Below are 281587 nucleotides of genomic sequence, written 5' to 3' on the forward strand. Positions count from 1 at the left end.
AGCCATAGCAACAACATCATCTCATTTTCTTTTTGAGTAGCCAACATCAAGCTGCGCTGTTAGAAGCTTCCTCAGCTGACATTGGCATTTTATAATCTAAAATGTCACAGGAAAATAAAGAAGTATATAGAATTATTGCAAAACTGACGGTTGTTGTTGGGTTGATATCTTTGGAACATGAAAATTTCATCTACTCCATAGACTCTACTTTCCATGTCTCACATGTTCTGGCCTGTACAGCTTTACCTCCAGCAGCGTTATTTTATCTAATTCCACTTGATTGGATCTTCTGTGTTGATCGTTTTTATGAGATTTTTTATTTTCTTTACCAAACCCATAAACGTGAAGCCTGGTTAAGGGAGATTTATGCTTACTAATTCCAGGGTATTTTTTAGTGATTTTGAAATTCATTTATTTAGCTTGGATAGGTCTATCAAAACCCAAAAGGCCATAGACCTTATTCTGTGTGTATCCCTGTTCACCTCTCTTGGGGTTTCCAATCATGCTGTAGCGTGGAAAGCCTGGCAGGCTTCTCTGAAGTCCCAGGAGGAGGCCATCTTTCACCCACTGCACAGTCCCTGAGGCCCGGAGCACCTCACACCTCAACACAGCTGTGCCTCCCATCCGCACAGTGAGGTTACTGGGCTCAATCCTGAAGGCCTGCTGGGCCAGCGTGCCTGGAGACATAAAAAGAGAAGAAGGAGAGCAGCTGGAGTGGATGTAGAGCAGGAAAAGAATGTGATGGGGATTTGATGTAAAGACGTGGACAAGACCAAGGGGTGGGTATGTGTGAGGAGTGTCAGGGAGGAAATAAAAAGGAGAAGAGGGAGCATGACATAAACATACACCGCAGGGGTTCAGTCTTGTGGTCTTTTGTCTGAGAAGGCACCCCACTGTGTCTGGCCACATTATTCATCCTGGCATATGTTTTATTGATGGGAAACTGCAGTGATACGGCCCTGAAAATGAGTCAATAAAGTAATTACTGCAAATTAAATCCCCCCTTGGCCATGCAGATAGGGTATCGGGAGGAGGAAAAAAGCACGGGGTATCAGAGACCTCGTTCACCTGCGGTTTTTCTTCAGCGTCGATGTCCCACCAGCTAATTCCTCCTGGGAAGAGTAATGATTATCATTTTAATCCCCCTTGTTTGTCATAGGTGGGGTTCAGCCATCCTTCAACCAGGCTCTTCCCTGACATTCTGTGGTGCAGTGAGCTGGAGTCAGGAAGGTAACCTTAAAGCAGACCACCAATGCGCCTCTAGCGATGGGGCTAGGCTTATATGACGATTTCACACGTGGGTTTATGAATAGTCAAGTTCAAGGAGCAAAACACAACCGCATACTCCAATTAGGGCTAAATATCTAAATGTGAATCTCGTTTAAACAATGCCCCACAGAGAAGCCAGGCGGATTGTGCTTGGCTGTTTGAATCTTGACCTTCATTGAAGCAATGACCAAGTTGTTTGTGAAGTGCATGCTCTGTTGCGTCTGACAACATGAGTGAGAGGCAGAGCTCTCAGATCAAGGCTGAACCAGTCACCTCACGTCAAATATGAAGGGCAAGATTGGCCATTACAGAGGATGCATACAAACAACCAAACACAGAGGCGAATTTGCATACGGTTTACATAAATGAATACTCAACAGTGATCTACAGTGGCTGCTGAAATAGGATTGTACTGTATTATTTTGAGACGCAGAAATGCTTACGACCATATTAAAATGTAGTGATGAGACTTTTCATGTCCAAAAGTGAGTGAGAGTGTGCAGCGTTCGCATGATAAACAACACAATCTTTCTCTTTTAACAAGCGGGATTCATAATTAAATTGAACCTCTGCTCAGTTCATTACATTCAGAGGTTGTGCCACTATCGCTTTTGCTTAACTAGCAGAGTCTGGCGGCTTATATTAGCTCATGTTAGCTAATGTTGCGTTAGCGTGTCACAAGCTAACATTTGAATGGTTTGATCAAAAAAGTAAAACAAGGTACCTCGACAAGAAGCGTATTTGTTATTTCCTGCTGGTGGTCCCATTCCACCGCTCTCCTAACTCTCCTAATGTTGATGTCTAGGTCTCGAAACCAAAAGAGTCAGTTCAAACTGAGGAGAATTCAATATCCCATTACCATCAGTGGCAATTTCGCCACATTTCACCAAAAGTGTTCGACTGAAGTTTCAGTATTAACGGTCTACGTTTAGGGGTTAGGCAGGGTTTTTTTTTGTGCTGAAAACAGCTGACTGGTCAAAGTGACAAGCTGGAAATAAAAGTTGATGACAGCGGTGATACTAAATGAAAACATTAAAGCAGGCTATAAAACCAAAATAATGAATGATAGTAAAAGATGCTCAAAATGCTGTGTAAAGCAGGGACAGGCAGTAATTCTCTGGTAATTTGTCACAGCAAGCAGCTCAGAAGTATTTCACTTTAGCATTTTTCAGACATTAACTCCAGAAAATCATTCTCCGGATTTTGCCTTTCATGAAGAACGTAGCAGGAGATTGTGCTGTTTGCTACAACAGGAAAATATCTGGAACATTCAAACAAGGGGTGGCATGGGTGAAGCATGCAGGAGACGGGACTCATGTAGATCACGTGTTTTTAGTCAACAGCACTTCGATATTCCCCTTAGCCCATATCACCAAAAGCTCTCTATTCTCGTTGTTTTTCCAATTTTCAGTTTTGTGTTTGTCTCGTGTCAGGAAAATCATTGACGCTCCCTCTCACGGTGAATTCCTCCATGCTGTATTCTCACAAAATACTGCGCTTGTCATTCCTGGTAAGTGCACAAAGGCCAAAAGAAGCCGCATTATTGTTTGGAGCTTGTGAAATGATATTGAGTCAGTGACCAACGTCAGTGCTCTGTGTGACTTGTTTTACCAAGGAACTGGATCTTATTATCCGTTGTAATAACATGCCTTAGTAAAGGCTGTTGTCAGCTGCAAAGCCAAGAACAACATGTGAAAATGATGCAGCTATTGGTTTCTCATTTGAATGAGTGTGTGTGTAAATGGTAAATTGTCTGTGTCTGTATGTAGCGCTTTTCGTCTTGACCACTCAAAGCACTTTACAATACAGTTTTACATTCACCCAATCACACACACATTCATACAGTGCATCTATGTGCAGCAGCTTTCTCTAGGAGAAGGGGCCATTTGGGGTTCAGTATCTTGCCTAAGGACACTTAGGCATTCGGCATGGGGAAGACTTGGATCGAACCACCGACCTTCTGGTTAGAGGACGACCGCTCCTTCCCCTGAGCCACAGCCGGGCGCCCGTGTGTGTGTGCATACCACAGTAAGCCACTAAATTACTTTAAACAAGATTTTCACAGAGATTAAGAGATAAGTATGAGATTACCAGATAACCAGGTTAATCTAACTGTCTTACATTTACACGGTCAACCTGTGTTACCTGAGCAGACAGATAAAGAAGGTAGCTCGTGCATGCATAGCAGCTATTATTATATACTGAACATTAAATGAAGCTTGTGATGTTCAAACTGTTTGGCCGAATGCTTTGAACATGAATGGGACCTGAAAAGGCCACAGTCACTGTAACAACATGGTGACGTCTGGTTCTCTTACCCCAGACGAGACAGAGAAAGGGTAGAGCTGAAGGAGACACAATCCACCCAGACAAGAAGTCCATTTCACCATGGACACCTGACCTCCGACAATCCTGGAACAATCAAGATAGAAAAAAATACACACAAGCATGAACACCACATCCGCTACAAGATGAATATTGTAGGCACTTGCTTTTCAAGGACATTTATTTAGTCTAGCAGTGTGGTACTCTACATGCTGCTGCCAATTCAAAATAAGCCTTTTTATTTTTCCATTTCTGATTTCTGACATACAAAGCTTGTGTTTGCGATAGTGAAAAAGCCTGACGAGATTCCAAGCACGTTTACAGCATTGGTACAACAACTTTAAATCAATCAATCACTCAATCAATCAGTCCATTGATCCTGCATTAGCCTGCAATTAAAACACAACTCAAAAAAGCCACAAAGCAATTTAAAAGTTCTTAAGAACAGTCTGATCACAACCTCAAAGGAGCAAAAATCTCTTTCACAAGCATAGGGTTGGTGATTAGTTTTTTGGATGCAAAGTTAATGCAGAAGAAATGTTTATGGCTTTGTAAGGTAAACTAGTGTTTGCTATTGAATCCAGCTCAAACCCCTTAGAACTGGAAAAAGTGTGATTAGTTGTTATAAAGACCTCTGTGGCTTCTTTTAGTATTTCTTCAGGCTTCAAAGCAGATGTACAATATGTTTCTCTTGTAGGTTCCAACACAGGGCGAATAAACACATTTGACAATGATTTTTAAACAGGAGCTACTGCAAAGCAATGGAAGCCAATGGCTGCATGGCTAGCAGGAATGTGTTTATAGGTGCAGAAATTGCTAAATGGTGAAATCATTTTTTTTTTCAAATATCTTGAGACCCTGGCCACACCAATATGAATATTTTGCTAAATTAACTTTTTCCTCTGCATTTTGGGCCATGACGGATGGTTCATTAGAAACTTGAATGGCACAAAGAGCACATACTCCCACCGATGCCCAACAGTCCCCGTAAATTCAATCAAGTCACACCAGATTGCACGCATTCATAGATATCAGTTACCGCGATTTTATCATCAAGATCTCTGCATTATTCCAGTGAAATGTCCATAAATTTGATAAAATTCATGGATTTGTCCCATTGCGCTGATCCGCTCCTAAATGTATTGTGTTCTTTCTTGGCCAATATGCCACCCTTACACAAAAGTTCAAAAAAAATTGTCTCAGTAGTTTTTGCATAATCCTGCTAACAAACAAATGGCATTGAAATAAGTGGAGGTAAGTATATTGCTTGTTTAGGTTATTCAAGAGTGTGTTTTGTTGTTTAGGGATAAGGAAAAGGTTCAAACATGCAATTGTACTAAGAAAGTCCTGTGAAAAGTTGTGTCTCATACAACTGTGTATTTTTATTTTGAATGGACATATACTGTATATGGAGAGTATAAAAATGTCCGACTGTCATTATCATGGCACACTTTTGTTGTGATTGCTGGAAAAAGAAGAATGTCCTTAGTGCTGGTTAAGAGTCTGTGGCATCTAATACTTTTCCTTATTTGACCAGGAAGAGCCCTATGTGGATTTTAAGTCAGTTTGTAATCACTTCAATTTATCTGCTGCAGGAGTGGAACAAATAAGAGTGATTTGCTTAATTGAAAACTAAATATTTTCTCATCTGAATAGACAAAATGAATTGAAGGCAACGGCTCTTTGACGCATCTCCCCGCAGTCGATTAGTTGCACTCCAACAGGTTTTGATAAGAATTAACTCACACTCAATTATTTTTTCGCTCTCAAGACATTTGTGTATTTCAGAGCCCCCAGCATACTCTTTGAACACACAAGGACAATTACTTCCCTCTTCAGTGAATAGAAATTCTTTTCTGAGGTTAAAGGAGCCAATCTTCTCTTTATCTCTGTCTGTTCTAATGCGTCGTGTCGGTAAACACTCAAACACAAAGACTGCATCGTGCCGAACGTAACGTTTCTTCTTATATGCATTGCAATTTATAGTTATCCATCTCTCAATAGGAAGAACTGGATTTCTTTCAATTTTCTGCACAACAATGGCAAAGAGGAACAGAAAAGGTTGCTGCTGACCTCATGAGTCATCAGTTTCATTTGGCCTCTTAATGAAAGCAGACGCAGCCTGCCTGACCTCCCAACATTCCCATTACCAAGTCAAACAACTGCCTTAATTGCTTTAAAAATACAGCCAGTCATGAGAATGTTGATTCACTGATGCGTGTTTGTTTTCTTTGCATGAACAACCTGGGATAGTGAAGCACTAGTGGAACAAACTGTGAGATTTCATTTAACAGTTGCTTAAAATGTAACATTTGAAAAATAACGGGCTGAATTTTAAATTCAATCCTCAGATTTTAGAAAGATATTTCCCATATTTTACTACAGCAGCGCTCATTGCCAAAGGTTTTTTTCCAACTTGTTCTCTACCAGCTTCTTACAAATGCAAATTGGAAAGCTTGATTTAAAATTTGATTTGCTTGCAGAGACAAGGCTGCCACTCTCCCAGACACAAGGGCATTGGAGGCAGCTGAACCATCCAGCGTGGCCCCAACAGGTAGTTTTTTAATGGCGTCTTTCATAACATCATCAAACGACTCAATACACTCAATCATAGACCAATTTAACGTGAAACCCCATGAAATCAGTCAATGTGCAGAAAATTAGGTTTCAGCCTCCAATCCAGCCGCCCAATTCAGATGTGGTCCTACATCTTAATACCAACCTAACCTCTTACCAATCTCTCCAGTTGCCTGGGGGCCCAATTACTGTAGATTAAAGAAGCAGTGTTGTGAGCCATTACTGCTTTAACACTGAACTGCAGATGAAAAGGGTTTCTTAAAGATGCAGATTAGATTATCTGCAGGATCTAATCACATCCGAATCATTGATTGTGCATTAAAACATGACATTATTTAAGCAGTCTGATTAAGAACCCGCTAGATGTGCTAAGCACAGACCTAATAGTAGCGTACTCAGCCTCCAGGGAAGACAGAGCGAATCATATCAGCTTGGTCCAGCAGTTCAGCAGCAGCTTTGACCTGCGCAACGTCAAGGCAGTCGCAGAAACCCAAGTTCGGTGTTAGTGTGTGCACTTTGTCCTCGCTCCCTTCAGCTCAAAGTGTCGAGAGTTTACTGGATTACTCTGACTTCGCTACACACACTCACAAGCCTGCTCTCCCCAGGAAAAAGTTGAGAGACAGAGAGGCAAAACCTTCTTTCAACCTCCACCAACTCAAGCACATCTGCCTGCCTATAGGGTGCACAGAGAGAAAGAAAGTGAGAAAGGCAGACAGACTCACACTCACACACACACGGAGGGCGTACCTCCTTCTTAAAAAAAAATAAAAAAAGGAGCCAAGAATCTTTGAATAAGTGTACAGATTTGCATGTGAGAGAGGGAGCTGTGCTTACCTGTTGAGTGACGCCGAGGCTCAGGAGCGTCTTTTTGTCTTCCTGATCTACAGATGGCTCTCTGAACACAAGTGAGCCACGGAGATGTTAAAGAATGCCAATGGGACTCCCCCTTCTCTCACTCCTTCGTCTGAGACAGAGGCAAACAGATAAAGAGCAAGGCAGAGAGGCAGTCGCAGGGAAGAACAACGAAGGAAGGTGTGTGCATGAGAAGTGCTGGTGGAGATGGATGCAAAGGGGCGAGAACCTGAACAGCAAAAAAAAATATCAGTGTCACGGGGGCCCCAAGGAGTCAAAGGATTTTTTGTTTTGAGGCCACACGGAAACAGACAGGATTAAAACGTTGCAGGTCCTTTTGTTTCAGCAGAATTTAATGAATAACTGTAAAATCTTGATAAAGCTGCAGTGAGTCATTAAAACGATCGAAGGAACATCCCTGTGCCTGTAGTTTCCTTCAGTTCTGCCTTTCTAGGGAGTATTCACAAATCCCAGGATTTAGGATTTCACTGCACTGGGTTGGAAGGAGCAGAGCAGTCTGATACACAGATACAGAAGCAGCATGGATGTCCTCACAGCCGCTAGTTTGTAACATTTATGCTCATACATAATGAATGAAATAGAGTATCCACATATCTGTATTTCCTATACTGAATACTCCTGGGTGGATCTAGGGATGGAGACAGAGACAGGCCAAAGAACCCCCCCCCCCCTCCCTTTTTCAATTACATACGTACTCACAACTTAACGGTGGTTGGACAATACCGACATTTTCTCAGCGGAACATATTGAAAGCTTTTCTAGCAAGACAACTTAAAGGTCATGTTTATTTTTTGTGTGCATGTATTTTTCATTTGATGCGCTGATAGTCCACACTAGTGGCTCTGTGGCGGCGAGACGTACGCGCTATTTTCACAGTATAAACACAAAAGCAGTTGCAGGCTATACTGCTGCATCTGTGTTTTCACTCTGGGTCAGCCGTGCAGTAATGGCAGACCAAGCACTGTCTGCGAGAGCAGTGAGAGAGGGAGAGAGACTCCCACTTTTGTGCAGCAAGCAATAAAGAAAGAATGATAATGACACACACCCTCATAGTGGCACAAATTCAAATACTGTAACTTTATGTTATGCACACTGCTGAGTGCCAGTGTACAGTATCTGCTCTGTGTGTAGTGTGTGCCTGTGTACAGGCTGTGTGAGCCGGGTGTGTGTGGCCCAGATGTTAGCAGCTGGGTTGTGTAGTTAGAGCTGGCCCCACAGACAGTCATTAAGCCCAGCAGCCCAGGGCTGGAAGGTTAATTCCCCTGCCTGGAGGGGTATGTAGGTGGGAGGCAGGAGGGAAGAAGGGAGGGAGGAGGAGGATGAGGTGGAGAGGCGGCGGAGGGAGCAATAGGAGGCGAGGGGGCTGTGAAGCTCAGCACTCAGTTCACACAAACAGCACTGTCAGCAAGAGTGGAAGCGCTCCACTGCCAGACGAAGGAAGAGGAGGAAGGGAGCTCGGGCCTGACAGAGAGGTAGTGAGGGAGGGAGGGGGAGGGAGACGGACAGAGGACCTGAAGATGAATGGCAAGGGGGAAATGCAGGGAAGAGGAGGGAGATCCAGAAAGAGGGTAAAAAGAATGCATGTCAGGAGGTTGGACAGGCAGAGGATAAGATGAAGGGGACACGAACGGGCAAGGTAATGGAGCGAGAGAAACGAATGGAGGAAGGAGACAGAAAGATACTGTAAAATGGGCTGTGGAGTGATGAATATAAGACAAGGGTGGAGCAGGAGATTGGGGGGAGAAGGGAGGAAGGAAGGTTGACATGAGGAGTTGTTTTGAAAACCAACAGGAAGTCTACTGACTCAGACCAGTGCGGCAGGGAAAGCAAAGAGGAAGATTAATCAAAGAAAGCAATAAGCACTACGGTGGAAAGCAACACAATATGTGGAAGAGGGAAAGATGGGGTCATGTCCAGGAGATTGATTCAAAAAGTGGAGTGGGAGTGAGACTGCATGCAATATTTTGTGTGTGTTTCAGCTCCTATGTATGCCTGTGGGTGTGTACAGTATTTGTTAGGAAGGTGCATGGCGCAGGGAGGCGGGGGCAGGGGGGAGTGCTTAAATCATCTGTATTGCCATAAGCAATGTTGTAGCTTAGGTTCTGTCAGTTATCCCCCAAAAAATAGAAAATGCTTAATTCCAAAATGAATATGACATGTTGGAGTCAGTATCTAACAGTTTAAACAGCCAGAGATATTCAGCGTACAATATGGGATCCACGCCAAAAAAGAGGATTTAACTAGTTCAGTGCCCACAGTTCTTAGGAAACAGTTAATTTAACTAACGGGTCTTATTAACCACTCAATACTGCTGAGGTCTCCAACAAACGCCTGCAAAATTGTCTTTGCGCATTGAGCTGGAGAGTATTGCATCCAAAATCCGAGCCTCGGCATTAACTACCCAGCCATCTGACCCGGCGATCTGATTGGAGACCCATCTTCTGTTGCCTGCCACAGTGCAGCTGCCATATCAGCGATGCTTCGGTGTTCTAAATCTGTGGACAAGGTCAGCATGTTTTTAAACCCCCCCCACCCCCCTCCAGGCCAATCTGGCTACCAGTCGACCACAGGAGAAGGAGATTCAACAGGCAGCGACAGACTGGGAGTCGGATGCATCAAAAGAAACCAGAAATGACAATTACATGGCATCACTAAAATAACAAGTAGCCAACAGAGATAAGAGGGCTTTCACAAGTCTGACAGCAGTAATCCGCTTCAGCAGCACTTTCTTCAAAAGTCTGTCATAGTGATGAAGTCTGAATAAGGACAGGAACCTTGCCCCGCTGCTGGCATGTTTTGCAAGGCGAGATTCTCGAGTTGCTGTCTCTGGGTGACCTGTGGGCCAAGCGATGCCGGAGCATGTGGACAGTACATGTGTCAGGGTTAAGACGGATTTGGAAAAACCCAATTAAACACACCGATACACTCTTGGCTGTTCCCCTTCAATCCCCCGTCCCCGTGTCCCCATGCATGTTTGCAGCAACATGGGAGTGCGGGGCTGGGCATGTGTTTGTGAGTGGCAAATGTGTGCGCATGTGTCGGGATGGATGGAGAGGCTTGAGACAACCAGCTGTGGTGTCCAGATTGAGGAGGGATTATTTCCCAAATCTCCCCCCATTTACCTCGGATGCCTAACAAGCTCCCATGTAGCCATGTTGATTCACCAATATTGCAACTCTAACTCAGCTTTTAATAACAAACACAGTGGACCAATCAAATCAGAGCGTATTGATGAGGTTTTACACAGATCTTTGTGTAGGTAAAGCACAACAGGAGGAGGCTTACTGTGTGGGGTCTATAGATCAGTGTGATCTAGGGTCTAAGTGTGATAGGGTCTATAGATCAAATCAGGATTAGATACGGTGATTTACTTGATGGCTGAGTGAGTAATTAATAATTAAAAAGAGAGTAAAAATAAGTAAATATCATTAAGTTGCTAGTGTCCAAGAAAGAAGCAAAAAGCTCAAAAGTACCTGACTACTTTGGGAAGGTAGAATCTTTTATCTAATAAATTCCTGTGAGAAGTCATGAGGTCAGAGGCTGGACAGGATCGCTGAAAACAATATTATTAGGTCACTGAGGGAAGAGGAGCCGGGTCAGATAATGAGACTCAATCTGGCTGAGTGAAAATGCATGGGAGGGAAAGTGCTGACACCTCCCTCGCTCTCGCTCATCCAATTCCACAGCGCTTACTCTGTGCCACTGATATTCATGCCGAGCTGTCCATCCACGGCCCACAAACTTTAACGTTCGCCGTCTCCACCGCCCCATCTATTACCCCCGCGGTGGCGATGGACGAGTGGAGAGCGGAGCAGGGAACGTGGCGGTGGGCAGGAGGGGAGGGAGGGCGGCCGGGGCAGGCGGAAGAGACATGAGGGGACAATATTGAAATTTGAGGTCAGAAAAGACAATTGTTGTATCCACTCTTGTGTGTCCCATTCACTTATTCAGAGCAACCTCACCCATGTACAATAAACACACACACACATTCACAGAGAGAGAAAGAGAGAGAGAGAGAGAGAAACACACAACGCCAGGACCTCCTATCACAAGCAATTCAATATAAAGATACGCACAGCTCAGGCAATAACCTGATCCTGGTGAGAGATGTTATAGGCTTTGACAGGCGGGGCTGAGCCACACAGCCCAGGCTGTTCTCCCAGTGTCACTAACAAAACAGAAGGATTAGAGGATGAAACCGAGCTAAATCTGGGCAAGCTAAAAACGGGGGCAAAAACAAGGCATGGAAAGAAACGATACTGAATGGATCCAAAGCTAGCCTGTGACAAAAGCTATTAGGCAATAAAAGGCCACTTTAATAACAAAGCCCTTGTGTTCTATTATTTATGTTCCGCTGTCCACAAATACAGCCACACACATAAACACTGCATGTATACAACATGAACAACTGTGCATGCCCCGCCTGTGCACACACACACACGCGCACACACACACACACGCGCACACACACACACACACACACACACACACACACACACACGTATCTCTTCTATCAGGAATCCTCCACAGACTAGACTCAACCTTTCATAACTCTCACGACCATAGCTTTAACTACAGTGTGTCAAGGTTAGCGGTAATGCTCCTCCTCACCTCTCCATCACAGCATTAGCATTACCATAGAAGTGAAGATTTAGCAATTTTGACCCCAGGAGAATGGGATTTTTCTTATATCACTGACGCAGGTCCGGTAATGTAGTAATACGAAGGAGTGACTCAATGATTCAAATCTAATTTACACTTTGCCTATTACTGAGTGAGGATGCGTGAAACCATCTTTGAAGAAAATGCATTAGACACGTTCTTTGACTTTTTCGTTTGGCCCATGTACTGTCCACTAGCGCGGAGGAGGCTGATATAATGAACGATTCAATTGTTTTCATGTAGAGTAAAATCAATGACCATCAAAGCTGAATTCACCATTCTCCCTAATTTTGTTGCTGCCATTTTGAGGTTAAATGTGTTGCTTTAATGGTCTGCAAAATAATATGTAGAAAGTGGTTTTGTGAGCCCCAAACGGCAAAATGTGTAAGATCTGGTGCCTCCAAGAGAACCTGGCCAGCTGCTACTGGGTCTCATATATTATCGACTTAAACCATAAAACAGAACTGACCAACTTTAATTTTAGCTGTGCTGGCTGAAAGCTACAAGGCAAAAAAAAAGTCAATACGCTACTGCAGAGTGACCTGCGCACATTACCTGCTGCAGACGAAGCCGTTTCATAACATGAGAGGATCAAGGAATTGCAGTCGTTACATTATATGATGCAGGAACCCCAGGCTACATACCAAGATTTCATTCAAGTCACCAATATTTGAATGAAACACCTCATCTTCCTTATTTTGGGATCTTAAATAATGATGCAGAATTGTGTGGATCCTTTTAACCAGCCACTTACTTCACTAATCACAGGCCAAAACTGCCCGTTCTCAGGAAAATGTTTTAATTCTGAAGGGCTCAGCCTGGTTCTCACATGGATAGAAGTAAAAGAGCAAAGAGACTTTAAAAAACACACAATCAGGCCCAAATACACCTCTGCCAACAGATGGGCTTATGGCTTTGTTGAGGTGGAGTTTGCCATCCTGCCCGTCCCATTTTCCGAAAAATCCACTTTAATTAACATATCAGAGCTCCAAACGAGGCTAAACCTCTTCTCTGCAAACTGTAATCTGCCCAGTTTGAACTGACCAACCATAGAGCCTACATGATAAGGCTTGCCAACCGAAACACAAGGATAATCCAGTTATACCTGCTTATACAGCGGAGAGCTAAAAGCACTGATCTGACAGAGTCTCTCAGAAGTGCGATAGCTTGCATTTTGGTCTACCCAAAGCATTTTGATTTACTTATATCGCGTGGCTCGATCTGATGGGATTCTTTAAGTGACTTTAGCCGCATTCTCTGGCATGTGCTCCACTTGAACAACAAGATTAAATATATGGACTGCGAGGCTCACACGGCATGTGCCTTTCCTTTATTCTTCCCCTGTGCCTTCTATCATTTCATTCCCACCCCTGCAACTTCCTGCCACCCCATCACTCCATCCTAATCATCTTACTCTTAACCACCACTCCCACTATAACACTTAATTCCTCATAAAAAGTACTTATTTTCCTTCTTTTGTGTTTCCTCCCAAAACATTCTGCCGCTCCCTCCACTGCCCTCCTTCTGAGCATTTATACTGATCTGAGGGTGTCACAGCATTAACGCCAGGGTGGCTGTGGTTTCCTCCGCCTGCAGACTTAGAGCCCCCAGAGGAATCGCTGGGGGAAAGTTGAAGGGGCCAACAGATGGAGGCTATTGTGTGAGGGAGGGTGCATGGCGGCAGGAGACGTAGGAGTGTGTGTGGGATTCCAAGTGTTTCTGCGTGTGTATATGAACTCTACACTTGTTTTTGATGTGGGTTCAAGTATGTTTTGTGTGTATGTGCCATTGTGTCCATTGTGTTTGTGTGTGTGTCTGTGTGGGGGGTGGGGGCTGGAGGAGGTGTAGGGGGGGCATGGCAGTTTAACACAAGATGTTTGAAATCTGTTGGCCTGACACCGTGTCACAAGACTGCTTGGTTAATGGAGTCTCCTGGAATGTCCTCTCCTGCAGTTTTAATGAACCCCAAGCCAAAAGGCCTAATGAAGCGTGCTCCGTTTGCCAAAACAGTCCCTCGGCTTGACCTCCGCTGACCTGCACCACTCCCACGCCACTTAAAGGTGGGTCTCCATGGTGACCGGCCCAAAGAGTCCATTGGGCCAAAGTTGTCAAAAGGACAATGGGGGGAGCTAAGTAAGAGAAAAACCAAACAGTTAAGACAAAAGATGTCAGCACATGTGCCTGCATACGTTTTAAAGATGGAGGTGGTTTCAGTAGTTGAAAATCTCCAATACTTCCTCCCTTCTTTATTATCTTGGCAAGGGAAGGCCAGTTAGCAAAAAGCTGCTGTTTTCTAGCCAAGAAAACATTTTTCTTAACAAGCTCTTCCTCCTTGTCAGCATCCAAAAGATACACATACAGTACACACACACACACACACAACACACACGCACACGCACAAATGCACAAATACACAAACGCACGCACACACACACACACACAAACTGGTCCTCATTGCAGTTAAACTATTCTATGCTCTAGCACAGCAAGAACCTCATTATTCAATAAGTTAGGACTGTAACACAGGCAGTGTTGTGTGTATTTAGGTGGGATGCTGGTGTGTGCGTGTGTGTGTGTGTGTGTGTACGCATGTGTGTTAAGTATGAGTAAAGGACTAATAAAGTGCGAGGCACCTAATTAAACAGTTTTTGTTTATGGTCTATAGCAGTGGTATAAACTCAGCAGGCATAATGCTGGGTGGTATGCCAGGTCGCTCGGCTCTCATTTGAATAACTACAGACAAAAGCGATGGGAGAGAATGGGGCAATCAACTTCAAAAGGAATTCTTGCTTAATTGCAAAAGCGGGAGAAAACCAGCAAAGACAAAGGAGAAGGAGCTGATTAAAGTTGCTATGCACATTGTTTGCAATTCCTACAAAACATTAAGAGTCTGATCTTTTTGCGTTGGCACGCTGAAGATCTGCAGGGACGCAAGTGTGATAGATAACATAATTTTATGAGAAGCCTTTATTTCCCCTTTTTGTGATTACATAGAAATGGACGATTTTTACACGGAATAACTTTTTGATCACTTTTTTCTATGTTTTTTTTTTTTACATCGCTACCGTGAACTGTTGAAGCACAAAACTATTAAGTTTCTTAAAAAGGAACAACAGAACAGTGTTTCCCTCCCAGCGCCCAAAATATTACGAGAAAAAACTGTGCATGGATGGATGGACTTTATTAATTACAATGTGATTCAGTCCTCAGACTCCTTCGCCAACCCCCCTTTAAAAAAACAGGGTGGAAAACCTGAACGGGCAATCATCACTGTTCCGGCTGTGCACATTCCTGAATTCAACTCTCTAATGGTGCCATTCATTATAAGCCTTATTAAAATAAACACAGACTTTATGATATAATAACAAATAAGCCAGGCAGCACACTGTCATAATCAACAGAAATTAAAAGTGCCGAGGAACACTACATTACCTCTGTAACCTGTCTGTTTCTCTCCTCTCTCCCACACGCAAACACATGCGCCCACTTACACACACACACACACACACACACACACACACACACACACACACACACACACACACACACACACACACACACACACACACACACACACTGAAATAAAGTAATCAAGGTTATTTAAATGAGTGTGCCGGCTGCATAAACAGTGCAAACGGTAAAGAACATTACGAGCTGAACGTGTCTATGCATTCCTGATGTGGCAAGGTGGTGAGATGGGGTGGGTGGTTAGGGTCAATTTACTGACAATTATAACTGCAGGTGAAGGTGCACGCATTTTAAGGCAAGAAATGAGCATATATTTACACACTTTCTCAGTAAATAACATCTACTAGAGGAATTACATGCATTTGGCTTACTTTGCTTAATCTGTGTTTGTTGTTTTTTATTCTCATTTTTTGTCAGCAAAGTTAAGAGCAATCTACATATTGCACATAGACAGTATCCAGAAATAAGGGCATCTGGGGAGGTTGGGGGAGGACAAGAGATTTATTATGATCTGCATGTGCGTATGTGTGTGTGTGTGCGTGTGCGTGTGCGTGTGCATGTGTGTGTGTGTGTGTGAGAGAGAGGATCTGGAGGGGTGCCTGACTGCTACCAGCTGACATTCCCATGCAATCCAAAGACTAATTGATTAAAAGGGTTATGAACATGTGTGTATGGTGATGCTATTGAGTGTGTGAACATGGTAAATATATGCCATATGGGCAACGGATTGCACCTCAATTACTGTGAATGGGGTAACTGTGCTATGTTTTATCAGCACCACCTCTTTGGCACACGTACCCTGAGCTTTAATCTTCACAGTCAGGCTTAGGATATTGTGCACTCGCGAACAGACATGTTTAATATGTCTGAATAAACAATCATGGAGGCCACCGGCCAGAATTGATGTGAAAACTGTAGGAAACATTAACTAAAATGTATAGTACCGTTCCACGATAAAGAAAAAGTATAAAAATATTATGCAGTACAAAATATGACTTTGGCAGCTTAAAACTACAGATTAAACAAACATAATATTTGGTGGTTGGATTTTTGGACTCAGCAAGAGGCTCATTATTCAATAAGTTAGGACTGTTACACAGGCAGTGTATATTTTGTAGGGATGCTGGTATGTGTGTGTGTGTGTGTGTGTATTTCCCCCTGTTTGCAGTCTTTATGCTAATAGTCTCCTGGCTGTGGCTTCAAACTCAACAGACAGATATGAAAGTGGTATTGATCTTCTAACTCAGCAAGAACGACAAGAAGTGTATTTCCCAAAATGTTACCACAAGCGTCCCCGACCACCTCCTAATCGTCTGAGTGATTGGGTCTCAAGCACATCCTCAATGCATCTCGGGTGTGGCACACATGAACTTAGTTGTCCACTTGTGATCGGATCACTCTGGACTAAAGTTACCATCAGGTCTGAACAGGACCACAGACTTATTACTATTATACTCTAAATTTCCTTGAAACTTAAAACACGTCCCTGGAACATTCCTGAGGGGGCTGTATATGAGGACGCACGTCAAAGTCAATTACAACGGACATTTTCCACAACTTTTCTTGCCAGCCCTCAGGTAAAATGTCCAGAAAAAGTCCAAGAGTGAGACCATGTGAGAATACAGCAGCAAAACTTCCGCAATACTCACAGTGAGCAAGTTAATGACCATTCTAACACACAACAGACACAAAACTGGAAGAATACAAATATATATAGAAGCCACAGACGAAGATGTCAGCTTGGGAAAGACAACAAGATTCGAGAGCTTTTGGTGAATGTGCCGATGTGCTTTAAAAAAAAACAACAACAAAAACACAAGCTTTCAGCAGTAGAATTTATACATAATTTTCTACCTCCTGCAAACTCTACTCTGGCATCATCTCTCACCTGAATGTTCCCGAAATGTTGTCTGACGTGGACAATCTCCTGCAGCGTTCTTCAAACTTAAAATGTTTCAGAGTTTTTCCGAGCCTTATCAAGAGATAACCTAACCTCACCTAACCTCACACACAAAACAAAAGAATGAGCTGCACACCCAGAGTGCATTTGAATGACACTGTGAATTGTAGATTAATTCGGTGCTCGGCAGAACTTCTGCACGAAAGTGAGGATTAGGCCTATTTCATAGTGCTGTGTTTTATTGTAGCGAGAAAGTGCACTGGGGGCTGCTGCTGGATGAATCGACGCTACCAAATTGAACTAATTGCACTGTTGCCTGCCCAGTGGACCCCGTCTGGGACTCCGGAGAGCAAAGAGCTGAGAGCAGGAGAGTGCATTACTGAATCCGACTAATTGCTCACACCTGTGCCTGCCCAGCTCACTCTGCTGGGGATTCTGGGGAATGATAGAGCAGAGCTGGAAACATACGGGCGTGGCGACGGGGGTTTTACAGATCTCTGTCCGTCTATATTAATGCTCATTGTGTGAATAGGTCTTCGGCACCAGGCGTTTTAGTCAGTCTAACAGTGAGGCAGACGCAGCATCAGGCTCCACTCAGTTACAGGTGGCGAATGACGTTGTGTGTTCACAAGCGTACCGTGCTGTGAACGGATCGGGTCCAGTCTACATCCAGGGCATGGTCAAACGTTACACCCCGGCCCGTTCACTCCGCTCTGCATCTGCCAATCGGCTTGTTGCTCCCTCACCGCGAGCTAAACACCCAACAAAATCACGACTGTTTGCTGTCCTGGCTCCTAAATGGTGGAATGAGCTCCCCATTGACATCAGGACAGCAGAAAGTCTACACATCTTCTGCCGCAAACTAAAAACACACCTCTTCCGACTATACCTTGAATAAAAGTTTAAACTAACAATTTAATAGGACTTAAATGGCACTTACTTATAGCACTTTGTAGTTTGGCTTTCTTGAAGAAATTGTACTTTCTTGATTCTTGTTGTTCTGGGTTTGTACCCTCATGGTTGAATGCACTTATTGTAAGTCGCTTTGGATAAAAGCGTCAGCTAAATGAAATGTAAAGAGTGTATTTATTGCTCACTTTTGGTTTGGTTATGAGAAACTGCTCTGTTTTGTCACCAGCTCAAAAACCTTCTCCTCAACCACCTCTCGCTGGTCAAAAAGAAAAAAAAGACACGAGGAGACACGAGACGAATTCGTAGGTGCAACCAGAGAAGAAAGCAATGAATTTGGACGAATCAGACTGTTTCCAATTTCAGCCCCATCTGCTCCGACTTACCTGAAGAGTGGATAACCACATGATGGACATTATATGGAAGTTACAGGACATAAATAAAAAAGAAAACAGCTGCGATGACAATCCTATTGAAATGGGGGGGGGGTTTGTAACTCAAGTCAGACGTATCTATTTCACAAAGGGACTTTTATTGTTCTAGAATTTCCCTGAGAATTTTTATTGTCACGTTATATTGCGAATCATAAATCTTTCCAAATTTTGTTTCCACAAGTTCACAGTTCATTTAATGCTTTTTTAACATTTCAAACGTGTGACAATTGACAGCAAGTACGCAGAAGGGGGGTTAGAAGAGAAGGAAGGGAGAGGAAAAATAAAAAACTGAGAATAGAGGGAGTGTGCTGAGAAAGCTGTTGTCTGACCAGAGGCTTCCTGGGCAGAGCAGAGACGATCTCTGAGACTCCCGGCATGAATTCCACACACTCCTCACCACACAAACAGCATGAATCCTGTGCACCGCGAGCGTGCAGCTTGTGGCTCCCACACAACACACACACACACACACACACACACAGTGAAACACATGGACAAAGCATTACTCCAAGTAAGACCTCAAACTGCTATTCTCAGTTTCCTCATTATAATCACCAAAGAACTCACCCTGAGGCAAAATCTCCATAACATCAGCTCAGAGCCATAAAACAGCTGCCCAACTGTCATTTAAAGGCACCACATCCCAGTAAATCCACCCCCGTGTATTCATCGGCCACTTGACAGTGACTTTTACCAGGTAGGAAATGACTCTTACTGCATTCAGCGTCACTTACCCCTGGCCATAGTATAAAAAAGTGCAGTAAACACAACTTTCACTCTGTGTAACCATCTGTTCAACTTTACTTTTTAAACTAACTTTTTGTCCTCACCTCAGAATTCTTACATCTGCAGGCGCAACACAAATCGGCCGGGTTTTTCCTTTGTACGACTGTGTAATTGTGGGCCCTGTCTATTGTTGTTTGTGACCCCACCTTCATTATTGTTACCCCTTCTGCTTGTACCTTGGTAAAGGTTTAACACATCTCTCAAGGGGTATGAAGCACTGGGTCTTACGTGCAAGATCTAACAAAGAGAACACCATCTGTATGAGTTTGGAAGAAAGGGAGGTTTGTGTGTTTAAGTGTGTGCACGTAACAAAGCCATCCCCCTTATGGCCCATTGTTTTGGAAGGGTATGACTCTTGCACCCCTCCTCTGGATGTTAGGGGAATAGAGCACAGTCTGGCTAATATTTAACTAATGATTGTACCTTCCAGACTCGACCGCCCTCCTCTCACCAACTGCCAGACCTGAGCCATCTCTGCAGTGAACGCCACTGAAGTGTGGCTGTGTGAAATAGAATGTGGAGGGATGGGGCTCTGCACAGTATCAGGGGAGAAGGGTACGGGAGAAAATAACTGTTGGAGAGCCCATAAAAGAGCTGTGAGAGAGGGAGAGATGGATGCACACTGTTGTGTGGGAGGCCAACGAGTCCAGCAGTCTGAGAGAATGCCATATGCTACCTTGAGGCAGGCAAAGTCTGGCAAAAGCGAAGGAGAAGTAGAGTTAGACAGGAGTGGCTGGTTTCCATCAGCCTTCCCATTTCTCATCAAGGAGCACATTTATCCCCCCGGTCTCCCTTATAGATAGAGGCTATACGCTACTGTCGGCGGGGAAACAAGAGAAGGGGCTGAAGGAGGCAGAGGAAGGATGAGTGAAAAGGCATAATTAGATAATGAGGTCTGTATTTGTCAAGTGGGAGAGACAGAGGAGGAAAACAGAAATCTGTCAGGGCAAAATAACAAAAAAGAGTTGAAATGAAGGGGAAGTTGGGCAGATGGGGAGAACTGAAGAGGGGTGGATAGATAAAGTATAAAAGATGCATAGGAGCTGATTATTGTTATGGTGCCACCAATGTGGACCAAAGCCCCTGGTGCTGCCAGGCAAATGTAGTATTAGTCACTTTAATAATTAATCACCCTGGGAGCATGTCGTTGCAGTCATGCACTGACCCATTTCTCTAACATTCTTCTCAACAGTAACATACCCACAGAGCCCCTCTTCCTCTATACCGTCATTTAGCGAGGTGGGGGTGCAGGCCCAAGTCCTCTGGGTCAGGCCTGGTCATTTATTAGCCACATTTCTCAGGAGAAATAAAAGTAATCTCGCTGCTCTTCTCAAAGGCTGTGGAACCATGCAGGGAGACAGAATAGCGGCCTCGGCTGTGGCCCAATGGGCCTGGCTGGCTGACTGTCCCGGTGAAATATGAGGCCCATATGTAGGACGGCCATCTGAAAGAGAGACCCAACAGGGCTCCTTCAGGCTTTGATGCTCATCACCACAAAAGCAGATGGCGGTGTCCTGGTCTTAAAACTTTTTTACAACAACCCCCCCCATCTTCTTTTATCCAATCCTATCCGGCCTATTAGCCCCCTGCCTGTCATGGTCTAGCAGCCTATGCTTAGACCCTGGGGGGGCCTTCCAGAGCTATGGAATGAAGTCAAGCTTCCCCATTAACACAGGTCTCACTGGATGGCTTTGAATAGAAGTCAACCGAGTGAAAAGGCATGTTTTAGAGGACAAAATGGAATAAGGTGTGGGATGGATCAATACTGCAGGGTTGTTTGGACTTGAAATGCTTTGCTCTCTGTGTGCTCAGACAAAGCAGCGCTGACTGCAGGTGGCAAAGAATTTTTCCGGACATTGGGTAAAAAGTAACAAAGGGCGTTAAATGGAAGAAAAAACCTGCATGCATCTGTCTGAAAGATTGAGATCAAAGCGGAGAGAAAACCTGCTGTGTGTGCTCTATATCCGTCCCTGCACCTCTTCACTAAAACGGCCAGGATTTGTCACTGAGGTCCAATCGCAACCTGTGTGCAGCTCGCACCCAGGCAATTTCTGAAGCAGAAAGGCAATCAAGAACTTAAAGTCAGGCACAATGCAAATAGGTCTGAGAGCCCATCTGTAGTAATCCAACAGTCCCTCCTGCAGCAGTCTGCTCTCCATCTCAGCCTCTCTGTGGCACAAGCCAATTAACTGTTTGAATCAGAGCTGGGGAAGAACACCCTAATTGATTACATGGCGATAGTCAATTCAATTATCAATTTAGGCACAAAAAGCCTAGTGGAGACGCGGGGCCCGGGAAGTTTGCTGAACAAGTTCTTCACTAACTTGGCAGCACAATCACCGTGTGTGTTTGTTTAAGCGTAGGACTGGAGGAAGGCAGGGAGGCAGAGGAAGAGAGGCAGGAAGACTGACACTTACTGTAGCTACTGCAGGTTGTTTACTTGCAGGCTCTGACTTACACCTCTCCTCTGCTTCTCCTTTCTCCTCAACACAAACACTCTTCGCTGCCTAAAGCGCACAAGGAAACACACACAGACAGAGAGGAGCGCACACACCCATATCAACACACACACAAACACATAAATATTTGCATTAATACAAACAGTCAAATATATTATATAGTATATTTCAAATTGGACATGTTAATACATTCAAATTAACATACAAAATACCCTCATAGAGACACATATATCACACACAAACACAGACACACACACACACACAAAATAAACATAATTAAAACAAAGAGAAACCCACTTTGAAATTTCAACTTGCAAAACACTAGTGGTGCAATAGGTGCAAATGCATGAACAAACAAATCCACATGGGTGTTCAGGGATTTGCAGCGACTGAATCACATGAAAAAGAAAACCTTCTTTTCCTCATCATCCCTGTGATTCTGCTTTGTTTACTCTGTCATGGAGAGCTGCTCTGTTCGATCAGGCTAGAGAGGCACTAGGTTGGGTGGTTGTGCTAACGAAGTCTCAATGTGCCGTCTGTCGACAGGGTAATTTCCCAGGATAGCTCTGTATCTCGCTCCTCGAGGTTCCACTGGTATAGATATGAGATCAGCACCGGAGTCATTGGAGAGGAGAAACCGAATGGGTGGAGATTTCTACCTCAAGCCACTGTCGTACCTAAAAGTCTTAGCATACCTGTGTGACTAGCCTATCATCTTGACTGTGGACCTGTGCGCACAGTCCATGCTATTAATATGCTCGTGCCACTTGGCTATTATCATTGTGGTAGCTCGCATTGCACTCCGATACTATAGTTGACACACATTCAACAATGAATACAAATAATCAAACTAAACATTTGTTATGCAGAACAGGTGGACGGTAACATTAAGTTGGGGTTGACCTGAAAGCTTTTAGCCTTCAGATGTTGCCTTTGCCATCATCATCCAAACAATTACTTGAACGATCGGTATCATTATTTATTGCCTCCGCCAAGAACGTTATGTTATAGTCTGCATTTGATTGTTTCTCTGTTAGTTAGCAGGATTATGCAAAACCTACTGGGCGGATCACCATGAAACTCGGTGGAAGGATGTGGTATGGGTCAGGTGAGAACCAATTTTATTTTGGTGTGGATACGGATCAGGGAGCAGATCCAATAACTTTACCATTGCAAAATAGGGCACTTTTCCAACATTTTTGTTATTTGGGAATAATTCTTGTTCTAGTGATCGAGTGAATTTGCGTTAGTTTTTTTTTTAATACATTGCTTTGGGCATTCACTCTGCTAAGACTGTTGATAGTTTGGTGCTGTTTAATTAATCAAGCTTGAGTGCACTACAGAGAGTCTATAATCTTGAAACTTACACATCTGCACAGTTTCGGTCATTACAGAACAAAAAAGCATGTGGGTGCACAAAGAAGAGAAGAGACATTGCTTTTCACTTGAACTGATGGATGCACAGACCACAAGCCAAGGAGCTGCACACAGCTGAAACAACTGCAGAGCATAATATTTAAAACATTGAGAGGTACATGGAAGCTGCTGGTGTAATCTGGGTGATCACACTGATTGGTGCTGGAACAGTGCAAGAGGCACAGAGTGGCCTTTACTTCTTTCTGTCATCTGTAACATGCTGACTGGCAGAGAAATCCACCTTTCTTGCATTGTAGACCCCTGTCAGGCATTGATGACTTCTTAGACAATGACACATAAGTTACACCCCTTTTCAATAGACAGAGAATAGTCCAGGAACAATGTACTCTGGCTGGGCAGGATGGAGTCAATGAGGTGGTGGGTGGGAGTGATAGAGGCACCCTCGCTGTGTTGGCAGATTTTTTAAAAAAGTTGCTGGGGACAACAAGTGTGCCAAGTGGACTTCTCCATCAATCTGACAGGGTCCTGCCTGGCCCCGCATGGATTTCTAAGGATGCTGTGTATGTATGAATGAGACGGTGCACAGCAGGGCATTACATTGAAATAAGGCCCTGCAAGTGGTCCTCCCAGATGGTTGTGTCCCGCTGCTAGTAGGAGGTCTGCAGCCTTTATCTATGACAGGCAGTAGGTCTTAACATCCTCCACACACACTGCCCTGCTGCAAGCCTGAGGCCCACAGGGCTGAGGTTATGAGAGAGGCAGGGTGTCCCAGTGCAATTCCCTGCTTCCCCTCAGTCTTTTTTTTTTTTTTACAAGAAATAGAAAAGACCTCAATGACAGCCACTGCCCAGAAACGCAAGGGACTGAGGATGCTCTGTTCTTTGTCAAGCTCTATCTTCCCTAACTGTCACACACGCATGCTCATGAATGCCAGCACACACACACACACACTGACACGCACAAATACCCCAGCATGACTCTTTCCTCCTCTGAGGGTTGAAGCTGATGCAGAGCATCAGCATTGTTGAAGAGGCTTAGTGAGGGAAAGAACGGAAGTCTACTAGAGGAGGAGCAAGAGAGAAGGAGAAGGAAAGAAATGAAGAGACAGACACAGAGATGCCAGGAGACACTGAGCCACAACACATCCCTAATCGACTTGCTGCCGACTTGCAAATCCAGCATTCTCATCTGGTTAACGCAAGGTCAACCGTGAGATGTAGAGAAATAAACTGAGGCAGACAGAGGAAGAAAGAAGGGAAAGGACTGGATGAGTAACTGGTGCAGTGAATAACTGTTGTTAATAGAGAGAGGTGACAACATCTAGATTTAGGACAGTGTGTCTGCTGCTACATAAGGTGAATTTTAAAAGTTGTCTGCTTCAGTGTCCTCCACAATGCCACCTTGTTACCACTCAAGTCTCTGATAAGTCATTTTCCAGAAAGGCCGGCGTGTGTGTCAGCATGTGTGTGTAATAGCGAATAGGGGTTATTCTTTTATCCTTTGACCCAGATTTGAGGGAGAACTGAACAGGAGACATGAAAGACACAGACCTCCCAGCGGAGCTGGGGTCATGTGCAACCTGAACACAGGCGAACACCGGCACAGCCAGCCGAGCAGAAAACACCATTATGCATACGCACAAGTCCATACAGACACACAGAGGACACGTGCTCGCAAAAATGCATGCATGCACACACACCTTCAAAAAAATATATTATTAAGATCAACCAAAACTGGGCATCTCACATAGAAATTCTTTCAGATACACCTGCCACAGCACCCACGGCAAGCGTGTCCCCTTCTGCCCTCCATGCACATGCACACAGCATATTAGTTCTAATGAGGGAACAGGAAATCACATATGTGTAATCACTGATTATTACTGGCAAAACAGTCCTTCCACAGATGAATACTCACATTCACATGCAAATACTGCATTCATCCACACCTGAGCATTTGTGCACATAGACAAGCACACACACTGACAAACTGTGTACAAGCTTTAGCTGTAAGCGTGGCAAAGGTGAAGGAGAATGATTGCCGTCTGTACTCTCCATAGATGCAGCCTTAGTGTGAACAACAGCCTGCAATGAAGGTGGCGTGGGTGAAATGAAATGGGTTGCATAAAAGGACAGGGGTGAGTAACAGTGTGTCAGAGGCGGACTTTCCTGTTGCTTCTAATGCAAGAGTAAGAGAGAGAGGAACTGATAAGACAGCAACACAAAAAAAAAACTATTAGAGCAGAATAATGCAGCTGACAGACATGCTGAAGTTTATGGACTATCTGTGAGTGCGTTTCTTTGTCGATACCAAAGGAAATGAAAAAGAAATGGGGAATATTAAACGGATATAGAGAAAAACTGCAGGGAGCAAAATGAACAGATAGGAAGTTGGAACATTTGCAGAAAGAAACCTGGATGCAGCGGAGACACAATATTGGGCTTCCGCCAGTGTTAAATATGGTCCCTCACCTACAACCAGATGGTTCCTCAATTCTGACCACCACTGCCACTCTTCTTCCCTCCCTCTCTCTCGATTTTTGTCCCCTACCTCTCCCTCTGGGAGGGTAATAGCTAAATGCTGTAATTTCAGCGGCTCAACTCAGTGCCATAACCGATTGTGCTGGCACAAATCGGTTATAAAAAAAAAAGTCTTTACTTTGGATATGAGTGACAGTCTTTGGCCAGGCTAATACGACTACTCCTCATGACCACAGAAATCCCTTAAGGTACAGTCCTTGTTAGAGGTGACAAGTCAGCTTGGAGAAGAAAGCCATTACCAGAGAAGAAAGGTATCAGGCTGCCTCCTGCTGCTATAAATTGAAACCAAATACAATGGCTCCGAGCCAGGGAAGTATTCTGGGAAATCTAATAGCTCTTCTGTAATTCTAGTGTTTTCTTTACACTTTCTTTACCTCGTATGAGAAATGTCTTTTGCAAAATGTTTCTCTTTAAGAATTAAACAGAATGCCTTTTTCTTTCATCAATTAATTTATGCTCCCTGACAATATTTCTGCAGTGTTTTTTTCTACTTTTTATATTTACTTATAGATTTGATAATATCCCTCATCACCTACTTAGCTATTGCAGCCCTCCTCTCTTCCTCTTCTCCAGTCACAGTGGAGCCTGGGAGCTTGGCCACATGGTTCAGGCCTGGGCTACAATGCACAAGGACGAGGGGGGATGAGGAAACTAGTGGGGGTTCAGAGGCATAGAAGTTCCTTTCTTCTCCACCCTTGCCTCTTTCTTTGAGCCAGAACAGAGGGTTGCCACGGCGATGAGGTTGGTCTGTCTCCCACGGCGTGGTCTGGGAAGAGCAGCAGCTTGCTCTGACATTTACCCAGGCTGGAGGAAACAGACGATAGAGGAGAAACACACACAGGCACACACAAAGAATGAGAAGAGAGAGGGTGACGCGTTAGCAACTGGCAGTTGCAGAAAGTGGACGGATTAAACGATAACACCTGTAACATCAGAGGGTTGTCACATCGATGGAGAATTCACTGTCACTGTCTTTATCAAACCCTTTTATCTTCTTCTCAGTATCCATTCATCCAACAACTTCTATTCCTGGCCTCCTTTTTCATTTGCTCTCATTTAGATCTCGCCAGCACGTCAGTAAGCCAACACATTTTTCCATCCTGATCATTTTCTCTGCCAAACTCATGCACACAAGTTACACAACCAGTGCAAAAAACACGAACACAAGCAAAATCGACAGTTCAGACACACAAACACATGCATACAAAAGTATGGCCATCCCACTGAGGGAACAACCACCAACAACGCCAACAAGCTCTGAAGTCAAAACTGACAAACTTGGACAGATTGTAGTGTACACAACTCGACAGCTTTTGTGTCACATTTCAGCACAGGAAGAGTTGGCCCCAGCAAAACAGCTATTGAGCAGATTCCTTTACATTGCTTTGCATGCGTGCTTGAGCGTGCAGCCCTGCCATTCATTGTACATGCAAGAGATGTGTTGGCTTTGGACCTTGAATCCCTCAAGCAGTCATTATGGAAGATCTCAATGCTGAAAAGCTTGAGATGCTTGAAAACCCACAGCGGGTCAAAAACACCTTTTCTGTTTCAGAGGAGAGAAAAAAGCTGTTCAAACACCGTTTTCTGATTAAAGGAGACAACAGGCAGCAATGTCAGCAAGTACAAACAAGGAGAGAGAGAGATAAGAATGAGATGACTGACAAGCGGAAGCACAAAATACAATCACATTTACTGTAAATGCAGAATATAGTGCATTTTTCCCTAATGGATCAGTTAGCATACATCCCACATGATGCAGAGACAAAGGAGGAAAGGCATCAGAAATATGCCACAATGTGAGTCATGCAAGATTTGACACACTGATGAGAGAAGCGGCAGCATTTTATGAGATATGCGCCTCTTGCGGGAACTTCAGTAAGACTATGTTAATGTGCACTTTTCTGTATCACAATGACATACACACGGCTCTCTGTCAGTTGTGAATGAGCTTTGTATTCCCTAAGACTGGAGCTCTATTGGAAAGGTTCACTTTTAGCCTCCTTCTGTTTCACTGGGATCTAAATAAAGGCAACTTCAGTGGGAATATTCTTTGTGACCATGACCCACACGAACACCCAGGGATAAAGACACAGTTCTCCCGACATGACAATAAATTTTCGTTCTCCTCTCAAAGTGCTGTACGTCAGTGTTTCCTGCAGATCGGACTCAGTGGCACTTGGTCTGTGTTGCTCAAAGCATGGTGGAAAACATTTGAAAAGCTCAACAGCAACATTTCTTCAAAAAGAAAAAACGACAGCGATAGGAGACTTTGTTTTGAAAAGTTTGAGTATGACTCTCTCACCACCCGTTTATACATCTACAGCAGGACAAAACTGTCAATAACAAGGTCTGTGCGTCATCGTGAGCAACTGTGTCCCTACTTCACACACATGCTTTGGCTTGTAGCAGAGTAACAACACGGACAAAAACACAAAACAACACAGATTTTGAGATGAAGTCACCTTATCTATATGGATGTGCAGCATTTTGTGATTTTTAGTGTCCCCAGTAAACACTGTTGTCGTGAGTATTTGGTCGTGTTTCGAGTATTTGGTTATGAGGATTTGGTTGTAGTGCGCCATTTGCAAGCGTTTCCGTGAGTTGCAGTGCGTTGAGCTCTCAGGGCCACCGCACCGTATATATGTATTCTCTACCCATTGCATGCATATGGGTAATGCATATTCGTCTTCAGCTGTGCTTTGGTCTGCAAGCCCATGCAAACTTTATCTTAGCCTTCCATCTGCCTGAGTAGAGTTTGCTTTAAATTTGACGGGTGTAGTGACCATAAAAACAAAAGCACGAGCTGAAAGCTGCCGATTGGATACTGATTCCCAGTGGGTCAGGTAGTACTGGCAACAAGGTGTAATTTAAATCAACAGAAATATCTACAATACTTATTAATGTGGCTTAAGGTAATCCTTACATTGTCACCCTTTGTGGCTGCAAGAAGAAAAAAATATTTTATAATAAAGCGTCAAAGATGTGTTGATCTTGCATATGTATAATTAAATGCAATATGTATGATGCTTATGCGAAAAATATAGATTTTAAAAGGCCTATATTCAGAGTACATATAGATGCATATATTGTTATCTTCAATTGGGTTATTTATTGATGGGTGTTGGTTCAGCATAGCACACCTCTCATCATCAGATAATGATAATCAATAATATTAATAATAATTTTTGACATTACCTTTGAAAAATGGCAGCATCATCCTTGATTTCCTGAAGCTTCTTCATCTCTTCCCACCTTGAACTCCCGGCTCTCCTTCAGCAGCAAGCCTGGATCCCTGAGGAGTCATTTTTCTTCTGTGAGGGAAAAAAGCAAGCTATAGAATATATAACCAAACTATCCACAACACACAGTGTATTTAAAAAACAAAAACAAAAACTGCCATAACTGCCTCTCACAGCAGAAACTATCTCTACCTGTGAGGTGGCTATGTTTTCTGTAATGAGTGAAACAGCGCCCCCCTAATTTGCAACCCAAAGCTTAGTGGTCAAAGTTGGTATTGCACCCTTGAATCCACGCTGTCACCTCACAACAGCATCGTGGAACTACTTTCTTGCTAACTCGTTTTTCCGATGCTAATGCTAGCAGCTAAAGGCAGTTCAGCCGGCACCACGGGGGGAAGAGACACGAGGCCTGCCAGCAACAACCCCAACAACAGTGACCGTCCCCTCGGACAAACACGCAGAGTTCACCCCCATCACAGGAAGGATAATGGATTCAGACGTAAAACAACGTGAGTCACATTCACTCTCAGTCAACGTCCGTCTGGGAGTGTGTCCCCCCGATGGTTGAACGTGTCTCTGCTTCTGTCTGAGTGTGTGTGGGTGTGATGTCACGTGTATGTTATGGAGGTTTATTGCAGACTGGGCATCACGTAATCAGCAGAGAGAGACACACCATGATCTATTGGTCATGTATTCACTCACCTGTTGACAAGTCTCAAAACCACGAGCCCCATAGTTTCTGTCTGATTACTCCTTCAATTACTGTGATTTTTCTTTGCGTATATCTTATATTCATATTGTATTTTAGCCATATTCCTGACTTTACCTTTGCAAACAACTCCTGCAGTTTTGCACGCTTGTCTCTTATTCATATTCATTGTCATCTCTTGTTCTTCACTCCATGTGCAATGCCCTTGACATGTTGCTGTAACACATTAATTTCTCAATTTATCTATCTATCTATCTATCTATTGGTCTTGTAGTCTTTTGTGGTGGGATGTAACTGTAAAAAGTACATTTTATTTAGTTTATTTAGTTTCCCTTTTTTTTTTTCTCTACCACATATATCAGCAAATATCTATACTTCCTGCTCTTTCTTTTACAATGCATTGCATTAAATGTTCATATTGGTTTTTTTTAAATCATTTATAAGAAGGGGTTGGGGGGGATTGGTCCACTGATGCTATCAGAGCGGGCAGGTCACATTAGAGCCCTTCCTCCTCCTTCATCACCTGAGGCAGCATCACTGGTGAAGAAGAAACACCTCAAACCATAACGATGTAGTTACACATGCATTAGGAAGTAGGATATACACTCGGCAAGTACTTATAATTTTAATAATGAAAAGTATACTCAAAAGCAAGTACTTACTATCTTTTGCTCAAGTAGAAAAGTTAACTTTTTTTTAACTTTTAATGTGTATTTTAACTCATGTGAAATGTTTGTGTACTTCCTCCATCACTGGTACTCCTGACATAGATAAGAGTTTAAGTCGTGTGTTTCTATATTTCTGGTTGAATTACACATTATCTTCTTTACAACTTTGCTGACTTGTCTTACTTGGCCTCTGAAACATCTAATGTTAGATCGCTTAGAAGTTGAATACGTGTCATCATGTTTCAGTTTTGACCTCTGAGTGAATTCTGTTCCGATCAATTCCCGTTGCAGACAGAAACCAGATGTTAGTGAGTGTTAGTGGGGCTTTTTTGAACACTCTGAATAAGTTGGGTATATCATCTTTAAACGAATGCACTGGGAGCTTTACAGTTTAGCTTACTGATTCCTTTATGCATTTTCCAGTATTTAAAAATCATTTTGAATTGTTCCTCAATATTTTACTGCATATCAGAAAAAATATAAACTTACCATCAGCAGCTGGAATTTTTCCTAAATTTCAAAATGAAGGAGACAAAACAAATAAACTTCAAAGCCGCTCACATTAAAATGCAGTCATGCCACAACAAGGATCTGTCACAATAGCAAGAAATCATAAATTTTACTGCGCCATTCATTTAGATATGAAGTATTTCTTTGTTTTTTATCTGGAGGCTGTTCTCTTCACTTGTAGTCTCCCTGTGATGAACACATGCGGACTTGGTCAAAGCTTCATTTGAACACTGGGGTTTCTTCAGTACATGTGGTCACTCCCATGGTGATATGGGCACAAAGGCCGACCAAACGATGCTTTGTAGCGGATTTATCCTTCTATGCATATGATCTTATCACTTGCCGAAGGCACTTTGCTACAAACCAATAGGGGTCTTCAACTTGTTCCTCTCTCTGCCACGTGTCCCGTCTACTCCTCATTCTCAGGGGGTCAGTTATTCTGCCGAGGCTGAACTCAGGGGGGAAGAAGCAGCAGGAGCGAGATGAGCCTGGAGGGGATCTTCTCACCCTGAGACGAGTGATTACTTCACTGGGACTAAGTTATGCTAATGTATTCATCTCCAAAAGCACCGTGATTATTTAGAGTTCCTCACCAACTGTTTTAGATTTTGCTCGCTTGCTATTTTATGCAAAGATGCTTTTTTTTCTCTCCCCAGCGCTCTGTTGGCACATTGCTTGCCGAGCGGAGGGAGATAAGAGCGTAGAAAATTCAGAAGATTGTTGAATTCTTTGCCCTCATTTTAATGTGCCCTTGATTTGTGAATGAATGCAAATCAAAATATGTCTACCTTTTTTTTCCTCCTGAAAGTATTGCGCGTTGCAATTTTACAAAATGACAGTGGGGTGGAATAGAGCAGATAATATTGCATACGCTATATCATTTCCGCTATTTCTCTTGCCCTCTAAATTGCCCTATGTTTTATGTAAAAGGCTCCAACACTTTCACTTTAATACATACAAACTTGGTGTATTTATTTCCCTCTGTTGAAGAGCTGAACCCCCTGTGGTCCCATTTTGCCTCTTTTTGATTCCGTATTCCACCTGGTGCTCCGCATGCTGTCTGTGGTGAGGTGGCGTCCTGGCCCAGCTCTGCCGCCCCTGTGAAGCAGTGTCGGGGGATATCAGGATAATACCAGACTGAATATGTTAAAGCATATTCACTCTAATCCTGAGCACACCGTAATTATAGGAGACTGGTCTTCCCAGCACTGTGACTGCAACAAACACACGCCGCTGGTCTGCTGAACTGTGCAAAGGTGTGCAGGAGTGGGAGAGGAGTTGGGAGGAGTATTAAGCAGAGGTTACGGGGGCTGGAAAAACTGAAGGCTGTGCAAAAAAGCAAATTATTGGAGAGGAGATGAAATATTTCAGATGCAGAAGAGAAAGGGGTTGGGGTAAGTTCCCCATTACGGGAATGAGGAGGAGGTGATGGTCAAGAAACAATGGGAAATAGAAGAAGTTGCTGTGAGATTTAAAGGGATTCTGAAGGCCTGCAGGGATTTGCAGAGAATTTGGAGGAGATTTCTGGAAATGAGAGCACTGCCCAGATGCGCTGCAGAAAGCAGCATCTGCAGCATTAATTACAATAGCTCCCCCCTCCCTCGCCCCCTCCGTACTCCGCCACCTGTTTCCTTTCAATGGCCCCGCTATACGTGAGTGAAATCCAGGAATCCGCATTCACTACTGTGGCTGATGCAATCACATACAACCTGCATCCCCTCTGCCACCCCTCCATCTCATCCACCCACACACTAACACACACACACACACACACACACACACACACACACACACCCACATACATGGATACACACCACCACAAACAATTCCCTGTGGGTATCTTGATGTCTTATCTATTAGGAAGTGAAAGTGAGAAAGAGAGCAAATGAAAGCTCTCTGTCACCGAGGATGTCTTGTCCGTGTGGTTTGTTTCTACCTTGCTGCTGAATTGATTTGGTGAGTGAACCGCTTCACTGATGGGGAGATTGCCGGCCCCCAAGAGGACAGAGGCGCACTCTGTTTTGTCGCGTGACGTGCACGCTGCCATGTCAGAGCCGTGTTGTGCCAGTGCTACGGTCGCTACATATTGCTGCTCTCTGAATCCCAAGATTACATCTGCTCAGCTGGGATTGTTTTCATGCCCCTCTCATCTAAGGATGGCGGAACCGTATCACAGATTAAGCTCAACCTATTTCACAACATTCTGGGGGCGGTGATGAGCTGAGATGTGGGTCGATCTTGACCTTCCAACTTCCTGGGGTGAGAGGAGGACAGCGTCCATAAAGTAACATGGTTTGTAATACTGTATGTCAAATGTCTCTAAAAGAAAGATCTGCAAAGAGGATTTGTGTTGGAAAAAGCACGAGATCAACTCTTGGTGTCTGCAGATTTCCCTCATAAGACAGAGTGGTAAAGGCCTGGGCTTATATGAATAGAGGTGAAGGATTGATGGGGGGATGCAAAAGCAGTACAAGCCTCTTATAATTGAAGATCTCTGGCAGAGAGAGAGAGAACATGCTCATGTGACAGGCCACACCTCCCTGCTTAACCCGCAGGCTGTCAGCTCCATTTCCCCTTCTGGCCCAAATATCGCTGGGCTTTTCCAGCTGATCAATTAAATAATTTAGTGGCAATTTAGAAATTCGCCATTTAGATGTTGGATCAATGGTATAGATTCAAGAAGAAGAGAGTTGCATCTGAAATGTGGCTTGTCAAACGAGCACTGTTGAGAGCAAAGCAGCATACAGTACTGATGGATTCTGTCTCTCCCGCCCTCTCTCTCTCTTATAAACACACACATACACTCATGCTCACACACTCACTGTACTAACCCTAACCCGTGCGCGCTGGGGGATGCTGGGTTGAAGAGCTCAAGCAGGAGAGAGATATGCAGAGTGAGATCAACAACAGAGGAGTAAGCTGCAATGAAAATAATATCAGATGTTACAACACTAATGAACACCAACACAGAGGCAGAATAGAGATGGAAAACTACATTTCCTTTTTTTCCCGCTTGACCTCCTGCTGAGATTCAGAGCCTTTAATTCTCCTGGTGATGCTGGGATCCAAACAGCTACAGTGAATAAACAAGATTACCCATTTGGACATGCCAGTAAATCTTATCATATTGGAGCAGGGAGAGGAGCTGGGAAACAGGACCAAAGCAATAAGGTTGACAGAGGCCAAGACACAGGCAGCCATGGTTGCTGAACACAATTCCTCCCTCAAAATAATCTTCCTGCTTCTTTCTGTGTCTTACTATAGATTTTGTTCATGGGGAGAGACAGTGATTTTTCGCGTGTTACGGCAGCAAAAATTATCACTTTTCATAGACGTGAAGCATGCACTGTATCAAATATTATTCTCTGTGAGATATTAAACATCAGTGGATTTGCGGGGAGGCTTCATTATACAACCAGTCATTTTTCTTTCTTTCCCCTCTCTCATGTTTCATACTCGAAACATAAAATCTTGGCAAAATGGAGCTCTCTGAAGATTTCTGCCGGGAAGAAAACGTCTTTTCAGAGAGCTGTACAACCATTGTACTTGAAGACGCTCTCATCGGTTCGAATCGGATTTGGTGGAGATAAAAGGGGGAAAGTCTTTCTGGGTCTCTATATGCTTTGATTGTAGCCTAATTGTCTTGCTCACCATAAAGCGACGCAGCGCACAAGCCTGTTGTTGTTAAGCGGCCTTGTGCCAGATCTGGTTCTTAGCATGAGACAAAAACCGAAGCTGCGCGGCGTGCTGTAGGGCCGGGGCACGATGAAGTCGTGGAGCTGTGCCACAGACAGGTTAGTCAGGGAGTGATTCTTGATTCCATCATGAGCGTCATGCCTCATCATTATGAATTCTTGTGACTGAGATCATCAGAGGCAGTTTTTATGGGACCATAACCAGTAAATAAGATGATTAGAACAACAAACATAATGTACGCTTGGAGGGCAGGAAACATCACTGTTCTAAGCATCATACACAGCAACAACAGAGATAAAGGATTTGGGGCTTATGAGAGCAGAACGATGTGGGACTTGTTACTATTTGACATGAACATGCAAAAAAAGATTATGAGGAAAGCAGCACTTGATATTGGGATGAGAAAAAGAGGGTAAAAGAGATTTTTTTTTTCTTTTTCTGTCTCTGAACAGTTCCTGATCTTCTCAAATCCCCATGTATCTCATGTTTAATCTGTGTAATGTAGATTAGGACCCGTTGAAACATATATAAATACATAGTTATGTCACAGGAACAGATTGGGGCAGAAAATCCTTACTTTTTTTGCTCTGGAAAAAAAGGACAGTAATGTAGATAGGCGATATAACAACATATAATGTCAGATTTATTCAAAATGTATTATGTACAAGTTACATGTACAGCAACATAAGAATTACAGCAATTAAAGATAAGGAAACAGACGGATTTTCGAACTTGTGACAAAAAAATGGAAATAAGGATAAATGAAAATCTGTCCACACATACACACAGACACGCAGACATTTATGATGCCACTTAATCGCTGTTCTGTGCAACCTGTGTCACCCTCTGTCCATTAAGTCAAGCTTTTTTTCCACCAACCTGTCACCAAATCCTCTTCTTTTTTAGCCCTGCACTAAAAACTCCATGACTTTCTACTATCACTGTCAACAGTCAAGCTAAATTTTTTATTTAAAAACAGTATTTTTGACCAAAAACAAGACCAATATTCACATATCAACCTGATTAAGAAAATAATCTGAATAAAACACTGCCATGTAAACAGCATTTTCTGATGACCTTAACCCGAATAAAGGTCATACTCGGAATAAGCTATAATCCAATGAAGACATGTGGAGTATTTCAAAATAGTCGCATTAAGTAGACATGTTAACATCTTAATCACATTATCATCCTGCACGCAAAATGTTTTTTTTCAATATGTTTAAATATGCGTCTCATAAACTTGAGAGCGACTCAAAAAAGCACGGAGTAAACTATTGTAAACGTAAAAAATTGGTGTCTTTGTAAATGTAGTCACCCATTCATCCCTTTAAGTTAGTTCCAGGATACTACTTGCTTTCTTAAAAACTAGCTGCTTATCATGGATCATTTCTGAAATCTGTGTTCTGGCTGTTATCATCTTCTGGTTTTCCTGCTGTGAAAATAGTTAAACCACCACTGAATGACAATGTACGAGACAAAAACAACAACACACTCCTGCAGCAAACAAAGCAGAAAAAACATGTAAATATTTTCCCACCTAGAGAAATTAATAAATAACCTGCTAGCCCTTCCTTACCACGTGTGCTGAACACCTGCTAGATGCTGCAGATTTTCAGTGTCCCAACCTGTGATGTTTTCATCCCACAAATAAATAGAAGCCGAGTGAAATTGGTGTTTTCTCCTGACTCCACCTGGAGACCGGGCTCAACCCACCAAAAGAGCTAGCAGCTGTTGTCTGCAAGTGAGCATACGGCTGGAGAGCTGGCGAAGTAATGAATATACCAGATCGGAGTGACTTCGACTTTCTAAGACCTGCTTGGAATATTTGTACAGATATCACAATTGTGGGGCGGTAATACAGGTTCCCCTCGCACCCCTCACCCACCTCGCTCTGTGTCTGTACCTTTTGATCCCAGCAGAAGAACAACGATGAATGAAAAAGTGGCAGGGAGACAGACGAGCAGACGGGAAAGGAAAGACTGTGTTTGTTTGTGAGAGAAATATTGAGTATGTTGGGGGCATTATGCATTCATCGAACATATTTGATTTATGCATGAAACGAAGTACTAATATCCCCACTATTTTGTTTCATGCATGTCCATCTTCAATGTCACACATGGCGCTCCTGAAATATGAATGCAATGCACGAACAGTAGGATATTATGAGTGTGGGGATGGATTTTTGGGGTGTGGGGGGTGAAGTGAGCTGTTTAGATACAACCACTGATCCCGTCTTGGCAGGAAGAATGACCACGCTTATTGAATGGCTGCCTGAGTACTCTAATGAGGTAATATTACCACACCAAATGATGAAAAATTCATGTTACAGGTTGGTGTTGGTGCAGACGGCTCTCGGGAATTTCATTTGCTGTTTGATATTCTTACTTGCCAGCTCAGCAGGCGCTATTGTATGATTGGAACAGAAAAAAAACACACTTAGGGCTGAAAGCCCAAGCTATTACCGTGAATAGCCTGTAGACGCAGCAACACAAGTGGAAAAGTGTGTTTTTGTGTGTGTGTGTGTGTGCCTCTGTGCTTTGTGTATGAGTTCATGTACTGTAGGAGTATGTGTGCGCTTGTTTGTGTGTTTTTCTATCTGTGGGTAAGAGTGTGTGAAACACAGGGCAGCCCAGGTGAAGGTATGCATACTGAATGCTAATTGATCATCCTGCCCATCTCATTGGCAATGGAGAGCTTGTACAACTCTGATAAGGGCATTTATGGAAAAGTCAGCACAGCTTTATCTCGTCATTGCAGGTTAGATCACAGATAAAAGGATTGGACTCCGAAAAGTAAATAAAAAAAATTGGGCCTGAGATAAGACACCAGCTTCTAAGCTACACTAGTTTGCTTCAGACCCACACTGCATCGTGACTGCTCATCACTATGGCCCCATCACTAACCAAGGACTCTCTATGGGGTCTCACTAAGACCACTAAGGGTGGTAAGATAACATTTTCTTGGAGGAACTACTGATGTTAGATTGTGCTGCTTATAGTCGTCTTGGGCTCAGTTTTGAAATCTCATGTTTAAGAGTTTTCCCCCTCAGGCTGCAGAGGAGCAATCATCTTGGGTAGAATTTTGCTCATATGTAAATTCAGACAGCTACACCCTCAGAGCATTTAATCCCACTCTACCTTTTTCAAATTCAGACTGTTTCCATACACATAGGTCTCTATTTCTCTTCCCTTCCCTTCACCACTCACCACATCTGTTTTCTTCTGTATCTCTTTGATAATTCCTTCCTCCCATCCATCTCAATAAGTTGTTCTGAAAACCCTCTTTCTGCTTTTCTGACACCCTCATCCTTTTCTATGCCCCCAAACCTCTCTGTCCCCCGCTCTCCTCTATGTGTCGAAATAAGGCTTGAGCAGTGGACCCTTAGGGTGATGGTGATGGAATGCATTGGGGGGGCCAGCAGCTTTCTCTCTCCAACCTGCATGCAAAATTATCCCAATGGGGAATGACTGGCTCCTGTTTACAACCCCGAGAGGGGTGCGAGCGCCATGGTAACACCACTGCTCTCCCTAAAACCCTTGGCAGATAGGTCTGCACAATCACCCCCAGTTAAAACCTTTTAGTATTGGATAAAGAAAAAAGCTAAGGAGAAAAAAATTGGCTGAAAGTGTGCTGGCGCACATTCAGTCACACTGGAAGTCTGTTTTTTAATTCCTGTTTCATGTTTCTTGACTTAGAAATTAAATTTATGAGCATGGCAGAATGAAAGATGCCTTTATAGTTGCATAAACACATACTGTAAACATAAATCCTGCTGGAATGAAGTAATGCACTGTACACACAGACACCCAAAAAAGTACAGTCGACTGCAAAAGGCACAACAGAGGGCTCGCAACCGAAAATAAAGAACACACATAGGCAGGCGTGCACACAGGCATACAAACTCTCTCTCACACACACTCAACGCTGTCAGGAATGACTGCTTTTTCCTCCTGGCAGAGTGCTCAAGAGATTAAACTCTGGGTAATTTATAGTATTTTTGGTGAGACTAAATGCTTTTCCCAGGTTTCCATTTAAAAAAACAATTTATTGATTTCCACTGTGCAATTTTTTTGCAGAGTGACCCTGGCAGTTAAATATTCATAAGCCATTAAAAATAAAAGATGCACATTTTGTATGTTTGACCCTTTGTTATGTACAGCAGAGTCTATAATCTGTTCAATCCAGAACACTGTCCCACTCAGAGGTGAAGCGGGTGCTGTTTTCCAAACAGAAAAACACCATTAGTTTCCACACATGTTCAGCGTTGATTAGAACTGGATGAAAGAGACTGCAATCTCCTCATTTGGCAGATAGAGAGGCCCACAAATATCTTCATAACATTATGCCGTTGCTGTTGTTCCAAAAATGCAGTTTTTCTCTCCAGATTTAGAAAATTGCCTTCCATTATAGCATTTAGATAAGATAACCAAAGAGGAATACAAAATGAAAATTAGGGAAGCCATAAAACCTTTAATTAAGATGTGGATAAGTTTGAGGAGAGAGAATTACAGAGTGTGTTCTTGAGCATCCCTTTATGGAGAATGAGGGAGATGAAGGAGAAGATGTAGAGAGCAGGTGAAACGGGAGACATGAGTAGGAAAGTGAGATTTATTCCCTTCGAATAAGGGGAAAGGAAGTATCCTGCTCGTCTTTATCAATAATGTGAACGTATTGATATCGTACTAAACTGGTCAGTCTGCCTGAAAGAGTCGAGAAGAAAAGGCCCAATCTTGTTTTTCTCTCATCTGCTCAATACTGTCTTATTTAGTTCTCCAATAAGCTTTTCACTTGTCTTCCATTGCAGGAAAGGGACTCACTGGCTCAGTGTGAGTCCCTCCATCTTGAGAAATTATGCATTGGCTGCGATGCTCCCCGCTGAATCCCTGCTGGGGCTGAGCGGTGTTCTGGGATGCAACCCAAGTCTAATCATCCGATACAAGTTTAAAAGTAGCCATGGGTAGTTTTTCAGTGGCGGGGAGGAGGCGACCACCATGAGGGGCCCTGCAGTAATGCTCTGCAGAGGCAGTGGGCAGCTTTACCCGATTGCCCTCGCATGAAGCAGAGCAGGTAATGACAGGCAGAGACGTAGATGAGTGATCTGCCTGCAGGACTCACCAGTCGTGATTAGTGCGTGTGTGCTCGCGTGTGTTCTGACTGTGAGTGTGGGATTTATTTCTGCATTCATTAGATCACTCCACATTACATAGCATTTGCTCCCAGTGACTATTTAGTTCGGGAACATTTTGTCCACCCTGAGCGCCTCATACACAGGATGTGACCATCCTGTGTCACCATGCAAATGTGTGCACATAATCAGGAAACTCATTTGGAAACTCATGAACTTTTTGAATTCATCATCACACTACAGTGGACCATATGAGTAGAAATGGGGTTGGTTTATTTATTCCCTTAGACATCCACATTTACTATTTTTTTCATCCTGCGTCTAGTTGTTGTTGTCGCTGTTTGGCATGATTGTAGTAGCATGAGAATAAATGAGTGCATGTTGTGTATACCATATTGCTCCCCTTCTAATCAGAGTTTTCCATAAGCACCGGCTGTTGGCCTGATATCTGGACATAAAAACATTTTTTAGCCAACTATCTGACTGTTTCATGTCACATAACTATCACTTTTATAACCTTACAACCATTTTATTTTTACAAGGGGGGATGGTCCCAATTCCTCCCTGTGATGCTGCTGATGGGCAGTCCGACTGTGACAGACATTCACTGTGTTTGTGTGGGAGAGAGAGGACGAGCGAGGCAGACAAAGAGTGCTGTCCTCCTGCTCTATTAAGACTTAACTCCAGATCTGTGATTTAGTTAGCAGCATTAACTATAGGGCACTCACCTGCACAAATAAAATCTCACGGTATTTAGGTTCAAACCAACTACTGCTTATAACTATCCTTAACCTGAATAAGGTCATACTTTGAATAAGCAATAATCCAATTAAGACATGTGCAGTATTATGTCATTGTTCATATAGACATGCATAGGTCTTAATCGCATTATAACATGTTTGTGACATCAACATACAGCAGTTACCAACTTCTTGACGACGCATGCCCTCCGTTCGAGTGTAAACAAGATGGCTGGCTCCACAAGGAAGTCACATTTTGGAGTGAGGTACAAACCGAACTTATACTACGTGTTTTAAGGGAAATAAACGATGTTTTTGGATGGGTGCAAACATCTCAATAGCGATATTTTCAGAAAGGTTGCATGAACGTTGGACGTTTGACGTAGTGGACGAAATGTTGATGTGAGTCATAATCAGACTGTATGCTCTGTGACATAACAGGAATGTATATGGAATATGGAATATGTCATGTCATGTCTGATTCAGAACAAGGTCAATATTCTGAATATTGCTGTCTATGTAAACCTAATTTGTGGTTTTTACCATGAAGCGTTTTTTTCTAGTTTTAGGATTCACAGATATTTACTGTCATCCTACTCAGGTACAATGAAATTGTTAGAGGCTTCTGTCTTTAAGATATATCTATATATATGTAAAAATACATACAAGTATAGTTTGAAAAACAACAATAGAGCAACAGTAGAAGCATCAGCAAATATTGAATTACAGATGATAGAAATAACTGTAAAAAGAAGGTAGAATCTAACTGGTCTACAGGAGTGAAGATGTGCGCTGCTTTATCAGAGTAGTTATCTCACTGGTGTTGATCTGCCTCTGTGTCCAGTGTGTGTGCAAGTAACCGGGCCTTCCATGTGTGAGGCTCAGAAGGATTTGCCTCTTAACTTGGGATGAGCCCAGATCAGGACGCTACAGTTTTACTGGGTCATTGGTGTGAGCATGTGATTGAGTAAGTGAGAAGCAGCATTTCCTGACTAATACAGAATCCACACAGCACTTCTCGAAGACCGAACAAATTCAAACCAACACTTTCAAGATGGTTCATAGCCCTTTAAATAACCACCTAGCCCCCACCCTCTGAAGGACAAGAAGCCGAACACTCTCTCCACCCCCTTACTGTCTCCTATCTCCTATCCCTTTATCCTCTTGTCATTTACTCCTGATCCCAGATTTCTTTTGTAAGCCGTCTTCAGGCGGATAACCCTGTAAATGCTTTGAGATTCAATGAGGTTATCACTCCTGAATATGCTTAATTACATGCAAGCTGTGGATAACATGGATGTGTTTACGCAAAATCACAGAAAAACACAAGGAAAGGTAAACAATGAAGATATAGGGCAGATGACAGATGACTCAAGGTGGGTCTAACATGTTTTAAGCCCATCGCTCGAAAACAGCAATAAGCTGCAAACCACTAATGCATTTTATTCTTCCCAATCAGAAAGTAATCAGTCGCACGTCTTCTTCACTTCGTTGCGATGTTGTGTTTTTTGGCACAGTTTGTGTTTGACAGCGACTGTGGTTGGAAATTGGAGTTGACTGTTGACTCCTGAATGACTTCCAGCTGGAAATACAATTTTAATAAAGCGATACAATCCGTTTCTGTTTCCTTCTCCTAGCCACTCACTTCTTAACGAAGCTCCACACAAAACCTTGTGCTGTGGTGTGCACCTCCTCAGAAATGCAATTACAGTACACACCAGGGCTACAGGGATGTGTGGAGACTGAGAGAATTGTGATTGACCTTCTTGAGCTGCTTTGTGTTTTCCCCTGCACGTTTCCAGTGCTAGCAGTGTTAGCTGATAATGGAGACAACACACAGTGGGTCGAAAACAGACCGGCTATAAATTCTCTCTTATAATTTTCTCCTTTGAAGTAATGGTAGAGTAATTGCTATTTTGTTATAGCAAGGCCATTTCGCCACGTCATCTCCATGTGTTATTCTTTATCACAAAGCAAGTGAGAAACTGAAAACATGATTGTATTTAGAGACGCGCAATGCTGCCTGATGATGCACAACACATTTATCATTGTGGTGCCGCAGTCAAATATTCTGTAATAACTATCAGTGTAGGCTAAGAAACTAAACTGTGGCATTATTGTGGCAAAGCATAATTCAGCATTCCATATGCTCATGCTTGGGATGGAGCTGCTAAATTGAAGCAGGCATTTCACCCCTGCAAATTATTTTTACTCTTTTAGTGACTTGTGGTTTTTTTTACAGCGGCAGCTCTTGACATATGGAGCCGTGCTAGGGAGAACTAACAGAAAGTTAATCTGCCCCTGATTCCCATGGCTTGGCCAAACTCCCCCCTTTTAATAAACTAGGTCACAACTAAGCAGAGGCAATCTTGGAGAAGAAAAAGCCCCACCGACTAAAAATAAAACAAAATGTGTGAGAAAAAAGGGAAGGAAAACAAAAACATTAAGGAATCAAAATTGGATTTCTTTGTTGTGATTTGGATCATTCACAACTTCATTCTTACACTGTGGTGCGGAGGGGAGGGAACCGCTTGCAGGCCAAGAATACCATTGTATTTGGACTATAATAAAAGAAGAAAGCTCTGCATAGCCTACAAACACAAGTCAACCCACAGCCTTACACAGGAACACCGAGCTGGAGTAATCCACTATAGACATAAGCTGCAGGATGTAATTGAAACAGTGCTGACAGCAGTGTAAAAGACGGAACACAGACACAATTGAAGGAGGGTGAAAATGGCAGCAGATGGCAGTTTCCTCTGGGTTTGTGGTGCAGTGACAAGCGTGTGTCTAGTTTTTCTGGGTCATCTGTTGTGCTGAAAATATGGTGGACACATTTCCTCTGTCACCTCTGACAACACAATAGTTAGGCTTGTTTCTCCCAGACCTCTGGCCACCTCTTCACTTCTATCCTCTACTGGGTCCTTCCTGCACTTTGTCGTGGCAACCCTGCAGGCATGCTGTCTCTCCTCCTGAGCTCAAAGATTCTGCAGCACCTTGGCTGTGCCTCTCGTGGGAAAGAAGACGAAAAGAGAGCCTAAGAGCAAGAGAAAAAAGTAGTGCGGGAGAGGCGAAAGATGGGATAGATGGGGGAAAATGAGTTATGTTTTCATGTTCACAGCCTGTCCTTTTGATGTACATACCAAAACAACCTGAGGCCCACAGCAGCCAGTCCCAGTGGCTAACATGACAGTCGGCTTGGCAGCCACTCTGCACGCTTGAGACTCCACTCCGCCTCTATTCCCGCCCTGTCCTGCCACCATGCTCACCAGCTTCCCCTCCCTGTCCTCTGACTTTCTCTCTCTACCTCCCTACTTTCACACTACCCATCCCTCCATCTCACACGCCAAAGCACATTTGGCACCCCAGGACCAAGCCTTCAATTTCTGCCAACCAGTCTCCGTATGATGCCAATGGTTTTGGAAACAACTCCGCACCATGAAACTGGCAAACCATACGCAACAGAAAATACTGCCCACTAACACTCAACTTTCTAAGTAAAAACAATAGGCAGGGAGAATCCTCTTTGTGCAAGAAATCTCCATTGGACTGATCCAATAAAAGAGAAACAAGAGAGGGAGGAACAATGAAGGGTGTAGACCCACATTTGCCGGCATTGTATCAGCAGTAGCACACAAACACACATATAAACACTCTACAGTTTTATTACAGAATTCATAACAATGATAAGGCCAGTGATGAATAAAAATGATTACAACAAAGGGAAGAATACTAATTAAGATATGGATAATCATTATACGCACAAATGGCCAACAGTGTTGTGATCATCTCTGTTATTGTTTTTTATTGTCTTTCATCTCTGTTAAGAGGCGATGGAAATCAATGGCAGGCTCTCCCTGAGGCTTGGCAACCGATGGCAACCCGTTGAAGAGGATGGAGGTGGCTCTCTGTTATGGCTCTCTCCTTCAACACAGACAGTCAGGCACATCCACATGTGTACTCTCATACTGTACACACACAGACACACACACAAACTTCTCTCACCATTGGCTGCTGCAGAGGGAGATTGCCATCAGGGTGAGGCTGGGTTTTAATTGATCTTGGTCACAGTTTAATACGAGGCAAGGATTAGCTGTTATCGGTTGAAGGGAAAAGGGAGAGGGAAGGGTTTGGGGAGGAGATATCACAGTCGCTGACGTTAAAACCCGCCGCCCTTGATGACAGGAATTCTGTGATGTGACCCACAAAGATGTGAAAGTGCTGCTGGGAAAGTGCTAGTGGAACGCAGGGCAGTGGAGAGACGGGCAACATCAAGCTGAGCTTAATCCCCATTTCCCTGTGACATTTTAGGCCAGATCTTGGCTATTTCTAACCACGTGAGGAGCAAGGGATAGAGCTGGTGCCAAGGTTTGGCCTGTGCTATTTAAATCCTCAACTTAATATTAATCTTTATTGGAGCATACAAGGCGTGAAAGTGAGGCACGTTGGATTATTGGCAGGTGAATCATCAGAGAGCTAAAGGGCGTTAAGACGGACAGGGAAGAGGTATGGGACTCCCTTTGCATCAACACACAACAAGCATCCAGAGCCTGAGTTTTTGCAGTCTTTGCGATTGTCAAAGGTTCAATGAAACAGGAGATAAATAAGGTATAGGGCAGACAGGGTCAACATGGATCACCAAATTACACAGGTTCAAAACATAGCGGCGTGTCCCGTGGACACCACACATCAGTGGGGACGGATATAACTTTTTTTTGGAGCCATGAATTTCAAAGTGCTTTTGCTGTAGCTTAAATGCCAGGACAACATGAAAAAGCAAGAGAGTGTGCCAGTTGGTGTAGCTTCAAACTGAATGAGGCAGAAAAACATCACAGCTGAAACGGATGGCTGCTTGGTTGTTGTTTTTTTTGTTTTTTTTACCAAAGAGAACATGGTGAAATTCCTAATCAGACAAAAGAAACTGGGAACTGACAAACAGAGACTGTAAACAACACAGAGAGCAGAAAAGCTACATCGTGGCAAGTGGTAAAGCCGCTTTAACTCTCCCATCCCATGATGATGTGCATGGTATGGAGCTAGGCTCAGTTTTGCTCAAGTGTATTACCTTGATAGTGGAGCCTGGCAGCTTCAGGGGGTGTAGACAAGCAAAACAAATCATCCCAGCCACGGAGCTGTTGCTTCTTCTGCTTCTCTTTTCTCCTCTTGGACAGTTTTCTCATTCAGCACTCTCCACTGACAGTAGACTATAGTTCAAGAGCCTCTTAACAGTCTCCCTCACCCCACTCCACTCCTAGCCGCCTGCTTTTCTCTGAGTTCCCAAGACAACACTTAACCCAAAGGATGGATGAAAAATCAGAGACAGCAGAATGTTCAATTTTTCCACAGAGGATCTCGTAAATGAGGCAGGATTTGATTTGAGAGTGTTGTGTTGCATTAGATGTATTTGTAACTTTGTTGTGCAAATGGTCAATACAGTATATAGTAATCGCATCCTCTGCGAGACAGACTGAGAAACAATCAGATATAAACAATCAAGTCCTTTTCTCACACTGAACTCCTGATTTATGATGTATAACACGCTAAACTATGGTTGACATTCTATTTATTTTCGTATCGTATAAGCTAATTAAATTAGGAATGTTTTATACCCCCTAGTATGAAGCAGTATGCTGCACAGTCTCACACACTCACACACACCTTTATGAGCACCAAACATCCCCATGCCCCAACTCATTCAGGGCCATAAAAACATATTTATGAGAGCATCAGGCCATTGAGCCACAGCAATGTTTGCCATTTTCTGTGCGCTCTATGATTCCATCCAAGCGTCAAGATTGATTCTGAGAGCGCCTACTGTGTCACCCTCCATAAGGAATATGTATAATTCAACAGCCTGTTTTTTGCCCCTTTCTTTCTTTTTTTTTAATAAACATACACTCATACTATTACCAGCCCTCAGCAACGAAGCCATCCAAGGAAAAAAGAGGATTGTCTGCTTGGGGGACAGAGCGGCGTGGTGGTGGGGGAGTTGCTGGTGTTGCTGGATTGGTGCAGCTTTTTATTTCCCTCAATGCCCAAAGTGCTGCGAACATAAGTCCCACGTTGTTCTTCATGCGGAGACACTAACAGACTGTCACATGGTAGGACAGTGCCAGCTGAACAATCATCAACACCAATCCTGCCTGCCAATTGTCAACCTGTCATTTCTAATGGCCAAGGCGGGCCAGATGCTCACAGAAGAGGCAGGGCAGTCGAACACATGCAGTAGCCGGGGCTTTGTGCCTGGGCCTAGTAGGGCAGCCACTGCTGGACTGTTGTGACTCTGTGTGTAGGCACTGGTTTGCATTGTACCCTTAAGGGGGAACGACTGACTGTGTACAATAAGATTGGTGTTTATTTGTGAAATTGTGTGTGTGCATGCATGAATGATGTACATGCATGGTGTGTGTGTGTGTGTGTGTGTATGAATTTGTGGGCCCAGTATGTGTGTGTTTCTGTCAAGCGCCTTCCCAACAACGCAGGGCTCACTGGGCTAGGCTGGACTACAGTCATTACATCCACACTCTCGCACAAGCAGATGGCAAAACAGATGATCCTCGCTCATCTCACTCATGACCATCCATATTTATTTCATGGTTGCTGGCCCACAGACTCCCCATGCCTATCACTTCTCCATGAGTGCCTTGGCAGCGAGAGGGCTGCCGATGCACACAAGTGTTTGGAAAACAAAATAGGCATGAAAAAGGAAGCAAGTGAGAAGGAAATCAAGTGAGAACGAACACAAGAAAAACCTGTGAAAACCTGTGAAAAGGAAAACAATAGTCCTCGCCAATGGTTGCCCATCAAAGCTGTTAAATAACTTCACATTGATCAAAAACAGCAGCAAATCCATGTGTTGTTGTGAGCTACTGTTCATGACTAAGGCCCTGGTCGATGCTGGCTGACGTGATTTATACCACTTCCTGGAGTGGCAATAAATGGAAGGTCTGATTGACCCAGTGTAGAACTGGACAGAATGGCTCTTCATTCACAGCGTTTGATCTCCTGTTACTTACCGGGGAAATGAGCTAGCTAGTCAAAGACAAACTCACAGAAAGACCCATATATTACCTTTCTATCCACTGGGGCTTGGCCAGAGCCAAAAAGCCCAAATTGGTCTGCACCAGTGCTGTTTAATGGAACTTGCTATGAGAAGAGGCCATTTTTAAATCCACTTGACCAACTCAATATAGACTGTGTCATATCAATGCAGTATAGCTTTTGCTGAGGCAGGAAATTTTGACTTTCTACCTGGTATCCTAATTATCTTCATCCTCACTTTTCTGTTTTATGTATAGATGTGCACATTAATTGGTGGATTTATTCTGCCACCATCATCAAATCTTACCTTGGCCCTCAGCTCACCCCTCTTCCTTTCCTCTCCTTGCTCTTTTATTGTGGGTGTCTCAACACATACTTCGTGGCCTTACCAGATCTGGCAGCGGTCCTGGACGATGGATGAAATTTAGGTTAATCATAGGAAGTGACACAGAGGTGTCCCCCAGGGCCAGTGGCTGAGTGAGCAACTCAATTAAGAGCAAACAGTCTCAGACAGGGCCACCCATGCAGGCTTGATCTCCTCAAGCTTCAGGGGAGAGGGAGGGGAGATATCAGCAAAGTCTTGCCTGCCCTCGCTATACTCTCCCTGGGCAGGCGATGGATTCAGCACTGGCAAGGCAGAACCAGGGGGCAGAGTGACCGTGTGCTCCAGTTACTCTGTCGCAGATGATTCACCATAACTGGGGGGGGCTTCGAGCACAACATGTGACACTCACACACAGCTGAGTGGACGGCAGCTTTGTTTCATTATCAGTCAGCCATGGGACTCAGTAAAAGAGGGTGGGAAGCTGAAAAGGACAGCGAGAGCGGGAATTATAGAAACATTATCCAAACCACAATTTCTCTCCCTCCCTTTACCTTCGGTCAGACCCGCAGAGGGGGCTAGGGTGAGGTTAGTGATAAGGGCAGATTCTGGCCATACTGTTAGCAGGGATATAGAAAGAGCCAAGAGGCTCAGACTAGATAGCTACCTCTACCAAGGCTAAGAAAGGGCCCTTGAGTCTAAGTGCCATCATTTCCAATAGCAACAAGCAGATAAAAACAGCTGGTGCCTATGGCATAACTCTGCTGCTGATTTGTTTAACCCAAGGACAGAAGACAGGTGAAATACAAAAAAGCTGTGTTGCCAGAGTAACAGAAAAATATCATGTTAATTTCCATCACTGAAAATATTCATTTAATTTATTAAAGTTGTGGAAACATTGTGCTAAGATTCCCAGATGAACAACTCTTGACAATTAAACTATTCAAGACTGCAAAATGCATTGACAGTGCTAACTATATGTCAGAAACCTATATCATGCCAGTTTAAGTATGAGGACCCAAGACTCTTACAAGAGCTTTGTGTCTCTGGCTGTACACGAGTAACTGGCAAAGTCTATAACATCTAGGTTTACTAAGGAGATGGGGGACATGGCAAGAGGAGCATTGCAAGATTGGCTTCTTCATTGTGATACATGGCATGCAGAATGTCCACCAAAGAACTCAAGGGGCACATGGACAAAGAGTGGTGCAGGACACCTGAGATACAGCGGGGTGTTACTAGAGCACAGTGGGTGCACTTGGAGGTTCGGAGGAGCAGATTCAGAATGGGATTTGGCAGGTGGATTATAAAAACTGTGCAGCATCTCCATTACATCCTATCTTTTCATCATCTGTAAGACCATAATATTAAGTTCTTAGTGCGTGGGCGAGACTCTCGCGAGCATTATCAGGGCTCTCACACCCATTACAGTCATAAACATGCTCACAAAGTAGAGTTCCATAGGCGCACGAATCCTGAAGAAGGATGGAGTCTGGGTCATTTATGTGCATCTTGTAAATCAGTCTGCTTGGGCGCTTTGCTTGGGTCCACATCAACACTGACCATCTGAGCAGACAGATCATGCAAATTGGGAGATTTTCTAACAGTATTTCTAATGGTGTTTTTAAAAGAATCTCTACATTTATACAAGTATGAGGCTCGATTTGATTACAATATACTGTTATTCATCAATCTTGATTTTTCCTACGGACTAAATTTCCATTGAATGCAAGTCCATGTAGCTTTGGGAAATTGCACCAAGTCACGACCTGTAATGGCAACTTTTAAGAGCTTGTGGACTAGTGTTTTCTAAGCAGATTACCACAATCAATCACCCACGCTCTAAGTGACTGGTGACTGCCGCCCCCTCATCTTATCCAACTTATCTCCTGTTGGCTTGGCTGTCTAGCAAATATGATAACAGCAAAAGACAGTAATATGCCATGTAATGTCACCTCTGAGTTATGTGGGTCTTGTTGCTGTGGCGATTGCAGAGGGCAAGTTGTGGTGCTCTGACCTGTGGACTCTCATAAAGGATAATGAGCCTCATGGCTCCCCAAATGAATGGCGTGGGCGGCCAAGGTTCAGTCTGTTTCCCAATAATGAGCTTCCATCCTTTCAACAAATAGCCACAAGGCTTTCTTAGCCTTTTTAATTTCTTTCCCAACCCAAAAAATTCCATAAGAAATAGCTATGGATAGAAAGCAGAGTTCAAATATGAAAAGAGCCTTAAGCATGATCATGCACACCAGTGTGTGAAATTGTGAGAATAAACAATAAGAAATGCAACACCAGCTGACATTTTGAGGTTAGCGTCATTCTGTTCTTCATCTCCGGCTCTTCAGCATTCCTGATTAGCTGTACTGGCTTTGAGGGGGGACATTCTGTTTGTCCATGGAGCTAATTAAGAGCGACACACAAAGCAACAAACAAAACAACATATCAGCTATATTAAATCTCTTCTGAAGGCGCTGAGCAGTACAAACATGTCACTCACTCAACCCCCCTCCACCCCACCCCACCCCACCCTTGGGCTGTGGTGTGCTAGCTGCTGAGGAGACAGGGAAGGTAGACATTGCAGTGATTTTGGCCATCAAACATGTCATCTTCCCTGAGTGGGCAGGGAACAGAGGTGGCCGAGGGAGACAGTTGTTGTAGTACACGATCGTGTGATGGGTGATGAAAAGCAGTGTGTGTGTGTGTGGCAGGGGCTGAGGGAAGTAGATAAGGGGACAGGAGAGAGAGGACAGTCGCTCACAGCATAGGGACTGTTAAAGTGTGAGCCTGTCAAGCATGGACCTGTGACAGCCACACTGGACTCCCTGTGAGCTTCTGTTTCGTCTGCCATGGTCAATATTACAACAACCGCTTCCACACTGGACAAAGAAAAACACCCGCTAACATCTGCCCTTTGTCTTTAAGTGTGAAAAGGGTACAATCAATTTCGATCCTACATCCAAATGACCTGCAGTATTGCTAAGCGGTACATCAGTTCATCTTGTATACCGCTATAAATTTCCCATGTGATATGAATTTTTCATATAGGCCATAGCATAGCTGAAACAACCATGTTGCAAAGGCAGCAAAATATATGATTTTATTCTTTGACTATATCTATTGCAGTGAGAGGGGACAACTATTAATCATGCTTATCCTTGTAGGCTTTCTAATGACTAATGTTATAGCACAATAATTAATGACCCACAGGTGAGTCTCTTTAACTGGCAAAAAACACCATGGCACACATAACAGTATTTAACACGAAAAAATGTTAACACTAATAATTGTACTTTAGAAAATCACACCACCAAAGTGCATGCTGGGTACAGCTCAATAGGCTGTCCAGGTAGCACAACAGTGTCTTAACAGCAGGCAGAGGCTTTGTCACTACATTAAATTGAAGCCAGGCATGGCTATGCTAACAGTGCTATCCATGCTAGCTATCTGCTAGCCGCCATGCTTGTGGCTTTAAGAGTGAATGCAGCCCCCAGATAAGTTTTAAAAACACGCGTTTACAGTGTCTCACATGGAGCTTCAGACATTGAAGGAATCAACAGGAGGAGGGAAGATGACAGATCTATTTTTCTGCTCACTCAGGCGGCTCAGGAGGTAGAGCAGTTTATCTGCTGAACAGTGGTCTGGGGTTTCATCCGGACCACTTTTTGTGGGATGGGTGAATGGTAGAAGAAATCCTAGATATATAAGCGCTGTATGATTTACTCTCAGTTGGAACAGAAAGGCAAACTTGTTTACGGGCAATGTGAGGTTACATTTTTTTAGCAGGTTCACCTATGAAAAGCTGCATTGCCACTTTATTTTTGGTGTAAAAAGAGAAAATGATTGTCCATAAGGACACCCATATGGTATTGCTAAATGTTTTCTTAAATCAGCATGTGTGACAACTGAAATCTCCTGGTGAATTTTGCAAGCATGTATTTATAAATTAGAATTTCAGGTCTGTTCATGATTGCACAAAGGCAGAGAGAGAGATAGTATACCAGAAGCGTTCTACTTGAGTATAAAAAAGCAACGGTTTAACAAGCATCTTTATAGGAAAGGCATATTATTTAATTTTATTTGTGTAAGAAATTATGAGGGTGCCTTGCTAAGAACAGGATATAAAAGCACTAAAGACACCTGTGGAGCGGTGGTTTAAATAACCCCTTTGATACTATCATGAATTCAAAACACCTCCTCTCCTCACCTTATTGTCTGGTAATTAGTCGCAGAAACAGGTGTGAATTTGGCCGAACAGAATGAATAGTATAAGCAGCGGTTGATGTATTGGTCCCCATAGAGCACTGTGGAATCGAGAGAGATCTGGAACCTGGCCCTGCAGCCTCTCAAACAGCCCTATAATGACAGCTCTCAGCAAGACTCTGATTTCATTGTGGCTTTGATGTGACCGCTAATGGCTGCTGACAGATAGTCTCACACCCCGGTCATCACGATGCTTCTTATTGTATTTCCCCAGCCTGACTTGGACCGAGCTCTGGCCTTACCGAGAATTGATTAAATCTGACCTTTGCCAGAGTTGTGTTAAATCCACATTAACCCATCTAGGATTAATGAAGAGAGAAGAGAAGAGCCTATTTGTTAAAGTGATCCAACAAAGATGACTCAAACTGGTGACATTAACTGTGGATGTGATATCTCCCCATGTACTATTACATTCCCATGGTTCACATTACTTGTGTCTGTCTCTGGTCAGATTTGCACAGTGCCATATTTGTTTAAAACGTGCAAATAGATGTTAGGGAACACTCGGCTTCTGACATGTTATATTATGTTTCGTGTCAGCCAAGAAAAAATACAGCCCATTATTTCACGCATGCGTTCATATGTATACAAACACATGCACACATATGCATACTCTGCCAAACATGGACATGCAGTGTCACATACACACACCCTTAATCCCATAGTTGACTGTTTGTTTATATCTCTCCTACCCTACTTGAGCTGAGGCCTGGCCAGCCAACCATAATATTTGCCATGTGGAAGTCTCAACAGGTTTGGCTCTTCATTCAGCCCAGTCTGTGCACATTGAGTTAACAGGTTTCAGCTGCAGTGAGGGCATGTCAGCCTAAGAATGCACTAATCAATCATATTTCACTTCAAGCACGCTTCGGCTAAACCGCAGCCCACCATCATCCTCCCTCTCTCCTACAGTTCCTTCATTCTTTGCCTTCTCTGCGTCTCTTGAGCACATAGTGCGGGAAACGCTTAATGAATCAGACAAGTTGTTCACATGTACAATAATGAGCAGGTTTTGGTTGAGGGGAACCACAATTTCTAGTTTCCACCAAGGTACTTGAGCCAGTGTAACAACAATAATGAAGCACCACAGGGATCTCTGTTAATATACTCTTATTAAAAGGTCAGAGCTGCACCAGACCTGCATAGGGAGAAGTGTATAGCAAAACAATATATGATATGCAATATTTGATGTTACTAACTTGACTTAACTTCATGCCAACTGTCTTAAGAATGTAATTTTCAAAGCTCTGTTTCAAAATTCCTGTCTGCAGACTAAATTGGGTTCTACAATGTAAACAATGAAAAAGCATATCTGTAGCATTAAGCCACTTTAGGAGGCTTTGATGTATTCATGGTTAAATTGCCATATCCCTCACCCCGTGCAGTGGCCCCCAGGACAGCATCCTAACTGATATAAATCAGCTTTACTGCAACTGGTCAAAATGTACTTATTCACATCAGCTTTCAAGTGATCATCTATCAGCAGAACTAATCTATTTTCCTCTCAAAAGGGGGCCTTTTTCATTTCAATTCATGGGTCCACTTAATTTGAGCACGACCTGCTTTAATACAACACGTATTATGTGGAACAGTTGTACCCTTGAGCAGTGTACTTTACCTGCATTTCTCTGGTGCAAAGAAAAGCTTTGCAAATGGGTTCCAGAATTTGTGAGTCACTTGGGATGAAAGTCTTTGCCAAGCCATGAAATAATAACACTAATATTTACATAAGGTCTCAATTCCTCCTACCTCTTTTATTTTGTACCAGGTATAATGGTTGGAACACTGATTGACGACTCATGTAATCTTTATTTAGTTGGCCATTCATTTGTCAGAGCCAACTTACAACCTCCTGTGTAAAATAAAATAAAGTCACAGAGGTAATTGGGGTGTGTCACTGTGCAATTTGAGCCACGCTGCTTTGGTGGGGCAGGGGCACGATGAACTTTCTCTCAGATCCTTTTTTCTCAAAGCCCGTAATGAAGACCCAATAGAGGAACTGCCAGGGAAAGTACACAACACAAGAACTTGGGATGCAGTTGTGACAGAAATATGCAATCAGGAAATACTGGAAGGAAGGCAACTGCCGAGAGCGAGTGGCCAGCTATTAATAGAGCTGAAAACAGAGCAGAGTAACCCAAACAATACGCAGACTAACTGCGCATTTAGTGGAAAATTAGCTCATAATTTTCGCATCTCTACCAGAGTCCAAGACCTGGGTTTGCAGATGAGGATGAGGTAGTCTTGTTTCCTAATTAAAATAGCCTAGAACAAGATGAGAAGATTCACATAACTAATTCAGTTTAACACCATAAAATGATCAGAGATCCATGAAATGCCAGTTGGGTGATTTCAGTGCTGCAAAATCATGTGCCACTTTTGGCAGACAAAAGCAATTTGGTGTTTTACAGTTTTACAATCCTGACTACAACCCTCCAACGCATCTCCAGTGAAAATCATAATTTGTTATCTCTTCCAGTAGGCGAGGTCAGGAGATTAACAGGAAGCCTATGTGGTAAATCACACTTCTTTTTGAGTCAAAACAACCTTTTCCTCACCCTTAAACACAATCTGTTTGGCTGCCCTATCTCCAGAGATGTCCTCGGTAACAGATGCTTATCCTGAGCCTATTGAGAAGAGATGAGGGAATGAGGCGAAAGCAACCCATTCTCCAGATGTGTAAAAACAAAATAAGGGCCATGTTTTCAATAGCGCAGGATCTGACTTTCCCCTCCCGGTCTGTTTCCTATCCAAACTGGAAACAACAAAACCTTTGCTTGTATCTGATGTTACATTGTTGACTTAACGGTAGTTCAGCAAAGAGATGAAGCTGGAATCCAATTTTTGTTTTACTTAGTATTGTCTGGCATAACATTGATTTACCAGTGCTGACCTGTCAATGGCAGAACAGTGAGGGTTGTCGGCTCATTTAGTGGGATGGAAAGGATCTATTGACCCTTGCGACAGCTGAGGTACACTTGTAGATCTTTCGCTCCCTTTCTCGGCCAGTCTTTAGCCCTGAACACAAGGGACCTTTGTGTCTCCCTCTCTCCTTTAGCTGGCAGCTGTGGGCTAAGCACTCATCCATAGATCTGCACATTTGCAATTTTGAAGAGGTAACACCAGTCTATCATTTTCCCTTCTCCTTCATTCTAATCTTGGAAATGAGGCACGCTAAGCACCGCCAGGGGAAGTTGATTATAGTAGCTGTGTATTTGCATGTTTTCCTGGAAAAATACTTCTTTTCCTTTCCAAAGAGAACCAAAACAGCAGGAAGACGGAGAGTAAATGAATGGTGGACAGTAACAAGACAGTCAAATAATCTGCAGAAATCTAATGGATTCACTTTATATTAGTATCTCTAAATATTCATGCTTATGGGGAAGCACCATGAGACGATTACTGCAAATGTGAGTGGTTATGATAATCACAGGAAAAGTAAGATCCATATTTATGCTTACACTGAAAGGAATGTGGTATTGATTTAGAGCATGTGGGTATTAACTTACCGGCTTTTTTGACTTAAGTAGGGGATATAAGTATGCTGTGGTATATTTTGTTTATATCTTCACTATATTCATGTAGGACCGTGAAGGTATGTTGTATAAGTATGCTAAAGCCATTCCAGATGTTGCATTTTAAATCATGTCATCTCCACTCAGTGTTACAGTCTAGGAACTCCATTTGGAGTAAATGCCCCTTAAACAAGATAGTTTTGCAGGGTATTTGGTGGGATCAGCAGTCTTTGATCCACACTTTTCCTCCCTGCCTCTTGGCTCCCCTGACCTTTTGCAAACCCAATGTGACATCCACCTTTAAGCTTAGACAATTTGACAAATAAGTGATGACCGTTCACATTTTTAATTTAAGAGTATGATGAAAAATTAACCATGGCCAACTCAAGACCTTGATTTTTAAGCAAGTCACTAACGTCCTGCCTACCTTTCCCACCCTCCTTTTCGTTTCCCTATACCATCTATCACTCGTGCTCAGTCCCTCCTCTGTACCCACCTCTGCTGATCTTTTCCTCCATTCCCCCTCTCCCCTCTCCCCCCTTCCTGCCCCATAACTAATCCTTATTATGCCTCTCACATAAACTGTGGGTCTGGCACCAGACTGCCCGGCCACACAGGCTAAGGAACAGGGTGAGAGAGGAAGCTGGAGGAGGATTCTGAAGTTGCAATAGACCAAGTGGCACAAAAGATGCCCCACAGACCCTGTTTCTTTTCCTCATTTGGGACTTTTTCCATTATATTCCTCTGTCATCCCCTACTCAGCATAATAACTCCTGAAAGGTAGATAACTATTAATAGAGTTCGCACAGCACTGCAGTCATATGGATTGCCCCGCAGCGCTGTGACTAAGTAGAACTGATGTCTCCTGTGACAAGCGCTCGTGTTGCTGTCATCCAGGACGTGCAGACACTCTGCATACATTACTGACTGCTGGCTTCCCCCTCTCCATCCCTCCTTTTGGATGGCACCACAGCTGTCCCAAAGTGAATCCCAAATGAGAGGATCTGTCAGGGTTTGTTTGCTGCAGGCCTTGATTTGATGCTATTACTCTGCAGATGGAGAGAGTGGCTCAGTCTGCGAGAGCCGAGAGCTGCTGGTGGACAACACTTGCCTCAGGCCTGGCCTGGTGGCGCCAAAGCACATTTTGAACAAACAAGGAATTGAAACCAATAACGGGCCGGAAATAGATTTTACTTTCTCAGTGTCGCCCCCTAAAACAACATCCTCCTCTGATTCCTCGACACGCCCTTGTGTTTGTGTTGCACTGGCCAAATGTCTACATCTTTCTCATATCCCCTCCAGCCAGATGTTCCTCATTCATTTTTCTCAGACCCAGCTGCATATGTAAATAATCCATGATTTCTTCGGCTGGATGGGTGGATTGGGGAATATTGTGTGTCTGTTCAAATAAGCAATCTCCTCTTTTGTGCCAGGGGTGTAGACCTGTTTTCAACTTTCAAGCCATGGATCCATGGGCGACAGAATGTCTGTCTCAAGATGATGAGTTCACTCCCTAACCACAGCCCTGGCAGCACCTTAGGATATGATATTCAGGAGACTGATGACATCTTTGGTGAATGTCTAGAGCTACCTGTTCCAGGTCAAGCCAGATTTCATGCTTTTGCTATTCCAGCAGATACTTGCTGTATCACCCATCTTGTTTCAGGCCCCCAAAGCATCTCTTTCTTCTCTGTGGCAACCATCAACTGCTCCAACCCATAGAAAGACTGACAGCCGACCCGCCGAGTAGGTGTGCAGGCAAGTCGACCAGAACAATAACAAAACTGGAGTCAGAGGCAGAAAGGGGAAGAGGATAGACCCTAATAATGGCCAGGCCATGGCTTGACAAGCTATGAAAAGTGACAGAGGACGAGTCATCCATTATTTATAGCAGTGTAGAGCTGGGTTATTTATTTTTTTCAGCAGCATGAGCAGCAAGAGATCATGGCACAAAACAAGCAGCCAGTCGTGGCCTATTCATGTGATTGTCAGCAGACAGCGAGGCAAGCCCAGTGATGAAGGAAGCTGTGACTGTAGTTATGTCCCAGTATGGACACTGCACCCGGGATAGGATTCACCTTGACTACTGCCAGTTCTCTGGGCTCCATTTCAACAACCAAAGCTCATGGGCTAAAGCTCACGGTTCAAGTGAATCCAGGGTGTGTCCAAATTCTTCTTCAGCTAATTTAAATGTGGAAAAAGCTGATACCACTCCAGACACATTGTTCAGAAGGATTTTACTCCATCTCTTAACTAATCATGGGTGTGTTTGGGGGCGTAACAATAATCAAACCAGAGTGTCCTCTCATGTCCCTTATAAAAGTAAAAGTAGCAATAGAGAACGCTTCTCTGCAAAGGAAACCGTTTGCGTCCCGCGCACTCTGTCTCTGGCCCTCTCATTCACTCTCTTTATTATTTATTTTCTTAATTGTATTCTTTTATTTGGAGTCACTTAGTGTTAACACTCTGAGCAGCATTGTCTCTCTTTCATTTCATCCACATCCACAGTTGCCAGTGACCTCTAGGAACTGTGGATGTGTCAAAACAATGTGTCTACATCCCTTTAACTTGCATTAACAGTATGATGAGCCTCTAACTGCTGCCTGGTTAAAATTACAATGTTGAAACATAATTATATTCATCAAATTGTTATTGAGCAGAATGCATTAACACGTGGGCAGTTTAATGTGTTGGCTGCTCACTAAATATTTTGTATTACAGTACTACTCCACTATTCCCTTATGTAGTGACTCATAGTAGAATATTCACCGAATAATGATGAACTGTTGATAGAGCCAACTGACACATTCATCAACGAGTGGCAGAATTGCTGATCTCAGTATGAGAGCGCAGTGGCTAAATCTATGAGTATGGATTGGCAGAACTGTTCAATAGTTCTGTCCAGGCAACTGGATCGCTATCGTTGTCTCGATATTTATCGTAGCTGAGTGGAGCAGTGTGTAGTCTGGACATAGCTTAGTACAGCAGAGATGCCACGGACACCATCAGGGCATTTCTGGCACACAGAAACGTGCATGACATCAGGAACAGATGTTGCACATGGAGAGGTCCATCAAGGGACAACAACTCTGCATCAGTGCATGAATATTTTAGACAGCTTACTGCTGTACTTATCAGCAAAGACACAGCTAGGCTCGCCAAGCACCCAGTCAATCTGATCTTAAATTTTGGGGATGCTGTAATCACATTATTGAAGAAGAGGGGGAATATGCACACTGGATGGATGAGATGCTGGCTTGCAAAAAGAACCAGGGGGAGCTGCACTTTCTATTTTTATTAAATGATAACAAAACTGTCTTTATCAGAGCTAAAATTACATCTTCGGCCTGTATCTTCATAAAAAATGCATCAGAGCCACACAGTGTGTGGCTTTACCTTCTTTTTGTAATGATTTCATTGCCACTACAGCCAATACAAGGGATCCACTATAGTCATGACTACTGTAATGTCAGACTGCAGGTCTTTCCTATATATCTGTAGAAACTGCGTTAAACAGAAACATTCCAGTAATCCACACCCATCTCTAAGCACAGCTTGATCCAGAAGCCTCAACCTCTCCTTGACCCCTGAGGAAAAGAATCCCTCAACCAGATCCCCAGAGGGACTTTCATTACAGACAAAAACAGAATCCATGGGTGGCCAGAGTCATATTCTGATATTAGGGCAGAGGACATGGATTTGATATGAGCCTGGAAATAGTCCTATAGACTGCAGAGCGAGCCCCTGGTCCGCGTTGAGCTTTTAATGGCCCTCCTCCTGCTCGTCAATCACACATAAAGAAAATGCTTAATTGCAAATTTTAAACCAGTGCAGTGGACTGACGTCATATTATTGGAATGGGAGAGAGGAGACAGGTTTTGAATTGCTTGCAGGCTGGGCAGATGGATACAGCCCAGCAAAGGTATATGTCCTATGAGTTACGAGCTTGTAGCAGCATTCAGAGTTATAGTTGACACAGATCAGCTCAACATTCAATATCACAATTACAGTAAAAGCTGGTGTAATGTTTCTCGTATGGATAGCAGCATAAACCTTAGACCCCTTGAGGAACCCAAACACAACATGGACATACACTACAGTATACAGAGCAGGGATGTTAATATTCATCACCCTGGCAGGCTATATTTCTAATCTCAAGACCAAGCTTATTAATTATGATACAGATCCAATTAGGGGGGAATTATTAGTGTGTTTTAACATAAAAGCACGATTTCATTCCATATACTTATATAACATGTTTTATAATGTATGTACGATAGGTGTTTTTATTGGAAACTTGAGTTTTCCAACAGCAACAGAAGGCTTTGAAACACAACAAAACTCACATTCTTCACATTCTAGCTCCTGCGATACCGTGTTTACTTTAGAGCGAGAAATGTCTTCTTTACTGGTGGTAGATAATGATGTTGATTCTGTTCAGTTTAATTTTCACTCAAGCTAAAACACATGGTGTGTATCAGTGTGAAGACATTTTCCTTCTCTTGAGCGTCAGATCTGCTTTTAAACTAGACAAAAGAGAAACCGAGTGATTGTAGTTTTATGGCTCAGCATGCCGCTCACCAGGAATGACATCTCTTTTTTTAATTGACCCCAGGTCAAATAGGGACTGGGATAATATTTTGTTAAATTATTCTCATTTCCCTGCGATTCGCATTTCCATATATCTCCACTTCATGCCTTATTTATTACCTCTTTACAATTACCATGCAAACGACGTCTTAACTGTCACCCCTTTCTCCCTCTGAACAGTTTAGTAAATATCAAACCATATTTATTATTAATAAACCCACTGCTGAAAACCCCCTTTTTATCTATAAATTATTCACATGCTCAAAAGCTTGGGGAGTATGGGCGCCCTCCATTTGATGCCATGGAGGCCAGCATAATTAAGACTATTGGCTCAAACTGATGCTGGTGGTGACGCATGCATCATCTGTTTTGCCCTCTTCTCTCCGTCCATCTGTGTAAGCCATAGGAGATCATACATTTCAATCACTGCGTCGTGCCTGGTGACAGACTCTGCACAATGAATGTTGATTTTATTATCACAGCACCAAGTAGTGGAGGCCCCCTGCTGTTTTACTGCTAACCCATGCCCCCCCCGCCTTCAGTCACTCATTGATGGTTTCACACGTGCACACCATAGCCGACACACACACAACAAAACAAAAAGCACTGTTTCTTTTGATTATCCTCGGTCTCTCACATTGAAGTGCCTACACACACACACAACCTAAATCACACCCTGACAACAACTTTTTTTCACACACAAACATAGACACACACTCACACACTCTGATATGCTCATTTACCCATGTGCTCACTCACACTAACCTGGGTTGGCTTCCCAGCTGTGCAAGCTGTTTCTTCCATCAACATGTGTTTACTGGCAGGGGACCCTTATGTTTGCATTACAGGGAGGCAATAAACAGAAAGGCCAGCCCTGGGGTTTGAGAACTACTGTTAGGAGTGTGGGGGGAAGGGGAGGGGAGGGGGGCGCCGCATGAAGAGTGAGCCCTAATCATTATGTGGTTCAGCTTTTAATTAATTGCAGCTCAAAATGTCAAAAAGAAAGACTCTTATTATCTCAGATGATGTTTGCTTGAATCCACACTCACTGAAGACCTCAGTGTCCAGACCTACACACTTTGATGAATTTTTCAGACTTATGGAGCGCTAACCATCTGGTTGAGTTAACAGGGTGTGTGTGAGTGTGTGTGTGCATGTGTGTGTGCGTGTGTGTGTGTGTGTGTGTGTGGAGAGAGGGGTTTTTAACATTAAATGAAGTCATTGCTTGGTACAATATACAATTGAAAGACTGATTAACCAGATGACTGCAAGGCCTGGCATTTTGGTTAATCAATAGATCCTTGAATAACTAATGAATGACATCAAAGAACGAGCCTATAAACAGCCACGGGCAAGTGATAGACCGCACTGTTTTTATCTCTTTATGACGGCTTTAGCTTTTGTTGAAATATGATAATGACTTTGTTCTTTTCTGTTCATTTTAGCGCTCACTGTATGACAATGAACAATATGCTCATTTTAGATCAAACTGCACCTGGAAAAAAAGGGTGTTTTGAGTGAACTTCAAAGAAGATAATATTTCCAAAGAGCACTCAGTAAGTCCATATGAATTTAAACTACATAAACTCTGAAGCTACTTCAGTTCAAGAGCTGACGGAAATAATGATACTTAGGCTTAATAACGTTAGTTGTTTTGGTAAATCGGTAACGAAACGACGGGTTCATCAACAAATCCAGTAGAGTTGACAGTTTACTTGTTGGATACCATCACTGTTAATTTGTTCTTTCACGTGTTGATGTTTTAGAGTGAAGTGATCATTTCACCATTTGGCAAAACATCAGCAGCTGATCGTGCACGAATGCAACTACTTATACGTAATTCGCCTTAATTAATTTCCAAATCTGTTGGGTAATGGAGGGCAGGGATTGAATCAGATACCAATTTTCAATTGTTACATTTCTTCTAATGAGAAATTGATCCACGATTGGCAAATGAGACGGTTCTGTGACTTCACTCAGAAGAAGGAAAAGTTATAACTTAAGCAGTTCTGGGAAGTCCTCATAATGTTTTTCAAACCTCCATATATAAGGTTTAGCGAATGATGTAGTTTTGAGTCAGGGTCTCTTTAAATCAGGAAGCTATCATAAGGCGATTAAAGATATAAAATGTGACAATTTTTCATGAAGATATCTAAAAATGAGGGGGCACATATATTTTAGTTTGTTATTTCGGTGTGTATATTTTGCTGATTTGTGTACTTACATAATCCAAAATGTTTTGAACCATGTTCAACAAAATGCCCAATTGTATTCAAGGTAACAGGATATTTAATTTTGGTTACCATGGTGTCATATCTGCTTTACCTGTGGCTTTGTCCATCTCTGCTACAACTCCCAGGCCAAACAACTTATAAAAAAACACATCGCGAGCCAGTTAGCCAGTCGGCTGTTTTTTACTTCCACTGTTTATATCTATAATGCATCACGTTTATTCATTGCTGTTGGTTGTGTGAATAAAAGCTTAATGCATGACCTCAACTGTAAACATGATTTGCACCTGAGTCGTATCAGGAGGTTTTCATCATCAATAGCGCTGATGACAACAACTCCTATGATTCCCACGCTGCTGCACAAAGTTGTCAAACCAGGTATTTTGTTATTGTTTTGATTGAGAGACTCCTAGTGGCCGAAGTAACATATTGACATACATTAAGATGTAATTGTTAACAATTCTTCAAATTAATCTGTATATTGCGCTAGTGAGTGTTTGACCTCTTTTACACCAAACTAAGCAGGTAGCCTATATACGCAGGCTTTTCATACGCACTCAACTCACAGTTTGCCTTTTTTTATTTTTTCTTGTGCATCACGCTTGACATCACAAACAGCATCAACAACTGAGGCACTCTCTTCCCCGGCCGTCATGTTTCCATCACTGCCGATCAGAGCCAAAGCCAATTAAAACATGTGTCTACTGCAGAGTCACTTGACCTGGGAGAGACTGCTGATTGAATCAATTCCCATTGCAAACAAAAGCCAGATGTTAGCAGGTGTTGCTGTGTTTTTTGACCAGTGGAAAGGGGGGCTCTATATTCTGTAGCATGCCTATTATAGGTGATTAGGTTATTACTACAATATTCTACATTTCCCAACAATCCCTGGACCGTCTTTGTCTCTCCATCATTAAATATTTTCAATTTGATTTTATTCAAGTCTCCACGTGGGTTTCTCTATCTTAAAATGCAATGACTGTCATTTCACTGGAATAAGTGTTTTAAATACCCTCCTCACGACGCCCGCCCAGCCAATAGCGGGTCCCTGGGGGCGGGGGCCGCTGGGCCCCCCCTGGCAAGCGTCTGAGGCAGAGGGGCTCCTCCGACTCAGCTCCTGCCAGATTCGGGGTATAGGCTACTCCCCCCACCAGATGACTGTCAGTGCGCATTTCCTACTGGAAAGAGGCAGCGAGAAGTAAACGGAGGAGACCGACAGGGGAAGAGAGAGTGTGTGTGAGGGAGAGAAGGAGAGAGAGATAGAGAGAGAGGGAGTCCAGCGGAGAGGCAACTTCACCCGGGGGTTTATCACCGCGCGCTGCCGGAGACGAGAGGTCGCTTCCGAGCGCAGCATGAGCGAGCTGGTTAGAAAGTGACCGCGGACCGAGCATCTGACTGAGGCGCCTGTCGGCTGATGGACTGCTGGAGAGCCCAGTGACAGGTGAAGGGAGCCGGAGGGAGAAGACACAGCGGAGGAAAGTTACCAACTATGGAGATGCTCTGTTGACTGACACTTTACGCACTGCTCGGACCATCCAGAATCATTTCCTTGGACTGGATTTTTATTACAGACGAATCCCAGTGCGCTTGTCCGTCCGGTGATACTCCAGTGCCGCGGTGGATCACCACCAGCCCAGTCGCGTATATAGACGGAGCGAGCGGATCCTTCCACGCAACAACAACAAAAAAAAAAACAATCAGCGGCCAGAGCAACTAAAATGCCTGCGTTATACCTCATCTTTTGCCTTATGGCCACAGGTAAGAAGCACTTTTTTTGTTTGCATCTCTCATGCGGGGCTGTATTGATGGAGAGGATGGACCAGTGCTCCGTGCTGGCGCGCTGCGTCAAGCCAGCCTGGTGTTGGTGTACGGGGTACGGGGGGCATCTAATCTGCTGCAGTGCCACACTCCGCTGCTGTTAATTGCCGCTAAATGTTTGATTAGTTTTTAAAAGAGTGATTACATCAGGAGGCTTCAGCGTCTGCGAGTCGACCCGCAGCGCCGCCGAATAATGCGGGGCAGCTGGGATGGTTCCTGGTGCGGGTTCGGACGTGTGACAGAGACGGTCTCTGTTGTAGTGGCTGGGCACGAGGCTACGGATGCACACGGCGCACGAACGGAAAAACTTATTCAATTTTTTAAAACACACGGGAGTCATTGCTCCGGAGTGCGGCGCGTGTGCGTGTATCCAACCATGTGTCCATCCACAGTAACATTGTATTGTGTTTTACACGAGGATGAAACGCTCGACTATTTAAGCAGCTGTGGGGAGATACAACCACAGCGCTGAGAAATGTGCCAGCGCCGCGCGGAGACCTCGACATCTCAACCCCTCCGAAGTTCAGCGGTCCCCACGTTGATTTCTATCAAACAAGAAAACTAACGCGAGCGGGTTAAGACCGATGAAACGCTGTGGAAATGGGCTGACGTGGTCCGGATCTGAAGCTGCTCTCTTTGAATTGTACTCCGGCACAATCGTGGGCACTGTGAACGGTGCGTAAAATGGATTAAAAAAAGAAGGTGCATGGGGGTGCACGGCTTCGCGGGTACAGGCTGCGTTTGTGATGGAGCAAGGCAGATAGATTGAGCGAGAGTGGGGGAGGACAGAGGGAGAAAGCATTTGTTGTTCCTGGAGACACAACGCACCTGTCTGCCCCCGTTTGCCCCCCTCACCCCTTCTGCGTTTTATGTGAAACTCTGAGTTACTCCGTTTGTTAATGAATCTTGTTGCCAAAAAAAACCAAAACATTTCACATATTTGTACTCAAATTACTGAGTATCTATAGAAATCAAATGTATGAGGAAAAGGACACAAATAATATATATAAGCAGTTTTGAGAAGTTTTTTCAACTGTCATTCTGTCATAGAGACACAGAAAATAAGATCTATGTTTTTCCCCGTATAAATAAATTCACTATGAACACACAGACGCTCTGAGCAGCTGGTACAATTAACTCTTATAATTTAGTGCTGCAAATGTCTTGAATCCCCCCAAAAAAAAGAAATCCTCAGCAATTAACACTGAGCAACTGTTAACTTTTCAGCATTTTTTTCTCCCAGAGTTGTTGATAAACCAGTGCGTGGTGTTAACACTCAGCACCCAACAGCCTCGCGCTGACACATCTTCTCAGCCTGCGACAAAGGAGAGAACAATGAAATCTTTTCAGGCTTCTTTAAAAACATTTCTTTTCCTTCTCCAGTCACACTGTGTGAAGCTTCCAGATGGAATCACATGCAGTTTCACATAACTTTAAAGATCACAAATGGCAGGGCGTGCTCAATAGCCATTTGTTGTGAGGACATCTTTACCTTCAGGCTCGGTTCCGCATGGTTTTGTCATTACTCAATGCTCGGGGGGGAGGGATTTGACACCAGTAGAACTCTGCTCCCTGACAGACTAGCAACAGCTGGATGAGAAAAGGCGGTAGCCAGACAGTGGCATATTTCCCCCCCAAACACACACACACTCACACACACACACACACACACACACACACACACACACACACACACACACTTACAAATAATAAAAATGGTAACAGCTGCCCTAATTAGAACCTAAGAGACCCTAGACCTCATTTATTGTGCCAGTCCTACAGTCACCAAAGCTCATAATTGGTTGCCCTCATAAATGTCTTTTATAGGATCAAAATTTGGCCACAGCACACGGCTTCCCTTTGAAATCTATAGCATAGTGCATAAGTTTATATGTATGCAGTCTTGTACAACACTGATAATTTACTTTCTCGGAAAGTCCCCTGGCTCCCAGAGGAATTGGATTCCACACTGCATCAGTATTCTGAGTAATCTTCAGTGAGCTCTTCTTTGGAACCTTTTGCTTTGGGTCGCCAGCGTCTCATCGGGCCAAGTTCAAAGGCTGCGAGCTGAGATTACAAGTTTTTCTCTCCCTTCCTCTTAAGTCACGTCGCCACTCATGTCTCACTATAGTGAACCGCCGTGGACATTTTCCACCTTGCCTCCTCTCACAACTCTTTTGCCTGGTTACAGAATATGTGACTATGGAACACGAGCACATAAGAGTGAATCTGTTAAATGGGCCGGAGGCGCCCTGCAGACTTTCACCAAAGGTTGAAAGCTCGACTCACACAAGAGAACTGAAATCCAGCTGAGGAGGTTATAAGCCCTGACTGTGTCCCCGTCTCCCCACCCCATCATCCTTCCCTTCACCATTACCACAGATTTGTCTGTTCCTCATGTAACCCAGATCTGTTTGTGGATGCGGTGGCAACATGGCCCAAGTTGTTTGTTCAGGGGAACTGTGCATATTCTATGAACTGCAGTTCTGTCGCTCTTTGAATTCTTGGGAAAGCAGTGAGGGTAGGCAGAGGGAGACCGAGTTTAAAACCGGGGAGGGGGGTGGGGGGTGGAGGGAGGGGGGTCGTGTTGCAGGGATAAGACTCGGATGTGTCACCAGTGTCTTGATGATTAAGCTGACAAGCAGCGGGGAAACACTGAGGAAGACCGCTGAGCATCGTTAACCTTTTCTCCATCTTGTTACTCTTGTCTCTCTCTGTCACACCAGCGCACAAACTCGCACAAACATGCTCTCTATCACTCCCTTTACTTTTTACTCAGCCTCATTCCCCGCATATACCTCTGTGATACCAAGAGACTGAGAATAGGAGAGGGTAAGGGCTAGAAAGTTTGGAAGCATGAGCCCCAGCCAGCCGATGAGTTAGATACGAGGTGCAAAGTAGTGCAGACGCAGCAGAATTCGAACACAGCAGAGTCTTGAACACAAGTGTCTTGCATTATTTAGGAGACATAGTCATGGCAAAGTTATAGATGAATTTTGGCCTACTTTGATTTCTTGTCTCTGTGTAATGGTTTTTGCTGCCGGCGTGTTGTACTGAACATGAATTTAGATTTACTTGTGGCCACAAATAAGGATCCATATATTTTTTTTTGTAGCTACAGCTCTATGTTAATCTATATCCAAGATGTGTGCGGTAGTTCTCCAAAGCATTTTGAACAAACAGCTATGAAGTTATTTTTTGAATGTGGTCGTGTTACTTGTGGAAAGCGTCTCGATTTTCACCTTCACAAATCATTTGGTCGTGCAGACGCACACTCAAACACACAGACGCAAACAGGCGGTAATGAATGTTGGAGATCTGAAACAATGGCCTGCTGCTTCCTCTCATCCTGAAGACGTGTCATGCACTCTTGCCATTGTCGTTCTGCCCTTCTTCATAAACAGATATCCTCCCTCTCCCCCTTCCCACACACTCACTTGCTATGTGCAGAAAAGGAGAAACTGGAAGGAGAAAGGAAACAATGGAGCTTCATAATGTTGCCTGTCTCTAATCAGCTTCGCCACACGGGTAAACACAGATAAAGAACTTGGCAGTGTGTCCTGAGGCTTTGCTATCAGCTGTTAGCAACCTAACTGGATGTCTACGCCGCTATGGCTCAACACAGGAAGCCCAAGTATAGCCATGCAGGTAGCAAACCATGGATGACACTTGGCCCCTTCCAGTATTATTTTTACCTCTCCCCGCCTATCCTCTTTTTGTCTTCGCTTTCTCCTTGTGTCTGTCTCTGCACATCCTCACCTTGTCTTCCTCGGGGCCAGTCGAAGGATACGGCGAGGAAATGACAGGGAACAGGACAATGGAGGGGCCATGTCAGCTTCCTGCCATTGCCTGGAGTCTTCTTCCCCAGCTTGAGCACTTCAGGCGGTATTAGAAGTGTGCAGACTGGTGGGGAGAGCACAAACTTGTTTACTCTTGTATTCTCCTGTACAAACGCTGTAATGGAAAGAAAAGAGAGAGGGGGAGAAACCGGGATTAATTCTGTGCATGTCATTAAAACAGCCCCTGAGGGAAACAGTCACGTTTATACAGTGGAAGCTATTTTGAGGAAGACTTGGATTGCATTTATCTCCCCCAAATATTCAAGTGTCACTTCCTTCTAGAGAGATATATCACCATTTCAAAAGACCCCAAGCCCAGAATCCAACATACAACAGAAAAATTGCAGACATACTAGACTGCACATTCATTTTTATTTTCTAATCAATTCCTTCCCTGCAAGACAGGAATTTCATATCTCCTGCGGAGACACAGAAACCAACAGCAAATTGAAATTTATCTTCTGCGTTGCAGCAATATCTGTTCCTGTGTTATCTTCACCAGCCGTGTTCCTTAACCTTGTATTGGAGATAGCTCTGTTGGAGAAGGATTCTGGCAGCTGGGGCTTAGGAAAAAGAAAAGTTCAGTTAGGAATACCATCAGTCAAAAATGTATTTAACAATATATGCTGATTTACTTTACATATCTTTCTTTTCTCCTTGTATGAAATTTGACTGTCACTCACTAAACAGAAGATCCGAAGTATTCAGCATAGTGTGCAAGGGCTTGTGGCATGTGCACATCATCCAGAAAATGACTCACAACAAGCTCACGGAAGCAACACCCTTAACACATATGCACACACTCGCAGAGGTCAAGGGCACACACTGGGGCAGAGGATGATAAGCTGAGATGAGTGTTTGGCATCTTCAGGGCTGTGTGCCCTTTCTGGAGCGATTCGTCAAAGTCCAACTGTCTAATTAATGATGCTTCAGTTCTCAGGACATGTCATCTCCTTATCCAACTAGGGGTAAAAACACATTGAGGGAAACAAGAGATTGCCTGCCTGCTGCTCACTGTGTTAGTTATGGAAACAGTGCATATGCTTTTGGGACTACATACCCCAAGTATTCATTCCTTGAAGTCCAGCCCCCTCCTCCTTATTGTTCTTTTCATCTCTCCTTCCCCTCAGTTCAAACTGCCAGAAACGCCAGTGCTAATATTGTGTTAGTGACTCAACCATTAACCAAAATAGAGCACTGCCTGTAGCTTGGTTGCTTCTTCTTCCTCTGCACAGTGAAATACTGCTCTGTGTTGTTGTAGGAGGCTGGGTGAAGGGTTGGAGAAAGCGTACTCATGTCTTTTATTTCCATTTTATTTTTTCTGGGGGGGGAGCGATGGGGGCCAGATTTCAGACAGAACTGAGAAACTCACCCTGGGAGGTCTGTGAGAGAAGTCAGCCAATTGTTTTTCACCTGAGGGACGTCAGTCAAACTTTATCGATCAAGCTTTTAAATGTGGTTCCCTCAATGGCAAAACATGTTAATGTCATTTAGCCGTGTGGCGACATAAATCACGTTGAGGTGCGTAGGTGGTAGTTGAACCGACCGGAGGGCAAGGTGTGTCTCTCCGCTGTCGCCAGAAACTGCAATGTGCCCAGCAGGAGAAGTGGGGGGAGGGAGGGGTAGAGAAAGAAAGAAAAAGAAGGCAGAGGGGTCAAAGGGATTTGCTGCCAGGAGCCTAGAATTTCAAGTAATGGATACGCTTGTATTGGTGTAAACCAAACCTGCTGTTTTTCTTACAGCATGGCAGAGGTGAAAAAAACAACAAAGGTGCAACTGACTGCAAGTCTGAGGGGGATTAATAGAAAGCTGATATTTCAACACCTCGGGCTAAACATTAGATCTCAGGTGTACACTTGGACATGCAGAAAGAGGTTGTGTGTGTGTGCATGTGTCAGTGTGTGAGTGTAGTTGTGGATAGGGGGTGTTATGAGGGTGAGATATAAGTAAGGTATATAGTGGGAGCCTTCTCTACTTCTGCCACATTCCTGTGAAGCTGCAGCAAGGAGGGCAAGAACACTTGGCTAAGTGCTTCCCTAGCTGGCTGAGGGGAACCCAACACCCCTGCTGGAGGAGGCACCCAACCATTGTTCCAGCACATTGCACCCATCTGACTGAGGCTTCCTAGTGCTGTGCAGATCCCAGGGGGCTGGAAAGTGAACGAAGCACAGGAGGAGAGGGACTGATTGTTCCCTGCTCAGACTGTCCACAGATGGGACTACGGCACAGGATGCTGGCTGTTTGCTTTAGAAAGTCCCAGGCGTGGGCTTTGCAGTCGTGGTGTGCAGAATGCTCTGGGGGATAAAGGAGAGGAGAGGAGAGTGCCAGTGGAGACAACAGCAGGGGAAGGGAAAGAGAGAGTGGGGCAGAGAAAGAGAAAGAGAAGGAAAGGGATGGAAAAAGGACCCTGCCTAATATGATGTCAGTGTGAATATAGTGTCAGTGCCAAGAAGGGAAGACAGATGATACAGCCATACAATGATAGGGTAGTTGGGCGAGAGAGTGTGCAAGTCCTCCCCTGTTCCCAAACAGAGACATATAGAGCTGGAGATAATGGAGAAGGGAGGGAGAATAAAGAGAGTAAGTGAGGAAGGGAAAAGGAAGGGATGAGATGCAGGGAACCCAGGCTGCATCCATCATGTGGTTTGGTGCAGAAGCCATTTGTACCTATTGTTCTCCATAATTTGTTTTCTCAGAGCCTGCAACGGGAGGGGTGACGGGCAGAGACAAAGCTACAGAAGCCATTTATTTTTGCACTAATTACATAAGTGAGACAGCATAATTAGATGTATAGCTAAATAGACAATAGGCTGAGAGGGAGATGCACAGAGGGAGATAGACAGGGGAGGTGTAGATGAATTCAAAATGATGAGAGGCATGGACCTCTGCATTTTAACATTCAAGAGTGCAAGAGAACACGTTAAAAGGAGTAAAGGGGATGGAGAAGGATAAAGGGAAAGGAAAAGGGAGAGTAGAGGAGATGGGGCGATGGAAGGGATAAAAGATAAGAGGGAGGGAGAGAAAAGCCCTCTTCACAGACTGCACTTTGAGGTGCGGCCCAATGCTGCTGGAATAGTCACCTCATTTAATACACCTGCTCAGCAGGAGGAGAAAGAGAGATATAAGGAGATGCAGTAAAGAAAAGGAGAAAAGGGCAAAAGAGAAGAGAGGAGACAGGCGACAGATTGCATCTCTGCTTCTTCAGATCAAAAGCAGAGAGTGGGTACAGAAAGCTGTTTGTTGTGGCTTGTTTGGGAGGGTCTCTGTCTGGGCGAGGTCATGGGCTGACCCGTCCTGCTTTTCTGTGCGGGCGGTATTACACTTCAACATGCCAACCCCTCGACGGAATCACAGGCTACTTGGTCTACAGCCTAGACAATTTTTCTAGTGAGAACTTTCATGTTCAAAAGCTACAGGAAAGCCATTCAAATGATAGAGGTAGTCCGGTAAAAGAGAAGTTTATTGACACCAGCACAGTTTTGAAAAAATATAAAAATTATTTTGAATTATCTGGAACCTGAAGCTGTGTGCGCTAATGCAGTTTTGCATCTGCTCAGGTTCACATGTAGCCAGTGCGTGGGTGTGTTTAGCATGTCACCGCTCTTTCAGGACTGGGATACAGGGAAAGATAAATAGGCTCTTAATGAAGCCACTCAATCACAGGCCAGTTAAAACAGCTGACCACAGATTGAGGGTCTGTCAGGCCTGATTGGAGGCCCTATTGAAGAGGGAAGCTCTTGAGCCGTCACACTTTAGATTATCCATTCAGTGCACTAAAGACCCTGGCCTAACTCCCCTTCTTTCTATAAACAGTCCACTGACACACCCTAGTAGCTCAAGTCAACTCTTTGATTGTGCTTGAGAGTTCTTTAAAAGCCAATTTAAGCTCAGTCCTTTGTTTAACTCCCCAGGAACTCAAGCTGGGTCATATTGTATTAGTTGTGTATGTAAGTCTGTGTGGTTCTATTGGCCTAAACTTTGGGTTTTATGTGAGCTGTCATTGAGCATGTGATTTTTTTGTTAAAAAAGAACTGGTTGTATCTAAGAACTGGCACAAACCAGTTTTTTGGGGGGTGGAAAAGAGGGTGCATGAGAGAAATCAATGGCCCAATTCAACCTATTACAGCCATGACTGTTGTTGTAATGGTGTGGAAATGCACAGTGGTCATGTGGATCCCTTTCTTACCTCCAGGCTCGGCTCAGAACTGAAGCTCCGATTCATTTCCAGTTTCCACCCAGCTTTAATTTAGAAAAAAAGTGGTCTCTGGGGATTTCAAAGACTCTCACATGATGGTGACGAGGCAACAGATCTTTCCTTTTTTTGTGAAACGAATGAAACCTCTATTCTGGCTGGTTTTCCAGAGGACAAACATAACACTGGGCTGCAATTTTCCTCAACAAATAATGGCTCCTCTAGTCCTCTCACCTTCCGGCCTTTGCCGCTTTGATCCCAGGTAATGTGTTAACAAGCAACAGGTTCATGGAATACCCATAACATTAGTATGTGTATTCACACTGAGGTGTGAGAGTGTGTGTGTGTGTTTTCTCACCAATTAATGAATTGCTTCACATGCCTACAGAGGCGACGATGACCTGTCTCCAGTGGGGCATTGCTTTTTTTCCCCTCTCTGTGTCAGCCTCAGCCCATGATGGCCATGGCGCTCTCCCACACTAACACGTTAATGAAAACACTCTAATTAGAGCCCGTGGTTCCATACAGGGGACCCTGGAAACCACAGCACCATTGTGAGCCGGGCTAATGAGGGGACAACTCCAAGTATGGAGGACTCACTCCACTCCACCACTAAGAAATACATATACAGAGAAACCTGCCCGGTCTCACAATCAAACTGGCACGGTGGTTAATTGGACAGGAGTTCAAAAACATAAAGAAAAGAACAGGTCGTGTTTTCCGATTTGTGACCACTGCAGGTTCAGCTCTTTGCTCCTTCCCATTTAGCTCCCTCACTCCCTCAGGTAGGGCTCCTCCTGAGGGCGATGCAGAAAAATGATTTTGCTTTCCTTCATCCCTCACACCAGATAATTCAATCTGTTCAATATCAAATAATCTCTCCCTATTTTTCAGCTTATTTTAACCTTATCGCTCAAACAGCTACCTCTAGGGCATGAGCCTCGTTCCATCTTGTTTAAAAAGAGGAGGAGAGAGAAGGGGAGAGGTAGCCCAGGAAAGAAGGATGGCAAATAGCTCTCCAAGGAGCGCTTTTAGAAAGCCTCTGTTTGCCATTCTCTTGGGCCATATGTGAAACAGCCGGCAAATAGATTGAAAGAAAGGAGAATGGTAAAGGATAGAGAGCTACAGGAAGGGATAAAGGAGGAGGACAGAGACTATCTACAAGGAAAGGGGGGGAGTGTTGGTGATGTGAGTTGTGGTACTTGAGATCTGGTGCTCTAACTTGTGTCCCACAGCACTTAACATGCCCCTAGCCATCTCTCCTGGCAGTTAATTAGAATCCAATAAGGTTGCCGCCTGTTGGTCATTGTTCCTCTAGTGTGTTTACCCTTTGCAGAGGCTCCATTCGCTGCTTAATCTGCCGAGAAGCTGAATGTCAATAGGTCAGGCCAAGACTCCTGAGCCCCGAGAGAGAGCGGGAGACAGAGCGAAGGGGGAAGGAGAAAGGATCAGGGGGATGAAGGAAAGGGGTCAGTCCTCTCGCTCCTCTCAATATTTTTCTTTGCCGTTCCTCACTCGTTGTTGTTGTCCAGCCCCCTCCCCTTCTCTCTCTCTCTCTCTCTCTCTCTCTCTCTCTCTCTCTTGCATCTCCTCTTTTCTTCTTTTCTTCTCACTACTAATCCGTCCTCTTGATTGTTCTAAGCTGCTTTCAGCCAGCCCCTGGGAGGGTGGGGGGTTTTGGAGTCTGTTTTAATTAAGATTTAAAAGAAGACTCCCTCAAGAAGGGAGATTTAAGAGCAGGATGGACTGAGCAGAGTAAACGAGTACAGGTAGGAGAGATTGTGGAGAGGGATCAACAACATCAGAAATCGGTAAAAGGAGAAAGTTAAAAGGCTATTATTTAACACACGTAGATGCGCACGTTGCACACACCCACACATTCACACAAACGCAGCCAGACTCTGAGGCATTCGAGTGGCTAAGCCAAATGGGATTTTTTTTTTTTCATTTGTAATCAAGCGGCACAATCTATATAGATTGATCTCAACTTCCTGTGATTCATACCATATCCTGCGAGGGTGATATGGGATCAGTGGTAGCCAGCAGGCAAGCTGAGGGAGTTATCTTCACACTCTGTCTAATGATCGATCATCTCACCAGATGGGCTTAAGAGCCTGTAACGCTCCACTTGTTTATCAGAGCCCCGAACCTGAGGCCTCTCAGTAGATGTGACCTGCAAAGAAAGTCTTGCTTTGCAGATGGAGTGATAAAATGCTTGAAAGAGAGAAAGGGCCTCAAGAGACGTGTTTCAAAAGTTTCAAGTTTGCTAAAAAAGGTTCTTTGTATTTCGACCAGAAGGGTGGATAGCAGCTGAACTCAGCTCCCTGTGTAATGTGGTTCTGTTTTGGAGCCAATGTCACCGTAGCGGATGCTCTAGACGTTCCTGTTAGACACTTAATTAACTGGCTTATCACACCAGGACAAAAGGAGATTTCTCTGTAGAAGCCTGGCCGTCAAAGATACATGCACTGTTACCGTCTAGCATTGCTTTACGTCTACCGTGCAAGCAATGTGTCGCAGACAAAGTGGGTGTCCATTTGTGTGTGTCAGTGGCGCCGCAGAGAAGGCGCGTGTTATGTGTTTGGTAAAACAGTCACATAGTACACATCTGCCCCGGCTGCAGACCACACATTCTAAAGACCCTGAAGAAAGCACACACCCCAAAGACAGAGTGCATAATGAAGTGTTTAAGTTCATCAAGCCACAGACATTGGTGCAGCCGGTAAATTGTTAAAGGCCACGCACGGGTCAAGAGCCCAACCCATGGTATTCTATGCCGCGATACATCCCAACACACAGCCACCATATGTCCAGGGTTTCATAGTCAATGAGCGGACCCACCCAGCGTGACAAAGACTATTCACACCCAGTCGACTCTGAGGAAATCTGCAATGCCATGGTATGTTGAGGACAGAATGCAGCACCAGTCCTGCCAGTGGTCGTTAGAGAAAAAACAATAGACGACAACGCACAGAGAAGTAAAAGGAGTTTCAGGGAAAGACGGTACACAGACAAAGAACTTTACAAAGCACTTTGAGCCGATAAACATTAAAAATGATCTTGCCCTCAGCTTGCTGCAGCTCCATCGTTTGCCTCCATCAAAGCCCCCCGAGACTCTGCCTGCACACTCGGCCCCCGTCACTCACAACTCTGTTAATAAGGCCAGCAGTAAATGCCAGGAAAGATATGCAGGGATGAAAGATCCTTCTCTCATGTTCTCGCTTTGAGGATGTGTTTCCGGGTGTCAGGGGGAGGTGGGGGAAATGCAGCTTTATAGAGTAATGCTGCATTTTAATAGAAACAATAAACCCATCGGCTTATGAAATAATATTTTGTGTCCCATATCCGGATGTGTAGTAGCTCTTGGGACGTTTGGAAGGCACGGAAAACCCCCCACCTCTACTAAGCTGAAGGTATAGAAGAAGCACATGTTAAAGAATAAGATGTGCTGAGCTGCCAGTCCATGGGGTGGTGTACCACACATATATTTTTAACAGCGACGATTAATATGTGGGGAAAAAAGGTCAAACCTGACTTGAAATGGTCCGGTATATCACAGTTACTCTCAGAGCCTTATTTCATACATCAATCCCTGCTGTGATGTCTCATCAGCCTGGTCACACAGGAGAGACCCACGCTGCACATTATCAAAGATTGATGGGGTGTCCTAGTTAAAGACAGGGGGAGGAGAGACGACTGGTTAGGGAAGGGAACTTCACGTCACCCTCAGCCTTTTTCAGAGGTGTTGATCTCGCGTGGCTCGTCGCCGTTCGATGCAAACACCATCACTGCTGTTGGCAAATCTTATGCCGGGCTTCACTACTTCATAACCTAAGTACCTGACTCCAACATGATGGAACTCGCAAATGCAGCATTTTAAGGGCAGTGCTCTCACACAAGACCGCGCTGGCTGACTCAGGAAGCTCAAGTCAAGGGCTGAGTCTTCCATCTCCTCCCATCCGCCCTCTTCCTCATCCTCCCCTGCAACGGAAGACAAAACAAACTGACAGAACAAACAAGGCAGATTATCCTAAATCCTTTTTTCTCTAACACACACCCTAACCATCTCTTATATCCACTGTTCACCATCACCCTACCCGTTTCTTGTTCAGAGTGCTTGCTTAATAATTAATTGATTAATTAGTTCGCTCATTAATCATTTATTCATTAATCATGGCCTGATTTTTCTAGAGGAAGCAGCGCAATCTGAACAAAAACCCTGACTTCACATTTCACTCTAATTATGCTCCTTTACTAATCAACGCTTAAGAATTGAAGTTTCAGGAAATTAGTTTTCCCCTTCCCTTCTCTTTCTCAGCACAAAGCAGGATGTATTGAGGGTTGGCAGGTAACATTTTTTTCCAGCTCTTTCTTGTGCTCCGGTAGCTCTTAGTCATCAGTAATTTTAAGGGAATCTTTTAGCCTATAGACACTGTGACATTTGATGTTAAATTAATAGTTGTCTTTTCTCCACCTCCCGATGAAAGGGAGCAGAGATTCTGGTCACAGACTAACCACAGACATTGATTAATAAATGGCAATTTGAAGGCCGTTTGTACGAGCAGAGAGGTGGCAGCATTGTGAATCACACACTTATTGTTTTCACAGGATCTATGGCTCTCCTGGGAGTGGAGGTAATTTGTTTAATCGCCAGGAGTTATGTTCCCTGGACAGAGAGATGGGACGATAGGACAGTTCAGAGACGTCTCCGGTAATGTGGAGGAGCAAAGTGAGGAGAAACATTTTAAACAGGTTTAATTAGAAGTGTTTTCGTGCCTTTGTGTTCCTGTTGGATGCAGAGTTCACAACACAGCTCAGCCGCTTTCTCTGAAGAGGCTCTTGTCAGCTGCTGACAAAAAAGAATTATGCATCAAATTAAAGGGAGCTCCAGTGAAATGGAGGCAAGTCGGGCATTAACCTCTAAGCTTTAAAAAGCACACATATTAAGCAACACTAATGAGACACTCATTGAGCTGGCTGTGTTTTATATTCAAACACACACAAAAGCCCAGCTTTGACTTCAGTGTGCCATTGCTGCCTCTGAATGCGTCTCGCTCTTATTCATCTCACCAGCAGGAAACACTGCACAAGTGAACAATAGCGTATGTGGCCCTTTTACTCTAATGAGATGCATACATTTACAACATTACCACCCTCATTAAAAAAATAATAATAAAGGAAAAAAGTATTAATTATGAAACGCACTACTTCCTATCATGAAGAGCCAAGGGGGTCTCCACTGGGCTCAATTAGGAAGAGTAGGCCGCAAATCCCTAGACTAAATTAATTGACACCCCAGGGCATTAGGCCCAGAGTCCCAGTACAGAATCTATGTAGAGAATTCCTTTGTTTTCATTTCCACTGCCTTTTAGAAAAAGCAAGAGATGGAGGCAATTTTACCATTATCTTGTCATTGTTTTATGGATTTTTAATCTGTTATTTATATATATATTTATATGTTAAGCTTACTTGTCGTGTCTACATCAGGGAAAAAGATTTCCCCTTATTTTTATTTTTTTTAATCCTGTCCCATCTTTGAGTTCCCCATGTTGCACACTGTTGCTGTTTTATCCACCATGTCAACTGTTACGCACACACTAAACCAGGGCTTTTGCAAACGGCACAAGAAGTTAATGATTTAAAAGCACAGTAAATTATACTGAAAGCCCTTCCATCCAAACACTGCTGAAAGAGGAGGAGGGAGCCGGAGAGGGAAATTGCGACATAGAGAGGCAAAGGGAAAAAAAATAGTGTGGGGGGGGGGTGATGAAGACAGAAAAGGGCTGGAACAGTGACACAGATCCAACCAGCAGCTGTCTTGCAGTTAAAACACCAGGGGGTAAGCAGGAACGGAATGACAAGACTAGCTCAATCACCATCTTGTCAACACTGCTGGCTGATGTGTACAGACAATTTCATACCGCCACCACTGACTCCCTCCTCTTTTCTCCCCTTTTTTTATTGGCGTTTTTATTTCCTGTCCTCCTGCCAGCCAGCCAGCCAGTCACTTGCTATCTGTCTACCCGGAGTCAGCTCTCAGCTCTTTGGCTCCTGGCTTCAGAGTGGGGGGGAGCTGTTTTAAAAGCTGCGCTAGAATTATACTCGGAGAGATGCCTCTGCCCACTGGAAACCCTAAAGATATGGGACCGCGTGTGTGACAGTGAGCGTGCGTCTGTGTGCGGCGAGTGCGAGAAGACAGTGCAAGAACGGGTGTATTTATGGCACATTGTCGGGCACTGCAGCACAGTGAGTGCGCAAACCATTCACATACACTCACACACAGACTATGTCACATCAGCACTCTTGCCCCCCCTTCACCCCCTCCCTCCTTTTCTCCTTCCCTTCTTCCTCTCCCTGTATGCATACCACTCTATTACTCTATCCACTGCATCTGTTGTAGCAGGTACCCAGGGAGAAACTCTGCCGCTGCTTGCCCATGCGATCAGCCTCGCTGCTGCCCTGATGTGTGTAGTGCCCTATTCCAGCAGAGAAAAACCTCGTGGTGACAGCCTCGGAGACAGACTGATTACAGCGTTCCATCAGTCCCCTCTCAGGCCGGCTCCTTTTGCAATTGGAAGTTGACAGGAGCCCACTTTTTCCATTTTTACTTTACCTCAGTTTTCCTGTCTTTTCTAACGTGCAGCAGCTCTTTTTTTTTTATCCTGTTGTTCCCCCTGCCCCGCTTTCTTGAGTGTTGTGTTGACAAGCTGACACAAACCCCTTTGATTTTCGCACCGGGGATGCAGAGAGCGAGAGAAGGGGACATGGGATACAGGAAAGAGGAGAGGAAGAGGTGCGCAGAGAAAGTGCAAGGGAGAGGCTGGCAAGAGATGACAGCTGACATGGAGTCTGGGAAAGCAGAGTGATGGCAGAAAGGGCCATGGAGAAAGCAAATCAACAATTAGTAACACCTTATATAACTCTCAAAGGGTCCCTGCTAGGCATTGATTTCAAGGATCATGGCTCACTGACTGTAGACATATGAGTGCTTAACAGAGGAATGAGAGGATGGGGCTGGATTGCAGAGGCATGCAGGAATTTAAGAGAATGCCCTGGGTGGGGGTATCATCAGTGCAGCAAGGGGGGCAGGGTGGATGAGCGGGTTCACTCTCTAAAAAGGGTCTAGGTCTGAGCCAAGATTTTCCACAATGGAATAAAGGCTGAAAGGGGAGGCTAGGAGGATTAAACTCCAGCAAAACAGCTCTTAAAAAGCTGTTAGACTGCAATTTGGGCTCAAAAACGCAGAATGGGAGAAAAGATAGTGAGAGTTGGAGGGAGGGAGGGCAGCTGGAATGCAACGTGGTAGGGAAAGGATTGAAAAGAGTCCCGGCCGCATGAAGGTAAGAAAGCGGAGGCCATCTGCACGGGCACAAACTGAAGCTTGCAACGATCCAAGTCGAAGAACAACACAGGCGTGCCGCTCCCACATGTTGTGCATGTGTTGGGTGCCACAAGTTAGTGGGTGGTATCTGCTGTTAGCCCCCCCTTCAAGCCCTCAGAAGTTCTGTAGGACTCATGTTAATGAGCTTAGTAGCCAAATCAAACATGAGATGGGTGCAGGGTGCCCTTTGGGACATAATCTTTGGTTCAGCTACCTCAGCAATACTGTCTATGTGTATGCACATGCATACACAAGCACACACGCAGGAAGAGGAAGACAAAAGAGCCTGACTCAAAACAAAGGGATAATAATTCCATACAGAGAGAAATGGAGCTTGCATTTTCCAGCCCGATTTAGAAGCCTTATCTAGACAAGGCACAATGGATGGCATTTGGGGAAAAGGGTTGTTTATTCCAAGCTTGACACTTTTTTGCCAATTGCCCTGTTATTTTTCTTCGTCTGTTTCTCCTCCTCGTTTTCTCCTCTCTGGCTCTTATTGTGGAATACTCACACCAGCCAGGCTCCGAATTTTGCCTCCACCTCTGGGGCAAGAATGCAAGTAGATATTGGGCGCTATTTTTTAACATTTTGAATTATTACTGCAGGGAGCAAATTGTCCAGTCAAGTTGAGAGCACTTATATTTATAGAGCCCACAGGACTGGATGTTGCACTCTTTGCACTGGATGGGAATGAGGACATGGAATAAAATCAGGACTAAAATAGAGACTCTGCGAACGCAGCTTGGAGCCTCTTAAGAGTAAATGAACATATGCAGTTGAGTGTCATTGTAAAAGCACGGTGAAATGGACAGAGTGCATCGCCTGAGCTGTTACAAACAAGAGAGTCTGATGTTATTTTATGTTTTATTTGAAGGACCAGACTTTTTGAATGCTGCGTTAAATTGACTTATGGCCTGGAATCAAGTGGAATGGGTTTTGTGTGCGTGCGTGTGTGTGTGTGTGTGTGTGTGTCTGTGTGTGTGTGTGTGTGTGTGTGTGTGTATGTGTGTGTGTGTGTGTGTGTGTGTGAGATTACTAAAATGCCGTAACAGATTATGACTGCGGTGACTTGGTGGTAAATGCACTGTGCTGTGTATGTTAGTGCCACATTTTATCTAAAGGTCATCTGTTGTGCCATTATCTTTCCCAGTCTTTAGCATCATGGCCAGCACTTACCCATGCACATTTTCAGTGCACACAAACACACACACACACACACACAGTGACTGACTGGTTCAATCTAATTCTATCAAGGCAGATGCCCAGCGGTGGACGGATCATTGCTGACATCTGTCCATCTCTTCCTGATCCTTCCTGATGTGAATGTATCTCTTATCAGTTCAGATGAAACAGAGCGAGTGCAGGCAGTGCCAGGGTCAACGTAAAGCTCTTTAACAGGTTGTGTCCAAGTCTGAGAGGCTGTTTTGCACTTAACTCCGACCATGTGACAGAAAACAGCAAAGTCACTGTGTCAAAGTAACTGCTAAATGTGCCCTCCAGTGCCTGACAAGTTGCTTTCCCTATTAACACTGCCCCACCCTCATTCACACATTCAGACACACACACACACACACACTGACATAAACATACATAGCACATTTTCAGATAGGCAAACACACACACACACACACACACACTGGGCTCACACACAGTCAGGCAGAAATGCACACACACATAAACTTAGCCCCATGTGCATCCAGCGGCGTGAAATGATATTCCATTTTGAGAAATCCGGATTAAAATGTATCAGGCCAAATGTGTTTTGACCTTGTTACTGGGGGATGGCAAAGCGCGCACGCATGCACACACACACACACACACACACACACACACACAAGGTAAAAAACTGAGTAAATGTTGTATTTCTGTGACAGAGACTGAAATTTTAACTGCTTTTAAAGCAGCATTAAGCTCAACACATGTGGCAGAACTAATTCACATTGTACACATTTACCTGCATAACATTTACGACAACGTGCCAAATAAAAAGCACATCCACTGTAGAAACGTTGGGATTTCAAAGGGGATTCAAATCTTGCTTTTTTGGAACATGATTCAGATGCAGCCAACAATCCAGCTCCTCAATTTGAGTCTGGCGGGAACACGAGTAGCTGTGGTGCGTGTTTGTGTATGTGCACGAGTCTCGATGACACTAAAGCACATCAGGAACAAGCCTCTTCACACCCACAGCTCAATACTTCTTCTGACGGCCTCTCCTCCACTGTTTCTTTGTCTGGTTCTGTTCCTCCCTCTCTCCCGTTCAGAAATGTATTCATGTAATTAAGCTGCTAATACACCGTCAAAGAATTGTCTAATTCAGCAAGGAGGAATTAAAGGAATCTGGCATGAGTCATTAGCCAGTCGAGATGTTCTGCTGAGCATTTTCAATAAGGGATCTGGAGAGCAATGAATCACTCATACGGTGTGAAGACATTCGCTATAGTGCATACTCTGTACTCTATATTTATACGGCTGCATATGTGTGTGCATAGTGTTAATTGCCATATGTGAGCATGAGAAATTGTATGTGGGAGGGGTAAAGAAAAACAATTCACTGCATGTAATCCTTCTAAACAATCCACCAATGCAGTGAATTATTACCCATTGTAAACATTTAGGTACTCTGGGCAAGATACTTAATTGCAATCAATGTTTGTACTGTTGCAAGTACAAAGAGGAAAATCCCTACCTCGCTCTGCAAAGGGGAGGCGGATGAAAATGCTCAATGGCTCATAAATGGCAGAATGCTGGGGACATGCAGGCAGACTTAATAAAAAAATCATTTTTGAAGGTATGACGAGAAAATGCCAGCCTTCGCTAAACGCCTAATAGCCTGAGCAAGAAGACGTTTCATTTCTCATTGACGCTCTCAAATTGGCCCCTTTTGATCCACAGTGTTTGACACACATACAGTCTACCTGCACCCACGGCTCAATAATCTTTTCAAACTCATTGAAAAAATGGTGTGCGGGGAGACATTATTGATGGGCTAAAACGCATTGTTCCCTGATCCCTTTTTCGGTCCAGCTGTCTATTAACAGCTATTATGGCTACATGTGAAAATGGATTTTGGAGGCAGTTGTCAGCAACCACAACGGCCTGCGTCGCGGAGAGCTCACGTTCCTGATGAGCTCACTGTTTGGTGGCTGTAATTGTGCTGTTGGGTGACAGAGGCAGGGGGCTGCGAGGGGAGATGGGGTGGGGGGGCAATGGGCAAGGTTCAGTCCATGGTGCAGCCCGAGATGAAGTGGATAATTGAGTGCGGAATAAACACTGCCAACAAGCCTCGGAAGCCCCCCTTTGAAAAAAAAATTTAGAGAATGGAGCGAGAAAGAGGGGGAAGAGCCGTGGAAAGAGAAAAGGGGGTGAGAGAGAGAGAAAATCCCAGCTACCCTCTGGGGGGGAAAAGCTGCTATTGAAAAGCTATTAAACTTGCATTTAGCAGGATTGATTGGAAATGAAGAGGCCTATTAAAAGAGAGGGACAAGAGGACAATAGCGCGTCTCTGGCCGCCGTATGTTGCCCTCCTTTCAGCAGCTTTCTTTGCCGGGAGAGGGGGGGGGGCAACCCTGTCTGTTTAAGCGCTCCCACCAAGAGAAGCAGTTTGGGGGGGGGGGCTTAGCACTGCCTGAATAGAACCCTCTTTATCTTTCTCTGTCCCCCTTCCCATCCTTTCTCCACTGAGCAACAAAGAGGGAGAGAAGGAGAATGAGGGAAGGTTTTTTCTAAGTCCTTTTCCAGACTCACACAGACACCCCACTTAGATAACTAACCAACTGCCTCTCTCCCCCTCTCCTCCCACCTTCTCCCGAGGATTAGTTACCTCTGGAGTGTTGCCATCATCTCCTACCAGTAGGGTATGTAATACTCAATCTTTAGCATAGTGCCACGAACAGTTGGAGCCGTGGATTCGTATACACGCTGTTTCTGTATGCCTGTGAAGGCAGGCCAGCCAATCCGGTGAGACTATGTGCTGTACTTAAACACTGCAGCGAAACAGTGGCAGGTGTCTTCGCTGACTTTCAGCAGTCTCTAAACGGATGGGTCCCCTGGGAGCTTTAATGGAGTTTTGATTGTTTAACACCTATTATTACAAAAAGCACGCTGAAATAATGGCAGATTTTCCCTCCCCAGAAGTGTGTTTGCTTCATGTCAGCGAGCATATAACCATATGGTCTTGGGAAAGAGTTAAATAAGTTATGAGGTGCAGCTGACTCTTCCTCTTAGAAGCTACATTTCTAGGGGGGGAAAAAATATTTTCGCACGTCAGCTTTGTCAACTCTCTCAGCGAGCACCATGAGAACAGTAGAGTGAGCAGACCAGTTCACAGGAGTCTGCTCTCCTGCAGTCGTCGGTTTTTTTTTTCACACCACTTACAGTGCAAGTTTTCCTCTTGCTTCATCTCTGCTGGCACTGCAGAAACCTACTGCCATTACACTCTCTGAAATGCCATTAGCAGGGTGCTGCCTTCAGTATAAATTGTCCATCTACCATAATGAAAAATATTAATCGAAGAGATGCGATATTCACACCATTTTTTCCCCCCTCTTCTCTCTCTCCCAGCAGCCACCCAAGCAGCCTACTTCTCCCAGCAGCCCCAGGACCAGGTGGTTGTGTCCGGTCAGTCAGTGACTCTGCCTTGTGTGATCGTGGGTTACCGGGGAATGGTACAGTGGACCAAAGATGGCCTTGCACTGGGAGGAGAAAGAGACCTTCCAGGTATTATCACCGACCTCTTATTTCTGCCTCCCTCTTTTCTCCACCGCTTTCTGTGTGTTTATTGCTCTCTCTGTCTCTGTCTGTCTTACCGCGATCAATGCCAGGTCTCATTAGAGACCGAGTCTCTCTCTGTCAACCGCTGAGGTTTTACACAAATGAATGGTGAGAGAACAATGTACTGCAGACAGGCCGGCTACTGCTGCACACACCAAACTTTAATTTGTTGTTTAGCATTTTAAGGGTCTTGTAGGAAGGTGGATAATCAATTGGCTTTTGTCACACGCTGACATTTAAATGTGTGGTAGAGTCGAGAGAAGGTAGAGAAGCTTCCTCTCGACCTCAGCCACCCCATCTTTATTGTGTCTGTGCTTAAAGGACAGACTCCTCATACAGCAGCCCTCTCACGTGTTGCATTCCCAGCCCCACGCTGCTCCGCTAACCCCACGGCTCAATGCCTGGCGCAGTGAGGTGCTGCTTGCTTTCGTTTGTGTCTTAAAGAGCCGCGCCACGTTGTCCTGTCTTTGTTCGAGACACAAGTCTGTTCATTTTATAGTCCTTTTCATGATGTGTTTGTTGCTGGTTGTTTGTTTATCTCTGACTCTGTTCTCTGTTCTGGCTTCACGCAGGTTGGATGCGCTATTCCTTAATGGGCGACCCGCTATCAGGCGAGCACAGCTTGCTGATCGATTCGGCAGAGTTGGCGGATGACGCGGTGTATGAGTGTCAGGCTACACAGGCAGGACTGCGCTCCCACCGTGCCAAGCTCACTGTACTAGGTAAGATACACAGCTCATACATGATCCTCACCGCCAGCCCTCGCGCCAAGGCCTGCAGGCTGGCAGCGCTTGGGAACAACCAGGGGAGTGTCTTCATCACAAGATAGAGACGTGTGGAGACAAACGTTCCAATGTTCAACTCACAAAAAAGATAATCTTTCAAAACAACAACTTAACATTTGACAAATAAAAAATTCATTGAAACGTACTTCCAAGTGATTTGCAATTCACAGAGTCATTTCTTATCATCCCTCAAAGATAACCCCGTTGTAAATCTAGTTTCCTGGTTAAAAAATCATGTCCTGCAAGCATAATTCAAACCAAGCAAAGCTCAGCCATGAGATCCAACCGGGGGAAAAAAAAGGAAACCCCTCTGCTCTCAGAAGCGATAATCAAGGCTGTGGACGTCTTGGATAATGTGATTGCTGCAGTCACAAATGACTTGCGTAGTCGCTTGAAAGTCAGGGTCTGCACAGTTAGCACATTTTACAGTGAGCCACAACATTTGTCAACCGCAAGGCGCTTTTTACATTAACGTGATGTGAGTGATCTACTTCTTTACACAGACGTTCAGAGGTGGGGGTGGGGGGTTGGTGAGGAGAAGGAGCAGGGGTGGGGGGCAGGTCTTGGGGGAATTGGAATCGCCAAAGCACTGCTGGCATCTGGTGGCATGTAAAGGAATATCACTCCATTAATTAGTCCTGTCATTTGTCCATACTGTGTATTCAACCACAAGTACACAGACTGAGAGGGGGGGGACTCATAGGGAACAAGTGCAGGCATGATGCTCAACCCAGTGCAGCGCTTTCACCACAGAGGCTGCTGTAGAATCTTCAGTATCTGTTGCTGCCAAGGTGTGTATTCTGCGTGTATCACAGCGGCAGGGTGAAGAGCGCTACACACAGGACGCCGTGAAAAGGAAAAAGCACATCGAGCTCACAAGCAGAATGTGGCAGCGTTTCAACCAAACGATTTGATTCCGACAGCTCGGCCCTGTCCGTCAGCTCGCCTCTCTGCGTCGTAACTGTCAAAACCGCACAGAGCAGCACAAAGCAGCGCGGCCATCACATGCCCACACACAGCCACACGCATGTTTGTGCGGAGGCTGCAGAGAAAGTTGATAAAACTGTCACTTCTACATGAAATGCACTCAGAAGGACTGGTGGTTTGGAAACATTATCTGCATTTGATGGAGCATTTTTGGCATAAAGATAAATGAACTTGAAAAAAATTAAATCAGGTGCATAACCTGCAATTTATGTTTATGTTTGGACATAAGGAATGTTAAAGAGAGACATGTTTTTTTTTCTTTCTGTGAATTCTTTATGTGTGCACATGCCTGTGTGTGTGTGTGTGTGTAAATCATTGTGGCCAGATGAGACCAAAGCAATCCTGCACAGTCAAAGGAGTCAACGGCGGGAGTGCAGTCAGGGGAATCGGCATGGAAATTAAAATCACCTAGCACTCGGATTCCATTAGTGTCCGTGCCGCGGCAGCGGAAGGACCTCTGACAATTCAGATACACACAGTGAAATTGGTTCGGTGGAGGGAGCGAGAAAGGCCAGCACAAACCCCATGTTTATGCCTTCTCTTATTGGTTGGGGAGATAGACGCCTTCATCAGGGGTGGCACGCTTGGCTTGCCAGTGGTGCGTGCAAAACCATGCAAATAAATGAACAAATAAGCAATTCAGTTGAAACATCACTCTGCAACAGTAAGAGCAAATAGAGTAATAATGCTAGTCCCAGGAAAGGCAATAAATAAGGTTGAGTGTGTTTTTGTTTCTTGTTTTTTTTTTTCTGCCTCTAACTCCACCTTGTTAAAACAGGCACTCGGTCATGAGAAGATATTGTGTGTCTCTTTTGTTGTTATGTCTTATTGATGCTGAACTAAGAGCAACACATGCTGACTATCAGTGTGACCTCTCTGTGGCTCTGTGCTGGCCTGGAGTTTTGTTTTTGTCTTTGTTTTAAGGGTTATGTTTGTTCTGGTTTACAGTTCCTCCTTCAGACCCCTTGGTGGAGGGCGGCCCCATTGTGCGTCTTAAAGCCTACACGCCATACAACCTCACCTGCAGAGCCTCGGGAGCCAAACCTGCTGCGGAGATCACCTGGTACAGAGATGGGGAGGTTATGGACACTGCGATTTATTCCAAGGTACAGTGAGAACAGATCTTTGCCTGGCGTTATCATTCAATCTGTAACACCCACGCGATATTGCAAAGTGTAACAGCGGGCAGAAAGAAGTGCAGAGCTGTTCAAAACAGAAATGTTTTCTCTGAGGGTATAATACCCCCTCTCCTTTTCTTTCACTCGTCTTTTATTTTCTCATCCTTCTTCTGTGGTCGCTCAGGTTTTTTTTTCACCCATCACCACCCTTCTCTCACAAGATTTGTTCCCTCATTCCCTGCAGTCCCCCTCCCATTTTCACTCACGCCTGACACCCCCCAACTCCCTCCCCCCAGCTTGCCACCCCTCCTCCTCTGCCTCAGCCCCCTCACACGCTAACCCCCGCCCCCCACACCCCTCCTTGCTCGCTAATGCCGCGACACTAGAGCATAACTGGAGCATGCTAAAGCTCAGACAGGCATGAGTGTTTCATACAGTAGAGTTTCTGCAGAGAAGAAATCACGCACAACAATGCAGAAACACAATCGGGATGAGCCGGAGCGTAAGCCAGCCACGGCTGGGAAAGTGTCACATTTTTCATGCTCTCTGACCACGCTAAATGACGCTAAACGCCACATTTAAGGGGGCGACAGGCTGCAGTGAGAAGGGGGGAGGAGAGGAGAGGAGAGGAGAGAGGAGAGGAGAGGGAGAGGAGAGGAGAGGAGAGGAGAGGAGAGGAGAGGAGAGGAGAGGAGAGGAGAGGACTAACAGAGATGAATGAGTGTGGAGTTAATTGGTGAGATCGTTTTGTGAAAAAAAAAGAATTACTAACCTTAAGGAGTGAGGCTGTGGGCAGAGGAAGCTTTGGCCGAGTGAGGGGTGGTGACAGGGAGTGATGTGATTTGAGCATGAAAACACTTTTTGTGTGTCTGGCTGAGGAAGTGGAAGGCCTGGTCCATTGATTCGACTGTCCAGGGAAAAGGCTCAGCTTGTCCTTGCTCCTTCTCAAAGACGTGTGACACTTCTTCTTCACTGTCACCACCAACCCCCCACCCCCCAAAAAAAACAAAAGACACACAGGCTCCTTCACCATCACAGTGTTTTTTCCTTGTGTGTGTGTGTGTGTGAGGAAGAGAGGAAGAACGTGAGAGAGCAGTGAGCCATATCCTCAGAATCTACACCTTTCCTCACTTAGGCGTATTGATTTCTGTGAGCAGTAAATAGATTTAAAAGATGATGACAAATAAGGAGCGCTGACAGGGAACACTCTCAGAAATGTGGGAACAGCACAATATCCCCTGCTGCATCATAAAATATATGATTTAACTGCCATGCCAAAGAACAGGATGGCAATTTAAATGGCTCACACATGAAAAAATAAGACCCGCCGTGTCACAGCGATATTCCTAAGTTGTGCGATCACAAATGGAAAGTGACTTACTTTTTGTGACACTGAGCTGATTTTAAGCACTCCCCCTACTGTAATGGAGTCTCTTTTGAAAATATAGTGTGTACGCTGTTGCTAGGACGTGAAGCAAACATCATCTAACATTGTTGCCCCGACTCTGCAGACGCCGATGGAGGATGGGAAGAGGGAGACGGCTGTCAGTATGCTTCCAATCATCCCAGAGGATAGCGACTCCGGCCGCACCTACACCTGCAGGGTTCTGAACGCAGCTGCTCCCGCTGGACGACAAACATCGATCACCATCAATGTCCAGCGTGAGTGTCCAGCTTGCTTATGAAAATGCCCGTCACAGAATTGTAGCAGAGTGCATGCTATTTGCACAAAGTCGCACATACATGTCATTAAAATGAGTGTTGTCCTGCGCACAGACCCCCCCTCCGTGACGCTGTCGGTCCAGCCTCAGACCGTGACCGAGGGAGCCAAGGTTCTCTTCATCTGCTCCGCTTCGGCCAATCCTGAAATCACTGGCTACAGGTACACATCCTTTGCTTTAATCAAAATATTTCACTCTGATTGCAAACCTGCGAGCAGAGCCAGCAGATATTCACATCTAAAAGGTCACCGCACAATTGGTTAACTATTCCAAGACGTGATCAGCTGCAAACACGCCGTCTAAGTGGAGAAGACACCAAGCAACGTGTTAAGTAGATACGTGACTACACTGAGCTAAATGGGCCGCTTGATTGGCAGCGTTTGATTGTGATTGGCACCGGCCATTAATCAACTAATAGCTACGCTGACACGCCAGGCTAAGTACCTCCCCTGAACTAATGTGACTGTAAAATGTGATTATTCATCCGTCCCAGATGGTCGAAAGGAGGAGTTCCCATCTCCGAGGCAAATGGGGACAGCCTGGAGGTGACGGTGGACTACTCTTACTTCACAGACCCCGTCTCCTGTGAGGTGTCCAACTCTGTGGGCAGCACCAACGTCAGCACCCTGGTCGATGTCCAATGTGAGTTTAACTTGAGGCAAACATAGTGGACACTGTGGCCAGACGGAGTATTTTGAGATTTTCTAGAAGTGTATGTTTTTGTTAAAGCAGCCTCTCATTGATTGTAACTGGCTGTCGGTGTTGCTTTATCCTAGTTGGCCCCAGACTGCTGTCGGAGCCAAAGCCAATGACAGTGGATATCGGGATGGATGCATCTTTTACTTGTGCGTGGACTGGAAACCCTCCTCTGACCCTGGCGTGGACCAAGCAGGGCTCCAGCGTGGTAAGGGAACAAACACTCGCCAACACCTCATCTTGGTGGTAAAGCTTCAACACCATCCCTCCAGAGAGAAACACTCACGCATGGCCTTGAGGCATGAATCCCTCACACGTTTCCCCCACACATTCTTTTTCAGGCTGAATCTTCAACAACTCCTCTCACCACGCTCCCTACGGGCTAAAGCCTCTGGCAGAAAACTGTCTGTCCACTGACAGATTCATTCAGCATTGTGACATGCTGTCATAACTCTAAGTCAATCAATCGATCAATCAACCAGTCAACAAGTGTCTCAAGGTGTGGCCTGAACTAACCGAAATTGCAACATACGCGGCAACTTTTCGAGTGGCGCTTCTGCTTTTCTGACACTAAAACGGCCCCGACTTTTTTTGAGTACCCATTTCCTCAAAGTCAATTTCGTAGGTGGAACAAATGGGACATTTCCACCTTCAATTTATTTCATCTTGGTAAAAGTCCTTTAGCGTACACACCATCAGTGATGACATCCCATAGGAGCGTCTCTCCTGGCAACTAATATAATTTCTGAGGTGAAGCTGGAGAAAACTCCCCCAGTAAAGAATTCTGCGGGATGGTGTAAGCGATGCTGTCATCTCAAAGAGTGAACGCTCTCAGCCCCTCGGAGGGAAAACGCGCAGACATTTTTCTAATCCACCCACTGCCACTGTTCCTCACACAGCCACGAGTAATGGATTAATTGGGTTACTCTGTAAGTGTGTTGAAATAAAAAATTGGTGAGAGGAGGAGGTGGAGGGGGCGCGCGCGGGGACGGAGAGTGGGGGTAAATGGATTAATCACAGCTTGATGGAATGACAGGATCAATGAGCTAAGCAGTGAGTGAGCGTAGCGGCTCCAAAGGCTAGGGCCCACTCACACCGTAGTACGCCGCGCTCTGTCCCCACTGTTTAATTACAACAATCTCCCCAGCAGCACGGCCACTCAGCGGTGGCTGGAGTGCTTAATGTTGTGATTAAAGCTCTTCACAATGGAATTAAACTCAAACCGCCAGCATTTGTTACAATGGTCAGCCCACCTCTGCGCCGCTTCTGCAATGAGCGGGGCCACTGATAAAGGTTCCGGTCGCCTTTGTCCGCCTCTTCTCCCCCAGCGCCTCGCTCCTTTCTCTCGCTCTCTCTCTCTCTCTGTAACACATTTCTCCCTTTTCTCTCTGGATGTCTCACTAGGTGCTCAGTAATGGTAACACCTTGCAGCTGAAGGATGTTACCCAGGAAGATGCTGGAACATACACCTGCAAGGCCATCGTACCCCGGATTGGAGTTGCTGAAAGAGACGTCACTTTAACTGTGAATGGTGAGTGGCTGGTGTCCCGCTACTTGCTTTGATGTTTGGAGGGATCTGCTGAATAAGCAGCATTAAAATTGATATCTGACAATTTATTATTCGAATTTTAAAATCTCTCTTTTTAAATTTATTTCTCTGCCCTCTTTGACTCGTCTTCCAGGTCCACCTATCATCACAGCGGACGCCACGCAGCACGCTGTGAAGCACTCCAAGGGCAAGCTGGAGTGCCGGGTGGAGAGCAGCCCCCCTCCTGAAAAGATTGTAAGCGAGCTGCTTATTTGTGTTGTGCGTCATTCACTTCTCTTCGAGAGCTTCCATGTTCATTTTAGCCACACCCACATGAGAGCAAACACTCGGTGGAGCTTTACCCCTGACCCCACCTTCACACCTCTGCACCAGCCTCATCTCCACCTCACACGCTCACAAATTGCATTCACACACATATTCACAACTGTAATTGCAGAGACATTGACTGGAGAGATTGTCGAGTTTGGGGGGAGCTGTAGGAGGCTGGCTTCCTGCAGGTTTCAGCAAAACCACATTCAATTAGCGGCCCAAGAGGCATCACTCGGCTGACCCCGTTGAACTGCTGAACGTACGCTGGGCTGAGAGAGGATAATTAGGGTGTGAGGAGGAGTGAGAGACAGGTGCCCCGCTGGCCCCGCGCTGGAGACGGCAGAGAGCAGCCTTATTTCACAGTGCAGCTACCTAACCCTCCTTAGGCCTCACCTGCAGGGCAGACGTGGGAGGCAGCTTAAACATGAGCCTGTGAGCTATGTCAGCCATGGAGCACGGTAGAGGTCGGCAGAGAGAAAGCAGAACAGAGGGAGAGACCGGTGTTCAGTCGGCCACAGGCAGGGATCTGAGGATAAACAGCTGAGCCGGACTCTGCTTTGCTCACAGATGAGGAATTCTTCACAGAAAAGTGACTTACTCCCTGTTGTCCGTCCTCTTGCTCCTCTCCGCAGGTGTGGACCTTTGGAGACATGGACCTGTCCTCTGGTTCCTCCGGTCGTTACTCAGTGCAGACGGTTACCAGCGACCACGGCGTCCTGTCTTCTCTGGTGCTGTCTGAGATTCTGGCGCAGGACTTCCAGCTGCGCTACAACTGCACTGCTTGGAACCGCTTCGGCACCGGCACCGCCCTGGTCACACTGAAGGAACAAGGTACGCACCGACTGAAGTATCAATGCCCATCATAGCCCCTGTGCAGAAGTTAGAGGGATTCGCTCAATCTGAGGAAGGGGGCCAGATTAGGTGAAAGCAGTGCTCCTGCCTTGTGCTTATCTTAATTATACTCCCTCAATCGATGTGATTTAATCAGCAGATGGTTCCTTTAATGAATATGTTTGCCCCATAACATAGATATTGATCGGGGGACAAAAGTCAATTAGAGGAAGCCACATGTGTTTGTGGTTGGACTCATATCCTCTGTCACTGTCGAAGCGCCGAGCTCAGCGTTTCAGGCTGCAGCCCCTTAAAGTGAACTTAGAATTAGGCAGTAGTACTACTACACTGATGCCAGTGGAAGCCTTTGTTGCAGCAGACACCAAATATAAGGTCCTCGCCAGTAATTTACATCAACGAAGCAGAGTGGGGTCTCCAGAGATATGGGCAGCGGTATCTCCTGGAATCTCTAATTAGATTACTGTCTATTGCTTCATTGCATGTCAGGCCTTGTTACCCTTCCTTCTGAGAGATTAGAGACAATGGCCCGGCTGCGGGATGTCGGATTGCCCGCGTGAGCATACGTTCGCTGTGAGCAGGTCAGGGCTCACTGTGGATGAATTTATACGGGCGCTGACGTTCCTGGGATTAGCAGAACAAATGAAGGGATCTCTTTCTTTCTTTTGCTCTGATCTGTTTGTTCTTGATGCTGACACTATCTCTCATTTCATCCCTTCCCCCACATCTCCCGCCTCTATTACTGTCCTCGTTACAGAAGCCTTGCCTATGTTGATAATTGTTGGTGGAGCAGTGGGTGGAGGCTGTGTCCTGCTCATCTGTGTCATCACCCTGGTCTCCCTCTGCTGCAGGCACACAGGCAAAGGTGAGCTCAACGGTCAGTATGGGCAAGAGAATCCTTCGCCAATTCTTCTACTCAAACACATTCTCAATTTTTTGGCTATTTTGATCATGTTTAACATAGATTTTGATACATTTTTTAAACACTTTTCAATCCCCGCAGGTAAAAGATGCACTCGTCTTTCCAAGAGTGACATCAGAGTTCAAATCGTTCACAGTGATCACAACGCTACACGTGGCAACGATGACGAGGAGGATGTCAAAGAGCCAATGGTAAATTTCATTTGTCCACTTCCTCTGTATATCAGATGTCTCTATTCATGATTACGGAAAATTCACATTAATACTGTGATATAATGCTCATTTTTCGATTTGAACTTTTTCAAGTGAGGTCTTGTTCGTCCTAGTAAATCTTCAGAAATGCTTGGTCTTCCCTCAGGCTCCAAACAGCAGCGAGTCTCCTGGGACGTCGCGAACAGAACACAGTGACCTTCTGGAGGAGGAGGAGGATGAACGATCGGACATCAAGGTAAAACTTAAAACACTTACCTGAGGAAATGCTCTCAAAATAGCAACCATGCATTATTTTCATCATACATGTTACAGTAATGATTTATTCTCACCATCACTCTTACAGGACCCCACCAACGGCTACTACAATGTCCGCGGCCATGAAGACCGCAACATCCGTGGCAGTGGCTTCTCTGAGTTTGTGCCCAACACTCGCCCAGTCTACACTCCATCGCAGCTGCCCTCCCCCAGCCCCATGTATGGTCAGCATGGCACACAGCCTCGAGTCTACGACTTCTCCCACCGATACGCAACCACCACTGCAGGCAGAACCTCATATGAACAGCAGCAAGCTGCCCAGCAGCAGCCTGCGCAGGCGACCAGCATTTATCCCACTGACCCGCTCTACAGTGGCTCTGCCTACTTACCCGCTACCTATGGTCGCGCCTTCACCAGCTACGTCAAACCTGCTTCCTATGAGAAGGTGGATGCGTATGACCAATCAGATCAGGCCAGCAAGGTGTCCAGCTCGTCTCGCTTCTCTTATGCCTCGTCACAAGTGTCCTCCCAGCAGTCCGACTATGGCCGGCCCTCACAACGTATGCAGACTCATGTCTGACGGACAAAAAAGAAAAACGAAGAAAAGAAGATTACGGGAGCAGCGAGTAGATAACTATTGTCACCTCCACATAATGTATGTGTGTGGCAGGACTAACATGAACAGACACTTTCTTTACTTGGACGGTCCTTGAAGGACGTGTTTGGACAGTATTTTTGGAGGCAGTTGTGTGATTTCGGTTATGGGATAACCAACCTGTTGTGACTGATGGCAGGATCTACAATAATGCAAACTGTAGAGCTGCTGAGCTGGAGAATTCAGCAGATTGTGGTGTTCCAGTCAAACTTCTGATTCCAGTGTGATACCTCGACAGGTTATCTGTGTGACAACTCAAACCTGTGGAGATATTCAGTCAGTGCGAGGGCCAACTAGAAAATAAATCAAATGAATATGGGTGGCCAAAACGACTGGGGTAGCCGGTTACCTGCATTCCAGAGTTTACTTTGTGTCAACACAAAAACAGGACCTCGAAAATACTTTGAACGAAGATATGACCATCTAAGACATATTTGAAGAAAAAACAGATACGAACAAGCTATTTTTGTCTCTCATTCAGTGTTTTGTTGGCATGCGATAGGAGTTCTAAGCACATTTGTGTCTCGATCATCAACAAAAGACTGAGCTGTACACAGAGACAGACATAAACTATTCTGCACAACAGGCTAGCTCTACTGACCAACAAGTGCTACAGGCACTGTACGAAAGAAGAGTCGAATCATCGGTGGAATACTTCTGACCTGAGCTGTATTCCTGGAGCTTCCTCCGATGATAACCCCTAACAAGTCGTGTTGCTTACCGGTGGATAGAAGGAGATGTGATGAGAATGTGTATTTTAGCCTTCGTTCTCATGAAGGACTGTATGTTAACTGTGTGTTGTACCAAGATGGACAAGGTTAGGCCATGAAAACCCAAAGATGGTGATAACTGTACAGAGGGGGAAACGGGGGTGGGGGGCAGAAAACCGCTGTCCGACTCCGAATACTGTTTTCTGCTGTATTTTTCGATTGTAAAATGATGAGTCGGCTTTTACCAGAACAATCAAAAGCGGCGGTTTTGAAAATGGCGGCAATCTTGAACTTGAAATAAGCTTGAAAATAAATGCAGCGTCTTCGGCAGGCTCAGGTGGAGGGGGTAAGACGTGCAAGGCAGTCCTGGTGTGGACCACACACTCTCAAAAGTTTTACAACTCAATCAAATTGTCTCAAGATGTTTACAAGAAACAGTACTACCCTGAAACATGAAGTATCTGTACAAATGGCTGAGCCCATACTTTCTCTCTGTTGCATGCAAATGATGTGTCTAGTGAAAATCTTCAGCGTTAATATTCATGTCCATTTCATGTTTGACACATTGGTTTGTGCACCTGGCCCAGTTGCATTCCTCTTCCTGGATGTTTCAGTATGAATGCCTGTACTGCCATTTGTCGACAAAGCTGTTACCAGGCAGCCTGATGAGAGAGCAAATGTCTACTTCAGAGTGAAGAGGCAAACATCATCGCTTGTCTTTATTTTTATATTTTATATAAGCCTTAATGTACAGCGTGTAAGCTGCTCTATTGTAAAGTATCTTTATATACATGTCTTTATCTTGGTTGATTTATTTGGCACCATGGATTTTCCTCTCCGAGTTGTTCATCAATCATTGAATGCAGTTACTATGCTTTTTCTTGGAACACGACTAATTGCCATTTGTTTGTTTATTCTTTTAATAATGTATTCAGAATTTTATTTGCTAAAAAGGAGCTATCGTTGCTTGTACCTTTGTACACATATTTATATTTAAATAAAACCATTTCCGATAAAGAGTTGGCTGGTGTGAATCCTGAGAGTTAATCAGCCTCGTGAGCGGCGTCGTTGGGCACGGGGAACAGCGACAAACAAAGCTTCCCATGTAGCAACAATGATGAATACATAAATTAGCGGCACTGTCTATGTTGATTTTCCTATTCCCCCAGTGGTGCGCTGCTTTTAATGAAGACAGATGAGAAAGCGGAACCCCCACTGTATGTGTATCCACCTCCTGAAGCCGACGTGCCCATCTTGTAGGGTAATAGGATAGAGCTGTAACAAAGGTAGGTATTATCTGACAATATGAGTTTGTCTTGTCACCTGTTCCCCAGGTAGGCCCGCTGCTCACGACGGGGAGGAGAGGTACATGCTCATTACAATTCTACTGCGGGAAGGGACAAGGTCTCACAAGACAAACATTTAATATGCACAACACAAGACAAAACGAGACTCCGTCAAAGACAAATTGTTCAGGTAACGCTATGAGATAAATGATCTTTATTATCCTCAATCTTTTGTATAAAACCATATAAAAACACAAACAAAAGGCAGGGTATGAAGTACAGTGAGTCCATGTCGGTGCACAGTGCTCATGGAAATATCAAGTTGTGTTTACTCTCTACTTTCTGGAGAATACACATTCACACGAACCGTGAGGCTCTGGAGTTAGTGGAGATCCACTGAGCCATGTTCCCCACTAAACTTTCTTCTGAACTGCACAACAATACTTCTGCATATCTTTGGTTTGCTTATCCAGGATCTGACTAAAATACCCCCCCCCCCCAGTTAAATCTTACATTTAAGAACCCTCGCAGGGATAAAATCTCATTTCATTGCTCTGGCATCTAGTGACGACCCCGTGGGTTTGCTGTGGCCCTCGTGTGAGTGAAGACGTCAATCACCCTGAGCAAATGTATCTGTAAAGGTGTAAAATTTTAAATACTGATCCCTGGCCCCAGACAGATTCAGATTCAGATCCTAAGGCAACTTAAAACAACTCGAGCCTCATCTCTCCAGTCTCAGATCAGAATCCCCCCCCCCAGGGACCCTGCTGGAGTTGTTGCCTGTTTTAGCCCACCAGCTACAAACCTGATGTACTTAACATCGCTGCCGACCACTTTCCACGGCAAACTGTGGGCTTTAAGATTGATTAATGCATCTTCTCCCCTCCGGGCAGCTTCTGACTTTCATTTACTTCAGTATAATATGAAAATGCCCCTTAATGGATTTAAGCATGTTTTTTTTCCTCTCCTTTTTTGTATTTGGTTAAACTTCTGTTATCACCACATGGTACATACAACTGTCTCTGCAGCTTGATATTTATACTTTAAAAAAGATACAAACAGACTAATGGCTACCTGGCAGAAAAAAAATAACCTATGCTGTTCTCTTAAAAATGTTCGGGGATGATGCTAAGAGTGTTGCAGCAGAAAGATTGAAGGACACATTACGATCCTTTAAGATATAGGATTAAGAAAAACCCGAATGATTAAAGCCATCAACAGCATGAGCCCAGTGGCAAAAGGTGCAAAATTCGCCGCAGCCAAAGAGAATGAAAGCATTGCACTTTTTTAGAAATTATATAATTCTAAGTTTTAAAATGATATTTTCAGGGAGTATTCAGAAGCTTAAGTAAAATGTAAAAATGCTGCCATAATCTTAAAATGTTGCATTTTATAAATACTAGGAAAATGATTCCCAGAATATATATATATTAGATTTTTTTGTACGTGACGTGATTGATGTGGGCAAAAGGCACTTCACAGATTTACACCTTTATAATCTATATACAAAGTGTGGGTTGCTGTGGTTTATGTTTGTTTATGTGTGTGTGTGTGGGAAAAAGGGGGTTGGCAACCAAATAAAGTGCTCTGAGTCACTGATGTGAGTCGCTGGGTCCATGCAACAGTCTCCGGATTCTGCTGCTGAATGAAAACATCTTGGAGAGACTCGGAGTCCTGAATCAGACTCAAATGTTCCCTCTCCATTATTTTTAGCACTCTGACGTTGTTCCCCTCTCTGCATCTCTCCCTCTTCATCACAGCATCGTCAAACTCCCGTCTCCTTCTTGATCCACTGCCTCAGCTTGGTGACGCGCGAGTACACGCCGGGCTTGTTCCGACGAGCGCAGCCCTCGCCCCAGCTCACGACGCCGGCCTGGAACCACTTCCCACTCTCCTCGAAGCACACCAGGGGGCCGCCGGAGTCTCCCTGGGGAGCACATTCAGGGGAGACTGGTTATTAGATTGGGGTTTGGAAGTGAGAGCACAATAATTATATGGGTGTGAGAACCCATCTATATCAGCCCTTTGGTCCCGTCTTTCTACTCTGGGAACATGTTGCACTGGTCTCACCTGGCATGCGTCAACTCCTCCTGCCAAGAATCCGCTGCAGAGCATCCTGGAGGTGACTTGGCCCTCCGTGACCACGTTGCACACCGTGTCGTTGATGATTTTCACCGACGCCTTCTGCAGCAGCTGTGCTTTTTGACCTGCAAGAGCACCGCAATGGGGTCAGCGCTCTGCCACGTGACCCCCCCCCCCCCGTGTTTGTCTCTAACATCAAAAGGTGTTAACGGGCTGGATTACTGCAAGCTAATGAAGGTTTAAGAGGCTTCGCAGGAGAGCCGACATGGTCTTGATATATGGATATGGATATCGGCTTAATGGAAAAGAGCAGATTACAATGAGATGAGATATGAGAGAACTGGGAGGGAGGGTTGAGCGGAAGAGAAGTATGTCATGACAAGAGAGATAAAGAAATGGTGGGGACATTAAAGGAGAGGAAGAAGACAGGAAGGGATGAGAAAGAGAATAAGAGTAGAAGAGTAGCAGACAGGAAAAGAAGATGAAGAACGGAGATGAAGAGCTCATTGTTAAAAAGAACTTGGGGAGTGGGACGTCTTAATTTTGATGCCAATTGGATGCGCCAAAAAGAGAAACCCAATTTTAGAGTGGGTGAACTTTGATTCAGCAAAAACAGAAAAATATATGAATATATATAAAAATATTCACATTATAATGATAATACGTTACAGAGAAAAACAACAAAATAAACTAGAGCAGCTCTAAGCAGAAGCACCAATTCATGCATAATACCTCCTTCTCGGAGCGCGCCCCAGCCTGTGACCCAGCAGGCCATGCCCGCTGGGAAGATGTGGGAGGAAGACGGGAGGCAGATGGGTTGGAGGGTGTTAGTGAACTGCAGCGGCTCGCTGAGCTCCAGCAGTGCAACGTCGTAGTCAAAGGTCATCTGGTTGTAATCTGGGTGGGAGATGATCCTCTTCAGCGGGCGGCGCTGTACGCCATCCTGCTTGTACTGGTCCCGCATGCCACTGTAGGTCAGCCAGTTGGAGGCCATATGGTTCCTGGGGTAGGGTGCAGAGTGTCACGGGGCAGAGGTTAGGTTTTTTCTTTACATGCATGAGGCGGCACGGGTGGATGCAGCACGTGTAGCGTCGGACACAATCCAGCATAACGTGGTACTTTTAAGGTTACGTGGTTTACAAAGTGACACAGTGCATATGAAGATATATATAATTATAAAGAAAACCTTTGCAGTGGCTCCAATATGTAATCTGGAAAATGCTCAGAGATTAAATTAAAAGCCATGATATAAATTAAAGGTCCCTCGGTTTGTATAACAAACAACAGCAGCCGTGTGAAAACGAACACGTTTCCCTGCTCAGTCACTACAGAAGTGGCTCAGGTCGAACAGCATGGTTAGTGCTCCACCTACAGGACACTATCTTGAATGCAGCTGCATGCTTTCATGGTTGAGTTGTATTTTCAGCCCACTCATCTAAAAAATATTCATTAACTTGATGAATAATAAAGTAGTGGAAATAATTAAAGTTTAGAGAATGTAATATATGAAAGGGAATCTGTTTCATGGTAAATACAACACATTCCTGATGTTTATGTGTGTGGATGTTTCCGCTGTGACTCACGCTGGATCGCTGGTGACAAAGCAGTGGGACGCTGTAAGGAGCCACCTGTCTGAGATGATAGAGGCGCCACACGTGTGTCCGTAGGTCAGGAAGTGAAGGCTGACCTGCCAGGGCCACTCCCCCATCTCGGCGTTCTGCCCTCCCACGATCCGGTTCAGCTTATAAGGCCTGGTGCCACAATCTGCCATGTAACAGAGAATATACAGAGGGAGGATGCAGCGCTGAATGTGTGAGTGCAAAAGTTCTAGGTGAGACTGGCTTGACTGATCAGGGAGGAAAATCAGAAAATGAGATTAAGTTGACTTGAAGCCATCATATAGCATATTAGCTGATCAAAAAAAGGGGAAAATACAGAAATACCCTGAGGCTCAAATGGGAGGAAAAAAAACAAAAACTTCAGCGATGACAAGAGCAGCTTTCAAAGAAAAATAAAATAAATAAAGCAGTCAGGGCCTGGGGCTTTTTTCTAATAGACAGCCCAGCGCGCAGCAGCACTCGGCTCCACTATAATCTGGTTTGAATGACACTTAAGAGATAAGATCCACTTTCAGCCGTTTTTAAAAAATTCAGAAAGCTGAGAACTACGAGGGGGAAATAACTTTTACTTACCACAGTGGTCCTCGTCGGAGTTGTCGGAGCAGTCTTTGACGCGGTCGCATTCGGCGTTCACCTTATTGACACATTCACTGTTCTTGCACTTGAAGCTGAAGTCAGAGCAGATACCCGGGGCTACAAGTGGAGTGGAGACAGGTCGCCAAAATCAAAACACTGTGTATTTCAGTCCAAGTTTAACCAGTAAAATACAGAGCAATCAGCAAAGCTTCACAGTGAGGCTTGAACGCTCCATGCCTACCGACTGAGGAGCAGATGGCATTGATTGGTCGTATTGATCGGAGTTCAGGGTTTAATATTCGTCTTTACTCACAGAAGTGAAAATCAAAAAGGGAATGCAAGATTGCCCTCTCTGCATGTTTGCATGAGAATGTGTGTGCAATTGTGGGAGTGAGGGAGGTTGAGAGTTGGGGAAAGAGAGAGCTGTGGTTCTATGCCTCCAATAACCACAGCAGTTTCAGTCTACTTTTTTTCCGGACTCATGAGGTCACAGTGACGTCTGACCACTGAAATTTTATCGTTAATTTTTGAGTCCACGTGACAACTGGTCAAAATCTAAAGAAATTCAATGAGATATCATGTTCAACAGGCCAGAAACATGTTCTGTGAGGCAACCATAGATCAAATCAGTTAACCTGTGAGTCTTAGTGAACATTTGCACCATATTTAAAAGTATTCACTCAGGGGGTTCTTAAGATAACATGCGTACAAGGCAAAGAAAGGGAATTGCATGATCATGTGACCTTTGACCTTCAACCACCAAAATTGAATCAGTTCTTCTTTGAGTCCAAGCGAATGTTTGATCCAGATTTGAAGAAATTGCTTTAGTGTGTTTCTGAGATATTATGTTCACAAGAGCACAATATCTCCACCCCTGGCTGTTGCTGAAGCATAAAAATGCCTGATCTAAACGCATCTATAACTCTGATTATCCACGAAGGTTATTTGTTTAATGGTTAGTGTAACATAAATGACCGTGGAGGAATTTTCAAATGCACGACTGGTGAGGACGACGATAACCCGGCTACTTACAGGATTTACAAGAGGCCTCGTCGCTTCCATCCGTACAGTCCTTCTTACTGTCGCACATGACATCCTTGGGCATACACTCCCCGTTCCCACAGCGGAACTCGCTCTCCTCACAACCTGGAGGCGAAGAGACACAGTAACGAGGATATTATGATAAGATAAAGATGAAAACTTGAACAAGGCGACATGGCAATAAGCTTCAGAGCGACATTAGTGGTGCAGCCATGGTGGACATTTGCATCCGTCTCCATTCTTCTTGCGTGTATTACACATGATTAAGAGCCTGGACAGATGCTGGGCAAATTGGGCAAGGCTTCAAACAAACTCCATTACTGATAGAATAATGAGTGCACACGGCCCAGCAGTCAGTGACCAGAGCATTAGCACTGATGTTTCTTTAATGTTAGCACAATTAGCATAGCATTAGATGGGCTTTGTATCCCCTGAAGAGCACTTTAAAGAGAGACGGGAATACTCACTGCAGCTTTTCTCATCGCTCCAGTCTCCGCAGTCGTTGACACTGTCGCACACCCAGAGGTTGGGTTTGCACAAAGTGTTGTCACAAGAAAACTGGTCCTTGCCACAACCTGACGGGACAGAAAAGTCACGTGTTTAATCGTGCAAAAGAAGAAGGTGTTAATACGAGAGGAACACAAATCAGTGATAAAAATATAATTACAGAAAGATAATGGCTGGAAAGAAATTGTTTTACAGTTATGGGGGGGGGGGGGGGGGAGTTTATATGTATTCTGAGAGTTGGATGATAAGTTTGGGAACAATCTCATGTCTGCACATTAAATATGAAGCTACAGACAAAAAAAATAAATAAAATCAATTAATTTTTCAGGGGCTGTGTCTGTGGGGCTGTTCACAGAGAAGCTGCTTTCACACATGCACTGAACTACGGACATTTTCCTGAAATTATGTGGAGGGGCTGTATGTGAGGACACTAACATTTCCAACTTTTCCTGACAGCCCCCCTTGTATAATGTAATATCCTGAAAATGTCAGTGATGACGACGTTTGTAAACACGTGACGGACACAAAACCGAAGAAAGCAGAAAGAACACAAAAAGAGGATAAAAACAGATGGATAGACAAGCTTGTGGCGATAAGGTTGGTGTTGATGTGCCGTAAACAAAACGTGTGATTTTCATAGTGGAGTTTATACGTCATGTCCGGCCTCCTGCACGCTCTACACAGACGCCATCCCTCGCCCGAATGTTCTGGACAGTTTCCCGTTGTTGTGAACGTGTCTGATCGGAACCTAGTGTTAAACCAGCAGATGTGAGAGTGATATCGATCTTGTCATCCAACTCTAAGCAAGAAAACTAACTTTCAAAGTATTTCCCAAATTGTCTTCCCCTTCACGGAGCTGAGAAGAGGGAATAGTAAAGAGAAAAAAAATAAAACATTGAGGAAAGACAGGAAAGGTGTGGTTGGGTCAACTTACGGCAGTTCACCTCGTCGCTCATATCGCCACAGTCATTCCAGCCATCGCACTTCAGCTCTTTACCGATGCAGATGCCAGAGTTACAAGTCAACTGGTCAGGACAAGCTGCAAAACAGTGAAAAGATGGAGAGAAAGCAGAGGGAAAAAAAGAGAGAAAGAGGACGGTGACAAATTGAGCGAGGGGGAGCGACAGTGTAGTTTCACAACATCCGTCATGTGGCCAATGCTTGTCCCTGTTGATCGGAGCAATTATAAATCTATTTCAGTCAAACTGGGAGACAACATAAAGAGCGGAGGGTATTGAAAGTGGAGTGCTCGTGACTGACAGTGGCAAATAAAATGGACCCAATAAACAAGCTCTCTGGTGATTAGTCTGGCTCTTGAGTTTCACCGCAGCAGTTTCTAAAGCCACTGAAACAGCTCCATTCCACTGTCAGTCAGCTGCCGTCTCGTGGCCTCTCAGACGGCACAGTTACTCCCTCTGTGCTGCTCCGTAATGGCAGGCTATGAGTGTCACTGTCACGCCACAACATTTCACCCTCCAAGTGTTGTGTCAACGTGGGCGCCAGACGAGACTTTTAACTCACGGTTTTTCGGATCGTATGCGCTGTACTCGGCGCTGAAGCCTTTATCGGTGTAGGACTCGTCGGAGTGGAAGTGGACTTCCAGGACGTTGCTGGAGCTGGTCACAGCCAAGGAGGACGTTTCTCCACAGTACCTGCGACACAAAACCAATGTTTACAGGTATATTATGACAGGTGTGATTTGATGATGTTATCACTGAAGGAATTCTATTGGGAACAGGCACTACAAACTCAAATGTCACTCACAATAGAGTGCACACCTCCACCAAGGCCCAACAGTCCCCTTATGAAATCACATTTAAATTCATTAGATCCAGATTTTTATGTGGATCTGCACCAAAGTGCACACTCGTAAATATCAGTCCTAAATGGGCCTGATTGTTTTTTTAATCAATGCAAGAGCTATTATCATGAAAATGCAAAAAAAAACAAAAACACCCTGTATCACAATTTTTCATCCTGGATCCACCAACAAACAGACGAAAACACAACCTCCTTGGCAAAGGTAAAAATTCTAATGGGGCAAGAAATATGAACAGTCAGCGGAGTTGGAAACAAACCAACAGTTTAGTTTAAAATATTTTATTTGGAGGTAAAACTGAAAGTAAATGTCAGGAACTGGAGAGGAAAATACAGCAGGTCAAAGTTGAACTAAGACGTTTGTCTGTAAAACATTCTCTGATCCTTCACCTTTGTTTTCTCTTCCTGATAAGTCTGACCAACCAGTGGGTTTGTTAAAAACCGGCCCGACTGCTCATGTTTCAGTTGAACTACTTTTAAGCCATTTAACCTGAGAACAATGGTTTTATTTACTGGTGAGTGGAACGATGCCAAAACTTCCTAAAAAAGGAGCCAGTGGACATAAAACTGGAATTTTCCAACGTATCACACTCTTATAGACGTGTAAAACATTTATTAATTTACAGACTTCAGTCTTACTTGGTTCCCATAATCTCCACATAGTCTTTGTTACACACACGGATGTCCACGTCAGGCTCCTTCATGCGGAAAATGGTGAACTTCACCCGCACCTTGATCCCAGCAGGGACCTGCAGCACACAGGAAGAGGTGATTGGTTCATAACAACCTTGTTTACCATGCATGCATGTCACTCCCCCCGCCTACACCCAAAGACATGTATCTGCAGTCCATCTGAAGGCACTGCATACAAGCAACACACACACACACACACACACACACACACACACACACACACACACACACACACACACACAGACGCACTTACGCACTTGTGCACGTGCTCACACACACAGTGCTACATGCACACCAGCAAACAAAACCAACGCAAAATGCCGCAGCTCAGCCAGAGCTGCAGCAGCAACAGCACCCTGACAGATGAAGATAGAAGAGGTACTGAACAGCTTGGCTTCTATAGTGCTGCCTCAGCATTCCTCTCGTGGCAAGCTAAGGATGATGGAGGAGGAGGTGGGCGGAGGGGGTTGTGTGTAGGGGAGGGGGCCAGGAGGAGGAGGAGCAGTGTTGCAAACCTTGATGGTCCACTTGCAGTCGACGGCAGGAGGATAGAAGCTGGGGTGAAGTGGGGAGGTGAAGACTCCTTTGTCTTCAGAGAGGAGACCACCGCAGGTTTTCACTGGAGAGAACATGACAGATATTCTCTCATGGCACATTATCATTTGCATTGTAGAATTATAATAATAAAAAAAAACATCAAATTTGTATTATAAACGAGGTGAACTTATGGCAGATATCATAGACAATACAGATGACACAGGGATGACTCATTACCTTCAGACTTGGGGATGGCTCTGTACTCTGCCTCAAAGCCCGGCCTCTGTACGACGGTGTCAGTGATCAAGTTAATCAGCATAATGTTGCCGGATGACACCACCTGCAGCGGGTTGGAGGGAGGCCTCTGACCACACTGCCTGTGAGAAGCAGTGCACACATCAGGTCCCATTACAGAATTAGAAATGAAAAAAAAAAAAGGTGTTTGCAATAACCGTGTAGCACAGGCTGAACGTCTGATGCTTTTAGTAAATGGAGTTTTACAGTTTCTGAGGATGTGCCACGCTTTGGAAAGTCAGATACAGATGTGATTCTTTTTGGTCAGAAGCACTAAAACATCAACGCGGCAAACAAGTTTAAAATGCTAGGGAAATAATTTTGAAAAAAACAACAAAATCCATATATGAGCAGAGAGAGGTAGAGAAAGAGATAAATAAAGCGAGATGTGCCAACGCTAAATAGAAATTGCTTAGGCGCAGTTTCAAAGTCAGACATTATAGGAACATTAGAAAAAAGTTTCAGCACTGCTGGCGGCAGAGCCATGGAGCTGTGAATGACACTGCAAGAACAGCAATACATCTAGCTCCAGTACAATAATGTCATTATAGAGTATTATATTATGGCTCTCATAAACCCCATGTCACCTTGGATAAAGCTGATCGCTCAATAGCATTATAAAAATGTTATGCATCACTTGGTAACGCACATTTGTTTGGCAATGGTTCCCGAGTTTGAAAATGCCTGCAGCTACAACTGATGTTGCATTCAAGAGCCCGCAGTCTCAGAATTTCACCACTCCCCCGAACACAAAGTAAGATTACACACAGTGGTGTAGCGGCACTCAGGTTTGCCCCCTTCGCAGATTTGAAAGGAGAGGTCTCTTTGAGCCAACTCAATCTCACTGAGGTCTCAAAAAGTTAACAATAAAACGGGACATGTAGCACGAAAGGCTTCAGAGCCAAGAAGGGGGGGAAAAAACGGTTGTAATCACAAACGCTGTGAAAGGAATGAAGTGGAACATGTTTTCCACCCACATCAAAACAGCTTTTGCTCCTAAATCCCTCTGCAACATTTCAGTCAAATACAAAGTGATTCCTGGTGCTTGTCCTCTGGGAATCATGTCGAGCTATATCCCCCCCCCCTCTCTCTCTCTGATCTTCAAGGCGTAATAAATGAGACAAATGTTGGTTGAGCCCTATCAAACAAACCCTGTTACCGAGGTTCAAGGCGAAGACAGAATGTGATTTGTGTCACAATTTGAAGACGACTGAATTTACTGGTTTTCTTTCAAATGAAATGCCTCTCAGGTGGAGGCATTAGTGCAAAGAATATTGCACACTGTGAGCAAATTATATGATAACTGATCCATCCATGACGGAGTTAACCTTTAAAGAGCACCAGTATGACTTCTAACTGACATGTTTCCCAAACCCTGCGGACATCCGCAGCCCTATGACTTACTTCGTGATGGCTTGAGATTCGTCGGGACTCAGAGAGTCATAGATGAAGACAAAGTCGTCCGAGCAGTCGTCCTCGACATGGAAAAAAGGGAAAGTGACGGATATGGCTTTGTTCTCCGACGCTCGGATTTGCCACTGACACCTTGACTTGGGGGGGTAGGCCTTGGGGTATCCCGGAGACGAGAACTTTTTCACTTTGTCTTCAGCCTCCAGGCGGAAGAAACACTCCGCTGGAAACGACAACACGGGTTAGACATTTTGTCAACAGATAAATGGAAGAAGGCAACAGTGGTGTGAAGCTGATTAATTAAAATCTGATCATCTTCCACTTCACTGTTGACATTGCATCATAAATAATACTCTTGAAGAAATTATCCATTATGTTTCCTACAGCCAAGCCGAGTGCAGTTATTACTTCCACATTGGTCTTGTTTGTAGTTTTATTACAGACATTACAAACTATTCATGCTGCCAAAACATTTATCTTAATTTTTAAAGCGCAACAGAAGTAGCATTAAAATTAACATTATAATTAGGCCCTACTCGCCATTACACAGTCCCGACTCCTTATCCTGTTTTACATCTCTCTTAAAGATTCATTCTTATAGATGTGCTTTCACCCAGTTCTGATACGGTCTATTAGAATCGTTTTATAATGTTTTATTTCATCTTGTTTTTACTCTTCTCATCTGTAAATGTTTTTATCTCTATATCCGAGCTGCTGTGTGATGCTTTTAATTGTTTCTCATCGTTTGCTTTTGAACTGTTTCCTATTGTTTGCCTTCAACTTTTCGTTTTTAACTTGTAAAGCACCTTTGTTTTGAAAGATGTAATGTCAATATAGTTGATATATTGAATAATAATAATAATAATAAATAAGACCTACCTAAAAGTATTTAAGATGTTTTAAAGGCCTAAAGTTAAAATAATTGAATTTTTAGGCTTTTCTAAGATGCTGAGGAAACCTTGGTTATGCAACAAATGTATGTAAAGACAGATTCATGTTGAGACAGTACACCTGCTATTGTGACATAATGTAATACCGTCAAATTCTGCCATGGCTATAAATCAGCAGGCGGTGACAAAGAAAAGTGCCGGACATAGTGACTGGCTCGGCCCGGCCTGATACAGGCTTCTCGAGCTACGACTCGCACGGCACATGTACAGTACAGGCCAGCCATTCGTTACACGCTGGCAGGAGGGTGAACATGTAGCCAGCTGGAAAATTACAGCTGCGAGTGATTGAAATGGGAAGCACCGTACTCACTGGCTGTGGGTGTCCTAGCCATGCGATGATCTGTGACTGGAGACGGAGAGAGAGGGAGGGAGGGAGAGAGAGAGAAACAGGAGGTAAAGGTAAGAATGGGTCACTAAAGTCGGGAGGCTGATAGACTTTGATGCATGAGCCTAAAATATTTGGGTTGCACATTTTCTGTTCCATTTCCCGTCGGTTAAGAGAACCGGCGATGGCGTGTAGCTCTTTCTGCTCCATCTCACCTTGCCCTACAGCAGCAAGCCATACATCTCTGTCTAACTATCTGGGACAGCACCATCAAATCATACCCACAGAAATCATTTTAAAAGGGGACCAAAAACCACTGAGTCATAGGGGCCGGTGCTTGGATGGTGGCCAGGAAATGGACAAATGCAACGTGAATGCTGAGAAGACAGAAGGAAGAGAAATGGCTGTCTCGAGCCGGGCCAGGGCCCAGCTAATATCATTAGAGGATCCAAACAGCATAAAATGTGCAATCTCAGATGCAGCACAAGCCGAGAGGTCTGGCTTATCTATTATCATCTTATCAGCACAAATCAGAGCAAGCTCCTATAATACAAATGGAAAGCATACAGAATACCAATGCTGATAGGAGATGACAATGACCTTATTCAAATCTGTATTCACTGCGCTTTATCTTCTATCTCTGTTAAATGTCACATTCTGGAGCCAGCTGTAGTAAACACCAAGTTGTCCCCCATCTCTTTGCCCCTCGATGTGACCCCCGCCTCCCCCGGCCTGTGTGGTACAAACCCGAGGTGGTGATTTCTGTGATCTTAATGTTCCCCATGGTGCGCTGCCCGTTCAGGCTGCTCTCCAGTGCGTCCAACACCCGCTCCTCTGAGAACTCGGGTGCCATCTCCTGCTCTTCGGGCGGGATATCAAACTGGGACCAGTAATAGGCTATCACACCCTCACTGGTGCAAGACAGAGAAAGAGCACAGAGAGCACAACATTTAAATTGGAGTAAGATTCGTGCAACATGGGGGATTTGGGGATTTTCTGCAAAAATCACAAAAAAAAAAAAGACAATTCCAGCAGTACCTGCATCCTCTGTCCACATCCTGCGTATGGCAGGGTTTGAACTGTTATAATTCACTGCCACTGTTAGCGCAGAACTTCATAATTCACTACACACAAGTCAAGAGTGAACAGACTTTTTTACGTGCTGAAAAATGCAGTGGACTTCAAACTAAGAACCCTCACAGGTCAGCGCAACAAAGCTTTTCCTTCATACAAGATTTAGTGTGACGTCCTCTGAAGCATAACAACGGACTGTTGAGCAGCATAAAAAAATTAGACGGAGCTCGAGATCTCAACGGTACCTGAACGCAGTGACCACCGTTTTAGTGTGGTGTTCCCCCAGCAATGGATCTTTCTTGTAGTTTTCCCCCAGCTGTGGAGAGGAAAAAAATGTGTTTTACTCAACTGTACAAGGTTTCTGCTTGTCTGCCTAAAGACAAAGTACAAATGAGCATGTTAACATAAAAAAAACTGCCTCCACGCAAAGCACACAACAGTGGGATTCTCAATTAACTGTCTTGCCTTCAGCTGCACTGAGCTACGAACTGAATCAGACAAGGATACAGACGGTTGGTGGGTGTGAATGCAGGTCACTACCACACACAGTATTCCTTACCATATATACTATGCATCTACAGTAATAAAAAATAAAAAAAGCATTGTTTTCATTTGTAAGGTTTGTGATAAAAGTGAAACGGAGGGAGAGGAGGAGTTCACAGGATAAAAAAAAATTAATAACAGCGAGTAATTAACATGAAATAAAAAATATCATGTCCAGTTTAAAAATGTACATTCGGGTCATTCCGTGTCAAATCATCACAATTTTGTTTCACAGTGTCACAGATGAATTGGGAATTTCATATGGGAAAACATATAGAACCGAAAATGTCCTAAGTCTCAGATCCTAATTAAGGGGGATATGGTCGAATGAATGTGGTTCAGGAGTTAGAGCCGGTCATCCACAGACAGGCGGTGCTAGAGTGTCAGAGTGAAGTTGTGGGATAACTGGTTAAACATGCTCAGCGTTGTTTACTTGAGGCCAAACCCCCACAAGTCGTACCTGCCGTGTAAACAGCATCCGAGATCAGCAGCGATCTGAAAATCCTCTTTGTTTTAATGCGAGAACAAATGTAGAACAGCATAAAGCTCTTCCCCAGTCGTCTCATCATCTAAAATTCACCCCCCCCCCACCCTTCCACTCTAACTCTCAGCCGACACCCTCACTTCAGTGGCTCTTCACTGAGGAAGCGAGCGCCTGATGGGTTTTCAGCAAGGTTTTTTTTTCTCCTTTTTGTTATCAACATGCTTCCTAAGTGGTGCTACAAACATCTCCACTGTCTCCAATAATAGGAGATGCTGTTGAGGGAATTACTGAGGGAATGTACAGCCTTTTATTTCCACCCACACAACTGTGCTTTCAGCAGTCTCAGTGCACTGCGAGGGGCATATTTAAAAAGCATTTCCACATTGCCAAACAAAACCCACAGCTAATCCTTAACTGGGTGTAATACTCTACTCAAAATAGTTAACAATAAACAATACAGAGGATAGAGGGGGGGGGGGGAGGATGGAAAATAGGAAGTCGTCTTTTTTCGAGTGTCAAACTCACAATTGCCTCCAGCTTTTGCGCCAAGTTCTTGAATTCCTTGCTGTCGGCGTCCTCCAGTTTCTGAGCATATGGTACACCAGTCAGCTTCATGTGCCCACTGAAGAGCTGCGGTGGCACGCCGCTGTGTCTGCTGAGGGTGCTTTCTGAATTCGCATCTTTAACTTATAGGAGGAGAGAGGCAGATGAGAGTTCAGTGTTTGATCAACAAAATGTTATAAGATGGCTGCCTCTGATGAAAGAGGAGACTTTGGGGCCTTGATGCCCTTTTTTAAAAGTTGCATAGCGTGGTCTGATATCGAGAAGACAGTTTGGCTCTCGGAGCAATTAAAACCGCCAGTTGAATCAAGACGCTGTTTATCAAGACTTCAGAGGCCTTTTCATCAGACCCCGTGTGTGTAAACGACAGGGAAGCTGCGCCCGTGGACTCTGTGACATTCGTCTCCTTTCCATTATTAAAGGAGAAAGGCAGAGCTGTCAAAAAGGCGAACACTAATGGGAAATTACAAAGTCCAAACAAGCCACTCTTAAACTCATATCAAAGAGCTGTGCCTTCACAGCCAGTGGAAATGATCCACTCTACAGAGGCTGCTGTTAGTGATGTAAACACTTTGAGCTCCTCATTTAATTCTATTTACAATAACGTTGTTTAATACTGAAAAATGTCCAGAGGACGCCAAACATCTCATGGTTTTTATGATTTTTTAAAAATGTATCCAAATATATAAAAGCACAGTTCCTCAAAGTCTCTAATGCGGATGATATAACAGAGGGAAGCTTCTTTTTTTATACTCACAGACAAACCGCCAAATGAGGAACGCTGCAACAGCTGCAAGGACGAGAACAGCCAGAAGAACCCCGACGATGACGCCGGTTTTCCGCTTTGCCGACGCCTTCTCTTTGTTGGTCAAGAAGTCGATCCGCTCATGGCGACCATTGTGGCCCTGATCGAGAAAACAGAGTCAACAAACGTACTGTAAGTATGTTCAGTGTGGAAATTACATTACACTGTAAAGTACAATGAGAGCTGTATCCAAACAGAGTGTAGTGTACATTAATGTGAATAACTAATTTCTTTTTTTAAACAAAAAACGTCAAATAGATTTCCAAATGATGCATCATAGCTTGGACCATTGGTAACAGTTTTTGACAGAACAAATTACAATTCATCCCAATTCAATGAAGATAAATAACACAGGCTCTTTACCTTAAAACCTCCATTAGCCCAAGCGATTTATTGGTTGGCTGATAATAATGTAACTGTTAAATAAATAAACAGATTTAAAGGGATCTGCGTTTATATTTGTAGATATGCAACGATGTGAAAACTTAAATTTGACAGAATAAAAAATGCAAGAAGATATGGATTTATGTTTATTTTCTTTATTCACGTTCTATATATATGGTTGTATTCTGGGTTTCTCTTTGTATTACAGTGTAAACACTGTAAACACCCTAATTCTACAACTGAAACAACAAATTCAAATCTAGACTTTTATATAGTTTCTTTTAATAGTAAAAAATGTTTGACAAGTTTGTACAAGAAGCAGATTTGTTAAACGATGTAAAACAATTAACATTAACGGTCGAACTATGACATGTATTTAAAAAAAACTGATGTGAAACGCCTCACACTGTTTTCCAAGAGCGACATGTTCAAACAGGCAGGTTGTATACGTTTGCAAAACCGGTCAAACCCGTTCAGTACATGTGACAGAGCTCCCACACTCATACCCTACACACACACACACACACTTTTCTAGTCTTACATGCATCCAGAATATTGCTTCATAACTGAGGGGTAACCTTGTGGAGAACATGGGCACGGTGCTTTAGGCTGCGTGCGTCCTCTGGCTGTCGATACTGTAAGTGTGTCTGTTGCTGAGCTCACTCAAGTGGGCGGACGGAGAGAAAAGGTTTGGGACCGCTTCAGCAATCAACACACAATGAATTCAGCGAGTGTAGCCCATGAGTGAAGAAGCCCGAGTGCCATTAGGGATGAAGAATCACTTTGGTATTAAATCAATTTGTCAGATGTGCTGCCCCTTAAGATGGGGGCTCAATTACACGAGTCTAGATGATAACTCATGGCAATTAAGGCCTATTCTTACCCAAGCCGGGCTTCCACACATGCTTTCTAATTGGAATCTTGAACAGCAATCATGGGCCAGAATGAGGCGAATCATTAGAGACGGGGTCAGCCAGTGCTCCAGGGTCTCTCTCTATCAGTCAGCCTGATCACAGCTTAATAAAACCATTACATGCTCTTCATCATATCCCATTCTTCACCCCTACAAAGAAATACCACCCATTTTTAAACTCTGTGGAGCTTTTTTTAAAACACCAGCGCCGCGTGCTAATCCATATTAAAGAGGAAGCAGTGTCTGTCTGTTTCTCAACACAGAATCGTGAGGAAACGCCACAAAACGCTGATGCAAACTGTTGAAAAACGTGATGTTTTACTAGAAAACCATCCGAGTTGTGTAACAGGCCTTGAGTTTGGTGAAGTAAAACTAGTCGACAGAGAGATTTCCCGAGCAGAATAACTGGTCTGGAAAAGACGCTGCTAACGCTGGGAGGTGTGGTTCAGGAAAAAAAAGTCTCACAGCTCAGTCTCCAGCAGGATTTGCTTCTTCTACACGAGTCCTTATTAAAAACGATTTATCGCATTCATCCAAAACTTTAGTTAGAATAATGTAGAGATTGAATGTATTGTAAGTACAACTTTGAAAAACTCACATATATTTTGAAACAAAATCAAACAAAATACTAACACTGTAGGAGAAGTCATTTTCAAGTCAGCATTTAAGTACGTTACTTCTGCCAGGTTTTACATGCAACATTCAACTTAGTGCCCACTTAGACTTGATTGTCTCTCAATCAAATGAATAATAAAAGACCTAGTGTGATGACGTCCTGAAGCAGCGTGGGATCATGGGAGTTGTCCTCACCACTGTTCGCAAATCGTGTTCATGGATGAAGAAATGTTTTCTTCATGTTACGCAGCAAAGAGCAATGAATAAATCCATTACAAGGGAACAATACAAGGAGTGGAACTGACTAACTGACTAACATGTTTTCTTACTTTGTCATTTGCCCCAGAAGTTAAAGCAAAGACAGACAAAACAACAGGTAAAGTTGACATGACTAAATAAAAGGCAACGGAAATGAAATGTCCCAATAACTTGAATAAAATTTCTCTGGGTTTGAACATTGTTGGAAACATTTTGTATAATGTTAGTCCTCAAGTCAACAGCATGGTCTCGTGGTTTTTTGACATTAAAATTAAGAGTTGTTGCATATTATAAATTAAATGCATCAATAACAGGACTATTTTTCAGTTTTTCTTTTTTGAAACTTGAATGAATGAATGAATATATATATATATATATATATATATATATATACACACACACATACACATACATTAGTGATAATCATGCTGAATTTAAAAATATATATAAATATTAAATACAAAACCATTACAGTCTTGGTTTTCCATTAATTCAGTGAACACACTGAAGTAGAATATTTTTCTGCCGCCGATCCATTCAGGTCCGCCACGCTAACCTCAAGTTTCCACGTTCAATAAATCAATCATCAATATATAATGCTACAGAGCACAGTGTTGGGAAGAGGAAAAAAAAGCCCTAAACAACATTAGTCATGTGGATTAGTCGGCAGTTGATCCACATGAAAAGGAAGGAAGGCATAAAAAAATGGGAAATAATAAAGAAACAGTGAGCGCAGGCAGAGAAGACATTAAATTGACTGATTAAATAATTATATTTTGGCCAACATTTAAATAGTTTGTGTAAATAAATGGTAATATGGCCGATACTTTAGAGAAAGATACACTGAAACTGGCTGGTAACTAATTTCTCTCTATCTGCATGAGTTCAGTGTGAGTCTGGTGACGTGTGGAGGCTGGAGGCTGGAGGCTGGAGGCTGGAGGCTGGAGGCTGCCAACTGCCTCCTACTACAGAAGATTCACAAGACTTCTTTTTTCTTCTAATTTAAGCTTCTTCTCTCTAATTTCTTTGTGGCAACCTCACCTCTCTAATGTGAATCTGAAGCAGCTGCCCACAATCACAGTTTACATGGTATCTGTAGTAACTAACACTAAAACTAATAATATTATAATAATAAAAACAATGTTTATTTACATAGCACCTTGTAAAACGCACATGTTACATGTACTTTACAAATTAGAAATGAAACATTTACAACAAATAATAGGAAAGACTTCTTACAGCAATGGAGCGCAGATGCAGAAATAAAAAAGGTTATAGATTAGAAAAGAGAAAACATTCAATTAAAATAAATTATCAAATTATCAAAAGAAAAGCACATGGCAAAAGTAAAATGAATGATTAATGGTCTATTTTCATTAATCTGCTCCAGTTTCAGCGTCACGTGACTCGTTGTCACAGTGCTATGTCTTCTCACGTAAACTGGGTTAGTCATTAATGTCCTGCCTCCATTAAAAGCAGCAGCACCACTGTAGCTCATGGTCATACTGGGGGTGAACTTCATGTATGCACCTCCCTATCCGTTTCATATAGGTGCAGCTTAACAGTCTTTCTCCGATATGATGATTATTCTGCACCATGTTTGTCATCAATATTATAAAATAATACAAGATACAGGAAAAAAATGCAGCCGTGACATTTATAAAACTGGATCCCACCGTCTATTTCTTTCTGTGGATTGCCAACACACCTTGTGCATTTTCTAAGAGTTGGCTCTGGGCTACAGCTTGAAAGACTGCTCCACCCTTTCACAATTCCTCCTTGTCAAAACCTGGCACCTACATTACCCACAATGCAACTCGACCACTGGCAGTTCAGTCAAAGTTTGCCAGAGGTCGGGGTGTGTTTTGCTAGCTGTGGAGAATTTAGCTCCAAGCTGTTCCCCCTGAAGCAGAGATGAGGAGCCGGCTGCAGACGTCTGGTAACCTCACGTCTTTCTAACTCCACCCCCCCGTCCCCAGAGATGTTATAAACTACAAACTTCTCTTCGAGTCCTCAGTCCCACGAGGTAGATTCGGGTTGGGGAAATTAGGATTGGGTTGGGAGATATGGCGAAAGATATTATATACAAAAAAAATGTTGTAGTTTTAAACTTTTCTTTATTAGCAGAGAATGACATTTTACTAATCTGAGGTAGATCAATTGTGTTACACGTCCTCACTGTGCTTGCACAATTTATAAGCTTTACATCGAGATATATATAGAAACTTTTAAATATTGCTATTGATGAAAATTATATTGGAATAATTATTTATAGTGTTTTATTGTTGCCTCAAACTCATATCAGCTTCATCTAGAGCCACAAAAGACTTCATACAACTTTTTTCACACGTGTCGGCAGTACTTGAACTATGAACAAGCCTTGATGTGTAAAATTGGTGAACTTCTTTCAAAAGTTCTCATGCCTTCTCCACACTCACCAGCACTGATGTATCCAAACCAGCCCGCAGACCAAAAGGTCCGATCAAATACGACAGCCAATCAATGCTGGCTTTATTTATTTATCCTTTATTTAACCAGGACGGCCCCATTGAAGGTGCAATATCTCTTCTGCCGGCGAGTCCTGGTCAAACCGGGCAGCAAATGAAATAATAATTTAGGCTTCAGCGGCCTTACATTTCCTTTCAGTAAACAAAGGCTGACACACACATCTCCTCCCTGGCAGTAGCCCCGAGCAGACGTTAGCAGTTAGCCTTTTATAGGCCATACTGCAGCATCAGCCAGGAAGTGTCAGGAAGCCTCAGCCTCAAGACATAAGCTATGATACGACCACCTGGCAGAAGGTTGTCAACTAATAATCCTCACTGCATTTTCCATACTGAAGAACTGAAGAAGACTAAAGGAAGAGAAATTGTGTTGCTTCCCATACATGGAGGCAAACTCCATCACCGATAATAATTTTACACAAGATGGCCACAGGTGCAGCTAAAAGGCAAACAACGGCCGTGTTAAATATTAAACTCGCCCTCTTGCAGTTTTGTTAGCGTTTCTGAATGCATCATTCAGTGGAGTCGATAAGAGGTGCGACATCAGGGCCGCGTTCAAATTGACTTCTGTTGCTCACTTTCAACACGACTGCCCTTGAAATGTGGGCTGAGAAGAAAGAGAGTGCGGCCTTGCCTGAAGAAGCGTTGAGTGATTTCACCACCAAACAGCATTAATCACAGTGTTCCCATTTGATCCTCCATCTATCATTGTCTGTGTGTAATCAAATATCAACAGAGAAAGAAACGTTCATTTATCAACACTTTCACTAATGTCATTTAAAACAAGTGTCTCAGCTTTCAGAAAAGGGATGATCAGAGTTCTGTTATGCCAACTTTGTGTTTGTTTTAGATTTATCTTTAAATGTACATCATTTTGAAACTGGCTCAATAGCAGCGTGTGGTTTATCCATGTAAATTGAAAATCTGTGAATAGATATAAAATCCATCCTTTTCCACATAGATACATTTATTCAGTCATTCACATACATCTTAGCCACAATGAATTTCTTACACAAAAGACAGAACTTAATAATTATTTAAATTTTAATTCAATATTCAGCTCATCCTTTTTTGTTATCTTACACACTTCTTTCTAAAGATTAAACTACATAATTTTGAAGTAAGAAAAATGCAGCACGTGAGTTTTGCTGTCTCCCCCACCCCACTACATCTTAACAAAACAAGGTCAAGCAAGGACATGCTTGGCTGTTCACGTGTAAATACCTCGCATTGTGAGCATCGCGTTCTCTCTGAGATGGCACTTGGAGATATTTCAACAATATGCCACTGATTCTTGTAAGTTCTTGTTAAAGTCGCTCCATAGTCAGGGAGAAAGGGCGTTTTCTTTGCTAAACCTTGTTATTGTTTGCTCACATTCACAGCAGTACACATACAGATGAACTGCAGTTTGTGTTTCGACAGTTTTCAGGAAGCTGTCAGACAAAGGTTGTGGTGAGCAAGTGAGTGTGAGCAGAACTGATCAAAGCCTTGTAACCATTAATGAATCCCTTTAAAAAGAGAAGTTAACCTTCGGTCGTCGTTCACAATTTTTTGTCCATCTCCCTGGAATTTAACAAGATGGAATTATGTTGAAATAAGAACTATAACGGGTTTTATACAAGGTTTTCATGTTCCAGGAGAATTTTACATTAAGGACAGGGGGGGGAAGCTTTTAGAAGATTTTCACAGCCCTTCATTACTAAGAAAATACAAGCCTGCTTAAATATTACACTCCAAGGGCCAAACCTGTTCTAAACTCAAACAAATCTGTTTTATAATCAGACAAATGTTTTATAAATCAGACAAACCTGTTCTAAACTCAAACAAATCTTTTATAATCAGACAAATCTTTTCTAAAATCATACAAATATGTTCTAAAATCATAAAAATATGTTCTAAAATTATACAAAACTACTCAAATCAAACAAAAACAGTTCTAAAAAGCTGTTCAAAAATCTGACCAAACTGTCCTAAAGTCAGTCTAAATCACTGTGGTAGTCATAGCCTTGTTTTCCTAAAAATAATTATATACCTTTTAACAAAAAAAATGGTTTTTACTCAATAGTCATTCAACAAGTTTCATCAAGAAGTACACATTTATCTGTTGTTGATACAACATTAAGGCGCCAACTAGCTGAATGTTGCTACCTGCTGGCAACTTAGCTACTGATGCCTCACCGCACCTTTGCCTGGTGGTGCAGTGGAAAGAAATACTTACACAAACTGATTCTTAAAAAATTCAGGAATGGTTTGAAAGTCACTCAGAAAAACGAATACTATGCACGTCTTCGTGTGTTGAGTAATTCTATTTTTGTCATGCTCTGGCTTCTACCACAGTAAGTGACATTCAACAAGTATTAATCAGAAACAAATTATTTTCATAAACTCAGCAGAAACATAAAAGAGAACTAGCTGTTTAAATATATTAATACTGACACAGTACAATTGACTGATGCTTTGTAAGCCTCTAGCTCTCTTTGGGGATGGGGAACAGCACAGATCGACCCTTCTTAATATCTAAACAGAACCACATCAAACACTTCATAATGTTGAGGGATGGATTGTAGAAATGGTTCATCCAACTTTAATACGTTTCTCTATATCTGAAGCTTCAAACAATTATCTTTTAAAAAGGTAAATGTCAAGTCAGAAAATGATGTGGCACCTAGGACTTCACTTAACTGCTTGGTAAAGGACATAGATGAAACATTACTTGAGTGTGATAAAGGATTCTGCGAAATCTATAATTTAATCACCCACATTTCAAACAATTACTTAATATTTAATTGAGTTATATTGTATAATTTATCACAGCATCTTCCTTTTTCTTTCTATCTGAAGGCAAAGACGATGTAAATAAACAATCATTCCCTTTTCAAACACTCATGTTGACATCAGATTCAAACCTTCTTTTGCCTCAGTGTGACAGAAACTCCAAAAGAAAAACACCACGAGAGGACTGGTTTTTTGAAGTGGCCCTGGTTTAATCATTCACTCCTATGTCTATGATGGAGGGAAAACGTGCTTAGTGTGGAACCTGGAGGCCACAAACAAACTGCTGGTTAAATGAAGTTAACTTTAAGTGAGCGCTGTCAAGGATTGAAGGTATGAGGAGCATGTGTTGGACATACCAGTCACTTCATATAGGCCACACACACACACACACACACACACACACACACACACACACACACACACACACACACACACACACACACACACACACACACACACACACACACACACACACTTGTACTTCTATCCTAATGAGGACACTTATTGACATAATACATTCCCTAGCTCCTTAGCCTAACGTTAACCATCCAAACGAAATGCCTAACCCTTACCCTAACCCTAATCTAAACATAATTCTAACCCTAAAACCAAGTCTTAAACCTCAAACAGCCTATTGAAAAAGTGAGGACCAGTCAAAATGTCCTCACTTTCCAAAAATGTGCTGACTCTGTAGGGCCTATGCTTCAAATGGTCCTCACAGACATAAGTACAGGAACACGAACACAAACACACACACACACAGAATTTGTGCAGCTATTCTTGTAAGGACACACCATTGAATTCCATTCATTGTGGACCGCCAAACCAAAACCATGTCCCCAGCCAAGTCAGGTCTGACCCTCACCAGGACCTAAGTAATTAACCTCTGGTCCCCATGAGGTCTGCTGGTCCTGACAAGGTCAGTGTTTATACTGGAGAAGGTCCCACAACACGACACACACACACACACACACGCACGCACGCACACACCAAGCCAAACAAACTGTGTGTTCGTGCTAAATCTATCGTGTGAACCCCAGGAATGAGGTGAAAATACGTGAGTGACACTCACCTCGTATTCGTATCTTGCAGACATGTCAGGATGTGAGCGGCTGGAGTCCAACAGGATCCAACACTGTTTCCTCTGTGAAACCGTATCAATGTGTCGTGTTCAGAGCGGAAAGTGGCTCTGTTGTGTTCGGTGGCTCCAGGTGACAGAGTCACTTCCTGGGTCGTCGAGCACGGAGACACACCTGGGCAGCCTCTTCCTCACACACCTAGGAGACTAACCACACCCACTGCTGCCTCCGCTGACCTGAAAGCAACTCAACACCACCAGCAACTGGTCTGACTTCATCATCAGCCAGTGACAACAAGTAAACACAAAATATACATTATAACCTTTAAATATGTTTATTATTGTATAGAAAATACACACTGCAGTACATTAGGACAACATACATAATAATCACAATATGAGTTTCATCAATAGCAATAAAACAGAAGACCAATATATCGATATCTACATAATGCTTATTTACCTCAGATTTTAAAAAGATTTTGCTGTTTATTAAGTGTTTTTAATTTTCTGCTCATAAAGAGTTTAAGTCTACAACCTTCACTAAGGAGCAATCATCAGTCTTTGAATAACAATATGACATTTATTGTGATAGCTATAGATCTTGGCTGTTATAATTGTTCTTTTAATCTCGGTATGATGGTCGGTAATATCGTCCGGCTTATAGTAACATTATGGATTTTACATTGTGATAGAAAACTAGTGTTTCTAAATGCTTATTGATGCTTTCTCAATATATGAGGCCTGCAGTGTTTGATCCAGGCACTGGTTGATTGATTTGTGTCTATTTAACGATTCATTGTGATGTTGTATAGATTGCAGTGTCTGGAGGATTCTATGTGTGCAGTTAATACAGACTGCAGTTCTTGGACTTTTGCATTAGACGTCAGGAGAAACACGTGTCTATGAGCTGCATGAGTCATGAAAGTGTGATTCTTGATGACACAACCATGCAGGAGAAACCCCCCTCACACACCGACACTGACTCATCATCAGTAACAACAACAACGTGGACTCGTTGTTTGGGATTCTCCTCCTTTGACGCACAGAATCAGCTGGTGAGCCGCCACCACTCCACCTACACCAGCAGATGTCGCTCCATACCAAGACAGCACCAGGAAGGCCATGAAAAAAAAAAAAAGAGTGTGTGATGAATACCCGCAGAAACAGGGCTTGGTTCTGTCAAGCTTCATCCACACACAATCCCAGCTGGCGAGAGGGAGCAGGACGCAGGAGATAAAGGCAGGGAAGAGGCCGCGGAGCGCACCGTCCACCACTGCAGCCGATGTAACCCGGCCGCGTATGTTGGAGTCAGTTGTTCCATAAGAGCAAGTTCGTCATAAAAAGAGACAAAAGAAGGAGAGAAAATGGGACATACCGCATTACCCATGCTGATGGCTGTATTGTCCTATTGCGTGTGGGAGAGCGTCGAGGTAAGAGCGAAACCAGCTGAATCATATGTAACGATGGCGCATTTCTTTTTTTTCCCCTTTCTGCATCTTTCTCTGCATGTCAGTGTGACTTTTGGGTAAAAAAAATCCTGCACCCACGCACACTGATACATATTTGTAATCATGTCGACATGCCACGCATACAGCTGCTCTCCCATCTCCATATTGCTGACACGCACCCCCATCCAGGGCAGGTTTAATTTTGCAAATGCATCCTCCAGCACCGTCCTGTGTCAACAAGAGCGTGGACTCACAGCCTCCACTAACACGCAGTGGGGGGTAGAAGGGGTTTTGAAAATGCTAAATCGTGCATTATCACATGTGAATGGCAACTCATAGTCATGGGATTTAAAAGATAAAAGGGGCTGCGTAAATGTGTGGTTTGACGTTGGGCTCCAGCCCTGGGCCTGTGCATCTGACGTGACGCACGGCGTTAAAAGACCCTTTTTTTTGCTCCGTGGAGGGATGGAGATCCAATCCTGTCTCGCTTCATCCCATCTGGCCCTGCGAGAAGGAGGAAGCCTGCAGCTCTGCAAATCCGTCCTTTTAGTGGAGTGATGCAGATCTCGAGCAGGATGGAGTCATGCATATTCAATGTTCTGTGTCACATTTGGTTTTCGTGGAAGAACACTGAAGGGTTTGAAACGTGCAAAGAGAAAGAGGAGCCCAATTCAGTCTTGCATTGAGACTCTGGTGCACGGCTGCTGTGTGATCTTTCATATTATTCTATATGTGTCGCCTGGAGAATGTATGTGCACCCGCCAGCAGGGGATGACTTTGATGTATCATTGGACATAGATTGTGCAGAGTGTGACACAGGGCGCACTAATGAGAGATATGGGGTCATCCTGTTGGCATCTGTCTCCATCAATAGCTTGAGAGGAGATTGTGAAAGCCCCTGGTACAGGGACAGATCAGTGGGCCACCAGCTGCTCCTGCTTCCCCCGCTGTAGGTCCCTCATCACGACCTGTACAGCGTCCAGGCCCAAAGCTCGATACACTCAACCTCTATTTCTCAGTTTCTCCTCAGTCACCCTGCCACCTCCCGCTGCAACCCAACTGTGCCACAAATTCAGGTTGGAGCATGTGTGCACTTGTGCGTAGCAGCGGGGAAGGTGTTGGAGGTGTGTGTGAATGTGGAGAAGGGGAGGAGGAGGAGGGAGGATGAGTCATGATGTCCCTGCTGGAGCTGTGGTTCAGGTCAAACGCACTTTTCCACCTGGAAGAACGAAGAGGGAACAAAGCTGCTCCTGATGTCTGAGATGAAGCGTGCCAGCATCTCCGCTGCTGGTTTCTCAGACGCCCCCCCAAAAAGTTCCCATAAGAGGATTTGTGAGATGTTTATTTATTAGCCATCTTCCACAGTGAGTGTGTACCCGTCATAAAGCCTCTCCTTTCATTCTGAAATTATTTCACTTCTCTAAGAGCCTTAGTGGGATTACTGCTATGCTGAGAAACAGGCTTTAGCTTCCTACAAGGAGACCTGCCCATGAAGGTTTACACTGAAGATTACACCGTGAGAGGGTTGGCTGCATGGCTGGATTACACTGTGGTATTAGTCCTAATGAAACTGTCATCTTCCCTTTAATTTGCTCAACTTCCATTCAATTGAAATGTGGGAATTGGGCAAATTTATTTTTGATCTCTTTTTTATTGCGTAATACTTAATATTGTCGGCACAGTGAGTTCATTTTCTCAGAGCGTAATCACACTTGTAAATTAAATTTTCAGACAGTGCTCCGGATTAGAGAAGCCACGGTGATTTTTTTTTTAGCTGAAATACAAATTCAGTATCATCTTGTGTCGTTTTTTGCTGTGACAGACAGATTGTTGCCAGGCTGCCACATACGTCAAGTCCACCGCTGGCATCCCAGGTATCCCAGCTTTAATAGCACTTACCTTTAGCTGCACTCAAAGCATTTGGCTACAGTAATTGACTCACTGTACGGTTCTCATCCTGACACAAAAGGTCATCTGCTGACAGATAACCACAGTGTAGCCTGGCATTAAATGGGAGCAGAAGGAATTAACTTTAATTAAATTTATTCTTTAGTGTTTCCGTGGCATTTATGTGGGTTGCATTAGTTTTCCCCCTTTTTACTCATCTAATAATATAGAGGTGGGTATAGGTGATTTAACAATATACTGAGAGATTTCATATATATAAGTATAAAAGTATATATAGGTTGAGAGATTTTGCCATAACATTTATCTAGTGTTAGCTATCCCCCAAACATATTTGGCTGTAGTAGATTTATATAAGGTTTTCGGATGTATTACATTTCCGATAAGGTTTTCCATTGTATTGTATCACAATATATACTGTGATGAGCTACAACCATGATGTGCAAATGACACAAACCATTGTAAAGGATTTTATCCACAGCCCTGAAATTACTTTTCGGAGGAAATCAATGGAGAAAATGACCAGACAACAAAGGCCTAGTTTTGACTAATTCAGGAAATGAAATAATCTAATGAATTCAGATGTCCTCACCACATTGATGCAAAACGTATTAATAACAAAAATAGATAAATGTAATATTGTAACTTTGCAGTCCTTTTTAGCACCACTGTTTGCAATGGGTTTAACAGTCAGAGATACTGAAGAAGCAGCTGCTACTGTAGAAATGATTCTGTCTGTTGAATTTTAATTCATATTATTCTGCAGTATCTGTCGTCAAAGAACACATTGATGTTTTGATTCCTCGCACGTCAGCAAAACGTAAAGCCAGAGTGCAGTGAGTCAGTTTTTGCTACAGCGAAAAACCTCCTGCAGGAAAATGTGATTGAAGAAAGCAATCATACAGTGATTGCACTTGTGTGTGGCTTTATTTGATTAAAAAAGGGGGACTACAGGTAATGTGCTCAGCTTTAGTCAACCAGCTCTGTATTCATCATGATAAATGGTCAGTGGACAGTGCAAACCAGAGCACTACGGTCTATAGAGAGGCTGCAGAACAACAGCAGAAAACAAACCTACTGCGTCTCTGCACTGTATCTACCGGCTCCAGGAAACACCCGAGGTCTGAGAAAACATGAAGCACAAAGGGAGGAAATAAGGAGAGAACAGAGGAGGGAGGAGTGTGAGGATAGGAAGCAGATTTAACTGTGGCTGACAATTACATTAAAAGTCATGAAGTCGCTGTATAGTCAAACTCTCCCCACCACCACCACCAGCACCAAGTGCAGTTTCAAGCTTGCTAGAAATACAGCCGTACAGATTCATGCACCTCCCACCCCCATCTGCCTTTCAGTGTAGTCACAAACAAGGATTTGTTTGTTTTTTTAAAAGAAGAAGAGAAAAGATACGGACAACCAGATCCCCCCCCCCTCTCTCTCTCTCTCACACACACACACACACACACACACACACACACACACACACACACACACACACACACACACACACACACACACACTGCCCTACACTCACTTAATTAATTTTAGAGCCAAGAGATAATCAGGTTCCACTAATGGATTCCCGTGTGCTTGCTGTTCTCCACTATATCTGTGTGCCAGTGGGCATAAAACATACCATTTTATTGTATCACATGTTTTTCATCCCTGTTCTCTGCATCTGGCTTCCTTTCCAAGTTTTTGAACCACAGCACACACACACACACACACACACACATACAGAGGGACTGGATTAAATCCTGCAGAGTCACTGTGAAATGAGAGCTACACTCTACTAAAGGAAAGGAGTGCTGTAAATGCGCTTTAGCAATTGAGCCGTGGAGGTGACTAACTAATAAATGACAGTAATATACCCTTTGGGCCGCTGTTGCAATCGTCAACATCCAAACAGAGCCTCGTGGAGGGGGTTTATTTTTCACCGTGGCTGCTCGTCGTTTAGAGATCCTGGGTGGAAATGAGGAGTGTTGGTGTTATCTCCAGACGCAGAGTTCATCCAGCTTTTCTGCAGAAAATAAAATGACATTAATTGCACATTAGCATCATGTCCTCCCGGTAGATTTGGGGAAAGCTCTGCCAAACACTTGATTGAGATGATTCAATCACATCCTCTGGCCTTGTTGCAATGTTTTGAACGTTGGGTCTCTGTTGGTAACAGAGTTATTCCCAATACAGAGTTTAATGATATTTGCTTGCGAGGCTCATCACTTTCTGTCATCTCTATAGTCTGTCATGCATAAAACTGATGCACTACATTTGATTAGTTAATTTTCTTCAGCCTCCCAGACTGCACGGCTGCGTCTAGGTCTTTAAAACGAATTTAGAATAAAGCTGCTCCCAGTTGTGCAAAGATTGCTTTACCTTTCATCATCCACTAAGTGAATGTCAGATATAACATACATGTAGATTCATGTGGTAATTCCAGGTCTCGAGTGTGTGCAGATCAAACATATATGCTGGCACCTGCTCCTTTCGAAGCTAAAGCCCAGATGGGACTGTGGGATTTAGTGATGTGCAAGTGTCGTCTGTGTTTGTTTGCACTTGTCAAACCTTTGTCTAGTGTCACTTGGAACAGTGCATGGTTCCCAACCTTTTTCTCGCCATGAAAAAAAAAGGTTTGACATTTGTTTATTCTCACCACATAAATCATATTTATTCAGCTTAGTTTCACTCCATGTTTTCCCCTGGTCATTCATGCACCCCCGCTGCACTGGCTCTATGCCTCCCTCCCAGTTTGAGAACAAACTGACCTCCAGGGATTGAGTGGCTAGCACGGCCATCTTGATCACGTCCAGCCCTGGCTCCTCTCTGGAGTCGTGCAGGACAGAGATATCACCGGAGCACGAGGTCTTCAGTCGACACACAAACTGCCGCACTAAGCCTAATGGGTTGGATTTCTACAGGGGAAAGTTTTTAATGCCAGATGTTTAGTCCTGCCGATGAGATGTGCTTCTGAGGAAAAACATCTGCAGTGTGGCGATAACACTGGTGCTGCGTGTCCAGGAGGAAAGAGAGAGAGAGAGAGAGTGCAGTGAAAGTGATTGAGGGCTGGTGGAGAGAAAGAGAGGTTTCCCAGGCACAGTGGAGGATTTGAAAAACGGATGAGGGCGAAGGAGGAGAGAGAGTGTAAGTGATGTAGTGCATGCAGAATGTTGTGTGGGTTTGCAGGGTGGAGTGCATGATAATGGAGGGGTCCGGCCCTTTTTCTGCTGCTCTGGTCTGGCTGGTGGAGCAGAGAGATCCATGTATTCACAGGTGGTCTGGAAATGAGATGGGGTGGTGCTGGTGGTGGTGGTGGTGGTGGTGGGGGCAGGACAGAGGAAAGAAAAACCCTGTGGCCAGAGTGGAACGCTGAGTTGTACGAAAAGCAGGAGGTCTGCGAAATCTAATTTCCTTAACGGCCTTGGCTGCTTGGATTGAGAGACTGCGGGGTCGTTGGGTGCACAGAGACTCATCAGGCCAGTTATTAATATTCTACTGTAGAACATTAGAAGCTGTTATAGAGGGAAATGGATGCACTATTTGGCAGGAAGTTCCTCTTTTCCACTGGCTGCAAAACACATTTCCTACAGAAGGATAAAAAATGAACTTGTATAACATTAATCTAAATTTAACAAAGGCACAGTGGCATTGATGGATAGAAATCTGTCACAATTATGCCGCATACCATTAAACCTCGGAATTACTCACCCGCGAGTGGGAAGTTGCAACTGGAACTCCCCCTCAAGTCAGAATTTCGACACAGAAGGTTGAAGGAACGTATCAACAGTAGTGAAAGTAGTTTTGACTGTTTATTAGCACTTCTGTCATTAAAGTTGTTGGACACATAGAGCTGCCCAATTACAATCTGTGGACATGCTACTTTTTGCGAACAATGGCTAGCTGCCTAACGTAAACATCGTTCCCGTGCAACTGGACCGCTGTCAACTCGGGTTATTCGGGTGTGACGTCATTCCGAGGGCCGAGCTCGGAGGTGTAGTGGAACACGGCATTAGGTCTCACAGTCCCACTCGAAGGAGAACTCTGAGGCACGTTCACCGCACACTTGCTGCTTCACAAAGATGGCGCCGCAGAGACCGCATCAATTATTGAAGCGATGGAAAGGTCTGGACTCTCGCTTGTTGACGGGGCTTTGGCACTTGTCACGCACCCTGTCAACGCGCCAGCCCCTCTGTCTTCATACCTGTTTTTTTTTTTTAGCCCCACCCCTCCTCTGGCCTCCAGGTCCACGCCCAAGCATCACTCTGGAGAGCACAAAAGAAAATCCCCACGCCTGTCCTTTCAGATCCCCCATTCATCTCTGTCTCTGCCCCAGCCTCCTCTGTTCTCCTGCCACAGCCCAAAGGCACTCCCTCCCTCCCTCACTCCCTCCCTCCTCTCCCTCCCTCCTCCTCCTCCTCCTCCACCCTGTCTTCCAGACGCTGCTCCTCGGTCTGCATCTCCCAGTGGCCAGTGACATCCTTTCACTTTCCCTGTGTACACTTTGATTGTGCTTGAATAATTCATCATATAAACTCACCCTTCATTTGATTTTTTTCCTGTACTTTGCCTTTTTCTTCATTCCTGTCATTTTAGGAGATCTGACTCCGCCTCTGTGTAGCTCTCTGTTATCACTACACCGAACTAATGCACTCACAATGTTTGACCATCATGTTTTCTACCATCACTCTTCCAATTATACAATGCAGCCAGATTCAATACTTGTCGTCAAGTTTCCTTCTATTTCTAACCTTCCAGCCATTTTCTGGAATTTCCCCTTTCACATATGAAGAACACAGCAGGAGATTGTTCGTGTCAGTGTCGTTCACAACAACAGGAATATTTCCCAATCATCCAGACGAGGGGTGGAGGCGCCTTGGTAGGGTATACAGGAGGCAGGACATGATGTACATTTTGCTGCGTACATTTGTTTAGAGCACGTCGGCCTCTGCCCCAGGTTGACATCTTAGTCGGCATCGTCTACATGTACGGCTCCTCTTTTTCATCCTGAGATAATTGTACTCTTTCACTTTTGCATCTGTCTAGTGTTAGAAAAGCCATCAACATGCTTACTGGCTCCCTATGACTTTTCCATGGATGGATCGACAGACTAACAGACTTTAGATATATAGATAAACTCTATTGTTTGTCCCAAGTGACAAAAAGTCTCCTTTAACAAGGCTCAACAAAACACACAATTTACATTTAAAACACATGGCACACGTCTCAACCAAATTCCAAAATAGCCACATAAGCATAGACTGTTAAAAACAGCAACTGAGAAAAACAGGTTAAAGTGCAGTGTCTATTTAAAAATTTTTGAGGTTGGTAATTCTAGAGGGAATGAAGGATTTCTCATGTTTTTCTGGCCTAGTGGGACCTGGTAACGTCTGGCTGATGGCAGTAACTGGAAGGACTGGTGGAGGGGGGGGGATGGGCCCCCTTTGATGAGGGTGGCTTTCCTGATCCCTGACCGGGTGCACAGTTCAGATAGGGGATAGGGGGTCGAACCAATTATTTTTGCTGGCCTGATTAGTGATACGGGGGAGTTTTGTTTCGTGTTTGGTGCTGAGGTGATATTCAGTGCATGCCTCTTTTTGACATCAGCAGCTTTAGGCATCAATGAGTTTCGTAACCAAATCTTTCCCTGCAGATGTTTATTTGCCAGCGTTAATGCGTTTCAGGATGGAATTTATTGCAAAAGAGGGAAGGTTTCCAGCGGGGGAGTCTCAAACACTCTGTCCCATGAGACAAAATGTTCCCACAGCATTTGACTCGATGTTCAGTATTCAGCAACCCCAGCACAGATTCTCCAGAAAGATGCCTGCAGCTGACTCTGCCTGCATTTTATACAGAGGACACAGATGGCATGCTTACTATAAAGTAGTGGTCCAACGATATGGGTTTGCAATGGTCGATGCTGATATTTAGAGAGCAGGGCGTCCGATGGTCTGTATCTGTCCACAGGTAATAAAACATGTCTGTAAAGAGATTTTTAACCTAAAGGTAGGGTTGGTAATTTGTTTCTGAAACACCTTTTATCTTGTCTGTCGAAATCATCGCTGAAGCAGAGACGAGAGCCAGACGTTAGCAACCGAGTCACGAAACGACGGCTTCTAGCTGTCAGGCAGTGTGCGTTCATATAGTTTAGGGGGCATAGCTTAGGCGAGAGGGCTGATGGGAGGGGGGGATGTTTCAGTTGCAGTTTTTCAAAGTGTAGCCTGCTCTCATTAGCTTTTCCAGGATTACCAACTCTTAAGCTTTAAATGTCTGCAAACGTGTCATTTTTTGTAAATCAGCCAATGCTCATCATCTCAAATTGTCCGCTATTGGCCGGGATTGGTCGGCCTAGCACTACTGTATAAAGAGCCTGTGTGGTGGTGCACTGAGCCACAGACGACAAAGAGACTCAGGTGCTGCTGTGGCTTCTGTTAATCATCAACAATAACATTCAGCCGGCGATGGGGACAGACAAACAACGTTTCATTCTCCTCTCAGCTCAGGGTCATTGTGCTCGCCAAGGCCAAGCTGTGCCAGTTAACAGCTCAGCTCACCAGATTGGATACTTCACATGAGTCTGGAGCTGCGGCTTTGAAGAGAACAAAGCACAAATGGAGGTTTCCGGATGGTGGTTAGAGTTTTTGGTTTTTTTGTCTCAACGATTAAACCATTTTCCTTAATTTGGACAGTCTGTGGAGACTCTGTGGCCTAAGGAAATGAGATAACACTAATATTTAATCTACTGAGTGATTCTGCACATCAAGCATTATCTCACGAGAGTGGCCCGATATAAAATAACACTGAGAGAGCGAGAGCAAGACAGGACATGTCGGCCTGACATGATCCCACTTAGCATTATTCTGTTTTTATCAGACGCTTTATCACACTGTGCTCTCCAGTCTCTAGGTCTTGTGTTGAATGAAGTGAATACAGACACTTGGGCTTTTAGAAAAATGATAAGAAGAAGTTCAAATATTCAAAAACGATTTATTACTGTGCCTTTAGGTTTAGCATGAGTGAAAAACTCAAGATGGAAGCAGTTACAGCTTCCAACTGCTCAAGTGATTTTTCACGTCCAGCTCGGTCAATGGATTATAATTTGTACATATCCCGACTTTTGTAATATTTGATGTTGGCATAGTTGAAGCAAAGAGGAAAAAATAGTTGTTGAAACCGAGTCAAGTAAAATGGCAAGATAATCATTTGTGTATAAACCATGAAGCGTGACCCTGGAGCAGAGGAATCATGTGAGGATTTATTAAGTGAGCTAATGATTCATCACACTGAGAGTCAGCAAGAGTCATTCTATCCTTTTATATTCTATTTAAGTGTGAATAAGAAACATTTTCTTTCTAATTCAATACGGAATAATTCTTCTGACAAAGAGTCTTATCAAAAATATTCAATTCACCGTTTCATGAAATATATAGGAAAATGGCAAATCTTAATATTTTTGTCAAATTATAATGATATTGTATTTATTTTTAGATTTTGATAATGTGACTAATTACATCCCTGTCTTTGGAGTTAGACATGTACTCCTGAAGCTCAGATAACACCAGGGCATTCTTGTTGTCACTGTTTATCTATATATACGCAATTAGAAATTATTAGCATAGTAGAAATATTTGTATGATACTACAGCCGAAACATTTATGTTTTTGATCTCTCTGAAGAGAGAGTAGTTTCCTGTCTTCAGAGCGAACACCAGACACGATTGGCCCGACTCAGCAGGGCCCAGTGCTGCATACGAAATTTAAGTGGCGTGCAAACAACCAACAGGCAGTGATAAGGAAAGCTAACCAACCATTAAGCCAGCGATCAGCGACCTGCCGAGGGTAGAAAGTCGAACGAAACACATGGGGACTCTTTCATGTGAGAAAGAAAGAGAGAGACTTGCTTAAAATTCTGTAGGGAACCAGTTGCTACGGTAACAGGGAAGGTAGCCGGTTCCTGTGGGTGGTGTTACCATGGCAACCACCCTTAGTGGCCAAGTGATGCTGAGAGGGAGAACGAAGAGGAGAGGGCTAAAAAAAAAAAGTGTGTGTGTTTACGGGTTTGATGGGAACAACAGAGGCAGATGAGGAGGACGAGTGAGAGGACGCTGATGTACGTCAAATGTGGGAGAGCAACACCTGCTGTGCCGCACACTGTCTCATCTACTCCGCCTTCAGCAGAGCCTCCTTTTTTTTTTTCTTTGCTTTTGAGTCAGTGGTGAGCTGGTCCCAGTGGAGCCAGCATTAGCGCTTTATCCCGCCGTTCATTAACAGAGCACCTCATTACCGCAAGTAGTCGGCCAAATACGCTGTGCGGGGCAACACTCTCACTGAGAGACCTACGAAGAGGTTATCCCCTCGATAAACTGATGGGTTAGAGCACTGGACTCTTTTATGAGTGATGGTGTCCTCTGTGAACTCTCACCAGGAGTTAAAGACCAGTTTGTTCCCACTGTGGTGACACCACATGCCTCTGAATAAAAGCCTTGCACCAACCTGCTGTGGCATAGAGTTGAAATGTTATATATTTACTTTTATATATAATGCGGTATATAGTGTATAGTGTCTGGTATGGATCTGGAGTCTCTGTCACAAACAAAAGGATGTTATTGCTTTTAGCTTTCTGCCTACACGTCCACCTCCACAATTACATATAATAATAATATTAACACACTGCGCCTCAACGATAACCTCAAAGCTTCATTTCCATAAGATGCATCTGCTAGACAGGCTCCCAGGGGCATGGCGGTGTGATCAGAATTGTATATGTGCATAAATAAGAGACAGAAGGAAAGAGATATATGAATTTTTTCAGCTCTGCATCTCCCCCCTGCTTTGTCACCAGCCTCTGCTGAGAGTCTCTACTTGTTTTATTGCTCTGCTACTATAATGTATACAAACAGTAAATTCAGCTCTGCACCAATTTATTTATTTAGATTATCAGACTTGCTGCAATTTGAAAGAAGCAATTAATTACAATAGTATAAATTAAATTAAATACTGATGCAGCAGAGACAGAACCGGAGATCGCCAGATTGTTGTGTCAAAAGTGTTGGATATATGTATGATATGCATCCATTTCCCTAAAGACTAAAATAAATAAATTACTCCATAAATTACTAAAAAGAATATGAATTAAACATATTTTTAATTGTTAAAACCATTTTATGTGTTTCTAATAATATTCTTGAATCCAAGCGTCTGTTCGCTTTAGAAAAACCCTCCAAATGAATGTAGCGGGGACAGATCAGAAGAAGTATCATGTACCAGCTATGTGCTCAACTCAAAAGTGCATGAAGTGACAGGAAAAGAATAATCAGAAGTGTGAGAGAGAGACGACAAACGGATCCAAAGAAGAAACCCCAGAAAGAAACAAACACAACAGCATCAAAGACAGAGTGAGGGACTCGAGAGGCAGCGGAGGCCCAGAGTGTGAGATGAGAAGAAGGCAAGAAGATGCCGGTAATCTGCTGTTTGTCAGAGCGACCATAGAAAGACAGTCTGTCTTTAAGTGGATCAGTTATTAGAGTCTTTTAACCTAAACATGACCTCATTAAAGCTTTGAGATTCGCTTAATCTACTTAAAACATGCTCAATGGCATTATGTCGCTGCATTAAGGCCTTCAGCCGTCTCTCCCTGTGCACAGAATACACACTTGTCTGATACCCACTCACTCAAAGGGTAAATAGAGTTATCATCTATATTAATGTCCGAGGCCTGAAATTGAAAATCATGTTGTTTCTTGATCTCTATTGACCTGCAAAATTCAGGATTTGGTTTCAGGGTTTAAACGAATGAATGAATCTCATAAATCCAGCTCAGATTCTTTCCGGTTCTTGTTGTGATCTCAGATAATTTGATGTATTTACCATCCAAGTATTCTGTTATGCATATCAGAGCAAAAGCGTTTTTGAATTATGTGGGAGAAAAGGCAACAGTAACCTTTTAGAAAATAATTGATTCATGCATTTCATTGGTGCCAATGCACATAAAGCACTCGGTAATAGAAATGTGAACCTCTGAGTCGCGGCTGTGACTCAAGCCTTTTGAGTGTGTTTACCATATAAATACAGATTTGGAGAGCTTGTTTGCATTGTGTCAATCTCAATCTGCCTGCGTAAAATCCCTGATTCAGTGGCAATTGTGTTGACATTAGGATGTTTCAGATGGACCTGCAGTGCTCAAATCTCCGCTAAGCCGTTGATTCCTTCAATCCCCTGAGGTAGCACGGCTCTTCAGCTTGAAATCACATCTACAGGCTCACAGTGTCTGGCATTAAAATGCTGGCATTCCCAGGCCGTGTTGCTTAACTGTGAAGGAGGTTCAGCGGTGTTACATAACAGCAGAAATTCATCAACGATTGTACCAGAAGGTGAAATCGTTTCATTTGGCTGTGTTGAGGAGAGACCGACTCTTGCCTGGCCTTTAACGTTTTTTTGGACTCTTTGTTTTTCTCATTGGATTCAAGAAACGCTGTTACGCAGTCGTCTGTCTCCCACATATCTGCAGGAGGCGGTTGCACACAGAGGCTTGTGAAATTGCCCAACTACGCTTTTGTGTTTTTTCTCTTTTCTGGAGAGAGATGAAAAACGCACTGTGTGGCGCCATTATGGTGCATGACTCAGAAGAGGCAGTTGTTGAAGTGTGGGTGGAACAAAACAGGCAGACATGCGTATAAGTTCAGCCTACTCAATGCAACACAAGTATCACAATCACTTGTCTCATTCTGAAAAATACTCAGTACCACCTTTCCATGGAACTGGGAAAACCACACATGAAATCAGTTTGGGGGAGTTTCCTGTTTTGCTCGTCTGATTGTATTGGACAGGTTTTACCACGGATGCTGCTGAAAGGCAGGATGTTTAAAAAAAAAAAAAAACCCACAGGAAACGTTACTGTATTGCCTGCACAGTGGAAGTGGAGTTCAGGTGTGTGAGGTATTGAGTGTATTAAATAAAGAGCAATAGAGAAGCAGGATATGTGTGTGAACATGATACTTATGAGTCATATGAGCTCCAGATGGGAAAGTCTCTGCTCCCGTGCTTCACAGTCTAATCCCATAGTGCTATAATACATCAGGGAAGACTGTATCATGTGAATCCATGAGGAGACGGTGACCTTTATAGATGAAGTCCTGTTCCCATGCAGCAGCCTGTCGAGTGCTGGTTAGGATGATATAAACAAAAGCCCTGATTTTTATATTTTATATATAAACAGACCCCAGTGCAACCCTGAGTAAACACACTCCAAAATAACAATAATGGTGAAATGGTTAGCACTGCCAATCCCCAGATCTATGGAGTCTCTTGCAGTGACGCCATCTGACATGTCCTCTATTTTAAGCTATACTTGAAATGAAATCAAATATTTGGAGCTGGTTTTGGCTGCTGTTTGAGGACGAGATGAACCCTGGTGATTATGGGGCCATCTGTTTCCAGTGTGCCCAGCTGGGGGCTGGAGCGCTGTAATCTGGACTGATGAAGGCTGACTTAGAGGAGGCCATGATCTTTGTACATCCCAGCAACCGAAAGTCAAAATGTTTGGTCACAAAGAATTGAGATGAGATAGATTCAGCCGAGTATTCAGTAGGTAACTTTACTTTGTGATCAACTGTAAGAAGCAAAAGAACGATACATAAAACACGGTGCAATATTTTTGCACTCTGCCCATCAGCCTCCTCCTGAATAGAAAATTAATGGCTTCAATTAGCCATTAGTTAGAGATGTATAATAATGAGTGTCAGTGTACATAGCTAACCTGCTTTATCCTCCTTTGTCCCCTCTGCACCGTGAGAGTCTGGCAGACTAATGTTGCTACTCTCTAATAAGTACACGCCACACCAGGAAGAGGCCTGATGGAGCCTATGAATAATTAAGCAACGTGATTACAGTGATGAATGCTCCTAAATCTATTTGGCCATTTAGCACTGGCCTGGGGGGAGGCAGGCCGAGCAGCAGAGTGTCAGGCGTTGTGTGAAAGCTGTTGGGGAGGGAGAGGAGAGAGGGATTTCAAGGATGGGGCGGCCGAGGTGCATCGGCCTTGAGAGGAGGTGGAGGGAGAGAAGGAGGGTGTAGGAGGGGCCCAGAGAGCAGGAAGACACCCACTATTCAGCCATCTGTGCTGCGGAGAAGCACAAAGACGTGCGCAGGACGGCCTGTGTGTGTGTGTGTGTGTGTGTGTATTTCATGCATGTTTGGGTTATGGATCTATGAGGCCTATTCGTACGTGGGTGTGTTATCTACATGAGTAATGGTAACTGGCCGGGTTGCACTGTTATTCTAACGAGGAACAATTCCAGTAAATTTCCACAGCTCACTGCAGATACGCGATGTTGTTTTAATTGTACTGCCAACATAACCTATTGGGACATTTTTGTTTGACGTTGTAAACTCTGTGAGTAATTCTTGATCCCGCCTGGTTCCTGCCTCCCTACTCTTCCCTGCTATCATGACTCTCCACCTGTAGTAGCTAGGTCCTATTTTATGACATTTATATTATGTCAAATCGTCATAAAATAGAGAGCGAAGAAAACTCGGAGAAACAAACAGGAATAATAAGTTGTTTTTGAATTGGTAATGTGTGGCTTTTTAGTCATATTGTCACTACATTTTGTACTATGGGATACCCCAGATCCCTGTTGCTAAGCAGAGATAAGCTCCTCGGGGATATGACGTACCAAGCTAGTCTATTTTCTAATATTTTACTTTGGTTTATCTGGCATGCACATACCATCGAAATATGTAGCATCCTTTATGAATGTGGCTGTATATGGCACATGACATGGCGCTCCTGGCACGGCATTATTAAAGGACTCTGCATCCACTCAAGGCCTCTGATGCATTTATGTCATTCTGCTCCAATGTGCAGTCTGGCAGCGACTTGTAAAAAGGTGACAAATGATGGGTGGGCTCCTCCCTTCCGCCCCTGCCTCTCTGGCTTGCCTGCCAGGGCCTGGAGATTGCATCATTACAGAGGATGAAGTCATCCTGCAACATAAGGGCGGAACAGGTGCTGAAAATTTAATTAGAGGAGGGTGGAAGATGCTGGAGGAACATGTAAATGCACTGGCCTGGCCCAAACCCAGCCCTGAATGACAGTGGTATTCCTGCCGCACGATCACCTCAATTGTTGACTCTTATTTCCGATGCTCCACACTGAAGCATAATTCTCAATACTAGAGGGAGATCTGTGAAACTATTATTATTTCTGCAGCAGCTGTTCCCATACTTCTGGTCCAGTGCACATTGAATTCTTGTCTCCGTGGGATCACTTTGTTTCCTTGTGATTCTCATTGCTATGGAGACTGTGGAAGCACACGTGACTGTGAAGTTAGGCACCGTAGCTGGTGTGGAGAGAGAGAAAAGGAAAAGCCGAGCAGAGGAAAAAAGAACATGAAGAGAGTTAACAGACGCAAAGAAGCTGGTGAAAAGGCAGAAAGCCAATCGATGCCTCCGTGTCTCTGGCTTTATATCGCCAGGTCGTTATTAATGATGCAGCGCTCTCTGCAGTGGGGAGCTGTCAGGCTTCTGGGCTGTCTGCCTGTTCAGCCTCATCAGCACTAGGACATGATATGTGGGACTCGGGTTGTGGTGTTTGCACCCGCCACTCTACGGAGATGTTTCAGTATTTCCTCACTGGGACATGCACGGCAGCTCTGCTCAGCCCGACCTTCAGCATAGAAGAAGCACAGTTGTTGACAGATTGTGGAGCATTACTGTGGATCCACATGGATTAGTGTGCCTCAGCTCCTGATGGAGACAGGGAGCATTCAGAGACACTGCCGTGCTCCCATCCCAACAGTCTCAACTCTCCATAGCCTAATTGGATTCAAAATGGACATTGTGTGTTACACTAAGACACCGTGTTGCATTTCTGTCAATGAAAATTAAATTGCAGCTGTAATTTGTAAATAAAAAACCTGAACAGAACAGATTCATGCAAACACAGGAATATGATTCATTCACTGTAGCCAAAGCTATATTAAAATGTGAAGAGCTTATTTTAGGACTATTGTCTGTATCCAATCTCGTGACTGAAGACCCCAACAGCATTATGGGAAAAAGCATATTTCACTCTTTCACTCAATATTTACAAGTAAAAACATGTTTTTAAATATTGCTCAGTAATGATTGAAATATGTATGTATTTAAATGAATAATAGTGGTACTAATCATAATAGAGATAAAAGACCAATAATAGCCTGGCACCCCAAGTAAATTAAGAATATGTTTTCCAAATAAAAACACAATTTTAGTTGAGACTTAAAGGAAAACACCGTCTCAGACAGTATCATTTCCTCAGGCAACTCATTCCAGAGCCTTGGGGCCCTGATGGCAAACACTCTGTCCACCCTAGTTTATTTTTGCACTCCATAGAGCCATGCTGCTAGCATTACTAAAAAAGTATCAGTAGTTATTAGATGTGTCCCAAATCCTTCGGAGGACTCGGTCTGACTGAGTAGGCTGCGAAGGCCAAACTGAAATGAGAGGGTGTATTGTTCTATTTACGTCACCAGCTCTTCCTCTTGCATCGTTAGCTATTTTGAGCCGCTGCCCTTACTGCAGCTCGGCCACACACAGGCAGATATTTACATTTGACCAAGACGGATCCACCCATTGGATCTCTGATTGCTTGGGAACGGAAGAACGCATCCGTCAGTCACGTTTGAAGGAGCCTTTGGAATGGGACGGCCTAGTAGCGTCACAGTGAAACACTCAGTCTTCAAATGCAGCCTCTGAATTGCGACACAGTTATGTACTATTCTGAACGGATACAATAGACTTGCTGTGGATCTGTTTGGTCCAATGACCCAGAGCACAGAAAACGTTTCTCCAGACCTTCTTTTCCAACGTATGGTCTTCAGTAGGTAGACTTTGTTCTTGGTTGACAGTCCTGTCGGACCTTGCACAGACATACAGTAAATAATGCATTTCTGCTCTGTCTGGGCTTCATTTTGGACACTGCTGTCAAAGTATCAATTATAAGTGAACTAGGGCTATGATTCTATTTATTATAGATATCGAACTGAGTGGAATGCACTTTAAAATGTCTGGATAACTCAAATTTCACACTCAAAGTGTAAAACTGTACAATTTGGTGTGATACATGTGAATTAACCCTGATCAAATAAACAAAGCAAACAAAACCATGCATGATCTCCAAACAGGAAACAACCACACGCATTGGAATGAAATCAGACTTCTCTCATGCTCATGTTCAAGTACAGTCTTGCCTGATGTTTCCCACAATCCTTGGAATTGCATAAACAGAAGTCAGTGGTTAATTAAGAGAACAAAAAAGGTCCATGATATGATCCTAATGAAGTCCTTTCAAAATAACAAAGTCAAATACCATATAGAGCTTTTCTATCCGGCAACTACATCTCACCAAGATTAAAAAGGACTAACTCACACAAATGGCAGTGCCTATTGTTGCTGTGAAAATACAAAAACACAATGTAGTGCGTCTATGTGACGTCAGCCCCTGGGTGATGTTTATGTGATGCTGTGGTCTGTACTGGGAACCAGTGTGTGGTGAAGCAGTGATTATTCTCCAAACTGGGTCAAAAACAAGCAGGAGGTTCTCTGCTGCCAAGGAGGAACAGGCTGACAGAAGTGTGCATCTAGAAATGGTATTTCTTATTATGGGTTATCACCAGAGGGAGATCTAATCTGGTCCCAGATCAGGCTGGAGATTGGGTGTGCAGCCTTGCCGTGCCGGAGGTCAGAACCCAAGGCTCCTGATGGACTGCTATTGATTGGGGGGGAACGCAGTGATACAGTTGCAGTCGCTCAGCATTGATTTTCTGCAAGTGCAGTAGTGGAGAGGAGGCAGAATGAGAGAGCCGGACCAGGGGGAGCTGCCAGGTTATCTTCTCAAATATCCGGAAGTTTTTTCTCTCTCTTTCTTTGTGGCACTGACCTTCCCTGAGTCAAAGAGATATATCTATTTAGACATTAGCTCAGCAGCTTGTTCAGCAGCTTCAGCAGTGTTTTCCTGTGCTTATCCAGCAATACACTTAACCAATACAAAGCTCCAATTCAGCACTGTCAAAAACGAACACACGCAGTTTGTTTCCCACGAGAATCCAACATTTCATACTGTGAAGATGAGGTTAAAGGTCCAGTGTGTAGAATTTAGTGACATCTAGTGGTGAAGTTGCATTTTGCAGCTAAATACCCCTTTACCTCACCTTCCCCTTCCAAACATGAAGGAGAACCTGTGGTAGCCTTCAGTCATCATACAAACTCAAAAGGTGTTTAGTTTGTCCACTTTGGGCTACTGTAAAAAACATTGCGGCCTCCATAGAGAGGACCCGCTCCAGATGTAAATATAAAGTATTTAAATATAAAGGGCTCATTCTAGGGTGAAGAAAACAACAATTTGTGTAATTTAGATGAAACACACTAGTTAAAACATCACTGGGATTATGTCATACTCAATTTCTGCCAATGGAGCCCTTTCACCTAAATCTTACACACTGAAACTTTAAACTGTGAACTTAAAAATCCCCAACCCAACCACTCTCTGAAGCTATACTGCAGTAATGTTAGATTTTGAGGCTCTCTATATCTTTGCAGTATCAATTTTTTTTCCATTCGTTGAATTATGTGGTGATCCTTAACCTGCAGGGACTTGAAACTTGTTTGAGATGAGTAATCCGTCACAGTGGAGATGACAAGGTGCTGACGGCTGAAGCTTTAGACTTTAGCATTAAAAACCTGAGAAGACAAACAATGATAAATATTCAGAACAAGAACATGTAAAAGGTCAAATTGGGGCATTTAAAAAGATGAATTATGTTTAAAGAAGAGAAAAGTTATTAAATGTTTCATCTACAACCAGCACGTAATGATACGTTTTGTAATGCATAGAGAAAAACAGTGGCTGATAAAGTAGGAAAAAGTCCATTCATAAATCAAAATTCTGGTTTGCTTTTGGAAACGGTCAGCAGTAATGGAAAAGCAGAGACGTAATTTGTAAGAAATCTGCAAAGACATGCAGAAACACAAACTCCTCTTAGCGTAATTATAATGCACAGACTGCTCTGAGCTCATTATATTTATTGTACATTTACTCAAAGGGGTTCATATATTTATTTTATTCTGGATGAATTTTAATCAGGACTTCAAACGCTCGCGCTCCGGTCGGGCCAGAGAAGGGCTTCCCTTTGATCAGGCGTCACTCGAACTGTATTTCTTTTCCCTGCAGTTTCTTCCCTTTGGGCAATTTCCTTCTAATTGGCTCAGCGTCGCTCATCTCGTCTGTCGTCAGTAGATCTATCTCTCTGTCTGTCAGCGCACATGAAAGGAGATGCGATATACATGGGCTCCGGGGCGCGGGATGCCTTTTTGAAGAGGTTCAGGGTTGGACATGTAAACATTATCACATGTTCTCCCTCATGAATGTTACTGTCAAGTGATGCCATGAAGAAGTGACATCTCGTGCTGGAGCTGTGTGACCTGCCGTGTGATTGTCTTTGGGAAACAGCTTGTTTTTCTTACACCAGCGATGACTCAGACCTCTAGTGGAACACGATATGCTTTTTTACTCTCCCGTGATTCTCGAGGGCTCGCTGCCGTCATGTCTTCGGTCTGTGAAGGTAGATGAAGTCCTTGTTTGTGCCGTTTACAAAGCTTTTCCCTCTCTGCCTAACCCCTCCCCTCTTTTGTTCCTCCCTGGGCCCTCTGTGCTGTGTGTTAATGTAGTGAAGAAGCCAGTCGGTCAATGAGCTTGTATTAACACCTGACTCCCAGCCCTGGCTGCTGTTTGTTCCTCTGTGTGGGGTCCCCCGGGCCCGGCCCAGGCAGAGGCAACATGTCCAATGATCAATAACAACATCCTAGAAAGACACTGGAGGAGGGGAACCAGGAGGGAGAAATCTTTTACATACTCGTGCATAATTTTGCTGTACATCTTGAACAACATTTATTCTTGTGTCTCTCAGCTGTCGGCGAACAGGAAGCATTGGCCTCGAGTCAATAAGTCAGGGTTTTTTATTGGCTCTATTCCTCATTACGTTCAGGGTTATATCAACTGGTAGTATTCTATGGATCTTTCCTGAGTTTTAGCTCTACCAATATTCTCTTACTGCTCGCAGTGTGCACCAAGTTCTCCTGTGCATTAGCTTCCTGTTCCTTCCTCAATCTTCGATCCTTGACTCACTCTCAGTCTTTGCACCCTGGCCTACACTCTCGGCCCTAATGTTGGATAGTGCTGGAGTGCATTTAGGAATTATCTGTGGTGTACTCGCCCTGGATCGTCTTCAAACACAATATTATCTGCCACTGTGTTTGTATCGACGTCTCTTCACCTCACCTCTCTCTCTCTCTCTTTCTCTCCGTCTAGGCTCTGGCCGTGCCCAAGGTCATGGCCCAGCCGCAGATTGCCATGTTCTGTGGCCGTCAGCTCCTGCACATGAACCTACAGACTGGCCAGTGGGAACCGGATTCTTGGGGCCAACAGGGCTGCTTCAAAGACCCCAGCGAAATCCTGGCCTACTGTCAGAAGGTAGGGTCCTGAACTACATAAGGCTGCAGCAGCCCTAATGAACATCAGTCTGGATCAATACATCTCAACAGCAGCATTATCAAAATCAGAATCTTAATGGCAAAGGAAAGAAAGAATGAAACAAGAAATCAATAAGAAGAAATTATTTCACGTTATTTTTCTCTAATTTGGTTTGTCTAACTCCTGCCCTATTAAATCTATATATTTAACCATATATAGTAGAGAGATAGTGGCCTGTTGAAATATTGCAATATTTCAATTTCGCCACCATCCACTTATCCTCCTCTTGTTACCCGATATGTGTGCTCTTCTGCTGTAAGGTAATTACAGGCACACATACTCTCCACAAACCCCCCCTTTGTAAATATTCATTCCAAGTGCAACTGTAGGGGCAACCAAGCGCCACCTGGAAGCCAAAGTACACATAGCATGAGCCTGAGTGGACTGTGATGAGATTAGCTGGCACATAATGCGCCTGTGTATACAAATATTTTTTTTGTCTCTGGATTTGGGGGCAAAAGCATTTTAGATTCATGCATTCAGTCTGTGGGCCCTCTCACCATTCATCCTCATAAGTTTGTGCCTCAAATTATTGGCCTCGACTTTAAAGCAACACTACGCAACTTTTTGAAACCTTAAAACAGCAGCTTCAAAATAGGTTTGATCGTACACTCACTTATAATTGGGAGAATAGTGAAGCTTTAATTCCGACTTCTCGCCCTGAACACCTGTACAGGTACAATATCCTGGGATAAGTGTGTAAATGACTGATAGTCGCAGCTTAAATTGCCAGAATCAATTCCAGAGAAATCACGAACTGTAGATCAGTTAAAAAGATGTGGAAGGAATTAAGAACCAGCGTTTATCGCCGATATTTAGTTAGAGAAATTAAAATATCAAGAATTCGAAACAAGAGTTTTGCGTATTTGTTACAGCAGCAGCTCTTCTAGTTCAGGAAGCCATGGATCATGAGTAATATCCAGTTCCGTTGTGTTTCAGCTCAGTAGGTGGGACTATGCAGTCAGAGGCTTTTTCTCTACATTAAAGCCACTTAATCACAATCCTGACATAATAATTCACCACATGTGGCTGCAGAGGGCGCTGTTGCTCAGTAAAAGTTACACAGTGTTGCTTTAAATATAAGTTAGATGTGAAACTATTTTAAGACAACAATGTTCACTGAAGTTATAAATCTGGTTTGACATACACAAAGGCCTTTCACAGCTTCATATAAGCAGTTAGAGAATATGTTGCATGACTCTTTCCCTTGTTAGTCGTCTCCCCACTGACTGTGGACCCTTCCTGTTTTCTCCTGATCCTGCCACGTTTACCCCCCCACCCCCAACCTCTTCTCTGACCATTTCTTCTCTCTCCACCGCCCCCCTCGTCTCCTACCCCTCCGTTCTGTCCATCCATCTCTCTGTTCTGTGTCTCTGTCGTCTCTGCATGTGCCTGCTCGTCCAGATGTACCCAGCGCTTCCGATCTCCCATATAGAGGAGTCACAAAGACCCGTCACCATCCTGGCCTGGTGTAAGAAAGGCTGGGGACACTGCCAGCCTCATCCGTTCATAGTGCTGCCCTACCGCTGTCTAGGTAAGAACAACACACATCGCTGCCATTAGATACTTACAATACATAGGACTATCTACTTGTTTTTTTAACGCTGTACATGCCTGTAATCGGGGAAAACTTCTTGCTCGAGTTGGATTCAAACACAAACAGTCGGGTTGTGGTCGGGCTCGGTTAGTTTTCTGTCTTGAAGGACGGAGAGAATAAAGAAGCTCAAAGAAGAATCTATAATTTCTAGAATGACTGTTTACTTGCGATCATGGCCTCTTTTTAGTGAAACTAGAAAATGGCTTCTACTCTCAAAGTTTCTCAAAGACAAATCGAAAATCCATAACAAGAGTTTAAACAGGTGCAGTTAGAATGAACAGGGTGTAAAAAAAAAAGACTAAAATGTAATCATCAGAGCTTTAAGGCCTTAAAATGTCTTAAATAGTTAAAATATTTTATAGCACTGGGTTTTAAATATGTTTCAGTAGGTGTTAATTGTGTTAACGTTCATTTAACACTTCACGTTATCTTCAATATGAAGAACTGTAAGTAACTCTGGGGCTGCGATAAGTCTTTTTCATTTCTGACGGTCTTAAAACCGACTTCGAATCTCTTAAATTGAACTTGTTGAAACCTGCAGAAACCCTGACTAAACAAACAGTGCGTCTTGTGGAGATTTCACCATAACACAATACGGATCTTGTTGTGTCTTCAAGGGTTTTGTGAAATATCAGCACGAAGAAACATAATGAAGAGTGACACAAACCATGATTCTGTGTCAGAGCATGTTCGTGCCTGTACCAATAATCCATCATGACTTTAGATTTTCTTTTAGTTCCACACATGGTTTCACTGGGATTTCACGGTTTGATATTCAGGTACAATCTTTCCCTGCATCTCTCCCAGTGCCACAGTTTTCTGATGGCGTTACTACATCATGGTATTTAGTTTGAAACACACAAGGCACCATGTACAGCTCCACAGTGTGTGTTGCAGAAGGGCCATGCCTGTTTCCAGCCACCAGGGGGTTAATGTCAGCCAACAATAGATGAGTGAATGAAAGGATGACTAATGAACAATGAGTCACTCTAAAGTCATGAAGCACTTTTATTCGTACGTCAGAGCACTGTATAGAAATGACTCTGGTTTGTTTGATGTTCTATTGTGCTATTGTTGTAGGAGTAAAAAACATCCCTTAATATACGAGCCCTAAAGAACATCAGGCAATAATAGTGTTGTATAAGGAGCAGGATTTAAATGAAGTTCGAAACAGACTGTAAAAGCTGTTCTTTATTTCTCTGTGGTTTATTGTATGAAACAAAGTAGTCTCCCACATTTATGATCTCTGAAATAAATGGTTTATATTCATTTTAAGCAAAGCACATTTGACTTTATGTCTGTGACTCGCTGCTGTTGCTGTAGTTTGTCCCCACTTAACACATTTATGATTTCTGTCAGAGGTAATTTGTGCTTCCCATCCACATTTAGCTCTGCTGGTTCACAATCACACTCACACAGCTTGTGCTTATTCACATTAAAGCCGCATCGACGTCTGGTCAAGTCCAGTTTAACTTTAACACTGACGCTACGTGAAGTCACCTTCCACTGACCTCGCCATCTCCACACTCTTCCTGCAGGGGGCGAGTATGTGAGCGAGGCCCTGCTGGTGCCCGACCGCTGCCGATTCCTCCACCGGGAGCAGATGGATGCGTGCGAGAGCTACGTGTACTGGCACAACATCGCTAAAGAGGTGAGAGGAGTGGGAAAATGGCAGTTTTATACTCACATTCAAGCAGAAAAGTCATTTTTATTTGACTTTCGACTGATGCACAATTTTTCATGTGCACAACAAAGTTTCCAGTGCAGGTTTGAAGCCATTTGTGCAGCCAGTCGTAACAGCAGTAGTAAACAATAGACGAGTCAAATGGTGTGTTGTGTAACACGTCATACTTTGTCTGTCCACCTACCTGAGGTGTAGAGATCTAACACTCCTTCATATCTTCTTCTGCTCAACCTTTTATTTTCAAAGGGAGAACAAAAACGAATTCTGTCTTGTTATATTCAGAATTGAAACTTTCTTTGAACTGTACGTCATGACATTTATCTATATTTTAAAAAGTAATAAATAAATCTATGCTGACACTAAACCCCTCACCCACCACATTGTCTACCATTCAGAGACATTCCCCGTCCTCTCACACACACACACACAAAACTTTGGGGTGACGTAACATTTTCATTTCAACCCTCTTTATACATTATACAGTGTGTTTTTAACTTTGGGTGTCTGATTGTCTTCCTCCCAGGAATGCACCGCAGACAATCTGGAGCTTCACAGCTACGGGATGCTGCTGCCATGTGGCGACCGTTTCCGGGGCGTCGAGTACGTGTGCTGCCCAGGCCGAGGGAGCACCAGTGCTAAAGGAGACACAGAGGAGAGAGAGATCCCTGCTGCTCCTCAGACATTCACATCCGAGACCAGCGGAAAACTTACTTCTGTGTAAGACATGAACATATTCAGCTTGACGACATAGAGGTGTTGGAGAAGTAAAGTTTGTGCCTGTTAGTCGACATCAGACTTATGACTGTTGACACTTTTCCACAGCACCAAAGTAACGGCCCCCACCCCAAGCCCCTCTCCTCCTGTCACAGACGTGGACGAGGCCGATATGGAAGAGGAGGATGATGAAGTGGTGGAGGAAGAGGAGGATGAAGAGGAAGAGGAGGAAGAGGAGGAGGTTGTGGATGAGGAGGATGCGGAGGAGGATGAGGAGGACGAGCAGGCGACTGCTGTGAAAGATCCAGAGGAGTATGAATACCCCATTGACTCAGGTCCCTACCAGACATCCGACTATCTGGACTCGTTCTACTACGAGAAAAGCCACAAACCAACCACCTCTGCACCTCTGATGAAGGACAGCTGTGAGTGTCCCTCATTTGTCCTCTTAATCTTTCTTAATTGTTTTACATGAATCATACTAAAACATGTTTAGTAGCAGTAAACATAGTCAACTCTGATAACTGACAGAGAATAGAGTTGTGCCTGTTGCTCTCTGCCTCCCTTTATCTGCCTGTGATGTGAAGATGCCGTTTTTTCCCCCCACTCATCCATCCACCTCATGCATGGATGTTATATCAGTATCTACCATACTCCACCATCTAGAAATAAAGCCAAAATATCCCGGATTCGGACACTGCCATCTTGCACATTTATAGCCAGGGTCTACGCAGTAATGTTCAGGGAAACCGAGCCACAGTAAAGAGGGCGTGCGGAAACAAGCACTCAACCAATCATGTATCAGTCTCAGCAATCACAACGTTTCACCTCTTAACTAAATCAACACATACATCAGTGTGAAGAACTACCTAAAAAATGACAGACACCATCTTTGAGAAAACATTTTTTTTACTTTAACTTTTTGTCTGGCCCATGTCCCATCCACTAAAATGGAGGAGGCAGGGTTTATGGCTTGTACCACAGGCGGCCACGAGGGGGCGATTGAGACGCTTTTGCCGCACTTCAACATCCTCATATACAGTCTATTCGTGGCATCCTCACAGAAAGTGTGTGTGAGTGCGTGTTCATGTCAGAACAGTCACAACCCACAGGCCTCAGCAGTGATGATTTTAGTTTGCATAGTAAATGGGGCAGCTGACCAACATATGAATTTAAATAAGGACAAACTCAGAATAATACACTGGGATAGTGGTCGCTGTATGTATGTATGACACACACTACCTGCCAGTTAGCCAGGCAAAGTTACATATTGTACGTTTAAATTCTGACCCGAACTGTGCCACTTACATCATAAAATATTATCCTCCACCGTAAATACCTCTTGTACTTGCATTTAAAATAATAAAAGTAATAAATCAAGGCAAAATGGGGCCGCTAATGTCAGCACCTTTTCCCGTAATCTTCTTATTTTCTTATATTTGGAATCAGTTGAAAGCTCCGCAAAGTTGAGTAACGATTAATCCTGTGTCTTACACAACATGTTATGGGTTTTCCTTGTTCTGTGCTGGGATTATAAATAAAACATAAGAACTATTCTCTTCCATCCAGACTCTCTCCAGGACAAAGTTGTTCTCCATTGTTACGTGTTCATTTCCCCCCCCAGTCCTCCAGTCTTACTACTTTCTCAGCCGAACCCTGTCGTGTTTTGACCCTTTAATTACGGGATCATGCTCTCCGGCTCTTGCAGAATGCACGGCAGCAACAACCTCTGTTTTCTGTCTTTCCCATCCAGTGACCATGCCCCGGCCCACAGATGGCGTCGATGTTTATTTCGAGAAGCCGGTGGACGACACTGAGCACGCCTACTTCATGCGTGCCAAAACCGACTTGGAGGAGCGCAGGATGAAGCGCATCAATGAGGTGAATTTCACAGGGATGAGAGCAGGCTCATGCTGGGTTGGCTCTCTGATGTAACTCACAGGAAGACAGGGGCCCTGGCCTGGACGTGTTTCACCTAAATTCAGAAATAAAAAAGATACAAATAAATTCCACATATGCCCCAAAAAAAGTGTTAAACTGGGCTGGACGGTAACATGGATGGTATATTCTCAAATGTAATATATCCTTATTATTTTTGATAAATTATGATTTGAATAAACCAGTCATTGCCTTCCATAAGCGTTATCATAGTTTATCAACGTACCAAGGCAGAGTTTCATATGTGGTGGAAGTTTAGAGTTTATCACACTGTGTATCTGTTCATGTTTGCGTGTATGTGGGTGTTTATCTTTGCTCACAATCTCAAAAAGACGTCTGTACAACTTCAAGATTTTCTTTTTGATTTGTGTGTTTGGCTGTGGTATTGCACACTGAAAATGTGATGTTGCTGCCAAGCCGCTAATCTCAAAAAACAGCAACATATCTTTACAGATGCAGGGTTATGTGTTTAAAACTGTTTGTAGTAGACCTTACGTACCTCATAACTGACATGTTTTGTTTCGTATTCATGTTTTGTCATTTTGGGGCCTACATGTATTTACTTTCTTTGATGATAGGATGGACACTTCTCTGTCTCGTGTGTGTTCTTTAAATAAGAGGCCGGTCCGCTGCTTTCTAGTGTATCTGACTGATTTAGCCTCTTTCTTTTCCTCAGATTATGAAGGAATGGGCCGAGGCCGACAACCAGTCAAAGAATCTGCCAAAGTCAGAGCGACAGGCCCTGAACGAGGTACGGGGACCTTTTCCATCCTGCTTTATTGTGCGGTTTAAATTCTCCCGTGGAAAGAGATTAACATCGTCCTTGTCCCTCCTCCCTCGTCTTCCCTCTGTCAGCACTTCCAGTCCGTGCTGCAGACGCTGGAGGAGCAGGTCGCCGGAGAGAGGCAGAGGCTGGTGGAGACTCATCTCGCCAGAGTGGAGGCTATTCTCAACAACAACCGCCGTCTGGCTCTGGAGAACTACTTGACTGCCGTACAGTCTGATCCCCCTCAGGTAAGTGCCAGGGGCGTTGCAACAGGGTGGGCAAGGCAGGCATGGGGCCCCCAAGCTGAAGGGCAGTGTCAATTCTATGATTGGCAATGTATGAATACCCAATGACACCACATCACAAGAGCATTTCGTTGAAGTATAATGTATGTGTTTGTGTGATTTGATTGGGATGGTGGTGGGGGGGGGTCAGCACTAGTATTTATGTCTGTGCACAGTACGCACTTTGTCTATAAATTTGATTGATGCTAAATGAAACATTTGAACATTGTAATAATGGGGTTTGGTGTCATGTGTTTTTTTGGTAGTGGGGTGGGTGTCTTGTTTTGGTTTGTTTCAATGTAGGGCCCCCCCCAGGGCCCTTTTACCTTTGGCCCCCAAAGTCCCTTGAAACACTCCTGGGAAGTGCATCATGGAGCACAGCGGAGGGCGGAGACACAGAAGTGTGTGACAAGGACAAACCTTTAACTCCATCTCTGGCATTTCTTCAACTTTGTCTTCCAGCCGGAGCGCGTGCTGCAAGCTCTGAAGCGATACATGGCTGCGGAGCAGAAGGACCGCAGACACACACTCAGGCACTACGAGCATATTGTAGCTGTTGACCCCCAGAAGGCTGAGCAGATGAAATTCCAGGTGTGTGTCTGAAATCAGTTTTTGCTCACATCTCTGCTTTTGGGATGCGAGGCTCTTTTTCTGCTGACCATGAAACACACATAACATTGTGGACTGAAGAGTTAATACGTAGCACAGATAAGTTAATAAAAACTGATCTGTGAGAGGTGAAACAGATACGAATTCTCTTTTCATTAAACCAACATCAAAGTCTGTCTTTGCTGACTCCATAAAAAGTCTGTATTTTTCCATCGTGGATTCAATTAAGGAACCAATTCAGTGCTGCTCTCTTCACGGCTCATATTCTTTTATTTGGCTTTCTTGGTAAAAAGCAGAAGTCCAATGAATTTTTATATTTTTCAGGTGTACACGCATCTCCATGTGATTGAGGAGAGGATGAACCAGAGTCTGGCACTGCTGTACAAGGATCCTACTTTGGCTGAAGAGCTGCACAATGACATCCGTAAGTGTTAAATTGTTGCCCATTATTTTTATCAGTTTCCGGCATCGACTATGAAGATGGATGACGCATTTTCCACCTTGAAAAAAAACAACTGAATGAAAATAATTTCATCTGGACAAACCTCTGTGTGATGAGCTCTACCTAAAATAACAGAACCCCTCTTTCTCGAAAAATGTATGTGACGTGAACTTACATTTTGTTTGTTTGGTCCATCCCCCATCAACTAACATGGTGGAGGCAGGATTTATGATCTATACTGCAGCCAGCCACCAGGGGACTAGTGATTTTTCATATTGTCATTATGTGTGACCTGCAGAGGAGCTGCTCAAGGCCGAGCGAGGAGACATCGTCGAGCTCATGACCACCTCCTTCTCTGAGACTCGCACGACGGAGGAGCTGCTGCCGGCTGAGAGCGAGGAGGAGAAGGACGATGAAGAGGAAGAGGAGAGAGCCTTCCAGAACAGGCCTTATCCTCCTCGCATTGGTACATATCAACAGCCAACTGGTACACACACCCACAAACCAAACATTCTTAAGTATGTCCCTATTGTGTAAAGTGACGTAAAAATGATGTAACTTCTCCTCTTGATTTCCACCTTTTTTTCCTCCCTGCAGAGTCTAATAAGAAAGGTGAGCCGCTGTTCACTATCATAACAACATAGATGTTTTTCTATTTTTTACTTTTGCTCACACTTAAACATGTTCTTGCGTCTTTGACTCCATCCATAGTGTCTTCAGTTGATGAATATGATTACACCACGTCCGAGAGAGGCCCTACTTATGAATATGAGGAAAAGGTACGATCGTTATAATTTTAGATGGTGATGTTTCAGATTTGCACATAGAAATATATGGCTTGTGTATGTATGCTATCTTTCAATAGTTTGAAACTCCCTTTATTCATGTTCATTGTCTCGATGCTTAGATCAACACCTCTGCAGAGCTCAAGCAGGTCGTCAACAAGCCTCCTGAGATTGCGAGAGATGAACTGGTCAGGACTGAATATAAACAACATAACGTTCTTTTGTAAAAAAAGAAAATGGAATTGCTTGAAGAAAAACATGAATTCAAATGAAAATGACATGTTTAATCTTCTCCCTCCATGTCCTCCTTCTTTAATGTCTTCTTTCCATAGCAACCCGACGCCTTGGAGACATTTAACCGCGGCGCCATGGTGGGGTTGCTGGTGGTGGCCGTGGCAATCGCCATGGTGATGGTGATCAGCCTGCTGCTGGTGCGCAGGAAGCCATACGGCACTATCAGTCATGGCATCGTAGAGGTACGACCCCACACAGGCCTTAAATTGAAATCTGTGGCATTAATATGAAGTATACCATAGGAAAAATAACATTCTCTGAGTTGATGGTGTGGTCTGTGCTCATGTTCTTACTGTGTAATCATTTGAGCCCCTGTGTGTCTCGCAGCAGGTCGACCCCATGCTGACACCAGAGGAACGGCAGCTCAACAAAATGCAGAACCACGGTTATGAAAACCCCACCTACAAATTCTTTGAACAGATGAACTGAGACACTGGGGGCGCCAACAAGTCATGCCCGACCACATGTTTTGTCCCCCCCCCACACACTCTTTGTTACAAGTACACTCCCTTTTGACGGATTTATGACGTGTTGCAAACATAAAATAATTGAGTAAGAACGGGGCACATCCCAAACCCATTGTAAATGACCAACAGCAACTCTACCATCGTCACCAGAATGTGAATAATGAGATATGATAGAAACTCACTTCACCCATTGTAATCTAATACTTCTCCCGGGTTAGAGTCTAAGGGTCGTTCTCTCCTTTAGCGGTGCCACAACATTTCATAATCCTGAAAACGTTCACATCACAGACAGGAAAACCATCCCAGTGGCATGACTTGATCTATTGCTCCTCACTAGACACTGAAATTGAACGGTGCATACTGCTTTATAGTGTTTATTTTTCAGTAGTAGTCTATTTGTTCAAATTGTACCACAGTTAGATATAATGTATCTGTGTAGATGAGTGTGAATGACACCCTCGTTAAACTATGGTGTAATTTTCAATTCTAAAACCCACTCAGAGATTTAAAAAAAAAAAAAGGGCAATTTACGCAGCGAATTGTCGAGCTAACCTTACCTCCATGAGCTACTGTAACATTGGACCGTACCTCTAATATTACGACGTGACGCGGGGGATGTGGAGGCGTTTGCTTGGAATGTGTGAGACATTTAGGCTTTCGTTTGAAAAAAAGATCACACGAGGCGAAACAGAAGTGTTTGCTGGTGGTACAAAAATACTTTGTTTTGTTGGCTTGAGAGGATCTGCCCTCTTTGTTATTGATCATTTGGCAAAATATACCAAATATTCCATTTTAGCTAATCTAGTCAGTGAATGAGTTCATTTAATTTCTCCTGCTACCTAAAGAAGTGTAAAACAGGAATAATCAGAAGTACGTTGTTTTAATTCAAGCATGACAACTTGGTGTATGATGCTGCTGTATTTATTTGTGTTGTTCCTGTCATTGCTTTTTGAGAAGTCGGAAATGTCACCGTTCGAAATGGACACTGTAAATAACGTACGAAATACATACGACTAGATGTAGACATTTCTATGATTAATTTGCATCGATGTAATGGAATAATACATAACAATAGAACATTGTGCTGATACGAGAAGGAGAAACATTTTCCTAACATGGCTGATTGAAAACGGACTGTTGTAAAAACCAGCACAAGACAACGACACAGTAACTTCTTTCTGAATGTATTTAAGGTAGACGTTGAGATTCCATCTTCTTTTCAGTGACGCATCATCCCCCCCACCCCCCTAGTAGACCTTAATAGCAGTAGTGACGTTCGAACGCAACACAACAGACATGCGACATGCCTGATTCTCCCCTCATCACTTCATGTAGCAGCCTGTTCATCTTCCACATTTGTCAGATGCGTATCAGAGCAGAGGAACTTGTATGAAAGAGGCAGCGGAGGTTAAAGAGGCCACAGCTGTAGTCATGTGATGTGTCGGTGTGTTTGTAAGTCCCAAAACCAAACCACACTCAGGCATGATAGTCGTAAAAAAAAAAATACTGTATGTCTCTAAACCTGGCAGTTTGACCTATCTGGACTCAACATCATTGAATGTTAGTTGCTCTGTAAATGTTACACAGCATTTGACTGAATGATTCATAGTAGTTTGTCATATTTATGATCAACATAATACCCCGTATAGGCAAGTAAGAAAAGGGGGACTGCCCCCTTCCTTGATCGTTGACTGCTTCATGTGTCACTCTGATTTCCTTCAGCCACTGTATCAGATCGTGGGTTCAGAAAGGTCACGTTGTGGAGCGTTGCTTTTTTTTTATTCATCAGGCTTTCTTTTGCTAAATTCTGTAGTAGAGATCATTAATACAGAAAATAAAAAAATCAGCTCATCCCTTATCTATTCCACGCTGGTGGCAGTTTTCTTTAAAAACCATTCATTAGTCCATTCAGAGGAAGAGTCGTTTACGCGTGTTTTGTTTTTCTTTACCTTTTTTTTTATATTTGCTTTGAAATAAGCAAGAGAGTCGGATTGTCTGAGTTTTTTTTTAAATAATTCTGCATTAATCTTGGGTTTCTCTCGCTATAGGCAGGTGAATTGCAGGTTGCGGTTGTGTTATGACGGTTGACGAGAAGAAGTCATAGCCCTTGTATAATTTGTACAGCTACGTTAGTGAATGAAAACGTTGTATGTTCACAGTTTAAGTCAGTCGATCTTGTAATGATACTACTGAGACCATAGATGAGAATAAGCTTGCCTGTGTTTCCCAAACCACTGAAGGGTTCCTACCAGCATTTAGCAGACTTAGAATGGTGTATACTGTAGTTACTCCAATCACATTTGTACGTCAATCCTCTGTCCAACTCTAAACTTCTCTGTTGGTCTGTCCCCTTAACTTCCCGACGAAATATAAACAATGTTATTGAGATTTTAATTGCTGCATTATTGCCTTTTACAAAGCTGTGTTTTGGATGTAATTATTCTGTATTTTTTATTTACATGTAATAATCAGTTGGATCAAGGGTCATGCTTTTCACGTGTAATGTAATTTTAGAGGCTTGTTCGAGAGTTTATAACGTTCGGAAATGTGAGACGTAGACGGACACGGCCTCCGCCTAATTGACGAGGAGTGGCACTAAGCACAAGTAGAACAAAATTACTCCATTTGTGTACAGGTTGCTAAATGTTCGATATATTGATTGTGTCTGTCTGATTTCAATTACAGTGCATTGATTCGAGGGATGTTGATAGCATCGCAGAGAGAGCTGTCCTTCATTTCTATTCAGACCTTTAACCAAAGACATGCTCCACAAACAAGCAGACAGATATTCTAATTTGGCAAGAAAAGAAAAGGTGCTCTGTTGTGTTACTGTATTTGTAAGCAATCTGAGAAATTAAAACTGGTCGAGCTAATTAATAGTGTAATAAAAAAAAAATGAATGACCCATAAAATACTGCGTCTGTCTTTTTTCTGAGCTGTCATCACACAGAGGCAACACGCCTGTGACTGAAAATTGACCATGACGTTACCTGCGTAATGAGCTCTGTGATGTGGAAGCCACTGTCATCAGGGGGGAAACTATCTTGCCTACTCACTGGAAAATTAGGTTTTTCCTCTCCAGTATCCCCTGATATGGGTTAGGGTTGAATTTCTGTAGAAAAGAAACCTAATTCACACTTAGAAAACATACACATTGCCACAATTTCCATTACTGAATAACCAAATAAGTTAAAAATTGTGATCTTACAGGAAAAATGTATTCAAACCCTGCTCATCTGGGTATCAACGTCATCTGTTTGATAATAAAGGTAAGTTTGTACATAATATGGACTTAAACCACAGTTAAGATAAGGTTTTCTCTCAGTTCACAGAGTGTAGTTTCACTTACTTCTCAAGCCACAGTGTCGTTTCTTTGAAGCAAATTTTGAAGTTCACTTCCTATGTGTCAGGAAAAGCCTCATGTGATGCATGCTGCCTCATTAACGCAACTCAAGCTGAAAAAACAACATATATGTTTGAACAATTTCAGGTTTATTTCGTTTTGTACAACATTGCATATTACGTTGTGTTGTATTAGGTGCCTGAGCTAAAACATGTCATTTACACCGATATAGTAAATACATTTATTGTACAGAGAAAGCTGACCAGCAGCACAGATACATAAGTGCCCGTGATGATTTGTAATTCATTGTACTCTCCTTGAATTTTAAGTATGTAATGAGTAATGATATACTGTATTGGTGAACTTGTATACAGTGATGAGCAGACCCTCTGTGTATAAGTTGTCCTGACAAAGTTCCCACACAACTTTAACCTGACTGTGTTGGGCGAGGCCCCTACACTTGCACCCACAAATTACAAAGAAGTGTCGAGCCCCGGCCCCCGAGCGCTGCGCAGGTTCACTTCTTCCAAACCACAACACTGACTGGTAGTCCTGTCACCTAGATTACTGTGAAAAAGGCTCTGTGGCTGTACAGTGACAGTTAGTCATTGATGCCTCCAGTGCACATCAGTCATCTTGAGAGTGGTTCCTCTGAAGTCGTCTGCTCACTATACCACCACTGTGGTGATGTAGGACGATTCGTGCAACCCAGACTTTTATCACATCGCAGTGTGAGTGCGCGTTTTGTTTAGTTCAGTCAACACTTTGATTCATTCAACAGTGCAACAATATGAAACCCCTCAGCATGCCGATTCAAAACGCCGGCGTGGAGATCAAAGGTGTCGTGACATGAACTGTGCAGTTGATGAAATAAAAAGATTAAAACGTCCTCGTCGTCACATGAGGTGTTTGGATGCTGAAGGGAAAACAATTATTTAATGCTCGTAGACAAGACCCACACAGTTGAGTGAGTCAGCGTTGATGCTGGGTTAAGTGTCTGACTGTGGCTGTTCAACTGACACTGAGGGGACTGTAGGTGCTGAAGAGTGTAGTGTGTGTATGGGTTGGGGAGAGGGGGGGCGACAGTATTGATATTACTGGTAGGTGCAGCCCTATGTGCATCAGCTCTGGCTGTCTCCTCACCATATAGCACAAGTTGACATTTAAATGCTGGAATGATGCTAATGTCTCACTGTCCAGCGGTTTGAGCAACACCCGGCGCTAACTGCTCGCACAGACCGAGGTGTTCACAGCGTCCGTAAAGGTCACACGAACACAGCGTCGAAGAGAGGGAGAAGTGCAAACAGTCGATCCAGTGAAACAGGGTGGAAAAGACAACAAATGTCAGTGTGCACTTCCCCTGATGCATCAACGTGTCAAACCTGCGATTACAAGGAAACCATCACAAGGAAAATTACAAGGAAAGCACCTTGTGGTTAACACTTCATACATCCCTGACATGAGAAAGACACTGTGCTACATATCCATATTATCATATAGAGAAGTGGACCTTCCTGTATTAGATGTTACATTTTAACATTCATGATTAAATATCGGGTTTGAATATGTGTTTGAGTGAGAAAGATGTAAATTGGAATGTTCCTTGAATCCTTCTATTAACAGCAAATGCTAAATGGTCTGCTATGCATTTACGTGGAGTCTTCCAGTCTTCATAAGCACTCAAAGCGTTTCTACAGCACAGTTTTGCCATTTACTCATTCACACACACATTCATACACTTTATCTGTATGCAGCACTTTTTCTATTTCACACAGGTTTGAGGAAATTCGGGGTTCAGTATCTTGCACAAGGACACGTCGGCACACAGAATGGGGAAGAATGGGATCGAACCGCCATCCTGCTGGTTAGTGGGCAACCCGCTCTACCTCTTGAGCGTCAGCCTGTAAAACCTCTGTAAAACCTAGTCAGCAACCTTGCTCACTGAGCTGCACAGGCAACATACAAAGGAGTACGACACACCATGTAAGTTGAACGTTACTTTCTATGTAATATTGAATTAACATAATTAATATTTTCAACCTCAAGAACTGAATCAGCCCATAATTCCAAGGTCATAATGGATAAGATCCCAGTTTTCTTCACGGAGGTTGTTGTTGTTCTCCAACCTTTCACTCCAACATTACCACACCATCATTAGCTGAATAATTCACTTCGTGGATGCAATGTAGACAACATATGATATATATTCCATCCTTGTTATCATATAAGGTGCCATTTTGTAAGGTTACCCCAAAAAGGTAGAAAAACTATAGTTTTCCATAATGCGATGTACCTTTTTATCCTCCTTTCTAATAATGATACAATAAAATCCACAGTATAATTTATTTACAGCTACTTGCGAGAGGTGATGTTAGAACCTTCTGAGCAAATATCTGTGAGTAAAGAAGTTGGATTAGATTCCTTCAAATTGACACTATCGACAGTATATATGATTAGACATTGAAAATAATCATATGAGCCTCACTGTAATGAGGACTGCACATAATGCTGTAGACCTTCTTCATAATTCAGACAACTTGGACGAGCTTTATGAATATTAAATCACTTTCCGCTGATGCAACACTAATTAATGGTCTGATTAAAGAGCATAGTGTTGAGTATTTCTATCTTGATCTATACAGTACTTTTATTTTTAATATTACTAATAAGATTACTTTGGAGAAAAAACACTTCTCTTCAGTAATATTTATAAGATAAGATAAGATAAGACAAAACTACTAAACTACTAACGCCTTAAACTTCTTGGGTTTATTTCAACTTTTTGTTGTTGTTCTATCTGGATAAGTAACTTTATTGAGACATTTCAGCATCACAAAGTTTAGTTTTGCACCAATTAATTTAAATCTACTTCCTGTCTCCATAACGGCAACTGTAAAATTGGCATTCAGTGTCACAGCTATGCTGATGACACTCAACTTCATATGTGATTCACCTGAATAATTACCCATTATTTTTTTCAAATGTTAAAGCCACAATATAAACTTATTTACATCACAATCATATTTTCAATAAAACTAGACCCAGCAATCAACAGCAAACTTTTTTAAACTGTCCAAACAATAACTGTTTATACAAAAAGGTGCTTTTCAGAATCTGGGCTCATGATGTTCTCTCTTCCTTCTGCTGATCTCAGTTCACACCAGATGTGACTTCAAGGAATTTTGCCAAGTGATATTAACATGAGTTAACGCTCTCTCCTGTTTATCAGACTTCATTGCATCAGAAATATACCATCTGCTTTCCAACTGCAATGTTCAAACTCCACTCCAGTCTGTTCAACAGGAAACTACAAGGAGAACTTTTTGCTAACTCTGTTTGGTATTCAGTTTTTGTTTCATTTTGTAGTAAACATTTTCTTCTGTTCCCTCTTTTCTTTGTACAGCATAAACTTCACGCTTGTCCAAAAACCACAGATTCTAAACTGACTGTTCTCACAGACTGTAAACTGGGGTGGCTATGGCTCAGGAGGCCCAGTCTCCCCCATTCCGTGTGCCGAAGTGTCCTTGGGCAAGATACTGAACCCGAACCTGGCCCTGACGGCTGTGCTGACAGAGAAAGTGCTGCACAAAGATGCACTGTATGAATGTGTGGGTAAATGGGTGAATGGGGATAAACTGTACTGTAAAGCACTTAGAGTGGTTATCAAGACTATAAAAATACAGACCATTTACCATTTACACATCCCGCAGACATGGAGCAACAATAAGTTCTCATGTTTCTGACCAGCTGAGGAATCCAGTCTCCTTTTTGCTCTATTTTTGTTCTCCACCAACTTCTGAGCAAATAACGGTTAATTGTTATGTTTGGCTGTGCAATGGAAACACCGACCTGTAGGAGCTTGATTATACAAATGATAAACATCGATACATTTGCATGTTTCCAAATGTACACATCAAAAAGTATTTCCACATGCACATTTGTTATGACTTATATTACAATCTGTAAAAACATTGTTGGTGGCTTTCTGTACTGATCTCTTTAAGTTAGTTAAATTGAAATGGTAATTTCACGGGTTACAACTTTTTGAATTTATAATGTCAAATTCTTGAGTGAAATTGTACTCAAGTCAAATTGTACTCAAAGTCTTCTAACCTGAAGTCTAGTCAGCCCGTTTTATTCAGTTTTCACATCTGTATCTGACATCGTTCAAGGCCTAAGAAGATATTTCTATTTCGAGGATGCAGGTTTCAGTGAAGCCTCGCGCTGCGTTCAGGTACCACTGGGCTTTTGTTTGTATGTTTCCTGTCACAGATCAGTGTCTTTGAAGTGGTTTATGTTTGAGCACAAAACAACGTATTAATGTAGTGACCAGCGAGTGAGGCCTGAGGGCAGGAAATCATGTACAGCCTCCACAGGCACACAGCATCTACAGGGCGAGCACGCAAGTATCCCTCTAACCACTGTCCCCATTTCTCCTCCTCTGTCACAATCACACACACACACACACACACACACACACACACACACACACACACACACACACACACACACACACACACAAAGGTCAACTTTTTATCAGCTTCAGAAGAGACACTGCTTTAAATTATTTTCCTCTTAACTTTGTGTTTGGCATACACTTTCTATTCACTATACAAGTTAAAACTTAAAGAATATTAAATACAAAAACTGGCTCCATGGTTTTAGCAAACCTGAACAAAATCAAACAAAGAGCTCGTATATTTAGGGAAAGGTTAAAGCAGCAAGCCATTAAGCAGAGTAATCAATGAGCCAATGAGGGAGAGAGGAGTCGAAGAGGAGGGACTGTACAGACTACAGAGGAAACCACCTCGTCCCACAGCAAAAGCCTGTACGAAGAGACCCATGTCTCTTTAGAAGTCATTCCACAGTCATGATGTGAGGTAGTTTGTCATTCTCCAGGGAGAAACAGTCGCTCAACACCGGGTAAGTGTCTCAACCACAAACTGTGCTGCTTCTTAATTTATTGAGACTGAAAACCACAAGCAGACGCACTTTAACTTTGCTCATCTTCGGTCTCTTACGTTGTGTTTTCTGTGATTTTCTCTCAACACAAACTAATGTGCTGTAATTGATCTTCTGTTGCCCGTAGAGCCTTCTTAGATCTCTAAACTCCAGTCTTTAACATGAGAGCTGTGGCAAAGATAAGTTCATGTCCTGTCAAAGGATGTGTAAGTCTGTCATATGCATGCACGGTTTTTCCCCCTGTTTGATAGCAGTGAGCCTGCAGGGAGCTCAGAGACCTGCTAAACTATGTCACAATTCTGCAAGAGCGCGCAGTCGATTTCAGCAGCATCGGCGGAGAATCGATTGTTGCACAATTTATTTTATAAACCAAATGTATTCTGAAGATGAAAAGATTTAGACAAGGACTCAAATACACACAAACACACAACAGAAGAATTGATTCAAGGGCCAACGGGGTCAGGAGAGCGCTGCTAAATTCTTATTGAATTAGAAATTGGACAGTGTATACGTGTCAGGTGCATCACATCAATATGAATGAGGAGACAACTAGAATCTAATAAACAGCTACAACTAAAGTTCCTGACTTGACGCACTGAAGCACACCAGCATTTGTCAACTGTCTGTAAAGAGAACATCCCTGTGGAAATTCTGTAGGTCGGTACCTTACACATCATTACATAAAACATGACACTACTTTAAATGTGTCGGCAAAATCTCATTGTGCATTAATTAATGTTGTTAAACAAAGTCGATTTAAAGGTATTTATCGCAAAATGCATTGTAAAACGTCACACATGAATGCACCCGCTGCATTGGAACTGTCACAGTGCTGCTGCTACGAGTACTAATACGCTACTATATTATTATTATTATTATTATTATTATTATTATTATTATTATTATTATTATTATTATTATTATTATTATTATTCGCAGTAGTAGTAGTAGTAGTAACTGTAGAAGTAGCTATAGTAATATGAGAAAATAAAATCATGCATTAAAATTACCACTTTTATTGGAAATAGAAATGTATAATAATAATATTAATAATAATAATAATAATAATTTTGTGAGTTATATTGTGTATTTTTTATTCATAACATAACAATTTTGATCAGGCAGTCCAAAGTTCCTGAATGCCGTTTTCACTCAGTGACGCATACTCAATTTTCATATGAATTGCCATTAGCATTAATACCATATGAATTCTGTTCCATTTAGAAGTGATTTTCTACTTCACTCAGGAGCTACCCATATCTATACCCAACCAAATACATAAAATTAACATCTGGGACAAACATATTACAAAAAGCTGCAATTAAATTAAACATGTCTCTTTTTTTTTTTATAATTACATTAGTTTAGAGATAATTTGGAATAAATGGTCTTTTTTTATAACTTAAATAAATGAATTTGTTTGACAACAAAAGTTCATTTTAGACTTCAGACTAAATGAAAACTTCTCAGGCGTCCATTAGCTTCAACCTACAACTACAATCTTTTCATTCACAGTGTTGTCATAGATGTAAAACGTCTCTGTAACAGACTTACAAATTTACATATTCCACCTCTGCACACGCTTGTCTTTCTGATGTTTGTGGTGCCCAAATACAGCGGCACTGTAGTTGATGTTTAACCTTTACTCATGTTTACTCGTGTGTACAGTCATTAGTCATGGTTTCATGTACTGTTAGGGCTTTGTGGCTTTTAAAGTGTGTATGTGAGCGACGAATATCAAAAAGTACATTTCCACCCGTCGACCAGACACAACATCAGACAAAACTGCTACTGAGGGACATTTCTCTGAGGGATTGATGATCTAATAAAAAGGAAATTGTTTGCATTCTACTATTTGCGAAGATTTACATTTATTTTTGGGGTTGTTATTTGCTTTAAAATGAAAAATCTCTTGTGTTTTGCAAAGTAGCTGAAGTACGCTCTGCCCACTCGAGAAAAGAAAAACAGAGAAACATTTCATCAGTTCATCTGAAGCCAATTCCTGCTGCTGATTTGAAAAGGGATTTTCACACTGGGTTGGGGTTAGTACATCTAGCACATCTACAGATGTCACATTCCTGGTAACAGGCAGGCAAATACTGATAATGTAACTATTGTAACCACAGTGTGGGCATAATCTAATGTTATCTTGCTCTGGATTTTTTTTCTCTCCAACAGTATTTCTACAAACTTCAGAAATGTTCCGAATCAACAACACACAATATTTCCACTTCCTGCAGCAGGCGGACGCCTTACGTCGCTCAGGGTCACTCTGCGATGCCATCATCTCAGTGAAGAGTCACACATTCAGGGCTCATCGACTGGTGCTGGCCTGTGCGAGCAGAAGACTGGCGCAGCAGCTGGCCCAGGCTGACACAGACAGCCCGGCCCACTTTACTCTGGAGTATTTCTCACCACGCACCTTCCAGCAGGTCCTGGACTTCACCTACACCCAGGCTGTAGAGGTGTCCGTGGAAGACCTGTACCTGCTGCTGAGAGCCGCTCAGCTGCTGGAGATGCGGCCGCTGGAGGACCAGTGCCGGAAACAGTTGGACACCCTCGACCACAGAGCCAGGAAGGAGGAGGAGAGAGGAGAGACTAAAGATGTCAAAGAAGAAAAAAAAAGTGCAAAGGACATGGTAGCAAAGAGAAAAGGAAGTCCGGTTCGAGAGGAGAAAACAAGCAACAGCATTGTCGCAGAGAATCATTCACCCCCTGAATCTGCTGAGAACCACAGCAGATCACCATCCTCAAGAAAGAAGCCGAGACTGTCCCCTCTGTCAGCAGCACCCCACAACAGTGTTATCACCAGCTCCCCCCCCTCCTCCTCCTCCTCCTCCTCCTCTCCCTGGACCTTCTCTGCAAACATGTGGAACTCTGTGAGCACCCTGAGGAAGATAGCAGAGAACTACTCAAACTTCTTTAGTGCACAGTCCCCTAATCAGTCTTCAGTAGCATACCCATTCTCCCTCTCTGCTCCCCACATGTTCCCACTGCTGAGCCCCCATTTTCAAAACCGAGTCCACCACTCTGTGATGGGCCACTCCGGCCTTTATCCACACTGTGCACAAAACCTTTACACTGGCTCCACAGGGATGGGCAGCATCATCAAGCAAGGCCTGCTAAAAACAAAGAAATCCAGCCAGAGAGCGTTTCACGGGGCAGTGCAGAGCGTCGAGCAGAGGTGAGTTAGCGCTTGGACACGATTTGGGAAAGTCCAGCTTCTTTATTCTCAATCAGTGTCTCCCTATTTTTCCTCTCACACTCATTTAGAATCCCCCAGTTTGCTCAGTTGTTCCCTTGCGACAGCTGCAGCACCTGACTCACTGCTGTTTGGGTATAGATGTGTGTGATCGAGCCTCCTGCACTTTCCAGCTGCAGCAGTTTCACCTGTTAACCCTTCACTGTCAGCCCCAAGTCAGTCAGACTCTTCAGAACGATCACCGTAATCCTGGTTTTCAGACCAAGATATACAAATTAATTCAATAATTATAATAAAATAGAATAAAATAATAATTTCTAATCATCTAAATTCAAGTCATTGCATTTATTTATATTTATTTATCTTTTACACATCACACTTTTCGTGGAGCTAAATAGTGTTAAAAAACAATTTGACTCTGTTTTTGGTTGATTTAACTTTTTTCAAGTCAATGCACTGTATATTGTGCAGTGTTCCACACAGTGTAACTGAACAGTGATACGAGGGGGGGCCCCTAAATTTCTCCCCTCCTTTGCAGAATTCAAGATTTTTCCACCCACTAACATAAACTTCAGTGTTTGGCCACAAATTAACCGCAAGAAGTTGCCATCTATGGTTCTTTGTGGAAATAAAAAAAAGCTATTCATCAACGTCATTTCGTTATCCCACTCCTTCTAGAGTAGTGTTAATGAAATTTTTACTTAAAATATGCTGGTTGGGGGAATAAAGGGTGTTCGAGGATAACATATTTACTCTATAATACTTTTACTTGCTGTATATTTAAAGTACCTATTTGTCACACAAATAAAATAGTTTCTTTGTTATTGTAACAGGTGAGATTTGTGCAGATTTGTTCAGATTTGTGCAGATTTGTATGACGGTTGCATTAGAAAACCATTTCTTTCCCAAAGTTTCCCTCAAGTGCCCAAAGACAGAGCGGAGAAAGTTACAGACTGCAGGGAGTGCAAGACACGTCACCTTGGTGATCCAGCGCAGCAGGAATCAGCCTCCTCGGCAACAGGTATTGATATGATCGTAAAAACCAACAGATTCAATATATACAGTAAGATCAAGGCTGTAATGAGGGTTATTCTGCATAGAAATGATCAATTTAACAAGTCAGTACAAGACGCTTCTTGTCCTGACCCCTGACTCCTCGAGATACTTAGCTACGCAATGGAAAGTGATGAAGAGAGTTGTGGTTTTGAGAGCATGGTGCAGAAGGAGCAGTAGTGTGGTTACTAGATACAGCGACATACATGCAGTACAGTATGTACTGCATCGCAACAGCGGTTTGGCTACTAGAAAAAAAAATATTCATCTTATGATAAATTCTTATATAGAATTTCAGGCAGTCCAATAAAATAAAATAGTCTGTTGTGGATGTGTGTGGGATCCTTTTTGTAATGTGTAATCTGACTCACGAACATTATGTTCATACGTCAAAAGATTGCATTAAGACTGTGCTTTACAAGCAATGCGGTAAATTAGCCTCTAGTACAGGATCTGAAACATAATTATATAAAATGAGAAACATAAACAAAAAGAGCATAAATGAAGAATTTTCTGAAATCATGTCAGTGCATGCTGATAAGGGCATTGGAAGTTAAAGAGATGTTTATATAATATGTTTGGTCTTATACAGAGAGAAATATTAGACAGTGGTGGGTGTTCAATAGTTGTGGTTTATTCTGTAATTTTCCTCTACTACAGTACACCAGCTTCTTATTTCTGCATCCTGTCTATACGAAGGGGCCCAGGCTTTTGCTTGAAACCTTAAAAAAAAAATATGTATAAGGTACCGAAAGAGTCTGGAGTCGCTACCTCAACCTCAAAGTCACACCTTTGTATTTTTAAACAATCGCTAACATACGTGGCTGCAGACAACGTGCATGCTGACTGACAGGAAAGTAACTTCATACAGACTGAATTCATTGTCTTGCAACAGGATGTAACCCTAAAATAGACGAGCATCTGAAGAGTGTGCATCTGTTTAAAATGTTGTACATCTTACTGATAAATTACTCTGAAGCTCATGGAGTAAACTTTAATTAAGTTGTCACTGTCAACTTTAGCTGGTCTGAAAACTACAAATGGTTTAATAACTGCAACAACTAATGACTTCCATTGTTGATCAATCTGCTGATTATTTTCTCAAGTGATTGATTGTTTCCACTGGTTTGAAGAGTCCAAAGTGATTAAATGAAAGGTCTTGTTTTATTTAACCGACAGTCCAAACCTCTGTGGTATTCAGTTTATAAACTGACTGGCTGGAAAGCATCACATTTAAAAAATGGAGATCGGGACTTTGACTATTGACTATCAAATTTTTTTCAATTGACTCATTAATCAGTCTCAACATTGAGGCTTAAAAATTAATTCAGTTACTTACTACTATATACTATATGCTCACTGTACTTAAGTACATTTTTCATGTATCTGTACTTTATTTACTTTCAGGTACTTTCATCAGCAAATATCTGCACCTTCTACCCCACTACTTTTACTGTTACATGTTCATATTGTTTTTAAGATTGTTAAAAGTAATCAATAACGAAAGAGGGTCCATTGATCCAATCAGAGCGGGCAGGTTACATTAGACCCCGCCTCCTGCGGCAGAATCACTGAAGAAACACCTGAACTGGATTCAGAAGGGGTCACCACTGAGACTCAGCTATAATGAAGTAGTACTGACGTTGCAATGCGGAACAGGCTACACTCAGCAAGTACTTTTACTTCAAATACTTTAAACTTTTTTAAAGAAAATCCTCACCTTGCCCTTTGGTTGAACACTTGCCTTTTAAAGTGAAAATCAAAAAAGGACTCAAGTACGGCAACAAACAGAACAACTGTGGTGGTGTTTTTCAGTCAGGTCACTGTGTCGACCACAACATTCACACCTTCCCTTGTTTCACCCCTTTGCACAGGTGAGGCCTGTGCAGGGTGTCACTTCTGTGGAAGAGGAGATGTTGTGCAACGCGTGCCGCCGTCCAATCATCTAGAGCGACAATCAACAAGTGGAGACAAACCCTACCAGTGCAAACACTGCCCCAAAAAGTTCAGTCTGAAACATCAACTGGACACACACCACCGAGTTCACACCGGTAAACACTACCTTTTTTTTTTTTACTTTTCACTGTCTATTCAAGTCACTAGAATAAAACACTATGATTTCATACAATGATGGCTGATCATCTTTGTTCTACGTTGTGGAACACTAGAGTTAAACCTCACAAACAATCCATAAGGGAATTTCAAAATGTTATATATTTATGTAGTTTGGTCAAACATCCAGTTAAAGTGAAGTCAAATGGGCCAAATGCATTAGTGCACTGTGACTTTAAACAGCCACTCATGTTAAAATGCTGAAAAGTGAGTATAGTAGATTAGGTCTGTGGCCCATTAAGTCAATGAGTCTTTAAAGCCAGACAGGGCAGAGACAGGTTAGTTGTTAACATGGACGCACAAATGAAAGCAGAGTCATTTAAAACTCACTCTACAGAAAGTTGAAACTTGCAGACTTGAAAGTGACTCGAGGTAGAAGCCTGTGTGTTTTACCAACTTTTTTACCATACAACAGTAAAATCCAATTATTAAACACCCACAACCACAGAAGCAGTGCTCAATAAAGGCCTTCAAAATAGAAATTGAGGAAATAGATAGTGACCCAGTATTTATATATATAATATATATGTATATATACATATATATATGTGTGTGTGTACATATGTATATACATATATAATTATAATAATACTAATAATAATTGTATATATAGTATTTCAATACTACATTATATAAATAACATATATATATTAAATCTACATTTATTTGTATAAATATATACTATCATAATATATTATGTGTATGATGAATTAATTATTTATACAATAAACTTTATTATAAGTTAATATGAGACAACTTATCATGTAACAAATTTAGTATGAATATAATCATAATAATAAACTAGTAACCAGAAAACTACAGTAACTAACTACTATTACATTCGTGTTTATTTATTTTTTATTTATTTGATATATTAACTTGTACTTTATTTATTAAATATTTTTCAGAATTATATGTCTATCAATTTAGTTTTTATTAAATTAATATGTCATCATAAAGGAGATCTGACATAATGGAACATACACCGAAGGTGTGTAACTGTTTAATGAACATAACTGTGACCCCAATTTAGTCAATTTTACTCACCAGTTGAGCTCTAAATAGGAAACATTTGACTGGATACATTCCATCCATTTAATATAACAGAATATTGATCTTTCTTTCTGTGGGCCTCTGTTCTCTCTTCTCTCTGCCTCCAGGGGAGAAGCCCTTCGAATGTCGTCTGTGTGGTCAGCGCTCACGAGACTACTCAGCCATGATCAAGCACCTGAGAACTCACGGCGGGGCTGCGCCCTACCAGTGCACGGTGTGCCTGGAGTTCTGCAGCAGTCTGGTCGCCATGCACAGACATGTCAAGAGCCACGCAGTGCAAGACTTCCCCCCTGACTGGAACATCAACAGCACTTACCTGTACACCTCCCACATCTGAGCCACGCCCCACCGACACCTCCATCTGCACAAAGTTCTCATAAAGTGTGGCTTTAGTTTGTGGCTCTCGTGTAGCTTCAATATATTTGAGTCACGGAGATAAGAATCTGTTTTACTGGATCAACTCATGATGTTGTGTGAGAAGGTCCTTTAACACCACTGACCACAGTTCTGAGGTCATAATGCACGAGGGTCACAAACCAGGGCTTTACTGTAGCAATAACTTCTCCATGCACGTTCCAACAGGAGCACACAGGGTTTACTATTTCACTTTAGGTCATGTTTGCGCATTAAAGCCACATAGACAGCTCGTCTTCATCCAATGACACCGACGTCTTCCCTGTACTTTCAAAATCACTGGACCAGTTGTATAAACTGGGTAAGTTAGATCCGGGTTGATAGCGCCCTCATGAGGGGAACAACTGTAACAACCTTTTTATTTTCTGCAAAATTGCTCTAAAGCAGCAGGTCAAAAAGGGACCAGTGGCTGAGAGGTCATATTTGCAGCAGGATAAAAAACAGATTTCTTATTAATTGCAGGACATTTCATGCTAGATTCACCTATTTTCATACCCAATGTGATATTAATATGATCTCATTCTATGTATTGAGTCCATCCTTCAAAAACATGAATTTATTCTAACCCTTTGAGTGATGAGAGTCTTCATGAGCATTCGAGAACACGGCCGTGAGCCTTGACACTGTTTGTGTTACCAAAGTCAGTCAAATTCCACACAATAATTTGCTGTATTTACGTATAACACAAGAAATAAGGAATGTTGTGTGTGAGGTTGTTCTAATGGGTCGAGATGAGAATAAATGAGCTTCTTTAGTGACAAGGACTAGTTCAGTATTTTATTTTATTATATTATTATCATTCACTGCCTGCATTTATCCTCAAACACATGGATATACAGTAGTGTGTGTCTCAAAAGTAAAGTGTTACTCTATTTCACAACTGTCATACCTCTGTAGTTGCACCACACACAGTTACATGAGACTGGAGCTCTCAGTGGGGTTCGGGGGCCTGTTTCCACTGAAGATTATTTGCTGGTTTCATGTGTGTGAGGTAGAAGATAAATAAGTTAATGTGTCAACATCTTTCATTTATAGGTTTAAATGAATTCAAATGAAAATAAACAATGATTTTTGTTTTATCAGACACGTGTTGTTCAATGTTCAAAGAAGAGCTGGAGGAGCAGAGGACATCGGACCTTTTCTCTCTGCATCAATATAAGATGTTTCAGCCTCACACATCATGCCTGTGCGTAAAATAATGAGATGGACGTGAATATTTGTGTTAAATCAGTCAAAGATCTTGAACGTACCACCGTCTTTAAACTGAGGTACACATCATTGGCCACATGATATCGCTATCTTTCAAGTCTTCACACTGTAAACAGTCAAGATTTCAGCTTTAGAGGGTTGAAAACAAAGGCTGGAATACAAGGTGCTTAACAATACACTTAATTAACAAGAATAAATAAAAACAATATAGCAATGAAATGAGGAATAAAATAAAATAAAGCAGGATTGTGGTGCCCTCAGCTGTTGCACTTTCACTTGTCTGCTTCAGTTTCACATGTCTGAAACTGAAGCTGCTAATCTGTCCAAATGGTGTCCTTGAAATATGTTCCGGAAGTCAAGGCACTGATTGCAGTTCTCTTTATTTCTATAGTTGCTCCGTGGAGTTTCAGTATACTCATACTTAGACTTACAGCAGGTAAAATAAGTATTGAACACGTCACCATTTTTCTCAGTAAATATATTTCTAAAGGTGCAAGACCTTCGCAACCTTATTGTTGCAACACATACTGATGGCATTGGTTACAGAAGGATTTCTAAACTTCTGAATGTTCCAGTGAGCACTGTTGGGGCCATTATCCGGAAGTGGAAGGAACATCATTTCCCCATAAACCGGCCACGACCAGGTGCTCCTCGCAAGATTTCTGACAGAGGATTGAAAAGAATTATCAGAAGAGTTGTCCAAGAGCCAAGGGCCACTTGTGGAGAGCTTCAGAAAGACCTGGAATTAGCAGGTACAATTGTTTCAAAGAAAACAATAAGTAATGCATTCAACCGCCGTGGCCTGTATGCACGCTCGCCACGCAAGACTCCATTGCTTAAGAAAAAGCATGTTGAAGCTCGTTTAAAGTTTGCTGCACAACATTTAGACAAGCCTGTGAAATACTGGGAGAATATAGTCTGGTCAGATGAGACCAAAATTGAACTCTTTGGATGCCATAATACACACCATGTTTGGAGGTCAAATGGCACTGCGCATCACCCCCAAAACACCATACCAACAGGGAAGTTTGGAGGTGGGAACATCATGGTGTGGGGCTGTGTTTCAGCATACGGCACTGGCAAACTTCGTATAATTGAAGGAAGGATGAATGGAAAAATGTACCGAGAAATTCTTGATAAAAATCTGCGGCCATCTACCAGGAGGATGAAGATGAAGCGAGGGTGGACATTTCAGCAAGAAAATAAAGCTGCTAGAATGGCCCAGCCAATCACCTGACTTGAATCCAATAGAAAATCTATGGAAAGAACTAAAGATCAGTTGGTAATGAAGCTGTCATTACCAACAAAGGCTTTTGTAAGAAGTATTAAATAAATTTCAGTAAGCGTGTTCAACACTTTTTCCCTGTGTCGTTCCATTTTATTACACATAACTTAATTTCTGAACTTATTTGTTTGGTTTTCTTTGTATGTATGTAAGATTTCATGTCAATAGCACCTTTAGAAATATATTTACTGAGAAAAATGGTGACGTGTTCAATACTTATTTTATCCACTGTATATAGTAGCTGAAGTTGGATCTTGATTCAGCCACTGTTGGAGGTTCTTGGTTGAAGGAAGGACGTGCTTCATCTCCCACAGGTCCTTCCAATGGACCTTCCTTCGTCTATGCTGTGAAAACGTCCTTCTGCAGCATCATTGTCTTGTGTGAACCAGAAATACTCTACAAAGAGAGATATTGAGCGTTGCCAGCTCATGGAACGTTGATCCCAGGATTCGTTTTAAAGAGTCTATTTATCTGAAGAAGCAGGAGGAAATTATCAGCCTATAAAGGAGCTGCTGCTTTACTTTGTGTTTACTGCTCTTCAGAAAGTATGAGCATGTAAATATACTGAACCAAAGAACATTGTGTACACTTAATACCTGCTGAACATCTGGCTTTAAGAATTGTCATCGTGAGCATGTTTGCATGCCGATGTTAGTACAAACGTCAGAGCGTGCGTCTTGTTGAACTTTTGGAAAGTCCCATGGGGAACTTGTTTACAGACTTCATGAGTCGGGCTCTGACTCCTCATGAAGACTGCAGTAATCAATTCTCAATGAGTACAATCTGTGGGTTGCCCCAGAGAGGATGAGGAAGACTTATCAGGAACTGTCTGTTGAAAAGTTGAGATTTAACATTCGTACTTTGCGTGGGAAATGTATGAGCCTCGTGTGCTGCATCAGAAGCTGTTCTGAAAAAAGTTGAGTCACTGTCTGCAGATATGAGAGAAAACCACATTAGAGAAAGAGGAGGATAAGAAAAAAACAACACAGATGATGTATAAATGAAGTTCAAGCATCAACAAGTGTTTGAGTCGGAGTCGTGTCAAAGATTATACTTCAAACTGCAGACAGATGTTTGTGTCAGTGCTGTTTGCCTGTGTTGATATGACTGAGGAGGCTGCACCTTTACACTCTTTGCTTTCTCTGTATTGTAAGTTTGTCTGTTAACAAGCGCTCATTTAGTCTACGTGTAATATTTTTCTTTCAACTGCATTTTACATTCACTGGTACAGTTGTAAACCTGCCTGTTTGCCTGTCCAGTGTGAATCCATCAGTGCAGCTTTAGAAATATTTCTTGTCATTGGTGAGTCCTCCTCTAACAGTTTGCTGTCACCTTTTTATTGTTTGCGCGCTGGACGTTGAGTGCAGAGCTTTATATAAACACAGAGTGAAATTAGACGACTTTGTGTTCATCCTACCTGGTTTAGGATGTTTTCACAGTCTTTTCATAGTCAATGTTTTCCTTTATTACTGTTCATGTTTGTATATTTATATACATTTGATTGATTGACTTAACTGGTGTTATTTATCATACATACATGCTGGCTATTTTAAAGGTCTGTTAAGCAATTGACATAATCTTTAGACCCAAATTCATAGCTATATATATACAATGCTGAAGCTACTGACTGTCATTGCCACATCAGCACATGTTTGATGTGTCAGTTGTTTCGCAAGTTCCCCTGAGTAATTAGCATCATGCTCACATTCAGAAATTGCTCCTCTAAATGATGTGATTAATTGTTTGAAAAAATTACATTAATCATCATTTACTTTTGGCTCAGTTACGTGAAAAAACTAAACACTTATAACAAAGACGCAGGTAGCTCTGGAGTCAGCCGAGGCGCTGGCACACAACTGAATGGTCAGGAGTTGGCAACTAGACTTGCTTGTGTTTGTTGAAGACATGCCACCTCTCATCAAGATAGAAACCACTACCTGGAACAAGTGACGCACAGTACCAACATGAGGCCAAAGAGGAAACCACAACCTGCTGTTAACAGCTAAAATAATGTAAAGGCACAGACTCTGTTAAACTCTCACATATATGAAACTTGTGTCTCAGCTGATCATATAAATGTGTAGAAGTTAAAAAATAATCAGTAACGGACCTCAATTCCCTTAAACAAATGATAAAATCGACTCGATGATCCTCCTGCTTCAGAGCTGAAATCAATATAAGAAGTGAAAATGCTAAATGATTGGGTAACTATTCAACATGGTTGGTCCAATTTGAACTGTGGTGTGGAAAAAGCACGTCTGGCCTTTTTGTGGCCAGAACACAATCCATGTGAGCCTAAATGGCCGACTTGTAAAACAACAAATGTGGCCCAAATATCCCAAAACAAATGTGGGCCTTTGTTGGCAAACATGCGGTGCTCCCATAGGGGTGTAATGTGAACATAAAGTGGCCCATGTGGTGAATATGGTTCAAATAGTACTAAACAAATTCAGGCCACCTTTGTTTGAACTGCGGTATTGCTATGGCTTCCTTGTGGCCCGGATCTGGCAAACAGACAAACATCGTTCCAGCGCGTACGTGAGCCGGATGACAGTGTGGGCCAAATCTGGGCCAAAGCAACTTTGCTGTGTGGGAGGCTTCAGGCCAAATTTTTGTTACACCTCTACTTAGTTATGTGAAAGAACAACACGAGAGAGATATCATTAAAAAAATATTAGAAATGTAACATAATTGTCACACAGACCCAAAGATCATCATCATTTTACTGGATGAGTCCTGGCTGTCACATCACACCATAAGGCTGAGCAATACAACAATATCATTCACATCAAAAGCAATATGACAAAGACTCAATATCCATATATTTCAGATACATTGTGCACAGAGAGAAAATAACACATAATGAATCTACCCATGGTTTGATGAAGGTTTTTAACTTTAATCTTCACTAAGGAGGAAAAAATTGACCTTTTAAACTAAGAAATAATAAAGACACATTTATCACTGTAGATAAAGATATCAACTAGTATGGATGTTCAAACCCTTAGCACACTCCTCTGCAACGATGAGTCATGTTTAGAGAGAATTGCTCAGCACTTCCACATAATGAGGATTAATTTGGTCTCTGTGTCGGGAGGAAGTTGACGATGCAGGTGACATTTCAACATTTCGCAGCGCTTGTTAAAACCCTTCCGCGGTTCGTCCGACTTCACATCATGTGTGTGTGGAGCTGGAGGCGCCACGTAGAGAGAACAGGTGTTTTAGTCATTGAGATTATATCCAATTTAGATATACACACGTTCAGATCAGAGCTCAGGAGATGGGGTACTCAGAAAAATGCCACGACCTAACTTACTATGACAGGACTACTGCAACATGTGTGCCGTGTGAATTCAAACCAGGTAGGTCGATATTATATCATGTTAAACTACATTATATTATATTGTATGATATGATAGTATGTTATATTTTATGTCAATGACATAGGGCATGCAGTCAATCCTAACTGTGGCCGTGATGACGCCGGAGGAAGGCACGATGTACGGCACAGAAAATGCGAGGACAACTTTTTCAATGACGGCAGCAGAGCTCGGTGTGTACCGTGCACTTCATGTCCGCCTGGAAGTAACGTTATCAAGACCTGTAACTCAACTACTGACACGGAGTGTGAAAAGCCGAGGTAACCGAGACACATCCATCACTCCCACAGCAGACCTTCAGAACTTCATACATTTATAAAAGGGACGAGTTATCTAGAGTGAAGAGCTGTACCGAACACAACCACAAAACAAAACAACACATCAAATCACAAAACGCAACCACTAAACAAAACAACACATCAAATCACAAAACGCAACCACTAAACAAAACAGCACATCAAATCACAAAACACAACCACAAAACAAAACAACACATCAAATCAAATCACAAAACACTACGACTCATGCAAACAAAACAAAACACAACAACAAATCACAAAACTTAATAAATAACAAAAACACCGTGGCAAAACACAACAACAAAACAATAGAGAAGAAAAAACACAACAGAAGAAAAAAAACACTATGGAAAAATTGAAAACACAATGGAAGATCCCCCAAACACAACATCAAATCAAAAGACTCAACAGCTAAAAACAAGACAAATCACAAAACACAATGCCAAATTAGGAAGTTGTGTGTTTAACAGTGTAAAAGCCCAGTGTTTGTCTTCTCTCTGATTCTCTGTAGAGGCTTGACCACAGAGGTTCCTGTCAAAGTGAGTACAGTTGACTCTGGGCATGTGTAACTCTATTGTGTTAAGTTTTAATTTGACTTACTTTATCTGCGTTTCTCTTCAGCTAAATCAACAATAAACCAGTAAACCTGTAACTTCTCACATATTTTATATAGAAAAGGCAACTTCTCCATGTGCTCTTCAGTCTGCAGAAGACAGGAAATTATCTCATTTCCCAACAGGAAATGATAAAAACATTTTGAAATCACCCCAATTTCATGGGATGAGTCATAAGTTGTTATATAAGTTGTTATATAAGTTGTTTTAAAATCTTTAGTTCCTCTTTAGGGACAGGGACCCCCTCATGTACGTCTCTTTGAATAATTTGAAGGAAAACACAAGAGAAAATGTTTTAGAAATATTTTCACCGCATCCAGACAGAATACTCACATATGATGATAATTTGAATGGATGAATCTGGAAACTTGGGGTGTGTGGGGTGAATGTATTTGTCACGAAAAGTTCCCTCTGTTTTCCTTTCAGAATCAAACAATCCAACACACTACGTTTACACCAACAGGGAGAGCTCTTACAACTACCTTCAACCCAACTCCAGCAGCTTCTAGTTCGGTTGTAATATGTAAGTTCAAATTTCTCTCAATTACACGACAGGAACTCATTTCTTCAACGTCTAAATTCAACCCTTTCTTTTTGGTTTGTGCAGGGGCAGTGCCATTAACCATCCTGATTTGCATCACGCTCTTGTTGATATCTGCTTACATCATCTACATGAAGCGAAACCAAGGTTTGAATATTGAAAGGGAAGCTGTAGATAGAGATAAGAGCAGGGAAGTGGAACGAGTTTTTTACGTTAGGGTGTAATTTTACAGCAGTTCTGATGTTCTTTACAAACGTGTGTTTTTCATGCTCGGGGTGAACGCAGGTCGACGCCCAGTACTGCATTTCAGCAAAAGGTCTTCATTGGCTAAAGAAGGATTCGCTCCCCTCTCTGCTCCGGCCTGCAACAACGACGTTCTCAGTGAGTGGAAGTTCCTGGAAAATATGTAAAACTACTGCTATACTGCAATACTCCCAATACTTCTACCTTTTCTTGATATGATCTTCTGTGATGATGTTAAAGGGGAATTCCATTATTTTTTCAACTTCACCCTCACTGATACGTTTCCACCTCGGCCTGCCTGCACCAACCCAGGTCTCACAAGGGCACGGTCACAAATACATGACAAACTTTTTAGCAATTGCCATTCATCTCACCCACATTGACATAGGATCCAAGTTGAAAAATACCATAAATAAATACCAGAAGTTTAAAGTTTTAAAGACCCCTGCATGTCTGAGACAGGCCTCAAAAGTATCAATTAACTGAGTAGGAGCCTGTGTAATGTAAAGTGGCTGCTTATCAGCATCCTAGCTGCACAAACCATTGTGTTTATCACCAGTATTACAACCCATCATTGTTAACAGCGTACACATTTTTTCTGTAGGTCCTGACATCCTGGCAGCACCTTTACAGACAGTGCTGAACAACCTGGATGTTTTGGAGGAGTTGGTGATTTTGTTAGATCCGGAGAGTCGATTAGTGAAAAACACCAAGCACCTAGCATCGCAGTGCTCCTTCCCCTCCACCTGGATCACTTACACCTACTCCATGAAGGACAGCCAGAGCCCCCTGAAGGCCGTGCTGGAGCGGGTCACCAGCAGCAACCCTGACTGGACAGTGGGACACCTGGCCAAGCTGCTCAGTCAAATGGAGCGCAATGATGCAATCGCCGTTCTCGCCCAACTCGAACTGCCCGATTCACCCGTGTAGTCTTCCTGCACTGGTGACTTCAGAGATGCAGCCTGCAAAAATGTAATCATTCCTGTGAGATGAACACTTTTAAATGTTAACTTCTAACTCAAAGAGACAATGGAAAAGGTGAGGTACAACTCCGGTTCTGACCACATTTGATTTTGTCCTGAGTGAGTGAGAAATGTCAAATGGCTCAGATGGGCAGCGTCGATACAAAGATACTGCCATGTCTGATTAGCTGCCGCTTTTGTCCACAGGTGCCTTCTCTCTGCAAGCTGAGCTGATGACTAGGACTTTGTTTTGAAACTATAAATTCATGACAAGTTTGACATTTTTCTAAAAATCTTCTTTAACCACTGGTTTGTAACTAAACAATGAAATACAATAATCAATATTATTCAACAAATCTCTAGAATATTCCAATAAACGCTAACTGCTTCACACAAAGAAAATTGTTTTTGTTCAAACATCTTAACATCTTTATTAGGCAAATGACATTATAAATAAAAAAAAGTGCATAGAAAAATTAAACCGGTTTAGAAATATGTATACAAATATTTACAAACTCAGGGTTTATTTGTACATGGTAACAAAGACGTAAATTTAAAGATCACATATCTTCTCATTTTTAAGTCTTTTACACTTACTTTAAAATAACCCTACTATATATATATATTTATATATATATATATATATATATATTTATTTATATATATGTGTGTATATATAACATACAGCTTTCTTAACAGATTCTGGGAGAGATGGTCATGATAACTTAAGGTTTTTGACTAGTGCTTTGCATCCTTCATTTCAGGTGCACGCACATACCCACACACATGCACGCACATAATACACAGACAGACGCGCGTGCACACACACAAACACACACTCTGCAGGAAATTAAAACCAAGCAACTCTTAAATTATCATCCTCTCTTTTTTGCATCAGTATTCCCAGACATCTGTCTAAACAGCTGAGGTAGAATCCTTGCAAGGAGTTGGGAGTGACTGCTCTCGTTGTCAGGTGGGTGATTGACACATGTTAATCTGGGCTCCATCCCAGTGATTGGACATGCAAGAAGGAAATGGGATAAAGATTACGTCCAAAACATTATGAAAATTTGCTCCAGTTTGTCTGGAGAGAACGGCGTGAAAAAAAAGCGATGATTATGGGCTTGGAAAGGCAAACAGTGCTCAATTTACTCCTGTGTCTGATTCTAAGACCGACAGTAATCTACCATAACAGAAAAAATAAAATAAAAATAAAAATGATTCTTTAAAAATACCTGCTTTAGAACAATTTGTCATAAAGGCTTAAATGCACGACATAACTGCCCCAAATGAAAATTCAAGTAAATTAGTGAAACCAAGGACATCATTTGTAAACAAGAAAAAAAAAAAAAAAAAAAAAAGATACAGATGGGGGAGATCTCCTAATACACAAGACCACCACCGTTTATACAAAGCACAACCTTTAACCATTAAAAATCAAAATCAAAAACATGAATAAATATACAATTTGAACAGTGTGTGATTTCAATTAGCCTCGTCAATGACAGCACTGAACATGGACTAAGAACAATGTTAAACAATTATCAAAAAGGTGCTGAGTGTGTTCTATCAGCCCTACTTCAGACTTTTTTCTTGTTTTTTTTGCAACTGCGACATCTGTAAAGTCTGTGCACCCTGTTTTTAACAAGCCTGGTGCAGGAGCTGAGTGCACACACTCAGAAGCGATGCTTTACGCCAGTGCCCTCCCTGATCAAGAGATAAAACTCTCGCAAGTTTCACAAAGATGAAAAGGATGTGTATGTTTTTATGGGTTTTTTTAATGCGCAACTACAGGGCAGCAAAGTCTTATTGCAATATGTAATGAGCATCTGCCATAAGAGTAATAAAATATATATATATATATATCTAAAAACTGATATTCACCACAACTCTTCGCTTTTGGCTTGGGTAGTGTTTGCTACATACACTGTACATCAACAGAAAAAAAGGTTTCCTGCTTCCATTCTTATAAATATGACACTACTGACTGAAACTGCAATAATCTACATTGCAAGTCTGCACAGGAAGAAAGAGAAAGAAGAAAAAACAGCAGACCCCAAGTGTGAAACCTAGCAGACACTATACTCCAATGACGGTAAGAGTACTGCTCGAGTGCATAAATTTAAGATACATGATCTCAGCAGGGTGAATAAACAGCTAAACGATTCCCGATTCACAGGACAGCTTAGTTCAACTGACGACCTGTCAAAGCTTAGCACCATGTTTGTTTATTTATGAAAAAAGTCTGAGTCTAAAAGGAAAAAAAAAAAAATCTATCAACAACGTGAGAAGTGTTAAATGTTTGATAAAAATGCACAAATAAAGGTACGGGTGAATGTATGGCTCGGGAACTGACTTCACCACTGCACGAATGGGGCTTTAAAACGATCCCATCACTGGACGATGGAGCAATCATGATCAAAAGTGTCATACAAACAGACACCCCCCACCCAGAAATGAATAAAACATATAAGGTATCCCTCAAATCTTAACTACGGGTTTTCAACAATGAATCAAACAGATAAGGCTTGACGTGTGTATCAAAAAAATTCTGTTGGTGTCGTCCAGACAGATCCAGGAGCCTAACTTGTTGTCCTCCCTCCGCTAAACTAACTGCTTTGGGGACATAGGAACACAGAAGAACCTTGCGAACACAAACTTTTCAAGAACCTATGAATTGGCGCTCTCTTCCTCTTATTGTCCAACCGATAAAATGTCCACATATCACATCTAACTAGCCCAGTGTTACTCCCTGGACTCATAGTGGCTAATTCACCTGCTATGTCGACTGCCCACGTCCTCCCAAAATCCAATCCAGTGCCATCAGACATTAAGGCTTACTAGCGAACGGGATCCTCCCCCGTCTCATTCGAGGGGTCGCTCAATTGAGGAACCGCCGACATCGCCGCGCTCCACAGTTGCAGTTGAGTTTGTTGCTGGCGTCTTCAATGGGGAACTTGTAGTCATATGTGAGCTCCTCCCCCCTGTAGATCTTCCTCAGAGCGAAGATGACAATGTGCTTCCGGCCCTCCACGTTGATCACTCTGGAGTAGCAGTTAGGTTCGCAGGAGTGGTTGATGAACCTCGCTGCGTTGCCATGCATGGTCGCATCCACCACATCAAAGTCATCAATGCGGAACATGTAACAGCCGATACCCTGCAATGGCAAAACATTTTTTAACTTACAGATGCTTGCTCTAACCTCACTCAACCCCAACCCTCAGTTACTGTACATAACTAACCTACATTAAGATGAAACTGATAAATACAGTGGGGAAAAAACCAGACCAACCTTGCCATCATAGTACTTCTCCCTTTTGTCAGTGAGCACTGAGCGAATGACGATGCCTGCGTATTCAATAACCATCTCCCCTGCTTCGATGTTCCTCTTGCAGAAAAGACCTCGGCCATGGATGGCAGACCTACAGCAGACACACAGGCAGGCTGATTTAGTTCATGACAGCAAAAGTGGTGTAAAGCAACGGTGTGATGAATTCTGCAGTCAACTTGTGGATGAGAAATTTTGTCAATACACATACTACACCCATCTCACATAAGTACATCCAGCTTTCCATCTATCTAATTCATCGCTACCCTTAAGAATTTCAGGAGTAGTACTGACCTGTAGACGCCAACAGCCTCCTTGGATGTTCGTTCTAAGTGTCTGAAGCGCATCGCCATGGGCAACTCCAAACTAGTAGCTCGTCTAAAGAGGGAGCAGACCACACTTCATTAAAAAAGATTAAAATTTAAATAAATGGTGCGAAAGGTCTAAATAATTGGAGGTGAACAGAATTTAACTTTTTAACTTAAAAGGTTACCATGTTGCGTCTAATACATTTTAATAATGCCAAAAAAAACCAACAACAGTGAATACATATAACTCCAGCAATAAATCAAATAAAACAAAACGAGTGAAGTCTGACCTTGTGGACTTCAACAGAACCTCATCTTCCTCATCATCATAAGGCCCATTGTCAGGAAGCTGCCTATGCTGAGAAGCCAGGAAGTTAAAAATATCAAACGTGGACTTCCTGTTAAGAGAAAAGAGACAGTAATGTCAGGTTTAGGTGAGCATCAACTGAACAATCAACTGGTGTACTGAAGTCAAATACAAAAAGTATATTAGTTAAAAGTCATTTACAAACCACTTATAAATCAATTATTTAAAAAAGGACTAGAGAACAGAAGCAATAAACTCAAGATCAATAATAAATCAATCAGGGAATCAGAATGGATAAAAAAAAGGTTTTGGTGCCCATCCCGACGAGTGTCAGTTCTGTGTGGTCACATTGGTGTTAATAGCATGAGTATTATTCACCAACAACAATGAAGACGTTACCGAGGGGATAAAGGTTTTAGTTTGTTTGTGTACGTTCTGACTCACATAACACAGCAACAGAAAGAGGAAACATACCTAAGATAGAGCTCAGAGCGAGCACAGCCACTGGGATTGACCGGCAGATCATCCTCTTGGCTGAACAGTTTGAAGAAACGGAAGGCGTGGGGTTGACATCGGTGAGCTCCTTGAAGTTGCTCCAGCAAGAACACCACTGCATCGTGGACCAAACCCAGCATACGAGCACCGGTGATCCTCTGAAAGGTGAGAGGTCTCAGCCTCGCCAGCGCTCGTGCCTCCTGCACCCCGTCTATCACAGCTTTCCAAGCCACTGAGAGGAAAAGGTGGAGTTGTAAGTGAATACAATGAACACCAGTGGATACAGAACAAAACATCAAGATACTAATGTTATTACTTTGATGATTAGGGAAATATTAGCCTTACCCTCGATACTGTCCGCCTCTACACTGAACCCATCATCGCTGCGGATCTCAAATTGTAAGTACGGCTGGTCTCTGTTAGTTGGACATTCCTCATCCTTTTCAGACGGCGGTGGTTCGTCGTCTGAGGTAGAAGCAGCACCTGACGAACACAAACACAATTTATACAAATCAGTCTTTCATACTGTTCTAGCAATTCCTCTCATGGTGGAGAGGAGGTCATGTGGTGCAGGTTCTGCTGTGGTCCCATTTGATCAAAGTACTTAGCACATTCAGTCCGATCCTTTATTTAATGTCATGTCAAACACAGCAGACAAAGTTGGAATCGTTTGTTACACATTTACAACTCATGCTTACCAGAGTATTTCTTCCAGTCAGTCAAGTTGCTGTGTCCAACTGGTTCCCAAGCATGCGGCTTGCCTTGTTCACCCCAAGACATGTAATCCCAAGGCTCAGACCTAAGAAAGATATTTAAAAAACACAATAAATCTCATATAAGCACATACACACTTTCTCATGTGACACTTGAAACAAAAAGTGTAAAACTCAATTAATCACAAATGTAGTATACTATTTCCCAAACCCACAGTGGACACAGTATTTGTCTAGAACATCCAGAAAAGACGCTTTTTATTTAAGTAACTGAAAACACTGAAATTGTCAACAGTGCAAAAAATATACCTGGATGCAGATGAACCATATTGAGTTAGCACCTTTTTAAAATAGGTTACAGCTAATATTTTCAGTTTAGAGATGCTTAAATATAATGACTTATATGAATCAATAGAAGGATGAAATGTCTTTGGGATTTGGATAGTTGGTCAAACATTTTTAAAACTTAATTAATCAAGAAAACAAAGAGCAGATTAAACTGTATTGAAAATAATCATTAGTTGAATCCCTACTTCAAACAAGTAAATCTTACCCTGTGCTTTCGGAATCGCTGATTCGCTCCTCCTTTAGCTCGTCCAGGTTCAGCACTCCTTTCACTGTTGGTGTCTTGATGCGGACTCCTGAGGCCCTGCTGGAGATGCTGGGAAAGATGGGTCTGGGCCGCTCCTTGTCCTCGCTGATGGGTTCTGGTGGCAGGAAGTCAACTTTGGATTTCTTTGTGACAATGCGGTCCGAAAGCGAGGACACTCTTTTCATGCGGACGTGGGTGCGAGGTCGTGGTGCAGGAGCTGCCGGTGGCGATGGAGACCGAGGAGACACGGGAAGCTCTGGCTCAATCAATAGGCCAGGTGGCAAAACCAGTGAGGAGGGGCTGAGTGTTCGAAGCCCACTCCACTTGGGGGTGTAGTTACTCGCCATTGCTTGGTTGATAATTGCTTGGGCACTTTCAGATGGGGCCGTGGGAGGATCCTCAGCCGACGGTTCGGGCTGTACCGTGGCCTTTGATGACTTTTTGGATGCACTGGACTCCTTCTTCTTCTTTGGTTTTTTCAAATGTGTTACAGTTTCATCTTTTGAAGTTTTTGTACCCTTCCTTGACTTCTTCACATTAACTGATGCCACCGCACCGTTGCTGTTGTGAGTGAGCAGCTGTGTAATTGTGGTTGGATTCTGAACTGCAGGTGTGACTGACGGAGGCACTGCGGCTGCCACGTTGACCCTGGGGGGTGGTGGTGTCATGTTGCCAGCTGCTGCTAGTGTGGCTGACAGCGCGTTGCTTTGCAAAAGACTTGCGATCTGAGTGACGCAGTTATAGGAGGGGGAGTTGGGGGTGGGAAGCTGAAAAGTGTTGCTTTCTGGATTCTTCACAAAGATCTGCCCGAGGCGGTTCACCAGCAGGACGTGTGGTGTGGGATCCACGTTAGGACCCCCCACCTCTTTCACAGTAAGAATGGCATGACCAGGTAATGCCTGGGACAACACTGGCTGTTGAGGTTCTAAAGCCATCCTGGGAGTGGAAAAGTTGATGGAGATTGTGTGGCCAGATGGGGGGTCTTTCTGCACCGATGTGGAGCTGTAACCATTGAGGATCACAGGGGCTGAGGTGGTTTGGATAGTGGTTGGAGCAGCTGAACACTGTGTCGTCAGCACAGACAGAGATGGTATTGACGCAGTGGAAGAAACGATGGTGACAGCCGTAGAACCCAGTGCCTGCGCTTGTGTGGAGTAGATGGGTAGAGAGACAGTTCCACACGTTCCTGCTGGGGGTCGAGCGCCTGAGGTCGCTGACAGCATGGGATCGATTTGTGGAGCAACACTAAGCAGTGTTTGTGTCAAGTCTCCAACAGTAGTAAGCGTGGTTAGTTTAGTAGACAGAGGCTCTATGGAGGCTGCAGACTCTTGTGAGGATGTTACAGGCTGAAGTGTAATACTTGGTAAACCTGGTAAGCAGGAATACATCTGCAAGGGGTCTACAAGGCCTTGAGAGGGGTTTTGTGTATCTGTAGACATTGAAGGTGGCTGAAGAAGTTCCAACAAGATGCGCTGACTACTATCAGAAGCATCAGCGAGAGATGGCTCCATTGTATTGGCTGTCAAGTGGTTCATTAACACAGCAGACGCCTCCGCTGATGATACAAAGCGGTCAGGCTTTGAGTTCTGGGGTTTAGAAGCTTCAGACTGTTGTGTCTCGAGCGGCGCGCCCTCCAGCAAAGGAACCATCTCAGTTAAATGTGGACTGGTGTTACAGCTCTCAAGAACAAGAGGCATTTCAGGAGCAAACCCTAGAATGGAACCCTGGAATTCCCCCACTGAACATGAGGTCTCAGGCACCGTTGTGAGCAAGTTAGCATCATGAACTGGAGTAGGAAGCACAGTCTCAGTGTAAGAGCTTTGCTCTTTGAGTGGAGAGCTTGTGGAAATTTGTGGAGAAACAAGTCCCTTGTTGTCGTCATTTGACGGAGTAGCATCGTATGATTTAGGTGCATCTTGATTTGAACCATGTGAAGGACTTTTGCTGACAACTGAAATGGTAACTGATGAAGAATCTGTGTGCTTATCATTGGACGATGCTTTGGGAGACAGACTCTGAACATCCTCTGTGCCGTTTGCAGATTCCAATTCAGGGACGTTTTTCTTATTCAGGTTTTTGGCTTGAATCCGAGTTCGGGTAGGACCATCAACTTTCTGAACATCATTGTTGGTCACTATGCTCGCGTCGCTCTCTGTGCCGTCATCAACACCGTCAAGCTGAGCCATAGGCCGGGAGGACGGGGAGGAGGGAGACTTGGAAAGATCTTTTGATCCAGGACGACTGACTATTGTCCGAGAGAAGTCAAAATAATGATCCATATCATCCTCATCAGAGGAGGTGCTTCCCAAGTCGTCCCTGGCTGAAGCTGCAGACCGTGGTAAGTTGGCAACAAGCGTCTTCCTCTTGTGTACGTCCTGAGCTCTGCCCCAAAATTCTTCCTGATCATCACCTTCCACTACTATCTGCCCCCCACAGTTCATAGCTACACCTTCATTCAGGAGCGTCTCTTCAATCTCCAGTTCTGTCCTCATCTCTTGGCCAAGACTCAAGCTGGGATCCTTGTGGAATGAACTGTAGGGAAATTCTTCTACATCCTTCTGTCGGTCCAAGTCTCCCTGGGGTGAAGTACCATTGGCTGGAGAGACATCTTCGGGCTCTGGTGAAGCTAAGAAGTTGTGCGGCACCTCGACTGAGTCTGGCTGGTTCAGATCAAATGTTAATCGAGTTCGAGCGAAAGACAGACTTGGAGAAGGAAAGTTTCCCGTACCGTCCTGCCAGGGAGACTGAGGGAAGAAAGATGAGGTACCGTGTGTCATTGTATTTCCAGGGCATCGGACTGAGGAAGCACTTCTACCTCCGACTGGGCGGGACGATGGAGAACTTATCTGGTTGTCTGTAGCAAGTGGGAACAGTGGGGAAGTGGGATGGGAAGATTTTCCAGCACGGAGGGTGATCGGTCCAGTCAGAGGGCCGAGAGGCGGGGGGGACATGCGACCGCGGGGGCCTGTTGTGTGTGAATGTGGGCTGTGGTGACGAACCCGTCGAGTCTCCTCCAGATCACTTATGGTTAATATGTGGTGGGGTTTTAACTTGCCTAAACCTGAGAAGAAAACAGAATTCATCAGCAGCTTGACACATACTTTTGATGTGATGGACTGATAAAATATTCTTGAAAATATTTAGAATTTATTTATATTTCACCTGGAGATGGCAGAGGTCGAGACATTCCTCCAGCAGGTCTCCTGGTTTGGGGATAGCTGGGAATCTTTGGCCTTGCACTGTGATCTGACTTAGGGGGAGGTGCCTGGACAAAGCTGTCCTCCGTTGGGGGTTGGGAGTCTGTCATTTGAGCCTCTTGCACTTCAGATTCTGAAGATTTACAAAAACATCCGTTTACAAATTATTAGCATCTTTATCAAATTACAGTAAAACACTTCCTGATGCAATTTTCATTAGGAAACACACACACCAGGTAGTGGAAAGGGGCCGTGAGCGATGGTGTGATTGTCTCCTCGGTCGGGCATCTCCTCAACAGGCTTCTCGGGGACAACGGGCCGCACCTCCCGGACTGTACATGTGTATTTGCACCGGCGCAATGGATTAACTGTACTCCAGTACCACCGAGAACACCTTAGGAAAAAACGAGCAAAGAGGTTTAAGTTTAATGATTCAACGATATCTTTTATTAATTTAGTGAAGTGTGAAATTGTAAAATGCAACTTACTGAAACCCCACCGGACACAGTTTTCCTTTGAAAGCTGAAAGTTCTGACAGCACACCCAGTTTGTCTATCTGTAAGGAACCTGTGTAATGACAACATTTGTATAAGCTTATGCTGGTAAATGTAAACAGGAGTGAAAGAGGCAACTAATGAAAAGAAGCTTACCAATCATGACTTGGATCAGCTCTGGTTCCAGTCCTGTCAAGAACTTTCTGCGGGGGCTGATCCCCTCGAAATCCACATACACCCTGCGGTTTACCTCAAACTCTTGACCAGTTCTCATCTGTTCAACAAAAAGGACGAGAAGTGATGAAACAAATCAGAATCAAATCCAAGACCTGAAACTGTAGCCACCTTCAGCAGAAGACAAGTTGGGAGATCAGAACTTACCCTGCCACTGATGAGATGTCGGTGTTTGTAGCAGTAGACCTTTTTGTCATCCTGGAAAACACAGTGACGGGAACGGGCGCACATGAAGTGATAGTTGCTTTGACAAGATGTCAGGCAGCAGCCCACTGTGGCACCCGTCTGGTTGCAGCGTTCACATCGCTAAGAGGGGGTTGGGTTTGATGGGAGGGAAGAGTGGAATGTAAAGTGTGAGTCAGCAATCAAGTAGTAGAGTCTGAGTGATGCATTATTATCAGAGTTTAGTTTAGAAAATACATTTTGGCACAATTTACAGATTTAGTTCTCTTGTAGATTAATACACAATGTTACACTAAGGGATCAGTTTTCATGACAGATTAACAACCAACCATCAAGCGCCCTCTTGTGACAGCACTGTGTACGTGTAATAGAGAGCCGTTGTCCTCTTCAAACACCTCAGCTGACCACAGAGAGCAGTTGACGTGTGCCCATTCATTTTGGCCCAAGTACAGCAACCTGCCCGCATCCTGTAAAAAAAAAAGAAGAAAAAAGAAAATGTGAATCCCACAGTTTCACAAATCAAAGAGCTATGTACAGTATTTCAAATGTACTGTCAACTTTTGTTTGTGTTTAAAACATTACTTACATTAGGTTTGAGGTCTCCATATTTTTGGCACAACGAGCACTGTCTCTCATCATCCTTAGACCATCCAGTGTCGAGATCTGCTTTAGAAAGCCGGCCTCTTTTCCCTAATGGATATGCAAAAGTAAACATTACAAGCCCAATCACTCTGTAGCAATATAAAAATGTATCAAATTTCATTATCCCCTCTCCTGAAGTGACAGCGTTACCTTTCAATTTGAGCCTGACAGCCCTGCTGGTTTTGAAGTGGTTCCGGCTTGTTAGCTCCCCAGACATCGGAGAAACTGCTTCTTCCTCCTTGACGTCTAACGTCTCTTCATTGTCCTCCTGCAGGAGCCGCAGTGGGGCCCTCGACATGAGCTCCTCCCGCTCCTGCCACTGAGCATAAACGTGCTCTGTTGTTGGAGGATGAACAGCCTGGGACAGCATCCCCCTATCAACCAAAGAATTCATTTTAGAGTTTGAAAGCTCATAAATATCACTTTCAATGCAAAAGTAAAACAGAAAATTGCATGTCACAAGAAAGTAAGAAGTAAACAGAATGCATAATGATGATGATTTATTGTTATTGGCAGGGGCCATTTATGTGCAGTTATTTTCAATTAAATGTACACATGCATACAAACCAGTAAATGGAAACCATTACTCACATAGGCATGTCTTTGGTACAAGAGCTCCACACCTTTGGGTCTTGGCTGTTGAACCAATTAAACACCTCCTCTAGGAGCTAAAAATAAAAATCGGTCAATGATAAATGCTAAAGCACCTGCATTTCTAAACACATAATGTCACTTTGATGTTTTTTTAATTTACCATTAGCAAATGAGGAAAAACAGGTTGGAGCCCTACACATTATAACTTAAATATGAACAAATGACAGAGCAGACATGTGCTTATGGTCATACATTACCTTTAGGTAGTAAGAGCGTGCCAGGGCAGTGGGTCTCTGCTCCTCTGGAAGATCCTCTTCTTGCTCAAGCCTCTTTCGAACCACCTGAACAACATCTTCATGGAACATTTTCTATAAAAAACAAAACAATTACATTAATATCTTAGTTCCCCCTAACATTGTACAGGTATGGTGGAACGAGACCACCACTCTAAAACACTGCTACAGTAGAAAAAGGAGCTGGAGCCTTCTCTTTCAAAATTCAAAACAACCTTATTTGTCCCTGGAGGGTAATTCAACAACTCATTGAACTTTTTTATGTTTTTAATCAACATTTTTCTTTACAGTATCCATCAATTCTCACTGAAATGTTAATGTCCATAAAGCCTCATTCAATTCAACACCGAATTCAGGAAAATGAATAGGAGGTTCTGTACTCACCAACGTAGTATAAAGGCCCTTATCAAATTTCTTGCCGACAGCTCGGAGGTCACAGGCCGGCTGTCCTTCTAGTCTGCTGTCAGAATCGACCAACTTTACACACTGCGGCAGAAACAAATGCATGTGTGACACACTGTATTTCATGCACAAGTAAATATTTGCATAATAATCACATAAAAGCCTTACTTGTCACATGGTGGATGTGACAGCTGAGTCTCTTACCTGTGAGCAGGTAACAAGGTGCTGAGTGAGGGTGGAGGACAGCAGGCACGCTAGCACCTTCTCCACCCCAGCCCTGAGCTCGATGTAAAGCAGCTCTCTCCAGGCACTGGGCTGGGTTACACTGCACGGCCGACATGAATACACTACACTCTCTGGAAGGCTGGACAGGATCTCGTACAGCTCATCTGAAATAATTTTACACGAGAGTTAAGCTGTGGATGAAGACAAATGCATCTAAAAATCGTACAACTCTTAAGCACCCGAGAACAAAGCTTTAATAAGAATAAACCTTTTATTCCATTAGTTTGGGTTCTTTTCTCCTCAAAAAGATGTAGAGTAAAAATATTACCTGTTAGATCCTCGCACTTGGCATGTACCCAGTGGTTACAGGTGCCACACTGCATCATCTGACTGTCGTAGTCATTGTCCTCATAGCACTTGAAGCAGATTGGACAGTAGTTACCTTATGAGAGAAACAGAGAGATGCTTACTATCAGCAGAGATTGGTGGTGTATGGAGATTATACAGGGCTGACCAACTCTGACATATCTGACAAATTTCAAGGTTGAATTCTCACCCTGGTCAGACAGTTTTGAACAGTCTGGACAGAGGCCTTTGTCATGGTTCCAGTCAGCTTCCCAACTCTTACCCGGTGTGACGCCACAACTTTTACACCTGATGCATGTGATACAAACCTGCACAAAAACCATCAGATCAGACCAGGAATCAATGTGTTCCAACCTCAAACATACTTCACTGCTTCATTCTATTTTAAAGAAATGTCAACATACCCAAGCTTTCCTCTTCTTGTTTTGTTTTGGATAGTTGGGTCCCAGACAGGAGGCATGATAACAGTTCTGGCATCGTTCACACTCCAACAAAGGCTGAGGCAGACGTGAAAAATACAACATTTACTAACTGAACTCCATGAATCTTGCCAAATTAAATATGACAAAACAAGTCAAATGAGCAGCTTTTACCTTTGAGTGATTGGTTTTCCTGCCGCACACGTGGCAGAACTTGCAGCGACGACAGCACCAGTTTTCTTTGTTGTCCTCTGAAGGGCGCTCTGCTGGTTCAAGGCAAAACTGATGGAAGGGCTCACAACATACTCTGCAATACAGCATCTGCAAAAAAAAGATGTTGGCATAAACAAAAAAGCCCTTTAATTTCTAAATGACCCTGAAATTAAAGTCACTTCAAACATGATGAAATATATGTTTTTTTTAACCTGTATGATATTGTGTTATATGCGCAATTATGTACGAAAAAAAAAAACGAACAATCTTATCAGTTAATAGTTAAGAATTTTCAGGTGGTTATTGTCAAGCAACATTTCAATTAAAGTAGAGCACATTGTGTTGTGCAGTTACCTCATGTTGCCCTTTACTGGCACAAAGTAAGCAGACATAGGGCGGCATGAGAGGCGCAGATGTCAGTATACTCAAACCACCCATTTTCCACACGTTCTCCAAAGTACAGTCCTCCTGAAAATGGGACACATCAGAACATCAACAACAGAAAACCACCTGAGAGAAGGCTGCTCACTGTAGTTGTGTAACACAGTGTTATTATTCACATAAAAACATATACAGAATTCTTTCAAAGTCATTTCAGTAACGAAGGATCAGTGGCTTGACTGTAAAATCGGTAGGTTATATGGTGAGTTTTGAGGGAAGCAGTAAAGACAACTATACAAGTCAGTTATTTTCATTTTGGAATAATATTGACCTCTAGTGGACAATATCAATAATGTTACATAGCTTTATTTAACTGTGTGTGACTTGGTGTTTTAGGAATCTGAGATTTTCTTTGTGATAAAATAAATGTTAAAACCGCAAATATCTAAAACCACATGGCTGGATTTCTGTACTTGTTGTACCCACTGAACATGAAGGTAAGAAATCTGTTTATAATACAACATTTGTAACATACTGCAAGAAAAGTGACCTACCTTGAAATCAACCCTGATTTTGTGAGTAGGTTTAGATGACTCAACGTCTCTCTGTTCAAACCCATGGGCCAAAGCTGCCAGCACACTGGGGGGAGTCTGCTCAAATGGAACCTGAGATGTCTGACCCAGAAAGACAACCATAACTTATTAAATGTGGGCAGTGATGGACCTTAAAACGCTGATATACTTTCTTTGAACTATGCGTTTTCATATGCATCATGGATGACATGCCGCATGGCACAATGCGGACTGTAAATAGCAATGGATATTGTGGAGCCCTGATGCAAGGTGGGCGTTTGGCAGCTGCTGCTCTCTTTGCCATGATCCCATTTACAACACTAACATAAAATGTTGCACTGTTATGTTTAGTTTACATTGTGCAAAATTCAAAGAAGATATTTTGGAATGGGCCAGGGATTTTTTTAAATGCAGGTGATGCTGATCAAATAGTTCTTGTGGTCCTCGCTGTAGCGCTGATGTAGATGTTTAAGGAAGCACACAGCAGCTCATGTGGAGTCTATGGCACAGGTTGGGTGTCTCCACAATTACACATAAACTCATAAAGATACAACCCCAAACAAGCTTGTGTGGCTAGTGCTCCAAGTGGAAATGAATGTGATACGGCCAGAATGATGCCGCAGAGGTGAAAACAACTGGACACATTTGCCTAATCTTTGCCTTAGTTTATCTTAAATTGAAACCATGTGGAAGCCACCACAGTATCATATCCTTCCTTAGTTGAGGAGTGGCTAAACAAGAACTGGAGTCTCTTTTTTAAAAAAATGATCTACAACGAGGCCTGGGTTTCGGAAAAAGGGAGAAATGGGGGGGTGTTCTCAGCTACACCCTACCACCAAGCTGGGAATCAAACTAACACATTTACATTTGGCGCGGTAACAAGAGGCAAAATTGGCAGGTTTTTGACATGGAACTGTGACAAAGTGTCACTAATTGGGAACTAAAAACACAGTGTGCCAATGATGGCCAGCTGAACTTTTTCAACATTTTAGCACAGCCTGGTTTTCCACCCTTCAGCAGCGCATGTGTGTCAGTGGAACTCGAACATAAACCTGGCACCAATGTACTCCGAATCACCCACCTTCTCAGGTTTACGCTTCCCAGGTTGTACACGGTGTGAAGTGGACTTCCGATGCCTGACTTCCTCATCGGAAATATCTCCCAGGAAACCATCCAGTGACACGAAGTCTTTGGAAAAAAAGATAAAAACAGGTTTCATTAGTAAGAGGCATTTCACTTAGAAGCAAAAAGTATTCTAATGGTTTAAAGAAATGTGTTTATAAAGCCTAAAGCTCTGCATAATATTTAAGCAAATATTTATATGAGGTCTTGAGAAAAAAACTTGTAAATTAAGCATTTGTCCTGACTGGATTCTGAGTGTTAATTCACCTTGATTGAAACGGTATCCAGTTCCTCTTCTCCTGGCTGGCGACGCAGAGCTTGAGAGAGCTTTTTCGTCTAGATCTGACTCGTAGTCCACCAGGTCGAAGTAGACACGGGGTTTCACGACACGCTTCGGCTGTTTCCTTACTGACGGACTGTGGTCGTCACCCTGGAGACCAGATGGTGAGTCCGCGGCGCCCTCGTTTCCTTCGTCATTACTTGAATGACCCCCGCTAAGTGAAGATCGCTGTCGCTTGGAGGCACCTTAAAAGAGAGAGGAGGCATGTAGTTGAATCGCTTAATGTTAGAAACATATGACAACATGAAGCTTCCGTTCTCAGGTGAAGAATTTACCTTTGGGTGCTGTCCTTCCACTCAGTCTGCGTGCTTTCCTCTCTTCAATTTGATCACATCTTTTATACCTTGAAGAAAACAAACAGAATTCCTCATCATTTCTGAACACTGTGTTTTGCTCCGCTACAACTAACGATTAAGTATGTGTCAACTTACACGCAACACTGCCGTTTTGTATTGGGACCACCAAACTTAGGTTTGTCGAGGCAGTTTATGCAGTCGCCACAGTCGTCCTCGTGGTTGCAGCCTTTGCATACGCCGCACCTCCGAGAGCGGTACCCAAACGGCCCGAGTCCTTTCCGTTTCGCGAAACTCGACGGTTTCTTGACTTTGGTGACCTTTGGATCTGAGAGTCCAGGACTGTCCGACTCTGAGGGAGACCCGACATCTGCAACAATAAACAGACAATAAGAACAAGAAGCTAAAACAAAAAAACGCCACCAAGTCGTCACATTCAACTCACAGGAAACTTTATGAGCATATTTTAAGACAAAAGCTCCAGGTGAGTCTGTCAATCAGGTCACATCTACGCACCTTTAGTGATGGCAGATGGGGAAATGCCACTTCTTTCATGCAGAGGTAGAGCGCTCAGTCTGGGAATGTCATCTGGGACCAAAGCTCGAGGCTGCCCCAGCACCACAGATGCTGCACGACACACATGCTTGATTCGTGGGCCCCCTGCTCTACGAAACTCCTGGCACAGCGGGGAGATGAGCTGAGGCTGAGGAGGGGGACAAGAGACAAGGGCTCAATTCCTTTACAAATCTGAATCATTGGTCATAAATTTTTGTTTGGAACTGAGAATTTTCTTCAGAAGATAAAAACTCCAAATAGTGGTGAAATCAGAGACAGAATTTGTTGTTGGATCGATTTCCCCTATTGTGTCGACTGATTTGAATACTTACTTGTCCTTGGGGCGACTCTGTCTTTACTGGAACAACAGCATGAGGCTGCCCCCTCTGCTTCCTCTTGTATCTCTTAGAGTTCACATCTCGAGACCTGGCACCACTCGGCCCAGATAACAGCTGCAGAGTTGATGGACAAACACAAGGCATCACTACAAGCCTAAAAAATCTAGAAAATGTTTAACTTTTGTAGTAATGAACAGTTACAAGTCTACAACAGCTGAAAGTGGACTTGTGTTTCATCATGACCTTACCCCAGACGACTTCAGCTGTTTCTGCTGGTCAATCTTAATGAGCTGGACCTTCGCTTTCCTGAGGAGATTGAACATTCTTTTATTTGCACCAGCGAGGCGCGCTCTTTGTGACGTTCCCCTCTCCACAGTCCCGGGGTAATCGCTCTGACCTGTGCCTGAGGTCTTCTCTGAATGCAGCTCTCCTGTGAATGTAAAGTAATGCCAGGGTCCATTACGAGGTACGGCCTTCAAGATTACATCAGTAATAAAACAAATGCTGTGTGCTTGGCAGTAAATACCCCTATTCATTATTTTTCTTACCTGAGTGACGTTGGGTGATGTCTTTCGCCACTAAACTCTTCTCTTTACTGTGCTGAAATACAAGCGTCTTGGAGTTTGTGGTCCGAACACACACAGAAACTTTCCTTACTACTCCCGGACTATCAAGGTCTTCAATCTTGAGCTTGGACTTTTCAACGTTTGTATTCCGCTGCCTGAGGCTGATGCTCATGGCCTCATCATCCAGTCCTTCTGCTAAATCCACAGGGGGCGGAAGAGGTTTACTCACGCTGTCCATCTCGGTTGTATTTTTGCTTTTGGGAAGAACCGAGTGCATCTTCTTCAGCCTTTGATAAATCTTGAGTTGAGCCGTTTGTTTATTAAACTTTAGGGAGCTTTTCTTTTTCTGAGGATCCAGGAGGTCAGTGGACAGTTCTGTGGGCTTATCAACTGGTGCTGATAAGAACAGATCCTCACATTTGTTCTCTGGAGATTTTTCCAGTGTATACATTTCCTCGCTAGACTCCTCTGACATATTCCACTTGAAGCTGGAGTTCTTCATAAAAGACCTCCTCTTTTCACTTTTGCTGCTTTTTCTCTCAGAGAACAGGCTGTCAGCCAAATCAAGGTTGTCATCTAGATCCTGAGCTGAAAACAGATCGACATCCAGTTGCGCTTCACTCAATAGGTCCTCATCTTCGACCGGCAGGATAGGGGATATTGCTCTGTCCGTCCCATCGTCTCGCCTCTTTCCAGGACGTATTTGCAAACCCAATTGTAGACCCTTCTTTGGAGAGTTTCTTCGAGGCAATACAGACATTCCAGCGTCATCCATAAACCTTTGCGGGGTCTTTATGACTCGAGAGGATCTAGCACTTACGACAGGCATAATGAAGTGCTTGATGTTTTTTACAAACTTTGATTTGCCAGGCTGGGTATCGACAACATCTGCCTGCCCCCCATCAACTAACGTGTCTGTTTCTTCTTGCTTTAAATCATCTTTTTCAAATCCAATTTCTAGCAGCTTAGAAATTATTTTAGATTGTGGTTCTGGCCTTTTAGACCCGAAAAACTTTAGGCCCGACTGTGTCTTTTTGTATTTTTTATGCACTCCGATCAGTCTGGCGCTCAGGGCTGGTGTGGTAGCTGCCAATGGGGTGGAAATGTCACCATCCTCTTCAACTGTTTTCTGACCGTCGGATAATTTAAGTGGAGCAAACTTCCCGTCTCTGCTTCTGTGCCTGTGTTTCTGACGTTGCCCAATCAAAATTTTTCGTCTCTTTTTTGCTTTTTTGAGAGATCTCTTTTTTAGGCGCAGTGATTTTGCGTCACGTGCATGACTTTCGGACACTAATGATGGTTGGCTTTCGGACACCAAAGAATGTTGATTATCTATCAACTGAATTTCTGTTTCCTCTTTAACCGGTGACTGTATAAGCTCTTCTTCCACTGACACAGAGATCTGTGTTGCCTCTGACTGGGTGCAATCCTTTGCTTCTGGCTGACTTGCCTCTGGTTCTAAAGGTGTAGTAGACGTATCCTCCTTTTCTATCACAGACTCTGTGATAGTAGCTTCAACTGTAGCCAACTCTGTGTTGACAGGGATTTCAGGGGAGATGACAGCTTTCTTCGTTTGGGCAGACTTCTTTTTTCGTAATTTATTATTTCTACTTCTTTTAGGTTTGGAAGGCACAGGCAATGGTTTGGCCTCTGTAATCTGTGGTTCGACCTCATTCTTTACCGTCTGTTGAGAGATTTCAACTGGTGGCTGTGAGGGATCACCAGCAATCTTTGGGGGATCCTCTTCAGGAACTTTCGTGGTGTTTACAATCGTCACCTTCGGGGGCTCCTCAGCCAAAACCTGACTAGAGTTTTCAGGAAGAACATTTGTAGCTGAATCTTCAGTTGAAACCTGAGAAGAATCTTCAATGTGCACAAGCGGAGCTGCGTCCTCCTGTGGAATCGTTCTGAGTCTTCGTTTCGGAGTGGTCACTGGTTTATGACTGACAGACTTTGTTTGTGTTGAATCAATGCTTGACGTCCTCCTCCTTAGTCTCCTAGTTGGGTTGACGACCGTATCCGGACACGATGACTTATCCTCACTGACTTCATTTGGATCTTTGAGAACATCTTCATTCTTTTCAGACACAGGACTGACTTGCTGAATTAAAAATGATGGCTTTGAGCTTTTATGTTTACCAGGAGAGGATACCTTTTTGATCTGAAGAGGTGGGACAATTTTCCCGCAATCCGTCTTATTTATTTCTGCAGGAGGAACTCCAGGTACCTGTTCCACTTCAACTTCCACATGCAAAGTGGACTTTTCCTCGGATGATATGCCGGCTTTTCTTGGAGAACACTCGCTGTCCATGCTTTTACTCTCTTGTGGGGCCGAGTTGTCCGGTTTAGATTTTTTATCCATTCCATTCAAAGTCTTGTTGACACTTGTGTCACAAAAAGTGGACTGATCCACTTCCCTCACATTCTTCTCCGGAGCTTTGTCAGTGTTTTCAGTCCCTCGTGTCTGACCTCCTCCCTTCACTAATGTTAAAGTCCAGACAAATTTTTTGCGTTTTTTCTTTCGAGTCGAATTCTTCCCACTGGCCTGTGCATCAAATTTTGGGTTTCTGATCTTTTTCAGTTTTAAACTTGGGACTCTCATGTCCTCTTTTTTCAGAGACAAACTGCCACTGAGCTGTGCAGCTGAATTATCAGTCTCTGTGGATGATGGATCATGGCTTTCTGGCACTGTTACATCCTTATTAAGCCTCTTGCTTTGCCTTCGTCTGTCACCTCTCGAAGATGGTTTGGCCTCCGCGGTTTTAGAAACTTCTGTTTTTGACTCCACCAGAATGTCATCACTTTTGCTCAGATTCTCTGGTTCAGCTGCACTTGTAGAGAGGGGGTTAGTGACTCGGTGGCTCCTGCGAACTCCTAGTTGATTAACTTCAGAACTCTGTTCTGTTGCAATTTCTTTCTGCTTTAATTTCTTTGCATTTGTTTTTGGCTCTTTAGTCCGACTCTCCATTGCAGTGACAAGTCGACCAACTACGTTTCCCTCTTTCGATTTTTGGTCATCACTCACAACTTTGGCGCTGGTCTGGCTGACAGGCTCTGTTGTCTTTGAGGCAGATCTCCCGCGCCTTCTTGCAGGTACAGTCTCCTCTCCCTGATCCTCGGTGACAGGTTTATCCTCAAGTGGTTCAGTTTTTAATTTGACATGAGCACTTGAAATCTGGTCGCCCTGAATGTCCTTGGTTTTAGACTGATCCTGAATTCCTTTTATCTTCAGCTTCTTCACAGATTTTTTCTGTGAAGCAGGTTCCTTTACAGTTTTCATTTTCTTTTTGGCCACCAATTTTATAGTAATCCTTGGTGCTGCTGATGAGGCTCCGCTTTTAGTGGACTGTTGATCCAAGGTGTTTTTTCCTTTCGAACCTTTCCTGCAATCCTTTGCAGGCTTTGCCTCGGGAGATAAGACGGGAACTTCCTCCAGTGATTTTATTTCTTTTACAGGATCAGGTGGGGTTAGAGCGGCCTCCACTGCTGGCATTTTAAGTGGCAGCTTCTCACTTTGTCGTTTAGTTTTTGTGTTGACAGCATCACCTACAAAACAAAGACACATTAAATACTACAGAACCATAGCTCCTCGACTGCAGTCAAAACTACAGTTAAGTAGAAAACAAGCTTCTTATACATCATATTGAATGATTACAAGCTGTGTCGTGAGTGAATAACACCAAACATGTCATGTAGTGCCGTGATGTGCTGTTATTTACCTTTGGAAGGGTTTTGTCGAGACCATGCAGGCCCTTTGGGACCTTTTCTATCAGCTTCAAATCCTCTGAAGTCATCTCCCTTGAGAAATAAAAACAGGCAATTAAGACTTGATGTAACTTGACTCCACTCTGCTGATAGCTGCTAAAGTATATTTTTAAAAAAAACATTACAGTAACTACATCCACCGCACAGACCAAGTTAACAGAGTTCAATGCGGGAATATTTGTATAAAAAAAATTGGGCGAAATACTATGGCTGAGAATAATAATAATAATGACAAGAAAAACATAAAATAACATCAATGACACACAATGGACAATTGTTTTCATTGATTCACATTCAACCAACTATTTGCATTCACCCAACACAACTTAAAAACACAAAAAGGATCTGCATTAGAATAAAACCAAAATGCATTAGCTGTCTATGGGGGAAACTTTGCATGATGCAGATGTATGATACCTGCCAGATCTGAGCTCTACAACCCTCGTATGAATCACACTTGGGCGTTTAAGATGAGGTGTCTGCAGTCACCTCGCTCTCAAAGTACTGAACCGCTACTTCATGCATGGGGCTGGGACATGAAAGTCTACGAGCAGCTCCACTGGTGTGAATGGGGATCGGAACAGTAACGACTACATGTGCATCAACGTGAAGCTTTTCAGTTCTACCAGCAAGGCTGCAAGTGGCACTGGCACTGGCACACTCCTGCACCACCATTAAACCTGTGGCAACATACGCTAGCAGTTAGCCCTCCCCTGCCCTCGAATACATTTAAACTCTTCTGTCAACCGAAAAGCTACCAAGCCACAATCAAAACTTGCTCATCCGAGTGTCTGTGTGTCTCGGGGACGTTCGGTAGACGTGTAGTAGATTATTCGGTCTTATTAAAACTAGCTACGCTCACAACTCTGCTCGCATCTGGGCAGCGTTTTTAACACAGAGCAGTTAGCATTTAGCCGCTCCGCAGGAGGAGCTAGCCTTCCCGTTCTTTGTGTTCGCTAATGTTAGCTAGCTGCTACTCTGGCCCGATAACGAGCGGGCCACACTTGAAATAACTGCGGTCCTTGTTTACAAATGGACTAGCTCACTACCTGGATTTAGAATAAATACCCAATACCCCCGTTTCCCTCCTGTTAAGAGTTTTAATGTCCGTAAGAGCAACCGAGGGACAGAACTGGTGTAAGTTTGCAGTGCTCCGCTGCTTTGTTGAAGTGGGATAGTGCTGCGACTGTGAATTAAATGTCAGCTGCACTGGGCTAACATCAGCTAGCATGTAATGGTAGCTCACCAAGCTTAAGTTAACGTTAGCCTAGCAGAGGGATGTTGACATTTCTCCATGGCACCAATCAGTCACAGCGCTGTGGACAGCACTCACTCGCACACATTTAACGATCACACAAAATGGGAGAAGATGAAATAAAGATACTAACTCCTGGCTCGGTTTGGGACCTCACCTCTTCACTCCCACTAGAGCTGTACCCAGCCTGGCCAAGGACCTGGTGGCTCGCCTCTATCCCGAGCAAGCGCAAGTGAGACTGGTCATCGTTTAACGAGAGGACCATGTTTGCGGGCCTTGGCCCTCCGTTACTCACATCATCAGCTTCTAAGCCTGATCGTCCGAGTTGCCACCGCTTCTCGGAGCGCAAACGACTGCGTGACGACCAAGGCCGACCGGGGAAACGACCTCTGGCCGTAGCGGTTCCACCTTGGCCTCCTACGGCAGCCGCGGTTGCTGATCCGCATCCCGCTGCCGCCATCATTGCTTCAACAACAACACACACCGACGGCTAGCAGCTCGACCAGAGACAAGAGGGAAGGCGCGAGATGGGAGGGGGGCCGCAATGCTGCAAGGGAAAGCGAGTCTTCTCGGTGAGGCGCCACCGGCAGGAAGAAGAGGAGGGTTGACCTCTGGTGGCTGTACGTCAAACTGCCATTCGGAAATGTAAGACGTCCATAGATTGATATATGATACTACTACTACTACTACTACTTCTACTACTACTACTACTACTACTTCTACTACTTCTACTACTTCTACTACTACTACTACTTCTTCTATTTCTTCTACTTCTTCTACTACTACTACTACTAATAATAATAATAATAATAATAATAATAATAATAATAATAATAATAATAACAAATAGAAAATTCCTCCCTAGAATTTTTTAATGTGACTGTTTCAGTTTGAGAGAGAGAGAGAGACACACACAGACTAGCTGGTTTGAGAAGAGAGAGAGAGAGAGAGAGAGAGAGAATGAGATACTGAGCGGTGAAAAAGGTTTCCTAAGGGTTTTAAGAACCAGACAGATTTCAAATAATAAACAGAATTGTTCTGTCTTTATAATATATATGTGTGTGTGTGTGTGTGTGTGTGTGTGTGTGTGTGTGTGTGTGTGTGTGTGTGTGTGTGGTGTGTGTGTGTGTGTTATAAGGAAATTAATATATATATGTTATAAGTAAATAAATATATAATAATAAATAATACATGTAATAAAGCTTATCATCTTTCAATATCCAACTTGTTGGTATGATAATCGCACGGATGAAAAAGCGACTTAGAAATCCCCCATGACAATAAACTGGGAAAATGAGCAGGCTCTGACAATAAACAACTCAACAATGCATTAATAAAAGTGACAAAGCCTTTGGCAGGGAAGTTTTTTTCATTTATCGACAGCCACAATCAACATCTGTGAGAAGGAATGTGATTCTGAGGCAGATTTTAAGGGGTGAGAAATATATTTAGTTGGTATTTAAATGGCATTGTAGTCTGATTATAAAAGGGTCTTTATCTCTCCGGGAGATAATTAACTATTTTCCAATGTGAAAAAGCATGAGTAAAGTCTGATATGTACTGCAGAGTAAAGAAGAATACATGAGACGAATTGAGTTAATCTCATTTATATTAATTTAATTTATAACTCTATAAATATTTTTTTTGCTGATTTTATATTGATATAAAAGCACATGAAGTCACTGTCTCCCACTCCGGTACACTAGGTGGCGGTATGCAGCGCAGGTTAGCACGCGCTTACCCGAGAAACAACAAAGAGAGAAGACGAAGAAGAATCATGCTGTCCCTGAAGCGAAGAAGGAGGAAGTGTTGATTTTTCTTATGTGGTTCACTGGCGACCATCGTCACACTGTTTGGCTTTTAAACATCAGGTAAATCACCACATTGACGCACATTATACTCGCCCCTTAGCAATATTATCAAAACGACGCCGCCCATAATCTGAAGACCGATGTAATTTACTGCCCACAGCTCTTTGTAGCAGTCGGCTGCTAAGCTATCGAGATGCTAACATTCCCTGAGTTTAAACATCCAGTCAGCTGACAATGGAAACTGGGTCAGCAGGCACCACAGGGCTGCTTGATCGATTAAACAGTTTGAACATGACTTTGCTGAAGAACTGCCCTGCTTAGTAGACGACCGTGTCTCAATCGCAGCCGTCACCACCACCACCTCCTTTTTCACCAAAGTTTTTCTTTTGATATTTCTGCAATGGAACTTGTTTTTCTTTCTCCAGCAGGATCCAGAGAAATCCACGATGAACCTGGAGCGACTGCCCAATGAGGAGAAGCTCGGCCTATGCAGAAAATACTACTTAGGTGAGAGTAGTTGATAATGAATCATGTCAGGATCACTTCATTATTTTTATTCAACTGCACCTCACCTCGTAGTGAGAGGGAGGATGAGCTATCAATGTAGCTCCAGTGACTGGGTCCTTTTTTGTAAATTAATGTAGATTTGTAAAAATATACTTGTAGTAGTGTTGACTATGATGGTGTTTTTTGATTTCCTCCAGCTGGCTTTGCGTTCCTCCCATTCCTCTGGCTGGTCAATGTGGTTTGGTTTTTTCGGGAGGCCTTTGTGAAACCAACCTACACTGAACAACTCCAGATAAAAACATGTAAGTGTCAGCCCTGCATTTACAAACCACTGCCACACTCGTTGTGCAGAGAAACATCTACGACAACAGTTACTGAAGTGTTATTAGTTCCATGTGATATTTTTTTTTTTAGGTTAAACAAATTGATTTAATGCTTCTTCCTAAGGCTGGAGGATGCATTTGTGATGCATTTATTTTCTTAATACACCCATACACTTGAAATCTAAAATCCCTGAGAAATTAGATTTTCTATTAAACTATAGGAAGTTTGTGATTTTAAATTTTTTTTTTTTTTAAAGCTTCATTATAAATTGTTGATTTACCGACCAACAAACTTCATTGTGAATTATCACTAACTTAATTTGGCCCACTTTGCTCATCTTTATTGGTAACATATGTTTTTTGGTTCGTGGACATCAACAGTTCAAATCAGCAATTCAGGTTCAAATTAGTGGTTAAAATGTTCTATTCAAAAAGAGATTACTTCCCCAAGTCAACCTGTGCCACTCGTGTTGTACGTCATCAAGTAGTTTATTTGCAATTTTACTAACTGTATTTTTTAAAAGAAAGCTTTAGACAAAATCATATAATATAAAATGATTGTGTGAATGATTACTGCTTTTCGGTCATGTGACCATCTTTTGTGTATTTCTCATCTAGATGTGAAGCGGTCAGGGCTGGGGTTGCTGTTATGGGTAGCAGTGCTCACCACATGGATTTCCATCTTCCAGCACTTCAGAGCAGAGTGGGGGGCAGTGGGAGATTACCTCTCCTTTACAATTCCACTGGGCATTCCCTGAGATGCTTTTTGACAATAGGTCTTTTGAGAATAACAAATGAACCACTGTAATGGACCAAAAAAAAAATCTTCGGTGAAATATTTGGGTGATTTGTCTGGAGCAAAATTCAACAGCTAAATAACATGTTAACAGAGTCTTCATGTCTTCAAAAGATAAACGCTGTGGGACTTGACATTTTTCTTTTTTTGTGCTAACCTAGGAAACCAATAAAGTTTTTAGAGTAGGCTAATTAATCTTGTATAGCAGACAGTGTCGACTGTCATGTACAGTATCTAATGACAAAACTGGATGTGCATTGAGGTTTGTTCAGGATATTGAACAATTGATTCAACATTTTTTTTCCCCTTCACTTAAAAATGTTTTTTGTTATTGTTTGTATGTGATTGTGCACCCAAAACAATTTTTACTTGTCTATGAATGGTGAATAAAAACTATCAAAACTTCCAAGTCAGTGTTTTACTCAGTGAAATGTCAGAATTCCATACTTGTGTTGGAATATCATTATCCCTCTAGACTCCTATGAATCACTGTGGACATTTTGTTTAATGACTTATCAGTGAGCTATTTCGCTATATATATACTCCTAATATTTAGCATTGTTACAGAGGTCTCCGACAATCGCCGGCGCCTGTTGTGAAACCCAATAACTTGATCCCTCCAAATGTCCCCACTTCCCTATCATCGTATATGACTCATAACATAATCAGTGCCATTTTTAGTCACCCCCGGTCAAAGCTTAAGTGACAGTTTCCACATTACTAACAGAGAGAACATGTGCCCTCTGTACATAACTGCTGACTTCACCTGTGTGTGCCAAGAACAAGATGTGTCGGCACGTAGAGGGATTTTCATGATACAAGGAGTCACCCAATAAAATTAATTTATAGGGAGTAGACTCAGGAATCCGGAGTCCTTTCATGGACATCGTGTATTGTGTATTCTCAGAGAGAAGTGGTAGCAACCAAATTTTTTATGTAATGTAATTTCACTTCCTTTTCAGATTTCGGACGGATTGTTAAAGATTCAACTACTCATCATAATGTAGGTCAAATAGCTCAACTTAGACCAAATATATGCATCAACACATCAGTAATAAGAAAAAACACAAATGGATTATGCAATAGCACAACACAGAACTGCGTTTTCTTTGTTTTGAGTGCTTTACATTTTGACACTTCCAAGTAGTTTTCTTTTAATACTTTACTTGTAGTGAAGATGTAGTGTAGATCCGTAGAACTGCATGAAAACTGATACCTAATAACCATTATTAGCAATTTCCATAGGCTGAGAATACTAATACTAATTTTAAAATATTTTTATTTTGACTAATACTGCATCTACAGTCTTCATCAGCCCATAATGATTCCATGACGCAATTGAATGCCATGAAAAAACACAAACGGATTATGCAATAGCACAACACAGAACTGCGTTTTCTTTGTTTTGAGTGCTTTACATTTTGACACTTCCAAGTAGTTTTCTTTTAATACTTTACTTGTAGTGGAATATTTTTTTACATGGAGCTATGTTGAGTTTTATTTAAAAAGATGTGACTGCTTCTCCCCTGCTGTGAGAATGAGTGATGAGGCGAAAGTGGTTTATTGGTAGCACATGTGCTCTGCCATGTGTTTGACGCCCCTGCTGTCACTGTCTGTCTGGTGTCAGCTCACGAGGGTCAACAACACCGTCTTTTGAACTTATTTTTGGCGAGACCTTCCTTGACGGCCAGCCTTAAGCATTTAGTTTCTCAACATGTCTGACACACGACACAACAGCGACACAACTTGATACAATAGTCTATTCCCATCGACCCCTGGCATAAACTGCAGGCTACATCATTGATAATAGTTAATAAACATGTTAAATGCCATAAGCCCGCAACAGCTGCACCACAGCCCAAACAATACACTCCTATAAGGCCCTGCCTGAACACCCAAGGGTATACGCTTTCGCCCTGAACATAACAGAAGCAAGGTGCCCCACTACGGATTCCAAGCTCATTATGCAACTCTGGTATAAAATACACACAGACGCCACAACAACAGTCAGTCACCAGCAGCACCCAGAGGGAGAGGAGCCCGCAGCCAGACAGACGGACGCAGCAGCTCATCACTGGAACACATATCTCTTTCAGGACTAAATACAAGCAGGGGCCAAGAGGTGTTAAACAGGGGGCTGTCCTTTTCCTTTCAAGCACTGCTTTGGTCAGGGAATTCAAGTAGAGGTAAGTGCTGTGGACCGTGTTGTCTGACAAAGTTGTGGCTTCAGCTGCTTTCAAGTCAACTCTTCTTTTTCTCATTTTCTACTGAGTAGAAATGGACTTCGTCCTGCCACCCAGTCTGCCAGCTGGGGGTATCCCATGGGAGAAGGTTTTACAACCTCTCATTCCTCGGCTGAACGGGACTTATGGACAACATAACTGGTCCCAGAAATTACTGATTCCAGAGACTGATAATACCAGCTCGGCAGAGGTAAGTTGTTTTGAAAAGACAAAGCTGATTGTATTTATGTTGGATTCATAGAACTGCATGAAAACTGATACCTAATAACCATTATTAACAATTTCAATAGGCTGAGAATACTAATACTAATTTTAAAATATTTTTATTTTGACTAATACTGCATCTACAGTCTTCTTCAGCCCATAACGATTCCATGACGCAATTGAATGCCATGAAAAAACAACAACTGTTTCCAAAGCTAAGAATGAACTTCCACACTCAAACAATAGGGATGTCTATGAAGGGCAAATATGGAAAATGGGACTTTTTGTTTGCTACTTGCTGTGCTTAGTTATTTTATGTCTATGTAGTAATACACATTATTTTAAACTGATTTTCTCAGGTGAACTGTGACAACACTGGATTTACAGTTCAAGTTGATGTAAAGCACTTCAACCCAGAGGACCTAATGGTTAAAGTGATCGGGGACTTTGTAGAAGTTCAGGGAAAGCATGAAGAAAGAAAGGTTGGTATTTTTGGGGTTTGTTTGTTTACATCAGCTATGAAGTGCGTTATGGACTAAACTCATATTTCTCTTAGAAGGATGGCCCTGGGTTTACTACACGCCAGTTTAACCGCCGGTACCGGATCCCAAAGGGAGTGGACACCATGGCTCTGGAGTCAGCGGTCTCTCCAGAGGGCGTCCTGATCATATCTGCACCTATGATGCAGACTGAGATCTCCACATCCCCGACCTAATCCCATTATTACCACACAGTCATATCCCTCCACCATCACCACCATTTATGATAAAAAATGCAACAGAAGCCTTTATGAGAACACAGGCACAAACAGAAATAACTTCAGGCTCCTTCAGTCATAGCAACACTCAACATGTGCCAAAAGACATATTTGATCTGTTCCTGGCACGGTTTAAATATTCCCTGCTCTCAAAGGTTTGTATATACCGCTCTGTTATTACTCATCCATCTTACATAATGTTTGAAGGAACCAGTCTCTGTAAATATTCTGTGTTCACATATAAAACTGCTGCTTCTTTTTGAGCAACTTTTGTAAAAAAAATCACTGTATTGTAATTGTGATTAATGATGCGTATAGATGTATCTCCAAAATCTTTAATGTGGAAAGAATTTATTCAAAAATAAACTTTATTTCTTTTATAAAAATAAAAAAAAGTGTCTGTGTCATGTGCCTCTGGAGGATGTTGATGTAACTTGTTGCACGTCCGGGAATTCCGTCAGTATAGATTCCACTTCACTAAAAAGGAAAAAACATAGTAGAATAATACAGCATTTTTAGGTGACATGTTTAAATGATTCCAATAAGATTAAATGGAGAAATGAAGAATTTAAATGAATGACGACAATTTGAACAGCTCAATGTTTTCGTTTACATTTTACCTGATCTGCTCTTTCACCCATTTTCTTTGTTTCCGAAGGACTTGTAATAAAGTGTCGTCTTTAAACTCCTTTTCATCTGAATCTGAAACAATGAAAAAAAAAAATTCTATTGAAGGTAATGAGCAGCAAAAGTTAGTATGACCTCAAAAGCAGTATGTAGTTATTAATACCACAAAATTCAAGCAGCATACACAACAAAAATATAGAAAGTTTGAGGTGTTTTGACCTAAGGGGTTGTGGAATGCTGGGAATGGAATCTATTGATAGGTCCGAGTATATTCTCCACAATTAACTACAAGGTTGGTGCTCTCTGCTGCCGGAAGCTCACCTTCAGCGTCTTGCAGCAGCTGTGAAATGACCTCAACAGAGTTCTGCGTGTTGCACAGAGGAACTGTGGATCGTGGAGGTGCAGGAGAGGTGAAAGGAGGAGAAGCCGGAGAGTCGGGGGACCCTCGGGCAGTGGATGAATCCATCGTAGGGAAGAGGACCTCTGAAACTACCTGTCAGGGCCAAATGAGAACACCCTACTGGTTAATGACCAAAGTTATATTAACACTAAAACATCAATACTAGGTTTGCAGAGCGATGGCCGCACCTTTTAAGACCTGCGGTAAATGCAGTATATTTTAGCATAAGAGTTTTTCATGTTATTCAAACATGGTTGAAATAACATGTTTCTTGGATTGAATAAATAACAAGTGTCAATATTAGATCTAAGATTTATAAATCAATCATAAACTGCTGCATATTGAGCATAATCACAGTGAACATCAGATATTCTGCTTTGCAAGTTATTAAGGGAAAATATTCAGGCCAAAGCTGACATCCCAACTGATTTAGGACTATTGAATTAGTGAATCTACACAGAGAACATAAAAGAAAACAACTTAAGTTGAAGCAAGGAAGAACCTTTGCATGTGCTGACCTTTCCTAACGCCCTGTGGACTGGAGAAGGTGGTGGTGCACGTTCACCAGCGCAGCTCTCAGCGGAAAACCTCTGGCTTCGCTCCTGTTGCTGCAGCTCTACCAAAGGCATTACCTTTTTGGGAAGTCTCCGCTGTGAAGAACTCCTCTTTGTGGAGCTTGGGACATCGGCATGTTCCTTGGCCGCAGCATATCTGCAATGAATCTAGATTAAGTACTCAGGCTTGAATTTATGAATACTGTGTGCATCTTTCAACACGTCACCTTGTTGATTTCTTTTGCTTTCGGGTGGTCGCTGCTGTTCTCCTCTCTGACTCTTTTGTCTGAGCTTTCTTGTTAGTCTCAGAACTTTTATTGTGAAGAGGCAACTCTTCTTCATCTCCAGATGAAGCATTTAAGAATGATAAACGTTCACGAACAGGCTCTTCAGTGAAGTTATCTGTTGGGTTATCAGGGACTTGGGTGTTTTTACTGACAACTTTGGTGTGGAATTCATCTGTCCTCTGTGAAAGGTTTTGTTGTGTGCCAGCATGAGATGACTGAATGGGACAGGGCAAGATATCGCAGAGTAGATGCATGTGGGCGGGTACATGGGGAAAAGTCTGCTGTTGAGACACAGAAGAGCCAGAGACAACAAACGCAGGGGAGGGAGGTGGACCCGAAGCTGTGGGAAACGTTGTGAGGGCTTCTTTGGCTTCTGGCAGGGGAGCAGTGATGAGAGGATGAGAATCTTTCTGAGAGAATTTAGGAAGTTGAGAATGTTGCTGGTGCTGTGGAAGATGCAGGAAGGACGATGTTGAAATTATTTTGTAAATCTGAAATAAATATTAAACCAAGCGGAATAAATATCATTACTCCAACCTTGTACGCATGTTCACCAGCTGAGGGATGGCGTAAACTGGAAGCCGGCCAGTTAACCGTGGTACCATGACGACTGGAGTGCTGCAGGGACTGAGGCCACTCCCTGGCCTGCTCCATCTTTCTCCTTAAACGCCACTGGAACAAGATGTCCTCTTCAGGGCGTGTGGGGGGCCTCAAAGAGGGAATGACGGATGTTTGGGAGCCCACGGCTTGATTTGAGTATGAGCTGATCTTCGCTGTAAATATTAATCAACACATTAAACAATAACACAACAGCAGTTTCCAATATCAATTCTCAAAAAAAATAAATAAATAACAGCACTGTATAAAAAAAATATCCAGGTGGACAACAAGTTTTGTACTCCACAGTTTCCTCACCAGTGGTAGATGTAATTAAACCTGGAATCAAAGGTCTTCGCACCAGCTCATCTATCCTGACCGGAGAAGAGAAATCTGAGCTGCCAAGGCCCTCTGAGCTGACAGGGACAGATCCATCACTCAGACTGCATTCCCTGTTAGACAGATAACAGGTGACTTACAGTTCATGGAATTAAGTAATTTATCATTAATGTTACTCACTGGTCTTCATGCCCTCTCAGCAGGAGTCTGCCGGCCCTCTCTTGAATGTGAAGTATGTCTGAATCATCAAATTCACCCTGGGAAGTGTCTGACAAAATCTGGGGGAACAGAAAAGCCACTGACTTTATAAGATTAAGAGCATTCACAATACTTATTGAATGAATAAAACTGTATCAATCAAATTTGTGACATTTGTGTTAATAGGCTGAATAAAAAATAAAATCAAGCACATTACACAACCTTATGTTGCTATTAATATACCAATGTTCGTTTATAATTTTGAGAGGGAGATACATTTGATATGAGCAAAGTGAAAGAACCATAAATGTATCAAACAAGGTTGCATAAAAGATGGCTTCCCAGGCATCTAGTAAACACAGAGGTTTCCAAATGGACATGTGGCATGGTGCTGAAATGCTAATATTTATATCAACACTTCGCTGGAATAAGGTTCCTCTCTTGCACATGAGCCTGGTTTAAACCAGGACAGAGTGGACACCCAATACTCTATCATAACAGCATACGTAAACAGAAAGAAATATGATGGAATTGTAACTTTTCAACTTTTTAAAGAAACATTTCTCACAACTAAGCAAGTCAATAGAATAGCAGGTTATATTGTGGCTCTTTCCCAGAACACTCACACTTAGAGAACCTTCACATGGAGAAGAGGTTCTGATATGATGACGCCGTCCAACTGGACTGAAAATGTCCGACACATGATCTTCTCTCAGAGGCTGGATGACCTGATCTGCTCAGAGAAAGAGATTACACAGAAGGATTTTGTAAGAAAGGTTGTCGCCAACATCTGAATTTAGGAGCTGGTATCAGTCAATAACACATACATGAAAATATAATAATATATGGAAAATACACCTTTTTCTGCTCTTTTAGTTGGCGTTGAACTGGGAGGTAAAGATGAGGGCGACTTCCACCAGAAAGGCAGCTGCTCCTGCTGGCGCTCCTCTCGACTCTGTGGCTGACCATGGCGAAAACGGTCTACGTATCTGGAGGAGCAAATATAAGAACCACTAATCAGTTTTTATTTATCTTACAGTCTTTACATCACAGCTACTGTCACATTTTGCATTATTTCACTGTTAAAAAGTTCCAGCTCTAGTTAGGAGGATAACAAAAGACACAAGCACCAGTATGTTTGATGGTTTGCTTTTAACTCTGTGAAACTAAAGCATACTTTGCCAGCACAGAATCCTGCTGAACTCCGAGCTCAGAGGAAACTTTGGATGTCCCTGCTCTTGCAGTGTGTTTGAGTCTCTCCATGTCAGATGGGGCTGCAGTGTTAGCAGGAGAAGACCCACAGTCAGTTGAGGGCCAGGATTCTGAAAAGACAGGTTGCCTGTCTTCGGCAGCCAAACGGTGATTATATTTGTCAGATGGCTGCTGGGTGGCTGGGTTTGGGGTGTCTATTTGTGGACTGGATCGCCGGGTTAAACGTACAGGACTCAAAGCCTGCAGAAGAACATCCAAAAATGATGGATTTAAGGAAAGAAACACTGGAATTGGATGTGTCTCGTAAAACAATGTGTATAGATCATACTGTCTTTTTCTTCTTTTTTGACAGGGACTGGTTGCAGGATGGGTGGTAGTGGACCTTCCCCTCTCTGGGTGCTGGTTGGAAGGGATTCTGCCTTGTGAACAGAGCTCCACTGCAAAAACAACACATGTGACCAACTGTAACAATGAATTAGAGTGATTTAAAACTGTGGTCTTCAGATCTTACCTGGAGTTCATGTCTGACAGTCACGGGTGGTTCATAACAGAGGTTGTTTCGGGGGTTTACTTCTGGTTGTACCTCAGCTCTCTGGCACCAGATTATAGCTGAATCAGCACGTCTGAGCACCTGAGTAACGTACGTCTCACTTTACTATAAAACAGAAAGATGTCCACATCATCCGGCAGCATTTTGAGTATGTTACATGATTTGGTTCGTCCACAAAACAAAGTTACCATGGAACCAAACGCAAGCGCTACACGGTCGTTCGTGAGATTCTAAATGAGGCTTTAACCGCTGTTATTTTAAAAATAGACCCCTCCTGCTCTTCTCACTTTGTCATTGAAAACATAATTACTTTGCAATTAGTGGAAATTAAAACATTATCGATGAAACCAAAACAAAGCTTCACTTTTTACGGCGATCGTTACTTACTGCAAGAGATCCATCCAATAGACGCCGACTTCAAGATGATGGACATGACATTTACCCAATCACGTCGCAGGTTGTCACGGCACAGGAGCCAATCACCTAATAGGAGAGCGGCAGCGCGCGGAAGAGGAAAGTCTGTCCCGGCTACGCTTTCCTCAAAATAAGCTAAGTTAGCATCGGTGATTTGAGCTAGCAGCTGCTACAGTTCGAGCGAACAGTAAAACAAACTCTCCACAGTGTGTTTCAAGTGAATGTATGGAAACAGAAAAAGGGCCAACTATCATCCAGCTAACCGTAACAATACGTGGATTACGTTTGTGATTTGGCGTTGACGTTATACAATATATACTGCTAGCGCATAACAGCCGCTAGCTAACAAACAAACGACTGTCACTGTTTTACGTTAGTTCTGCTGAGTCGCGTCAGACACCGTGTGCATCCCGGTTACCGGCCGTGAACGTTTGGCTGTAGAAGTAGTTGTTTTTCTGACATTACCGTGTTGACTACCTCCGTCGATAAGGTGGAGACAATGCACCACGTCAAGATCAAGACTGAACGGCCAGGTAAGAGGACCACCACCACCCCCATCCTTAGGAAACATTTCAAAACATCCCACAGTGATTCATGTGTCACAAACTTAGTGTGTTTTTAAACCTCTTTACATCACATTACGTCACTATTCTCACTATTCAAATGCAGGAATGTAATGTGAGTTTCGTGAAATAACATAAACTTATTATGTGAAGCTGTTTATTTCCATGTTTCACTGTTCTGCAGATGCGGAGGGGGCCGGTGCACGCACCCGATTGGATGCTGTGTTAAATAGGCTGGTTGAGAAGACCGAAAATGAAAGGTTAGACTTATTGTTGTTGTTTTTTTCATCTTAAATGTTTCATTGTGATTGCATTCCAGTTAAACCCACATCTTTGTACCTTGTACAGGGATCAAAATGAGGGCGAGACTGGGAAAACTTCAGCAGACTCTTTAAACAAGTAAGGATCAATTACTTGTATTTACGCTGCACAATTTCATACAAACAATGATACACTTAATATGTGTCAAATCTGCATGAGAGTATAAAGATCTGTCTTCTTAAGTTCTGCTTGCTCTCACCAGGGATTTGTCTCCATCGTCTTCTGGAAAAAGGCAAGTGTACACGTTTAAAGTGGAGCTAACATCATTTTTGTTTCAGTTGCTGAGAAAAAGCATTTCACTGTGTATCTGTTGCTCTGTCAATGATTTAAATCTATTTTAATTACATAACCAAGATGAATGAAAATGTACCAGAAGCAGTGAATTTTTCACCACGTTATAAAATTTCCATCTGCGTTTTGCCTTTTATTTTCAGACCCTCAGCTCGATTTCCACAGCACCGGCGGAAGAAGCGAAAAGAGATGGATGAGGGCTTACCAGAGAGCAATCAGCATAAACAAAGTAACTTAGTGCAAATCCTACAAAAAAACAGGACAACAAAAAGTTCTGCTGTAGCATTTGTCCTTTCCTTCAGTTACTATGTGACATTTTTCTTTTAATAAATTCTACAATTTATAACCCTTTCTTTTTCTCCCTGTTCTGTCTTTCTCTATTTTCTAGATGCTTACATTATTAAGTTGTTTGATCGCAGTGTGGATCTGGCTCAGTTCAACACCAGCACCCCACTGTATCCTATCTGCCGTGCCTGGATGAGAAATAATCCATCTGTTCGAGAGCCGGCCGCTTACCCAAGCCCCCCACACAGCATGGCAGAGGAGGAGGTGAGACCACACAGTTATGTTAGATAACTTTTTAGAGTAAGGAAGCTACTTAATGACTGCAAATGATTCTCTGTCAAAATTGTCTGTCATTTCTCTAGGTATGTTATTGTATGCTAGCAGCCAACGCAAGGAGTTAACTATACTCTCACGGGTTGAGGATTAAAGTATTTATAAATTCAATCTGAAATGGTCAAAGCATCATCTGAACCATCAGATCTCTCAGAGCAGAGGGAGGACACTTGACTAGGAATTCAAGTTTTTAAATCTTTGTTTTCAGACATCGTGTGAATTCATATACTATAAATGGTTCAAATAATAAAAGCTTATATGACAAAATCTAACACTAGTAAACAGTGGCATAGTTAAAGGTTCAGTGTGTAGAATTTAGTGACATCTAGTGGTGAAGTTGAATGTTTCAGCTGAAGACCCCTCACCCTCCCCTTCCAAACATGGAAGAGAACCTGTGGTAGCCTTCAGTTGTCATAAAAACTCAAAAGGTGTTTAGTTTGTCCAGCGTGGGCTACTGTAAAAAACATGGCAGCCTCTCTAGAGAGGACCCGCTCCTGATGTAAATATAAAGTATTTCAATATAAAGTGCCCATTCTGGGTTAAAGAAAACTATTATATTATGATTATTATTATTTTATATTCAATTGATACATTTATTTTGAAATGTGTTTGAAATGTTCTTAAAACATGGCAGTACTTGTAATGTATTGTATAAAGTGTTATTCATCTCTAAATAATGTTCTGTGGTGTGTATTCTGTAACTGTATTCCCTCTTTCAAATGTCTTTTGTCAGGCCTCAGACATGATCAATGGTCAGATTGTGTACAGACTCCCCCCTCCAACCTCCTGTCCAATCAGCACCTCCGGTGAACCCGTCAATCTCAGGATCCCTCATACCGAAAAACCCAGTGTTTCCAAGGTTCTGTCTAATATGTGCATGAAAATTATTTATGCTGTTTTCCTGGACTTGTGATATTAGATTACACACATCTGTCATTACATGAAGTTCACAAACATAATGAGTTATAACTAACAACATCAAAATGATTTCTGTTTCCACAGTTGGCATCGACAGTTCCTGTACCAGGATCTCTCATATGTGACCACATGGAACGTTGGAAGAAGATAAGGCAAAAGTATGCATGTTATTAAAATCCATTTCAGTGTGTGCAAGCTTTTAGAAAAACCACTGAAACACCCAAATATCTGGAACAACTTTAACTGACGTCTTGTTTTTTGTTTTTTCAGATGGAAGGAGTGTTCCAGTAAGAACCAATTAAGATACAGCGAGAGCATCAAGATCCTGAAGGAGATGAAGGAGCTCTATGATCGCTAATTGTAGCTGCTAGCTCGCCAACTTGGAATGGACTCTTTGCTGTTGAAAAGGAAACATGGAGTAAAACTCCAAGAGACAAGTAGACTCATACGAACCCATCAACTGAACCTGGAGCCTTAAATGAAGCATACGTCCAATGTATTGCAGAATTGTTTTTGCAAAGAATCTTTAAGTTTGGAGTGTGATGTGGGACTGTTTTGTCTGATGTGCTCACTCATCAGCAGTATTTTTCAAGAAAAACTGGCTTGTGAATTCTCATCACTAACAAGATTAATTAAAGTTCATTTTGGTCTCTTCCACTTTAAGATTTGCTTCCTTGTTTCAACACACAAATGGTGGTGAAGATGGCCGCAGATTAATGAAAGGTGGTTGACATTGGGAGATTTTAGTTTAGCTTCAAGGCAGTATATAGGTAACGTTTGATATTTTCCATGACTCATCCTTCTGATATGCATAATAGCTTCACTATCCAAGTCAGACATCAAGCCCCAATAACTGCAAATATAATTGGGATTACTTATTGTATTCTGAAGTTAGTGTCAGTTCATAAAAATTGAATTACATCTTGTAATGTTGTAAAATCTACAGTGCAATCAAAGAGCTGGAAAAATAACACTGAACTGTCACATTACGATCTTTAAATTGACATGCTGTCTCATTTATTCACATGGACATATCAACACACAAACACACAGTTGTATCTCCTTGATTTCAGATGACATTACATTGACTTACATTGATTTTCTGAACTTACTTTAACCTTAACCCTAACCCCACTTGCTGAAGCCTAACCCTTACCCTAAGGACTTGCCTTCCGTTGAAAATTAAATGATTTGCCTTTTGGGGACTTGAATTCTAGTCCCCATAATGCAAACCTATTTAAGTCCCCACAACATGAATTAAACACACAATTTGCACATGAAAAACAACCTGAAACCAACTTTAGTTTTTAAAGTTATATTTTCAACCTGGTTTCTCACAAGTGCAGTGAATTTTTATGCTGCCATTCAAATTCTACAGTTGTAAATTCCCTGTGTTAGCTCATCAATTCTGTGAAGAATAACTCTTCACAGAGAGGAGCAGAAGTGTTGAACGATGGCTTTAGTTGGAAGCAACGGTCTGGTCGATCCAGCTGCGCAGGTAGGACACACGGGCGTACACGGCAGGCGTGCGCACGTTGCAGTTGGAGGTCCCCCAGGAGACGATACCCACAAGGGACCACGTGCCACTGTTCTGACAAACCAGGGGTCCACCAGAGTCGCCCTATAATGAGACAAATGTGTTTTTTAAATTTACTTTTGATAGCATACATGGGTGCAAAATATGAAAATATTTGTATGTATATTGTGAATACTGAAATATCCACTATCATGATCGATATTATGTGAGTGTTATTAAAATGTTCACATCTAACTATTTATTAATCATTTCTTTGTTAATCATGACTTACATTTGTTATCAAAAAATAATTTCTCAAATTTACAAAACCTAATTGTGAACATTTGGTTTGTAAATGAATTGCTTTTGAAGAATCACTTATTTCCCCCTGAATGTGTGTTTGAAGGCGTTGAAGTGATTGTTACCTGACAGGACGACACTCCAGAAGCACCAGCACAGATCATGGCATCAGTGATTCTGTTATAACCCCAGTGCTGTTTGCACTGAGTGGGGCTGAGCAGGGGCAGGGAAGTCTGCTGGAGATAGCGGGGGCTTGCTGAGAACAGATAAGAAATGGACATGAGGCCGGCTGCACAAATTAATCTTTCTTAGAGAGGTTTAGTGAATGTTTGGCAGTGCCCTGATATTTTTTTCCATTGCAGAAACAGAGCTGTTCATACCTGCTTCATTTCATGTCTGTGTAAATGAACCCTCTATGTTTAAGACTTTATTCGCTGACTCACAGGTTTGACCAGTCTTGCCCCATCCTGTGGTGACACACTTGGTTCCAGAAGGGATGTTGGTGCTGGAGGAGGCCAGGCACACGGGGGCCACACGGGATGTCATCTGCACTGGGGAGGACAGCCTCAGAAGGGTGATGTCATTGTTGAAGTTCTGGGAGTTGTAGTAGGGGTGAGTGATGGCCTGGACGGAGAGATGAGTATAAATCATAAGCAAATACAATGTGATTTTAATTATTTGCAGTGTAATGACAAGTGTCATTACAATATATTTTTTAGAGAAGAAAAAGTTGCAGTGTTATTGTGTATCTTACCCTGGCAATGGACTTGACCTGAATTTGCTCACTGTTGTATTGACGATCATGTTCTCCCAGGATAACGCGGTGGTTTCTAGGACTGTAGAGTGTGATAACAGACAGAGGAGTTACTGCAGAGGTGGCAGTGTTGAGACTTTTTCTCGTGAGGATGTGGAACACAAAGTTACTTACGACACAGTGCAGTGAGCAGCAGTGACGACCCAGTACGGGCTGATCAAGGATCCTCCACAGAAGTGGAATCCTCTGCCATCCTAAGAATCATATTTACAATATTTTTCCTGATCACTTTTCATCATTGAGCCAGTAGTGAGTGTGTAAGGTGCGTTACTGAGGTTACCTGAAGTGAAACCTGCCAGGGCCAGGACCCGGACACAGCAGTCTCCCCATTTACAATCTTGTTGTATCCGCTCACCTGGGGTTTGATAGAGGGCGCTCCACACCCTGAGGCCCAGTCACACAGTTAAAAACATGATGAGCGTGTCCCAGAATATCGCATATACTATAAATACCAGCAAGTATCAGTCAGATTGATGTGCAAGCAGTCAGAGATCAAGAACACCTTCAGTTGCTGAAGCAGATTTCTGACAGAGAAATGCTTAACCAGCTCGTCACTCACCCAGAGCAGAAGCCACGAGGGCAAGACAACTGATGAACAAGAGCATGGCGGTCGCGGCAGTGATTCACGTCCCTGTGTCTCAGCTGTGCGGGACACTGACTTTTATACCGAACCCTGACTTCCATGTGGGTATTCCTTACCTCAACCCCCCAACAAGTGAGATAGGTCAGGGAAGAGAACATCTGGTGATAAGCACCTGAGATGATTTGACACCAAACATACATCTACTCATATGTCTTATATCTTATGCTCATGTTTGTCTTTTTCTTGTGAACTTTTGTGGCTTTTCGCAAACAAATAGTTGCGTAATTATTCCACTGGTAAGAGGCCACAACACCGCCCCTTGTTATTACTCTGAAAAGGGTTTTTTTTCTGTAATTGTAGAATCCACGTGTTCTTGAACCACGTTCAGTATATTGAGCCGTATATGCTCCATATTTCACAGGACGGGGCTACCACAGATAAACTCTGCAGTTACATCATTATTTTATGATGTTTTTTTATTTTTTACAGTAGGAATATTTCTTGGTTGTATTAATGAATATACTGTATGAATTATCATGAGTGATTCAGAAATGTGATGATATATTTTCAAATTCAAAAGGACCACACAGCAGATCTTTTAAAATCAGAATCCCATTGATGATCTTTATTGGCTTAATGTTTAGAAATCACAGATATAGACTGGGAGCTATCATACAAATCCTCAGTGGAGAAATAGATGATGACGACAGCAAACAGACTTGCATTGTATCTTATGTGACTGAATATTGTAAATATGTGTAGGTGTCTGATTTAGTTGCTTAGATTTGTCAAATATCATTCCAAGAATTCAAAGTTCAGATAAGCATGAGATCTAGTGTTTATTGGTTGTGTACTCTGGCTGAGAAAATAGGTGTAAGACAGTAAGTGTGTGTTGGGATCTGAGGTAAATCCACTCTCAGCAGTGTTTAGTCGACCTCCTCGATAGTTGGGCCAGAGGAGGAGCCACCCCCAGCTCCACCAGGGAAACCACCAGGCATCCCACCAGGCATCCCTCCTGGCATCCCGCCCGGCATCCCTCCTGGCATACCGCCCTGGTACAGCTTTGAGATGATAGGGTTGCAAACTTTCTCCAGTTCCTTCTGCTGGTGCTCATACTCCTCCTTCTCTGCCGTCTGGGTAACAGAAGGAACAAAGACTTGATTGTTACTAAAGACTTAGTATAAAAACAATACTAAAGGGAAGTGGCAAATTGTGTTTGATTTAGACATGATAAAAATCTGCTTTCACAATGTGAAGCAAAGAGGAAGCTCTGTCTGTTCTCTATCATAAATAATGGTTCACTCATTGGGTTTTTACCTGGTTCTTGTCCAGCCAGGCAATGATTTCGTTGCACTTGTCTACAATGGACTTTTTGTCCTCGGGACTGAGCTTGTCTTGCAGCTTCTCGTCCTCCACAGTGCTCTTCATGTTGAAAGCCAAAGACTCGAGGGAGTTCTTGGCTGTAACCTTGTCTTTCTGGACCTCGTCCTCAGCCTTGAAAAGCTCTGCCTCCTGCACCATGCGCTCAATGTCCTCCTTGCTCAGCCGTCCTGTGGGAGGATGAAATAAAAAGCTCTGTAATCGCTTTCAGTTTTGGTGCGAAGTTAGCTTTTTCCGTGCCTCAGATATATTATGTAATTTAATTTTGTGGTCATCTACTGTACCTTTGTCATTGGTGATGGTGATCTTGTTTTCCTTTCCGGTGCTTTTGTCCACTGCAGACACATTGAGAATTCCATTGGCATCGATGTCAAAGGTCACCTCGATTTGAGGGACCCCTCGGGGGGAAGGTGGAATACCAGTGAGCTCAAACTTGCCAAGAATGTTATTGTCCTTGGTCATGGCTCTCTCACCTTCAAAAACCTGAAAAAAATGACTCAAATCAAAATCTGATGCATTTACTTTACTTTAAACACTTTAATGGTCAATGGAGAGTAAACTGTTATTTCCACTTTTCTTCAAGGTGTCTGTACCTGAATGAGCACACCAGGCTGGTTGTCTGAATAGGTGGTGAAGGTCTGGGTTTGCTTGGTGGGGATGGTGGTGTTCCTCTTGATGAGGACAGTCATCACTCCTCCAGCGGTCTCAATTCCCAGGGACAGGGGCGTCACATCCAGCAGGAGAAGGTCCTGGATGTTCTCAGATTTATCACCAGCCAAGATGGCAGCCTGCACAGCTGTGAAACATTTTCAAATGGTGAAACTAATGCCACGATGACTGTGACATTTTTACCGGCTTTGTTACTAAAACAATTAAATGGCAGGGAAATAAGTATAAAACTAAATGTGCTAAAGGTATCTACCTGCACCATAGGCCACAGCCTCATCAGGGTTGATGCTCTTATTGAGATCGCGGTCATTGAAGAAGTCCTGCAGTAGCTTTTGAATCTTTGGGATTCGTGTGGAGCCACCGACCAGGACAATGTCATGGATCTGGGCCTTGTCCATTTTGGCATCCCTCAGGGACTTCTCCACAGGCTCAAGGGTTCCACGGAACAGGTCTGCATTTAGCTCTTCAAAACGAGCCCTGGTGATTGAAGTGTAGAAATCCGTTCCCTCGTAGAGTGAATCAATCTCAATGCTGGCCTGGGTGCTGCTGGAGAGGGTGCGCTTGGCACGCTCACATGCGGTGCGCAGACGTCGCACAGCCCGCTTGTTGTTGTTGATCTCCTTTTTGAACTTGCGCTTGAACTCACCAATGAAGTGGTTGACCATGCGGTTGTCAAAGTCCTCACCGCCCAAGTGAGTGTCACCAGCTGTGGACTTGACCTCAAAGATGCCATCCTCGATAGTCAGGATTGACACATCAAAAGTACCACCCCCGAGGTCAAAGATGAGGACATTACGTTCACTGCCAACCTGAAAGCAAATGGTTGGAACTAGTTACTGGAACATAAGAACATGAGAATAATTTAAGGTTTGCATCTAATTTGTTAATTACCTTTTTGTCCAGGCCATAAGCAATGGCTGCAGCAGTTGGCTCGTTGATGATGCGTAGCACATTGAGCCCAGCAATGACTCCAGCATCTTTAGTGGCTTGACGCTGGGAGTCATTGAAATAAGCAGGAACCGTGATGACTGCATTGTTGACCGTCTGTACAGATAGAAAGACTTGGAGTCAACACGTAGCCTTTGTGTGCTTACTCTGTTGAATGTTTTAGCATCACTCAGCATGTTGCAAGCCTCAAACCCTGTAGTTAGAGGCCACAGAGAAGTTGAGCGTTTGCTATGATTTTGCTGTATCATATTTCAGATAAGGTTGACTGTTATAGCAACAAATATTAGGTAGTGACAGTGGTATCATACAATTGCCACCTAATATCTTCTCAAAACCAAATATTCATAGGTCAAACATAGTATTAGAGACTTTTGATTAACTACCTTCCCAAGATAGGCTTCGGAGATCTCCTTCATCTTGGTGAGGACCATCGAAGAAATCTCCTCAGGGTAGAAGGTCTTGATCTCACCTTTGTACTCAACCTCCACCTTGGGTTTGGTTGAGTCGTTCACAACCTTGAAGGGCCAGTACTTCATATCCGACTGCACCACAGGGTCGTCAAACTTACGACCAATCAGACGCTTAGCATCTGAAGTACAAGAAACAAAACTTTGTAAGTCGCATGTTATGTTCAGAGTTTATACACAGTAAATAACAAGAGCTGCCTTTTCTTCTTCAGAGGGATTATTTATCAACACAGTGAGGAATATAAGAATACTTTGATCTGTGTTTGTGAGCTTGTTGCCTCGTTGGTGTAGCGGTTCTCACCGAATACAGTGTTGGTTGGGTTCATGGCCACCTGGTTCTTGGCGGCATCTCCGATCAGTCTCTCAGTGTCTGTGAAGGCCACATAGCTGGGCGTGGTCCTGTTTCCTTGGTCATTAGCTATGATCTCCACTTTTCCATGCTGGAAGATGCCCACACAGGAATATGTGGTGCCCAGGTCAATGCCTACTGCTGGTCCTTTAGACATCTTTGATAAATGAAAGATACCAGTCAATAATTGTATAGCCCTTTTAATTCTGTATGCATTCATGTTGTTATTGTTTTGTACTTGGAATAAAACAATGTATGAGCATTAATTAAAGCATGCATATGCACCTACATGTACACCAACATATAGGAAAAGTGTGCCTCTCCGTGTTAGTAACATAAATCCAGATGCACGGCTAAGTGAAGCTCAGCTATTGGTGGCGTGGCTCCCATGCCGTAGTGGATTAATATGCCTCCTGACATTATACACCAAATGACTATATCACACTGGCCTCTCATTCCTTCACTGCTTCTCTCCCTCAGCAACATAACACTACAGTGTCTCAGGCCGGCCGGTGAAATGTGATTTACTGAACCCGATATAGTAATCTGTGTGTCTATTTTCCGACAGCTGCTTCCAAATCACTTACAGTAACTATAAAAAGTATCAGCGTGTCTGCGTGGCAATGAATGGAAGGTGGCTGCAAATTCATAGATCATTTATTAGTGACTGGTGGGCAAAAGCGCACCTGGTTCCTTTTCAAGCAAAGGACCTTGTGACCAAAGATACCCACAGAAACCTGCAGCTTTGAGGTGCAACACTAAACCCATTTGATTTGTAAAGAACTCGACAAAAGCCTCCTGTTGCCGCCCTCCTTGGGACTTTACTTTGACAAATGCAGCAAATTGTGGCAGGAAAGAAACTTTTAGAAGCAGAGACAAACACAGAGTATATATATATCACAAAAACACAAATCACAAAACTGTCTTTAATTCAAGTTTAAATACGTTTGATGGTTTCTCTTTCTTATGTTTGTCAAATGACTGAAAGTAGAAATTCTAATGCCCCAGAACAGCTGCAACTAGAGAAGATTATTGAAATATCACTTGTTGTCCAGTTGTGTAACAAGAGGCAGAAAATGCTGACACGGTTCCTTCACTGCCTGCCGACACCCACATCTGAAACTCTCCACGTGCAGTGCTAAAAAACAGCCATGCATGTAACAGCACTTAGGCCTGTGGCAACGTGATACATGGACGAGGTTTATATTAGATTCAGTCAAAGCCATACTGTATAGTTAATGCAATTCACTAATTTGTTCTAGTTGAGGCAATCCTGAAGAGGCGAGATCCCATTCGACTGTGTCTGAGCTGTGAAAGGAATCGTTAATACTGTCAAAGTGTACGTTTTGGAAGGGATTCTGCTTCAGCTCGTCATGCCATTGTTTGACAGAAGCCATGCAAGCCTCTCTTCTGTGGGAAATCCTCTCACATGTGGCAGTTTAGCTTTTAAAGCAGAAAGCAAGACAGACGAGGAAGCCAGGCTCAATGCAATGCTTCTTACAGACAGTTTACCTTGCTCTTTCAGATGTTCACAACTTGGGAGTTTACTAAGTTAAAGTGGTGCTTTCTTTTTCGCCCAGCTCTCAACACCGTCGTCTGAGCTCCTCTCCAGCACTCCTTTCCTTCCCCTGGCAGGCGGACTAAGAGGGCGAGCGTCTCTGCTCCCGAGTGTTTATAGAGCACTGCGCGGGGACGGCTCATCAGGGTGTCAGGTGACTCCACCAAGGAAAGTTCTAGGCCCATGGTTCTCCTCATTGCCTGGATTTGTTTTACTGCTGTAGCTGTTATTCTGCTACAGGGGCTTTGATTTGACATCTCAGCTAAACGTGTCTGCATTGAAGCACTGAAAAAGTAGTTCCTGAACATGGATAATGTTGTTAACGGGCTGTTTTACCCACACTTTGGACAGAGCTGGGCAACCGATGACGTTTAGCTCACTTTAAAAGTACTGATGGTTTGTTAAGTATACCTACTGTAAGTATGACTTTAGTACATATATAGCACATCAGTGGCATGCGGTGGTAAGAGAAGATCAGACCATCTGTGAGCAGTGTTACAGAATCAGAATTCTTTTAGAATCAGAATCAGAATCAGAATTCTTTTAATTGCCAAGTATATTTACACATACAGGAAATTGCCTTGGTGTGGTTGGTGCATTTGGACATAAAAACAACAATTGGACATAAAACAACAATATATACAGTAAGAACAATAGGTTATGGGCACGTGCGGCGCTAAGGTGCAGTGATTGGTTTCGGAGACACGTGTATCTCACGCAATCTCATGTCATGGTTAGTGGTGCAAGATTCTTCCATGGATTGGGTGAACAGGAAGCAGAATTGAGTAATTTACTGAATTAAATTGTAACATTTTAACCGTTGACTTTAAAAGTTTCATATGGTCGATCATACAGGAGTATAATAACCTGCACAGGATACCTGATGTCACTTGTCTGTTTCATGCTAAATAGGACACAGTCACTCCTGCCTACTATTAGTGCAGCTTCTATACAGACACAGGTCTACTGCTGACACAAGTGGGCAATAAATGGCTAAATGAATGCAAAAGTTAACATCACTTTTATGGGACGGATCAGAGATAAGGAAAAATACCACTTCTGCTTTGGTATTGTCCTATTCACGTCTGCTCTTTAGCTATCAGGTCAAGCACTGCCTACGGGGTTCCAAGGGGGAAGAGATTCAAGATTCAAGATTCAAGAGTTTATTGTCATATGCACAACGATAACATTAAGCAGTCGCTTGCAATGAAATGCTTGGGTCACAGGCTCTCTTATAACAATGCTCAATCAAAATTTAAAATTTAAAATAAAATATACATATCTAAATATATATATACACCTAAAGAAAAAGAAAAACAATAGTGCAAGTGTGTGCAATAGTGCAAATATGCAATGTGCAGAGTTATGACAGATTGGAGGAGTTTAAAAGTCTTATGGCCTGGGGGATGAAACTGTCTCTGAGTCTGGTGGTGCGGGCCCGGATGCTGCGGTACCGTCGGCCAGACGGCAGCAGGCAGAACAGTTTATGGCTGGGGTGAAAGGGATCTTTAATGATCCGGTTGGCCTTCTTCCTACACCGCTGGGTGTAGAGGTCCTCCATGGATGGTAGCTCCGTCCATATAGAATCCATATAGTGTCTGCTTCTAGTAATTATACATTTTTGGGAAGTGGATAATAACTGTAGTTGTCATGTGTTGTTGTATGTTTTTTCTTCATTCATATGCAGAAAGTGTTACACATGAGGCATTTGTCAGTTTTGAATGAATACAGTAGAAACTGATGATAGTGAGGTCACAACCGGCCAAGAAGAATGATGCCATTATGCCCATTTAGAAATAAAAGTCTTAGCTACTTGTGTCTGATCATCTCTGATCTAATATTGTGTACAAATTGAATTCATTTAAAAATACATTCTTTTTATATTCCCACCTGCCGTACAAATTTGTGGTCTTGCTTTTTCCTGTTTGTCTATTGCCTGCAGTTAGTAGTGAGCACCAACATCACTTGATAAAGAATATCCAGCAGTTTTATTGAGGTATCAGATAATTGTGAAAGTGTTTCATTCTCTGTGTGAGACGCAGTCGTGCAGTAAGCTGTCCGCCATTTTCTGCACGATTCCTCCACAGCTTACAAACTGGATGTCTATTCTTGTTACTCTCTTACACATGTGCCATTTGGCATTAGATTCACTGTAAGTAACTGCCGTCCGTTACAGACACCACCTGTTGTGACACGCCACATATCAGAATACACACTTGTCTGTCAAGTAGTGGTTTCCTTCTGGCAGTTGATTGTTGCGTAACCCAGATAACGAATCTTTTAAAGGCCCAGTGTGTAAGATTTAGTTGAAAGGGATCTATTGGCCGAAATTAAATATAAAATAATCCTAGTGATGTTTTCACTGGTGTGTTTCATCTAAATTGTATTAATTGTTGTTTTCTTTACCCTAGAATGGACCCTTTATATTTAATATCAGGAGAGGGTCCTTTGTACGGAGGCCGCCATGTTTTTTACAGTAGCCCAAACTGGACACACTAAACACCTTTTTAAACTAAATGTAATTTCACCACTAGATGTCACTAGATTCTACACACTGAACCTTTAAAGCTTCGATTCTGAGGTAATAACACACAAAGCCTTTCATATTCATGATATAGGAGAACAACCAGAGTGACTCAAAATTGGTGCTGATTAACCTCAATACAATAAATACTGTACATTGATATAATACACAGAAAAACACATTTAAGTTCAGCAGCCATCAGAACATCAGTGCATTTCCCTCAGAAATAAAACCTTTGTGTTTACGTGCCATCAAAACTCCAAATAGGGATTAAATAGTGTGTCCCATGCTTTCCATGTTTCATAAGAGTTCTTAAGATCAAGTGTTAAAATAGCAGCTATCACCTCAACACAAATAAACTGCGGATTTGATAAAGAAAGTCCTCTTCTTTGCTTTTGTGTTCCCTGCAGTGTCCATTCATGTAATCCCAAGCACAGCGTTTGCAGTAGTTGAAGAAATGCTGCTCGGCTTTCTTCAGCGTGCTATTCAGGTCCAGTGTTCCCTGAAGACTGCACAGGAAAAAAATCAAAACACATGGAAACCGATTCACAAATGCATAAAATCCTGTGATATTGCTGTTGCGTCTTAGCGTACAGACGAACCTGGTAGTGAACTGGATGAGCTGCACTTCGTCTCGACACTGCAGCAGAGACTCCCGGTTCTCTAGCAGGATGGCTGCACAGATGAAGAGCTCAAAGGTGAAGTCAGTATTGACGGCCTGCAGCTCTGACTCTGGACTCTCCTCTGCAAATATTAAACAGCAAAGAGATTTCACTACATTAATGTCTGACGTTTAAGAGGCAACTTTCCTGTGATTTGACGGTTTTGACTTCTGGGTTTCACCTGTGCTGTGTTTCTGTGCCAGCCGCTCCTGATACCTGGCTCGGTCTACTTGCTGGGAGATGAGCTCCAGGTGGTCACAGCTCAGGATCTCGAACAAGCGCAGCGCGTCGCTGTGTTCAAACTCCCTCTGGAAACCCAGCAGCAGCCACCTTGAAGAAGGGGCAACAAATGTACAAATATATATGTGCACCTGGGATAAACATTAACAGCCTCACATAGAAAATGAGTAGAGAAAGGTGCCAAAGATCTACCTGTGGCAGAAGGTGAAGCTCTCCATGCTGTCTGTGACTAAGTGAGTGTAAAGCTGTGGGTCCAGTTCCTTCAGGAGGGCTGCCTCCAATTCTAAAACGACATTAAACAAAACTCTTTAAAATATATACAATACATTAAGTATAATTAACAAATCTTTAAATTGAATACATATATGACATTTTGTTGTAATTGTCTGCACTACAACCAACTTCTTATCAATGCACAATTAATCCATTGATAAATGCTGTACATATCTGATCTCAAGTGAATTGGAAATATAATAAGTTTTCAATATCCTTCTTTTACCACTAGAGGTCATGAATTATATTACATATACATATATCTTGGAAACACCAGTTATGATATGCATGAAGATGAATTTCTTTGTGGTATAACCTCACCTATTTTTCGGTGCAGACCATCAGCTCTGAAGTCCTTCGAGAATTTCTCCATGTAGCAGGAGAAACTCCAGAACGTGTCAACCTCCGAGTCAAGAACCTCCAGGAACCGGCTGCACAGGTCATTCATTCCCTGGGCATAACTGACCTCTGGATCGTCGGTCAAGACAAGAGGTGCACAAACAAACAGTCCATGTGTTTATCAGCACAACAAACAGCCTTTAATGCAGTCTGATGTAGTCAGTGTCAATAACCATTAGATTGGGGTTGTTTCTGTTGTTTACCTGGATGAAACGCAGCGTAAGTGATGAGGATATCTCTCAACACCAACAGATTACCTGAACCTTCACCCCTGCACACAGAGAAGTGAGCAGAAGGAGTTAAAACACTGGACAAATGTGTTTGAAGAGCACTGTATAGAAATATATGACTTAATTGTTGACAATCAACTCCTTTAATTATGGAACTCATCTGCAGAGGATAGATGATATTATGTTAGTTGCTGCCTTTTATTTACAGGTTAAAAAACAATGAAACTTAAATTAGTTTGAATAGTTAACCCATATGGCTTTTATTCTTTAAAAACATAAATTGTATTTAGTTTGTTTTTTACAGTTTTCCTCTTTCCTATAGTGTGTTATAGTTTTTTTGTGTATGTAAAATAGTAAATAATAGTCTGTATTTATATAGCACTTTTCTAGTCTTGATGAACAATCAAAGCGCTTAAAATTGTTGCCATTCACACAAATACACACACACACACACATTCATACAGTGCATCTATGTGCAGCACTTTCTCCATCATAAACCACTCATAGACTGCTGGCACATCCGTCAGGGGAAATTTGGCGGAATGGATTAGATGATCTTTTGACAGAGTAAAAAATAATAAATCAAAATGGCTGACAGTCACTCACTGGTAATAGCTCAGGTCTCTGTTAGTTCTCGGTGCGTCCTTGTCAATGATTCGTGTGGCTTCCCTGAGCTCCACTTGGTCAAACGTGACCCGCTCGAATAATATCTGTTCACAGGAGGGAAATGTAGACACAAATATATTTTCACCATAACTGATCTTTATCATAGTGTTAACAGCTTTAAAAAAAAAAATACATTTTATATTAATTCGTTTCTCCTTTCTTTCCATCAGAACTAGGGATATGTGTGAACTGTAATCTGGTGGTTAGCAAACACTTTGAAAGTGTAGTTCTGTTAAAGTTCCATGTGAAGTATCACATTCTGAGATCAGCTGCACAGAAAACGTCAGCTGATACAAAGAGGTCTACTGATACCATATGTAAATACATAACAAGCAGTCAAATAAGATCCTGTTGTGTAATTTACCTAAACATACACTCCTCCCTTCATCAACAACTAAGCTTTTCTCTCCCAACAAACAGCCAATGGGAACTTATTTGAAGGAACAACGGAAACTAAATAACAGAACCGAAGCAGGAATGTAACTGAGTAGAATAGCAAATGTTATAGAAAAGATCCAATTCAAACTTAATAATTATACTAACCTGTGCCTGAAGCTCCAGGAAAGCCAGTCTGTCCCTGATCTCCTCTGTCTGGTCCTGGGTCTGTTGCTGGGCCTCCAACTGCCTCTGGTCAAAGTACCCGACAGCTGCGACCAGCTCAGCTACAATGGAGACAGGTTCATATGGTCATCAACATTAAAAAAAAAGAGAGAGAGAAGGGCAGAAACTCAAGTAGAATAATAAAAATGAAAGGGAGACGCACAGAGGATGGCAGAGTTAATATGTGTTCGGGTCTTTACCGTCGGTGCCGTTGAGATGCATCCGCACAGACGAAGGGAGGAACTGCTGCCATTTTCTTTTCATGACTCGGTATCGAACGACCAACTGCTCCTGCAGCAGAGAGCGCTCTAAAGCCGTGGAGCTGCACGGGTACATCCCGAACAGGAAACGCCACACAAGGCCCCGCTCGGAGGGGGACACACCACCTAGACAGGGATTAAAAAAATACTTTATAGTTTTCAATATATAGTGAGCAATTAAGCAGAGCTTTCCAACAAAGACTTAACAATGATCATTCAGTCAAACCAATCACGACCAGATCAAAACAAATCCTGAATGGATCACATGGCAAGACTTAACTTTAACATCACTGATCCAAAATTTAGTCAACTTTGCCCTGCTTCGTCTTATGTAATGTTTTCTTCTGCAGGTTCTTTAATCTTTGGTTTCCACGTTTGTGGTTGGAATGTGCATAAAAGGTCAGAGGGCCACGGAGAAGGAGAGAGTTGTTTCCACATTCCTGCTCATAGATGAGAGATCCAGTGTGATGTTTAACCACAGTAAGATCACCCCAGTACAGATACTTACTGTCTTGTGTCTGAGAGACAGGGCCAGTTGAATGAGCACTGTGTATGTATCAGTTTTAACACTGGAGTCACTAATCCAGAGTTATCCTTGTTTCTTAGTTTCACACACTGACTGTTGAATCTCATGTGATCGTAATGTGCTTCTCTGAAATGTTCTATAATCGCCCGTTGTTTTATCTCAGGAGTCATGCTGGGGTTCTTTGCTGGAGGGGCTCTGATGCACAAAAGAGTGTTAGATTTTAGAGAAGGGTTTAGTCTGTGGCTCAGCCAGTTTCCCGAAGCAAAGCATCACTTGACTCCCTCTCGGGCCGCAGGAATGGTCACAGCCCATTGATGCATCCTGACACGTGATCATAGAAATCCAAGTTGAATAATCTGCTGCATAACAAAATAATGCTAAAATGGGCACTGTTGTATTTTTTAGGGGAATAAAACTATATATTTTAATATGTAACAAAAAGGTCATAAATGCAGAGACAAATGCAAAAGAAGTTTACTATCAGGCCTCATGCAAAACAATATTCAATATGAAAAAAGACCTAAAGATCCTATAATTTAAATGTGCTCCATACTGTATTAATACACAAAAGTCCAAATAATATTTAAAACAAGACTTTCACTGGGTTAGAAATTTTTTATTTATTAAAAGGCATTATGGGATTATCTAAGGTTACTTCTTGGCCTGTTGTGACCTCGGAGTCATTAGTTTCTACTGTAATAAGTCAAAAATTGAACAGTTTTGCATATGAATGAAAATAAAGTTTTTCTAATAAAGTCAAGTTATACAGGAAGGATATAAAGTTTATTTAGGAGATTGCTAGCAATAATTCTGGGTGCAAGAACGTGATTGGTCAAGGTGCATTTCCACATGTGAGTTAGTTAGTTAGTTAGTTGGTTGGTTAGTTAATTGGTTAGTTAGTTGGATGGAATAGAAAGATTGATTACTATTGCTGTTAGAGTAGCAATACCAGATAGATAGATAGATAGATAGATAGATAGATAGATAGATAGATAGATAGATAGATAGATAGATAGATAGATAGATAGATAGATAGATAGATAGATCGATAGATCTACCGTTTTTGAATATATGCATCCTCAGTCTGGACTCGTCCACCCTGCCCTCGGCGTCCATGATCCCCGGCAAGGTGAGTCGTGCGGCGGACAGAGCAGGAGAGCTCACCGCCGCTACCCTCCTGCGGGAGCGGACATCTGGCTGGCGACTGTCCGATGATGGGCTCCTCTCCTGCTCCACCGCTTCCTGCCGCGGACTCCCGTCGCTCAGGCTGTCCATGTCTGGCAGAGTTCACACAGGTAGAGACGAGCAGCTGCAACCACGGAGCTGAGACATGGAGACAGACCGGTCATCGTCCTGTGGCACCCTGCGCCCTCCCCAAGCACATCTCCCCCTGCGCGCACCTGAGCGCTGTCACCAGGGGCGACTTCCTCCAACAGGTGAGGGTCAAGATCCAGATCTCCAGCGCTTGTGGAAATGGTTTCCAGGAGAAGACTTGCAGCCCGTTGTTGAGTCTCATTCAGCTGGGAGTCACATGACCGCACCCGGAGAGCAGAGTTTGGCCCACATTCCAGGTGGAGACTTCAGTGCCAAAGTTCAGTCTGGGTCTGTGAGAGCAGATCTCACTCCACCCAGTGGTTTGACCGCGCAAAGCACAATTGGCACAGCAGCGTGTGGTACAACACAAAACCAAATCCACATGACAGCTGTTTTCAACACATGTTTTTAATATCACACCCAAGGCCGTCCACAGACATTTTTGGGTCACAGGTGCTCAAGGGGAAAAAAATGCCACCGATCTCAAAATTGTTTAGAAAAACTATCTCCTCTCTCCCCCCCTATCTCTCTCTCTCTTCTCTTTCCACCCATCTCGCCTCTCCTGCCCATTTTTCTCCGCCCATGCACCCCAACCGGTCGAGCCGGATGTTCAACTTAGAAATAAAGTTTATCAAGACCTTTGTGATTTTTTTGTGAGAGATTTGTAAAATTGACATAACTCGACTGAGATCTTTGTCTGATCTGCTGCTGAAAACAAAATGCAAAACCACGAGGAAAACAAGACCCTGTTGCTTGTACCTTAAACAGTAAACTGTTGGACTGTTGCGTTGTGCTTTAATTATACTCTTGCAGGATATAATTGTGTCATTCAGTGTCATTTCATCTGTGCTGTTCAGGTGACGTCCCTGTCTGCGGGAAATGTCGGACGTGGTATCGGCTTTATGTATTTCACATGTGCATTGCGGCTGGCTGTGGTTTAGCAGGTGGAGCTGTGTGGAGGAGGTGTGATAGAAAACCGCTGCAGTGTATGTGTGAATGTTATTTGTAAAGTTTTTAACTTACTCCATATCTCCACATTTCATAGTAATGTAGTGGATACTTTCAATGAGGTATAAAAACATAGTATAAAAACATTGAACACAAGTTCAACATGAATCAAGAATTTTATAAGATATTTACCCTCAAGCTAAACTAAGAGAAAGTCAGTGTTCACTTTTCTGTCATAACTTCCCTTTTTTTTTCCTTTTTTTTTTTTTTGTTGCAATTCATCACCTCTAAACAACAGGAAACACACCCAATGATTTCATTAAAATCAAGAGCATTTTCACAACGCACGGAGCCTCTGGTCCCTCTCACAGTGAGTATTTGCCTTATGATGTCAATAACAGAATATAATATAATACATAACGATTTTGGTGTTGTTGGACACTGCTGTTATTTATAAGGTTTCAGGATTGTGATATGAATTAACATCAGAATGTTTTTTACTGGATCAGATGAAGCTGCCGGCTCTGATTGATCTGAGTCTCATATTGATCCTGACCTCCTATTCAAAAGGTGGGAGACATGTTGTGTTTTGAATATGATCTTATGAAGTTTATACTTAGTAAATCCATATGTAAACACTGGTTTTGGTTTTGAACACAGGTCAAGACTGGACTATTAATGTCACTCAACACTATAATGCAACAAAGAACTCAACTGTGACCATACTGTGCACATTTACTTATCCGAACGAATACCACACCGATGCTGTTCAGGTTTACTGGAAAAAACCTGGGAAAAGCAGCTTCAATACCGGAGACAAGGACACCAACCAGTTTGTCTTTCACACGAATGAAAAGTTAGTGGAGAAGAAATACAGAGGAAGGACCAAGCTCATTGGAGAAAAAGATAACGGAAACTGCTCCCTCAGGATTCAGAATGTCATGGATAATGAACAGAGTCTCTATATGAGAATTATCGCAAATGGTCAAAACTACAGCTTCAAAAGGGAACCTGTGTCCATTTCAGTGTCTGGTGAGAATATCAGCAAAGTATTTTATATATGGTCTAAATTATGCTTATATTCTTGAAAAAAGTCAAATTAAATGAACACTTTTCTTCTACTTGGCCAGGTGTTGCAACTGTTGTTCTCAGCCAAGGTAGGATAAACAGGCTATAATATGTATAATATTTCAGATCACAACAGATTACAAAGATTATAGAATGTAATCGTAATCGCTAATTATTTTTGGGTTTTTTTAAGGTACGAACCCCCCATTATTCACCGCCGCAACCCCACGCAGTGAGTTTTTACGTTTATTTCAAACAAATATTTATCACGTGAAAATCTTTAATTCAGCTGCTTTTGTCTCATTGAGAAGATTACAGTTCACAGTAGTTGTAATTTCCCCCACAGTGCATGGGAACAACTTACCCATGTATGCAGCCATCATTGTTCCACTTTCTTTTCTTCTCCTCGTTGTCGTCGTCGGTGCTGCAGTTTGCAGTCACAAAAAGTGCAAAAGGTAACTTCACTTTTTGATCGTTTGTAAATTGTACGTAAAAGTATTTGCCACTGATCCCGGGGGTTATCCTCAGGTAAACGATATGCAGACATGTTAAAGTCCTCGCCCACCTTAAATGTGATATTGACCCATTTTACGCAAATCATTATTTAAAGCAGTTGTCACAATGGGGTCTTCAAATTTGTTTGTACCTTTTTTATTTAAAGCTTTGCATTTTATTCATAACCACGTCCACAAACTTTCCAGCTTTACTCCTTTTTACAGGTCACAATCTTTAACCAGGGAGGAATCTGGATACTATGCAAATTTTAGCAGAGCATCAGATGACCCAGCCCAAAGGTTTGTTTTATGATACAGTTATTAAATCACAACCCAATGTTATGTTGCATCATTATTTTGTGTACGCGAACAATACAAGAGTCAAAGTTTAGCGCCAGACACATAAAACCTGAAGATATTTGTGGATTATTCTGACTCGCATGTGAAGTGACACATTCTTCTTGACACATCTCTGATCTCCTCTCTCTTCTTTCTTCTCTATTAGAAACCAAACAAGTTTATTTTGTCTTTTCAGAGAAGCATCCTGCAATATTCAACAAAACAAAACATTTTCTGAACCGAATATTATTGATGAGCCCATCTACGTCAACACCGAGGTACAATACACCAACTCAATTTGGTTTTTACTATCCTAAGAAAAGAGTAGCCAACACAATAATGCCTGACCTTACTGTGACCCATACTCCTTGTGTCTTTGCAGGTCCTTACAGGTCAGATGGATGAGGATGACATACACAATGTTTACGGAAATGTAGATTACTCATAATAGCACAAGAGCTGAATCTCGTAAATCTATTTGGTCTTAAACTTTTGCCTCAAATGCAACCTTTGAATTCTGCATCGTTTTGTGTTTTGTTCATGTCTGTGAAACATCCTCTCTAGGCTATGAAAGATAAACTGTGTGTCATAATGTTATTGCAGAACAAACAACTACAGGGTTATTATTTATTATTTTCTGGCTCACTGTTGCAAAGATTGCGAGAGGCCACCCAGGAAAGGTTTTAAAATGTGTGTGTTTTGTAATACCCAGATGTTCCCTACAAAAAAAACGGCCTGTTATCGTGTCAGCATGTTCCTTACTAGACCTAAATAGATGCAGACTCTCACGTACTCGCCCAGTTCTGCTTCAAGGACCCTGAATGACCACAAAGATACTCAAATTCACTAAAAAGAGACATAAATAGAGCATTAAAGGCTCAATATTATAAAGACAACATGTCTTTATGATTTGTAGTAACTTCATGACTTTTTCAGTTTGGTTGTCTTGTCATTTTTATGTGTGTCTGTTACTCCTGTGTCCAGATGTTTATTTTCTTATCATTTCTTCACGGCTGTAGACTAACAGGAGTAACAAATAGCAGGTATTTATTTACATTATTTCATATTATAAAATTTAAGTTGTTTGGCAGTCATGTAAGAAAGTATAACAATTAATAATGTACAGTCTGTTATAGCAAAGACCTGTTTAAAATAAAAGTAGTTTTAGTTTGAAATTCCCTTTTGTGTTTTTAGTGGGCAGTGTTTCCTTCCACTTTACATATATACACGTAGGTACCATAGAATGATAGGTTATAGTCTGTTGGTTTTTTTTATAGAATCTTTTTATGGTTTAATTTTAGTTTTTTTTGTTGTGAGCACTAAAGCACCAGCCTTTTTTCTGTGGAAATGATTCATGTGATCTAAGTTATTCTAAAGCAAGAGGCTTCATCGTATGACTGCATAACCTCTCCTGATCTTTTGGGTTTGTTTGCGTTTTTCTTTCTCAATTTATTTGCAAAATTAACTTCCTGTTTCACCTCTGCTCTGGCTGAAACTTCTGTTTTCTTACATGCTGTTTTCTTCTATAAATTCAGTCTTATATCCAGAGATTAAGTTATTACCTGTTGTGTGATGTTTAATGACATTATCAAAGTAAAAACGGTTTAAAGGGAAATAGTATTGGTCTGTGTCACGTGTGTTAATGTGCAGGCCACAGTGTGTCTTGCTTGTTGCAGTGTGTCTTGCTATATTATCTACAACTGTGAAGTTCAGTCGTACGAGATGTGTGATAATTAAGTGTGAAGCTGAACTGAAAGTTTCGCTCTCAAGGACATTTGAAATGTGTGATAGCCTGACTTCAGTATTCTTATCAATCAAGATGGTGACCAGCTTCCCCTTTGCCCTTTCTGTCGGTTTCACATTTGACTCAAATAGTTGCACTCAGCAGGGAACTGACATTTCAAACGCTGTGGGTTTGTCACTGTGTTTTAAGCAAAAGCTAAGAGGAAACACCCCTAATTGTTTTGTGAAACTGGTACTGCATTAACTAGAAAGGCACTCAGTGGACTGCTTACCTCTGCCAAGGACCAACAGTCCCCTGATGAAACCCTGTCTGAATTCACTAGATCCACATTTCATCTGCACCAAATTTCACACCTTAACATGCCAGATTTTTTTTCAACAAGATCCATGAATTATTCAAGAGTACCACATTTACAAGTATATCATTGCAATTCTTTAATGGGGATTAACCACAACATACGGGATAATAATGTTGATCTGAAAAGCAAACAGCGAAGGTTCTGAACAGGGGAAACAATAACTGCAGACACAAGGGTGCATCAATCACAAAGTTGTTTTAAGACAGGAAACTTTTTCTGAAAAATGAATATGTGAATTTTAGCACACAGGAAAATAATCACATGCTTGTTTAACACGTACAGAAAATTGCATATAAGTATTTATTTTCCTTTACGATTGTCTTGACCCACATCCCCACACAGAGGAACTGCAGCTGCACCAAACTCAGCGATGTTACATGTTGGCGTAGATAGCATCATCCCATTCAGTCTGTGTAGGAAATGAAGTAACAGTTAGAGTTGTCTTCACGCACTGAAATAATGAAGGAATAAAGAAAACTTCACATGCCTCCATGTTGCCATACACAGGATCGTCGACATGATGATTAGGTCTTGGCACCACGTAGTTCATGTCTTTTCTGAAGAGGGCAAACATACACACACAGTAAATTTACATGAGACTATGCAAGATTGTGTCATGTTAAATCATGAGGAAACGTTTGCTTGTTTCAAACTGAGGCTAATATCTGTCACCTTTTTACTGTAGCACATTCAAAGAGCTCTTCTTTGTTTTCCCTCAAAGCGCTGATGTGAGGTGTTGGTGTTTCTCCAGATGTTCCCCTCCTGGAAGAGTAAGGACTTTTAATTTAGGATCCAGAAAAAAATTAACTATTGTCACACCATCCATGTGCGTTATCTATACGGCTTGTCTTGCGGGTGGTTGGCTGAAGACATCAATCATTTATACTCACATTCATACCTATGGATCTGCATGTTTCTGTACTGTGGGAGGAAGCCAGAGTTCTCAGAGAAAACCCAGACATGAAGAGAACTACACAGAGTCAGCTGGGATTCAAACTGGAAACCTTCTTCCTGTGAGGCAACAGTGCTAACCACTTTACCACAGTGCTGCCCCAGCAAACTGCCAACCTGGACAGAGATTATCATGTCCTCTAAGACATTGACCCAACTTCTCCATCAGAGGCCAAAGTGTGGTGGCTTGACTAGTATCAGATGCATTAATAGATACATACGCCCAAAAGAGAAAATATATAAATATATAAATATGAATGTCTAACATAAAGACCATACCAATGCCTCTACAGATGTGATACGTACATGCAAAACCAAGAGAAAGATGATTTCATTTTCAGAGTCACTGATCAGAAAAATACATTCATACATGAGATTTCTCAGGACAGATCGGAAAGTGTTGACTCCTGCAGCCACAAACATTTCACTCGGACTCGACCATTTTTTTTTTCTTAGGCAATAATCATATCAATCATAATAAATAATCATAGCATCTTTATAATCAACTTCAAGTTTCTTTAAGCTTGCTATTTTGTAGTTTTACCACAAGTGGGCAGTACCAAGCTGCTTTACCATATCACTGACTTCACTTTCATTGGGAGGAAATGTTTTCTATTCCCACTTACCATTTTTTAACAAGTCCCACAGCCATTAAAAGTATCACCAGAAGCACGCCTGCCCCGACGGCGATGCCGATATAGAGATTCTGCATCTCACCTGTCCAAACAGAAGCCACTTGCAGTCACTTTCCTCTTATTCCACAGTTCAAACCGTCAGTTGTTTATGCATATTAGAAATATGCATATCATGTGTTCAAATTTGAAACACTTCCCTACCATTCGCAGGTAGGGAGAGTACGAGGTTGGCGTTGCCCACCGTGTTGTTTGCCAGACAATGGACAAACTCAGAGGATTCAAACTCTGCCCGCAGAGTTCCAATGGTGACAGAGCCGTGTCTCTCTATCTTGGTGCCTGGTAGGACTCTTTCAGAAAGCACAAAATGGACCATGCAGGGAGGCTGGGAGTCAGCAATGCACACACACTTTACAATATTTCCCTCTGAGGAGCAGGAGGAGACGCTCTTAATCTCAGGGGCATCTGTAACGAGGAGTAATTATGAGTTAGCCGTATGACAAATGTTCAAATAAAAGAAATAAAACTTTCCTTATCATTGCATTTCATGGATTGTACTTACACAACACAGTGAGACGCACAGGGCTTGATTTGCCTCGTCCGACTGTATTGATGGCGGTGCAGTACAATGCACCCATGTGTCTGGAGACGTTTGGCATCGTGTAGAGGTTTCCCTGATGCAGCTGAGCACCAGTTTCACTGAACCACTCATAGCTGCTGGCAGGAGGGTGAGCATCGCTGGTGCATGTCAGCTGCACGGCTTCTCCCTCCTCCACATCAGACTTGTACTCAACCCTCACATTCACTGGGGCGTCTGCAAGAAAACAAATGAACTGGTTGTGATTCCACCAACATATGTTACGTTATGTTTATATTTTATATATATATTATATATATTTATTTATTTATATATATTATATATATATATTATATATATTTTATTATATAATAAAGCTGAAACAGGGGCCACTGCACATATATAATCAAGATAAAAAGAGTCTACTGTATATAGAGGCTACCAAAAACCTAAATCCAGTCAGGGGCGATGCAACAGGGTTGGCAAAGCAGGGCTTCGAGCTGAAGGGGGGGCCCCTCACCACCTTTATAGACACCTTTATAAAATGTCTCAATCACTCCCAAGTGGCTGGCTGCAGTTCACAAACCAAACCAAAAAGTCAATGTACTCGTCAAATTTTTTTTTCTCAAAGATGGCTTCAGTCATTTTAAATTGTTCTTATCAAACCGATCTTTGTTCAAGTGTTAATGTTTGATGCTATAAAAACGGGTGTAACGTTATGATTGACAGTGAAGGCTGACTCGCAATTGGTGGCTCCAATGTACTGGTGGAACCTCAATACTGAGGTTCTATCCCCTGATCACTGTTACACAGACACTCCAGATGAAGCTATCGGCGCAAAATGGCAACGTTTGCATCAGGGATATTTTGGCTTCCTTTCTGGATAGTGGGAGGAACGCCATCTGTCATTATAAACAGTCTATGATTACACTTGTCCATAAGACAATTATGTGAGGACCTCCACAAATTCTAAGATCGGCATGAACAGGTGATTGTGGCCCCAAAAGCCCCTTGAAACACTCCTGCATCCAAAGGTTCTGACGTTTGAAACACCTGCTTGTACTGTCACCACTGCTGTATACACCTACATTTAACATTGAGGAGCTTGGATGTTTCCTGCTGCTGCCCTCCGCTGTAGTGCGCGGTGCACTGTAAAGTCTTGTTGTGGTCAGCGTTGGTTGGGCGAAAGGTCAGAGCAGCTGTCGCTTTCCACTGGTCGGCGTCAAACTGCAGAGAATGAAAATGTTCCTCTCCAGAGTGACTCCATCTGAAGACAGGAATGGAGGTGGGACAGGAGGGAGACACGGAGCAGTACGCCACCACGAGCTGACCCTCAACTGCGTCCTCTGTCAATGAGATAGCCACATCGACTTTACCTGTAAGAACAAGAGAGGTTGTGATTGTAAGGATTCTGTCATGAAAATAAAGGAAAACACTTAATCTGTTCAAAGCGATGATGCAGTCTTTTGAAGTTCTGTATTCTGTCCTCACTTGTTCATTACCTCCACCAAGAAGGTAATGTTTTCATTTGTTTGTTAGCAGGATTACGCAAAAACTACCCAACCGATTTCCATGTAATTTTTTGGAGTGGTGGGGCGTGGCTATTTGAATTGAATTGAATTGAATATTTCCCTAACATCCGCTAACCTTTGATCTTTCATTCATTTGTTTTTTTATTGCCATGTATTTTGTGATGCATTTTGTAACCTGGTTTAGATAAGTGCTCCACAAATAAAGTTATTATTGTTATTAACTTCTGGTGTGGATCCAGATTATAATTTTTTTTTCTCACTTTCTTTAAACATTTTGAGATTTTGAGCATTTTTCAACGTTTTTGTTGTTTTCTCAGATGATCTTGGTCATAGATCAGGCATGTTCGGGGGACTGATATGAGTTTGGGCAGTTTGGTGCAGATCCAAATAAAAGTGAATTTGAATGTGGTTTTCTCAGGGGACAGTTGGGCCTTGGTGGAGATAAGCACTATATTAAGTGTTCCTCTATTCTAAAATATTGAAAGCATATAATTGCCAAAAAATAAAAGGAACCATTAGCCTGCTAAAACTAAAAAAGTAAGTTAAACCACAACCCAGGAACCGACTACTCAATAGACAATAGATAATTGTTGGGTAAAGGTATAGACAGAAAAAGATTTGATTCAAGCAGTTGCCCTTAAGTCACTTTATCTTTCTACAGAGCAGGTCCCACTGATTCATATCATGCTCAAATATATTCTAAGCTTTTCAGTCTGATATTAACTAAACATGTTGACAGAACTCCTGTGGACACAATATTTTACTTGAACGAATTGTTAAGATCTGTTGTATCTCCCTTCATTTTTACACATCTGTCAATAGAAATTAATCCTAAATTATACTGTTATGATCAAATAAGCCAGATGAGGGAAACCAACCAGTGACAAATGAGGAACCAGTCACTGCTTAAATTAGACATTTTAAATGATCCTTATCTGCACCTCAGTGTGTGCTCTTTGACAACTCTGTCTTTGGGGTTATAGTTATGACCTGAACTTTTCAACGCTATAACAACTAGTGGGACACTAAGTGGAGCGCATACCTCGATCCAAACAGTCCCCTTATGAAACCACATTTAAATTCACCAGATCCTGACTCATAAATAACAGTCCCCTAAACTTGCCTGATATTGTTCATCAAGTTCCATGAATTATTCTCGGAGAAATCTATTAAAATGATGAAAAATACCCTATCTCGCAATGTTGAAGAAAGTGAAAAAAATGCTGGATCTACTCCTGATTGAAATTGTTCCTCCCCTCCAAATTTCATGGAAATTGGCTGAGTACTTACATACTTACTTATTACTTACTGACATACTAACTATTTAACGAACAAACACAGATGAAATCATAACCTCCTTTAAGTGTTTAAGTATTTTTTGTTTATAATTTTAAGTAAAAAATAATCACATCTCAAGTAGAATGAGTGATTCATGAATGCTCAGATAAAAAGGAATATAATTTAATGAATATTTATATTATTACAAGAAGAGAGAATCACGTAAAAATGTTACTATTTAGAAAGTTGTTATGTATTTCTTACCCATCATTGTAATGGAGACTTCGTGAACTTTGTAAGAAAAGCTATCAAAGCCTGCGATCTCAATCCTGAAATAAAACGGTCCTTGGTCACTTTGCTTGAGCGGATTAATCTTCAGTGAACAGTTCTTGTGCTTGATGTCTCCCAGCAGCTCTGTGCGTTCCTGATACTGCTGCGCAATGTTAGACTTGACTGGGTGATAGACAACATGATTCGTGGCCTCGTTCCAAATCCCTGTGAATTCAGTCACCTTCTGTCCATTATCTGGGTAGCTGAAAGAGCAAGGAATCACCACACAGGAGCCAGGGTGACCTTTAACTGTGGACGGCAAGTCAATGGTCCAAGGCGAAGCTTCGGTTTGAACTACTGTCATAAAATGTAAAGAAAAATATAATAAATATTCTCAAGAAAGAGATAATAACAAATCACAAAGAAGGAGAAAAAAAGAACAATATTGCTTATTGTCTATATTGACTATAAAAGATTATTGTATATGCACTTTACCGTTAAAGCAAAGCCACACAAAGAACAGACGGCAATTCAAAGCATCCATCTCGTCCTGTCGCCGTCAGACCTGCAGATGAAGTGACAAACATTTCCAGATTGATGTGGCCCCGCTGTCACTCCCCTTATGAGAAATGATTAGTTTCCATTCCATTTTTATTCCACCACACATCCACACAAAATCTGACTTTTGTCTCATGAGAAGTTAGGGAAGTCATATTAATCGTCATTTCAGTATCCCTTTTTCCCCCTTGCTGTTTACTGTACTTCCAACTCTTCCCCCATATTTTTCCTCACAAAACAGACCAAAAAAAACTATGAAAGTGTAATAAAAGTTTTTTTTTAGTTATCTCAGTCATGCATCAGTAATCACCATTTTCATATCACAACTGTGTCACCCCTGCTCTCGCTTCCCTCTTTGGACAAAGGCGAATTTATTTTAGTTAGCTCTTACTTCTCCTCTTTTGTTTTTGTGAGAATTTTATTCCAGTTAAACGAAACCTACTGTGGTGACCAAAAACATCTGTGTAGCTGGTTCTAATTATTCATTAGATACTCAGATAATTGAAAGGATTATAGCCCCCCTGATTAACTTATCGTAAGTACTGCTAATGGGCCGTTTGTTAGTAAACCGCTTAGTTATCTTGAGTTCAAAGAGAAAGAGTGAAGAGGTGATGATTGAAACACTGAGGCTGTAAAATCCCTTCACTGTGCCCTGACGTGCTCAACAGTTGGTACATGAAATAAAGTCAACAATAGAATATTTTGGTGTTAATTGATAAATTGTAGTTTATTATTTATGAAGTGTGTTTGATTTATGAAGTGTGTTTGATTTTATTTGCTCCATCAAACAACATGACCAAACTTCAGAGAAAGACACAAACATGTTTTTCTAAGATGTGAGAACAATGACTCTTCTGCTCTAAAATTAAATCAAGAGGTCAAAACAGTATCAACGGAAAGGTTTGAATGTACTTCCCCATCACGCTTGCTTACGTCTTAGTTACACATTTTCTGCAGAGAACTGGACAAAAATGATATGGAAAAAAAAAAAGGTATAATACAATGACAAGATCCAGGTTAAGCAAAGATGAAACCTTTACAGCAAGTGGTGATTGAAATGACATGTTGATTTAATGAAAAGTCACTGGAGGATCAGCTGCTGAGAATTAAAAGCCTTCTTAAGAAATCAAACCAATTTTAAACGATGAAAAGGAACTTCACTCTACCTGCCACTGTGTGCACCATGAACAGAGAGCTGTGAAGACATGATGTCCTTGTCTCTGTTGTCACCTATATAAGTTACCGTGTCTCGGGCTGTCTTGTCATATGTCTCGACGACAACACCTACAAATGTTTTAACACCTACAACACCTCTCTTTCCGTTCATCAGCTCTACAGTGCTGAGAATAGAGAAAACATCTTATCAGTGGTCATGTGTGACAAACCAGCAAGTGTTTCGGTATCATATGAGCTGTTTGCAGTTGCACCTTCAAACATCACAGTCGAGAGGATCCTCTGGCTGGAGTTCTGATTGGCCACGGTGTTTTCAGTTCATTCACAGACCCTGATCTCCAACAAAAGCAGGGTTGAGCATTTCTCCCCTCTTTGGATGGAAACTGTTACGCTCCTGAACGGCCAGATCAACGTAGCCGGTGCTGCGAGTGAGGGGGACCTTCTTCACAGATAAACGCTGCTTCTGTTTGACTCTCCAGAGATCCTCCTCGCACTGTGTCATCAAGTCCTGCAGCTTGACACAGTCTTCTTTCTGCCGCCCCCAGGACAGTTTCCTGGGAGTGGGGATGATGAGGCTGGTGGACCCAGAGTTACCCATGACAGGAATATGTGCTTGATCTGGAAGTTGGGGATATGCCAGCAGCAAATCTGTGTTTGAAAAAAAAATGAGAATGCACCGAATGAATATGTTTGTAATGACACATTAAACTCAGGATGGCAGGCAGTAGAATCAAGGCCAATCAGTCCCCTTATGAAACCATATTTAAATTCACTGAATCCAGATTTTTATTTGGATCTGCACCAAATTACACAAACCCATATCAGTCCCTTAAACATGGTTGATCGTTTCATCTTTTTTTCCTCCCTGTCAACAGATTTAACTTCAGACTACCACTTGAATAAACAGGATGTCTCTCCCTGTCTATACTCTGACCCCAAAATCCTCTGCGGCATATTTAGATGTCACTTCCAGGGTCTTGGTTTTACCAACTATTTAGTTTCAAAGGGCTTGTGATTCCTTTTATATTTGTCAACTAATGCTTTCAATATTTGAAACTAGAATGGCACTCAGAAGAGTACATACTTCTGTCAAAGGCCCAACAGTCCCCTTTTGTGAAAACAGCAAAAATGTTGAAAAGCATCCTATCTTGCTATGTTTAAATAAGTTAAGGAAAAAATACTGGAAAGCAGAACGAAGAACAAGCAGACGAAAACATAACCTCTTAGATGGAGGTAATAAAGTTATGCTAACCCAAAGAATCCACACAAATAGATTTTTACCTACACAGGCCTCTGCGATGTTCCTCCACGCGGCTGCTGGTCGATCTGCTGAAGATCCTGCACTGAGTGAGAAGAAGTGTCAGGCTCCTCCATTATAAAGACAGTGCTGCAGGACAGACTGAAGGCCCGACCTCGTCTGTCCTCACAGGAACAATTCATCAGATCTCCCTGGATGAGATTAAACACAGCAGAAACAATACAAATTAAACACAGCTGATGAATGGATCTCATATTAAGGGTTCCATGTTAATCAGTTAGCCAATCAGTCAACTGACCAATCAATCACTGGGGGATTCTTTTTTAATCACAAACACACTTCCATTGTTTAGAAGTTAAACTGTGTTGTCCTTGTTTCTTCAGTTTCAGGGTTTAAACTCTCTGCTGTTGGGCAATTAAAACCAAACACAGCTAATGTACAATAACTATGTGTTTTAATATAGAAATTCAGTGTCCAAGTCAAATTTGTCTGACTTTATTCTGTTTTATAATTACACTTTTATTGAACTGAAGGTCTTTGAACAGCAATGACAGTAACTAAGAGTATAAAAGTATAAGGAAATAAAAGTATATTAAGACCTCAACACCTTTAAAGTGTTTCCTCACCCTGAAACCAAAGTGGTGTTAAGTTCAGTGAGATGACGTTGTGCGACAGGCCTTCTTTTCATGATATCCCAGGGAATAGTTAATGGATCTTAATGAAAAAAATCAGGCACGTTAAGAGGACTCATATCTATAAGTGTGTGAAATGTGGTACTGCTGGATTTACTCTTAATTCTCTCACAAAAACGACTCCAGATGTCACAGTCATGCAAATCTAATATTTTGAAAATCAAGTTTCATCATCCAGTTTCCTACACAATAATTCACTGAAATCTTTAACCTGCAAGTTGCTTTTTGAGGGTCTCTGTAGAGTCTGCAGCACCTCAACAAAATGCATGTCTTCACCACTGCTTCACAGCAGGAGGTTTAACCACCAGAGGTCACTTGTGATAGGTGCTGCTACTTTGAGGTTTAAGTCCATAAAAACAACAAATGGTGGTAATGGCAACAAGACTAAATTACGATCAAAGTTATTATAGTTCTTAATCATCATTATCAATTCAACTAATAATAATTGTAGTAATAATAATATCATCAACTTTATCGTCAAAGAAATAATCATAACATGTTTATTTATAAAAATTGAAAAAGGCTGCAAATTGACCCTGTACTAGAGTCTCTCATACCTCAGGGACACTTTAAAACTATCTGATAGTTGATAGTTGTGCCTCTTGTAATTGAATTCATCAGATATATCTTGTTTTCTAATTGAATCTATGTCTTAATTAAAAATGTATCTTTCTCTATAGAATATGTTTGTATAGAATATAAATTGATGCATTTTCTTTAATGAAAGTAAACACAGTGTAAGACTCTGACTCCATGTTGGATCCTTTTTCAACATTCAACAGTCAGTGTATCCACTTTCCAAAGTTGTTGCCATGACAACAGCAAGACAGGGGGAAAATGGCGCCACTCGCACAGTAAATGAAAACAAGCAGCGCTACAGCTAAAGCTAACTTTCTGTTTAAAGTCGTGTTTACCAACTGTAAATGCTTCATGTTTGCTTTCCTGTAACAAGTCCAAACCCAACATGTGAGTATATGTCCGCTGACTTAAATGAATACAGCTAATAATGCTGTTGTTTCTGGTTAAACTGGGCTAGCTTGCTCACATTGGTTAAGCTAATGCTAGCTAAGGTTGGCTATAATGTTAGCTATCCTTATGATATGATACTGACTGTGTGAAAGGAAAATAAGTACTTTTACTTACAAGTACTTCTCTTCAGTACAATTCCCGGAACTAGTTCTTTATTTACTAGTTACCAGGTTCCTTTGCTACATGACATTTCATAACTTTCTCAGCTTTTAGCTTATACTTTTCAGATAGATTAGATAGATAGTAGTTCATTTTCTGTTTAAGATTTGAGGTTTAAAGTTTATAAGGTATGATGCATTATAAGCCCCACACAGTTGGCATTTAAAGGCTATATTCATATGGCAATTAAAGTGGTCCACTAACAACACAAACACAAATTATTGGTACTTTTACCTTTAAGATTGTTAGTACATTTTGCCAATGTGGTACTATATACTTTTACTTCAGTACAATTTTGAATACAGGGCTTTTCCTTGTAATGGAGTATTTTTACCGTGTGCTACATCTGCTTTTACTGGTGTAAATTGTTTAGATACTTCTTCACCTGAATCTCCAGGTCCCCTCAGATAACGGAGCTGAGTGAGATTCACCGTTTACCCGTCTGTAAATAAATGATTGGATTAGACACCTTTATAAATTCCCAGTGAGGAAAGTCATTTGCTTTCAAATGCAGACAACTAACAATAAACATTACATTCACAGTGCACATCAAAATAATGAAAACACCATAAAAAAGGCCATTTGATGACGTGATTATCAGCTGACCTGCCATGGATCCAGCCCACAACTAAAAGTGTTCATGAAGAAATCTGACCGCTGCTGGAATATAACATCTTCTTAGTGGTTCAGTAGAACATTGAGGCTTAGTTGTTCAAAGAATGAGCTTCTGAGTCTGTAAAAAACATTGTGTAAGGGAAGGCCTTCAAAGTACAGGGCTGTTTTAAGTTGGTCTTTGTTCTCTTTTCAAAGGTGACGTCAAGTGAGGCCAATCACTGAACCGGCCTTTTTGGCAGGTCAAGATATTGTGCCTTTTTGTAGACTCGATAACTGATGTAGATGATTAATTATTCTAACTTTACTGGTCCTTTGCAGAGTAAACTGTTCATGGCAACACTGGAAGGTTTCAGAGGAGGAGGAGGAGGAGAACTAGTTTTCGATGGGCCAGGCATAAATGGAGATGAAGAGGAGGAAGACTCAGCTGCAGTGAGCTCAGGCGTCACACTCACCCGCAGGGTAATTGCAGAAGTCAGATGCACACTCTTACATGTTTTGCATATCTCCAGGTTTTACTCAGTGTTTTGGCCCAGCATGGACAAGTGGGCCTCTGCTTCTACAACAGTGAGAACTCTTCTTTACACTATATGATAGACATGCCTGACAACCATGAGCTCCAACTGCTGGCCAGAGGTAAACACACCTGTTATAGACACAATAATATTCTTCCTTTCTCAAACAGACAGGTTCATGTTTTCTTATGCACTGCATTGTCTAAATATCATAGACTTTTAGACTGAAGACACTTCAGTCTAAAAGTCTTCAGCCTCATCTTATTTCTCCTTTTAGTTATCCAGGAGGTTAGTCCCCATGTGATCATCACCAGTGCAAAGCAGGAGCGCTGCATGACCCGCTTCCTGCAACAACTGGGTGAGCTCTGGGACGTGATTAGCATAGAGAAGGGGAGACGGAAAAATGTCACAGAGAGTTTTGTTTTGATATGACGTGAGACAAGTTGTTTCTGGGTCAAGGCAATTAAATGAGATAGGAGTTACTTGACACTGCAGCCAGCTAGTGGTTGTATAACTATTATACGCTGATATGAGAAATATTTTTCTGAGCAAACTTTAGTAACAATTTCATCATGTGAAACCACAACTTTGACAATTACCTTTTATTTAAAGTTCATCCATTTTCCTCTCTTTTATATCCAAGGTTCAAACCCAGACTACAAACCAGAGGTGGTTACTTATCCATATGTTGACTTTGGTAAAGAGATTCTCACCCATACAAAACAGTATTCTCATCATTTTTAGGCAGGATTTTTTTTTGCATAAAATTTGCATGATTTACCACAATGTATGACATGATTTGAATGTTGCAGGTCTGGAGGTTAGTAAGCAGAGGCTGCTCTCTGCCCATCTTCCTTCTCTTCCGCCTTCCATTTCAGAGAGAGACAAAATGTCCTACCTCTCCTCTTGCATCTCCTTTGACTCGCCTCTGATGGTGAGCCAGCTGTTTACATATCATCCTCTCCAACAACCTATCATACTGCAGGAGCTGGCTGCAAACTGTCCATCATTTTTGTTTGTGTGTGTGTGTTTGTGTAGCTGAGGACAGTGGGCGCTTTGCTAAAATGTCTGGACAGGAGGAGAGTGGGAGTGGAACTGGAAGACAGCAGTGTTAGAGTTCCTATCCTGCAGTTCAACGCCTACTCGCTGTAAGACCCACATTAATGTAGCTATGCACACACACACACACACACACAGACACACACACACACACACATACACACACACACACACATACGTAGGACTGTGATTACACATTTTTCATAATGAGAACACTGAAGATTTTTTTTTTTCAATGAAATAAAATCTCTCTTTTGCTTATGCTTCATCCCAATGTAGGAAAGGTGTGGTGTATATTGATCGAGACACGTACAGGTAAGAATGCACAGATCACAAATCTATAATCAAGAATTTATTATATATATTATAATTATAAAAAATCTGACAAGAATCTCTTATTGAATTAGCTGCTCGTAATCCATATACAGTGAGACCGAAAACCAGTAGATTTTACATTCGACTGACTTTTCTTATGTTATAAATTTCATTTTTCTTTATATTGTGTATTCTTTTACTTTTAATTTGTGTTGTATTTTATTTAACTTTTTTGATTGTTAATTCAATGTTGTGGATTGGCACCCATTGTGCTGTGCACCATAGATCACATCAGATTGTATGAAATACCTTGTTCCAGGTTTGTTATAACCTGAAGCAGGCGAGCACAGGAGAAGTGTGAACCATTGAATTTGTATTGTTTCAGTGTACTGCAGATCTTCAAGTCTGAGCTCCATCCATCAGTGTACAAGCTGCATTCAGGCGAAAAAGAAGGACTCAGTCTTTATGGTATGCAGTTTCATATCAATGTTTAATTTATTCTCTAGCTTCTGTAACCATGTCTAACAACTATCATTTATAACTGTTTAATACAGGTATACTAAATCGCTGTAGGTGTAAGTTTGGCTCCAGATTGCTCCGGTGAGAAACAACTCATTCCAGTCACACACGTGAATAAATAGGGGAAATTCAATGTGCTCTACATCATGCATAAAAAGCAATAATACCAAATATAAATAACTGTTTGCACGGCTAAAATTATTATGTAAATATACTGTATGACAAAAACTAAATTTAATTTTGTTGTTATATATACTTTTATTGTGATTATTTTATGGTGGTTTTATTTTCATGCTACAATCACTGTGGGAATGTACATTCATGTAAATCTTCAGTCTTTCTTTACACAATCATATTTGAGTACACAACAAATTCTGGGCCGATATGGTAATATTTGAAGGTTGTGAGTTTGTACAATTTTCATTTACTATAAGTTGAAATGTCCTTTCTTCTGTCAGCCAGTGGTTTCTGAGGCCGACACGGGACCTGGCTGTTTTACACAGGAGACAGGAAGTGATACGTTTCTTCTCATCGCCTCAGAACTCAGACGTCCAGAGCACCCTGCAGTCTTCGCTACGCAACATCAGAAACATACCAGTAACAGCTCTGAGCAAATTTCCATTTCCATTTCCATTTCTTCACATCTGTGACTATTTAGCACTTAACCAAATGCGTCACTACCAGTACATTAACACCACGTGTCATTGTGTGTGTGTGTGTGTGTGTGTGTGTGTGTGTGTGTTAGACTCTTCTGCGCAGGATGTCCCTCTCTCACACCAAAGTGACTGACTGGCAAGGTCTCTACAAGGTTGGAGCTGCAGTGTTAACATGCATTTTAATGTGACAAGCTATATTGAATGTGAACAAAATGTTGTGTCTGTGTGTGATTGTCAGACGGTGTACAGTACAGTGTGTATCAGGGACACAGTGCGGCACCTGCCTCAATCCATTCAGCTCTTTCGTGAAATCAGTGAGGGCTTCTCCGATGACCTCCACCACATCTCCTCCGTCATCAGCCGAGTTGTGAGTTTAGGATTAATTACATTTCAATTACAGAAAATTGGTTGATTACTTTATCCGGATTTCGTAGCTTCTGTATGATAGTCCCGGAATTTAAGGAAAGGTAACAAAGTTTTATTATTATTTTCTAATTGGTTGTTCATGCCGATAAAAAAAATAAAAGAGTATTTATTGTTCATTAATGAGTTTGAGTCCATCTCTGAATTGGGACATGCAGGTGGATTTCGAAGCCAGCATCGCAGAGAACCGCTTCACCATCAAACCAAATGTGGACCCAGCTATAGATGAGAGTGAGTACAGAGAAGTGTTTAGTTTAGTTTGTGGGCCTGTGTGACTTTAACATGAACTCCTAATTACACTATCTCCCTCTGTCAGAGAAGAGGAGGATGATGGGATTGTCTGACTTCCTGACAGATGTCGCCAGAAGAGAGCTGGAGCATCTGGAGGCTCGCATCCCCTCCTGTTGCGTCATCTACATCCCTCTGGTCTAATCTTTATATCTACACTGCTACATGCTGCATCTGTTCAACAATTACATTTTTATTTCGTTTTCTGCCTTTTGTCTGCATGTTGGTTGCGGGAGTCATATCTCTCAGATATGAGGAAAACCCTGTTTACCTAGAGCTCTATATACTGTATATGAGTGCTCATATACCATAGTTATCTCTCTTTACAGATTGGATTCCTGCTCTCTGTTCCTCGCCTGCCCAGTATGGTGGAGAGGGAGGATTTTGAGATAGAGGGTCTTGATTTTATGGTGTGTTTCTGATTTTGTCTTATTTGTTCGTGTTTTTAAAACTGACGAAATCGCTCATGTTTTTATCATCTGCATTATCAGTGTTTATACCGTGTGTGTGTGTGTGTGTGTGTGTGTGTGACCTAGTTTCTCTCAGAGGACCGTCTGCACTACCGCAGCCAGAGAACCAAGGAGTTAGACCACCTCCTGGGAGACCTGCACTGTGACATCAGAGGTCTTTGACTTTCTCCCTTTCAGATTTACACCAATCACTGCAGACTATCCAAGATATGTTTATGCCCCCTTGCCAAAGACAACGAGTGGCTGGAGGCATTATGTTTTAGTTATGTCCGTCCCATTCTTGTGAACACAATATTTCAAAAACGCCTTTAAGGAGTTTCTTTAAATTTGGCACAAATGTTCACTTAAATTTCGACCGGTTGTCACTTGAACAGATTGGATACCAGTGGTGACAGGTCAAAGGTCATGGTCTCTTCATATGAGTATGAAAAAAATGTATATAGACTGAAACTGCAGTGGTCGGCGGAGATATACAATAGATTTCTAGTCCCAGATGGTCCACTTCCCCTTTTCTCAGACATGGAGACGGCAGTGATGACACAACTGCAAAACACAATCCTGGAGAGGAGCAGCTCCCTCTACAAGGTTGGTGTGATTCACTGTCCACTTGAAGTGTTTAAACAGGACTCTGACAAAATGACTGTTGGTGTGAAAGTAATTTTGTTAACGTGCGTAGGCGGATTTTGTTATGATTGACTGTGTTTCCCTCAGTTGGGATATGTTGTTCATTTTGATTATGAAACAGGCCTCGAACCCATTAAAAGGTCATTTTTAAGTGCTAAGATATTTGCCTCATTGTTGATGTGTGGATATTTCATGATGCAACTGCTAATGTTATTATCATTGAGGGCAGATGACAAATTATTGTTTATTTTTTTTATATTTTAGCTGTGGTAAGAATGTCCTTGCTTTTGGGCAGATTGTGGTTTATACTAAAATTTAACAGCTTTATTACATTATAGACTCATTGGATTTTAAACTTATTGAGCTTTGTTAAACTGGTTTTTCAGCCAAATCTCTCTATGGAGAATGAAACACTCACACTCACCACCCTCATACTGGTTAGTCTCTGCAGTAACACAATGTGCTTCTCTGTGGTGCATTTGCTCAGAATGTTTACATTTTTTATAATTTCACCACAGTTTAAATCACATGATTAAATATACAGCTTCCTCTTTATTACTCTTGCATCACCTGTCACTGTTTGTCTCTGGTAAGAAGCCCTCTTTTTACAGCATTCAGCATGTTTAATGTGTTGTGTTGTGTTGTGTTGTGTAGGTCCTGGATCTCGCTGCAGAGCTCGACTGTCTGATGGCTATGAGCAGCGCCTCCCAGGAGTATGGCTATACCTCACCTAAGCTTACCAGCCACAGGAGCATAACAATCACACAGGGCAGGTATAGGCACTCACACGTGATATGTAAATTATTGTTACAACACAAAAATCTACATTGAGTATATTTTTCAATCGCTTTCCAGACATCCACTGTTGGAGCTGTGCGCCCCTGTGTTTGTGGACAACTCCTTCCAGAGCACAGAGTCGCAGGGCAGAGTCAAGATCATCACAGGACCCAACTCATCTGGCAAGAGCATCTACCTCAAACAGGTAAGACAGTCATAAAATATCTGTCTGTACAAGGTTTATCATCTCAGTAACAAGGATGATAATAAACTGCTTCTAAATCAGTCATACTCAACTGTTTGTGTTATTTCACTGCAGAATCAGCGACAGTGTTTTAACATCTCTGTATTTGACTCACTGTGTATGTACTCCAGTTTCCTGTTTACATCAAATTGCTTTGTCATTGATTTTAAAGCAAAAGTAATAATTAAAAAACAGTGACAAAAACTTAATTTACAGAAAAAAATGCATAATTACCTAGAAATAGCTTTCATTATGTTTCTTCAGCACCAGTAGTTGCACTTAAGATACTAGTTACCTGAGCATGCTGATAGATAATGACAACTGTCATGTCATGATGTAAAAGATATATAGTTCACAATTCCAGACGGTCTAACTTTAGCTTGGCATCGGCAGACCAGTATGTCTTTCGGGTCTAGAACCTCAGTTAAAATGTTGTTTGGCTCCTTACCTGTAACTTCTTTTTTATCTGATTTGACTGTGGCAGGCTGGTCTGATTGTGTTCATGGCTCTGATTGGTTCAAACGTGCCGGCGAAGGAGGCGGAGATCGGTCTGGTGGATGGGATCTTCACCCGCATGCAGAGCAGAGAGTCTGTGTCCGTGGGCCTCAGCACCTTCATGATTGACCTCAACCAGGTATCAAACACACACACACAGACTCACAAACATACACATATTGACACATACACTTCTATGTACGCAAACTTTGTCTACAATGTGGATATGCGTGTGTGTGTGTAAAATAAAAGACATGAACTTCCAGGAATACAGTCCCCACCTCCCACTGTCCACCTATCGAGAAATTAAAAATTACGCAACCAGTGTCTATAACTGCAACACACACACACACACACAAATGTAGTCTACTATAACTGTTTGTGTCTTTATTCTCCAGATGGCCCAGGCTCTCAACTGCAGTACTGGCAACTCATTAGTTCTCATCGATGAATTTGGAAAAGGAACTAACACAGTGAGAACCAACTTGTTCCAGCACTCTGTGAATTAGAAACACATGTATGCACATAACAAGGACGCACAGTGTCATTAATGTGAGGCACCTGAAAACAATCCCAGACAATATTATCCCATTCAGAGCTACATCATGAACACACCCGCGGGTCAGTTCACCATGTGCCACTTAGCAGCAGCTGTTCAGACCTGCAGTTATAGAAGTGTTGATGTGTGCCATCTACAGGCGAGGGAAGTAACACTTTACTTCCCGTGCCTCTGTTTAGTGTTTGTAAGCACATATAAGAATATTTGAAGTGTTCATAGATGTAAAGTATTTGTCAACAAGTAAAACGTCTACTGTGAATAGCTGTTGACGAATAAATTAATGAACACAGCTGCTTATTAATCAATTATGAGATGTTATAGGTAAATTATTGAATGTGTGTACTTGAATTTACTCAAAATATACTTATATAAGCTAAATAGGGGAATTCTTTTTCGGTTTTAGCAGGAAAGTAATGATTACGTTTTGAATGTTGTGAAAGCAACATGTATAGAATGTTATAACAGCTATTTGAAATGGCTGCTGTGTTGGTTTTATGATTTATAATATACTTTATTTTTGGTAATTGGAGCATATTTGCTGCTAAATACTAGCAAGTGTACACTCAGAGTGTCATTATGTTCTCTGTCCTCCATCACTGTCTGAAATTCCCCTCTGGAGAGGGACAGCCAAAGTCCAAACCAATTTTATTTGCCTGAAGAAGAAAAAAAAGAGGCTTGGGAGGCAGAGGCCAAACAAAAACATCACAATAAAATCGCCAGTTTAGGTTTAATAATTTCTGTCACGGGTCCCAGTTCATCGATGAAAATGACAAGAAGTTAAAATGGCTATGATTGTTATTTTTATTATGTCGATGTAAGAGATGAAAAACAACATGAAAACAATGACAGACAGACGCAGTTAGAAACCACCTGGTGAACAGAGGAACATTTAAGTGCTGAGGAGCCAGATATTTCCCTCAGGAGATGTTACAATCATGACTCGAAATGAACAATAATCTTGCCAACAACAAGCTGAACAAAGAGCACAAATAATGCAACTCCCAAAAACAAACTGAGTGAAAGAGAAAGGGGAACATCTGGTGTGTGTTTCTCTTCATCCACAGACCAACACACAGGACAGTCCTGTTCATTTGTTTATCTGTGGCAACAACTCAATGTCAGTCTATAAAGGGTTTGAGTAAAGAGCTTAACCTGAATTAAGACTGAAGACTTTGACCCACAGCAGCTTCCTCCTTGTTCAGAAACCGTGTCATGTCCCCCTACAGGTGGACGGGCTGTCGCTGCTGGCTGCATCCATGTCTCACTGGCTGAGGAAAGCTCCAGTGGACGTTCCTCACGTCCTGTTGGCTACTAACTTCCACAGTTTGCTGCAGCTGGGCCTTCTACCCTCCTCTGCCCTGCTGTCTCTCCTGGTACTGACGGACACATCAGCCCAGCTCACACTATATGCAGCAGTGTTTCTATGATATGTTCAACGAGGTCAAAATAATTTGCTGCAGAATAATGAGACTTCCAAATAACCATCATCTACTGATGTAAACCATGTCTTCATTTCAGATATGTTTTGCATCAGTATAAGTGTAATATTTATAAGTGTCTAATTTTGTTTGTTTGTGTGTGTGTGTGTGTGTGCGTGTGTTAGACTCTAGAGACAGCAGTGGATGGGGATGAGTTGGTGTTTCTGTACCAGTTGAAAGAAGGGATCTGTCACTCCAGCTATGCTGCCAACATCGCCACTCTGGCAGGCCTGCCAGTTAGTCTTGTACAAAGAGGAGTGGAGGTAAACACACACACACACGTACACACACACAGTGGTACACAGAATTATGCTGTGATAGGCTGACTGCTGGGGGGTGTGTTCTTCTTCAGGTGTCTGAACTTTACAGGACAGGAAGACCCATTAAACGCATTGACAAAGCTTCAACAGATGAGCAGGCAAACAGGTTAGTTAAACTTTGACTGCACAGAAAGACTAATCAAAGCCCACACTAGAGAGCATTGCGTGTGCATGTCTTAAGCATGTGTGTGTTACAGACAGGTTACATGTGTGCATGTCTATTTCTACTGACAGGTGCAGGTCTGTGGTGGAGAGGTTTCTGAACCTCAACCTGGAGGACAAAGAGTTGGATCTGCAGAGCTTCATGAAGGAAGAGCTCCTGCCCTCTGCTGGAGAGCTGCTGAACCACAGCTGAACTGTTCTGCCTCTGCAAACCTTTCTCTGCAGCTCTGTGGTCAGTTGGTCTCAGTTCTCAGTGGTGGTCAGTCGGTGTTGGGAGTGGGCGTTAAGTGATATTCTCCCTGGATACAGTTATCTACTCACACTGTACATAAACTGTGGCACTAACAGTTACAAAAACCCTGCTCAATTTCCTTTTGTGTTTTGTTCCATGTAAGTACTGTTTGTACATTTCAGAATAATAAATGTGACACAAAACAGATTTACTCTATTTTAATACATTTTATGCCATGACAAGTAATGTTTAATAATTCAGTGGTCTACCAGACAGTACAAAATAATCTGTAAAAGCTGGTGAATTCTCAGTCCATTCATCATCACTTCAGCGTCTTTTTTTTTTTTTTTTAAGATCAGTAACTAAATGTAGAATGTTTATTGTGATCACGTTGAGGGTCCAGTGACGTGCCAGGTCGTTAAAAAAGCCACAGTGACGTACAAAAGAGTACAGAGAGGAAGTTTGGGAGCCGAGTTACAGAACGGTTTGTCACAGCAGTGTTTGGTCATGACGAAGACGGTTTGGTTGGGGAAGAGCTCCACCGAGGTCTCCACATCGCATTCCTCTGCTTTCACACAACCCAGAGTCTTAACCTCCAGAACATCCGCTATGGAGATAAGAAGGTGTTCTGTGTCAAGATAAACTGCATTCACCCTGATAACCTTGACACACTTTCTAATGCTCAGATATGAATTGATACAAATTCTTATCCACCACACCTGCCTTCCCTCGGCCTGTGAAGCAGCGCTCGCCGAGGCTGCAGTTGGTTTGGGTGGTGTAGCAGGTGTCCCAGAAGCCCAGGTCGCAGCGGAAACACTCCAGATAGTCTTCCTCTTCTGTAAATGAATCCATGAGCGGCTCTCCTTGCTCGTTCTCCTCACCTGAACCCAAAGAACAACACAAAACAGCTCAGATTGCTGCAGGAGACTCTCAAATAAAAGCAAGTAATTAGCAAAAGTAGAATATCGTTCAGTAGAGGGAAAACCTCTGCCAAGGCCCAACAGTCCCTTTAAATTCTCATTATCTACAGATACAGATACAGGTGTATCTATTTATTGTAAGCATTATGTAACCCCATTAAACCTGCTGCACAGGAGATCTGTGGCATAGAAAGCAAGATAAAAAAACAACAGCAGATAAAACAATATTAAACATGACAATTTAAAAGACATGCAAAAATAAGGATACCAGAGAATATACAGTCATTAACACTGCATGTCAGGTTAAAGGATAAAATGCTTTGGATTATTCAGATTTCCAAGCGTTCATGTAATATCTTGTTGGACGCATTTATAATTCAGGGGCTGCTGAATGTGGGAAGTGTCGTGCTGTTGGAGGGCACCGAGCCAAAGTGATGAGCCACGTTCTGCCGAGCGCTCCATCATCTTGGAAATATTTTGTTTATTCCGCAGCAGTCTGGAATGTGTTTCTTTGACTGGGCGACTTGTGTTATTTAGAGAGGGCTCCAAGTCTTAGGGCAGCATCGTGTTTTTATTTAACCAGGCAGATACTGGAGTTAATAGAAAACGTTGGCAGAAACCCACAGTGGAGGAGGAGGGTTGTGACTTTACTGCACCGTACTGCACTGCTCCTCAAAATGCAAGTGGCAATTTTAAGCACATTTTAACACATCTGTATAATATTCAAATAACTACAAAGGCGGCGTATTTCAACATTCAAGCACTTATTCCCTGTTTGTCAGACCACATGCTGTTGCCATGTGGCCGGCTTCAGCGCTGCTATCGTCTGCTGCTGGCAAGAGGTCTGATCTCTTTCACCAGGGCCGTAAGATGTTTTTCAGTGAGACTCACAATCCTTATCCCCTCTCATCTTGTTAGCTCGTGCTAGCTCAGGTGAACAAGCAGATATAAGACGAGTGGAGTGAGGCTTATTGAGAGGGAAGAACAGACTCTGCACTGTTCTTTATTTTCACCTCATGGTCTAAATCTGGGCTCAGCCGCCAGTTAATTAGGTGCATGTTGACGAAAGCAGTTGAATTAATTTCGGAGGATGTAACATTAGTATGTAGGGCTGTTGCTTTGTGTTACATAATCTGTCTCATTTAGATCAATGAGGGCAGACTATCCCACAGCATCTAAAATTACCATGAAACATCGCTTCAAAACACTTTCCACAGAAACTTTATAACATTAATGAAGGGAGTTTTTTTTTTTATAGGGCCGCAAATAATTCATTAATAGAAAATGTATTTGAGTGGAAAAATGTTTGAATATGTGATGGTCACAGCTTCTCAAATGTGAGGATTTGCTGCTTTTTCTCATTTTACATTAACTTGAAAATGTTTGGGTCATTTGGTTAAACAACACTCGAAGGCAACATCTTTGAGCCAGAGAGAAAAGTTCCACTATTCCCTGAAGTTTTAAAAACCAAATAATGACCCTGAATAATTAAGAAGATTTTCTATAATTTGATGAATTAGGTCAAATTAGTTGCAGATCAAACTTTTTCAAGGAGTGAAAGTAGACTGCAGTGGATTTTTATATCAACTGAGAATAAGTGTATGAAATAAAATGCAGAGTTTCACGTCACCTCTTAATCAACTCACGTTACATAGAAATAAAAAAAGTAACAGAATATGACGATGGCCCTGCTGATATTTCACAAATCCAGAAGCGTATTAATTTGGTATGAATTAACACATACTGTTTATCCCTAATTAATCATTTAACTCTTCATTAAATCTATGCATGATGTATAGTGTCCTAGATATAAATGCTGTCACGTTCCAAAATGTCCTCAAATTTCAATCCTAATCCAAACCAGCAAAAAACTGTTGCTCAACAAGAACTCATCGATCAGAGGTTAATAAAGTTTTTTAGAAGTTGTTGTTGTTGTAGAAATAATATTTTATAACTAGATATACTATCTAGATGTACTATCTACAGTTCACTTAATCTATAGCCCTGATACTACATCCTCTTACCTTGAGTCGGAGCGAGCGCTGTGATGACGAGAACACAGAATATTAGATTTCTCATTCTGAGCGTGATGCTTCCTCCATTGATTGCACCACGAGGACTGTGGAGGAGACCGGAAGCATGGACTGCAATTGGATTAGTCAGGAATACACCTGCTATTTGCCCTGCGCTGGTCACACTACTGAGAAGCTGCTAATGATCAAAGTGAATAACTGCAAAGTAGAAGGGAAACAGCAGCAATTTGGAGGAGAGCAGAGAAGTGTGGTAATGATGCCGGAAGGATTTTATGTCTCTTTAAATGTCAGGGAATGACATTTGGTTTTTAAGCTATTTTAAAAGAAGGTCCCTATGATTCTAAAAAAAACTAACTACTGAATGTCAGATGTGGACAAGGGTGGTGTTAGAAAACATATCTCTCTCCCTCCATCTGGTCGTGTAGACGTCTTAACCCAATCCCTGTTTCTGCTGTTACAGGTGTAAAAAAAAGCTGTTTTTTCAAAGCATCGTCTTCAGGCTGGTTGATCCTCAGCCTCTCATCTGTCTACACAAAGAAAAATGTTGATGATCGCTCCTCTGCCTCTTAAGGAACAGAAATTGCATGTTTTCTGAGTCAGCGCAGGGTTAAGCAGCTTACAGCCTACTGTCCGTCTGCTCAGATATGTATCAATGCACACACACACTCACACACACACACACTCACACACACACACACACACACACACACACACACACTCACACACAGCGTGTTCTCTCACAGGAGGGGATTCGATTCAGTCATATTCTCAATGCAGCATTAAACGTGTGTTGCTGAATTATGTAACGCTGCTGTGCCGGAGAGGAACCTTAAAGATTTCCTGAACTCTCTGTTGCTGCAGTGATGTGTGCAGGTGTGTGAAGATACTGAAATTCATGCTGTGAGAGTTCACATCTAAATGTAATGTGATCATCAGTATAAATGATGGTAACTGCAGCAGGTAGAGACAGTTCATCACCTCAGTTAACTTCTAATAACTTTGATATAAATCAACATGAATCATATTAATTACAGTCAGTAAAGCTGATCTCTTTTTGTACTATGCACTTTATCTAGTGGGTCACGGCCGATAAATATTTTATACATTGAAGTTTAATTTATTGAAACATTGGTTTTATTCATTTTCACTTTGACTTCAAATTGTTTTTTAGGATTTTTTTCTTTTCTTTTTAAGGGCTCGGATTTTATTGATGTTTTTCACAGTCTACAATGTATTTTTAGTGAGTGTGGATTTTCTTCTCCATGCTTGGGTCAGCTCACCAAGACAAGTTCCATTCAACTTTGTTGATGTTTGGATTTTTATTTGGATCTACACCAAATTGCACACACTCATAAATATCAGTCCCCTGAATATAACATTATCAGGATCCATTATTTCAGAAGTGTTCCTGGATCCGCCCCTGATCCGGATCCACAGTTGCCCCAGACTCTTCCTTCCTCCAAGTTTCAGGGTAATCCGTCTGGTAATTGCATTATCTTGCTCACAAACAAACGCCAACCAACAAAACAACAGACGGGTTGAAACATAACCTCGGCAGTGGTAACAATCTGAATGCTAGGGCGCCATTTCTTTTCTGACAACCTTCATAGTGGAGAATGTAGTTGTTAAACTTGCTGCATTATACAAAGAGGTGTTTGTTTTTCCATCGATCCTCACTGATATGAATGGGGTGAATAAAATAATCAAATGTGGTGAAAGCCCTCATTCACCACAGTGGTCACAGCTTCCACCACCATGGAGCTCTATCATATCAGCCGTCAACACAAACTGCAGCCTCCAACATGAGAGTGTGTAGTCGAGATAAAACAGTTTCAAAACAAACTGGACATTAGAACCTGAATGAATGTTGGGTTTATTGCAGAACTCTGACTGAGTGAAGACAAAAACAAATGACAGTAATCCAGGAAATTATTTGCAGGTTAATCGGTAATGAAAACATCAGCTTCAGCTCAACAATCCATTATGTTTCTGTCATCAGTGGCGGATCCAGGGGTGGGACCAGGGGGGCACTGGCCCAAGATGAAATCTGATTAGCCCCTGTAGTACCACGGTTCTGACAAGTCTTTTTCTTTTTATAACCTAACAATACAAACAACAAATATGACAATTTGATTTAAAGAAAATAACATATTTCTAAGATTTTTTGAAGAACATGATGTGCTTGAACAAGGAGCAATTTTCAAATATATTCAAAGATGTGTGGCTTTGAATCAAAGCCATAGAGCAAACAGTAAACAAGGAATGACTTCAGTGTGCACCTTTCTGAATCAGGACTTGTGCGTGGATGTTGGACCTATAATTGCCCCCTCTGAGTAAATTGTGGCCCCTTTATGGCCCCTTAATTCTAAGGAATCCTAGATCCACCACTGCTTCACATGATGTCACACTGAGAACTGTTGTATGTGTGAGTGAGGGCGAGGAGGGAGCTGCTCCTCCAAGCGATGAGAGCGGAGGACTCTGCTTGCAGCTCGTTGCAGGATTCACACACGTCTCTCCAAATCATCCCTGCCACTGAAATATACATGTTCACTGCACCTACACAAAACCCTCCACCGTGTGTGTGTGTGTGTGTGTGTGTGTGTGTGTGTGTGTGTGTGTGTGTGTGTGTGGGTGAGGGGTGATGTTTTTAGTGAGCAAAATGTGTGGCTGCAAATGACTGTACACTTCAGTCTCGCTCGTCATCTGGATGGCAGGATCCCAGCATGGGCCCGAACAACAAGGAAATACTCTGCAGTCCTGAAGCACCTATAAAAACCTTCACACTGATCCCCGGTGTAATTAGAGGCTGCAGGAGAAAATGCTGGTGATAATTAAAATCCTGAAACCCTAACCCCTGCGTACCCCTCCGACTGTTCAAACACGCTCATTTGGCTTAATTTTCCCTGATAACATTTTTCCCTCTGCATTGTTTTTGTGCCCTATTTTCTCTTTCTTTGCAGCAGGAGGATTGAGGAGGATTTGAATAAAGCGTAGGAAAGCGATGATGATGAAGAGAGAGGAGATGAAAGGTCGTGATGGTGGGAGAGAGGACAGCGTTTCTCAGTTGCGCTGCGTCAGGAATAACTCATCCCAGCCTCACCAGATTTTGCTCTTTTCTTTTTCTCTCTCCAAACTCTTGAAGATTTTCGCCTCGCCACGCTCGAGAAAACTGAGCAGCTGAGCAGTGGGAATCACAAAAATGTTTTGAATTACTGTAAAACAAAAAAACAAGAAGTGGAGTCCACACTTGCATGTGTACAAAGCATCAGCTGGTATTTATAGCGGGGCTGTAGGTGTGGAGTGAGAGGAGTGTGGCCTCTGTGTGTGTGTGTGTGTTTCTCTTGTTTATACTGAGACGCAATTTCCTCAGATAAAGAGCAGATTACAGTGTGTGTGAGATTAGATAAAGACTCATTTGAGCCCTAATCTAGCTCATCCTCTTCAGTGAACCTCTTAAGCAAAGAAATGTAGACGCTGTACCTCAGCAGGGATGTGTGTGTGTGTGTGTGTGTGTGTGAGAGAGGGAAAGAGGGAAAGCCAAGAGTTGAGTGTGGCACCCAAATAACTTTTCAGCAAACCTCCTTGCGTCCAAATATGGTCAGAAAAGCAGTGGCTTTAAGGATTCTCGGGCACGGGTGCGATCAAAGACGTACAAGATGCTGAGTTGACATCAAACAGCGTAGCTCCAATCTTTTAAATGCGAGTGAGTCAGGGAACCATGTGGGGTAAAAAAAAAAGTAAAACCTTCCCAGACAGTGACTCAGAGCCTCCGTGCCCCTCGAAGGGACTAAACCGTACGAGCTCACGCTTCGTGAGTTTATTGAGGAATGCATAGTCTGCGTCTGCACATGAAAACTTTAGAATGCGTCTCGTCATGCATGTTTCATGAGACGGTAGAAGCTGAACCAGTGGGGGGGTTCAGTGTTGATGCGGCAGAGGAGAGTCTGTCCGTATGTTGAAGTGGATCTCACTGGAGTTGCAGGAGTCCGAGTAGACGGAGGAGTGGGAGACGGACAGGCAGGGGGAAGGTGGGTGAGGAGTCGGTTCCTGGTGGTGCAAGACTCGGGCCAGTAGGGTTGACCCTCCCTCCTTCTCCTCCTCCTTTATGTCCACCTTCTCGTTACCTCCACCACCTGCATCCGGAGATGTTGTGCTGCTGCTGATGTTGTGTCTGTTGGTGCGAGGCAGAGCAGGAGGAAGAGGAGGCCCCCAGCTCTGGTTTGAGAGTGGGAGTGTGTGGGCCGGAGCGGCCCAGGATCCCTGCTCTGTGTCTTTACACTCCCACTGCTCCTGGCAGCCGAAGCTGGGCTGCTCCTGCGAGTCCTCCCAGCTGTACCTTCCCTTCAGGTCCTCCAGGTCGTCAGACGTCTCGTATTTGAGGACTTCCTGGTCCCGGTTCTCGTACAGCAGCGTGGCAGCACAGATGAAGATGAACAGGCCCACTCCCATGACCACGGGCCCCGTCAGTTTCATCCTCTCGGCGTGGGTGCTGCCGCGGCCTCCCACGGGCTTCGGTTCCGCGGACACATAGCCCGCCACTGCCACGCTCATGCCCACCAGGACCACCACTACGCCCAGGAGAAGCCACACGCCGGGGGCAGAGCGCAGGGGCAGCTTGGTCTGGAGGGCCTTGCCTATCCTCAGGTGCCTGTGGCATGCTGGGAGGCAGACAGGTGAGGAGTGGGAGGAGGCGGGGCTGCAGACTGGACTGGCTGCAGTCATCCTCTGGCTTCACTCTGAAGAAGAGAGGATGAAGAGTACAGGGGGGTGTTACAGAGAAGATAGTTCACTCTGCTTTGCACACAACAGGAAATAGCTGCTTTAATAAGACATGTGGCCGAGTTAATGAGATGCCAGCCCCCCTCTGCCCCTGCAGCCCCCCCCCCCCCTCCTCAACCATCTCCTCCTCTGAACTGCTCCTGAACCTCTCATGTCCCCATCAGGGGAATCAAACCCGACAGGACCCTGTCACTTCACTCCACTGTCTCGCTGCAGTCATTTAAAGGGGAGAGAATAAATGGAGTCACGTTAGTACAATAACTGCCCCCAACTCAACTCACTGTTTGATTCCCTCCTCCGACACACCGGCTGATCCAACAGTCACATTTCACATGCGCTTTTACGCATGAATCTTTAATGCGGCTCCTCTTTAAATTCATGGCTTGATTCACTGCAGATCAGTGTCTTGTTATGTGAACGTGTGAACGCGGCCAGTGAGCGATCACGTCGGGTACTTGCCTTGTTGTGGACGTGAATCCGAAGCAGAAACTGGATCCTCGGCATCATCGAGATAAATCAGGCTGAGTTGCGTTTTTCCTCCCACTCCGCCGTGTGCGTCTTTTTTTTCTTCTTCTTCTTCCTCTTCTTCTTCTTCTTCTTCTTCTTCTTCTTCTTCTTCTTCTTCTCCAACACTTTGATTCTTACATCCACACTTCTTCTCTCACCTCGTTCCTCCTCGGATGAAGACGCTGCTCTTCTTCCTCGTCTTTCCAGTGCGGCTGCTGCTGCTGCTGAAGTGAAGCTTTTATAGTAAATAACAGTCTCAGTAAAAAAGTGGTGCAAAGCTGCTCTGCCTCTGTTTCCTCACTGCCTGAGCGCCTGTGCAGCCCCGTGTGTGTGTGTGTGTCTGTGTGTGTGTGTGTGTGGTGGAGGAGGGGTCGTGGGAATCTGTGGCTGCTCCAGGCCAGTCCCACGGTGAGCTCAGTTATTCTGAGTGATCATCAACCATCGAGTGTTTTTTCAAAGGAGCACATCCAGAGAGCCTGTACGAAACGTTCAAGTCAAATAGTAGTGAGTCATACTGCTGACTTAAAGGACCACACTTGTAGGAGCCCTGTAGAATGTAGGACACCAAATATGTCCCTATAGGTGTCCTTGTTGAGCGGTGGGTCATTTGTCTTACCAGGTAGGAGCAGGAGTTTTGGACTTATACGTCATGATGTTGTATGGGTGAAATGTTTGGCTGCGTAGAAACACACGTTCACGCTGGTTGTGGTTTCTTGGCTTTTAACGCTGCAGCCTGTTGCTTACGAACCAGGTGTAGTGAACACACAGCCTGGTGATTGCACAGGAAGTTGCATTATGTTGGACACGGGCCAGATGTGGCCCACACAGCACACTGGCTTGTGGGTGGGTCTTTACCATTTTCCATTTGGGTCATGGGTGTAAGAGCGAGCCAGTTTTCAGTTGCATGGTTTTGACAGTAAACAGGGGCCGGAGCTTTTTAGTTTAAAGGTATTTACTACTTGGCTCTATGCTCAGGTGTCCTGATGTTTCTGTTATCTGATCCAAACCTAACTTCCTGTAACAATATATCTGAGATGAAAAATCCAATGTTTAACTTCAAAGGTTTCAGAAATTGAAAGTGAAAATACATATTTGTTTTTGCTGAATCATGTTTACATATTTGTAGTGACTTAAATCCAAATATCTCTATAATCTCGAGGTGTGGATTTGACAGTGAAGTAAATAAATGTGCACACAGGCGAAGAAACTGCTGTCAATCATTCATGAGATTTTTGTAATGAAAGTTTTGTCTTGGTCTTTAATCAATGTAACCAAATTTCAGAAAATACAGTAAATTTGGTTTTCATTATGATTATTAACTCCACCAAGGACATCATGTTTTCACCACATGTTGTTTTTTGTTGGCAGGATTACACAAAAACTACTGAACAGATTTCCACTAAACTTGTTGGAGGGATGGGACATGGGTCATGAAAGAACTATTTGAATTTTGGTGCAGATCCAAATAAAGGCACCATCACCTTTATCAGTTTCATTAACATTGTGAGATATGGCATTTTTTCCCAATTTTCCAGAGAATAATTCATGGTTCTTAATGAAAAGAAAATCTGGCACATCATAGGAGGTGATATCTATGAGTGTGTAAATGAATGCAGCTTGATTGGATTTAATGGGACTGTTGGGCCTCTTCAGAGGTATATGCCTCAATTTTAGTTTTTTAGGTAATTCAAATATCTGAAAGTAACAATATCACAGTGTACAAATACTACAGTACAGGTAAAAATCTGTCCTAAAAAAGCAGACAGTGAAATCATGAAAGATTCCCGAGCTAGTACATCAGATCAATCTTCAAGACTGGACGCTCTGGAAAAGGCGAGTAAGTTGCCCTTCAGTTGAGTTTGCTTTGTCCAACTAGTGTTGGAAGAAAAACTGAAATCCAGAGTAAACGTATCAAAACAACCTAAAAAGATTCCTCCTGCAATAGAGTTCAAGTCACTTGCACCACAGGAGGAATCTCTATTTGTCTTAAAAGTCCATGATACGGTTAAACGTGCATGAACCTTAAATTGTGACTGTTTGTCAAACTACTTGTACCTCAAAAATGTACTAAGTGGAGTACTTAAGTAAATGTGTTTTCCACCTCTTTAACTCCAAAATGTACAGATAAAGACCACAATTTTAGATAATCTGTCTGTGTGTGTCTGCTTGCGTGTGTGTGTGTGTGTGTGTGTGGTGAAATGACTGAGGTCAGTTGAGGACAGCAGGCAGTGTGCATCTCATTTATTTTCATCCATTCACACATTCCGTCGAAGAGCCACATCTACCTCCAGAGCAGCCAGCGTACCATTACCCCTTAAATTAGAATACATAAATAAAAGCTGTTTGCATATAAACAGTTGCTGATGTACACATTCCAACTGGCTGAAGTGCACGCTCATTTACAAAGACCCCGGCAATGTTTCCTTTTTTTGTCTTCCCAAAATCTATGTAGGAATCGAGGCTTGTCTCTTCAGTCCACTGTCACAATGTCCTTCCCTGGAGACAGATGTCAAGGTTTTGCATAACCAAGCAGGAGTAAACTCTTGTACGAAGCAAAGACGGTCTCTTTTGTAGCTATATACTTTTTACAACGTGAATGACAAGAGGTTATTTGAACCAAACAAGATGATCATTATCAACAAAACAACTAATAGATGTGTGTTTTTTCTAAACATTCAGTTTCATGTGCCATTCCCAAAAATAAAACAGACAAACAAACACAAGCTGGTTCATTGTTTCACTCCACCTCAACAGACTGCAAGTCTCCTTGAATTAACAATTAGCCCTTAGCCCTGCTCGTCACAACAGAGAAGCCACACACACACACACACACACACACACACACACACACACACACACACACACACACACACACACACACACACACACACACACACACACACACACACACACACACACACACACACACACACACACACAAACCCCCCCCCTCCCATTCAACCTTAGCTTCAGCCAACTCCAAATTAACCCAACTCTCTTGCCTCTGGGCCTGTGGCGTGGCTCACTTTCTCCATCTAGAGGAGAAAGGCTGAACTACATAGTGCTTCTGCTCCACTGGGTTTCACATTTAAAAACCTCGGCACCCCACGATTGTATTTTGCAGCTTTAAAAAAAAAAAAAAACACGCATTTCCGTTGCCATGTAAAAAGCAACAGACCACAAACACGCTTGTTCAATCTGCTCCGAGCTCAAGCACCATTTCAATACCATTCAAATAAAACAAGAAATGCAACAGAATCGAGACACTAAATCCAAGTCATTAAACTGTACAATATTAAGAAGCCTTAAAGGTGCTGTAGTTTTTTTTTTTTTTTATATGATTTGGTAGGTAAACAAACACAATATAAGTGGACTCCTCATGGTATCTTCCCTCAGGGTCGACCAGTGCCCCTCGCAGAGAGAGGAGATGGGCAGGGGTGGGGGGGGGGTTAGATGGACGTTTTTCAAGATGATGGCTTTCTTTTCTTTTTCGTTTCTGTAGCTGCATCAATGCAGCAATCGTGAAATCAATCTCAAATCTCTTCAGCCGAGTGTTTGTTGAGGAGACTGGAGCTGAGGAACCTGGAAATGAGGAAGCGAATCCTCATAGAGCCCGGTCTCACTCTTCGTCAGCGTTCTTCAACATGAGGATGGAGTTGTAGATCTTCAGGGCGGGTCCTAACTTGATTGACAGGATCTTGACGATGTCCGCTTGGGTGAGTAGCAGGAACGCCTCACCATCTATTTGCTAAGGGTCCAAAAAAAAGGATTCAATTTCATTTCCCTTTTTTGAGACTAATCTTCTTTTAACTGAAGCAGCTGATTCCTATTCTTTATCTTCATCACACATTGCCACAACAGTTAATCTATTATTTACATATCCAGTGGTTGCAAGGCAACACACAGCTTCTTATTGGTGAGTTGTGTTTCTCTAAAAAAACAAATATTCATTCTCTTTTAGCTCAGTTTTTTGGTCTCTACCAACTCCTGAAATAATCATGCTGCTCATTAACAGTCACAAACACTGTATGCCCCCTTTCAATAAAACATAGTTGCACACTAATGATACTTAATAATCATACAAAAATATGTTGAAATAAAAAACAAATTAAGATAGCATGGGAGTGCATGGGGGTATAACATAATTTTTTACAATTCTTTGGCATTAATGAAAAACTTAAACAATTGAAATCATCATGAGGGCGTAATTGTGTGTTTTTTACTGTGAATTTTTGACATTAATTGTTTATTAGCATTCAAACTATAAAAGATATGAATCTAAATCTACAATATAAACAAATAATTAAGTAGGTTTAAAAAAATGATCATAGAGTTTGTCAGCTCTCACCTCTGTTTTAAAGGTAGCAGCATGTTCTTTACATCCAGGGAGTCCTTTGACAAAACTGGCCACCTGGTCAACAAAAAGAGACAATATTCAGCGAACAGTTACAAACAAGGAGCCAAACACATGATATTTTAATCAGTAAATGTTTATCTATCTTAAGTGGCTAACATGAATCTCAGGCTGACTGTTAATTCATTTTCTTTCTCTGAACAACTCGATGCCTTCATGTTTAGTCGGGGAATGAGGACATCGTCTGCTTTTCATGTGTTGACGCTATGTGTGAGTGAGTGAGCACGTCTGACCTCCTCGGCGCTCCAAGTGGCCACTCTCTTGGCAGTCAGCCCCAGGACCTCGGGCAGCAGCTGGCAGTGTTTGTCCCAGCAGAGAGCCACCCGGTGAGGGGGGGAGGCAGAGATGCCGGGGGAGAACACAGACTCGTGGAGGGCCTGCTGGAGAGAGATGGCATCTGGAGAGGCTGAGGAGGAGGAGGAGACAGCAGTCAGTGGGGATGAGGGGGTGATTTACGTTTTTTCATCTCATTTTACATAAATTCACAAGCACACACACACCTTTACTGTCGCTGACCTCCTCTTTAACATAGTGCATTTTCAGGTATTTAGGAATTGGGGCAGTTCTGAGGAAGACAACAATGTACAGTAACAAGTTAAATGTTGAGGCACAGGAACATCCTCTGTACTGAACTGCAGCGGGTGTCACAACTGCTACCGTTTAGGTCTTGTTCCATTGTGGCTCTGATCGCTGGCTCCACCTGGTGGCTCAGACTGGTTGCTGCGCCCTACACGCTCAGCTTCCACTGTCCCGGGTTTCCTAGCAACACAGATTACCCACATCTCAAGAGCCGACCACTGGATAGAATTGCATTCAAAACACTGATTGGAGAGCTCCTGAGAGTGTAAGTGGCTTTCACAGTGTGTTCGTGCGGTGTAAAGTGTCGTCCTTGTGCGTGTTCAGCAGCAGACCTGTTCTGGGAGTCCTCAGCTCCTTCGGGCGGCTCAGGCGTACAGGAGGTCTGCGTCGTAGTGTTGGGGTGAGGATCGGGGCGTCGCCCGCGAGGATGAGGTCCACTGAGGGCGAGGGGTCGCTCTCCGCTGAGACGGTCTGGCAGCAAGCCCTCCTTGTTCATATTCATCTCAGAATAGGGACAGCTCACCTGGCTGCGCACACACGAGAACACACACAAACTTTACCCAGGCACATTACTGCCAGAAACACTCATTTTATAACTGTGAATGAGATCATTAAACAGGTTACAACAATTAGGAAGGAAATGCAGCTAAAAAGATCACCTTAAAGACTCGAACCTCCCACACACACACAAACACAAGCAACACATTTATGCTGGCAGCAACCCACACAAGCAAAAACGACATTTATGATCACTGAAACCATTTCTTCTACTCCTGCACTTACTGAAAGCACAGGCTCCAAACAAAGATAAAATATGAATACATGAAATTTTCCCAATGTGAAATAACTCATTGAGCAGTGTGAGAGAAACAGTGATAAGATTTGTTTTAAATATTGAAATTAAATGTGGAAGATTTGGATTTTAGAGACAACACTAGAGCATTTAAATTACATTTATTAACAGAGTAAGAAAAGAAGAAAACAGACACGGAGGATACATCCCTACTACGATGTTTTGTCAAACACAGACAATTTCTGTTCACAAGAGCGTTTTGGCTCTGTATCTGTTTTAATCCAATCCTGTCCAAATGCATGTCACATGACCACTCAAACACTGGACATGTGCGTGCCGGTGTAAACAAAAAGGCATTCACGTCACGCTGGACATGGGAATTGACACATATTACTTGAGTAATAGCTTGTGTCCTATCCATGTAAGCAGTTGTATCATTGCGAATGCAGAATTTAACTTCACGGCAGCTGTTAGCGTAGACAACAGGGTCAGCAACACTTGAAATTGATTGTCAATGTTGCGTTCTACACAGTTATGAGGGCGGTTATTTTCTTCTGGAAAGGAATCATATGATAGGAGCCTGACGAATCGCCAAGGACTATATCGTGACCAAAAGGACCCAATCAGCAAGCAGTTTGTATCTGTCCGTCCACACTAAACGCTGCCCCGCAGTTTTTTGCGACCAGCCGCATTTCCAAACTTCTCAATTTTAGCAATTCTAAAACTCCAGAGTATTATGTATCTGTAGCAGAGTGGACACATTTTCAAAAGAGAACATATGTGGATGTCGCCTGTGAAAGCATAAAACTGAGTATGTGCTACTAACGTGTAGTGGGTCCCATAGCGAGGTCCTCTGATGTGGCCAACCCCGTTGCATCCTGGGGTAGGACATCCTTGTCCTGGGGCAGTCACTATATTATCATTGGAGCCTGACACACACACACACACACACACACACACACACACACACACACACACACACACACACACACACACACACACACACACACACACACACACACACACACACACACACACACACACACACACACACACACACACACACACACACACACACACACTTTGGATTCATTACAGATTCCTCCCACCACAAAATCCAGAAGTTAAATGAAGGAAGAGGCAAACTCTTCTGACTGCTAACTGCTGACTCATCTGTTGAAATTACAATTTTACGATCCCTCTGATTGAATAGCAGGCAGAGCAGGAGAGACAGGGGGAGCTTCAGTGTGTCTCACCATTAGGGTACTGTAGTGGGTGTCCAGTTTTCTGACACCACCCTACAGGGTGCAGATCGGGGCAGTCCGTCTCCACCCAGTAGTCGTACTCTGAACTCCAGCCATCAAAATGAATCTAGATGAGAAAAGGGGGAGTGGACAGAAAATTAGACATAAGCTGAGGACAGAGTTGAATCAAAGAGCATCTTGATGAGGAGAAGATGTCGCACCTTCAGTCGATGGTCCTCTGTGTCTGCTATAGTTGTAACACGGATGAGCATTGGATTCCTCTTATCGACAGCTTCCACTTTCATCCCGAACTGGAAGCCATGAGGAGGTCGCTGCAAATACAGAGCATCATAATAAAAACACTGTTTCATACAGGCTGCTACTGTACATACAGGAGTATAAATCTTCTCTTTATGTATTTGTGCTTATAAACTGTACCGGTTTGAAAGCCCGAGCAGGAGCCGCCTGTGTTCCCGTCTCTTCCAGGTACTTCTCCCATGAAAAACTCTTAGGTTGTTTATATTCTAAGAAAGTGAAATACATTCTCATTAGATCCATCAGTCACTGACGAGAGACCAACATTTACACAGACACCATTATAGTATTACAGATCAAAAAGCAGAGACAAGCTTTGCATCTGCAGGAAATGACAGCAGCATGCATTTCACCATTAAGACAATTTAAAATTACCCTGAATATTTGATATTAAAAAGAGTCAAGTCATTCATTCTTACAGTAGTAAATAAATATACCAGAAAAGTGTTAAATACTTTCAGCTTTATTAGTAGAGTCAAACTGTTAATTAGCTAATGTTAGATCCTATATTAGTCCGGCCCTACCGTATATGAAAGTAGATTATACTGACCCACATGTGTCTTGGTCTGTGTCTTACCAGCTGGGGTGGTCAGAGTTAGCTGGGCCTCTTCACAGTACCCAACAGGATGGATGTACGGACTGCTCGCATCGCACCTTAACACAACACAACACGCAGGTGAACATACAGATAAAACGTGTGTCTGTTGATGTGGATCTGATCCATTTGCAAAACTTATTAAACCATATCGCAATCATTTTGTGAACCTTTTCATATGCACACTACATTAGCATAATTTAGAAGCTATGTAGACGAAAAAAGTCCAGACAAGGCTCTGGACTTTCTCCTGAGTTTGCATTTAACATATGAAGAATGCAGCAGGACCCTCTCTGGTCAGACATGTTCACAACAACAGGAAAAAAAGCGTTCGGGCAAAGGGTGGCGCAGGAGACAGGATGTAACGAATCAATTCCAATGCAGAGATCACATGTTTTTGTTTGCAGCACATCAACACCGGCCCTTTTCACCAAAAGCTCTTGAATCTCGTTGTCTTTCCAAGTTGACATCTTCGTTGGAGTCTTTTGAATGGCTTCTCTTCCTTATCTTATTTTCCAATTTTGCATCCGTCACTCGTGGTGAATCTTGGTGGTGGTGACAAATTTCACACCGGTTCATTTGGACATTCTCCAAGAGAAGTCTCCTGAAATAGTCTGGAGTCACTGACTCGACCATTTGTGTTCTCGCATACAGCCCCTTCAAATAATTTTAGGAGATTATCCGGGGTTCAGTGCCTCCCTGAAAGCAGCTCTAGTGATTTCACTTGATTTCAATCTACAGCAGAGCCCTAGGTGGACTAGCGAATATCTTTGGATCATCCCCGTTTTTTCAGTGTCAAGCCAGGCTCTCACCAGTAATCATAGGTGTCATCCCAGTTGTCAAAATGAATGAGCAGGCGGTTGTCGACAACAGCAGCGATGGTTGCTACACAGATCAACGAGGGATTCTTCCTGTCAATCGCCTCCAGCTTCATCCCGGCTCTGAATCCAGACGGAGTCACAGACTGAAAGGAAAATAAATGTAAAACTCACATTTAGTCTGTGAATACACAAAGCTGTCAGGTGGCGTCAGAGAGTGTGGTTGTGTGGTTTATGCTCACTGTGTTGAGGCTCTTGAAAAGGTGTTTCGGTGCCAGTTGCCCTCTGCAGTTCTTCACATACATGCTCCAATTAAACTCTCCATCCTTACAACCTACAACACAAACTGTGTCATGACGTTTGCAACTTATATTTATAAAAATGTTTCATTTCCACTTTTTTGTTCATTTGTGAGACTGTGAAAAGGCAGTGTGTTGTGAGCATTTTTGTGTCTACCTTTCGGCAACAACAACTTGTGTCCGTTCTTCTCACACCAGCCCGCTGGTTTCATATCCCACGAGTCAGCGTTGGCCCAGAAGTCATAGCATTCTGGGTAGCCATCAAAGTGAAGCCTTACCCTGTATCCTTGGATCTGAGAGGGAAAGAGACACCGTGCTTGGATGAATAACAACTGTGACATTCAAAATTATGAACAGATATTAAGAAATTCCCAATATTCGGCTAAACCAAAGCCATAAACCACCATTAGCACTCGTACCTCTGCAACAGTGAGCACACAGAACAGAGATGGGTGTGACGGGTCCAGTCCCTCAAGCTTCATCCCCACCTTAAAACTGTTCCTGCTTTGAGGAAACGACTGATGCTGCGAGAGATAAAATGTACATCACAGCACAATTCAGTTTAACAGACACCAGTAAAACAAAAAACATCATCTAGTCAAACTAAAAATAACGGGATTATACCTCTTTGAATAGTTTAACAGGAGCAGCGACGGCCTTCTCCTCTTCAATGTAAGCAGGCCAGCTCCAGGCCCGCTTCTTATTGGGAGGGGCAGTCCCTACAGGGGCATGAAAAACATTCAGGATACACAATAAAACTCCCCATTCAGTTTAAAGGATTTTTCTTTTCAAATCAGCCGAGTTTACATGGCAGGAAAGTTCACCAGAGAAGCTGTATGATATGTAGAATATGTATAAGTGATGGTATAACTATGAATTTCATGTACATAAGAAAATGCACAAAATATAAAGATGTAGAACCTCAATATATCTCAGTCCTAATTCCTTCTTGTCAACTGTCAAATTTACAGACAAAAGGTTCAATCCAAGTTAAGACATTTTAAATTCCAAACAGAAAAAAATATTAAAAAATAAAAGCTACTGGTGATACATAAGAGGAAACTCTTCAAATTTGACTTAATTTCTCACCAGAAAAACTGCAACGTTTTGAAAACTGAATTTGAGGAATAGTGCTTTACATTGACCATTTACAGCCTTGAATTTATATTTTAATAGGATGTAGAGACCTGGAGACAAGAAAAACATTTTCTCCAGGCAGTAGTCTAACATACCCAGTTTTGCAATTTTTGAGCCTCTCCTGCCTTTGGTAGTCTTGGCTTTTTCCTACAAAGGAGAAAAGAAAGAAAAATATCAAAACTCAGAACCATCAATTTTTTTTCTCGGGTTTCCTGTGTGTTCTCTCAACTCTTCAAGGAGAAGAATTGAAAATTTACAGAAGATAATATTTTAATTTGCCAGTAGTTATGGAAGAAAACAACACTAGCGACAAATGCTTAAGAGTATCCTCCTGACCTCTGGTTCCTCTTGGTTGTCTTCCTCTTCGTCACCGGAGTCCATGTAGATCTTCCTCTTTTTGCGCACACGTTTACCGAGCCTCTCACCTTCAACTGTCTGACTCTCCCGTGCTTCCCCTGGAGATGATCTTAAAAAAAAAAGAAGAAAGATTTGAACCAAAACAATCTGTAGGACAACAAGGAGGAGTTGGAGCAGAAGTTTTCAAAGTGGGAGGCAGGCCTCCCCAGGGTTCTCCTTCAAACAGCTGCAGTACATGGGACACTCAAGTGAATGGAAATACAAAAATTACATTAACTATAAAAGAGGAGATAATGTAGAACTACCGAAATGTGTGTGATTTAGTTAAAGGGATGGTTCAGAGATTCATTTCAGGAATTTTTTATTGTTTTGATTTCCCTGAATCAAAACTTATTAAATAAATGTTTTTTCTTTATGTATTTAAAGCAGCCTGAAGTTATGTAGAACAGCAATATTAGACTATCTTTGCTCAATTCCTGAGTGAAATTGAGTGAAGCTAAGCAAGTGAACTACAATGTGGTGAGAGGGCCCTTTTTTAAGTTTTGTCAAAGGGGTGGCCCACAGACTCACATTTTGAAAACCTGTGCATTAGAGAAAACAAGCTGTGTGAGTTCACCTGCCGCTGGAAGGCTGTGCACAAATGGAGCTACAGAACCTTCCCTGAAAGAGGGCATCCCGAGAAACACGACCACCACAGGCCCGGCACCTTAACAGCTCCCCATTTGGGCCCATGTTAGCACTGGAGCCAACTTCAACACTGGGACCATCCTCCACACTGGGGCCCTCCGCTAGGGACAGAAGCACAGGACCAGTAGCTGATGATAGGGAAGGAGAAAAAGAGGTTTTATCATAAAAAATATGAGTAGAGCAATAAAAAGAATACTGCAACTCTATATAAAAACAATGATAAAGGGGTTAAACAGGTGCTGTCGTACCTTTAGCTTGAGACGATCCTGGCTGACTCTGATTGGCTGGAACTTTGGCTTTGCTGGTCTGTGATTGGCCCTCTGGAGGAGGGGTGGGAGTGTGAGTCGGAGCTGGGTCCAAGGTTCCCCGTTTAGGCTCTGCCTCTTGCCCTTTGACCTCTGGGTCTGTGACAATCTCAAGAGTCCCAAACTCCGTCATGCGGAACTGAAAGGCACAAAGAAAAGAAAAGCAGATATGCTTATCAGGGTTTCTACAAGGACATTGTTAAGCCGAGGTGGTAAATTCATTCAGCTTTTCTCCAAATGACAACCAAAGCAATCGTCACACTCCCTAACATTGGCATTTGTTCTTATTCTTTTTTTAAACAATTTGTTTTTGTCTATGATACTTGCAGATGTGGTCTTCGTTTCAAGTAAGAAATAATTGATCTACTGCATTCTCTGTCCATAAGGAAGAGTTTAATACCACAACCTTCACTCAGGAGCACAAATCAGTCTTTAAACTTATAAAAAATAACTTACTGTGAAAATTTTCGATACAGAGTCATCTAATTTTTTTTATGTGATATAATTTTAGTCCAAATCGCCCAGCCCTTGTTTCAAGCAAGATGTTCTCCCTTCACACGGAAACACTTAAGGAAACCACAAAGACAAATCTGTGTGTAATCAGTGAAATATACACAAACACTTAAACAGTGAATGACGAATTCTGGACGTGAACAAAAACACATGTCTCTCATATACCCTGATGTCACTTCCTGGGAGAGTGGCGATACCGTCCTTCCAGTCCAGAGCACCCATCATGTCGAACTCCGCACCCTGGGAGGGGCCATCGCTGGGTGGAGTGTCGGTCATTCCCACTCCTCTAATAACCCCTGATCTGCAAAAACAGAAAAGCCAGATTTTAAAACACTGTCATACATCAACATTATACATTACAGATGTGCAAAATATACAAAAGAGATGGATGAGACAGCTTCAGGGGCCAGATCTAATCACGCTTTTGTTTTTTTGTCCATTCGGTCTGTATCTGTTGTGTTGCCTGTGTGTGATCATCACGATACCTGCGTCGAGCTCCACCACCACACACACAGTGTCTACCTGCACTTGTACACAGCACCGCGCCGCATCACCGCTAGATGGCGACTGTGCGCCGGCTCGCAGGAGACACCATGCACTTCGATTTCAGACAAAACAGTCAATAATAATAATGTTTTGCTGGTCAACACGCGGGCGGATACGCGCACAACCGGCCTCGTTAGACCGAACCTCCACCACGATCACTGTCAGAGGCGAGAAGAGACGCCTCAACTTTAAGTTAACCACACAAGTTCATCTTTTTCTTGTTTTATCAGTATCTCCTCAAATCCGCCGTTTGCCTGCTAATAAACAAACGACGCGATCGCTTGTTTATCACATTTGAGGAGAACACTGTTTGCTCCGCCGAGCGGCCAAACTTAAACACGTTTTAATCCGACTAATATTGCGATATAACGTTTTAGTGTTGACGCAGGATCAACAATGAATTAAGGGATGATTTGGTGCTCGCACCGCGGCCATAACCATGTGCAAAGTAAACAACAGGCCGGGCCACTGCGTCTGGGCGAAGTTTGACTCCGCTCCTCGCAGCCCAGTTTTATTCTGCCCATAAATAAAGTGTATGGAAGAGCGCCCATGATTAGCATTCGTCTTATACAAAATGGCGGAGCATAGGAAGAGGCCACCAACACGTTTAAACTATGTAAATTACTCAAGTTACCCATTTAAACAAACCGCGCGGAGCCGCTACGCGTCGAACAGGAGCCGATGTTTGCGGTGTAATTTCCCGACTTGGTGTTTTCCTTCGCTCCGGCGATTTTCTTCACTTTCCCCTTGTCACGGAATGTCAGCCCAGGTTGCTAGCTACCGCTGACATGAAGCTAACAGGCAGCTAGCTCCACTCCGCCCAGCTGAACGTACGGAGGGGGGTTAGCTCCGCGGCTAGCCTCCGTAGCATTGTGACTGGATGCAGCCAGCTAGGGACAATCTGTAATAAATAAGTTTCCCCGGATAATAACAGCAGGAAAACGCATTTTACCCAAAGCGAATAATTTCACGCAGCAACACGAACACTCGCAACAACACGACGCTCCTGTCTCCATTGTTGCTTCATTTAATTTCTTCAATAGAAACTTGGGGGGAAAAAAACAAAAACGATTTATTCTCGCCGTTTTTAAATCACAGAGGAAATAATTGTGAACTGACCCCGCGGAGGAGCACGAATGTCGGCTTTTCAAATGTCGCCTCGGCTCGTGGGAATGAAATGTGTTTAGCTGCGGTGTTGTTTAAAAAAATGTGGAACTCACCTCGTTTCTGTTTTAACTCTTATTTAGAGCAGCAGAGGACGGATGTGCGCATGCGTGCAAGATGCGCTGCCTGACAACTTTGGGGCTCGGAAAAGTTCTGTATCTGGGCTCGATACCAGGCGCGTGAGCAGCCGCAACACGGCCCCCGAATAAAAAAACTAAAAGTCACTTCGCATGCCGATACAACCAGTACTCACACCCGGGCTCATGTTTCACCCGGTGCACGCACAAGTCTCCCCCCCTCCTCCCCTGTTAAGAAGTGTGTGTGGACCGGCGGAGCGCAAGGGACCGACCGCAGTGTTCTCCCATTAACGTCCGGGAGCGGCCGCCTCATCTGCGGGCTGGAAACCGGCTGTTTCCCCCCCCCGCGCTCAAAGCCCCCAACCTCCACCTCCCGAGCTCAGGCTGCGATCGGTCCGTTCACACCGGAGCTGAGAGCTGGATTAAATAAGATCAGCCCTGTCACAATCACCTCAAGTGACATCTTCAGCCAAATTGTACATTCTACCGCTAACACGCATCCATGTGTGCGAGATGATGCGATAACAAAGGGAAACAAGCAGCGTTGAGTGGAATCGGGGAGAACAAACACCACATGTGCATCTTCTTCTGCTCTGTAATGAACAAAAACAGCCAGGGTGATATAACGTGGAGACATTTTTATTCTGGCAGGAATCCTCAGCTCCTGCGCACAAAGACATGTGGGACTTCGGGGACGTGTTTTCACGATTTGAAGTCACCACTGTGGACTGATCGTTACTTGTGTGTGTTTGGTTGCGTGTGTTTGTTGTGTCAAAACACACACACACACTCTCCTGTTCAACACAAACGATTGTCTCCAGCTAACCTGCAGCAGTGTTCAATCCCTCCCACCACAGGGCGGCTCTCCGCTGACGGACGTTTCGCACATCTCGCCGTTTTCGCACGAAAATCTCCAGGAAATAGACGGCACCCTATGCGTGTTTTTTTATTTTATTCATTAATTAATTTGTTTGCGGTAGCATGCATGACTCTGCGATCACTTGGGGCACACACGCAGGGGACAGTGTTTGATTCCAGTGATACGAGGTGAAACGAGTTCAGACTCTCGGGGCTGTGGACGCAGAGGCGCCGCTTTCATGCCTGCGCCGTGCGTTCGCCGCTAGATGGCGCGCGAGGTCCGGTGAGTCGCGGGATTAACGGGGTCGCGCATCCCGCAGCAGCCCCGCATTATTTTTTGTTCGGGCCTATATACAAGCATGAGATGGCATTCAAAGGCAAAGCGGTCGACTCGAAGGTAAGACGGGACGAGGCGACGCGTCTGTGCGGAGCGTCGCGGTGGCTGTGAGGAGATCGATGGTGCAGAGGCTGCTGTTCTGTGCGTTTTATTGTGACATGCATCGATTATTCATCAGTTATCAATAATCAAAGTGTGCAGCAGGTCAGGTTCTGCAGCAGTTAAAGAGTGGTGGCGTGTGTCTGCTTGCTCACACAGCTCCAGGTGTTTGCTCGTGTTGTGTGTGTGTGTGTGTGTGTGTGTGTGTGTGTGTTGCATTGTTGACAGATTATAAAACAGTGTGTTGTTGTGAAATCTTGTCTCCTCCCCTGTCTGTGTGTGTGTGTCCATCCCACAGACCGTGCTCCTCAACCTGCTGCTGTGTCTGCTCATATTTTACTCTCTTTTCTACATGATCGCCAGCGTGTGCTTCGGTGCCTTCAGGTTTGAATCCCTCACACGCATGCGCACACGCACGCACCACGCAAAATGCACTTATGAAAGCTGCCCCCCACACACACACACTCATAGACACACATCTCCACCACCATCCCCTCTCTCTCCCCCATAATCACCAGGGTGTGGCTAATAACGGATCATAATGCTTATCCTCATACTTGGTTATTAGTTTCCATACCACACAACTATATGATGGCATATAAGGCATCGTCATGTAGTTTCAACAGTTAACACAACAGTTATAAGGAGCATTACCACTTTATTTTGCAGGTTCTACTATTTTCTAATCATTATATTGGAATGACCTGGAAAGATCTTTATTAGATATAGTAGAAAATAATAAACAATATTAATACTTTGTGTCGAGTTTAGAAAGACTACTGTAAAATGTAATCTAGTAGAAATATTGAATGAATATCTGGGTCACACTAGTAATTTAGTGGAATTAATTTGTACAAGTGTACCAATTGAGCCGTGCACCCATCTGCCTTATCTTTATTATCTAATTACAGTAATTTCCAGGAACTGTCAGATACATTTACAGTTGCATATCTGTTCCTTTCAAAGAAGCTACAGGAAGCTGCCGTGTCTGTACAATAAAGTGTTATCAAATAAGATAACACATCAACTGAAGGCAAATTTGCAGATTCCAAATTGTGGAATATGTACATCCAAACAACATGATTAAAAAAATGTAACATCTTATGCATCTTTAACTCATTGTGACACAGGGTTCTTCTATAAACTTTATTTCATTTAATTCATGTCGTAAATATTCTTAAGTAAAATGTGTTTAGAAATAACAACACACACAAACAAGGTCATGTATAAAGTGCAGTTTGTACTTAATGGGTATTTGGAGGTGATAGGTGACAGCAGTGCACACAGAGCAGCAGGAACTGGGGGTCAATAGGACCCTAGCGTCTCATTTTTGTCTAAGGGCCAAATTGCCAGGTTAATCTGGCCATGGAGCCATCATTGCAGGAGTATGACCTGACGCAAAGCACATAAAAACAGCTCTTGTGCATGATGGAGGGAGGTTTATCTCAAATTAAAATGTCTCTTTCATGAGTTTTTACGTTAGTTTGTCCACATCCTGTGACCTTATCTCTTTACCTGAAGGGCTGAGGCACATCAACACTTATTGCACTTTCATCACTTGACCAATCTGCACCAATTACAGTGATTCCTCTTCATTTAGGCTGGATCACTTCGACGGACTGATCCCATTTGACTTTAAGACCGAACCCACTGAATCCAACTCCAAATACCTGGGTGAGCGCAGCTAATGCAGGCGACACAATGAACGACGAGTGTGAACTTTGAACAGATGATGCATTTTCTCGCTGCGTTGGTCTCCCTCAGTGAACCTCCTGTCCTTGGAGCTCACCTACTTCTGCAGTGGCCTCCTGTTTGCCGCGGTGGTGAGGAGGCGGGTGTGGGACTACGCCCTCACCGTCACACTTCTGCATGTTGCGATCACCAGCCTTGGTGAGGACAAACATAACGATCCAGCCAGGTTACTCACACAAATTACCAAACGTGTTGTGAAACTGCATGTTTTGTTTCCATGTTGCAGTGATGTTGGAGTTCCCCATGGTGTGGCAGTGGTGGCTGGCTTTAGGTAAATTAAATTAGACTCTATCTGGAACTCATTGCGTCTGACTTTGTAAGCTCGGCTGACTTTAATGCTCTTCACCTTTTCTGCTGTTCTGTAGGTAGCGGCTTGTTTCTGATGATATGCAACGGTCAGCTGATTGCTTATTTCACCTGCCAGAGCGACCAGAGCTACTCCTCCTTCAGCATCTACTAACTGCTAATGTATTTTTTTATTTATTTATTCTTTAAAAGTTATTTAAGTTTATTTATTGATTGATTAACTTCCAACAGTTTTATTAACACACTTGTAAAGTGGAGAAGAAGGGATCAGACCGGAAGCTCTCGTCTTGAGACACCAGTCAGATTATCCACAGTGTTCGGCTTTGTCTGTTACCTTTGCTCTTTTCTAGAAAAAAACTCACCTTCACGTATTGAGGCTGCTTTCAGACACTAACTGAAGTCTGGACATTTTCCTGCCAGCTAGTAAAATGTCTGAAAGAGGTCAGAGTGAGCCAAAGAGAACTCAGCAGTAAAATGTCTGGAAAATTCACAGCAAGCGAGTGGGTGAGGTAATGGCTGCAACAAAAAAGAATACAAATATCTCAGGATGTAAAAGATTTTGACTTTTGAGCTTTTGCCGAGGAGGGCCGACGCTATCGTGTTGATGTGCTGTAACAGAACACAACAGAGAGAATACATCGTGTCCTGCCTCCTGCCTGCTCTACCCAGGCTTCACCCTCCACCTGAATGTTGATGTGAACACGTCTGACCCGGACAATTCTTCATGTTCACACTCCAGCTGGAGAGCAGAGCTCAGCCACTCAGCTGCTCCTGGACGTGCTTAAAACAAGACTCGTAACCAGAGGCGACCGAGCCTTTGCAGTAACCGCCCTAAACTTGTGGAACAGTTTACCACTCCATGTTAGATCTGCCCCCAAATCTTTGTTAAAGACACATCTCTTCTCTTTGTCCTTCCTTTTGAGTTGAGAACGTTTTTATCCCAATCATTACTATTATGATATACTGCGTATTGCTGTTTTCTTGTTGTACCTTTTACTTTGTAAGGCACTTTGGTCAACCAAAGTTTTAAATGGGTTATATAAATACAGTTGACATTGACATATGTCTGAAAATGGCTTAAGTCAGAGCTGGGTCCAAAGTGTGTTTAAGGGTTGTCATGTAAATGCCACAAGGAGATGTTTTCTGTATTTTGCTTCTGATGCACAATCCCTTTGTCACTATGCAGGATTTAAATGTGACCTGTGAAGTATTTTACCTTTGTAAACTGTGAATGTAGAAGCTGAATGGGAATGTTGCAATATATGTTGTGATTCACAGACTTAAATGTCAAGTGTTGAACAATGAAACTGCTTTGTGTTTATTGTTCCATGCCCCTTAAACATTGAAGTAGCAAGGACTCGTGAAATAGTGACCAGCCTATTTCTTATGATAATGACAATACAGTTAAAATTACTGTAATAAAATATGCAAAGATATCATTTAGTTAAGTGGAAGCAGTGAAACATACTGTTGCTGTATTAGTGTAAGAATGTGTTTAAAAATAGCCTGGATTACATAATTTATGATGTAAAAAAAAAAAACATATTTGAACAAATGTGCTCCCGGAGGAGTCGTTGTGGTTATGAAACAGGCTGTGGTGTCATGTACTCCACTGGATTCATGAAGGAGAATCCTGGGAAGGCCTCGCTGGCACCGCTCGCCTGGCAGCGCTCATTCACGGAGGCCGGGACGGGTTGTAGCGTGAACTCGGGGTCGATGTGGCTGATATCACAGGGTCCACACTGGAGCAAACACAAACACACACTCAGGTACGCTGCATTCATTAGAAACAATAGTGCCCTCCACTCATTTCTGAATCACTCGTACCACGTTAGGGATGAAGGGAGGTTCCACTCTCCTGGCCAGGAGGTCGTCCCAGTCGATGGAGGCAAAGAAAGGATGTTCCTGCAGCTCCTCCTGCAAACACATCAACATTAGATCCTCTGTGCTTGTGCTTGTGTCACAGTTTGTTTTCTCTTTTTCAAGGGGTGCACTTACGAGGTCACAGCTCGCCCCCGTGCGTTTGGTGAAGTCCCTGTCCAGCAAGC

The 281587-nt window shown here is 42.7% G+C and overlaps 22 protein-coding genes across 50 annotated transcripts in view; 10 read left to right on the plus strand and 12 right to left on the minus strand.

Annotated features, from left to right (window-relative positions):
- nphs1 (NPHS1 adhesion molecule, nephrin) overlaps positions 1–3677 on the minus strand; it is a 34745-nt gene extending 31068 nt beyond the window's left edge. Inside the window, exons 1-2 of the mRNA XM_035163896.2 lie at positions 3588–3677; positions 483–677 (exon numbers count right to left, since the gene is read on the minus strand). Of these exons, the coding sequence (XP_035019787.2) occupies positions 483–677; positions 3588–3651 (259 nt within the window). The 5' untranslated portion in view covers positions 3652–3677. The remainder of the gene's footprint in view (positions 1–482; positions 678–3587) is intronic.
- Positions 3678–63336: 59659 nt separating this feature from the next.
- Positions 63337–96018, plus strand: kirrel3l (kirre like nephrin family adhesion molecule 3, like). 5 transcript variants are annotated; one of them, XM_047340964.1, is made up of 15 exons: positions 63337–63986; positions 84022–84177; positions 84804–84953; positions 86952–87109; positions 88633–88783; positions 88898–89003; positions 89336–89484; positions 89619–89746; positions 90943–91069; positions 91221–91321; positions 92029–92227; positions 93003–93122; positions 93249–93358; positions 93504–93614; positions 93723–96018. In XM_047340964.1, exons 1-15 carry the CDS (start codon positions 63947–63949, stop codon positions 94212–94214), a joined length of 2298 nt encoding a protein of 765 aa, XP_047196920.1. In that variant the 5' UTR covers positions 63337–63946; the 3' UTR covers positions 94215–96018. The 5 variants fall into 5 exon arrangements, with proteins under 5 accessions (XP_047196920.1, XP_047196922.1, XP_047196921.1 ...); XM_047340966.1 differs by having other exon boundaries at positions 93003–93110; XM_047340965.1 differs by having other exon boundaries at positions 84025–84177.
- A 458-nt stretch (positions 96019–96476) lies between these two features.
- On the minus strand, positions 96477–120385 carry zmp:0000001114 (suppressor of tumorigenicity 14 protein homolog). The gene is made up of 19 exons (XM_035164529.2): positions 120126–120385; positions 111557–111704; positions 110764–110924; positions 109457–109527; positions 108885–109048; positions 108123–108158; positions 106857–107085; positions 105396–105535; positions 105137–105240; positions 104568–104677; positions 103632–103762; positions 103045–103149; positions 102071–102178; positions 101595–101708; positions 100560–100679; positions 99951–100131; positions 99100–99368; positions 98356–98492; positions 96477–98212 (listed from the first exon to the last, which is right to left on the minus strand). Exons 1-19 carry the CDS (start codon positions 120147–120149, stop codon positions 98051–98053), a joined length of 2514 nt encoding a protein of 837 aa, XP_035020420.1. The 5' UTR covers positions 120150–120385; the 3' UTR covers positions 96477–98050.
- A 914-nt stretch (positions 120386–121299) lies between these two features.
- Positions 121300–154537, plus strand: aplp1 (amyloid beta (A4) precursor-like protein 1). Of its 3 annotated transcripts, none has more exons than XM_035163419.2 (17): positions 121300–121564; positions 141824–141985; positions 143450–143579; positions 145181–145293; positions 145850–146043; positions 146149–146465; positions 147794–147921; positions 148655–148729; positions 148834–148992; positions 149491–149619; positions 149962–150061; positions 150378–150545; positions 150677–150691; positions 150791–150858; positions 150987–151052; positions 151197–151340; positions 151486–154537. In XM_035163419.2, exons 1-17 carry the CDS (start codon positions 121499–121501, stop codon positions 151585–151587), a joined length of 2136 nt encoding a protein of 711 aa, XP_035019310.1. In that variant the 5' UTR covers positions 121300–121498; the 3' UTR covers positions 151588–154537. The 3 variants fall into 3 exon arrangements, with proteins under 3 accessions (XP_035019310.1, XP_035019308.1, XP_035019309.1); XM_035163417.2 differs by having other exon boundaries at positions 121301–121564; positions 150378–150566; XM_035163418.2 differs by having other exon boundaries at positions 121301–121564; positions 150378–150566; positions 151489–154537.
- Positions 154538–159781: 5244 nt separating this feature from the next.
- Positions 159782–168846, plus strand: zbtb32 (zinc finger and BTB domain containing 32). 3 transcript variants are annotated; one of them, XM_035162790.2, is made up of 6 exons: positions 159787–159891; positions 161861–161972; positions 162109–163114; positions 164044–164153; positions 166060–166236; positions 167458–168846. In XM_035162790.2, exons 3-6 carry the CDS (start codon positions 162129–162131, stop codon positions 167685–167687), a joined length of 1503 nt encoding a protein of 500 aa, XP_035018681.2. In that variant the 5' UTR covers positions 159787–159891; positions 161861–161972; positions 162109–162128; the 3' UTR covers positions 167688–168846. The 3 variants fall into 3 exon arrangements, with proteins under 3 accessions (XP_035018682.2, XP_035018681.2, XP_035018680.2); XM_035162789.2 differs by having other exon boundaries at positions 159808–159891; positions 161858–161972; XM_035162791.2 differs by lacking the exon at positions 161861–161972 and having other exon boundaries at positions 159782–159891.
- Positions 168847–173356: 4510 nt separating this feature from the next.
- igflr1 (IGF-like family receptor 1) lies at positions 173357–176574 on the plus strand. 2 transcript variants are annotated; one of them, XR_004697356.2, is made up of 8 exons: positions 173357–173620; positions 173706–173898; positions 174449–174476; positions 174978–175074; positions 175159–175239; positions 175378–175473; positions 175940–176373; positions 176505–176574. XR_004697356.2 is itself a non-coding variant. In XM_035163474.2 (7 exons), exons 1-7 carry the CDS (start codon positions 173539–173541, stop codon positions 176263–176265), a joined length of 903 nt encoding a protein of 300 aa, XP_035019365.2. In that variant the 5' UTR covers positions 173357–173538; the 3' UTR covers positions 176266–176574. The 2 variants fall into 2 exon arrangements, 1 of the variants encoding a protein (XP_035019365.2); XM_035163474.2 differs by having other exon boundaries at positions 175940–176574.
- A 134-nt stretch (positions 176575–176708) lies between these two features.
- kmt2bb (lysine (K)-specific methyltransferase 2Bb) lies at positions 176709–199009 on the minus strand. 3 transcript variants are annotated; one of them, XM_047341066.1, is made up of 36 exons: positions 198785–199009; positions 197189–197267; positions 193452–197015; positions 193152–193333; positions 192898–193017; positions 192527–192713; positions 192149–192380; positions 191993–192060; positions 191645–191902; positions 191337–191443; positions 190238–190357; positions 189657–189770; positions 189264–189410; positions 189075–189167; positions 188861–188978; positions 188633–188746; positions 188284–188468; positions 188062–188163; positions 187642–187752; positions 187382–187458; positions 186941–187164; positions 186735–186838; positions 186478–186615; positions 186113–186271; positions 185888–186005; positions 185726–185804; positions 185471–185631; positions 185203–185370; positions 182002–185101; positions 181434–181534; positions 181081–181218; positions 180715–180967; positions 180224–180331; positions 179920–180003; positions 179590–179719; positions 176709–179454 (listed from the first exon to the last, which is right to left on the minus strand). In XM_047341066.1, exons 1-36 carry the CDS (start codon positions 198950–198952, stop codon positions 179179–179181), a joined length of 11487 nt encoding a protein of 3828 aa, XP_047197022.1. In that variant the 5' UTR covers positions 198953–199009; the 3' UTR covers positions 176709–179178. The 3 variants fall into 3 exon arrangements, with proteins under 3 accessions (XP_047197022.1, XP_047197021.1, XP_035019358.2); XM_047341065.1 differs by having other exon boundaries at positions 198647–199009; XM_035163467.2 differs by having other exon boundaries at positions 198623–199009.
- A 1203-nt stretch (positions 199010–200212) lies between these two features.
- On the plus strand, positions 200213–202332 carry psenen (presenilin enhancer, gamma-secretase subunit). Of its 2 annotated transcripts, none has more exons than XM_035163481.1 (4): positions 200213–200360; positions 200726–200807; positions 201005–201109; positions 201749–202332. In XM_035163481.1, the coding sequence occupies exons 2-4, from the start codon at positions 200747–200749 to the stop codon at positions 201886–201888; spliced, it is 306 nt and encodes a 101-aa protein (XP_035019372.1). In that variant the 5' UTR covers positions 200213–200360; positions 200726–200746; the 3' UTR covers positions 201889–202332. The 2 variants fall into 2 exon arrangements, with proteins under 2 accessions (XP_035019372.1, XP_035019373.1); XM_035163482.1 differs by having other exon boundaries at positions 200215–200360; positions 200729–200807.
- Positions 202333–203860: 1528 nt separating this feature from the next.
- hspb6 (heat shock protein, alpha-crystallin-related, b6) lies at positions 203861–205525 on the plus strand. 3 transcript variants are annotated; one of them, XM_035163480.2, is made up of 4 exons: positions 203861–204112; positions 204202–204359; positions 204733–204855; positions 204933–205525. In XM_035163480.2, exons 2-4 carry the CDS (start codon positions 204204–204206, stop codon positions 205086–205088), a joined length of 435 nt encoding a protein of 144 aa, XP_035019371.1. In that variant the 5' UTR covers positions 203861–204112; positions 204202–204203; the 3' UTR covers positions 205089–205525. The 3 variants fall into 3 exon arrangements, with proteins under 3 accessions (XP_035019371.1, XP_035019368.1, XP_035019369.1); XM_035163477.2 differs by having other exon boundaries at positions 203880–204112; positions 204930–205525; XM_035163478.1 differs by lacking the exon at positions 203861–204112 and having other exon boundaries at positions 204119–204359; positions 204930–205525.
- Positions 205465–209998, minus strand: proser3 (proline and serine rich 3). Of its 3 annotated transcripts, XM_035163469.2 has the most exons (13): positions 209856–209998; positions 209673–209781; positions 209310–209584; positions 208991–209121; positions 208759–208865; positions 208115–208212; positions 207914–208047; positions 207536–207771; positions 206939–207444; positions 206676–206868; positions 206079–206250; positions 205751–205832; positions 205465–205607 (listed from the first exon to the last, which is right to left on the minus strand). In XM_035163469.2, the coding sequence occupies exons 1-13, from the start codon at positions 209864–209866 to the stop codon at positions 205535–205537; spliced, it is 2127 nt and encodes a 708-aa protein (XP_035019360.2). In that variant the 5' UTR covers positions 209867–209998; the 3' UTR covers positions 205465–205534. The 3 variants fall into 3 exon arrangements, with proteins under 3 accessions (XP_035019360.2, XP_035019361.2, XP_035019359.2); XM_035163470.2 differs by lacking the exon at positions 209856–209998 and having other exon boundaries at positions 206790–206868; positions 209673–209802; XM_035163468.2 differs by lacking the exon at positions 209856–209998 and having other exon boundaries at positions 209673–209802.
- A 700-nt stretch (positions 209999–210698) lies between these two features.
- On the plus strand, positions 210699–213676 carry lin37 (lin-37 DREAM MuvB core complex component). Its single transcript, XM_035163476.2, has 9 exons — positions 210699–210841; positions 211056–211131; positions 211220–211270; positions 211395–211424; positions 211627–211712; positions 211872–212032; positions 212835–212960; positions 213104–213177; positions 213290–213676. The coding sequence occupies exons 1-9, from the start codon at positions 210808–210810 to the stop codon at positions 213375–213377; spliced, it is 726 nt and encodes a 241-aa protein (XP_035019367.1). The 5' UTR covers positions 210699–210807; the 3' UTR covers positions 213378–213676.
- A 334-nt stretch (positions 213677–214010) lies between these two features.
- LOC118113606 (chymotrypsin-like protease CTRL-1) lies at positions 214011–216336 on the minus strand. The gene is made up of 7 exons (XM_035163475.2): positions 216209–216336; positions 215930–216033; positions 215764–215843; positions 215590–215671; positions 215279–215459; positions 214961–215091; positions 214011–214640 (listed from the first exon to the last, which is right to left on the minus strand). The coding sequence occupies exons 1-7, from the start codon at positions 216252–216254 to the stop codon at positions 214479–214481; spliced, it is 786 nt and encodes a 261-aa protein (XP_035019366.1). The 5' UTR covers positions 216255–216336; the 3' UTR covers positions 214011–214478.
- A 490-nt stretch (positions 216337–216826) lies between these two features.
- LOC118113603 (heat shock cognate 71 kDa protein) lies at positions 216827–221715 on the minus strand. The gene is made up of 9 exons (XM_035163472.2): positions 221558–221715; positions 219998–220202; positions 219613–219818; positions 219173–219325; positions 218535–219090; positions 218206–218408; positions 217897–218095; positions 217550–217782; positions 216827–217365 (listed from the first exon to the last, which is right to left on the minus strand). The coding sequence occupies exons 2-9, from the start codon at positions 220200–220202 to the stop codon at positions 217159–217161; spliced, it is 1962 nt and encodes a 653-aa protein (XP_035019363.1). The 5' UTR covers positions 221558–221715; the 3' UTR covers positions 216827–217158.
- Positions 221716–224045: 2330 nt separating this feature from the next.
- Positions 224046–229571, minus strand: si:dkey-238d18.4 (TBC1 domain family member 15). Its single transcript, XM_035163473.2, has 10 exons — positions 229042–229571; positions 227398–227583; positions 227141–227259; positions 226538–226641; positions 225905–225972; positions 225624–225770; positions 225222–225312; positions 224971–225119; positions 224730–224871; positions 224046–224636 (listed from the first exon to the last, which is right to left on the minus strand). The coding sequence occupies exons 1-10, from the start codon at positions 229256–229258 to the stop codon at positions 224468–224470; spliced, it is 1392 nt and encodes a 463-aa protein (XP_035019364.2). The 5' UTR covers positions 229259–229571; the 3' UTR covers positions 224046–224467.
- Positions 229572–230520: 949 nt separating this feature from the next.
- On the plus strand, positions 230521–233761 carry LOC118113299 (sialic acid-binding Ig-like lectin 5). 4 transcript variants are annotated; one of them, XM_035162843.2, is made up of 9 exons: positions 230521–230615; positions 230755–230815; positions 230906–231277; positions 231376–231402; positions 231507–231545; positions 231660–231768; positions 232015–232107; positions 232343–232424; positions 232529–233761. In XM_035162843.2, exons 1-9 carry the CDS (start codon positions 230556–230558, stop codon positions 232592–232594), a joined length of 909 nt encoding a protein of 302 aa, XP_035018734.2. In that variant the 5' UTR covers positions 230521–230555; the 3' UTR covers positions 232595–233761. The 4 variants fall into 4 exon arrangements, with proteins under 4 accessions (XP_035018734.2, XP_035018735.2, XP_035018736.2 ...); XM_035162844.2 differs by having other exon boundaries at positions 232033–232107; XM_035162845.2 differs by having other exon boundaries at positions 231744–231768.
- Positions 233762–234299: 538 nt separating this feature from the next.
- On the minus strand, positions 234300–241303 carry LOC118113698 (sialoadhesin-like). 2 transcript variants are annotated; one of them, XM_047341063.1, is made up of 10 exons: positions 241213–241303; positions 239984–240053; positions 239483–239842; positions 237497–237784; positions 236394–236645; positions 236036–236296; positions 235826–235916; positions 234921–235010; positions 234736–234805; positions 234300–234657 (listed from the first exon to the last, which is right to left on the minus strand). In XM_047341063.1, the coding sequence occupies exons 2-10, from the start codon at positions 240030–240032 to the stop codon at positions 234622–234624; spliced, it is 1497 nt and encodes a 498-aa protein (XP_047197019.1). In that variant the 5' UTR covers positions 240033–240053; positions 241213–241303; the 3' UTR covers positions 234300–234621. The 2 variants fall into 2 exon arrangements, with proteins under 2 accessions (XP_047197019.1, XP_035019525.2); XM_035163634.2 differs by having other exon boundaries at positions 239483–239845; positions 241213–241300.
- Positions 241304–244002: 2699 nt separating this feature from the next.
- Positions 244003–254296, plus strand: msh5 (mutS homolog 5). Of its 2 annotated transcripts, XM_035164730.2 has the most exons (26): positions 244003–244135; positions 245291–245401; positions 245482–245605; positions 245762–245842; positions 246128–246181; positions 246297–246418; positions 246523–246632; positions 246823–246858; positions 247244–247326; positions 247413–247458; positions 247836–247974; positions 248123–248185; positions 248272–248400; positions 248615–248687; positions 248773–248882; positions 249074–249154; positions 249281–249368; positions 249732–249799; positions 250493–250611; positions 250694–250820; positions 251344–251493; positions 251753–251827; positions 253140–253286; positions 253517–253654; positions 253744–253817; positions 253946–254296. In XM_035164730.2, exons 2-26 carry the CDS (start codon positions 245303–245305, stop codon positions 254064–254066), a joined length of 2457 nt encoding a protein of 818 aa, XP_035020621.1. In that variant the 5' UTR covers positions 244003–244135; positions 245291–245302; the 3' UTR covers positions 254067–254296. The 2 variants fall into 2 exon arrangements, with proteins under 2 accessions (XP_035020621.1, XP_035020622.1); XM_035164731.1 differs by lacking the exons at positions 244003–244135; positions 245482–245605 and having other exon boundaries at positions 245311–245431.
- A 12-nt stretch (positions 254297–254308) lies between these two features.
- On the minus strand, positions 254309–257678 carry LOC118114333 (sperm acrosome membrane-associated protein 4). The gene is made up of 3 exons (XM_035164733.1): positions 257050–257678; positions 254825–254986; positions 254309–254712 (listed from the first exon to the last, which is right to left on the minus strand). Exons 1-3 carry the CDS (start codon positions 257102–257104, stop codon positions 254492–254494), a joined length of 438 nt encoding a protein of 145 aa, XP_035020624.1. The 5' UTR covers positions 257105–257678; the 3' UTR covers positions 254309–254491.
- A 3295-nt stretch (positions 257679–260973) lies between these two features.
- On the minus strand, positions 260974–263097 carry LOC118114332. Its single transcript, XM_047340733.1, has 2 exons — positions 262297–263097; positions 260974–261794 (listed from the first exon to the last, which is right to left on the minus strand). The coding sequence occupies exon 2, from the start codon at positions 261778–261780 to the stop codon at positions 260977–260979; it is 804 nt and encodes a 267-aa protein (XP_047196689.1). The 5' UTR covers positions 261781–261794; positions 262297–263097; the 3' UTR covers positions 260974–260976.
- A 1473-nt stretch (positions 263098–264570) lies between these two features.
- On the minus strand, positions 264571–276496 carry l3mbtl1b (L3MBTL histone methyl-lysine binding protein 1b). 6 transcript variants are annotated; one of them, XM_035163739.2, is made up of 22 exons: positions 276167–276496; positions 274566–274701; positions 273831–274026; positions 273512–273710; positions 272875–273004; positions 272634–272685; positions 272026–272120; positions 271821–271925; positions 271559–271694; positions 271345–271436; positions 271097–271248; positions 270240–270343; positions 269813–269898; positions 269596–269706; positions 269387–269501; positions 268957–269059; positions 267670–267864; positions 267416–267517; positions 267259–267323; positions 266992–267164; positions 266693–266755; positions 264571–266092 (listed from the first exon to the last, which is right to left on the minus strand). In XM_035163739.2, exons 2-22 carry the CDS (start codon positions 274674–274676, stop codon positions 265964–265966), a joined length of 2514 nt encoding a protein of 837 aa, XP_035019630.1. In that variant the 5' UTR covers positions 274677–274701; positions 276167–276496; the 3' UTR covers positions 264571–265963. The 6 variants fall into 6 exon arrangements, with proteins under 6 accessions (XP_035019630.1, XP_035019631.1, XP_035019632.1 ...); XM_035163740.2 differs by lacking the exon at positions 276167–276496 and adding an exon at positions 276066–276151; XM_035163741.2 differs by lacking the exon at positions 276167–276496 and adding an exon at positions 275595–275811.
- A 48-nt stretch (positions 276497–276544) lies between these two features.
- On the plus strand, positions 276545–280846 carry LOC118113769 (transmembrane protein 244). Of its 3 annotated transcripts, none has more exons than XM_035163746.2 (6): positions 276545–277442; positions 277845–277865; positions 279082–279155; positions 279246–279371; positions 279460–279504; positions 279599–280846. In XM_035163746.2, exons 1-6 carry the CDS (start codon positions 277405–277407, stop codon positions 279691–279693), a joined length of 399 nt encoding a protein of 132 aa, XP_035019637.1. In that variant the 5' UTR covers positions 276545–277404; the 3' UTR covers positions 279694–280846. The 3 variants fall into 3 exon arrangements, with proteins under 3 accessions (XP_035019637.1, XP_035019636.1, XP_035019639.1); XM_035163745.2 differs by having other exon boundaries at positions 276556–277442; positions 277780–277865; XM_035163748.2 differs by having other exon boundaries at positions 277391–277523; positions 277780–277865.
- sgk2b (serum/glucocorticoid regulated kinase 2b) overlaps positions 280834–281587 on the minus strand; it is a 3692-nt gene continuing 2938 nt past the window's right edge. The window contains exons 10-12 of the mRNA XM_035163744.2: positions 281538–281587; positions 281367–281456; positions 280834–281281 (exon numbers count right to left, since the gene is read on the minus strand). The exon at positions 281538–281587 is cut by the window's right edge and continues 106 nt beyond it. Of these exons, the coding sequence (XP_035019635.2) occupies positions 281120–281281; positions 281367–281456; positions 281538–281587 (302 nt within the window). The 3' untranslated portion in view covers positions 280834–281119. The remainder of the gene's footprint in view (positions 281282–281366; positions 281457–281537) is intronic.

Source organism: Hippoglossus stenolepis, chromosome 8, assembly GCF_022539355.2.
Source record: "Hippoglossus stenolepis isolate QCI-W04-F060 chromosome 8, HSTE1.2, whole genome shotgun sequence".
NCBI lineage: Eukaryota > Metazoa > Chordata > Actinopteri > Pleuronectiformes > Pleuronectidae > Hippoglossus > Hippoglossus stenolepis.

Coding starts and splice junctions, on each gene's coding strand:
- kirrel3l (XM_047340964.1), top strand. CDS start 63,947: ATGCCTGCGTTATACCTCATCTTTTGCCTTATGGCCACAG. Junction 87,110..88,632: donor ACACTGCGATTTATTCCAAG/GTACAGTGAGAA, acceptor CCGACTCTGCAG/ACGCCGATGGAGGATGGGAA. Junction 89,485..89,618: donor CACCCTGGTCGATGTCCAAT/GTGAGTTTAACT, acceptor GCTTTATCCTAG/TTGGCCCCAGACTGCTGTCG.
- zmp:0000001114 (XM_035164529.2), bottom strand. CDS start 120,149: ATGTCTGCAAGATACGAATACGAG. Junction 105,241..105,395: donor AGCCATCCCCAAGTCTGAAG/GTAATGAGTCAT, acceptor TGTTCTCTCCAG/TGAAAACCTGCGGTGGTCTC. Junction 100,680..101,594: donor CGAGGCCTCTTGTAAATCCT/GTAAGTAGCCGG, acceptor CTCCACTTGTAG/CCCCGGGTATCTGCTCTGAC.
- aplp1 (XM_035163417.2), top strand. CDS start 121,499: ATGGGACATACCGCATTACCCATGCTGATGGCTGTATTGTCCTATTGC. Junction 145,294..145,849: donor GGCACAACATCGCTAAAGAG/GTGAGAGGAGTG, acceptor TCTTCCTCCCAG/GAATGCACCGCAGACAATCT. Junction 148,730..148,833: donor AGCGACAGGCCCTGAACGAG/GTACGGGGACCT, acceptor TCCCTCTGTCAG/CACTTCCAGTCCGTGCTGCA.
- zbtb32 (XM_035162791.2), top strand. CDS start 162,129: ATGTTCCGAATCAACAACACACAATATTTCCACTTCCTGCAGCAGGCG. Junction 164,154..166,059: donor ATCAGCCTCCTCGGCAACAG/GTATTGATATGA, acceptor CCCTTTGCACAG/GTGAGGCCTGTGCAGGGTGT. Junction 166,237..167,457: donor ACACCACCGAGTTCACACCG/GTAAACACTACC, acceptor CTCTGCCTCCAG/GGGAGAAGCCCTTCGAATGT.
- igflr1 (XM_035163474.2), top strand. CDS start 173,539: ATGGGGTACTCAGAAAAATGCCACGACCTAACTTACTATGACAGGACT. Junction 175,075..175,158: donor TTCTAGTTCGGTTGTAATAT/GTAAGTTCAAAT, acceptor TGGTTTGTGCAG/GGGCAGTGCCATTAACCATC. Junction 175,474..175,939: donor CTGCAACAACGACGTTCTCA/GTGAGTGGAAGT, acceptor TTTTTTCTGTAG/GTCCTGACATCCTGGCAGCA.
- kmt2bb (XM_035163467.2), bottom strand. CDS start 198,952: ATGATGGCGGCAGCGGGATGCGGATCAGCAACCGCGGCTGCCGTAGGA. Junction 190,358..191,336: donor GGAAGCGTAAACCTGAGAAG/GTGGGTGATTCG, acceptor TTTCTGGGTCAG/ACATCTCAGGTTCCATTTGA. Junction 187,753..188,061: donor AGGGCCTTTATACTACGTTG/GTGAGTACAGAA, acceptor TGTTTTTTATAG/AAAATGTTCCATGAAGATGT.
- psenen (XM_035163481.1), top strand. CDS start 200,747: ATGAACCTGGAGCGACTGCCCAATGAGGAGAAGCTCGGCCTATGCAGA. Junction 200,808..201,004: donor ATGCAGAAAATACTACTTAG/GTGAGAGTAGTT, acceptor GATTTCCTCCAG/CTGGCTTTGCGTTCCTCCCA. Junction 201,110..201,748: donor ACAACTCCAGATAAAAACAT/GTAAGTGTCAGC, acceptor TTTCTCATCTAG/ATGTGAAGCGGTCAGGGCTG.
- hspb6 (XM_035163477.2), top strand. CDS start 204,204: ATGGACTTCGTCCTGCCACCCAGTCTGCCAGCTGGGGGTATCCCATGG. Junction 204,360..204,732: donor ATAATACCAGCTCGGCAGAG/GTAAGTTGTTTT, acceptor TGATTTTCTCAG/GTGAACTGTGACAACACTGG. Junction 204,856..204,929: donor GAAAGCATGAAGAAAGAAAG/GTTGGTATTTTT, acceptor TATTTCTCTTAG/AAGGATGGCCCTGGGTTTAC.
- proser3 (XM_035163468.2), bottom strand. CDS start 209,798: ATGTGTTGTTTTTGCAGTGGAGCTCTGTTCACAAGGCAGAATCCCTTC. Junction 207,445..207,535: donor CTGGTGAACATGCGTACAAG/GTTGGAGTAATG, acceptor CATCTTCCACAG/CACCAGCAACATTCTCAACT. Junction 205,833..206,078: donor GCTGCTGCAAGACGCTGAAG/GTGAGCTTCCGG, acceptor TCATTGTTTCAG/ATTCAGATGAAAAGGAGTTT.
- lin37 (XM_035163476.2), top strand. CDS start 210,808: ATGCACCACGTCAAGATCAAGACTGAACGGCCAG. Junction 212,033..212,834: donor ACAGCATGGCAGAGGAGGAG/GTGAGACCACAC, acceptor GTCTTTTGTCAG/GCCTCAGACATGATCAATGG. Junction 213,178..213,289: donor TGGAAGAAGATAAGGCAAAA/GTATGCATGTTA, acceptor TTGTTTTTTCAG/ATGGAAGGAGTGTTCCAGTA.
- LOC118113606 (XM_035163475.2), bottom strand. CDS start 216,254: ATGCTCTTGTTCATCAGTTGTCTTGCCCTCGTGGCTTCTGCTCTGG. Junction 216,034..216,208: donor CCTCGTGGCTTCTGCTCTGG/GTGAGTGACGAG, acceptor ACTGGGCCTCAG/GGTGTGGAGCGCCCTCTATC. Junction 215,460..215,589: donor AGGTCAAGTCCATTGCCAGG/GTAAGATACACA, acceptor CTCTCCGTCCAG/GCCATCACTCACCCCTACTA.
- LOC118113603 (XM_035163472.2), bottom strand. CDS start 220,202: ATGTCTAAAGGACCAGCAGTAGGCATTGACCTGGGCACCACATATTCC. Junction 219,326..219,612: donor CCGAAGCCTATCTTGGGAAG/GTAGTTAATCAA, acceptor CTATCTGTACAG/ACGGTCAACAATGCAGTCAT. Junction 217,366..217,549: donor CCTGGCTGGACAAGAACCAG/GTAAAAACCCAA, acceptor TCTGTTACCCAG/ACGGCAGAGAAGGAGGAGTA.
- si:dkey-238d18.4 (XM_035163473.2), bottom strand. CDS start 229,258: ATGGACAGCCTGAGCGACGGGAGTCCGCGGCAGGAAGCGGTGGAGCAG. Junction 226,642..227,140: donor TCCTGGAGCTTCAGGCACAG/GTTAGTATAATT, acceptor TCCTGTGAACAG/ATATTATTCGAGCGGGTCAC. Junction 225,120..225,221: donor AGCTTCACCTTCTGCCACAG/GTAGATCTTTGG, acceptor CCCTTCTTCAAG/GTGGCTGCTGCTGGGTTTCC.
- LOC118113299 (XM_035162843.2), top strand. CDS start 230,556: ATGATTTCATTAAAATCAAGAGCATTTTCACAACGCACGGAGCCTCTG. Junction 230,816..230,905: donor CCTGACCTCCTATTCAAAAG/GTGGGAGACATG, acceptor TTTTGAACACAG/GTCAAGACTGGACTATTAAT. Junction 231,403..231,506: donor AACTGTTGTTCTCAGCCAAG/GTAGGATAAACA, acceptor GGTTTTTTTAAG/GTACGAACCCCCCATTATTC.
- LOC118113698 (XM_035163634.2), bottom strand. CDS start 240,032: ATGGATGCTTTGAATTGCCGTCTGTTCTTTGTGTGGCTTTGCTTTAAC. Junction 235,011..235,825: donor GTGGGACTTGTTAAAAAATG/GTAAGTGGGAAT, acceptor TTACTCTTCCAG/GAGGGGAACATCTGGAGAAA. Junction 234,658..234,735: donor CTGTGTATGGCAACATGGAG/GCATGTGAAGTT, acceptor TTTCCTACACAG/ACTGAATGGGATGATGCTAT.
- msh5 (XM_035164730.2), top strand. CDS start 245,303: ATGGCAACACTGGAAGGTTTCAGAGGAGGAGGAGGAGGAGAACTAGTT. Junction 246,633..246,822: donor CAGTTCAACGCCTACTCGCT/GTAAGACCCACA, acceptor ATCCCAATGTAG/GAAAGGTGTGGTGTATATTG. Junction 249,369..249,731: donor CCTGCACTGTGACATCAGAG/GTCTTTGACTTT, acceptor CCCTTTTCTCAG/ACATGGAGACGGCAGTGATG.
- LOC118114333 (XM_035164733.1), bottom strand. CDS start 257,104: ATGAGAAATCTAATATTCTGTGTTCTCGTCATCACAGCGCTCGCTCCG. Junction 254,987..257,049: donor AGCGCTCGCTCCGACTCAAG/GTAAGAGGATGT, acceptor CTTTGGGTTCAG/GTGAGGAGAACGAGCAAGGA. Junction 254,713..254,824: donor CACAGGCCGAGGGAAGGCAG/GTGTGGTGGATA, acceptor TTATCTCCATAG/CGGATGTTCTGGAGGTTAAG.
- LOC118114332 (XM_047340733.1), bottom strand. CDS start 261,780: ATGACTGCAGCCAGTCCAGTCTGCAGCCCCGCCTCCTCCCACTCCTCA.
- l3mbtl1b (XM_035163739.2), bottom strand. CDS start 274,676: ATGACCGACACTCCACCCAGCGATGGCCCCTCCCAGGGTGCGGAGTTC. Junction 272,686..272,874: donor ACAACCAAGAGGAACCAGAG/GTCAGGAGGATA, acceptor TCTCCTTTGTAG/GAAAAAGCCAAGACTACCAA. Junction 271,249..271,344: donor TTTTCAAGAGCCTCAACACA/GTGAGCATAAAC, acceptor TTTTCCTTTCAG/TCTGTGACTCCGTCTGGATT.
- LOC118113769 (XM_035163745.2), top strand. CDS start 277,410: ATGGCATTCAAAGGCAAAGCGGTCGACTCGAAG. Junction 279,156..279,245: donor ATCCAACTCCAAATACCTGG/GTGAGCGCAGCT, acceptor GGTCTCCCTCAG/TGAACCTCCTGTCCTTGGAG. Junction 279,505..279,598: donor GCAGTGGTGGCTGGCTTTAG/GTAAATTAAATT, acceptor GCTGTTCTGTAG/GTAGCGGCTTGTTTCTGATG.